This window comes from Uloborus diversus, chromosome 5, assembly GCF_026930045.1.
Source record: "Uloborus diversus isolate 005 chromosome 5, Udiv.v.3.1, whole genome shotgun sequence".
In the NCBI taxonomy this organism is placed as follows: Eukaryota; Metazoa; Arthropoda; class Arachnida; order Araneae; family Uloboridae; genus Uloborus; species Uloborus diversus.
In genome coordinates, this window is record NC_072735.1 from 142,986,256 (window position 1) to 143,274,613 (window position 288,358).

Sequence of the window (288,358 nt, forward strand, 5' to 3'; positions counted from 1 at the left end):
AACCACTACAGATTGCGGTCGTTGATGCCATTGAACAGTGTAAGAAGGGCTTGCAGACCAGGGTGTGTGCTAAATCTCATAAAAATTTGGCATCCCGTAAGAAATCCTTGTGCAAGAAATGGCATAAAATATCTGTGAGTTGCGACCCACAGCCACAAAGTTTGTGACTCGTTAAAAGCTCTGTACTAAAGTTAAAGGTAGCCACTTTGAAATTTGTAAATATGTTTGACGAAATAATGTATTCATATTATTTTGAAGTTTAGTCGCAATATTTTCAGTAGCATTAGCATTATAATGTATCATGTGTGTCCAAGTTATTTTTTCTGACCCCCTTGAATTGACTTTAATTACTATAGCGTTTACTATTTCGTATAGTTCATTTTTTCGACTTTGATAATACTCTTACTATAACTCTGTCCGCAACACTTTGTGCTTTCGATTTTAGCACATTTCATATTACACTGCTCTGTAACTTCAGTTCTGATTAAACTAAATTTTTAAACTTGACACGAATATGTTAACAAATAACGATATGAATAGAATTCCCTTTCCTGCTCAATGTTTGCGAAAGGTAATGTATTTTCAACCGTCGCTTGTTGTAAAACCTGTTTTGAATGTAGTGAGTCACAATGGGGCTTTTATATAGCGAACCTATTTAATAGGAACTATGAGGTGGAAACGAACTTTAAAATCGGGGAGTGCTATTCTTAAGATCAATACTTTTAAATGATATTTCAATGTCTGATCTTTTTACTTCCTTTTACAAAAAAGGAAGTATTGTATTCGCGAAAAAAAATCACTCAAAAATCAACCTTAATTTCTAATTTGCTCACCCCCGAATGAATGTTGAGTTTTTTTCGACCCGACCACACATTCAAATATAGGGGAGACCGGGGCAGATATTCTATAGGGGCATGTATTCCAACGCGCCACAGTTTAAGTGTTTCTCGCTAGGTAGCGACGCTTACCAGACAGTGTGAAACTGTAGCACTGCGCACGCCTTCCACGTGATCCTCAGTTCATCAGCTGGCTTTGTCTTGATGAGACGTCATTTTTTGCGGTTTTTCTTCTAGTGAGTAACTTTGCGAAAATTTACTTTTCATTAAAAAAACATGTATGATACTGTTTTTGTTTCATTGTCAGGACCTAACTTTAAACTATATTTCATTACGGTTCTGACGGCGTGATTGCTTTGGCAAATAGTTTTCATTTTCATAGTTAAATATTACAAAAAAAAAAAATCAAATATGGCGTTGGGGCACGCATTCCAATTCAATACGGCACATTTTCTAATTGGAAAATGTACCCTGGGCTCTCCATGAATGTTTTTTATGGTTTTTTTCTTTTTTTTACCGTTTAACTTTATATTTTTAGCCAATACAATTTATAATTACTGCATAAAACCACAATTATAAAAATTTAAAACTAAATTTTGGATAACTACTTAAATGATCTGATTTTTTTTCTTTTAATAGTATCAAATCATATCTGAAACTGAATTTCATTCTCCAGTGTGATATATCAGATAAACTGAAAATGGTGCGCAATTACCGTAAGAAGTCAAACCGAGGGAACTAACTACGCACAAGCACAAATAAATGCAGCGCTTGCAGCAATAAGAAATGGATGTAGTGTTAGGAAAGCTTCTATAGACTTAAATATAAATACGAGAACATTAAATAACTACCGCCACAAGTTCATTAATGTTTAATTGGCTCCAACTGAAGTACCTCAAGTCGAAGTGCCTTAGGACGAAGTTCCACAAGCCGAAATGCCTCAAACCGAATTACCACAACCCGAAGTGCCTCAAGCTGATGGCCCTCAAGTCGGAATGCTACAAGATGTACCGTCAGCACGAGTTCCTGCAGTTGAAATGGTCTCAACTGAAGGCTTGTCCCCATCTGTTCACAGACAGATCGGCTCCAGACGAAGTAAACATTGTTTGCCCAACTACTAACCCTTCTAACAATCGTCCAGCCAGTTCCTTTTCAATTATTCTCAATGAACAATGTCAACCACAATTAGGGCTACCTTTTACATCTAAGGACATCCAAGGTGAACCTAACCCTCAACCATCTCGCTCTCCGATAGCTGGTTCTTTGCCTCAAAAGTACCTTCCATCCCCCGAAGAAATCAGACCATTTGAAAAGACTGCCTCGAGGAAAGGCACAGGCAAGTGGAGGAAAAAACGAAAATCCGCCATTCTAATGGATACTCCTATCAAAAACGCTCTTCAAACTGAGTAAAGAAGCAAAAAAAAAAAGAAAAAGTCTAACACGGTCATTTTGAAAAATGAAAAAGGAAAGCAAACTGTGAAGCCTCAGCTATTTGCTGATGAAAAAAGGGAGAAGACGTTTAACCATCTTAAGAAAAATAAAACTAAATATGCCAATGTATCAAGTGAGGAAGAAGATGAAGATTGTGTTTGCCTATATTGTTTTGACACCTTTTCTAACTCAAAGCCAAAAAAAAAAAGTGGATCCAGTGTATTCGTTGCAAGAAATGGGCTCACGTAGCGTGCGTCAAAAAGAAGACTCTTTGTTTTTTATTTGCATGAACTATCACAGTGATATGGAAGATGACTCAGACTAACTTTGATTATAGTTATAATACATTTTAATGTAAAAAATATTAAGAATGTACCCATTGTACTTACCAATGAATTAGAATATAAATTTTACGTTACACTCTATGCTTATTTTACCTTTATTATAGACTATTTAAACTAATTGGAAAACTTGCCCTGACCCAATTTTATATGTTAGAAAATGTGCCCCGGCTACGGGGTTGGTTTTCCAACGTGACTTGGTAACAAATATATGTGTATTTCTTTGAAGTTTTTTTAAATTATTTATGTTTTAGTAATGTTAATACTTAGCCTAAAGTACAAGTAGTCAAGGCGTAATCAAAATTTAACAAAATGTTTAAATACAAAATTAAATTAAAAAAAATAAAACAAAATAGTTGTAAAATCTACCCCGGTCTCCACTATTTATGAACGTATAGACGGCCGAAATATCCATTTTGACGATTCCCAAGTAATAACAACGAGTTTTCTCGTGACGTCTGTACATACGTACGTATGTACGTATGTATGTCGCATAACTCAACAACGGTATGTCCTACAAAGTTGAAATTTGGTACGTAGACCTAGCGGGGTCTAGTTGTGCACCTCTCTTTTTTGGTTTCATTCAGGTGTTTTTGAAGGGGTCTTTTGCACTTTTTTGCGGGGAAAGCATTGTTAGTTTCGATGCAAACTCAAGTAGTGTTATAATTTTGCGGACACTTGGCAATATATCGCTAGTCTTTTGGTCGCCAAGTTTTGTCGCAAACTTCGCGACAAATTTGGTGATTTTTTTTTTAAAGATCTGGTTTCAATTTGGCCACTGTTGGTGATATTCAGAGAGTTAACTATTAAATCACGTTAAAATTGGCAATAATGGGGAAATAACATTAAATTGGTGTAAAAGGAAGTCATGTGATGTTAAAAATGTGTTAATAGCAGGGTATTTTTCTAGTTTGATCAATATGCAGAATTCAAAAAAAAGTATTTGAAAGTATTATTCTGTTTTCAGTAGAACACTATGTTCTCTACACATCACCATAAAACTTTGCCTTGAAACATGTTACCTTGTTAAAACCAAATAAATCTCCAAAGAGTGTCAATATGCAATTTTTAACATCGAAAAGATAAAATGACATTCGCTCGAATGGTAGTTAATACACGCATCCAAATATGTTATTTTTCATTATGTTCGAATTAGGAAAATATTTGCTTTGGTAGAAAAAACAGTGATGCAAATTCGAATAGCCAAATTGAAATGTCACATGGTTAAATTCACTTAGTAAACAACCTCAAAACAATACTGACCATTAAAATGTCTGTAATCCAACGTTATTAAGCACAAAACTTGCAAATGATTGCAGACACGTGTTTCGGTGTTACAAGGAACACCTTTTTCAATGCAAAGAAGTGTGAGTTTTTGGATGAAAAGTCATCCGAGAAAAGACGACTGACCAAATACTGACCATGTCATTTTAAACTGATTTAAACCATCTAAAGAAGATTTAAGAGCTCAATTGTTTTTAAGTAAGTTTTTACGCGTTTGTGCTCAATAAACGTTTATGTGCAAAACATTTTCAGACAATAAACGTTGTGAGAAAGAAAGATATAATGATCTCATGGGGTATTGCTTCATTTAAACGATTTGTTTCTCTTTGAGGAAAATAAAAGAAAGAAAAATCTTCATATGTGTATGTTCATTTTGTTTCTACATAGAGGTTAAACTATTTGAAAACTTGTTGGGACAACCTTGACTTTCATACAACGGTGGTGCCTCATCAATCATTGGTGAAAATCAAGAAAATCGCTTCAGATTACTTTGACAGATTCATAGTGGTTTCCATTCAATTTATTAAGGTCGATGCAATAAATTAAATGGAAATCAAATTCTTACATTTCATTTTTTGTGGAAAAATGCTATTAGTTATTAGTCCTTTGTGAATTGCTTCCTTGTTTATTATACTGTTTAATGTGTTTTACAATCTTTGGAAATTTTGTAGAAACAATGAAATTTCTTATCTACACGAGCATTTGATAACTTGCTCCAAAATCTAGTATTTGTTTGAAACTTGGGTAAAAATGAAGAATTTTTTAAAGTAAAGACATTTTTTTTCATTTATTTATATGGTTTAGTTTGTCAATTTGTTGTATGTGCTTGATTAAGTGCGGCAGATAAAGTCTTGATTCAATACTTTGAAGAACTTATTTGACAAAATTAGCGACAAACACGTGTTTTGGGGTTGGAATGAGACTTTTTTAATCAATGTAAAACTTCTGATAATATTTTAAGAAACCCAAATGAAATACAGCTGTTCGTAACGGATGCTAAGTAATCTGAATGAAGGTTTTCTTAATACGAAGCGTGTTTGCAATTCTGAGCCACATTGAAACTAAACTGATTGCCTCTTAAGTTGTTTTCGTCCAGAGTTAAACTTTTACTGTTTACTAGAAACATTCCTAGATGCAACTACTACTTGTCAATTTATAGCATACTGGGCTTTACATTTATCATTTATCAATTCATTTTCGTCGGCAATGTTTTATACATTTCTCTCATCTGTTTTATTTTATGTCAGCATTGTTCATTGATCTTTGGTATGACATCGCTAAAAAAATTAAAAGAGTTAGAACGCTTATAACATCGTGTTTTAATGTTATTATAGGCGTAAAATTTTGTTTTATATATTATTGAAATAGTTAGTGGGAGTCTTCTATTAAATTCAAAACCGAAGAGAATAATTGCTTTAATCAATCTTGTATGAAGTAACAAATATTGCAAATACACATTTAAAATATGATTCAAAATCCTAATGCGTAAAGCAAAATCTAAAACAACCTCTTATGGAAAAACTTGTTGCAATTTTACAAAAATTAAAAACGCAATAAATGTTATTTGATGAAATATTACAGAATGTTAATTTAAAAAAAATTTAAGTCATTGTAACATGTTTTCCTTCTAAGTAGAATGAGTTGTGAGTTAATGCTTTGCGGTATTACGTTAAAAAAGTTTAATGCAGAAAAAGCACGATAATTTTTCGTGAAAGATCTTTTTTTTTTTTTTTTTTTTTGAAAAAACAGTTTACTTAAACGAATTTTACTTAAATGAATATATCAATCTTTTTTTTTACCTAACACAAAGTGATAAAAAAAAGGCAACAAAAGTGTTGAAAAGTATTCTTACATTGTTTTACGAAAACTTACGTGCTACTAATTTGTATATTTTCTTCTGTGTAAGGTATGAATACCGATGGCACAGAAAAAGTAGCTTAGAAAATATTTTTGTGTTCTCTTAAAAAAAAAAAAAATAATAATGAGTTCAGTTAGTGATTACGTTTGTCTTAAAATCATTATGTTAAGTTAATGCATTTGACTAAGTTCTGGTTAGCATAAGAACTTAAGTATTGGTTTAGGAACCAGTCTAGTAGTTATGATAAAATTCATATTACAGTGAACAATATCGATTAATTGATACATTCTACAAATAGGTATTTTTTTCCTATTTATAGTATTATCGTATTTTATGGAGCGATGAATTGAATTAAAATCTGTAGCTTTTCTTTTAAATAAAAGGTGGCTCATGCTATCTATATCTTAAGCTATGTATATCTTGTTATTTTGCAATAACATTTTCGGATTTTTCTAGTACGACAGTTACAAAACATGCACTAGAAATATAAAAATAAAACATATCAAATGTACAGTATTGTTCTGTATAAGTTCGATTCACTATTTTTTTTATCTCCCTACTCTTATTTCAGTAGTGCTAATGCATCTTTTGTGACAAAACTGCAAAAAAGCTCGTAAAGTTTTTTAGTGTGCAAAACAATACTAGAAAAAACAACTATGAAAACCATTTAAAATGATCTAATAACTCAGTTCAAACTTCTACTGTCATTTAGAGTCGATTTCAACTATATACTGTCCTTCTTTGATGTCTTTTTAGATGAATGTTGACATTCGCCATTTAATGTCGACATTTACTAGGTATATTTAAATTAATTCAAATCCTTACATTTTATTTCACATGATCACAAGACTTCATGATTTATGATATTCAATCCAAAAATAAATTCAGGAAAAGAGATTTGAACAGCTTCCAATTTTCTTTCGAAGTAGTTTCCAAGCAGTAACTTCGAAACCATTGGACTAAACAGTTAGCTCCGTACAGTGTTGTCAACTTATTTTCGAAAAGAAGTTTCAAAATATTGCTTCATTTATTTACTAAACTCAATGTAATGGTTACTTTAAAAGTTGAGTTGTTGGTAATTTTAAAAACTCATCTTGTAGACTTACCAGTAAAGTTCAAATTTATAGGAGGTTTGCTCCTTTTTTTATATCATAATCTTACTAAACTTATTAAAATTGAGGTTGGGTGTTTGTTATACTTTTACTACACAACCGATCATCATTGCATTTTGTATAAACGTTGTCAGAGAGCAGAATAGGGCTTAGCTTACCTTTCCTTTATAAAAAAAGTATTCCAAGCCTTCTATTCTTATTTTAAAGAAACTTATACATTTGAGAGTATCTCATCATAGAAATGTATTTGTTAAATTTTCGCAGCATAGTAAAATCCTAAAAGAGCTACACAAGGTGAATTTTACTCAAAGCTCGTGGAATTAATAGAGCAGCTTTTGATTATTATTTGTTTTAAGTTGCTTTAATATTTTAAAACAATATTTATCTTCATTTTTAAAGACTTTTGATATGACATGTTTTTGGTAATAATTTCGAAACTAATGGGATATATTTTGCTGAAAACAAATCCATTAATGTTTTTCAGCATTGAATCTAAATGTTTAATACATACTATTTCAGATTTTTAGTTTCTAAAACCATTAATTCATAACCTGCGTACGATAAATTCAATATAGTTTGAAATCAAATTGCAATCGTTTTGGAAACTTAACTGGCAAGGAAAAATAATTGCATAGCTTGTCTTGAAACATATTATTAATTACTGACCAGAACTTCTGTAGTTGGCTAGAACGGAAGGAATTAGAAAATTAGAATAAAAAGATTATTACACATGCATATCAACACATTTTAGTTCTTGGCTCTTACGTATTATTTATTAGTTAACCAGGGGTGTCCACCCCCCTTAAGAGCAAAGTCACCCCCTAATAATTGTAACCCCCTTCCCCAAAAATGAGAAAAATACCCCTCAAAACAATTCTTCCTAAAAATTTCAATGGCGCAGTCTGCACCTTGACGCCCCCCCCCCTCCCCCACTATAGGTGAGAGCCCCTAAGTTAACCCTGAAGTTCCCAAAACTTGCGGAAATATTTCAATTACTCAGACTCTTGGACATTTTTCAAATTTTCGCCAAGTTTCTAAAAGTGCTTACGTTTGTCGGTTCGTTTATGTTCGCATTAAAACATTTTACCCAAAATTTACTTACAGCAAGAAACCCGCAACTGTTAAAATGCATTTCCAAACTTGCAAAACACACCTTGGAGAATGCTCGGTCAATGACACTTTTTTTCATCCTAGGGCACATACAGTGTTCGCGTGTTTGAGTAGAAATCTCATAGGAGTCAACGATGACAGATATAATTTTCTGGAAACTGAATGACGTGAAAAGCCATTAAAAGACGTGTCATATTTTTCACTGTCACATTACAGGTTTTTGTATTTCTCTCGGCACGATAATTCGTTGACGATTGTTCAGTATTATTGTTTTCTCCTTTCTAAAAAATATCAATCGTCAAAACAGTTATAAACAATTTTCCATCAGTATTGAAACTTGTCAGCGTGATTGATTGCCACGCGACAATGAAAACCTGTTTCATATTGGTGTTTGGGAAGTAACCATATTTTAATTCTTTATCGTAACTTCAAAGCAACAGTAAGATATTTAACCCCAGAAATAAAACTAAGATACCTTACTGCAGCTCTGAGGCGACGATATCATAAGTTCGAAACAGTAAATAGGGTAGATCGGGGCACGTTTACGCAGTCCCCTTTTTTCAAAACGAATTACAACTGGAGAGCCAACAGTCATAACAGATTGATGCTGCTTCCTTGCAAATACCCTCACTAGTTTTTGAGCATCAGTTGAGCTTCTGTATAGCATGCAGAAAGAATAATTCGCTTTCCACCAAGTCGAGCAGAATTTGAGTTGAACGTTTTGAAGCTTATTGTGAATAAATAATAGTTAAGAAAGAACAAATATGTATAAAAGTTAGCATAATTATATCCTTTTTCGAAAACTGCGCTTGTATGAACTGAAATGTTATTATTTTTTTATTTTTTTTTTGCACGATAAAATAAATCCAAACTTAGCGACGGGCAAGTTTACGCGTTGACGTCTGAGCACCTTTACGCACGTTCTTACTGTGTCTTACTTCTAAACGTGCCTTGACGCTTTTTTCGCTCCGAACTGTCTCAAAACATTTTAATATTTTCAGGATATTTAGTTTGAAAATCACTATTTAATTTTTAATTGAGTTACAAATTCGTATCTAATTGCTTACAATCATGTAGTTCTGTCTTCATGCCAGTTCGACTTTAACTTTATACACTATTCAGTCAGTAATAAATTTGCTTCATTTTAACGATGGTATGACATTATTTTCAAAACTTTAGGTGTCGAAATAAATATGCGTAAACGTGCCTCCTGTCCGGGTGCAAGTATACGCAACCGACTTGAACTCAAAAATATTTTTTTAACGGTTAAAAACACAAACTAAGCAACAACTGAATATACAAATTTCGACTCTATTAACTGCTTCATAAACATGAAATATAGAAAATTCATTGCAAAACATCAGCGTAAACGTGCTCTGATCTACCCTTTCGGTACATAAATTGATAATATAGTGTGGCACTGATAACCTATAAGAAAGTAATCCAACTCAACTCAGAGCCAATTACCCAACCCTATTACACCCAAAAATAGGTAAACATCGCCAAGGTCATAGATCAATGTATCAGAGCCAAACTATACTTGAAATGACTTACATTTCACTCATTATTTGCTTGTAAACAAAACTTACCGAATATTCGCAGTTCGAGAGCTTAGAAATGTCACTTCACTGTGATTTATATTTAAAAAAAAAATGGCCAAAGACGTTGAAATATTTCAGTTTTGCGCTCTCAAGGCATATTTCTTATTGGACATAGCTGCAGTTTCAACTTAGATAGTGGCAATATTTTCAAGTGCCATGAACAAGAAACTGCCGCACCTCATAATTTAGTTGAATTACAATAGAACTACAAAACGTAGAACAGCAAGAACAATGATAAGGAAATCAATAACAAACTCAATCATCATCAGTTCAAAGTCAAATTTGAAGCCCCACGTCGATGTCACTAACATGTTGTCAGGTTTAGACTTCGTACGTTGCTATCTTCGTTCTTATTGACTGAGATGCAAGCGTGAAAGGTATTTCGTGTTCAATAGCGAATTGAATTTTCAGTAGGTTCTACGGATAAATAGGAAATTGCGACCTTATATTTACCATGCTCTTTGCCTTTTGGTATTTTGACATGTTATGAATCCGGCAGTCGAGTATTTGATTTGAAACAGATTTTAGGCACTGCATGGATTTACTAGTCCTTATGCTCAATATTATCTATGCAAATTTGCCGATAAGTGTGGGGTGTTTGATTTATAGTGTTTTGACACAGTTTCACACACTACAGAATCTATATCATACCTATTTTCTTCATCACAAGTTTTTTTTAAATCATTTTAGTGCATAAAAAAGGCATCTTACTTAATTATATCTTGAATGACCCTGAATCATAAATTTTTTATTTAAACATCGAGTTCCATACTAAACACCTTTCAAAAAAACAGCTTATAAAATTTTCCAATGACAGTTGCATAAGTTAAAATTATTTTTGTTACTTACGAATAACGCCTTCTTTAAGCTAGCTTTGTAAATTGTTAAATGCATAATGGTTATTATATTTCTTTTTATATGCAACATTTTATTCATCTTTAGATTGACGTTTGTTTTACTCGGTTGAAATAAACACCTTGTTATAAAATAATGTATTTGATTAAACAAGAACGATTACAATGTTATTATTTCTAAAGTTATACATTATTTTAAAAAATAACTTTAAAAACAATTCTGTTTAGAAGGATATTTTGCAAATGTTAATTTATAAGAAGCAAGTAATTGAGAAACTATTTTATAACTAGGCCACTGAAACAAATTCCATGCAGTAAAATGGTATGAAGCTTCTGTTTTGAACAAGTTTTACGATTCAATACGAAAATTTTATTTCAAAATGCAAACAATTAGTTGGAAGATTTAGAATTGAAGACCATATTTGGTTAAATTATGACATTGGGTGTTTGACCAAAAAGTGTTTAGTATGATAAATTGTTAGTTGGCTGAGTTATCCACGCCATAGTCCAGGATTCTGGTCAGCGGTGGGTACTCGGTGGCTTGTCTTCTAGATAGAAAATCATCAGCGTCTATGCCGTATGATTATGCGGTACGTACAAGATCCCTTGGGTACTACTTTTAGCTTTGAAATGCGCTCGGCAAAATTCAATCCCTAGTGCAGTTTCGCCCCGATAAAAGCCCTGGTTCCTCCATCTAGTGAAGAACCTGGGCGTCAAATTCTCATACTAATGACATTCCACCGATTGGAGTGCCTAGTTTTCTAATAGTATATTTCAAATTTTTAAACAAAAAGTAGTTTATTTATATCACATCATGTATTTAAAAATTCATCCTATTTCCGGTAAATACTTCGAAAGCAGAACTTTAACGATTTAAGAAAGTTGCCAAAACTTCTACGTATTTGCGGCAAAAGAAGAGGTTATACTTCACTTTTTTTAATGGGAAATTAAGAGCCACCAATGATATTTTTTCCGCACTACTCATCATCTAAAATAGAAAAGTACGCTTTCGTTTTACTAATTTTGCTAAGCACATAAAAAAACAGCATTTGTTCGAAATTTCATTGCGATTGCGGCAGATCCATACTACCCATCATTGAAATTAGAAAATAAAAATTTTGCCTAACCCTACGGCAAAGTACATCTGTTTAGAATCAAACGGAACTCTTTGAATCACATCTATATGTTACTTAGCCTTCATACACCAGCTGTTTAGATTGACACATTACCACATATGAGCTAATAGGGTTTGTTTCCCTCCCTCCATGTTTTTTTACCCAAACGGATCCATTATATACATTTAAAAAAAAGAATGGACTGGTGTGCTGTGAGCGTTTCTTATTTCTCAAAGGGTTCTCCAAATTGGAAAAGTTTTGGGAACTCTTGGTATAAGCAGTAGCACACAATTTTTACTGCGTGATTGGTTTCTGTATTTACACTCATTGGCCAATGAATTAGAAACCTTTGAGAGAAACTTCTTGCCTTACTCGCACTGTGAAAGGGTCTAAAGAGAGTATCATGTTATGGTAAACGTTCTGCTGGCATAGAAGTGGTGCCCTGGTGTTCCTGTAGAGATAAAACAAACAGTCGTGCGATACCTAGATACACTGGCAGATCAAGTGCACCCTGTAATGTTGCATTTTTATTCTGGTGGCGACTGATACTTCACGGACGATAATGCAACTGTACTTCGTGCCAGAAAAGTTGAAAATTGGCTCACTGAGCATCAGTCTGACTTCCAACACCTTCTCTAGCCACTGCATAGCCCGGATCTTTGACCCCATAGAAAATGTGTGGGATATGGTGGAAAGGCGCATCTTGTAAATTGATGGAAGAGGAGCACTCTCTTCTTCCCTCTAATTTACAAGATCTAAACATATCTGGAGGTAAATGCACTTTAGAATCTTGTAGACTTGATGCCCAAACGAATCAGAGCAGTTATCCGTGCTAAAGAAGGTCTAATAAAATATTGATCTTGGGTTTCTAATTCAGTGGCCAATGAGCGTATAAAGACATATATTATATAAAGACATATATTGAGTTTTTTTTTTTTTTTTTCCTAAATATGCTTTTGTTGAATCAAAGAAAAAGTGTACTGACCGCAGATTGGTTTTTAGCAAAAATAAACGGACGGAACAATTAATTTAAATTCTAAAAAATATATATTCTTTTAATCTTTTATGCGTGAATATTCAAGGATAACCTTTTTGTCCTTCAGAAAAAAAATAATTTCCATATCAGTTTCTGACTGACTGGAAATTTGCATTTTTCATTAAAATTCTAATTGAATGCTATTTCAATTGCAAAGGAAATTGTAATGCTCCGACGTTTTGATTAAAATAGTTTTATTTCGATTTTCCTTTTGTATACAAAATTAATGATCTCGTTGAAAATAATTTTCATTTTATGATACAGAATGGGAGAATTTACATAAGTGTGTCGATTTGAATTAAAAAATAGTTTCTAAAAACATATTTACGGTTCTAAACTAACGTAGATTTTACGATATTTTATTCAAGTAGTTAGAAAATACGAACAAATTAAGATACTTTCTAAATTATTCCTTCACTTTTTATTGGATTTTTTTTTAATTTGGAAGTGCAACAAGAAAATTCTTTAATTTCAAGTTAAAACGTTTTGTTAAAGTTATTTCATTATTTCTTATTAATATTGATAATTTCAGCCTAATAACTTTATGATTTATTCATTATTTTCTAAGTAATAATAAAAGACCGTAATTTATCAATAAATAAACATGGCGTAAAATATGCTTGAAAATATAAAATAATTAATTAATTTGAATTCAGATTGAACTTGGTTAGAAAAGAATTTTATCGTTGAAAAAGTGACAAATTTAGCAAGTTACGACAAGCTCTCACTTTCTTTGTTTTAATATACATGGTGGTTCATAAAGAATGATGGTGTTTCAAACGTATATGTGTCTAAGAGTAAAAAGGGTACAAAAGGATTTTTTTTCTTTACCGTAAACGCGGGCTACTTTGGCCCTAGGGTCCTTCTTTGGCCCAAAGTGAGAAAAAGATGAAACGTTCTCTGTAAACCTTTATGAAGCAATTTTTTAACATATTTTGATAGCAACCTCAAAGACATAGCAATGTATGCCAATCAGTGTGATAGATCTCCACAAGGAGCAACACTACTGGTTTTGTGTTCATTGTGCTAACATGTGTCTTTATAACTTCTCCGAGTTTTACATGTAGAATCAATTCTATATCAGCTAAGAGTTCGTGAAGTAACTATTGATAAAGATTAGTCAATACTTTTTTGTAGTTGCGTAGTTGTACTTCTCATTTCTGTTAAGATTTTTATGAAAATATTTAACAATAACAATGTATCTCCTAATCTAAAAATTACGGCCTACTTTGGCCCAGCATAAAAACTTAAAAGAACTGTCAGAGAGAGAGATTTGTAAAAGAAAAAGTTACACTTTAAACAGGAAAAACACAAGAAAAAAACCGGGAATGCTCAGCAACGGATTAGGAAAGCGAATACAGATTCAAATCCTCAGGACTCAGTTACACGGTTTTTATAATAGAAGATGAAGAGGAAATAAAAGTTTCAGAAGGTTTAGAAAACTTTGACCCAGTTAAATCTACTACTTACAAATTTTGTTAAATTTGTAGGAAAATTTACGGAATTTTGTAAGTGTAGAACGGAATGGGCTCAGGTTTCCTCTAATGGCTGTTCATGTGAGAGAAGGAGCAAATGTTGAGTTAATGGAACCCACCAAAAAGTTTTCAAAGTGACCAAAATTTAGGATCCATTGTTTTACGAATGTTGTTATCTTTGTAAAATTATTCAATCTCCAAAACTGACGAAAAGATAACTGTTCTCCGTCAGTAATTCCTGAGACAATAACTAGATATGCACACACATTTTTAAAAATAATTAGTTTTTCTTAAAACAAATATGTGCGACTCAAACTTTTTGTAAAATGTATTTATCTTCCAAGAAAATATTTTTTTCTAATGAATATACGTCTTTCTATGGCTGTAGTTAGTTTTACAATGATTTTAAATAGGGAAAACCACTTTGGGCGAAAGTAACCCAAACATAAGGGTAACATTGGTCCAAATAAAAAAAAATTAAAAAGGGTAATAATACTTAAAAACAAAGTGATCAGTATTCAAAAATTAAATTATGAAAACTCTAGTTGTGTAAATTAATAGTTACAAAATTATTAAGAAAATATGAGAAAACTTCCAAAATGTGAGCTAAAGTAGCCCGCGTTTACGGTACATGTTTAAATCATTCAAAAGATATTCTATGTGCTTTTCTATACTCAAACTCTTACTATACACAGTTCGTCAAAATTAGCTGGTGGGAGGAAAAGAAACTCAGTATCTTTCACATACCCCCCCCCCATTATACTGGATCCAGATGTTAGTTCTGGGGACCCGGGGAGGAAGGGCAATCAGGATCGCCACAATGGGAGGTCATGGGAAATCACTGTGACCTTTCAAAAACGCCCTTATACGGGGAAATTTGTCTGGCGATTACGTAAAATTGTTATCATTCTTCCAACTTTGGAGTTTTATTCGGAAAGATTATCATTCGAAGAAGTTTGGAGCTCCATTCCACAAAATTGTGAGTTCTATTTGTCAAAATTTCATCATTCCGCAAAATTTGAAGTTCCATCAGGCAAATTTAGAATTTCTACTCTCCCAAAAATGTAATCCGCCTTCCTGTAAATTAATGTTCAGATTTTACTCCTAATCAATGTCTGAAGTAAGAAACAAACTTTTTTTAGTCAAAAGAAAAAAAGCAAATAAATTCAAAAAAAAAGGATTTTTTTTCATATTTAACATAAGGCTCAAAAGAATGCGCAAAAATGAATTTCACTCATCTATGGAAAAGAGACATATCCATCGCTGGGAATTATTTTTGAAAGTAAGGACGAAGGACTCCATAATATTCCACTCGAATGATCAGAACTTCCCGCGTCAATCTCTCCGCTGGGGCTCTTTCACATCGATTTCAGACGCAAGAAAGAAAAGTTTAGTCTCAATACCGGATGCTATTTCCAGCTGCAAACTCATTTCTCGGACCAATCTGAAGTACTGCTCTATCTCGAGGATCTTTCAATAATAGGTTCTGAGGACCTCATTGTAATGATCCGCCACGTCATTTAGAAATTCAAACAATGTTGCTCTGTTGAGTAAAATGAACAATATAAAGCAGTGCAGTTTTTTTTTTTTTTTTTTGATAAATAGAAAAAATATACCTCTACATTTAACTGTATTAAAAAGAAGTATTAATCATAGTGCAGTCAGCTTCAAGTTCGGACGGAGTGTAAAATGAATTCCAGATAAACGGTGCTCGAGGTCTTACTTTAAGTGTTTTGTTTAACGTTAAAAAATAAAAGTTGGAAAACTACTAGAGGAAAGTGTTTTACGACTTGCAAAATATTTAAGCTTGCAGTAAAATTTCTAAAGTTAATTTCACTGCTGAAAATACTGAAATAGGTTGACACTGACGTTTTTTCTTCCTTTTTTTTTTTTTTTTGTTTTTTACTTATATAATTGAGCAATCACGAATTGGGTATTACTATCACTTGACCGCAGTTTATGTTGGTTGGTTTTTTCGAACTGGGTCTCTGCAAACTTCACTGCTCGTGGGCCCCCGCGGTTGGAACCATTTCATAGCGGAGTCGTCCATGCCCTACACACACACGTCTACACACACACGTCTACACACACACGTCTTCATACACACGTCTTCACACACACGTCTCTACGCACACACCCGCTTGCACACAGGCACACACACGCCTGAGCACACACGCACGTCTACACACACATTCCCTTGCACACACGCACGCATGAACACACACATACGCTTGAATACACGCACGCCTGAACATGCACACACGCTTGAGAACACACACTCAGACACACACACATAGTTGTGATTGCGAAAAACATAATTCAAATTCAAGATGTCAAAACTCAAATTTTCTTTTTTTCCTTTTTTTTTCAGCAATCACATTGCTTATTGTTCTCATTTGACTGTTTTGAATTCCTATGTGATTTTATTTTCCCCCCACCTCCCTCATTTATTCATTTATTTAAACCCCACCAATCACCACCGTACCAACCCGTGAGGGTTCAACCGGATGTGGTGACTGGGGGGAACAGAACAGATCACTAGCGACACTCGCTGGAACAATTTTGATAATTACAAAAACCAATAACAATAATAAGATAACAAACAATGAAAAGAACTAAATAAAAAGAACTAATATACAAGTGAAGAAGCTAAATAAGACTGGGAGAGCTGGTAAATACAATGTAAAAGGCTATTTTGAAAGTTTTTAGGCTGATATTTAAAATCATCTGCTTGAGAAATGAGAAGCGACATTATTTTATGGAAATTTCTGCGTGTAACTGGATGAGATAGAATGTGTGAAATATTTTTGGAGAAAGAAAAGTTGGAATTGTAAGTGCAATGGAAAGAGCTGGTTAGAGGACAGTTGAATGTGTAATGTTCAGGAGTTCCAGGTTGACTGCATACACATAATGGTGAGCTAATTAACTTAAATCTGTGTAGATACGATGGAAATGGTCCATGTGCACTGAGAAATTGTACATCTACTGGATGTTTGCAGCGTTGTTTTTGTGTTACTTTTGGCAGGAAATCATGAACTCTCCGACCAGTTTCTGCAGTGTCCCAGATTTCCTGCGAATTTTGAAGAAGTTCTGACCAGAGGAGATATTTGAGGAAAGATTTTGGCAGAGGAATTTTACAGACGAATTTATGTGTAAGAGCCATTGTTGCGGTTTTAGCTAAAAAGTCGGCTCGTTCATTGCCGAAACAATCCCATATGAACTCTAATCCAGTGTAGTTTTATACTTGGGTTTTCTCTGCAGAGAGTTTGAATGTCTCTGATCAACTTTGGGGTATGCATCGGGTCCATTATCGCTTTGAGAGAAGACATACTATCTGAGAATATTGTAGTGATAGAGATAATATTTTTTGATGCGATATAGTGTAAAGCGTGAAAAATGGAGAAAAGTTCAGCTTGAAAAACTGAATTATTTACAGTTAGTTTGGTTGACCAATCGTAGACAACCTGATTATTGGAGATGTGGGTGAATGCTGATGCTGTTCCATCATATTTTCGAGCCGTCCGTGAAAATTCCTGTATGAAGTATTGAAATATCATGTTCTTTTAGACTAATATACGGAATTGCACACTGTAATTTTGGATGTTCTGTCCATTTTTCGCTGGCTTCTTCAAAGCTATTAGATGAGAAAGTATTATTTGGTGATACTTGAATTGTGGTTTTCCTGATAAATATATTTCCCAAAGCTAATTTTCGATGAACTGTAAGAGCAATTGGTGGAATACCCGCAAGAACATGCAAAGTGGTATGAGCTGATATGTTATATGCTCCTAAGACCCGCCTCCCTCAGCATCACCACCGTCGACCGGCCTCCCGATGCTGCTCCTCTATCGAAAACCGTCTCCTGGTTGCGTCCTTATCCTACACACCTACGCATACATACACACACAAATACACACACAAGCAGACATGCACACATACCCAGACACATACAAACACGCACGCACACACATACACACTCCTGCCAACACACAGACACAAACACACACCCCTACACACACATACACTCACACACACATACACACACATACACACGCATACACAACACTCATGCCTGCACACAGACATAAACATACACGCCTACACAAACACACACACAGACACACATGCGTGATTGCGAAAAACATAATTTGAATACAAGACGGTTTTTTTTTTTTTTTTTTTTTTTTTTTGCAGTTTACTCCGGCCGGCAAAACGAAAAGTGGAGCGACAAACATTTAGAAAACTAATTCATAACTAACTAGTTTCAATACCTTCGCCTTACATGGGCACATAATCAGAAACTGTTGGATGCGAAACAATCCACAAATTATTACGTAAATACGATTTTGAACAACATTTCCGTTTTTGAATAACATTTAAAACGTTTGTTGAAATTTTCGGCCTGTTAACTGCGTAACTTATACTTTTGCTACAATGACGACGTACAAATCTTGTCAAAATATACGAGCCATTCTGACAAGCTTTCATCGATCGCTGCGGTGACGCTGTGACATGTGTATTACAGACATAGCTGCACAGATGGCAAATTTCAACAACTGCTGTAAACCGTTCTTTAAAAAAAAATAATGTTTATGTAAAATCGTGTTTACTCATATATTATTACATGTAACCAGATTAGCATCCATCACATTCTAGCTTTGTGTTCAAAGTGCACGTCAGCAATACGTTTGTGACCACATTTTGTGATTAGATTCATAAGCGTTATCATCCCCTGTTGCCCTCTTCAAAATTTAGTAACACATTTTCCGGTTAATCTGTGTTAGAAAAAAATCTACAGTTATTGGAATGTATCTTGAGGACAAGGTTGGAGAAAGTGGGGTTAACAGAGTTAGTTTAGAATTTATGTTTTACAAAAAAAAATAGAAAGATATCTTGAAGCCTGTAGGTGCTTTTCGAAAAGAAAATTACTCTAGTTATGAAAACAAAATGTGTAATTCGTAACACCATGAAAAGCTGTTTTTTCCTTAATCTTATTCGACATAAATAATGAGCGGGTTTAATTTAATGCATATACTCCTGCGGGAGAAAGAGTTAAAATGTCTAATAACTGTAAACGTAATTTCTCCTCTTTGAAATTATTGCTAAAAAAGTTTCACATTGCTTAAGAATCTTTTTATCTAACCACTCAACTTGAAACTTTTCCGAAAATAAATTGTAAGAGATTCAGCTTTCGCTGAGCTTTTCTGTAATGGCATACATTTGCATTCTTAATGTGCACGGGGAAAGAAAAGATCGCCAACCATTTCATTCCTAAGTCGCAAAAAATTAATTTCAATTCCTCTTTGGGTTCTCGAAGTGAACAAAGCAAACAATTTCTGTCTTATTCCATACGCTGGAAGAATTAATGAGCTTGTTGACAATAAGCCCCGTTCCTTATTGCTTTTGGAATTTCTTTTGAGGAAAGAAAAATTTCGTAGTTTTATTTAAAGACAGAACTCAATAATGCTTTTGGTTGCAGTCTCCCTGCGGTGAAAAAAACGTTTCAGACGCTGTATTTATTTAGTGTACTTAAAAGTACTTGAATGCATCTTAATCATGTTTTGCTACAGATTTTAAAAGGTGGAATTTTAAAACGATTGCTAAGTTAAAGATTGCTAAGTTAAGGCAGACATATTGCAATGTAAACATTGGTTTTCAAATACATAGTTTGTCGTTAGAGTGACTGTAACACGACCTGCTTTCTTTCATGGAATTAAAAAGTAACTGCCCATTTTTACAGATGTTTTCCCATTTTTACTGACAAATTTGACAGAAAAAAATACTTGACTGCATCTTAATCATATTTTGCTACAGATTTTAAGAAGTGAAATTTTAAAAAGATTGCTAAAGTTTTGAAGCAATGAAGACAGACCTATTGCAATGTAAACATTGGTTTTCAAATACAAAGTTTGTCGCTAGAGTGACAGTAACACGACCTGCTTTCTTTCATGGAATTAAAAAGTAACTGCCCATTTTTACAGACATTAGTTTTATCATGTTAAAAAGACTAGAAATTCGCCCAACAAGATATGATGAGTGAAAATTGCTTCAACGTTTAAACGGAGCAATTGCATGTTTGGTAATAGTTTCATTGTATATGACATCAGGAGCGTTACTCGATCATTCGCTATTATATATATGAAAATTAGACAAAGCATAAACAATTTTTGATAACCTTCACTCCTGTTTCATTGCAGAACACGTAAACTTTTGAATGAAAGAATGTCTGACACACCAAATCGTTGGAATTTGTCAGAATCTTTATTCATCTAAAAATTATAGATTGATTTAAATAAATCTCAACGCTCTGTCGTGCGATTTGACAGAAAAATATTCTCTACGCTTACCAATCTTTCCTAAAAGTTATGGAATGTTTGAGTAAACTTCAACTATATACATTTTTCTAGAGACTTCAACGTTTAGATTTTCAAATGCGAATTTTGAACTATAAGGACATGACAAATATGAATACTGGAACTAGACATAGTTAAGATCTAGTAAATCCTTACACCTGTTTGGCGTTATAAGTAACTCATTTTCCGTTGCCGAAGACGTGAACTTTTGGAAGGAAGAAAGTCTTGCAAACTAAGTAGAATATTCGTATCGGAGTCCTTTTTCGTTTAAAAATAATTTAATCGTTTAAATAAATCTTAATTCGATTTTGATAGATACAACATTCTTTTTAGATAGCCAGACAATAATTTGTAATTATTATGCTTTACTAGCACTACAATCCATCGCTTAGCATTTTAGCCAACACGTTTCATAATTTGTATTCAAAATAATACTACTTAAAAATCACTTGTATCATTGACACTAGAGCCGTACGCTTTGGCAAAATTAGATAAACATACTCTTACTAATTCCTCGCTGAGTCAAAAAATAAATATAAGACATTTTAAATGTTCATGTCATACAAATGTGCAGTTTATTTGGAACTGTCTCTAAATGTATAACTTCGTTTGAACATATTTGTACCCCAGAGCAACGTAAGTCACATAATCGTGACTTCACAGGAGAGAAGAAAAATGGTGGTCTGATGCATGCAAAATATGGGATGCGTGCTCTTTTAACGCTGGTAAAAATTTGCAAAGCATTTTTTTTTTTTTTTTTTTTAGATTTTTGTTCACATGGCACGATATCGAATAGAATTCTACATGCATAGCACTAATAAACTGAAAATCTCAATTTTTGGACTTACTTCAGTCTGACACTGAGGTACAGATATTTGACCATCTCCCTCCCTTTGGTTACAAAGTGTCATACTTCTCCTTACACCCTCCTATTCCCTTGTCATATGTCACGCTAACTTCGTAGATTTTTTTTAATACAAAAACACGTTTTTATATCAACCAAAATTCGCACCTGTTATTACAACCCGTACCTCCCATTTTTTCTAAATGCGCAGTTTTACGAATGTTTATCCCCCCTCCCCCATCCCGTCAAAGCGGAATGCCATTTGTTACCCGCTACCTCCCCCTTTTCTTAAATGCACAGTTTCATGAATCTTTACCCCCCCCCCCTTCGTCAAAGCGGAATACCATTTATGGACGTTCACTTAAGAGATCAGAACAATAAAGATCTAAATTCCATGATAATGTTATTAAGATAAACATTTTTATTTTTCTTCAAAAATATTTTTTAACGTAGCCAAGTTAATTAATAACAAAACTTTTATTTGTAACAAATATTACATATAACTCGATTGCAAACAAAATTTTTTTTTCTAAAGAACATAATTATTTTCCGATACAAGAAGAAGGTTTTTGAATTTTTAAAATTATTTTCACACTAATGTTTTTGTTTTTATTTTTAAAGAGCATCACATGGATATAAATTTTCAAGTTATATTTTTAGTCCTATGAATATGCTTTAGAAATGTGGAGACATGTTGGATGTTCTCTGCCGGGCATTAGAAGATGCTTTTGGGTTAGAGTTTCACCCATGGAAGAACGGGTTCGAATTACGGATTATTTTTCAGATGCATGAAAACCAATCTTAACAGAAAACTGAAATTGATTCTTGTTTTTCGATTATGCAACTATGCTTAAAATATCTTGAGTTATGAGTAAAGATACTAGAACAATACATAAAAAGACGTACTGTGTTCAAAAATTTTGTAAACTTACATGAATAACGAATTTTAGACATCCGTAACTCTTTTTTTTTTAAGTGAGAAAGGTTTATTTCGGAAAATGGAATGTTTGTTTAAAACAGAAAAATGCTTTTTGTTTCATGTTTGCGGTACATGTTTAACTCTATGTTATGCAATTACAACTTAATTTTATTCCGACACAAGAAGTAAAATAATGTTTCTATTTCCTTGTATCTTCTTTTTAGAAGGCTTTTGTTTTCTTATCAAAAGTTAGGTTTGTCGCATAGCCAGTTGTTTAAATTTTAAAGTAGTGCGTAATTAAAAATTCTGAGCTATGTTTTTATTAGAAGTAAAACAAGGAGTAAAAATTTGCTTTCTAAAAAAAAAAAACATATTTCTGCGAAGTAAAGAGAGAACACACGTGAAATTTTTTTAATGTCTACCATAAACTGAGTATAGTAGTGGTATAATATTTCCATTAACTACTTTTCAGCCAACTTTTCTATGAAAGTTTTTGAGGGAAAAAAAACATGAAAAAAAGCTGTAAGGTGCAATAAATATGTTCCTAAAAATAAATGTATCTATATATTTTTTTTAAAATAATGAAATTAACCGGAGATCGAAAATGAAAATAAAAGGTGATAGAAGCAATTGCTGTTTAGTCTATCTTTACCGCCAAATGATATTTGATTAAATAGTCCGGTTCCAACAAACAACTTTTTGTTCGAAAGATCTCTGCTATAACACTTGACTCTTGAATAACATTTTTTTAAAATCTGATGTAATGCTTTCTTTAATTTTTAATAATAATAATAACAACTTTTTTTTATCTATAAACAGGTGGCAAAACCACGGAATACAGAAGAGACAGTGGCAGAAAAAGTGAGGGGGCCAAATCATAAGTACTCGTCCCCTCCCCCTCCCGGATTTTTTAAGAAATAATTTTTTTTTTTTAAATATTTTTTAACTATTTATACTTTTTTTAAATAATGATTTGTTACATAAATAAAATTAAATTCATTTTAAACATTGGACAAGATACAAATGCTTAAACTACTACGTAAATCACGAAATAATATCATGTTTATGTCTATGATTGCCAGCAGGGGGATGCACTTTCACCCCCTGACTTTCAAAAATAAAATTTAATTAATCAGATAGAGAAAAGTCGCAAAATACATCACAAAAATCATTAATCTCACGTTTATGTCCAGCATGTTTTTTTCCAACGCTGCAGTACGTCTCCCTTGCATCACCGGTAAGGTAACTTAATTTGTATCAATAAGTTTTAAAAAGCAATATTAATCTAATATTTTTAACAGAAATATTATTTTTAATCTCTTAATAACTAAATATTTTGATTGAGTAAAATTATATTATATTATAAGCAAGACCAAATTACAAAAGTGCAAAAATATCATGATCAGAGAAATGAGTAAAAATTATAAAGTAATTAACGTTAGCAAAAATGAAAATTTATCTGAGTATTCGCTTTAAAATAAATAAAATATAAATAGATAAACTAAATTTTAAAAAATAAATAAATGAATAAATTAAAAAACTAGTAAAAAAATTATTAGCGATTTACATGCGGGTGTACCCTTTTGCATATAAATCAAATCTGCCACCGCCCGTGGGCCAGATTCAAATTTTTTAAGCAGACAAAGACAAAAAATACCGAACTCTTATTAATTTCTTCAAATTATTAATAACTTGTCACATTTTCTTTAAAACTACATGAGCAGTAATTAAAAATGAGTAATTTTTGTGTAACAATGGGAGACATTTTTTGAATTAAAAAAAAATCTTGTAACGATATACGCACACACGTACATACAACACAATACACAACAGTGGCGCAACTAGAAAATAATTTTTTACGGGAGTTGGGAGGGCACAATAGGAACCAAAACTCATTAATTAGATTCATTTTATTTGCTCATTCAATCTCTCAACTTTGAAACTTGTAGTTTTAAAAACGCAATTTTAGACGGTTTTTGGTGATGTTATGGGAAAGAACAGTACAGGGGACTTCTCGGAAATTTGCAGGAATTGAAGCCTTAAAATGTGGTTAAAGCCCACATTTATTCACGTCAGGGTACGGGATGGAACTCCGGGACTCTCCCCCATCGTTTTTTGTTTTTCTTTTTTTAGAAAAATACACAGAAATCAATTACGCCTCCCCCTCCAAATTTTTAAAATTGCAGTTCTGAAAATGCAATTGTAGACAAAATTTGAAGATTTTTACGGGAAGGGGTTGTTTAGCTCTCCCCTGGAAGTTTTTCTGAAGAATATTTTCTGAAAATGAAATCTTAAAAACGCGATTATAGGACCATATTTGGTAGCATAAGGGAGCATAAGGGGGAGCAGTCCTGCGAAACTGAAGCTCTAAAAACGCAATCTTAGGCGATTTTCGACCGCAATTTTAAGCGATGTTGTACGGTATTCGGGAAAAATGATTACTAACTCTTCTCTAAATTGTCATTATAGTATGCTAATTATATGAAGACAAAAAGTCATGAAAGGAGCAAACGGTCTAATCTTGTGCGAATGAAGGCTTTTTCCTTTACCGTATGTTGTTTATATGGCCTGAATCGCGCAAGAGCATTCAAATATGTAAAATAAAAAACATACAAGCAGGGTAACGGTCTCGGCGAATCCTGCTGTAAATATTGAGGTTCAATGCGTTGGTGTTCAGAGAAAAACACACACGCACACAAAACACAGATAATTGTGTAATCTGCACCTCATTCATTTTACTTTTTTAACAGAAAATCCGCAGGAAAATCCTTTTTTAAAATTTCAAGAATCTACGCACAAAAAAAAAGGAAAATAAATAAATTTTAATTAGTGTCTGAAAAAAGTGAGGGGGCCCGGGCCCCCTCAGGCCCCTCCCACGAGCCGCCACTGAGAAGAGAATATGCAACCATAAGATATTGGGCAAACATAAAAAAAATCAAAACACAATGAGCGCAATGAAAAAAAAGTAAACATTTTTCATTAGTAGCCTAGGAATTGGGATGATCCCCTCGTCTGGATCCCTATTTTGAAGCTCAAAATTAAGCTGCTATAATTAAAATTAGTTATTTCACTCCACTTAGAATACTTTTTTCCATCATTTAAACAATTTAACGCATGCAAAACTGCGCATGTAAAATTAAATTATCTATGCGTCAATTAACGTTTCTAAGCATCAGAAATGGTCGATTTCAGAGGGCCAGCCCCTTTTGCGGAAATTCTAGCTGCGTCATTGCTTTTTAAATTTTATTTAAACTTGTTAACATTAAAAATATCTATGTCGTTGGAATATGTCCTGTAAAACTAATTGGGCACGCAACTGTCACAGTAGTATGCATATTGGTGATTCTATTAAAGAGAGAAAGTTTGTGTTCCAAACATGTATTATTATTCTATAAATTATTTTTTAAAAAGTTATCTTATGGATCCTTTTGTACTTCTTTAATAGCACAAAAATTTCAATACTTAACATTGCAAAAATTAAAACTTTTTTTTTTTTTTCAAATTAAAATTCTCAGGAAATATCAAGCTGTTATTCTCAAAAATCAAGACGAAACTTTTTGAATATTTCAGCTCGTTTTTTTTTTTTTTTTTTTTTTTTTTTTGCAACTCTGTTTTAGTTATGTCATATTTCAGTGCAGTACGGATTTTAAAAAAAGAAGAGAAAAAAATCTTCCTTAAGGCATTTACATGTACATTTATTAAAAGTTGCAGTCTACTAGTCATTTGTCTGAAGATATCCTAAACATCTCGGATCTAGTGAATTAAAGAAATGACTATCTTGTCAATTCTGAGATCTTGCTACTGGTCATAGCAATAGACGACAGACAATATATGAAGCGTTCAGAGCTAAAGTGGATCACGTCGTTTGTGGTCTTGATTCACTTTAGCTCCAAAAGCATCATATAAAACAGATGGTCTATAGAAGTGTACTAAAGGCAAAACATTAACCATCAAGATTAATATTTCTTCCGCCAATATACAGGGTGAGTTCGATCGAATCTGCCATACGAAAGAGGGTGATAGAAGAGCCCAAGCGGAGCATAGAACCAACCATTGTCGTGTCCAATCCTTAACTGTAACCGAGTTATGGCAAATATTTAAAAAAAAATGAGTAAAAAAACAAAATTCTGAGAAAACGACCGACTTCTGCGATTCCTGTAGGATCTAAAAACAAAATAAGTACATATTTGGAAAGAGCAGACTAAATCCTACAAAATGACACTTTTAACGTCAAAATAGTCGCATTTTACAATGAGCTACAAGTTTTGAAACATTGGACACACTCAGAATTGAAATGGTGAAAATGTTTTCAATCGATATTTTCAAAAACAACTGTATGAGCTACTATCGGGCTAATCTACTAAATACTGACCCATTTCACTAGCTTTCTGATGATACAACAACAAACCATTTTGCGCTTCAAGTTCAGCAAAAATTCAGGCTTTTGTTTGAAACAGTGTAAAAATCTGCATTCGTTGATACAGGAAAACCAGGGAAGAGTCGCAAAGAAGACGCAACACTTTTATGTTTTTTGCACTGATGAAAATGCTTTATGTAGCCTGGAAATAGGCATTTGCTGCATTTTCTAGGGTATTGATTTTTTAAGCATTTCTAACACTCCGCTATTGCAGGCAAACTACTGATATTATTCTGTTTGGGGTGTTTGGATGATTACCTCGTAGTCAGCAATGTTCTTAATACGGCTTTTAAAATGCTCATCAAATAATAAATTACCATAAAGAAAGAAAATGTTAATTTAGATGTGTTGAATACAAATTTATTTTCTAATGTTATTTCTTGTGAATTAAAAGATTACATTTTTTGGCAAAAACTTTTTCTCGAAATGAGTTCGTTTGATTAGATTTTTATTCAAGATCGTCTAAAACAAGTTTTGCAAATTTAATCAGCAGATGTTTCAATGATTTCGTCTTCAATACTGACCATTTTAGCACCCAAGCAGACACGCTTGGCTTAACTTGTTCTTGCTAATCCTTAGGTTATTGTGCGAATAATTTGATTTGCAATGGACAATTTTCTCAAATTTGTAAATATTTCAGAAGTAAGGAATTAAGAAGCATTTCTTCCACAGTTATGTTAGCTTAAATAAGTAATGCCCAACTTACGGCCCGTAGGCCACATCTGGCCCGTGAAGTGGAATTATGAAGCCACTTGTTTTGTTAAATCGAAAAGCAGAGTTTGTGCAATAGTAAAAATAACAACAATTGTTTTGTAATTTTTGTTTCGGTTCCATATTTTCCCATGCTTATTAGAAAATTCCTGAAATATATAATATTTCTGGCTCGCGAGAACCGTTTTAATAGGAAGTGCGGCCCTCGAGTGGGAAAAGGTTGGACACCACTGGCTTGAACTGTACCAATGAGTATTAAAAACTTGTGGTTAACTTTATCAAATAATCAAGAGACCGGTTTTGCATTTGAGTAATTTAATTACAAATTCTTTTTTGTAAATACTACAACAATTCTGTAAATATAACGATGAGTAATAAGCAGTGCTTTAGTTGGAAAAAAATTTGGGGAACTGACTTTTTGCTCGGGGACTCACGAAAAAAAAAAAAAAAATTGAAACCAATATACATTTTATTTGCATTATTGTTACAATTAAAAACGAAATATTTTGGGACACGGCATCCCTCTTGTGATCCCTCCCTATATTGTAGCAAAATATAATTGCATTGCCATTGAAAAACTGCAGAGTTCTCATTTATTGCGAAATGTGTAACACTTAACTTTGAAATAAAAAAATACTGTAATGTGCAAAAAAAGCTAAACAAATGCTGATGGATGTATCGCTAATTTCACGATTTTTTACGGCTTAAGTGTGAGTTAAAACAAGAAGGAATGTAAATAATTTTATCAAAAGATGAAAAAAATTGTTTTTCAGGAAGCAATTGAATGGTATTGGAGAGAATTTTAAAATATTTGTACTTTACCGACTCGTTTTAAAATTTTACAACTCTTTACCTTTTTTCCAAACATAAAGCTCATTCGCTATCTTTGGACACAGTTATTCTTTTAAATTATTTTTTCTATATTAAGTATGCTAATGTAGAACAGTTTTTTTCTATTAGATGTTGAGTATCAGATATATTTGTTTTTCAGCATATCCTAATAATTCAATACCCGACAAATTTCATATGACTGGTCACCGGAAAAAAACACAAACTATACCTTGAAACATAACTAAAACACATGCCTTGAAGACAGGCTATTTCAAGAGAGAAAAAAAAAATCCATTGCAAATAAAATCTTTAAATTAGAGTATTTTGATTTTTTCTTTTGTATTAAAAAATCCTAGTAAAAGGTTATTTTACAAGCATTAGTAAAAATTCGATTCTTCAATCATCAAAGTTGTCGTCTTCTTTTCGTCAGACAATATATTTCTAAGGTTCGTCGTTAGTGTTAACCAATGGAAAAAAAATTGAGTAAGTTAATATTTTGAATAGGATTTAGTCATTCAGTAACCAATTAAGTTTAGCAATTTATTGATTTACATTAACTCAGAAGTACAACTGTCTGTACACACAGCAGGCAGTACTAGCTTCATACACCGTTTTCCTTTTTATTTCAGATTTCAGAAGAAATTTATCTTACGAGTATTTATTAGTAAGATTTTTTTTTTTTTTTTTTGCTGTAAGTTTTATCTATTTACTTTTGTTGAGAAGGTGAAAACAAAACATGTAATTTGGATTGTTTTTTAGAAGCGATAAATTTTGAAAAAAAAAAAAAAAAAAAAGGTCTTAAACGGGGTCTAAACGTTTTTTCATGCCCCTAAGGCATTTAAGGCTTAAGGATAAAAGATTTAATCTCCCATTAAATGTTTAATTAATCCATTCAAATGCGAAGAAAAATTAGAGCGTTAGTGTCGTAAAATCCGATATAATTCTATGGTTCAACATACACTGCAATCGATTTATTTTCTAAGAGCATGTTGTAATGAATTAAATTAGATTATTTTATGAAAAATCTTCCTCTATTTCTTCTTACAATCATTGCAACTAAAATGTTCTCATTTTATTTGAATAGTTTCCAAGCTGTTCGTTATTAAATTACGAGTTACAAGAACTTCAATTCAATAAAATCGCTTATATTGAATAAACAAGTAAACTAGAAGCCTGAATGTAAGTTAGAAGCATCCTTGTCAGAGGAGGAAGGAAACAGTTTACTTCACATGGTTTTTCGCTTCATTGTGATACAATATTTAAATTTGATTTTTTTTTTCATTCAATTGAAAGAAACCATTCGTGTACTCATCTTATTTCTAGTAAGCTTACACTTAAAGATACGGCTATGTGTTTACTAGTTTTTGAATTTTGATTCTTAATGTTAAATACTCTTTATGTAAGATGTCTGATTTTCCAAACGCAGCACCCATCTTATTATGACTAAGCACGCAAAATCAAAAATATTTATCAATGTGTAAGTTAAGGGAACATTAAGAAAGTTAGAGAGTGCACAGTGCGCACTCCTCCTCTCCCAAAAACAATGCCCATTTACCATTCATGGTTAGCTCTGTTAAAAACTGCAATTTAAATTCCTGCCCCCCCCCCCCACACACAATGAGTTACAAGTATATATTCATGAGAGTTTAGATAAGAATTCAACTGACAAATGCATCATCAAAAAACTAAACTTTCTGGCTTATAGAAGGATCGATCTCATGACTTTCATGTTATTTGCAGACGCTCTGGAACTGATGTGATATACCCCACCCTTGGCGACTTTTTCCTATTGGCGCCAAGAAAGCGTCGCCAAGAAAACGATGTATGACGACATATGTTATACATCGTTCTTAGCGATGCTTTTTTTAGAGCCAACAGGAAAAATCAGATAAAAAAACATGATCAAAGCACTTCAGAACACAATACATATAAAAATAACATAAAACCACAACAAAAAACATCACGAATATACGCTTCAAAAATACCAGAAACTAAAAAGTTTTTGTACACAAAGAACAATGACTTGAAAGTATTTAAAATGCTTAAATTGACAAATTACTATGACAGCTCACCAATGAAATATGTACCAATAGAAATAAAAGCTATTTTCCTACTGGCATTTCATCGAACAAAAACTTTTCGCATATTCTGCTAAAAAGGAGCAAAGCGATTCAAATTGCGATGTTTAAAGCGGAAAACATCCGCAAAATCCATAACCCAAAAATACCATACATTTATTTGCTATCCAGACATGCTTTCAAAATACCTGTTATATTTTACATAATATAATACATTTATATTTTTATAAAATGCTGGATTCAACTTATTTTCAGAAATTCAGTACCTAAAGGAGGCACGTTAATAGACTGTCTAAATAATTCGTGACATCGATAAGAATTAACTTTTAGAACAAAATAACCATACTATTTTTGTAACATTAATTTACATACAGTAAAAATAAAGTTAAAAACTACAAGAACCCCTCAAAGATTTGTAAAAACAAAGAATTTCGGAAGTGAGAGTTTTTTTTTTTTTTTGAGCAATCACGATTGCTTATTGTTCTCACTTGACTGTTTTTGGCGTTCCTTTAAATTTTTCCCACCGCCATCCTCCGCACCATCACGGTCGACGGGCTCCTCACGATGCTGCACCTTTAGCGAAAGCCGTCTCCAGGTTGCATCCACGTCCTACACACACGCGCATACATACACAGCTACACACACGCGCATACATACACAACTACACACACGCATACACATACACACACGCATACATACATACACACACAAAAACATACACACACATACACACAACTACCCACACATTCATGCCTGCACACAGACACAAACACATATGCCTACATACACATACCCCCCCCCCCCCCAACAGACACAAACACACATGCCTACACACACATACACATAACCCTTACACACAAACACACATGCCTACACACATACACATAACCCTTACACACACATACCCCCCACACACAAACACACACACTCGTGATTGCGAAAAAAATAATTTGAATTCAAGATGTCAAAATTCATTTTTTTTTTTTTTTTTTGAATTCTAAAATAAAGAACTTACCTTTTTATTATATAAATCCTCACACTCAGTCTAAAACAATACATCATATGACAATGGCACGTACAGATACACAACACGTTGGAGTTAACTTTTAATTAACGTTCAAGTTTGAAGAAACTGGCATTTTCTAATGTTTTTACTTCAAAACACAACTACTGAATTTAAACTAACACAAAGTAACCTTTTCTGTAAGGTATATTGCACGAAACAACACGTATCTCTCCTGCGTTAAACCGAGTAAACAACCGAAGTAAACAAATTCAAACAGATCTAATTCCCTTCGGGTTACCAAACATAGGTAGTTTTGCCTGGGATGCCATGCTTAAAAAATTATCGCCTCATTGGCGAGAAAAATATTTCAATTTTGTGCAAAAAATCGGATGTCGCCAAATGGGGGGGGGGATATATCACATCTGTACCATTGTTTTTTTTTTGAGGGGGGGTCGTCCAAGTTAATAGTGCACACTTAAAGTTTTTTTCTCCAAACTATGTAATACCAATGATGTCACTCTTTATTGTATCATTTATGCACCGTTGTGTAAACTATTGCTATTACATAGCAATATTTAATACATAGTAATAGTTTACATTGTTGTGTAAACTATTACTGTGTATTAAACAGATTTTAAAAACGTGTTTATATTTTTTATTAACATTTTGATCCTATTACGGTTTTAATTTATAAGACAAATGAAAACTACTTTTAAGATATGATATACTATTCTTAAATAGGTGCACTAGATGAAATAACATGTTCAAGCTCTTAGTTTGATTAAATATATATGGTTAAAACTTCATATTTTAATAATTTTAATCATTTTGATTTCAATATTAAGAAATACACTTGGGCTGTACTTGTGTTGAAATTGGAAATATTTTTGTAAAAGAACTACATCTATTAATATACATTTACCAATGGTATTCTAATAGAATTTAAGAAATTCTGTGAAGAAAACTGTGAGATTTTCTAAACATTGTATATAAGAGTAAATACTAGTTTACGGGAAAACACTAAGCGTTAAAAATTTCGCTGCGTAATTTCAGTACATAATTTGTACTTTTACTAACCGATGTACGTTAAAGTTAAATGCAATATTACGGTAATATACTGAAACATTTCAAATATTCTTCAGTAATTTTAATCTTTACAATTTAAAAAATAAATAAAAATATTCGAACTTACGCTGTCTGAATTATTCCTGAAATAGTTATGATTGTTGCTTAAGACATCTCAAAAGAGTGCATTTTGTAAATACTATTTACACGCTAAAGATAAAAAAAATCCTTCCAACTGCAATAGTCTACATTTTTTTTTTCTTATTTACAAAATTCAGTCATTTGGTCACGAGTCAACGTCGTCTGTAATATTTAATCATACTTTGAATTTTAAAGTACAACGCATGTATTATAAGGCCTGTAAAAGCTTCTGACGTTTAAAATTAAGTGAATAAAGTACTAAAATGAATCATTCTACGAAAGTAAAGGTTGAGCTCAAAACAACGCTATTGCTTCAGATAACATTTAAAACACGTTTAGAAATGCAAACATGTAGCTAATCTAAACCACCGCTTTGAATAAATTAGATTTCCAAGCTAACGTTGTAAACTAACCGTCGTATATAATACACAGTATTGGTACTTACTTGCTTCAGGACTTCTTTACCTGTAGATTAATATATCCCTTTGTATATAACGTCAATTTGTTCTTTTAACATTTCAATTTAAATTACTCAATATAATGTTACCCAAACGCAAAAAGTTTCAATCATTTGAACTTCATTTTCAATAGAGTCTTTTAAAAGTTCAACATTACACAAAGAAGTAAACATCAAGAAGTTACATTGGCCTCCTGCATTTCGATGTTGGCTTCAAGATTTGGCGCAAAAGTTACTATACAGCGCCAAACGTTTGCATGTATGCTTAAAAAAAGGGGGGGGGGATTTTCTCTCTTTTCCTCCATTGGAAATTATTACTTCCTTTTAGAAAAAAGGAAGTATTGTATTCGCGAAAAAAATTTCAATCAAAAATCGACCTTAATTTCCATTTTGCTCATCCCTGAATTGAATGATAAGTTCCTTTTTCGACTCGACCACACGTGGATAAGTGCCTAAGAACGTATAGACACGCGAAATATCCATTTTGACGATTCCCGAGTTAGTTACAACGAGTTTTCTCGTGACGTCTGTATGTACGTATGTATGTATGTGCGTATGTATGTCGAATAACTCAAGAACGGTATGTCCTAGAAAGTTTAAATTTGGTACATGGACTCCTATTGGGGTCTAGTTGTGCACCTCTCCTTTTGAATGCATTGGGATGTTTCTAAGAGGGTCTTATGCCCCTTTTTGGGAAGAAATCATTGTTAATTTCGATTTTAACTCAATTGATGTTATAATTTGGCGGACACTTGGCGATATGTCGCCAGCCTTTTGGTCGTCAAGATTTGTCGCCAACTTGGCAACAAATTTGGCGGGTTTTTTTCTTTTTTTATTCTGGTTTCAATTTGACCACTGTTGGTGATATTTAGAGAATGAACTATTGAATCACATTAAAATTACCAATAATGGGAAGTCATGTGAGGCACGCATCAACTCGTTTCATTAGGGAAACGTTGTTGGCTAGTTTGTAGTTTCATTTGTAAAAATTAAATTTTGTCCTTTTTCTAGTAACGGCAAGTATTAAAATGTTAACTTCAAGCATTGTATTTTCACATTTAAAAATAATTTCTGTAAGTAACTTGTTTTCAAAAAGGAAATTTTAAAAACAAAGCATTATTACACAAGTATTCTTTTAGCAGAAGTACCTGAAATTAAATGCTGGATTAAATCTTGTGAAAAAACGACAAATGAGATGACATAAACATTAACGCAGAAAAGATACCAATGCTCTGAAATGTATAACAAAATTTGCAAATAGAGTTTAAATGAATCATATATTACGCAATTGGTAAGATTACATTTTGGAAGATGTTGCAAAAAATTTTATTTTATACCAAACGTGTGTACACAGTTGTTCGAAAATCATTTTTACTTTCTATATTTTTTTATTATAATAAAAAAAATTCTCAGGAAGATGTAATAAAGAAAAAATATTTTGAAAAAAAAATACTTGCAAGTCATCAAATTCGTTTCAAAACCTAAATAAATTACTTTGCTGAAATTTGCTTCAGGTCCATGAATTTTTTCCCCCTTATTTTAATTTTTTACTTAACCCATTCATGCCGGTTGGTACAAAAATATACCAACCGGGAAAAAAATTATAATTCGTCCTCACATGATGCTATCTCCCCAATAGCTGTACATTTTACATAGTAAATAATCACAAAAAGGGAAAAAAAATATGTTTACTGTATCTTTGTTAAAAACGGTCGTAACAGTAGGCTTAAAACTCGAATAAATCATAACTCCAAAAGCATTAGTCTTCCGTCAAAAAGTAAAATGCAAGTTTTGCATGTATTTTAGTAATTTCAAAAAGGTTTAAAAATTGTACCATAATTCTAACAGTGTATTTGATTCAGATATACTTTTAAAACGTTGTTTTTATTTTTGTTTCGTGTTATGAATTCTCTTTTACTTTCAATGGTAGAAAATTGTACCAACCGGCGAATATGTAGTCACTGTCTTGCTTCGGGCAAATGAAGTGTTTAATCTAAAATTTGTACAAATAAGTGATATTTTTAAAAGATTTTTAAAGTATTTTAGTAGTGTTGTTAATTTATTATGGACGTCATGGACGCAAAAAGCTGATAAGAGGAAATTCGATTAGATTTGAATATAAGCTGTGGGTGTTATTCTCGTAATACGGACTTTTATTTTTTTTCGGTACCATATTGCGTCACCTAGACGAATTGGTATAGCATAAAATATTAGTATTGGTATAGTATTTGTATAGTATATTGGTATAGTACGGAAAAATAATAAGAACCTAAGTACCAGAGGAAACGCATGCCATTATGGGCAATTTTTTACTTTTATTCCTGTGCTAAATGATATTCTTTCAACTTATACATTGAAAGAGTATACAAATGTATGTTCCATTGGTTTCAAGAAATGAAATGAAGAAATACACACACAATCAACCAAGAACAGCATGTGGTAATGCTGCAATAAAGATGATGCTGTAAAATGGAACGGCAGTACTGCAGTAGCAATTACAAGCAATAAAGTATTCAGGACATGATGTGAATCAAGCAGTAAATGAAATGCTTTTGAGAAAAATAATTTTATCATTCCAATATCGTAGTTATTGAAACACATAGCAAGTGCATCTGTCGGATAGACATTTTTGATCCGTAGAAGAATACAGTATTAGAAATTGTTGCAAAAAAAAAAAAATGTGGTGGTCACTTTTTTTTTGGGGGGGGGGGCAATTTCTGCAAAGTGCTGTAAAAGAATGGCGAATGTTCCAGACTTTTTGAAAAGAAGATTCGCTATTCATTCCGAGAAGATTGTGATGCATAAATATTCGGTTAAAAATATATTCAATTCGAAATTTTACTACATTTTTAGTATCGATTTTTTCAAGTTCATATTTCCTAAAATTTTATTTTACAAAATGAACACATTTCTTTTTTCTTTTGAAATAAATGAAATTGTAATTAGAAAACTCTTTTATGTAAGTGTAAGTAATATTCTACAATCATAAATAATTATAAGTGGTAATCAATGAAATTATTGCAATCAAACAATAAATGTAAAATCTGAAAACAAAATGTGCTCACACCATACAAACGCCGGTTGGTAGAAAAATCTACCATAAAAATAAAAATAGAAAATTTAACGGGAAAAATTAAATTTGTATATAATGCACTTACTAGACATAAAATAAATAAATACTAATAAAATTATCACAGTTTATTGTTTTTTTTCGAAACCGGCATACTCTACGGAGAAAAGGAAGTCTTGCTAGTTTGGTTTATTCTCAAACACTGCTATTCCAGCAAAATATTTGTAATGTTGTATTTACCGATTTGGTTTCAACAGTTAAAAAAGTGTATCTTTAAAGTTTTATTTTTTACTTCCTTTTACAAAAAAGGAAGTATTGTATTCGCGAAAAAATTTTCACTCAAATATTGGCCTTAATTTCCATTTTGATCACCCCCGAATGAAACTCCTCACCAACCATGCGAATGCATGAATGTTGAGTTTATTTTTCAACCCGACCACAAGTGGATATATGCCTAGGAATGTACAGACACCCGAAATATCCATTTTGACGATCCCCCGAGTTAATTACAACGAGTTTTCTCGTGACGTCTGTATGTACGTATGTATGTGTGAATGTATGTCGCATAACTCAAGAACGGAACGTCCTAGAAAGTTGAAATTTGGTACTTAGACTCCTATTGGGGTCTAGTTATGCACCTCTCTTTTTGGTTACATTCAGATGCTCCAAAGGGGTCTTTTGCCCCTTTTTGGGGGGAAATCTTTGTTAATTTTGATGTAAACACAAGTGGTGTTATAATTTGACGGACACTTGGCGATATATCGCTCGTCTTTAGGTCGCCAAGTTTGGCTTTTTAAAAAAATTTAAATCTGGTTTCAATTTGGCCTCTGTTGGTGATATTTAGAGAGTAAACTATTGAATCACATCAAAACTGCCAATAATGAGAAAATGACATTAAATTGGAGTAAAAGGAAGTCATGTGATGCACACATCAGCTCGTTTAACTTGTGGAACTTCAATGATGTACTACTATTAAGTTACAGTTTCACATGTTTTTCCAAATTATGTAATTTCTATGATGCATCACTATTGGTTATACCTTTTCCACGCCACCTCGCGTTAGGTATGTAAGCAAACTTTGTGCAAGTTTTGTGGAAAAAAAAGCAATAAACTTAAAACTTTAAATCAAAAATATTCGGTTCATTGAATGTTTTTGTTAAAGTGCTTGATTTGTGTTACAATTTGCGCTGGTGAGCTAAATCATATTGCTCCTTGTGAAACTGTGTGACACAGATCCCTACATTATTAAAAATTTACGAAGTTTTCGCAGCATTTCATCGATTTATTCACTGTTGAAGAACTGCTTCATTATTATTACTATGACATTAATTTAAATTTTCATTTCGAGGCAAAATTTAAAGGACGTGGAAGGGAACAAAAAAAAAAAAGTTTCACCAAAAAGGTAGACGTAACGTAACCAAAAAAAGTTAGTTTTTCTTCCGGGATATACTAGTCAGTTGTTAAAGTTGAGCCTCCGATTCCCTCGCTCTCTCTCTTTCTCTCTCTGTTAAAATTTCAACGCAAAATGGCCTTTAATATCCTAAAACCGTCTATAACTAACCTTTGTGGAAAAAAGCGACACTGGAAATGTTAAAAAAATCAGAACATCGTTAAAAAATGATTGGAGCATTTTGAAGTTGCGTTTTTGCTCCTTTTTTAGAAACAGACATAAAAATGCTTAATTTTAAGTACCCAGTTAAAGTATGAATGCTTATTGCTCTTGAAGTTGTTTGATGGAATTAACGAAATAAAAATTTAAATGTCGTTTTGCATAACTTCTAGAATGACTTTTTTGCTGACTAATGCAGGAGAAATAGGGTAATGACACACAGGAAAGAAAAATCTTGCTTCCAAAGATCTCTAAACAGAATAAAATTAAAAACTCTCATTTGGTTCCTCCGTATAGCTAGCATCTTTATAAATTTACTAGCGGTGCCCGCACGGCTTTGCCCGTAGTATAACATTAAAAGGTCTTTTGGTTCGCCTGTACGTTTACAAATAATGTATGATGAATTTCTCGCCAATTGGCTTGACCATGTTACGGTTCCACGTTATGATAACTTGGTAATTTACTCGTCCATCTTATGATAATTTTGCTAGGGAAAATGTTCTTAGAATTGAAATAGAAAAAGAACAAAATCGAATTTTCGAAAAATCGCTTCCAGGTGCATACCCTCATGTTACAAACGCGTCACAGAGATCCAGACATCCTGACAGACGAGAGATCCTGACTTTCAGCTTTATTATTAGTAAAGATAGTATGATGGATATAATCATTGCCGGAAAGAAGTTGTTATGTGACCTCACGTAATTAGTTTGCAGTTGTTTTATCATAAAATTCTACAACATTTAATTTCCAGGTAAGTGAACAGTTTTATTTTCAAATTTGTATTTATTCAACACGGATTTTAAATATATACGTTTAGCTGTACGTTCATCATTAGATTTATTTTTGAAGTAATTTTTTACGCCAATTATTGTGCATTCAAGTCTAACATAGTGATCAAGGGTAATGGCGCTTAAGTAAGCTAATGCGTATATGACACCAGCTCATTGATTGAGTCCAGCCCACATTGATGAATTCAGCTGCTTAATAATAAAAATGATGATCCACATGATTTACTTCCAACCAAGTAAGATATGTAAACAGGTTACGCTACTTCCTTCGTTCTCCAGATATGACGTCCGTCAAGCATATCTAGGATTGCGTTGGTCGTAGACTCGCCTATGTGTCTCGTTCGGCAATTGGCATGTAAGAATTTTGGCTTCAGATTGAAGCCATATGGGATTAATTCCCAATCGTGACATTCAGAACCTCTATGATTCGATACCAAACGTGAAGAGGTTCACATAGCTGCGTAGAGAAGCTACATTCGATATTAATTTACGCCAGTTATTTTCATTTCAGTGATCTGTAATTTTGATCCTTTATTTGTAGCACTAGGAGTAATATGTGCAACAAATTTTATCCCTTTCCAATGAGTCCATGTTGTTGCAATTTTCACAAACATGAGTGTATTTAGGGATGTAAGAGGTTCCTATCTGACGTTTGTCGTATCTAAATATTGTATCCACACTTTGAGTGTGGTTATACCGACCATATCGAGTATTACCGCACAATTAATGGCGTAGCTAAATAGACGAGTCAAAAAAATCCTGATACTTTTAGGCAAATTAGCTGATTGCTTAAAGGCTTCGTAATTATACTTCGAAAACGATATTGATTTTTTATGTACATTTGAATAGTTATTCATATTTTCATTAGAGTGTTAGTTCCATTTTCCATTTAATCCCCATTTAGTCCTCGACTTTTCTTTACAAGCGACAAGGTTGTTTTTTTCTTGTAAATCATGCAGCAACTAGCATTATTTCATTAATTCAAACGCATACTATTGTAATGAAATTTTGATTACGTGCTTTTTTACATTAAAACGCATCGTAAAACAAAATAACAAACCGAGTGATATAACTAAGGTATTGCCTTCGAGCTAAGAATACATTAAAGAAAAGCATAAATAGGTCACTGATTAGTGGCAAAAATGCAGTTTGTTTTTGAGTTCTAAGACTCACGTTGAAATAGACCATATAAGACAATTTATGTTTCATAACTCCTGTCATACAAATCAGCAATCAGCAACTTGAAACTTCCCTTTAATCTATTCGTCAGCTCAATTGCGCTATTTTCTCTGAGTACGAAAACTATCTCGATAGTTGCAAAGAGTAATTTCCAGTTTAATTAATCCGGAAAGTATGATTGTCATCCATTTCAACTATGCTCGTAGGCATTGTAATCCATCGTCAAGGAACATAAATATTTGAATTTGTTTATTTCATGCAATTACAATGAGCATCACAATGTTTAACATCAATTTTTCGTTAAAGGTTTGTTTCCTTGGGAGTTTCTTGATGAGCAATTGTCTCGTCTTCACCTAGCAACCAGTACGTAGTTTGTTTTCCTTTCCCCTGCAAGAATGAAAAAAAAAATTAGTTTGAATTTTGACATCTTGAACTCAAATTATGGTTTTCGCAATCACGAGTGTGTGTATGTAGGCGTGTGTGTTTGTGTGTGGGGGTATGTGTGTGTGGATTGACTTTAACGGTTAGGCTTTTTTCTCTAATTTGTTTCGAAAAATGCGCATAGGAATTTAAAAACTAATATTTTCTGGAGTTTCCAACATTGAAAAATGTTTTATCGAAAAATGACTTGAAAAACCTGCACGCGTCACTTTAAAAAATCAGATAAAAAGTAAATCAAGCAGAAATTTACAATTAGATTATTTAGCCCTTAATAATGATTTTAATATGTATTAAACATTAATAATGCTTCACGACTACTTCATTAATTTACTAGAAGAGATTATGAAAATTACTCTTAGCTTAGTTTTCGGAAAAGCACCAAAAACTGAGATGGAAAGGAAATATTAAACATTTCCAACCGTTAAATTTTTTTTATGTCTTTACATTGTCTTACATCCGAAATCTTTAATATTTCGCAAATATTTGTTTTTTTTTTTTTTTTGATCGGAAAACAAATTTTCTTGAATATATTTAGTACAAATTTAACCTATGATATCAAGAGACATCTTATAATGATATTTATTTATGTTTCTCAATCCCCATTATGCAGTCTTTATCATGTCAGTCGTTTAAAATGACATTATGAAAATTTATTTATTTTTTTTTTTTTTTTCATTTTCACAAAGTACTTAATACCATTAATGACTGCAGCGATTGTATTCAGCTTACAGTAACAAATGAGGCATTTGGAAAACATCAAATATGCATTCAAATATCTTTGTACATAGCTTAATTATAATGGAAGGATCATTGTATAGGTTTTACGAGATTGTTTTAAAGAAGTTGTAGTGACTCGACAACATTTTCAGCCACTGACCTTAAGAGTACTAGATGCATGCAATTTTAAAATTTTTTTCATTTTTGCTCCTTTGAAAATTCATTCATTCTAAATTATTACTTTTACTGCAGCGCTCTGCGTATTTTCATTAAATGAAAATAACTAGCCATTTATGTATAAGAACATTTACTTTCTTTTGACGAATATTTAGACATAACCATTAATTAATAAGTTAAATGTGTATAAAAGTAAAATAAGGAAACACAACATCAAGTAGCACAAATTGCAAATCACAGCAGACAAGTTTTTTGGTCATACGAGCAACATCTTTTTCAATGCAAAGAAATGAGCCTATGGATGAAACGAAATCCGACATGTTTTTTGATCCATAAGCTCATTTCTTTTACATTGAAAATGACGTTCCTCGTAACGCGAAAACACTTTCTGATTCAATCGGTAATTTGTGCTACTTGATGTTGTTATGTTTTTCATTTTAGAGTCAGCTGTTGTGACCTTTTCATATATTGTTTTTTCAGCTACTGCGTGTTTCATAAAGTACAGGAAGCACGTTCAAAAAAAAGTAGTACATATCCAAGGGAACTTATAGCTAATGTGCCACCGACAATTAAAAAAAGTTTGTTTTTGAAAATTTTATATTCTCAGAGTAAGTTTAGAGCGCTTGAAAGGATGCTTCACGCAAATGAAGTTTAACGTTTTCACATAAGGTTAACAATACACTGATCGTGTTTCGTTGAATAGGTTTTTGGGCTGAACTGTAAAGTAGCTTACCAAACCATCGAAGTTACGCAAAACGCAAGCAATTACAAAAAGTTTCCCTGACAGTCATCAATGAATGCAAAATCGAAATCTGGTGGCAAATGCGATAGTGAGCACCAAAGGTACTGTTTTGCTGTGAAAAAAAACATTCAAAATACAATTGATTTACAAGTATTTAATGAAATTTGGTTTAAATAAGTGCTCAAAATTGACCACAGCTGAATACGCAAGCTAAAATTTGGCGAGGGAATGATTGTAGGCTTTTCAGGAAAACAACATGCATATCGCGAATTTCCCGAGCTGTAGCCGAATATATGGCGACGGGATCTTCTTCAAATTCAACGTGTGGTGCACATGTAAGATACTTCAACTGTTCCTGCGAAAATAAATCAAGATATGCATATTCTTGAAGATACAATAGCCACACTACTGAAACACCAAACTCAGTCAATCAGAACTATTTGGTTCATTTTGTTAAACGAAACCACTATTCGTGCAATCGTTGAGCTTCTGAACCAGTAGTCGACAACCATTGAGTGTCTGGTCCCCTAGCAGCCAACTAGGAACATTTTAGGGATCCAGGAAACGATGATAAGTTTTTTTTAGTTTAATGTTTGTCAAATTAGTTTTTAAAAAGCAAATTTTAAAACTATATAAAAATTTCTGAAATGTAAAATATGCCAATCAACGGTAGACTAATGCTTTTAAATTTTGAAAAAACAAATCAAAACAAACGCCCTTTTTTAAAATCTCAAAAACAATTTAAGAATGAATTGGTAGGCATGCTTGAAACCTACATTATGCATTTCAAACCGAGTTTGGAACCAGATTTCAGAAGTTTAAAGCCAATGGTCCTATGTCTGACCCACAAAATTAGCTTCCAATGGAAAATCAGGATATGGAGTCAATGAACTACAAAAACTTAGCAACATGGGTGGAAAAATCCAAGGTTCTAAGAAGATGATTTGAAGATACTGATGAAAATCATGAAAGCATAACTTCTGCATTTCGAGCATCAATCCCCTCCGAGTTGTCTTCAATGAAAAAAAAAGGTCAGTTTCGCTTTACTATCGGGTTTTGGGTATTTTTGCAAGTGAAAATCATTCTCATTTTATTGAAAAAACAGATAATTTAAAAAAAATCAAGAGTACTTTTTTTTTTTTCTTGAAGCTATGCTTTTTACGTTGTGCAGTTGGAGTGAACTGGAAAAGTGATACAAAAAAGCTTTCTTCGACACTACTACAAGAGGTAGCGACAGTGCGGATGCCCTAATGAAGCCTTTGCTTTTCTGCGGCACACCTGACCCACAGCTGAAGTGAGTGTAGGGGTGCTATCGTGTACAAAACATGGTCACCCTCGCCATTGAATTACACCACTATGACGGTTTAGCGGTACATTTGTGTCATTTTTCAGTCACATGTGTTGGCACTGATTTCAGAGTTCTCAGGAGACAATTTTCCAGAACAATGCTCCGTGACCCACATCAAGGTTCTTAGAAAACTACCTTTTCCGCATTAGCAACTTCTCCTACCTGTGCAATGCCCTGGTCTTTCACAAATCGAGCATATATGGGACCACTTGAGACGGTGAATTGGATAGATTATGAGTTCGGTTGAATTTGTTACGCTTTTTCCGAAATTGTGGTACGAGATGACGTAGGACATCGTACGAAACCTCAATGCTCGACTGTATCGCCTTTTCTTTTGAGTTTTTTAAGAATCAATGAACATTTTGTTTTAATTTTGCAATCACTTTCTAATACCAATGTTGGCATAACGTGTGAAGAACTTCGTTTCTTTCTGACAACTCCTTCTAGGTGTGTCGTTTTTATTGTTATATAGTGCATATCAAATCTTACCGAAGCAGCAACTAAAAAGTTAATTAAAGGTTTATAACACATTAGTATATTAATATTGGCTAATCCCGTCTGTATAATGTTTTTTCAGCTTGTTTTAGAAAACACTTCCCAAATGTGAAATGATTTAACAGAAAAAAAAAAACAGTAAGAGAAAGAAAATGGGAGCAAGTGGTATGCTAATTAAACAGGTCTGGAATATGTTTCACACCGGTTTACAAGAAATAGTTCCAAGATAGAATACCAAAGGTTACAACAATTACGAAATGCTCTTAAAGAGTGCATAAAAATGTTCTTAGTGAAATAGGGTAAAATCACATCACAACTGCTTCAATTTGACTAACTTATTTCATTGGTTTATAATACAATCCAGACCTGTTTATTTAATGTACCACTTGTTTCACCTTTGGTGCAATGATTATTGTAGAAAAAAACATTTAAAATGCTTGCCTATTTTAAATGCATAATGGCTCCAATTCAACACAACCATCTCCCTTAACTGTCTAGTAATGTATCCTAATGTTATGCTCGATTGCAAATTTAGTAACTAAAAGCAAGTTTTTACAAGCATTTCAATTTTACTCACTTTCATTTCCACTTCTCCTCTTAGTTCCAATCGAAACGTCTTAAAAGTGTCCAATACCTCTTTGGTACTGCTGCTGACATGTATCTTCAGAGCTATAAAAGAAATAAAAACCTCATAATTATCTTTTTATGGGTCTTCTCTAGACAGGTTCCAGCGGCCGTCAAACACTCCACATTCATTAAGAGAAGTTACAACAAGAAAATAATTTATAGCTTCTTTGTGGAAGGGCAATGAATGACACACATTGGTACCAGTGAATTAAAAAGGTGATATAAGGTTGCCGAGTCGAAAAGAAACAAATATAAAAAGGAGCGAAATGCTGTTCAAATTTGATTTAGTGAATACATAAAACGTAGTATTAGACACGCGATATGTGTCTTACTGTTGTAATTTGATTTATACTAAATGGGGTAATATTTCAAAACTATAATAAAGAACATTGTACAAAGAGCATTTCATAAAACATGAGAGTTGTATTTTTATGGTTTCCAAGAGAAAGTAACTTAATAAACGGTAATACTTTTTTTCTAGTCATAAAACGATTGGGGAAATATTAAGCAAAGCAAATGACAGAATGATACCAAGTTGATAAATTATTCATCGACTTGTTTTTTCTCTATATTATTGAAGTCAATATCAGTAAATTGTTAGAAGTTAATTATTATACCAGAGAAGAGAGGTTTAGGGAGCAACCCGCTAGAGCAGGGGTTCTCTCAAACGGTGGTCGCGACCCACAGGGGCAGCAGGATCTGTCCATAGGGGTCGCAAGATGAGGAAGAAAAGTTTAATAAAAATTAAACAAGGTTTACAAAACAATATGTTTGAGTGAAATGATAGAACTTGAAGAAGCACAAGATCAATAACAGTCATAAAACTATTGCAAGATTATAAAATTAGTAAAGTCTTCTATGTCTCTTATTATAAAATAATTCAAGAGACAAAAATTCAAGTATATTTTCTAGTAACTTATGTTTCTAAGGATAAAACGTAACCCTTTGTATAGGTTTAGTTATTTTTTTAGGGTTTACAGAGAATCAAAACTTCGTGGGGTCGTCTCAGCCTAAAAAGGAGGACGCAATGTCTAAAAGTTTGAGAACCGCTGCGCTAGAGCCTTTTTTTCTTTCAGCTGTACTGGCAATCCAAGTGTGGTATTATGTGCAAAAATACAAATGATCTCCGTCAATCCCTCCGTCTCCTCCAGAAGGTGAATTAAAAATAGTGTAAAGTGGTAGTGGCCATGTTCAGCAACCGCTTCTTTTCTCAGTTAGAGATTAAAACCACTGTTGGAAACCTTCTTACCTAAATCAAAGGCTTTAATCGCTTATTGGCGGTTCGAGCGTCTGACAGGAGGGCTCGATTCAGCTTGTGAATACGTCCATTAATGTTTGAGAAAAGTAGCTAAATAACTGTCAACTGGACAAGAGAAGGCTTTAGTGCAGTAATGACCGTATTCAACAACCGTTTCGAATCTCAGTCAGACATTCGAACCATCTTAAAGCCTTCTTAACCTATTCGAAGGTTATAACGATATTCGGCAGTTTGGATGTCTGACAGTGGCTTGATTTAACTAGGGAATATGTTTATTAATGTTGAAGAGCAGTAGCCTAAATACTTGAAAAGAAAAGGCTGTAGTGTAGTAATGACCGTATTCAGCAGCCGCTTAGAATCTCAGTCAGACATTTGAACCACAGTTTGAAACCGTCTTCACCGATTCGAATGTTTTAACGGTAATCAGCAGTTCTGATGTCTGACAGGGGCTGGATAAGCTGCTGAATATGTTTATTAATGTTTAAGAAAAGGAGCCTAAATAACATTTGACTGGATAAGAAAAGGCTGTAGTGTGGTAAAGACCGAATTCAGCAATCGCTTCGAATCTCAGTCAGACATTCGAACCCGTTTGAAGTCTTCTTAACCTATTCGAAGGCTTTAACGATGATCGGCAGTTCGGGTGTCTGACAGGGATTCGATTAGGCTAGCGAATACGTTTTTTCAATATTTAGGAAAAGGAGCCTAAATCATATTCGACTTGAGTTTAAAAAAAGCTGTAGTGTGGACTGACAAAGGCTCAGTTTAGCTGGTTAATGCGTCCATGAATTTTGAGTAAAAAACCAAAATTAACAGTCGACACAATAAGGAGAGTTCATCTGCCCTCCGTCATAAAGTTTCAAGCATGATGTGACTTTTTTTTTACAAAAACTTATCTTTAAAATTGTCTCACAAATTTGTTTACTTAAGAATCGCTTAGGATTTAGGTTCTAAACATGATACAGTTTAGTAGAATTTACAGCGAAAATCAAGATAATAGCATGAAGATTTAAATTGAAGTTATTGCTGTTTAAAAAGAGTGCAAAATCGAAAAAAAGAAGATTCCGAAAAATATGCTTTTAAAGTTTTAAGAGAACACTTTTTACATTGGAGGAGAAGCTGAATTTATTTATCCATTTTTTTTTCAACTTTTTTATTGGTTTCAACTTTTTTACAATTTAAGTGTCCACTATTAACTAAAGATTATTGGGATCTAATTTTAGGGAAAAATGTAAACATAATGTCTTTTTTTGTCGATTTTTACGATTTGAAATCTCTACGTATACTTAATAACATAAAGAAAAATTAATGAATATTTTGAAAGTGTGGATATTTAGTTCCCCGCCCCCCGCCCTTAAATTAAGGATTATCATGAATGTATTTTAGATATTTACAATGTGGAAGAAAAAACAGGTTCATTAAAGTTTAGCAAAAGTTGTTGTGATATATTTTACAAAGACATTTTAATGCTAAAACCGTTTTCCTTTAAGGCTTTTATTATCTGCTCTTAAAACTTTTTCTTGAAATTCTTTAAATAATCAATAAATAAATTACATGTTTTATACGTAAAAAATTGTCCAATGTGTTTTGTTTTACTTTATAAATTAAGTATAGTGATAATGAGAGAGAAAAAAACGATCTACTTTAGTGTTAAATTAGAAAGAAACTAACTCGAACATTAAAGCGTTACTGACAAAACTCTAATACGGCTTCTTCTTCTTTTTTTTTTTTTTTTTTTGTTTCTTTTTTATCCCGCTCCTATAAATATTGATCTAGTGCTTTGATTTTGAAAAAAGCAATAAAAAAAGAAACAGTAAACAAACAAAATTTTTCAGTTTAATGTTTTTTAGTCTTTCTAAATTACTTGCAGTAAATATGTTGATCATTATGTTTATTCGCGTTCGCTTTAAACCATAAGCATTACATTAGAGTTTAGAACATCGTTTTCATGCTCCTAATGTGTTTTTTCGAACAAAAAAAGAACTATCAAGAACATTAGGACAAAAAATATAAAATTGTTAGGAAATGTAAGGAAAAGTACAGGGAATGAAAAAACTGATAACTGCTGCGTTCTTTAAATAATTCCTTTTATAAGCTATTGTATATATATTTTTTAAATAATTTCAAACATTCAAATGCGTCGGTTCTATTTTAGTACGAAATAAATGAGAGAGAAGAAAACTAACTTTACATATTAGTTGAGAGGCCAAAAAAAAGGCACTTATTATGCTTATTCTTTAGTACTTTACATCTATGTGGCATGTTCAAGAAACATTTATTACGTATCTATTTACAATGAGAAAATATTCATCATATGAAGCAGTGAGGGCTACTGGTATTATCTCTTACCCCAAGACAGAAGAGAGGTTCACCTACCACTTGTACTGGTTATCCCCAAATTTTTAATTTTTTCACTTACATACCTTTGCTTTTCACTGCCTCATACTATGTTTCCATTCTAACTATAGAGAATTAATAATTTTCCATAAAATATTACAGTTATAAGCTCCATACAGTAAACTCGTGATTATCCATTGAAGAGTTATTCGCGGGGTGGATTATCTACGTTTTTTCAGACTTTCAAAACGAAAAACAAAAGCTGGCGATAAATAAATGAAAGAAGATAACTGCACCCATTTTAACTTAGCAAGGGCAAATTCTATTTTTAGACACTCGTGTAACTTTCTTCTAACATCCCTTACAAGGTCAATGAATACGGACTAGTCGAAACCTGCTTTTTAGATTTGCACTACTATAGTTGAAACCTGATTTTTAGTTATACACTGCTTAAGTACGTAAACGAGTGACCAGAACAGCTTTGTTCAAAAAAAATCCCATCCTCTTTACGTTTTTGGTGTAACCTAGCTTGATCTGCTTCAGTTAATCTGTCAGCGAGATATGCTAGCGTATGTGTATAATCCGTTTTCAATAATGAGCCATCCTTTTTTAGCTTTTACACAATTTCGTGTCAAACACTGTTATTGATTTTAGGTATATGATCCTCATATATATAATAGCCAATTCAATGATCAAGTAACGCTGATGTAAACAACAATGAAACTCGCGCTATGGCATGCGTGACAGCATTATTTCATTTTTGAAGGACCAAAATTCCGTAAGTTATTAATAATTTGATTTTTTTCCTGGCAATTTTTGACATGCAAGGAAATGTTTTATTTTGACAACGCTGAACTGGGTCCGGTATTTCAGGGAAATGAAGAAACGAAAAAGTGATTAACAATGAACCCTATCTTCTGGAGTTTAGGATTCATCCACTGGAGTTATGGTTAACATTTCAACTACCAAAATACACTGCTCGACATTCAAAATGCAACACCAAGAAGGAGTGTTCAGAAATTTACGCAAATTTTAGAGTAGACGTACATCACTGAGTTATCTAAATGATGTGAAATGCGCAGCTCTCCGACGCACGTGAAGTAAGATACAAGGGAAGGAACTTGCAGAATTCGCAATATTCGTGTCGTTATTTCTGACTGGAGAATTATCGAAGAAATTTTGTTTTTGTCTTAGAGGATACGTGTAACACGAGAGAATGCCAAGCCGCCGTCAACGAAGGCACTTTCAGCAGATAGACGATTTTACGAGGGTTATGGTGATTGGACTGAGAAGGGGAGGTTGGTCCGTACGTCAAATCTCAGCTGATACGGATGCGAGCACGGTGCATCGACTGTGCCGAAGATGGTTGGAACAACGAAATGTGGAAAGATTGAGGGGTGCAGGGGCAGCCAGAGGGACGTCAGAACGCGTGGATCGATGCATCCACCGACAAGCTGTAGCAGACCCGCAAGTCACTTGTTTCTCAATTGTCAATTCTGCAGCAGGTGCAAGATACCCTACATGTTCCCGTGTCAACCAGAACCATGGTGGTCATTCCAAACTCGTCAGCTTGCGAGATCGAGATTTTCGCTCACGTGCTCACCTGTGACGTAGAAATGTCGCAAAGTAGTATTCTAATCTACTTGAACCTAGCCGCAAGCTAAGTTCGAGTAGATTAAACTGCTGCTTTGCAAAATTTCTTTGTCACAACCGATCACGTGAGCGAAAATCTCGATCTCGAAAGCTGACGAGCTTGGAATGACCGCCCATTTCCCGTAGTTTCGTCGCACGTGGTCTGTAATCACAGCTCACGCTAAGAAGACAGCCATTGACACCACAACATAGACAGCAACGTTTCGTATGGTGCAAGACTAGAGCGACGTGGATGAAAGAATGGCGAAATGTCGTGCTCTCAGATGAATCCCGCTTCTGTTTATCCGGTGATAGTTGCCGCATACATGTGTGGCGTCGACGTGGAGACAGATCTAATCCGGCAGTAACTGTGGAACGTCCCACCGCACGACAACTCGGCATAATGGTTTGGGGCGCAATTGCGTACAATTCCATATCACCTCTAGTTCGTATTCAGGCTACTATGACGGTCCAACGATACTTGGATAATATGCTGCGGCCGGTAGCAATCTCTTAACTTCAAATGCTACCTAATGCAGTTTTTCAGCAGGATAACGCCCGACCACACAGTGGTCACATCTGCCAACATGCTCTCCAAGGCACACAGATGATGATGTGATTGGACGCCGTTTGCAGACTCTGTCCCTGCCTCATTCAGAAGACGAACTGTGGCAAATGGTTGAAAGGGAATGAAGAGCCATCCCTCTGGACACCATCCGCACCCTTATTGACTCTATGCCTGGACGTGTTTCTTCGTGTATCGCTGTCCGCGGTGGTCCTACATGCTATTGAGCCGACGCCGTTCTCGCTCTGTATTTTGCCTATCATTTTGAAATCAAGATCATTTATTATTCCTTGCTGTCTCTGTGTTTTTCCAAATTTCATCACTTTCTGACCACTCCTTCTTGGTGTTGCATTTTCAACGTCGAGCAGTGTATCACCAAACAGGCAATTGCTTCGTTCAAATGTAGAAGCAATGTTCACCCGTCATACCTTGACGTGCGATTTTCTAGTAGTTTAAATATATGCGATTTTATTTTTTTTAAAGGTGTTGTATATTTTCCTTCCAGAATATCCGCGAAATTCATTTATTCATTACTTCCCGATTTTTTGTAGATAGGTAAGCTTTTCAACGATAAGACGTTTCATTTCTTTGTTGTTCAGGTGTTTTATGAGGGTTTTTTTTAAACAAGAATGTACATTTAATAAAACGATGAATTTGTTATTTTAAAATTAAAAAAAATTCGGAAATTTCTGGGGGGGGGTTTGTTTTTAACTTGATATTGTAAAAATATTTAATTGATTTCATAAAACTTACTACAAGTTATTTTCGCTTTTAGTTTTTTAACTGTAAAACATTCCTTTTTATACGTTCATTCTCATCCTTTAAGAATATTCTATTGCGTTTTTTACTGATACTTTTTGAAACTTGCAATCCTGACAAGTCTCTGTACAAAATTTCTATTAACCGAGATTTTCGACATCCGAGGCAGTAGCAGTCCCAATTAGCTCGGATAATTGAGATCCTTCTGCACATATCACAAATTTCTAGCAAAAATTGTTCTGAAATTGCTAATGAAAAAGAAATTAGGCACACAACAAATCTTATTAACTTCCTTGAAATGCTTTTAATAAACCCAATCAATAAATTTTAATTAATTGCTTTTTTGCTTATATTTTTACATTAAAATACTTGAAACTCAAATATATATATAGTGTTATAAGTGAGAATGCATATTTATTTTTCGTCACAGTTAAATGGTCCTATAATTCGTTCGAAGATCATGTTGAACAATCAAACTAATGGGGCCATTATAATAATGTTTCGTAATTTGAGAAGGAAATCCGCGCTCAAGTTGTTATGCATTCTAAATTATTAGGTAATTGTGTTATTCTTAGAATTTTCTGTTACTACTGTGATTATTTTCTGTAACAGCCGTTATTTTGCTGCAAGTATGTGCAAGAAAATAATTGCGAGTGTGATAATTATTTTTCGACACAAGTCATGATCGATGGAATTAAAATGAACTGATTGAACTAATTACCGTCGTTTTGCGATGTAGCAAATTTTTAACAAGTTCTTAATTTAAAAATATTTTCCATTATAGTGCAATGGCCCTCTGCAAGTTTCTGCCCCTGTCTGGTTTTCAAACAAAACACACTTTTTATACATAATTATGTTTAAAGGAATGCGTTTCAACCTGGTTATTTATCAAAATACAAGCGAAAGTAAGGAGATATTCGCTCCGCCATCTTGAATTTTAGGTGCACTTTTTCAGTTTTTTATTGCTCAAACATTATTTATTTGCACGTAAAATCATTCGTTGATAAACTTAAGAACATAAAACGATGCTTTAAAAAATGTTTTTGATTTTATTGTAGTTTTAAAAGATACCGAGACATTTATATTTTTGAAGTACGGTGCATTTTGAATCTAAGTCCGAACTAAAAGGGAAAATCGATTTGTAGCCCTTTGATAGAGTCCAAAAAAATAAAACAAGTAAGGAAAATCGTCAGCTAAATTCAAGAACTCTGAAACTAAAAATCTTCGCATCTCTTACAGCTCCATTAAAAATAAAAACGCATTTTCAAAGGTAATTTTTGCTTTTTAATCATCTGATAATTTTACTCGCAAGTAAATCGTTTTTCAGAAATGAAACGAAAATGGGAAAAAACGCACTTAAATTCAAAATAGTGGTGCGGGTTTCCCCTACTCCCGGCCATATTTTCATGAGTGACCCAGCAAAATCATAATTACTGAAAACTGTTTTGTATATTTAAAAAAAAAAAAAATGTAGGCAGACATTTGCAATGGGATGTCCGATTTTGTCATTTATTTTTTCGAATGATTTATTTTTACTAGTAAAAGAATATGAAATTTTTATTTAAAAGAAGGGATAATGATGATAAAAGTTCATGGCAGTTAAAAGTCGAATTTGCAGTTCAATCTCTGTCAGCACTCAGGTAGCTCTGATTTGCAGAGGAAAAGCAAAAATACTGTAGTGAAGTGAAATAGTTATCTAATAAGCGAAAAAAAACTCGTTTTGTGAAACCTGTTACCAATTTCTACCAATTCGAAAAGTCATTATTTGAGCCCGCGGAAAACATAGCTGTCACTAACTTCAATATACATCATTATGACAGCCGCAAATATCTGTGGTGTACTTATTCATTTCAGAATAAGAAATTAATTGCTGCAAAAATAAGTACCTTCGAAAAAAGGGGGGAAGGGGGGGATTTGCATAGCTGTCGCTACAAAAAGGTTTAAGTTACAATAACTTTTCCTGTTCTGCTTAAACGATTTAAGAAACCATTTTGAAACAATCTGTCTGTTCTAGGTTGCTGACCCACCTTAGTATTTCAATTTTAAAAAAAACTAAAAAAACGCATTTATGATGAAATTAGATTTGAAGATAATACCTACTTTTGCAGCTAAATTCTTTAGTTGTTTACCAAGAAGAATTTTAAGAATTGAAACCAAAAAAATATTCTTGCAAAATCGCAGTGAGATTAAGTTATAAAAATATAATCTTAAACATTTTATTTCTATATAATTTAAGTAAATAAGATTTTTCAAATAATTTTCTTTAAAAACTACGATGAAAAGGTTGTAAGTACAAATTTCTGCGTAATTTCAAAGAATTTTTTTTTAAAGGGGAAAAATCAATTTTCTATGAAAGTTGCAGTATGTGAAACGATAAAAATACAATGAAACAAGAAAAACTATTTTCTGTAAGAACTACAATAAATTAACATAAATAATCATAGCGTTTAAATGGCTAGAACGTTTTTGGTTTAGACAATATTTCACAAAACAATTGCTTAGCAACGCATCAGTATTAAATCATTACTTACGCAAGCCATTTGATTCCATTCTTGAAGCTGTATTTACAGTATCGCCAAACAGGCAATATCGTGGCATTTTCAAGCCAACAACACCGGCAGCACATGGGCCTAAAAATGTCAAAACATTTATATTAGAAACACAGTAAAGTAATCCGATCAGTAGCGTCATTAGAGGTATTATGGTGCGTGTTTCGCTTTATGAGACACCTAGAGTCGACTTAAAAAAAGATTATAAAAATGTAAGCACTTTAATTCCGAAATTTTTTTCCAGCATACCTTAAATTTAGGCCTTATTATCAGGGAATTAGGGGAGTAAGCTACTTATTCGCTTAAGCAAACTTTATGTTAAACTTACTCGCGGGGGAGGGCGGGGGTTATACCATAAATTGTCGCTCCAGGTGACACTCATACAAACTGAACGTGATTATAATCTGACTTTGATAGCTTTAACTCTGATAAGAGAAATAAGAATAAAATCAAGTTAAAGGTTTCCTTTTTTACAGCTTATAACGCGTAAAAGGAGAGTCGTCATATCAGCCCTTCTAATTTTTTAACTGGTTTGTCCCTTTTGACCGAAGAAACTCCGAATATCAATGCCAAAGGACTCACTATAAAAGAAAAAGAAAAAATCTGAAATGTCACACATTATTTCCGAGCAACCTTTCGCTATTTCTCGGGTTGTCACCAGTTTCCTGTGAAACACAAGTATTTCTAAAAATTTCCTGAATCGCTTCAATTTTCACGAATTCAAAGGTCTTAATGCTGTGACAAACAATTTTAACTGCCAGTATGAAGGTATACTCCACTTTATTAGGTGTATCCCCCAACTTCAGCCCTTCCAGTTTGAATGAGCCTTAAAGAGTATGAAATGTACTTGGATATTGTAGCTTTGAAAGATCATGGCGCAAAATTTCCTGTCAGAATAATGAACGATAGTTCCTAAAGAACCCCATAAAATTTTCGACATAAGTGCCGAAAATTCCGATTCAGATTAGAAATTTCGTAAGTAAAGTAAAAACTCCCTTTAAAATTACAATACGCAAATGAATAAGAAGAAATACAGCTGAAAAGATTATTCGTATAAATGCAAGAGTCCCAAAATAGCGTCAACAGAACCAATAAATCCTCATTATAATTAGTACAATAGTCCTCAAAAAATTCCCAGCACATTATATTACCGGCGACATTAGTCCACAAAAGTTCTTACGTGAATGAGGACAACAATCCTGAATAATGACGTCCCTCCCGCAAAATCCTCATTAACACAAAACCATTCTTAAATGACGTTAACGACAAATGAATAAGTCACGGTTAGATTCAACGTAACAATCAAAATATCCATTAACATAACTAAAATCATTGATTATCTGCTGCCGGCAGTACAAAAATGCTGATAAAATAGCGAAAAAAAATATTATAAGAGGAAAATTTTAAACTTCCCCCGTTACAGCAAAAGCCTCAAAGTTTAAACAAGAATTTTATTCGTTCAAACTCAAGCAACAAATGGCACACACAACAGATATTTATTCAGCTATATCTTCTGAATTAATTCTTCACGATAATTTTAGTCTACATCGTGAAACGATAAATATTCAATTTAAAATTGATTTTTATCTACTTAAAAATGCTTAAACTTTTTTCCCTGGATATTTTATGATGTAAGAGTTTCTAAATCTGTAGGAAGAAAATCCTCAAAAGGGATACTTTTCAGACTTTCCGTTGAAACTTGAATAGAGACGCTAAATTTTTGGGGAAAGCCATTTTACTGTTACATCAAGCATAATCGAGGTCAAAACTAAATCTCTTCGGTTTTTAGTGATATTAGGGAAGGGTGTTGGAAAACGTTTATGTAAATGGTGGTGGTATGTGGAGGGGGGTATTTACTCATATTTTCATTTTTGATTTGGCCGCTTTTGCAACTCATTTTGGAGTTGGCCTGTTTTGCTACTAATTTGAACTTAAAAATTGCTGTACCAAATTTAGATATTGGGATTTTGGGGTACGATAAACATACCTCTCAAGAATAAGACAATATAATTTGAAAAATCAAACAGACCAGAACAGCTAACCAGAATTATTTTTAAACATAATAAAATAATATAAAAAATAAAATAGTATCAACATTCAAGAACTAGAGTCTCATACTCTTGGCAGCATTATCGACTTCAACAGGCTCACACATTTCTTCCTGATGTTCTTCACAACTACTGTTTTCTTCCTCTTCGCCTATGATTCTATCACCTTGAGCAGATGATGCCATCAAGATGTTTTTGTAAAAAATCAAGCGCTCATCAGTCTCCGCCAGTTTGACCCAAAATGTTTGGACAGTAAGTTTTGGACAGCACACACTTTCTGAGGCTTCACCACTAAACCTGGAAATACACTCGTAACCTTACTGGTTGTAATGCTCCTCTTAGTCTTCACAACAGACTTTTTTGCTCCAACCTCAGATCTATAGAAAATCTCTCCTTGAACTATCACCTTATTATTCTGTTTGGTTATGAAAAATCTCTTCGTTAGTGCAAATTTGAAATGCCATTATGCTGGGGGTTTGAGGATGATACTGATGGTTCTCATCCAATCAAGATCAGTGTAGTAATCTCTTCCTGGCTTGTACACTGTTCCACTTTCCATGACAATGTCGTCAAATTCTGAAGGCTGAACGAGAGCTTCAATTTTTTTCAACTTCTAAATTTGGGCGAAAACACGATCTGGAGGAATGAATGAATGACCGGGAATAGGGAAAATGACTTCCACTTCTTTTTAGATGGGTTGGGGCGTAACGAGTCATCCAGTATTGAAGCATGAACATCATTGTTGTGTTTTAGTTTTGACCACCACAGACGTCAGCTACGCATCTGAGGACAGCGACTCCAGTGAAATCGGTATTCTGTAACCCACAAACTTTTCCATGATCGACAAAGCAACGCGCACCACTGACCAATATTAAACACGACTATGAAACACAGGGAAAGGTAAATAGAAAGAGAAGCTGAAAAGGTACATTGCAGATCTGGATCGGCAGGGCCATCTAGCAGATATGGTCATGGCTGTTTTTGAAACTCATAGACGAGAGGATTTGGCCGGGTTTGCAGCACATCATGATTTTCAAATGCATATTAATTGAGGATTTTGTCGGTTTTGCCGTGACTTTAGGTATCCAATAGTTGGAACATGTATCTTAGCACCCAAAACACTAGAAAACATGTTTCCCAAAATTGAGGAGTTGGCCGGTTTTGCAACTACACGACACAATTGTTCCTCAAACTTCGCTCTAAGTTCCCCTTGTGCAGCTTTTTAAGGGCTTTACAATGCTGCGAAAATAAAACTAATACAACTTTTTTAATGAGATACTCCCAAATTTATGATTTTCTTTAAAATTGGAACAAAGATATTGGAATATTTTTTTTTCTAAATAAAAGGTACCCTATGTTCTATTATGCTACCCTGGCAACGTGTATACAAAAATTCATTATGATCAGTTAAGTATTTTAGGCGTGAAAACGTTACAAACAAACAAATAAACAAACTCACTTCCGCACTTATAATGTTAGTGAGGACTTGGAGTCTAAGTAAGATATTCAGTGCAACAATTATTTGTCTGTTTCCGTGGAATTACTCAGCAGTTCAAACAATTTATATTTACGTGAGCTGAACCTTTTTTTTTCTTTGTTATTTGACACACACTTCACTTATCTAAAAGACACGCATACTGACCTGAGTGCATCCCTATCCTAAGTTTGAGCTGCTCTTTGGGCCGATGTTTTATTTGAAAGCACAAGACAGCGTCGAGAAGTCGAAGAGACATTCTGGCAATTTCTCTAGCGTTAAGATTGCCATTTCGGACAGGAAGACCAGAAACCACCATGTACGCATCGCCTATAGTTTCAACCTAAAGTAAAAAGCCAATATATCAAGCATGATTCGGTATATTTTCCGGCTTATAGTTTGTTACATCTCTATATGAAGTGTAATGGGAGGTGTATATGAGGGTTATGGTTTAGGTAACACGATTGAATTTACGTAATGCAAGAAATCAAATAATACAGTGGTGGACAAAATTATGGACTTTTTTTTTCTTTTGTTTTAATTATAACATGACTCAATTTAAATTAATTTCATTGAAGTTAAGATGAATAGTTGAAGAAATAGTTCTAAAATTAGTACATCTTATCAATTAAATTAAAATGCTCATGAAATTAGAAAATTTGCAAATTTAATATTTTATCATTCGTGAAACCTGGACAAAAGCATCAACTCAAAGATGAAAAATCCAGGATTACGAGAAAGTTTCGTTCGAAAATGTTAATTTAACGCCATAGAATGAATAAATGTTGACATCAGTGATTGCTAAAAGTTTTGTTTTTGGAAATTAATGATAAACATGTAAATGCACCGCTGGACAAAATTATAAACTCTTTTTTTTTGTTTTATTTTTTTCAATCATAATTTAACCAAGTTAAAAAAAATCGTTTCAGTAAAAATAAATAACTGACTAAATAGTCCTTAATTCAGTATAACTCATAAACTTTATAAAATAAATAATTTGATTTAAAAAATTCTCAACTTTAATATCTTAATAATAAATAAAAGCTGGACAAAAGTATTAGCTCAAAAATATGAAACTCTGAAGTTTGTAGAATTTTATTCAAGTACAAAAATAAACCAATGCTGAATTACAAAATTACGTTACTGCATAAACACAATTATAAGTTGACAAAATTGTATTTATTTTTTAATTTCAATTAAGTAACATTTGAAATTACTTTAGTAAAACAAAGGCATGGATTTAGGAAAATGTAATTTTGCTACTAATATGGATAAATTGAAAAAAAAAAATCTATATTTGAAATGTTTTAAAAATTAGCACTGCTTTAAGTCTAGTTATCGGTGTAAACTACTAACTTTTAAAAACGAGTTGTTGGGAAACCATTTTTCTGAATTACCTCGAATATGCGACTGGGCATAGATTTCACAAGAGTTTCCAACAGCTGCAGTGGCATATGGTTCCATACTAAAAGTATTGCTCTTTTTAACTCTTCTGTAGTTTGGTACTGGTGCCCATCATGATAAACTTTGCGAACCATGGTCCCCCAAAGGTTTTCAATCGGATCAAGATCCGGCCATTTGATAACTTTGATGCGCTTGAACCATTCTTTTGTACTTTTCGCTGTGTGCACACTCACGTTATCTTGCTAAAATAACCAGTTACATCAAGGAATCAGATGAGCAAAAGGTAAGGCATGATCTTCCAGCATTAATTGGTAATCTTCAGCGTTCCGCCTTCCATTAAGAAAGGCCAATCCTGCTTTAACATGCTGAGAGAAACCAGCCCAAACCATTTCAGAACCTCCACCGAAGTTTCGGGTAATTATGTGTTGTTCTTTTTTTTCTAATGTCATGCCAATAGTATCTTAAGCCATCTGGACCATCCAAGTTGAATTTTTTTTTTTCATCGGACCAAACAACTGAATTCCACTTTTTTTTCCAAGACATATGTCTCTGTGCAAACTGAAGTCTTTAAATACTATACCGAACCTCCAGTTTTGGCTGTGTTTTCATTTTTCTCCACTTCATATTCTGAGCTTGTTGTAGAACTCTTCTAACTGTCCTCGAGCTCACCTTGAGTTTCAAAGTCTTCAGAATTTTGCTGGAAGAAGCTCCAGTGTTTGATGCTGTGCGTAAAATATATCTTCGATCTCTCTCAGTTAGTTTCGAATGCCTCCCCGTCCTTTTTCTTTTTCCATAACTTGGGGGATCCTTCAGTACATTTTTTACTGCCCCTTGGGAGCATTTAACTAAATAGGCGATTTGGGGCTGGGTTTTACCAGCACAGTAGGCCACAATTTTTCCTACTTGTTGATTTAACTTTACTTTTTAAACTTTTACTTGAGACATATCAAAACTCAAAGCATGACGAACTTAACAATTCGAAGGAGTAAAAAACTTGCAGAAAAAAAGCGCAGATCATTCTGAACATGAAAACAGACGATAAAAAGTTTTACTTGAATAATAATGAGGAGAAAATATCGTTTGAAATGAAAATAACTTTATTATTATTATTTTTTTATTCAGTGGCATTTTTTCGTTTGACATAATTGTAAAGAATATAAGCAGTAGCTAATGACAAGAATGTTTTTATTTTATTCTTCAGAAAAGAAGTTAATGATGAGAAAATCCAAAACTTAGAATATAATACACAAGAGCCCTTAAAGTTTATTTATATATCAAAGTTGAGAATTTAAACAGCGTTATTTGTTTTATTTAAAAAAAATTAAACTGGGTTTAATTATGATTGAAAAAATTAAAAAGGTCTTGAGTTTATAATTTTGTTCAGCAGTGCATTTAAATGTTTCTCATTAATTTTCGAAAACAAAATAGTTAGCAATTACTGATGGCAACATTTATTCATTCTATTGCTTTAAATCAACGTTTCAAAGAAAATTTTATTGTAATTCTGGATTTTTTACTTTTGAGTTTTTGCTTTTTTCCAGGTTTCACGTAATGATAAAATTACGCAATGACATTAAATTTTCAAATTATTTAATTTCATAAAATTTTTAATTTAATTGATGAGCTGTATTACTTTTAGAACTATTATTATAACCATTCACTATTATTTCACTTGTACTAAAAGGGAAAAATCGTTTAATGTATTAACCTTAATCTTATTTTTATTGTGCATCCATTCACATTAAATGAACTTCTGAGCATTTGTTTTAAAGAGTATTAAATAGAGGAACTTCAACCTTGGTTTCTTATCTTAACATGATTATTATTAACATAGATGCTGCCCGCCTTGTATAGTGGTCAGAGGAGTGTGACTGCGATGAGGTGGTTCCGGGTTCGAATCCCGGCTCGGGCATAGATGTACTTTTTCTCTCCTGTCCTTATCCTTTCTTTTCGTGAATGTGTTGTTGGGCCGTGAATGGTTGCCTACCCTATAAATGGGCCTTATGGCATGTATGGAACTGGGCAAGTCGGACTTCACACCAAATTATGGCACAGTTGAAAAAGTGAAGCAGCGCACCCGAAATTGCCAGCCTCGCTGGCACAAGACAACATTAACATAGAAACTTAAAAACTACCCCTGATCACCCCAAAATGAAACTTCAAGTAAATTCCCAGGAACATAAAAATTTAGTTCAATGGCAACGAAGATTACTTCTTTAAAACGAGTGCTAATAGTGTAATTTTGAGCGAATTTTTTTACGTGATTTTTTTTTATGCGGTCCCTATCTGCTGCCGCACAAAAACAGATTTGAGTGCATAACATTTTCATCCTCCTCTATCTGGTTTTCCTGATTTTGAAGTATTTTTTTTTTATTACTATTGTTTTTTTTTTTAATACTAAAAATACAGAGGAATCCGTTTAATTGGACCACCGGTTATTTGGACCAGCCGCTTATTTGGACTAAAACTCAAAAAAAAAAAAAAAATCCCATTACACAAGCCTAATATTATTCGCTTATTGGGATCAAAATCCGTTTTATCGGACCAATGAACATGAAAACAAATTTGAAAAAAAATTAAAAACCTCCCACTTGGCACGAATTTCATGTGGATCAACGAATCTTAATAGTTAGTGCAATAAAAAATAATAATGGTTCCTTTAACTTTAAATTAAACCCAGCAATATTTACATGAAAAAAATGGTTAATGAAACACCCATTACATGGCGGCACTGTTCCAGCATGGATTAAATTTCAGTGAAATTTCAAATTTCTTCAATTTAGTTAGCACTCTCAATAATAGGTTTTTTTTAAATTTAGTTGTTAAAGTACATAATTTACATTTTCATTGGAATTTTGAATGGCTGATTAGTACTTCTTTGCACTTATTTTTACACTGTCACATTTTCAGTTACTTTTGGATATTGAATTAAGTCGATACTGACTGGAAGGAATAATTAAAATCGTATCGATCAGAACACGTTGTTGAAAGAATGCAAAAAGATTGTTCGCATTATTTGAATTTTTTTAATAGAAAAATTTCGTTCACAGCAATTTTTCTTCTTAGTATGCTCACTATATATGTATGGTTCACAATAAACATAATAGCATTTAAATGTTTTGTGTAACATGTTCTATCAAGCTACACAGCTCCTGTTCTCTTAATCGGACCAGCCGGTTATTAGAACCAAAATGGTCCCGTCCCAATGTGGTCCGATTAACCGGAATTGACTGTAATAATAATAAGTAAACTAGTGTTTGAAGTATTTAAAAATATTTTTGAACTATTCAAATAAATAAGCAAGAAACAAATAAATCCAAAACTTATGCTATTTACCTATTATATGTCTTTTCTTTCTCTAATCTAGTAGTCTGGAGAAAAATAAAATCACTATGTGAGAAAAAAAAGGGCTTTTTTCGAATCAATTTTACCTTCTAGCTTTTGTTCCTGTTTAAGTAGAAATATTTTTAAACAAAAAAGTAACAAATGAAAACATGGTGTCCTTGCAAAAAAGTTTCGTTCAATTCATACTGCGCTCCTAAAGTTGTGACGAGTGTCAGACAAACATGACATGCATTTATTCGTATTAAAAACCTACTTCCTTTTTTTTTATTCATTATTTAGAGTCAAATTATGTTTGACATTTTTTAAGTTTTAACAATATTGTTATGAGAAAAAATATTTCAACTTTATTTATTCATTGATATGTATTAATTTCATAATGGTGATAAAGACACAAAACATATTTACTTCCAAGATAAAATTCATGGATCCAATATTGAACTTAATCAACAATTCTTTGCAATGAAAGCCTTTAAAAGCTCTTGTTTCTCAATATTTAATTAAATTATAAAACTAATAACAACACCTAAAATCTGAAATAACAAACTAAAAATGATTTGTTATGGAAACATTAAACTGGTGTAATAATTTATGTGCAACTGTCTCAAGAACGTCGATGAAAAATTCTTACGGAATTTCATTACTCTACATTTTAAACTACGAAAAAGTCTTTTCATGGACAGCAGAAGCTAAAAATTTTGCGACAAGAATTCCAAATATAAAATATTTCGTTTCTTTCAAACCAAATTTATTCAGGGAAGTAATTTATCATCTTTGACTCCAAAAGGTTTGAGAAACGGAGCATTAAACGTTTCATAGTTCAAATATTATTTTCTGATAGATGATAAATTTTCTTTTGTTCCAATTTCATGCTCAGTGGATTTTTAAGAAATTGTTGTAAATTCCAGAGAAGAGGTTTAAAGTTTCTGATATTTTTCATCACAATGTATGGCTAAGGTAAGATTCTTTTATGTGCTTAGATGAAACAAACTACTATATTACAAAGGAAAAAATATTTTTTAAAGCTTTTACACATGACTAAATGTTCGTCTTAATCATTCTGAAATGTATTTTTTAAGTTGCATATTTTAAATTATTTAAAAGCTGTAATACATATCTTTGAAAGAAACTAACTTTAAAATTTTCAATAGCAAACAAAAGTAGTTATTTTTTTATCAGAATACTTTATAACAAAAATAAAAAATTAAGAAAACTATAGTAAATAGGTTAATGAATCGAAAACGGCGCTTTTCAATCACTTTTAACCCATTAGCTGGTAAAGTTTGAAATTATTTTCTTCAACTGCCTTAAACTGTTGTTAACTAACTAAAAATAAGAAGTGGGACGCACGTACGTCTAATCATAGCCTAACTTGTTACTCTCAAACTAGCTCTTTCATTAAAGCTCCACAACACAACTGAAAGTTCAATATTTACGAATCTGTAACTGAATGAAACCCCTCAGTTAATATGTGTGAGGACAAGAAATTTGGTTTTGTTGTTTAAGATTAATTCGTATTGAACAAACCAGAACGACTGACTTTTAACGATACATTTCAGCATTGCCAGCGAGATAGTAGTTGGAAAAAATTTTTGGAGGGGAACTTCGAATTTGGTGAGGTTTGGGAGTGGTGTACTTGACAAACGAAAAGGCAGTTTGAGACCAAGTTACATTACCAAATCAATTTTTTTACACTTCAAAAAAGGACATATTTCGTGAGAAGGCGTTTCTGCCAACTACAGCACTTCTCATAATTCATATTAACAAAACGTTAGCTGCAGAAAAGACCTTGTCCTTGAACATAAACTTGATTTTCTGTTTTGAAAAAGATAAATAGTAATACACAAACTAGTAATCTCTCTTACCTTATAAACATCGAAGTTTTCAATGATTGAATCAAAGCAAGTGTATAGATCATTTAAAAGATCAATAACCTGAAAAAAAAGGAAAATTACTTCTCATAAAAAAATATGCATCATGATGCATTTCAAATCACTCAAATCATGCATTAAAGAAAATAACAAGCAACGATAAAATTAAAAATTATGAAAAACGCTGACTGAGTCGCAACTGTAGAATCAAGAGGGAAAATTAAAAATCCTTTTAAAAGCCTTATTTTATTAAAAATCAATGTCAAGTATTTTATTTACTATTAAACATAAACTGGCAACAGATAAAAATTTTAAATCATTGCGTTTTATTTCCTTGTCGGCCAACAATGAATTCGGTTATCAATCGCGAGAATAAAAGCTTAGCAGTCATCAAACTCTGGTTTAAAAAAACGTTATAATGCGTATTCTATGGAACATGGAAGTTCCAAACATTTTCTATCAGACGCTGAAAAAAATTCTCGTTATTTCAGTAGTAAATTTTAAAATTTTTAACTAAGTTTTCACCGCGAAAAGCCTTTTAGAGATTTTTAATTAATATCTTCGTTAATTAATGTCATTCGAAGACGCAACCTAGCTAAAAACACTCTCGATCAACTCTCCTTTGGAACAGTTTTTTTCTTCTTTTTTACAAAATCGATTAATCCGTTTAGGTGCTAGAATGCCTCAGACAGACACACAGATACACACATATACAGATACACAGACACGTCAAACTTATAAACCCCTTCCTTTGTCTGTCGGGGGTTAAAAAGAGCGTAGTACAAAGGCGAGAAAAAAAGCTATCGCTAAAAGAAGAGTTTTGATTCGACATTCACTGAAATATTAAACTAAAACTTTCACTAGCACCCTCGGGTGACTAAATGATTAAACACATAGGTAAATAGATCATTTGCTACAAAATACACTTTTTTTACCAAGATAAATTGTGACATTTCATCAGGAACCGGAAGTAATCTCTAATACAGACATCAAGAAAGCTCCTCGCTTCATTTTTTCAACAACAAGTTGAAAAAATGAAGCGAACTCTCAACGTTTTATTTCACAAAACAAACATTTCTTCTCCACAAATATAGCTTACAATATTAATCGCATAGGTAATAGTAATTAACATTTATTCTATTAAATATTCAAAAATATTACTCCATAGGAACACACCGTAAAGACGTTGAAATGTGTCCTTAAAGTTCAGAGACTATTCTCAAACGTATTTCCTGACACGTGCAATACGCATTAATATAAAATTTGAGTAAATATGTATTTAACGAAAATGTTTGATTTATCTAATTAACGAATTTTTAATGGACTCTGCTTTAAAGCAATACATATAGATGCTTCAGATACGCAAATATAGTTTTTAAATGTGAACAACACCATCATAATTTTTTTTTTACTCCATTTCGTTGTGTTAAAACCGTTATCTTTACTAATATAGCAGTTTATTTTTCTTTGCGATTTTCACTTCTCATAAAATGAAGTTCAGTTTCTCTTTTAAGTTATTCAATAACAGAAATAGATAGCACGTTTAGAACTTTTAAATGGAACCTTTTTAGAAATAAAGGGCTCTTTTTTATTTCATTTAAAGTAGCTGAAGTTCAAGAAGCTAATTATACAAATATTCGAAAACGCTTTCATTTTGTTCAACGGAACGTGCTGTGATACGTTTTTTTTTTTTCTTTCTCCTAATTTCATAAAATAATGATAACATGAGCAGCACATATGTAACTCGAAAATAATTTTAAAAATCCAATAGTTGCAAAAATAAAAGAGTGCACATGTTGTATCAATTAAACATATTGTTAAAATTAATTACTAAACATTTTTGACCTTTTTTATTTTTTCTAGAAAATGAAATTAATTTAATTTATTTAAATTGCGTATGAAATTATTTGTTTTAGAAAAGATAACTGCATGAATGGTTGGATTTAAAGACTTATCTAGTATCATTTTGAAAGTCTTTAAATAAACATTTTTCGTTTCAAAATTGCGACTTATAGTAACTGAATCATTTAGTCTTTGCACCATGTGCCCAATAGTTCAAAGTAAAGTAGCTTTTCAAAAAATACTGTCACTTGCGAAGCTTGTGTACTTAAAGGTACTGGTCTTCATTGGTCAGTTCGCAAGTGTTGTGCAATGAAGCCATTTTAGCTTCCACGTACCGGTTTTATGTATAAAGATGTGAGCACAAACACAACTGACAACAATACAAGTACATGCATGGAGTCCTCCTATAACTTCTACAGCAATGTATACCTGCATGGGAGTACTTTGGGCTGATAATGAAGTAAACCCAACAATATCACTAAAATAGATGGTGACACTGTCAAAAGATTCAGCTGTCACAGATTGTCCGTGTATGAGTTGGCTTGCAACAGACCTGGAATAAATTAAAAGTGTCAATATTTTTAGTCATGATGAAATAATATATGTATATTCTTTACTTATAGCCCATTACTTTTCGGAGAAAAAAAAAACTAATTATAGATGTTAAGACGAATTCAACAAGGAATAGATGAGACCGACAAACTTATGTTTAAAACAATGGAAAGTTATTACATTCTAGTTACTATTCTGTAGCTACGGAGAGGTATCGCATTTATAAGGTTAATTAATATGTTCTCACCTAGATAACAATTTCCGGTTAGTTCTCTCGGCTGAAGACATCGCTAAATACTTCTCCAAGTTCAATAGATATACAGCAGCAAGTTTAGCTAATGGCTTAATGATTTTAAAAATTGATAACTCAAAAAAGAAAAAAATGAAGAAACTTCAAGATTAAATTACACTAAGTTTGTAGTTAAATTCTAATGGCTGAAGTGTTAGCAAGAGGATGTTGTTATCCCAATACCAAATTTATATAAAGGGTTACTTTGATCCTTAGTCATCAAGGTTGAATATATTAAGATACACTCCTATGGACAGTCATTTAACATGTACGAGCCGTCTACGATCTAGATAAAAAATTATTATCAATAACAATTCGTAAAATATTCACCAACTTTTCACCACGTCAACTGCTAGGATTTCTAATATTTTCTACATTAAAGTAAAAGGAATGGAAAAAAAACAGTTCGAACATTTTTTTTTAATTTAATTTATTTTTAGCTGAATTTCTTATTTAGCTGAAATTTCAATAAGAAAACCTGCGATACTCTCAATTCAAATTTCATACAACGAAAACTTTGATACTCAAAGTTATCAAGCACCAATAAGTTAAACCAAATTTCTACGAACACAATTCCATGACACATTCTACCATCTCGATGAAAAGTTGCAAATGGTCACAATTCGAAAACTATCCACCGAATTGACGTTAAATTGTTTGACATACCATATTTTATGGTATGCAAGACGCTGTGGACTATAAAACACTTTCATATTTAAGCTTCATTTTCTGAAAACATTTATCGTTAATTAAATGAATCAATTAACAAACGTTTGGATGCACAAAAATTGCAAATTATTACATATTATATTAATTTGCAATTTTTGTGCACAAAAACATTGGTTAGTTAAATCATTTAATTTTCAAACACAAAGGTTCATTCGTATTCGTTATTTATCAAGAAGTTCAAAAGCCAGATTGCCAAGCATAACTTTTATTAATTCATGAAATCTTTAAAGTTGCAGAAACTCGTCAGAACATTCTTCTTTTAACAGATAGCTGCAAGACAGGCAGGAATTTTACATTAAACTCTAGATAGTTTAATTTAATTTTCGTTAACAAAACACAACGTAATATTTGAAGCCAGTCGCGAAAAAAACACTTCGTCTTATAATCCGTAAAATACGATGTGTACACATTTTTTTTCCCTCACCTTGAATTACAGTCGAACCGGCTTAGTGAAATAGGCAATTTGCCAGGAAAAATTATTCTAATAAGCGGGATATTCCATTATCCGGGATAAAAATAACACACATCAACGGTGTAGTACATTGGAATTTTATCACATTAAGCGGGATATTCTATTATCCGATATTCCATTAAGCGGGCTCGACTGTACTTTGCTCTTAATTGAGTTAGACTACAAGTATTGGCCTATACATTTTGTGCAATGCAGTAAAACAGACCCCACATAGGATACGGTGCGTACAGTGTGACAAAAAGTATCGAGTACCTTTGCGTCGTTACCTTTTCCAAATACAATCAAACTTACTCTTAACCAAAGACGGATCCAGCTTCTGGTGCTGGAAAGGATATTTTGGAAAGGGACGTCATAAATATCCTGTTTTTGGGTATAAATAGGGGACCTGGGACGATTTTTCTCGAAACATAAGTTCCCCGAAACGCTCTTTTTGGCTATGGTCGTTTAAAGGAGGAGGGGGAGGGGTCCTATCCCTCAATCTAAATCCGCGCCTGCTTTTAACAACATTTGATTTAGCGAAAACCCAGATTTAACAAAACATAGAAATACTTTGTTGGTACAAAGTTTATGGGAGAAATAACTCGTTTTTAATGAGGATCCCCGGATAAAACGAGCAATACCTTCATAACTTAGAAACTTTTTATTAATTCCACCTGCTAGGTCAGTTAATTCTTTCTTGTCAAGTTTCCTTCAACAGTCACAAGTCGACAGAAACTCGGTGAATAGTCATAAATCATGAAAACAAGTTATGATGTTGTCATTTGAAAACTACAAACTGTTCTGAAGCCATCTGTTCCAAATGACGTTTATTTTTTTTTTCTTGCGACAGTTGTTATCGAGACAATAACAACACAAGAAAAATACTAAGACAGTTTGATGCAAATTACCCTATTTCTTTTCTACGGTACGGAAATAAAAAAAAACACATAAAGCAAATATCCACGAATATTTATGATTTTTTCGCGAATCCGTTTTTTACGAAAACTTGATTACAACGGGAAAGTGCCACAGCCTCCCCACGCTTGATGTAAGCGAGTTTTTTTTTTTTTTTTTTGATTGTTTAAGAGATTTTAAAACTCCTCATGCACCACAAAGTATAACATGAGGCTTACAGAAGTAAGTAAAATGATCACAAAAAGCTAAAAACAAAGAAACAGGAGGCCAACCACAGGACAAACTTATTATACTTTGACTAAAGGTACTTCTGGTTCAGTAGAAAAATCTCCCTTTTAGCTTCACCATAAGTTAGCTTCAGCCACAGTCTGTGATCACAGTTCACTAACATGAAACGAAACAAATAGCTATTGAAGCTACCATATCCAATTAAAACCTGAGTAACCAGGAAGTCAGTAGATGACAAATGTAAACCTGGTTTGAAGCTAGTACATACAAAAGCATATATATCTTCTCCGAAGTACGTTTTTTTAAATTATTTCATGATAGTTTACCTTTTTTTTTAATTATTATTCATTTTTTTTTTTTTTGATCATTTGTAAGCATTTCTTGCGAAAAAAAAGACATTTAAAAATTTTGGAGTCAAATTATTACGTATATCAACTTGACCCAAACAACGCTTTAAGTTGATTCAAAAGAGGTAAAAAGAAACAACTTAGAATCGAAGCAACTTTTCTTAGGTAAAGTCAAGGCTACTAGTCAAAAAACTCAGTATTAGCTAGCTGAATATGATATAATTATTTAAGCATCCTTTACGACACTTGAAAGCAAGCCATATAAAAATATTTTGGTACTAAAACAAAAATTAAAAAAAATAAATAATAACTTCCAAAGAAAAGGTTCTCCTTCTTACGTACCAAAATCAGCTACATCCTCATAAGACTCGGTTTTTGGCAGACACTCCCTCCAGAATTAAAGCCTTTGTATCAACAAGACCCAGTATCAGGGGCGTAGCTAAGGGGGGGTTTTGGGGACAAACCCCCCCCCCCGAAATGTTTGTCCCAAAAAAATGGAGAGAGAGAGAGAGAAAGAAAGAAAAGAGAAGAGAAAGAAAAGAGAAGAGGAAAGAAAAGAGAAGAGAAAAAAAGAGAAAAGAAAAAGAAAAGGAAAAAAAATCAATTTTTTTTTTTCTGAATTACAGTGGTCAAAAATTTACTTCGCTCTCCCCCCCCCCCCTCCAGTGCCATTGAAAATCAGCTAAATGAGTGACCCTCAAGCGTAAAGACGCCTCACTCCTCACTGTGCTGCAACATTTTTTTGATAATTGAGTGAAATTTCACACTTCGCTTTAGAAATGAGATTGATTTATTAAATCCACGTATATGCAGCCTTTTTTTGTCATAGATTCTGAAAATTGTTAAGTATGTTTAATTTTATGAGCGGCGCAGTGAGAATATTACATACAGTTGAATCTGTATGTTTCGAATTTCACAGGAAGGAAAAAAAATCGAGATAAAGAGGTTTTAAGATACGGGAACTTTAAGAAACTTTATAGAAATTTGGAATATGATGGTGAAAATTTGAAATCGATACTATAGACCACATGGGCTCTTGATCAAAATTCCTCTGTATTAGTTTTGTTAGGTCTTTGTTCTATTATTACATTATTATGTGCTTTATTGCCAGTTTAAAGAAACTTTGAGCATATCTTTTTGAAGAAAACGTCTTTTATTGCTTTTTGGTGCCTGATTTTTTCTTTTTCTTGTTTTTTGATTAATTATTTATCCTCTTGAGGTTAGCAATTGCTGCAAATCTAACCTGGCCAATATTCTAGGATTTTCCTTTTTTCTTTACTTGAAAAAATCTTAAACTTCCCTCCTATCATCTTGGTTTTCTTTAAGGAATCATAATTTTAAGAAAGATAGCGATCACAGAACAGTACTAAACCAGATAACAGAGCAAAATGGCTTTTAACTTGAATGACCTTTAACCATGAACTTGAAATACTCATCCATAAGGCAACTAATACTCAACCTGTGAATTTCACCCCTTTACTCTTCTTCCAAGAAAGTGCTCGAAACGACTGTCCTTTCCTTAATTTTCCTAAAAAACCTATTCGTGGAACGCATTTCTCCTTTTTTTGCCCCCTCAGCCCTTTCTGTTTCGAGTTGAAGAAAATGCTTTTGCTTGCTGCTTTGAAGATCATTGAGCTTCGAATCCGAAAATGATAGCATAGCCGGAATTCGAGACATAAGGTTTTTGTTGGCGTTGTGCTGTGATAGTCAAAACGGCCTTTGCTAACCAGAAAATCCACCGCAATCACATCGATTTGTCGAAAATGTCAGCCAGTATTTACTGCGTATTCTTTTAAAAACGTTTAGTCTGAACTATTTAGAATAGTATATTCTAAGTGAACGTTGTTGTATAATGAAGAGAGCAAAACCGATAACAAGCTTTTCAAACCTCCCCCCCCCCCCCAAAAAAATGTAAATGACGAAAATGGTTGCTCTAAAAAGAGAAAGTTAACGTCCTCTGAAGAAAACGAAGTACAGTCTGCTGAAGCAGCATTAATTCCATCGAACCCTTCTGAAGGAAATTTTATTTTAATTTAAAAGAAAAACTGCATAGCATTACAGGAATAAAATGTTTAAAAACGAAATGAATCTAGACTGTTCAGTACTATTTCTGTTAGCTTGGTTCGCATTAAAAAGTAGAAAACAAACAAGACTTCTGTTTATAACACTCGAAAATTGCTGTTGCTCTCTCAAATAGATATTTATATAAATTCTAAAGCAGGTAATAAAATTAAAAATAAAAACTTGAAAGGAGAACAGATGGTATGCAGCTTTGTGCAAATAACTTTCTACCGCCTATATTTCTTCCCTCTTTTTTAATTCAAATTTTATTAACTGCTTTAGAACTAGCATAAATGTAAATACATATAAAAAGCAACATATAAATATAACGATATGAAAAGTCATTTCATTTTTTGCAGGTTATAATCAAGAAGTCTTTTTTTATTTTATTTCATGCTTTTAGTGCGAACCAAGTTAGTAAAAATAGTCTGACCACCGATGAGATTGAAAGTCAAACATCCAGTTCACAGGCGGAAATGGATCCATCTATTAGCTTTCAGGGATGCCAGCTTTTGGTGTGTTAGCCTCTAAATTAAGCAGTCACACTGAAATGAACGGAACACGCTCATCAGATATTTGATTTTCCCCCCGATTTGGATAGACTGGTTTTGACTAAACCTGTTGCTAGAAAGTTTCACTTTAAATTAAATGGAGAAAAAGGAAAAAAAAAGTTAAATTTTCCAAAACATTACAAAAAGTAAATTAAAAAAAAAATCCTTTGATTTTGTTTTGTTTGACACAAGTATCGAAATTGGGGCACCCCATTCCAAAGTATGTAAAAGTTCACACACACACACACACACACACACACACATATATATATATATATATATATATATATATATATATATATATATATATATATATATATATATATAAAAGAAGTAACCCCCCCCCCCCGAAAGTCGGGTCTAGCTACGCCTCTGCCCAGTATCTTCTATAGCGGTAAACTATTTGAAAAACGAGCTGATGTGTACATCACATGACTTCCTTTTACTCACATTTAATGTCATTTCCCCTTATTGGCAATTTTAATGTGATTCAATAGTTTACTCTCTAAATATCACCAACAGTGGCCAATCTGGAACCAGATTTTTAAAAAAAATCGCCAAATTTGTCGCCAAGTTGGCAAAAAAACTTCGCGACCAAAAGATTGGCGATATGTCGCCAAGTGTCCGCCAAATTATAACGCCACTTGAGTTTTATCGAAACTAACAATGATTTCCCTCCGAAAAGGGGCAAAATACACCTTTAGAATCACCCGAATGCAACCAAAACGGAAGGTGCACAACTTGACTCCACTAGAAGTCTACGTACCGAATTTCAACTTTCTAGGACATACCGTTCTTGAGTTATGCGACATACATACGCACATACATACATACGTACATAGAAACATCACGAGAAAACTCGTTGTAATTAACTCGGGAATCGTCAAAATGAATATTTCAAGTGTCTATCCGTTCTTAGGCACTTATTCACGTGTGATCGAGTCGAAAAAAAACTCAGCATTCATTCGGGGGTGAGCAAAATGGAAATTAAGGTCGATTTTTGAGTGAAATTTTTTTCGCGAATACATTCCTTCCTTTTTTGTAAGAGGAAGTAATATATAAAATGAAAGGATTGTACGAATGAGTTTTATAGAGAAGTTGAAAGTACCCGTGATATTTAAATTAAACGTTGGTTTATTATGAAAAGCTAACAAATTTGCATTCCCGACGCAGAACTAACAGACATTTTCCAGTTATGTTTAAAAAAAATTTACGCAACTGAAATGCTGAAAAATAAAATTGAGTTTTAATATGCTTTGAAAACTGACTGCGCTGTTCTAAATAAAGATTGGGAAGAAATAAAATAATGACTAAGCATGAAATCGATCGGATAATCCCTAAAAAACTGAAAAAACACTTCTTCCAATCTTACCTCTGACTTGACTGGAGATCTGCAAAAAAGACTCTTTTTTTTTTTTTTTTTTAATAAAAACAGTAGCAAAGAAAGGAAGAAAGAAGTGGCAATAGGTTGGATTAAAGGACTGCAAAGATCATTGAAAGTTTTTTTTCTTTTTTTCTCTTTTGGTTAATCAACCTTTTTTTCACGTCGTTATTTTTAAAAGCATAACATTTTGTGTTGAAGCAGTACATTTTTCATACATGGTTTACGTTTTCTTAAGCGCGATATCTTTACTTAGCATTGTGTTCTTCATGAAAGCCAGGTGAAGAATTAAGTCTCGGCATTCTGTAAAAATCAAAATGTTGTGTTATAAGAGAGCAAAAGAGAGGGAGAAAAACATATATGGCTTTATCGGAAACAGTTCGTTCGCTATTGTTTGGTCAGAAAAATCTAACATTTCAATAAAAATCATATTTTGTGGTCAAGTGCTATGTATATTTATGCATCTATAGAAAGAAACTGCAAAAGTTAACGTTTCACGTCAGCGTCCACTTGCTCCCCCAGTATATTTGCTAAATACAGCAAATTTAGCCATGTTTTTTATTAGTGTGTTTTTAAAGTAACCTTTTAAATGCAAAAACCACGATTCGATTAAATTGTTTATTTCAGAAAATAATCAAAAGCAAAATTTTAAACTTTAGGAAAATAATTATGTCATCATATTAAATTTTACAAAACTGAATACAACACTTTTCATTAATAGTATACTGAAATGTATCCCCTAAATATGCTTCCCTTTCAGTTTAAAATACTAAAATTTTATCGAGATAGTTTGGTATAATAGTAGAAATGCTTTATCGAAATTTTAGAGCTTGATGTTCCTCTGATTTCTGAAAAAAACTGTTCAATCATTACTAAAGCAAATATTTTAACTCTAAATTTAGTACTAGTTGATATCAACTTAGAAAGTATAGTTTAAACTTATAAAGATGTTTGCTATAAATCCCTCTCGCATATTTATTTTAAAACATTCGTCGCTTCCTTTTGCTCATTTTTATACAAACGAAAAGCATTCAAAAAGTTGGAAGATGTTAAAAATAATTTATATAAATGTCATCAAAAGCATAAATTCAGAACGCATTTAAAAAATGTTGATCACATGAAAACATTTATTTTCTTCTGAATGATCGATTTTGCATGCAAAATCGGATACAAATCCTACAATTGTTAGGACAACGCGAGCTGTATGAAAAATTAATTTTCAGATACATGTATGTAGGGAATATCTCCATGAATATATATATAACATAACAAAGAGAAATTTTGGAAAATTGCCTCCTTTCGTATTAGAGACCGAGCAATGGATCTCTAATTCACTTTAGAAAAGAAGAGGCCAAAAACATATTTTTACAAATTCTGTAAATAGTAATTATTCTTATGATTAATTTGTTGTAATCTGGCTAAATTTGGCGTTTATTCCATTATCTTTCATCTAAAATTATTGTAGTAACTTAACCTGTAAATAGTTTCTTGTAATGAATATACAACCCCCCTTACATTTGAATGAAATATATGGTCCCTCCATTTCTGAAAGATAAGATTTGTGAATGGAACAAAAAGAAAACGCATTTCAAATTTTGTCGAAATTTCTGAAGCAGTAGAAAAGCCGTGTGGCATTTGAATGAGAGAGTTAATTTTGCTTTTTAGACTGGTTTGAACCGTTGCGTTGAGAGCATGTATTTGGCTCTGTGTGTATTAGCCTTTGCGCTGTGTTTTTATGTATTTTGAAGTAAATACGTGTGAGACCGTTGAGTTTACGGTGTTTAATTGATATTTGCTTGATTGCTGATGATTAATTTAGCAGTTGTAACTATATTTCCTGTACATAGTGTAAATAAATCTCCTGTGTTTTCTTAAGAACTGTGTCGTCATTAAAGAATTTCTTGAAGTGTCTAGACTCGTAACAATAGTTTTAATCCCTTTCAATGATAACTGGAGCGAAAAAGTAAAACTGTGACATGCAGCTTGCTCTTTATAACCCAATTTGGCAAAACATAATTGCTGGAAGAGGTTATAATCCATACTAAAACATAAAATACCTATTTTCCTGAATGACTGCGCATTTTCTCAGTTTTAAAGAATAGCTTACTGAGCTCGTTACATTCATCCCCATGGGGAACATATCCATTCCAAACTAAATAGCACTTCTCTCAATTGCTCTCTAAAGTGGGTTTATAATAGTGGAAGTGTATTTACGACTAACTATTTCACAATAAACATAGTGTAGTTGTTCGGTTCAATGGTGCAAGAACGAGAATAGGATACTTATGTTGCAAATATTGGTACATGCCTGGGAATGAACAAAAAACCTAAAACTAGAAAAATGCAAAAAAATGGAGAAACATGAGACTGTAATTGTGTGATATATCTATTGAACTGCCCACATCTTCTGCTTTAAACCTATTAAGCCAAAGAGGGATATAAAAGGGAAATGAAAGTGATGATCGGCGTAGATGAAGGAAAAGCAATGCTAGAGCAATGATAAGCAATGATAGTAAATGAATTCCATGATTGCTTCAGAGAAGCCTTGATGAAAAATTCTCGCTATAATTACAATTAATGTAGCTACTTTATGGGAATCACAATGGATTTTATATTTGATCATTCAATGCAGAAGTTGCGTGAAATGTATTGTTTATTTTTCAAGATTTCAAGCAAACTTATGAGACGTAAGTTAGACCACTCCCTACCAAATCATCAAAAAATCAATCAAAATTGGTTCACTAACTCAAATGTTATGAGCTGACAAACAAACAAAAAGAAACATACATATGGTATAAACCATACGTTGCATCCCTCATAAGCGCCTTATTTTAGAAGTCAGTTAAAAAAAGGGAAAATATTCAACAGATTTCTAAATAATACAGTAGCTAAATTGGTATAACCGTAGAACTCATACAAATCCTGAAATAACTAAAGGACATATTTCATAAACTTTGATAGTATTCTGTCAAATTTATTTTTTGAGCCCAATGACTCTTTTTCAACCTCGACTATTAAGGGCTCAAATTTTGTATCAAACTTTGTTTCGAGGCATATTGCACTGCATATTCAGTTTTTATTAACCCATGAAATCGAAAAAAAAAATTCACTGCTGTGTGAAAATGGCTAAAACTAAGAGCCCCGTTGAAACATTTTACAAAGGCCCTAAAAGAAAATTAGACACTGAAAAGTGTGATTATTATTGTTATCATTATTATTATCTTCAGAATTTAAACGAAATATTTAACTTCAGATTATAAAAAAAAAAAATTCCTCAGATCAAGTATCCGAAAAATAAATAAATGAATAAATAAATAGCTCAAACTATACAAAGGTTTCTCCAATACAAATTCTAAAAGCTACATCGCATTTTATAAATTTTAGCAATGCATTTTTTTTTCCTTCAAGAAAAACCGTTTCGCAAATTTAAAAAGCTGTCAAATAAACGATAAAAGTTTGCGTCCTTACTTTGGCAACAGCTGGTAAAGAAGGTTCTCTGCCTTTCTTTTCTCTTCCAGATAATCAGCTGTCCTTTCTTCCACGAGGGTCTCCAAGTTGTTCGCATACTGTTCCATGCGGGACAATAGGTTGTCCAAGATGTTTCCACTTTCATTCTCTCTAAAAGGATTGAAGAGAAAAGTAAGCAAATGGTAGAATTTTAAATGTAAAGGTATTGAAAAAAGATGCTATATCCAGATCTAAACTTAAGTTTAAATACTTTTTCTTTTATTTTCTTCTTCTGCTCCCCCCTTCCCTTTTCTCTCTCTCTCTCCCCCCATTTTTTCAAAATAGAAATTTATCCACCATTTGCCTTCCATTAATGGGTTGCCTTCATTTCTTGACTTTGGAGGGGCTTTTTTCTGAGTTTTGTGGTTTGTATCCTGGAAAATCTTTCTTTCAAGTTAGAATAATTCTTACTACAACCGAAATAATACGAATGAGGTGTGAAAAGCAAACACAATTCTACCTATAAATATATTCTATAGCATTCAAACATTCTACGATCACTTGTCACAAAAAAAAAAAAAAAAGATTTTGTGCCGTAAAGAGCAGTACTATGTCACATGAGTATTGGGGGCACATATAATCCTTCCTTTCTTCTTTTCCTTTCTCTCCATCTTTCTCTCTCTCTCTCTCTCTTTTAACTTGGAAATAAATTTGAAAAGACAATGTTTTTCTACGGCATTACCTTTAAATGTTGTTGTTAATCCATTAATTACCTAAACGGAAAACAGCTATGATGTAAATCACAAAAAGCTAGAAGTAAAAAAAAAAAAAAAACTCCGAAGAACGCAACTAATTGCATTTATTACGTTTAAACAACACAATTCTCTTTATACCTATGCCTGATTATCAACTTTGATAGGCAATTGAGGCAATGAGAAGCAAAGAGATGTAAGTGCCAAAATTTAAAATTTGGAGATAACCAGTAGAAATAATAGGTGAACCGCTCCTTTGTCTTGGGGCGAGAGATAGTACTAGTAGCCCTGGTAGGTGCTGCTATACGACATGGTTTAGAAAAAAATTTCAATGAATGTCTACCTAGAACCGCACTTTTAACGCGTTTTACTCAAAACTTCAAAATGTCCACTTACATCCCTTTGCTTCTCACTGCCTCAATTCCCAAGAGCTTTTTATATATTGCACATCAATCGAAACTTGTCGGTAATAACGAAAACGTAAAAAATGGCGAATACTTTCTATACTGAAAGAAGGTATTCATTTATGTGTTTGAAATATAAATCCTTCGCGTTACAAATTAACATACTTATCATAGTCAATTGTTCATTTAGTTCTTTAATGAACTAATTGTCTACTAGAACCATCACAAAGACAGATATAGAACAGCAGTAAATGTTGTTTCTTAGCAACCTCCTTTTCCCCTGAGATTAGACGAAATTTCATATTTGAATAGATAAGTTCTTAGCTTCTTTTTCTTTGAAGAAAAAGAGGCTTTTTTATTTTGTAAATAATAGTTTATGGTAGGGGTAAGGGACAGTTTTCTTTTGCTCATAGACACTGAAAGCTTTTTATGTCATCAGCATCATTTCAATGCATTGCGCCAATTATTCAATCCATTTTGTGTATTCAGGACAAAATGCAACTGCAGCCACATTGACATCTCATGAACGCTAGATGACTCCTATAAGACCATAGCTAAGACACTTTTCATATGGCAATGCATTGCATTTCTTTTGTTGTCAAAATGCAAGCCATAGGGCATTTCATCTCTTCTAAGCTTTTTGGCCTCTGAGTAGCACATGTTACCATCAATTTATTCAAAAAAAAAAAAAATTATATAACAACACCAACTATGCGTACATATGGTATTTTAGCTTAAAAACATGGTTCACAATTTGTTTTCCGTTAAAAAAGGTTTTAAAAAATGCCCTTTTGCCCGAATAGCATTTTTTTCCTATTATCGCCCCCCCCATCCAATACAACTTAAGAAATAGGTAATAATGGGATAAAAACTAGGAAATAAAAATAAATACGGATTAGGATTTGTTTTAAAGCAAAACATCGCAAATTGTCCATTTGAAAAAATAATAATAATAACAAATATAAGATTCATTTTTCAAGAAACTAAACAAGCGTCACAAATGCTTATTTATTTATTTATTTATTTATTTTTGCTCTTCGCTGACGAGAAAATTTTGTGTGTGCCACGAGGCGTATTTGGAACAACGAGCATATATTTTTCCATGTCTGTCTTCATAAAAAACCCTTTTGGCACATTGGATAACGTACATCAACGTTTTTTACTCCAAGTTTGGTTGGGGACAAAAAGATTAACTTTTTATTTACCAATATGGCTGCTTCTTGCTCAATGTAAAGTGAACCTTACATAGCAAAACGATCAGAATTTTCAGTTAACATCTTACTCAAAATAAATATGTCAAATACATCTAAATGAACACATTTTAATAAATCAAACACAGCATTTATAAATAGTGTAACAATAATTCAAATTTTCAAAAGTCAGAGTAAGTGCTCCCAAACGCCATTACAGCAGACTAAGTTCATGGAACTTCCATAGATAAATAGTGTTCTTGGCCAAAATCAGAAAGAAAAAAAAACCGCTGGCGACAACTAGTGTCAGACCAGAGAAACGTAGGGCGACGAAATTGTGTACAGGGACGAAATACACTGGAGTGGACTGTCTCTTTATTCTGAACACTCATGAAGCCGAACAAAAGTGTTCAGATTATTGGGTTGTTCATTATGGAGGAAAACTGTATAGTGCATGTATATGTATTTTATTGGTTAATGGACTGTGTTGAGTACTTTGCCTTGTGGGCTATACCAATTACTGAGGTAGAGGGGCTGAAGTTTGGATATGTGACTACTACAATGTCTAATTCATCTCAGTAGAACTTAAATTCCTGTATTTGTTTTCTTTTTCTTCTTTAATTAAAAAAGTTTTGCATAACATTCAACGATAAAATATTCAGTACATCTATCATACAATAACCGGAAAGAAAAACAACTACAGAACAATTGGTCTCTTATTTCTCAAGAAATCCGTAAACATGTGAAATTTTGAAAGTGTTCCTGTACTTTCGGTGATGTAGTGTATGACTATTTTAAACTGCATCTTTTTTTTTTACTCTCGTAGTGTTAATATAGTCTATAGCACTGGAAAGTATACAGTTCTTAAAAATTAATAATTTAGGAAGGAAATCTTAAGTTTCTGGACAAAAGGATTGTTACATTTCTGCAACAAAAAATAACACATTGCGTACTTAGTTCTGAAATTTAAAAAAAAAAAAATAAGCTTTGTATTTGAGTAAACTATCAACATAATATTCCTCATAATAATTGTTTTTAACGTTTTAAGGCAAGCTGTTGAAAAATTGAGACATTGTAAATACCTATAGCAGTTAAAACCTATCAAATAACAATATCTACACTTTTGAAGAAGAACCATCCGACGAATCTGTATTGTAAAATCTTTGCCAGTACAACACATCAACCTCAGACAGCTGGTGGTTTGCACATTACGATTCAAGCAATTTAATTAATCCTCTTACTTGTTGAGCTTTCTTATAATGGACTTAAGATGTTGAAAATCAGGTCTTTCTCCTGGATCTTCTGACCAACATCTTTTAATCACATGAATCATCTCTTCATCACAGCTGTCTAAGTTTAGCAGAGGTCGAAATGGTGGTTTCAATCCATATGTTACATTTTCAACGATTTCTGAAATAAGAATTAAAAATAAAAAATGTATATGTATATTTTCCTAATAAATATTGTATCTTGAAATATAAATTAATAGCGTAAAAGCTCTCGTTAACAGCAAAATATATTGTATGGACGTGCCTGGGGTTTCAAGAAATTAGAATGTTTGTAAAAAATCTTTGTTTAGGTATGAAGTATATGTAATTTAAGTGAAGCTTTTATTTTTCACTCTGGTTTCTTATTTTTCTCAGCTCACGATCCCTTTAAACAAAGGCCCCATATAAAACCAAAACATTGTTATTGTCATCTTCAAGGGCGCCTTAATGTATAGTCACTTATATCTCTCTAAAAAGGGCCTTAATCGTCAAATTTTGTCACAGCATTGCACAATTGCGTTTTTCTCAATGATGCCTAATGTTTTGCTCCATTAAATGTAAATACGTGCGCTATATCAATAAGAAAAACTAAGAGTTTCTTTCGGTAAATAGAGAATTTCCTCCAGAACACCCTTGCATATTCTGCATAAACATTTCTACACTAAAAAAAAAATAATAACAATAAAAATAAAAAAACAAAGCGTCACTGATCATTTCCGGAAAACGGTTTGGGATTTCACGAAGTTACACCAGTTTCCTGTGAAAAACAAGTATTTTTATGAAAAAGGAATCCTGACTTGCTACATTTTTCAGCAATACAGACTTTAAAATGTTGTGAAAAACATGTTTGCTTACACAGTGAATCTATACTCAGCTTCTTTATTAGGTGCTTCGCTTTCAGCTCATTACCGGTCCTTCCAAATGGACCGGGCCCCAAACAACGGCAAAATGTCGATCTCAGATTTTTTTAGAAATTGCAAGCAAATAAACTATTCTGTATTTGCTTGCAATTATGCCTTGGCTTCTGTCATTTTTGCTTTAAGAGTTTCCTGTGAAGCCTGGAAGGTGCCAAGCTATTTTTATAAAAATATTGAAGGTTTTACTGATAGTTCTTGATTTTTCCGAATGTTTCGGAATATTTCGAGCTAATTTGATGATTGTTATTTGCTTTTTCGTGGAAACTTTTCTGTTTTTGTGAGATATGTTAAAATCAGAAATGAGGAAAAGTCGCTGTTTAATATTTTCCAAGAACGTTTCGGCTTTTTTTTTCTTTTGCTTGCATAAATAAAATTTTCATTAAGTGGTAAACAAAAATGAGGTTAACTTTCTTTTTTTTTTTAAGTTGAGGTTAGTTTTCTTCCTCCAAACGGCGCAACAAGAGGATTGTTTTCCAACTAAAACTGCTTAATATGTCTTGGGAATAAATATTAAGCGACTTTGTCGATAACTGTTATCTGGATTATACATTTTTCCTAATACACGGTGGAAGAAACAACATGTTAATTTAACTTCCGAAGAAATAATATAAAGAATGTCAGCCAGACATTAAACACAGAGTCGTAAACCAAATTATTTTTATGCATCAACGTAAAATTAGTCTAAATCAGCGAAGAGAAAATTATTCCTGAAGTAAACATTGTATAATAACATTTTGAAAATACGACAGACGTTTTCCAAGTTTTGTCACGGGAGACATAAGCATGAAAATTTTGGCTACATTTCGAATTTCGTCAATCTTTTGACATTGCATAAAATATTTTAATTTATTTATTTATTTATTTATTTATTTATTCATTAAAAATGTATTGCACACTTCAGAAAAATTCTAATTACAGTAACAAATAACATAGAAATAGCACTTAAAACAAAATATACATTTCGATTATTCAAGCATCTAGACTTGAAATTATAAAATGACACGTTGAAAATTTCTAAATTGCGGCAATAAATGTTAAATATTTAACAAGTTTAAAAGACAAAAATAATCAACATAGTTAAAATTGGTAAAAATATTTTTAAAACATGAATAACTCATAAGAGTCCTAATTGGGATAGCAAATTGGATGGAATTAACAAAATCGAGCAGGACCTTATAGAAAAAAGAAGACACAAAAGTTCACGGCGTGATTTAAGACTGGGACTTTAAGTTACAAAATATATAATGTTTATAATTTCAAAAGCATAAGCAATCTTTAAAAAATAATTTTATCTTACCTTTCGGGGACATTTCGTTCCCCGTATAGAAGACACCTTCCCGAACAACAATTTCATGAGCTATAATGGCAAAGGAATAAACATCTCCTTTTTGAGTTCCATCTAATGGACAGTTATGCATTCGTAACAGTTCTGGGGCAGTCCATAGTTTTCCTATGTAGCAAAAATAAACGCAACTTTTATGATGTAAAGTAAGTAACCATAGAAGAAGTGTTTAATCAATGAAATAATGTAAGTATCTCTGGAAGTGCAATTGATCTAAAACCAATAAAAAGGTGATTATTGATGAATGTCAGGAAAATTGCTAATTTAAGTCCACGATAAACTTCTTAAATGCAGTGAACTTTCTCTATTCTGAACACTCATTGGGGCTGAACAAAAGTGTTCAGATGAAGGGGGTGTTCATTATACAGGATGTTCCGTTTTAACCTGCAAGGCCTCTATTTCCGCAACCGTTAGTCCTAGATGCATACTTCCAATTGCAAAAATGTTGAAATCAGATGCAGGGTTAAGATACTGAAAGTTTGAAGTAAAAATAAAAATGAGTCAAAAAATTAAAAAATTAACTTTTTATACGAGCCCCAGGTCCCCTAACTTATATTTAGAAAAATAATCTCCATTAAAAACTATTACTGTCACAAAAAACGTGACATTTGTGCGACCAAAACTCAAGGTGACATTCCAGTTTAACGTTTTGAGGGACCATACAGAAGATGAGATTGGACCTAATCACCCTTTCAGAAGAATGACATGTTGTCAAAGTAATAAAAAAAAAGTATTTATATTTTTCAACAATAAACGCAAATGTTATGCCGTGATACGCAAAAACGCACTAAAAAACCTCGAACAAATTGAAAAACCACACTCTATGCATACATATAATTTTATAAATACTTGCTAACTGCTATATTTTCCCCCAAAAGGTGCTATTGACGGCGAGTGAAAAGTGGTGTAAGTCACAAAACGCTGCGTTTCATATCTCGGTGAATATTGGTCGTACTAATTTCAAACTATTTGTGTTGGAATTATTTTTCAATGGAGAATATTTCCCTAAATATGAGTTAGGGGACTTAGGGCCCATAAAAAAAGTTTTTTTTTTTTTTTTTTTTTTTTTTTTTTTAATTTCCTGACTCATTTTTATTTTTGCTTCAAGCTTTCAATGTCTGAACTCCGCATCTGATTTTGAACATTTTTGCAATTGAAAGTATGCAACTAGGACCAACGGTTGCGAAAATAAAGGTCTTGCAGGTTAAAACGGAACATCCTGCATAGGGAGACTAAATACACGCATATGTATTCTATTGCGTTAATGGACTATGTTCAGCAATTTGCGAAGTGAGTTACATCAATTTTGAAGATAGAGGTGCTAAATTTTGGATTGGCATCAAGTGCAATGTCCAATTAAACTCAGTAGGACCTAAACTCTTGCATTTCTTAATCTTTCTTAATTTAAAACGTTTTACGCAACATTCAACTATAAAAAATTACAATACAATTATCATTACAATGCCTGTAAAAAAAAAGAGTAATTTTAACTTGCTTTCGCATTGTGTATTCTCGTGCAAGGTACGTGTTATCATCCACTTATTTAAGGGAAAAGGTTTTCAGGTGATTCTCAGCAGCATATTGTTTGTAGATAATCGTACTTTAAAGGTCTTGAATGCTATTTGAAACAATGGTTGGATTCTTGAACTACGCAGTCCAGTGACAGAAACTTCAGACTCATATTTCTTAGTTGAATGATGTTATGTATAGCAGCAATATCCACAAAAAAAAAAAAAAATATTTTTCTTCTTCTTCTCCTCCATCTTTGTAATGCTCTTCAATGATTGTGATAAAATTGTAAAGGTGTTGCAGGTTTACAAATTTAATTCATGGGAATTCCCATGTACTGATTGCGAACATGTCCAGTGTATAGAGAGGTAATAATTGAAAGGGGACAAAAAATAACGTTCGTGGTACGGGGGTGTAGAGAGTACAGAGAGGTCAGTCTATATTGAGTGTATGAAGTTTCACCAAGAGCATCAAAGTGTGTTCAGAATATCAGGGTGTTCACATTAGGAACTGTTCAGAAAGTCCACTTTATTAGAATTAAAAACCAAAAAAAAAAAAATTTTAATGGTAAACTTAGTCACACATTCGATACAAGAGAAAATTTTCAGATTTTACTTTAATCTATGACACTGGACCTCTTTTTATTGCTACAAAATCATGTCGTCAACGTGTCCCATGTTAATAGTGGAAACACACGTTCGTTACCGGTGTTTTTTCACAATTATTTCTTCCTGTAATGAGCTTGTTGAGTTGATTTTTCTAGTGAAAAGACGAGTTTAAATGCACCGTTTTTTCATATCAAACTATTTTACGTTTTAAATTTAGTTTAATTTCCTAAAAAATGTTTAAAAACATTATTTTCTCAACATCGGTCCAAAAATATAACTCCCTAATAAAAAAAATCTCTTACTAATTTGTAGTTAAAAAAAATTACCCTGTAAATTTTACTTCCTAAATATCGTTGAAAATTAAAATTTTCCGTGGTAAAAATGGCACTTTTTCTAATATTCACAATTACGCTAAACTTTTCACCTACTTTATGACACCACGACTGAGCAGATGATAAACTAGAAATCATCTATACTTTTAGAAACTAGTATTAAGTTATCTTTTGCTCCAAAAAGAACATTATAAGTGACATCAATTGAAAATTTATTGATCGGCTTCATAAAAATCTTTAGTGATGAAACAACAACAACAATAACAATAACAATAACAATAATAATAATAATAATAATAATAATAATAATAATAATAATAAACAATTTATGTGATAATAAACTAAAACTTAACTTGCGGATCACAATTTGGAGAAATTGTTGACGACTGTTTTTTTGGCAATCAAATATTAATCTTTACAACAATGTAAAATATCTCTAAACCAGCAAGGGCAAATTGTGTTTATTCAGAAGTTTCAATAAACAGTTTCAATATAATCAATTAATAGTAACATATAATACTGAAAATTTTAGTGAAAATGCATTAAAAGTTAGACTTATATTTGTCCTAAAATATATCAATACGCACAGTTTGCATTTTTGTTTTGATTGTGTTCACACATTTTCATTACTTTTATATTTTGGGAAATACGTAACAGAATTTTGAAAGTCTTCCAGACCCCCCCCCCCTTCCATCTCCGCACACATCCCCTTCTGTTTTCTAGCCGTACAGTTGACTACTACTACCTGCCATTAGGATACATTGAGTAAACGAAATATAAATGTAATAATTAGTGCAAAGTGAACTTTGTGTAGTTTATTTTCCATTTAACATTTCTTTAGCGAAGGATAATTAAATTTTCGAGAGCATTTCTAAATCATTTATGTGACATTATTCATTTTTAACTCATTTATTTTTTTTTCTTTTCTGATGTAGTTCTAATTAGGAATTTAGAACGATGTTTAAATTGCAGGATCAAACCAACCATTAAACGAATCTATAAAAATAACGGAGAATTAATTTTTAGTGAAAACAGTAATTTGAATTTTAGATTACTGCATCAAATAACATTATTATTTATCTTTCAATTCGTTTTGTATGAAGTAAGTTGTATTTTACATCAAAAGAAAACGGTGACACCGCAGTAAACAAATTACACTAAACAGAAAATTTTGGTAGCGTCATGTTAATATTTTTTTTTAAGATGGTCCTTATGAATTTTTAGTGAAAAGCTTGAAACTGTCTTTATTTTTTGCCATCACCCAAGGATGTGCCACAAAATATAAATTCAACATTTGTAATAAGAGAAAAAAAAAGTGTCTATAAAACAAACTTGAAACATTCTTTTCTTATCTTTTATTCATTGTTTTTACCTATACTATGCATTATTATCTGAAATCAAGGGGAAAGGGGGTCTGGTTCAAGAAATGGTAAAGGGGCTCATTGACTCCTTATATTTTAAGGATCGATCCAAAGAAGCTTGAACGTATGAAATAAAAAATAAATATTTTAGATACTTCATTGTCAAGGGGTATGAAGAGAGCTGTTTTTTTTTTTTTTTTTTTTAAGGTTATGGCAAATTCCAAACAATTGAATTAAATTTGATGGTTAAAAAATTTAATAAAAACGGATTCTTCAAACTCCTCACCAATTCAAACAACGATGAATAGCAGGAAATATCCAACGTTTTTTAGCACAAATACACAGATCACAGAATACACGTATTTCGGGGTTTCAAGGAGCCCCTTTTTGAACTAAAAGGTGTGAGCTTCTAGATGTATTTCTTCTCCTTCTCCTTTCTAATGGAGCTGTATTGACGACACAATCTTTTGCAGCCCTAGTGCGATCCCCCGTTAAAACATATTTTCTTCCACGTGGCACCACTGTTATCAGACCACGAGAATTTGGCGCATAACTTTTTTACTAGATGCACACACCTAGGTTCTTTTCGACCCGAAACTTCACAAGATATTTAATTTTGCTAAGAACACTCCAAACCTAACGAGTATTCGAGGGATCGTTTACGTGCCGCATAATGATACGACGAACGTTGTTGATTTTCAGCATCTTGAAAATCCACTTTTGAAAAATTCCTATGGTGATGGGAGGAAAGAAGTTTATTCCCATAAACAGCTTTAACAAACTTACAGAAATTACTTGCCAAAACTCATAATTACAACCATAGTAGGTTAGTGTTCTATTTTACTTTACTTATTATAATGTAGTTAACCTTTTGGGAATGCTTATGTAAGTTAAATAGTAACATCTGTTGTGATCACTTTTATGCAACCTCATTTGTAAAGGGTTGCATTCAAGTAAAACACCTAGATTTCAAAATACTTCTTTTATCTTTTAGTACAATAATCATCAGATTTATTTCAAAAGTTGTAAAGTACTGTGAAGCATTTTAGCTTTACACTTACTTCGCCAGTGAGCGTAAGAATCTTCATTCTCATTTTCATCGTATATTCTGAGACAATGAATGCCGAAATCGGCTATTTTGAGCACAAAACGGCTATCTACTACACAGTTGGTTGACTTGAGATTGCCATGCGATCGGATTTCACTGCTGTGGAGGTACGCCATGCCCTAAAATCATATCATACAGCACTTATAACGATAAAATTCTCTTGCAATTGCGGCAGTGAGAAGCAAGGAGATGTAAGTTCTAAAATTTAAAATTTTGATATAACTGGTACGAATGGTAGAAGAAAACCTCCTCTGACTGGGGCAAGAGATGGTACACCCTTATTTAGGGCAGCTATTCAGCCTTTTTTTTTTTAATTAAATGAATGCATAAGTAGAATTTGAACTTTGCTCGTGTTTTCTTCAAACTTAAAAAAAAAAAAAAAAAATCAGGATTACATCCCTTTGCTTCTCCCTGCTTTAAATGCCAATTTTTCAAAATGGCTTTTCCTAATATAATAACACAACTGTTGATAAGAAATTTATGAATTTATTTCATTATACTTCTTTTGAAATCTATTGATTCTTTTGTATCGAAAAAATACTTGACTTTTAATCTGCTATATAACAACACTGTTTGTTCTAATCATTTTGTTGGATACCTAGAGTACTTTCTAGTTATGATTTGCCTGGGAATCTTATTTTAATGTTGAGATTCAAAACTGAATTTATAATATTTTTTGCTGTCGCTCTCCTGGACAACATTTTTGTATTTAAAAATATTTTATTATTTCTCTTCTGTGGTAATTTAACCACGAGATAAGAAAAAAAAATAACATTTTTAACCGTAAAAAATCTTTGGGCTTTGGTAACAGGCTCTGTGTTTCTAAATTGTTACTCTAAAAGTACTTTCTGTGTCATAGCTGAAAAGTTATATGGTTAAAGTGCTTTTTCCCTGGAGAAAAACAAAGTTCCCTTTGTTTTTCTCTTGTTAATATCCTCTCAGTAAACGTTAAAAAAACAATAAAGCATTTTCATTTTTAAACAATTTGTGATAAGAAAATGTCTGGTTTTTGGAGAAACACTGAGAAATAACATTTTGTTCGGCTGTTTCTAAGCAGTTTACCAGACACACTTAAAATTAAAGTAATCAAAATGATTTTCTTACACTCTTTGTAATAATTTCGCTCTTCATTTTTTCGGAATTTAAGCAATTACCACTTGTGCCCCGTTCGTTGTGCGACGTGTTCTTGTATGTGATTTGTCAGTCTTTAAAGTTTTCTTTTTCTCAAGTTTATACTAACTCTGTACGAAGTATAAATAGTTGTTGACTTGTAAAGAAATGCGTACATAATTAATTTATCAATATATACAATACGTTAAGTTGTGATAACCTTCTGCTTATATTAAATTAGCTGCATTGCCCGGCTTTGCCCGGTCTACCTTGAAAATAAAAATTGTGTCAAGCGACGTATATTCAACAATCAGGCTTTAAAAAAAAGAAAAAAAATGCAAAGTTTCCCTTCCAAACAATGACGATTGAAAATGATTTTAAGAAAATAAAATGATAAAGATGGATTTACAACGCGTAAACCATGGAAACACGAAACAAAATAAGCTTAAGAGTAAGATGGAAAGAAACAATGGATTAATAAAGCGTAACTGAGGAAGCGTGAAAATAAAATGGTTAACAACTTGAATGCAGATGAAATTTTTCAAACCTGATTTAAAAAACTTGTTACCTTTTTTCCTTTGGAGATAGAAGCTTACTACCAAAGGTCGAGTTAGATCTGGAGTAAAAAAAGCCACTCTTTCTAATGGTGTCAAAAAGTAAATTGTGGGACAATTTCTTCACTTTTTATTGATAGATTTAAGGAATAATGTAGTGCCAAAATTTCAGCTAAGCCTAAAAAAATTCGAGATAAAAAAGCAAATAACTCCCGCTTTAAGAGGTTAGAGCATTGAAAGAAATTGCGTTTCAATGCGGGAAATTATGCTCTTTCCAACGATGTATAATATTAATATATGCGCAAGTAATTTTTCACCCCCATATTTAGGAATTTACGGGAAAATTGGGCTTAAATTGGAATAAAAAAAGAACTATTCATCGATTTTTTTTTCTAACTGGTCTGCAAATCTTTTCAGGACTTAAAAAAAACAAACTGAAAATTTCAGTGAAATCTGCCTGGTAGTTCTCGAGTTTTGCGAGTTCAAACACACAGACACTTTTTTGAGCCTTCATTTTATACTATGTAGAGACGAGTTAAGTTGTAATATACAGGATGATTATAATTATGGTTACGACTTCAAATCACTCTAAATTTAATACTCCTGATCAAAATACATTTATTTTTTTAAGAGTCATCGTGATACGTGAGTCATTGGAATTTTGCTTGCTGAGAGAAACATACCAGTCCCAAAATAGGCCTGTAAGTGATTCGATCAAGTTAATATCAGTGATGTCTGGATTCGGTGGTTAGGAAACCACCTTGTTAGAAAACAAAAGATATAATGAGTTTACCAAGAATTTATCATTGGAAACACAAGTTTGGAGAGAAAACAGCGGTAAGAGAAAAAGGTGAGCTTCACGAAACAATCAGCAAAAGGGGGGGGGGGGTGAAGCACATTAGCTGTTTAATATACATTCTACCTTCCCAAGTAACACACGTTATGTTTAAACGTTTAAAAAAGGCTGTGTCAACGTTTATGAAACTAAGTGTGCCACTTTTGTTGATGAGATTACGAAGAATTAATTACAGAAAGGACAAGTTTGCCGAGAAAATAGCGACCAGAGAAAAAGAGGAGTTTCATTAAACAATCAAAACAAAGGGGAATTAAAGCATAAGCTGTTTGATATGCTTTTCATCATAACGAGTTAAACTCGTTACGTTTTAACGTTTTCTAAACGTTTTATAAAAGTTTTAAAATGACTTTCACAGCGTTTACAACCATTTTAAAACACTTATAAAAGGGAAGTGTTTCATAAACGTGTTGAAACGATTCATAAATGTCTTGGGTTTTTGTGCTGCCACAGTGTTAAAAGTTCAGGAAAATTTTACGTTAAATATTACAGTAACATGTCGTATTTGCAATGCAGAAAAATGCTGCATTAAATTTTACCGGAAAAAGAATGAGATTGCTGCGCCAATTGCTACACTACGCGACTTATGGAACAAATCATATAATTATCAGTTATGCTCTCCCCTCGAGTTCCAATCCATATAGGGGTCAGACAACCAGACTGATTTTCAAATGATCACAAGTTCTAATCTAATTATTTGCATTTCGTTCTTTTTTACACAGCGCAACTAGCCACAGCGCTCTGGGCTTTTTTATACCGTAAACTCTTAATGTAAAATAGATTTTACGGTAACATTGATGCCAATACGTTTTACCGTAAAATTTTAGGAAACTTAAAAGTGTAATTAAAAGTGCTAAACGGTATATTGGAACGTATCTGCTAATTCTATGCCCGTCAAGCATATAGTGTGTCTCTGATGAGTTGACCTATGACCTTAACAATGCCTCCTTTGGGGGTAATAGGAAAGGGCACTTGGCACTAAGATGAGTTGGTTTATCCTCGTAGTATTTTTGCAAAAGTATTCCAACTCAAATCTGCTCCAATAACACGTCCCTTTTTCACTGAACTCCCCACAGAAAAGTAAAGCAAGCTCATAGTTAAACATAAAAGATCCACTCTTTGTGTCACCACGTCTTAGTAATATTTCACAATAGCTACATCTACAAAAGCGAAATGAGGTCTTATAGCACCGTCTGTAGGCACTTTTTTTATTTTTTTCTTTCGTCGAAAAATATTTCATTGCCTGGATTTTTTTCTGGGAAATTCCGAAATCATTTTGATTAGTATTTTAAATGTGAAAGTGCTTTGAAATCATAACTTTATTTTTAATACTCTTCTACAATATTGTATTTATAATCACCCTGAACATTTCTGTGCAATCCCATTATTTTTAACTTAGTACCGAAGGAAAGAGATTATTATTTTTTAAGCCTTGGCAAATTCAAGTTTTTATAAAAGAAAATACAAAACAATGTTGCTGAAATTGCATACACGTGTGTCGAAGCTATACAATACAAAAAAAGGAACTATATTAGAAAATTAGTTTATTTCTCTAATAACTGCAGTTGACACAAAAGAAATAATATCTTGAAGCTCCAAAATCCATTAATACAATTTGAATACTAAATTTATTCTGAAAAGTGCTAAATTTGCCAATGCATTCAGCCAGCCTAAGAGCCACTTCAACTTATTATTACAGTTTGCTATATTTTCATACATGGAGTTTATAATCTAAAAAATGCATGACGTTTTTAACGTTTTTTAGTATTCAATTCTACACAAGAAAAGCTAAATTACAACGAAAACCCTTAAAAAGTCTTACTGCTTGAAGCATGCTCCGAGAAAAAAAAATTTAATTAAAAATATTCTCTTCAACTGATTTTCGTTTTCCATGTATTAAATCTTGCTGAATAGTTCATTAATATTATATAATTTGAGGGATGAGAGTTTAGCGAAAATTTAATAATCTAGCTACTTCAGAATCCAATAATGCAGCAACCTTTGATATTTCAAATTGAAAATCACGTGGGAGATATGAGATCAAAAATTTTAAATATTTTAATAAAACGTCTCTATAGGAACAAAGTCAACATTAAAATAAAGGGCGAGTACTACTAAAAGTTAAAATTAAATAAGAAGAGGAATTTAGAAGAGAGGTAAATCCTATTAGCAAATTTCTAAATTTCGCTGATTTTTCTACTTTTTTACGTTACGTGTATACCCGTTACCAGAAACAGTGTGACGCTGCGACGTGGGAGAAACTTCTCATTGGTTTTTAGTTGGGTAAGAAATAAATATGAAATAAAAATTTAAAAGCATTGAATTTTTGACATTATGAATTCAAATCATGTTATTCTAAATCACGAGTATCTGTGTGTGTTTAGGCGTGTGTAGGCGTGTGTGCATATGTGTTTGTGTAGGATATGGACACAACCTTAGAGCAGGAATTTAAATGGAGGGGGCAAGTTTAATCATTGGCTTAGTAAAAGCTGACCCAAAGAACTCAAGTCACGTGACTAAACAACGACGAATGGTTGGCACGTTATGCGTGAAACAAGCGGAAGAAACCTGATTTCTTCTAATGCTTTGCTTTAAAATCTATCACATGGCCTGGGGTTTTGGTTTCATGAATGAAAGTCTTCACTCCCTCCATTTCATTTCTTCTCAATGGACAAAACCGCCTAGGAGGGTTTTGGTTTCATGAATGAAAGTCTTCACTCCCTCCATTTCATTTCTTCTCAATGGACAAAACCGCCTAGGAGGAGCGGATTCGTGTGAAAAGTACGCCTGGTGGAGAACCAACACATACAGGGGCCGGTCAAAGGTGGGGCTCGCAGATGGCCAGTTTCAAAAGTCAAAGGACGTCAATCAACAGTCAGATGAAAACAATAAGTAATTTGTGATTTCTCAAAAAAAAAAAAAAAAAAAAAATGCTTAAGGTTCAGTTAATGAAGATGTGTACCGTATTTTCTCACATGTAATCCGCAAGTTTCAAGTTCTAGCATTGGCATCTTATTTTTTAGCACTTGTCCGTGCTGATTTAGATTTTACGATTAATCTTATGTCGGTTAATTTTTAAGATTATTTTTCAAACTTTGATATACGCCGCAAATTGCTAAAAAAAATTCTGCGTCTGCGAGTGTATAATTGAAAACATAATTTGATCGAATATTTAAATGCATATGAATACATTGACAGCACAAAAACCGCAAAATGAATGAATTAACTCTTTATTATGGTTTACATTATACTACAGAAAATGAAAACTTATCAAACCATTCTAAAAGAAATTTACCCAGCATGTAAAACTATCCTCTACTGATTTGCAATTTAATTGATTTTTCTCCCTTTGATATGAAGAATGAATCGTTTGCTTTTGTGTAAATTTGAAGGTCATGAAAATGGCAACACGGAACTCAATAGTATACTTATTTTCTAACTTAATGAAATCCATTGACAACTGACTAATATTTCAGATAAAAGCAACATACATTTCTATTTGTAACATTTGTTAAACGCATTGCTTTGCGCCATCTGATTTCACGTGGGAAAATTTCAGTTCTTTAGTATTTCTTTGATTTAAATAATCGTAAACAGTGTTAAAAAAAAGGAATATTCAGACGTTTTGGTAAAAACTTGAGAATAATTTTAAAGTAGTTAAAATTTATTGGGCAAGTATATAAAGAAATAAAATTATTTAAACGTACCTTTGTATTGACTTATGTCCCTTTTCGGCTACTTAGCAGATTATCTACGTATTTCGCTAATTCTGTCCTATTCATAATCCAATCAGAATTTTACCGTAAGGCATGTATAGAAAGGTATGCAGGGTGTTCCGTTTTAACCTGCAAGACCTTTATTTTCGCAATTGTTAGTCCTAGTTGTATACTTCCAATTGCAAAAATGTTCAAAATCAGATGCAGAGTTAAGATATTGAACGTTTGAAGCAAAAATAAAAATGAGTCAAGAAAAAACGAAATTAAATTTTTTATACGGGCCCTAGTTCCCCCAACTAATATTTAGAGAAAAAAATATTCATTGAAAGCTATTACTAACACAAAAAACTTGACAATTGTGCGACTAAAACTCAATGAGATATTCCAGTTTAAAGTTTTAAGGGACCACACAGAAGATGAGATTAGAACTTATCGATATTTCAGAAAAATGACAGGTGGTCAAAGTAAGAAAAATAAAGTATTTATATTTTTCATTGCTATTCAAAAATAATTGCAAGTGTTATGCTGTGACACGCAAAAACACACTGCAAAGCTTCGAATAATTTCAAAAATCGCACTCTATGCACATGTAATTTTAAACTCTTGTCAGCCACTATATTTTCCCCCAAAAGATGTTATTGACGGCGAGTGAAAAGTGGTGTAAGTCACAAAACGCTGCATTTCATATCTCGGTGAATATTGGTCGTACTAATTTCAAACATTTTCTGTTGGAATTGTTTTTTAATGGGGATTATTTTCCTAAATATAAGTTAGGGGACCTGGGGCCCGTATAAAACTTAAATTTTATATTTTTTGACTTATTTTTATTTTTACTTCAAACTTTTAATATCTTAACCCTGCATCTGATTTTGAACATTTTTGCAATTGGAAGTATACATCTAGAACTAACGGTTGCGAAAATAAAGGTCTTGCAGGTTAAAACGGAACACCCTGTATATGTATAAAACGAGAAAGACTTTTACTTACTTTTACAACGTCATGCATAAGACTAAATCTGAACATCCAATCAAGCTTTATTTCGTCATTCTCCAAAATATCCTGAAAAAAGGACATTATTACATTCATGACAAAACTTAATTCCTTGTTCTTTCGAAAAAAAAGCGATGCACAATGCTTTAGTTCCCGAAAAGCCATTTTGTGCGTTCCTTTTTTTTTTTCTCCTTAATATGCGAGAAAGTAGAGATGATGAAATTCGCAGAACAGTTCAGCGTTTATGTATTTCTTTATCTGTACATGGTAAAGAAAGGGATTACTTAACATACAATATTTTTTTACATAGTCTAATGAAAATTCAAGATTTTCTCCTGAGAGAAAGTCTTGAGAAAATATTACATTTAAATATCTGCTATCATTTTAAAAGAAAAATGTTTCTCAATATAACATTTAATGCTTCAATTTAGTTGACAGCATTTACATGTACATACGCACATGCACATTAGGATACATACTCGAGTTAACTTGCTTTTGTTTGCTTTGATGAGTGTAGATAATGAGTAGCCTTGACTGTTATACCAGGGGTGCCTACCCCCTCTAAGAAAAAGAGAGCACCCCCCAAATATCGTAAATACAACCCCCCCTTAAAAAAAACAAGATCCCCCTCCAATCAAAAAGTGAAAAAAATACCCTTTAAAACAACCCTACCCAAAGGATGATTTTACTAAAGGTCGGTTATAGGAAAACATTGGTTGGGCTTAAATCTGTTTCATTGCTGAAACGTACGTTGATGTACCTCTTCACTCCTAAAGACTTTGGACAAGTTGTTCTGATAAACCAAATGTGAATCATCACAAAATACCAGAAGTTCATCAATGCAGTCCAACCACGATAACCTAGGAAAATTGGCAAACGGCCAGATAAAGCGATTCCATCTGTATTGGTCAAACATAGAAAAGAGAAGTAAGCGAGGAGATTTTATGCAAGTGTTTTCCTCATGTGACTCTATTTCAAATTATTGAATTATTTGAATTTCATACGAAATATTCATGTGAAATTAGTAAATGGATTTCATAATTATTGTATTTTAAAACAGAACGAAAAGACTGGAGTTTGATTGTATAAACGAACATCTATGACGAGAACCTGGTATCCCTGCAGACTAATAAATGAGTAAGTTTTTGACGATTAACCGGACGTTCGTCGTTCTGCCTCAGAGCTGGTCGAGCAGTATAGAGGAAGCTGCTGTACCCATGGACAAAATTTACTTTCCAATTTTTGCTGGTCTCTGGGAATGGCTAATCGACTGGAAACATTGTCTGGTAGAATCTACAACTTATCATCTAATTAGGTAATTTTTGTCGGGTGAAAATCTCAATGCTTTCAACTTCAAAAAAGGTTTCTTAAAAACCATCTTTTTGTACGTGGGTGCAACACCCCGTTCACCCCGCGGACAGGTGCCTTTGTACCCATGGATATATAAGAAAATAATAAATAAATAGGTTTTAAGAACTCAATTATACTCAATACTCAATACGTTTTCATAAGCCATTTTATATTGAAATACTTCAAACATCCATTAAAAATACCATCGAATAAAATATCCAACAGAAATTAAACTTTGAAAATTAATCAAAAGATTTTTCCCTCTTTTAATTTTCTTTAATTTTTAGCATCAGTAAACTGTTTAAAAAACTTACTTTTAAGAGAGTTAATGATGCAATGAATAATTAATGTGTTTTCAAATAAAAAAATAACTAGATTCATGATAGTATGGCCCTCTATGTACCTACATAATAACTTCAATTTATACGCAGATTGAAAATTTTAATTAAAATTAACCCATTATTTTAAAAAAAACTAAGTTTAGATAAAACCTACAAAAATCTAGAAAAGTTGACTTCAAATGAAAACAGGTGGGATTGACTCTCTGTAGATCCTACAACAGGTGGGGGTTACTTCAACACTATATCTTCAAGCCCTACTTCACATTCATCATCATTGTTGAAAGCAAATTTCGGACGTTGATGACAAGGAACCATTTTGAGGTACTTCACATTGTAAAGAAGACTAAAGATGACCGTCCCAGGATACACATGGTTATGTCTCCTTGGGTACAAAGGTGCGCCATTTTGGTTTTGCAAGACAGTCACATTGACAGGACCCCAGTTTTACAACATTAAAAATCAGAAACGAAACCTTCAAAATGTAGGGAATCATGATACCTCCAACAAAAATGAATAATACAATTAACGACGGACAAAAAAAAAAGAAATTGCTCATTTTTTTTTTTTAACTTAGATCCTACTAAAACCGAAGAAATGTGATAGAATCTTAAATGTTCGCTTGATGTGACACGTTGAACCTCTATTAGGATCTCTCTCGACGATACTTGGAATTTCTCGACCAGCGTCCGTAGGTACAACCGTCCGTGAGTACAGCAGCTTCCCCTACTTGCAACGAAACATTCTGATGAAAGTTGAAAACCTCAGTGTTAAAGTTGTTTCTCCGCCAGAGTAGTGCTATTACAGGGAAACAGAACATCTCGCGAGAATATCTGCTCGCAGGTATCTCTTCTAAAGCACAAAAATTTAAAGCACTCGAACGTGAATATAAAACTGTTTCAAAGCTGTAAATTGAACTCGCCCTGTGAAAAATTTTGCAGATAAAGATTGAGAAGTAGAAAATTAACTATAAAAAAATCGGAAAATTTCTAAACTTGAATAAAAATCATCTTTACTGAATGCAAACAATTGTACATGAAATTTGCTAAGACTTTTAAGAACCAACAGATATTTTCTTTTAAGAGTTAAAAATGAAAGAGTGAAAGAATGGTTCAGAAAGGGAAAGAGATGTTGTTTAACTAAAAAACGTTGGTTTTTCGTTCGGTTGCGATGAGCAGTTACGATAATAAAATTCATTCAAGCTGATCTTGGTAAAAAATATAAAAAGAAATCAAGTTCATCTAGAGCAGCGGTCGGCAACCCGTCGATTGCGATCGACCGGTCGATCTCGAGCCCATTTGCAGTCGATTGCGGCATCATTTTACTCTTTTTTTTTTTTTGTCAGAGTACCATTAATAAATATTGTTTTCGAGGGAAAAATTTCCTCATCTTCTAAATTTATTTAAAAAAATTTTGCCACAATTTTTAACATTTTCAATTTTTTCCTTGGAAAAATAGTCGGCAAAATTTGTAATGAATTTACAGAAAAACTTTAATATGAATGTTTTGTGATTTTTTGGGGGAGGTAGGAAAGCAATGTTTTGAATAGGATTTTGCAGTGTATTTTTATTTTAATTGTAAAACATTTAAACACGCCACTTCAAGATTTATCTCCAAATGTAAATCCATCCAAAGTTTAGTGGATTATTATTTCAAGACCATTAAAGAAAAGGCTGTCTAAGAAATAATAAAAATTTTGTACCTAGTATGCATCAATCAAAAAAAGTTTGTTGAAGCTATATTTAAAAAAAGAAAAATGTAATCAGATGAGTTTAAATTATTAGCACAAATTTTCTCTCTCCCTCCCCCAGAAATTGGGTATTAATTGTACTGTCAAATAGCACTTCAAAACCTGCTTCTATCACTGTAATTATGTTGAATTACAGGAAAAATTTATTTTTGCTGATTTCTGAAGATTTTTTGGAACCACTTTCAGTTTTGGGTCGGATGGAAAAGTTGGTAAAGTCACATGCATTCAATTTTTGTAGAAATGTACTTATTAATAATATGAAACGTCAGTCGTCTCAATAAAAATGTTCTCGGTGAGTTTAAAATACGTATTAACATTTTAAAAGACAATTTTATTTTGAAAATCTTAGATGTATCTTTTAAATTTTAAAAAATACAAAATATTAGTGTTCGAAACTGTTTGGACGTGAGTTAACAGTGCTCACTTAATATAGTTTTGGTAGTTTAAAATTATTATTTAATCAGCATCAAAGTCTGTTTTTATAAAAGTTAACCTACGACATGAAGTCAAACGCATAGTCAGAGCCATGTATGAAAAACAGAATCGTTGAAATGAACCCCCCCCCCCTCCCAAAGTCTATCTTAGTTCTCACCGAAATTAAAAAGTCGATCGTCAGCTAATTTAGGTTGCCAACCGCTGATCTAGAGATTACCATAACTTGATACATTTTTGTTCTTATTTGCGCATTACAAACTATAATTAATCTATGCAGTAGTTTCTAAATTATGTTTTTTTTTTTAATCGTGTCCATCATTTGTGTATACCCAGAAGCCGCATTCACAACACACTTTTCTACCTCGTAAATAACCGCTCCAGCTCCGAAAAAAACTGGTTGAAAAATTCCCCGTTTACATGTAAAAATAGGTTTTAAATTTTACCAGAGAAAGCTGTTTTTACCCAGAATCCTTAGCGGATATACCCAGCAAGTAGAAGAACTTGTTTCGCGTAATGCATTCTGGGTAAAAACTCCGCTTTTACTCCAGAAGGAAGCAGGAGGAGAAAAATTCCACACATACCGGGCAAATAACTGGAATGCGGTGAAAAGCACGTTTTTTCTGGGGTCGAAAGTGCCCAAGGAAACGCGCATTAAGTATCACGGACAAGACAGATATCACATTTATAAACGATTTAAAATGCCGTGAAAATATTTTAGTTCTTCTAAGACTGCTAAGACCCTAAAACTATGATAACTGATACCAAAACGCAAATATTGTCAAATTCAATAAACATGTGGAGTTTAAAGCAGGACTAATTGAATGCCCAATTTGAAAATCATTCCAGCCATGAAGTGGCAATATCAAACTATAATTACTGGTCCAATGAAAATGTGCTTGAGAATTTTGAGACACTTAGAAATTGATTTAATTATGTTCTAACTGCATCTAACATGCCGAATTAATTCACCCAAACTGCTTAATTGGGGTACTCTTGCATATCAGAGTGGGTACTAAAGTTCACTTTGCTATTCAATTGGAGTGGATAGTACTCATAGAGACTTCTTTGAAAACGCTGTGTGAATTCCGCTAGTTTATGAAGAAGTTGCCTGTTGAGATATTATTTGGCGAACTGAAGGACCCAAGTACTCCTTTATTAAACTGAACAAATCAAGATCACTTGTATCTATCTTTAAAGGAAAATCTGAAGACACATATTTATTTTTCCTTCTATTTTCGCTTGCTTTCATGATCATATACGCTCCGGCCACATCCACCTGCGAATTGGCAAGTGGTCAGATAATACGATTCTATCGGAATTAGGGGAAAGGAAAAAATATGATGTGCACATCTCGTTCACTTCAATGTGACTGTGATAAATTTAGAAGATAACACACCTCTCTAGTGAAAAACTGTCATCCCTGTAAACTGATAGATGTGTCCTTGAAGATGCAAAACAAAAAAACATAAAAATGAAAAAGGTGAACCAGGGACCAACACTTTCTCAAGGGGAGGATTGGTCCCTAAGTTCACAGGACCCTTTCTGTTTAGCAAGAGGGAAGGTCCCAATAACTTACTAGCATCCCCGAGAGCCTTGGAGGAAAATTAAACAAGAAAACACTGGAAAATAATTACTTTCGTTAATTATTTTCCAGGTATGTTTATATATATATATATATATATATATATATATATATATGAGAGTGCCAAAATTACAAAGTACAAATTTAGGAAGGATACAAAATGAAACACATGAACTAGGGACTGATACGTCATCAGGGGGATATTAGCCCCTTAATTCACAAGTCCCTTTCTATTTAGCAGGATGAAAGGTCCGAAAAACATGCTACCTTCCCCGAGAGCCTCATAGTATGAACAAAAATTGAACAAAATAACCTGAAATTGTGCGGTAACCAAAAGAAAAATGTAAGCAGCATTCGAATTGAACAGAATGACATACCTGCAAAAGTTCAGTTGTTATCAAGAAAAGAAAGCAAGCAACCGTATAAAGCAATTTGAACAACTATTCTGCCGTTTGCAGGTAAACGGCAGTCTCTGCAGAAATGAGTTTTCGAGATATTTGAAAGAAACGTGTTTTGGATTCCATACTAACAATGTAAAAATGTTGGAATTCGACGTCTTTTTCGCGCCTTTTTTTCAGTGGAAACCAAATAAGCGAGCTTGTACAGTAAAGATAACGTACAATAGATGACAAAAATGCCAAAAAATGAAAAATTTGCAGTTACTGCCCTTTACCTGCACACGACAGTATTAATTCCCCACTTCGATATTAATTTTGGTAATAAAACAATTAAAACGGATTTTTGTCCTTACTATAGCATCTGCATAAAATCTTTAGAAAATTTGACTTGAAACAATGTATCAATCTTTACAGATTTGTGAATAAACTCTTGGGCCACAATGAGTAACACACTATATATATTTATTTATTTATTTTTTCTAATGAAACTGCAGTTTTTCATGTTAATAATGACTGAAACTAAATATTGTAAACTCTCACTATCGAAATAAAATGCTAAACAGCTTGTCATATATGAAAAATATTACCTGCAAACTTCCTTTCTGACAGTACTCTGTTACTATGCAGCAGTGAGGTGGATCTATGCAGCATCCCACAAAACGTACAATATGTTCATGCTGTAGATCTTTCATCTGATGAAAAAAAGCAATTGTTTAAGTATTTATAAAACATTAGCTTAATTTTGAAGGAATACGTTTTAGAGATATATATTTAGAGTTACTTCTAGCATTTGAATACATAACGTTACCTACGAAAAATTAAAATTAAGTTACATATGCAAAAAAGTTACATAAACTAACTTACAACGTTAAAAATGTAAAGGATAATAATACAACGTTAAAATATACAATTTTCAAGAAATTGCAGATAGGTGTTTCGGATTCACAAGGAACCCCTTATCATTGCAAAAAAGTAAGTTTATGGATGAAAACACCCGAACAAATCATAAAGCTATTCGTCCATAAGGAGACGTTTTGCATTGAAAAAGAGGTTCCTTATAACCCTTAATCACCTGAGTGAAGATTGTTGTATTTTAAGTTTGCGTTAACTATTGTTTACTTTTCAGCAAAAAAAAACTTATTATTTCTTTAAATAAAAAGTGCACGAATTTAAAAAAACCAATGCACCCACGTGTTTTGGGGTAACACCTTTTTCATTGCAGTCGTGTCGAATACAACAAAAAAGGAAAGCTTTTTTCTGAACTTTTTCATTCGTAAGCTAATATTTTTCACAACCAAAAGACTATTATCCTCGAGTCGGAAAACCTATTTCTTGTAACCTCGAAACGTGTGTCTTTTTTTTTCTTTTGTGTGGGGGGATTGGGGGGGGGGGTTGTGAATCTATGGTTCCATTTTTCACTATCTTCTGTTTAACTATCTTTTACTGTTTTGCGCTGCTGAAATTACTAAGCTATAGTTTTAATTGACGCATAAAACTTACGAGAGCAAATCAAAAAGTCTTTGCGCCTATTTTGTTAAGCCAAAATATGTTTGGGAATACAAAACGAATATGTACATTCCCAGCAGTAACAGTTCCTTTAACAGTACCAGCCGTATCTGCTTTTTGCTCGGAAGAGCGGAGCTGCTATCAGTCATTTAAGATGACGGTCCGTCTTCAGACGTCCACAGCCTATGAGCAGCGAAGTGTTATTCATTTTCTATGGAGCAAAAGAGACAAACGCCCCTTGTGTCTCTTCAAGTGAATCTCCAAAAGAGACACTTTTCCCCGTGCGTGGGGTGCATTTCCCTGCGAATTGCTATTTGCGTTTGTCCCTTGTTCACAAACTATTTGTACGAATTAGTTGCAATTTAACATTCGCATCTAATACAAAATGAACAATACCGTTAGTTGAGCTATTTCTCATTTTCAAAGAAATAAGAAAAAAAAATCGTTAACACAATAATTCTAGCTCAAAAGATTAGTTAAACTCTTTGGTCACACAAAAGATAACCGAGAGGAATAAAAGCTCTCTGCTTTTGATGTCAAAGGAATGAACGGATAAGGAGATTCTCTTCCTCACAATAAAGAGATAAAAGAGTTGAAAATAGATACTAGATCACCCACACAATTTGTACAGAACAATACCTCAAGTTTTATTCCGAATATTTCGAACAGAAAATCTGAGAAGAAAATCGATAAGCAACGATTTCGTCACCAGATATGGTTGTGGTAAAGTAATGAATATTTATGAGTTTAGGATGTTTCCTAAGGTAATATTATGCGGTATTTATTTATTTTTTATTTATTTATTTAAACAGGAACTACTAATGATTTGACAGCCATCTGAAAAGGGATGCAGATCATCATGTCCAAGCTGTAATGATTTATTCATGCAGTTGTATTTATCTTTACCCAGAAAAGACATTTATCTTTTTAAAAAACAGTACAACTTTTTAATCAGCTTTTCAAAAACAGTAATCATAATCAAACCTTCATGCAGCTTCCTAATAAAAATTAAGAACAATTAATGACATTTCCCGAAATATTTATGTATTTCATTATTTTTAAACTCTTATTTTATTTATTTATTTATTTTTTCATTGCTCGAAAGTCTCAGCAGATTAAACTGAACCCAACAAACTTAATTTAGTTTTTCCGTGCTGTTCATTTTTGAGGTATTTAATATTACCTAAAGTACTGGAGAAACTTTGGGGCGGGAGCGTTCTCTGAATTTTCTTACTGAATACGAAAAAAGGGGAAACCGTTTTCATACAGATCAATAAATTTTGGGTAAAGTTTCGCTACGATATCGCCTTATCTCTCAGAGCATCGTCACGATTAGAGGCGAAATAGGGGCTTCTGGATAGGGACGAAACATACTACTCGTAGAGGAGACATCTAGTAGCGAAAGTTTTCAGCTTTTATTTGAGCAAGCATCATGTAACCGATTTGTGTTTGATTGTCACTAAAAATTGCACATGCTTCGGAATTGAATAGAATACTATTTATCGCTTTTTGACAAGAAATATATTGAATTAACTCGAGTTATAATAAACAAATTTTGTGAATGAGTTATCATGCGAAGCAATTTTTCAGCCTATTCTAAAATTAGAATTATGCCACAGTAACACTCCATTCTAGTAGAAAACTTTAAAACCGAATCGATTAAAAAGTTGAATAATGAAAATATACTCATAATCTAAAAATACTACATGCTCTCTTAATTTTAGAACATTGCATAAATCTCGCAGTGTTATGTAAATAATATGCTTCAAAATTACTAAATAGCGCAATCAATCAATCTCTAATTTTGTCTAACTAAGGACACGTTTATTTTTACAATTTTTTCGCAACAGAATCAAAAAGAAAACATGAAAACTTTAAAACCAAAGTAAAATATTTCTAACTGAATAACCTAATATACTAACAATAAAACTGTTTACAACTATTTTATTTACTGAAAAATAAAATGCTTTAATTATTCCACTTTCATTCAATAAATCAACTTCTAAAGCTTACAGTGAAATTTTTTTCAGCTATTTTTCTCTCATATCTTAAGCTAAAACGAAAATAAATTCAGAATTTCTGCAATTTTCTCAACTTTTTGAATAAAAAATGCTTTAGAGATGCATGATCTCATGAAAAAATAATAATTGCGATGTGAACGATCTTGAAAATACAACGTAAATGCTAATTTTGAACCAATGTAACAGCAATATCACTGGGTTGAGATTTTTACTATATAACTTTTACTAACCCTCTCATTTCCATTCGCTGATTCATGGGACTAGGGGGCATACCAAGGGGTTGGCAGGAGTGGAGCTCGCCAAGGGCGCTGCACGCAGGGGGGTGGCATTTTGATTGATTTTTTTTTTTTTTTAAAAGGATTTTTTTTTTTTTTTTTTGAAATTCAAAAAAATATATCATATAAGTAGAAAAATGCTTTTACGAATAAAAATAAAAATGTAAAAAAATTACAAGAAAAAGAGAGAAAAAAATTAAACAATCCTTAATTCTCATTTAAGAAAAGGGGGTGGGGGATTTACACGCGGCGTGAAATTCTATTCCTATTCATTAAGTTAACTCAAGACTCAACACAATTAGTATACCAGGGAGCGATGGTAGAGGGCATTTAGAGCCGGATGGTTCTTTTTTTTTCGGGGAGTGAGGCAACACTTTGGCGTGTGTAATTTGAAATGTATAGTTTTATATATATATATATATATATATATATATATATATATATATATATATATATATATATATATATATATATATATATATATATATATATTATTTATTCTCATTATAATAATTTACATATTGGGCGAAAAAATAAGACTTTTATTTTGCCTTTATGTAAATGGTCGTGTTTTATAAATCAATTTCAAATTAGCAATGCTTTTTGCATTGCTTTCCTAATTATAATATAATTTTTTTAGTGCTTTAGTTTTTATTTAATTTTTTTTAAGGTTTCTTTCTTTCTTTTAGTTAATATCTCCTAATGGTTTGAAACAAATTCTATTCAAAATTAAAGCTGTTTTGGAAAAATAAATAATAAATACATTGCTATAAGCGGAACTAAAAAATGTTTATTCTCATTTGGCTCAAGAACGTTAATTTTTATATTTATTAACGAATTGCAGACTTTATTGGCTTTTTTGAATTTATGTGGTGGGGGGAGAACTAAAATTTTTGGGAAGGGGAAAATTCTCAATTTGCCGAATGAAATCCTAAGTTTACCGAATGATAAAATTCGAGAATGCAGAAATACATAACATCTACTGTGAAGGAACATTAGGCATCATTGAAATCAATTTAGAAAAAGAAAATAAGAATATTAACGTTGCAATACTGTTTCCTAATTTGTCGAGTCAGTTAGTCAAATGTTCCCACACAGTTTTTTTTGTTTTTTTTTGGGAACCTCACAAATTTAATAGGTACGATGACCTTCCTTTTTTTTTTTTTTTTTTTTTTTTGTCCCCAAAAAAAAGTTTTTGGAAGGTCACAGTGACCTCCGGTGATTTCCCATCTGGCGACCCCGAGGGGGGGAGCAATTTCTGAAGTTTGCCAGTGGCGCCAGACTCCATAGGTACAGCATGGGACGGGTTTTTTTTTCTCCCATCAGTACTGCACCTTTATTCCAGGGCCATACCTACCACTACATGTTATTTAACCGGCTGGACAGGGCCATGAAAAGAGCTGTTTTTTTTCCTCCAGGTCAGCATCCGTGAAATTACTCATGCTGCACCGCTAAAGAGGTATTGGTATGGTATAGAAAATTTCGATGACTTTGACAACGTTCAATTTATCGAGCATCAGTCACCATCAGCGTACACGGAGGATCTTCGACTGGTAGGCACTGAGCAGGCACCTTCTACTGGCACGCGTTACCAATCAGGTGACCACAGCTTACTGTTTGTGTTATCGTAAACAATTTTGCCAACATAAACAAAAAACAAAAAAAAAAAAAAAACTAGCATGGAGTTAGGATACTCTGATCAAATTATAGTCAGCCTTTACAGAGAGCCTTTTTCCAAATGTGGGAGTATTTACTTTTTCATAATTCGCTATTTTACATACTACGAAAATGATGACCGAAAGTAATGGATCATCTAATAGGCGACCATCATTATACCTAGCTCAGAACGTAATTGACTGGATTAAAAGCAGCAAAAAAGAGTACCACTGGTTATCTCTACTTCTGTAATTTAAAAACGAGCCTGTGATAACAAAGTCTCATTTCTTAAGAAATGTTGCAGAGCCTAAAAAGAGGGGACTGTTTCATCAATCTTCTGTATAAACTATTCACAACTTAGCAAACCGACCGAATGGCTTATGGCCGCCCACAGAATGTAAAGAAAATATGACTTAGTATGTATTTGGTGGATCTGTAAGGTTTTATCCTGGGTCCTCTTTGGCGTTTACCAATAGGATCTCTATGGCTTAGTATAAATTTCATAGCGACAGTAGTTTGATGTTTCAGTAGCACAAAATGGGGAATTTAACTAATAAAGTTTGATTTCTTTCGAGAGAATTTCAAAAAGAAAGTCTACTTTTTATTCAGAGTTTTATTTTATATTGTTTCATTATTTTTTAAATTCATTTTTTTTTTCGTATTTTCATACGTTTTTATTTTATATTTCATTTAACATTATCTCATTTTATTTTACTGTACTGAATTTAATTTTATCTTATTTTATTTTATTTTATTTTAAATTATTTATTTATTCATCAAATTGTTTATTGAAAGAAAGATGTTTCAGAGTGAGTCAAGAATATGTGTGTTTATTTTTATCCACAATGTGTATTTATTTCTATCTGATATATTTGAATTTTATGCAATTCAAGAAACGATAATCTTCGTGAACATAAAAGAATCCGATGGAAATATTTTGTATCATAAATATAGAATGCTATAAAAGATGTAACAGGTGAAAAAGAAGTATGGAACTAAAAATACGAAGTTTTTACAAAAAGAGATCTAAACGATTTCTGCAACAACTGAAAGAAAAATTTACTGGAAAATTTTCTACTAATCGGACATATTTGTAAGTGGTATCTTTACTAATAATAAAGATGAAAGTCTCTCTGTCTGGATCTCTCCCACTCTGTCTGGATCTATGTGACGCTCATAGCGCCTAAACCGTTCGGCCGATTTTCATGAAATTTGGCACAAAATTCGTTTGTAGCTTGGAAGGGTGCACCTCGAAGCGATTTTTTGAAAATTCGATTTTGTTCTTTTTCTATTCCAATTTCAAGAACATTTTACCGAGCAAATTATCATAACGTGAACGAGTAAATTACCAAATTATCATAACCTGATACCGTAACATGGGCGACGCAATGAACATAGCAAATTCGTGAGAAGTTCACCACCCATTATTTGTGGGCGAACCAAATGACCTTTTAACTTTCTATTACGGGCAAAGCCGTGCGGGTACCACTAGTTTACAATAAATCTAAAGATACTAAGTGTTACTGTTTTACAAATTGTTTTTTACAGACCTGCAAAGTAACTTAAAAGTGATCTTTTATTTTTCTTAAATAACCATAAAACAGTTGAATGTCAATATTTTATAAAAATTCTTTTGTAGCCTTCATTTTTAGTTAAATTATAGTAGCTTTTACATGATATTAACAACTAGAAAACCGCCCGTAAAAGTATGACGAATGAAAATTGTTTCTACATTCGAACGAAGCAAATGCCTGTTTGGTGACATTTCGATTGTTGAAATTTTAACCTTAACTCCAATGGATTAACCCTAAACTCCAATAGATAGTTTCATATTTCAAGGTTGCCGTTCTTCGAAGTTTCAGTATTGAAACTTCGAATAGCGACAACCCTATGATTGGACCACTTTTGCTTTGGCAACCCTATACCATCGGTTTTGTAATATTTTTGCCTACATTTTTTTATGTAACTTTCGTAAAAATTCGATGATGGTAAATTACTCATTTTTCGGGCATCGTTTAGCCCCTGAAAACCCTGGTTTGGGACCGGAAAAGGTAGGTAACCTTACTTTAACGTTTTCTTTACAGCTATTGCTCTACATTTATGACAATAATTTTTGGAAACTTGATGAGGGTAAATTACCCGTTCCGGGCACTTTTTGCCCTCTGACAACCCTGCTTAGAAACCGGAAAAAGGTAGACAACATGACTTTAGCGTTTTATTTAAAGATTTTACTCTTCATTTATGACGAAAATTTCCGGAAACTCGATGAGGGGGTAAACTAGCACCCTCTTTGAAAACCTTTTATCCCCTGACAGCCTTGATTAGGGACCCGAAAAAAGGTAGGCATCCTTACTAAAGCGTTTTATTTCCATCTTTTACCCTTCGTTTATGATAACGATTTTCAGAAACTCGATTAGGGAAAAATTACTTATTTTTTGGCACTTTTCAAACCCTGGCAACCCGTTCACGTGAAAGAGGTAGAAATTCTTATTTTCATGTTTGTTTGTTTTTTTTTTTTTAACTTTTACTCTTTATTTATGGTAGCAATTATAGGCAACTGGCAGAGAGTAGGTCAAGCCTAGTGGGATCTCGCTCTGAAAGGATTTCAGCACGAATGTGAAGTGGTATAAATCTCAAAGTGAAGCACTTCATAACTCGGTGAATATTGGTCGTACTAACGTTAACTGTTTTGTGTTTGAACTGTAGTTTGATTCTTGTCATTTTCCTAAACATCACTTTAGGAACCTAAAGGCCGTACAAAGAGTTAGATTTTGTAGTTTTCCTTTTTTTTTCTCTTCGAACTTTTAACATCCTAACTCTGCAACGTATTTTAACCAGTCTTGCAATTTGAAGCATGTGTGTAGGGCTAACGCGAGCGAAAATAGGGGTCGTTTACATTTAACAGGGGCACGCTGAGTGTAACATAATTGATCATGAATTAGTTGTTAAGAGTTAGTGCTTTACACAAACAGACACTTTAACGAAATATTAAAGATACAACAACCACAGACATTCTGGGTAGGTTTAAACTACAATTTCTCTATTTTTAAACAGTTTGTTCACATTTTAGTTGTAGTTTTGTATGTTATGGCTTAAAACTGAAGAAAAATTCTGCCGTTGTCTAAAATTAAGGAATAATACATATGAAAATTGTTTAAGGTAAATATTCTCCCCCCCCCCTTTCAGTAGTCAGATAACAATGAACATTCTAAATATGATGATTTTAACTAGAAAATATAACACGTAAAATTAATTATTTGTAACAAAATATGGTAATTTTAAATCAGTGAAAAAAAATTTAATTAAGTCTCCCTTTTTATTTCACAACAACGCAAGATTTCTATCATTGTTTAAGTTGCATAAAATATTGCAATGTAGGATGAGATATTGGGACATCTTTAAACCAGCATTCTAGAATAGCCTTAAGAAAGTAAATCAAAATTATTGCATTGTAATGTGAGAGTAGTGTTATCAACTTATTTCATAAAATATGAACGATCAAAAAGTAGAAAACTGATATCTTGACCATACCAACAAATGTGCATCATTGGGCTTTTTTGAAAGGTAGTATTGATTGCAAAAATCGTAAGACTAACCAAAAATAATACACATAATTGCTTCTTATTTTCGCATCTAGTTTAACAATTTTTCATTTCCAGTATCTGGTTAAAAACTATCTTGACAATGTCGTGCCCTGCTTGAATCGCGCTTGTTGCTTGCTGGTATTACTATGTTCTTGAGTAAACGTTCATGAAAATTAAAAGTTAAAAAAAAAAGTATGGTTTTAAGAAATATACCTTTTAAGACACGTGTATGAGTAGGGAAACCTGCAGGATTTTTTTTTTTTTTCCGTTTCTTATGTTCTCTGTCTCTTTCTTTCTTTCTTTCTTTTTTTTTTTTTTCTTTTGGATAAGTTTTTGATGACATCGGTTTTTAAGTTCCACTTATTACGTTCTTTGTGAACACACATTTTTAGTTATATTAACAAAAACTAATTTCATTAAAATTTTATTTTGAAGATTATGCTTAAGCCCTATGCTTAAGCATATATTATATATGCCTTTAGGGCCCCCTGCAAGAAAATCTGTAGGGTTCCTCCCAAGAGGCCAGCAGTTGCAACTTTAATAAATCTTCGTGCTAGTTTTTTTTTTTTTCCAATTTACTAGGCATTAAGGACGTCCCCCCCCCCCCGCCTCCGCACTGTGGGGTCTACGGGTACGCAATATATAAGAATATTTTAATATATTACTACTACGTCCCACGCAGTTCAAAATATCTGCAACAAAAGTTTTACTATCTCTTAAATTCTCAGGTATAAACTATTTAGCATAACTTTAATTAGCTTTTACTTTGTCTTAAATGTTATACCATTATATTTAACGTTATATTATTCTACTAAAATCTTCAGAATATCCAACAAGCGACGATCTCGAGAATTGCATAACACCCTAGGGAATGGATGTGTGTAAACATCACTGTCGTTCGCGTTGCTTGTAATTATTAAAGCATGGAACAATTTCACTTAACATTGCAAACAAAATGCTACGGTAAAATATGTTAAATTTTTAAGAACTCTGCTGCGAACTAAAAAGCAAGTTTCAATGTGTATTCTAGTCATCCTTATCCTATTAGAATTTGTTAGCGTCAGTCTGACCTCATTTCGACGAGCAATGGTATCGACTCCGGGGATGCTGCGGTGCTCGAGCAACCCCTCCCCCCTTCCAAGAAAAATAATTTGGGACAGACCCCTATTTATACATTTAGGGCCCCCTGCAAGAAAATCTGTAGGGTTCCTCCCAAGAGGCCAGCAGTTGCAACTTGAATAAATCTTCGTGCTAGTTTTTTTTGTTTTTTTTTCAATTTACTAGGCATTAAGGACGTCCCCTCCCCCCCCCCCGCCTCCGCACTGTGGGGTCTACGGGTACGCAGATCCGGGCCTGATTTTAGGGTGCTGCGCGCATCCATCGCACGAATATAACAGAGAAGGGAACAAACGAGGAAATATTAATTTTTCTCTCTGATTTTTTGAATAACAAAAGAGGCATTTTTGTATCGAAGCAAGGGAAGGCATATTCATTTTTTGTAATAACCTTCCATTGTCTTTGTTAGCCTATATTCCTGAATACTGTAAAGTTCTTTAAATTCCTGATTTCTTATGATTTTGTACTGCTGTAATGACTCATGCTCCTGCAGCAGTAGCAATCGGCAAAATTGCGATTTAACGAAACTTCTTGCTTTTGCAGCACCTCAAGACACTTATCCATATATATATATATATACATTGTGCAGCCTTTTGAGCATAAAAATTGCTTTTCGACAGCATTTGAGCAACTATTCCACACTACGGCAAACTGAAAATAATTTGAAAAAAAGAAAATTAATTTAAATTTTGAAATTTTGAATTCAAATTATGTTTCCCTCAATCACGAGTTGCGACAGGACCCTACTCGTTGGAATTATTGTTTCTAGAAACGGCTCCTGTCCCCCAAGCCTGCCCCTCCTCTCGGGCAGTTACGTGTGTATAGTTGTGTATGTGTAGGCTTGTGCGTGTGCGTAGACCTGTATGTATGCACGTTGGCGTGTGTATATGTGTGTAAAAGCGCGTGTGTGTAGGACATGGACGCCACCAACCAGGAGAAGCGGATTGCTCAGGATCGGAGGACCCGCGCCTGCAGAGGACGGTGGGGTTGGAAAAGGAACCAAACGTCAAGTACAGTCAAGTAAAAACAATTTGTAATCGTGACTGCTTAAAAAATTTCGCCGCACGTATCCTAACACAGTGGAACAGAACCATGAGAAGGGTGTTTCTTAAATCTTGCACTGATGAAGAAAATTCATTTCTAAAACTCGATAAGATTTATTCCTAGTTCTTTTTTAATTTTGATTTTTATCCTTACCTCATCAATTACCTCCGCCCTCATTAGTACACTATTGGCTAATGGAATGTAGGTGGCGCAAACATCGAAAAACTGAAAGTTTAAGGAAAAAATTCCACAGACGCCACAAGGATGGATTGAAGGTCAACCCTATAGAATATTTGACATAATAATTAAATCCTTACTCCCCTCCCCCTTCCCGAAAGACTATTCTGGCTGCGCTGGTGCCTGGCGTTAAGTTGAAAGTCGTCTAAATCTTCTGAGATCTGCAAAATGTACATACGTAGAAATGTATTACCAATGCGAAAAAAAAAACCTTTTTGAGACAGATATCGAAATTAAAAATAATAATAATGAATATTTTTTTTTTTTTTTTTTTTTTACATAGTGCAAAACTTTATAAAAACCCTGCTATTTACTTTTCGAAGGAAATTTTTTATAGCATAATTAAAACTTCACTTCATTTAAAAATAATTCACATTTATATTCAAATAAAATGTTTCCCGACAGTTTACAGCGTCTTAAAACCTTCAAATGAATATAATTTTGCGTCTGTGCAAAATTAACATTAAAGATATCACCCTAAGGCCTACATATAATTTAATGAAGAAAGTATATTTCTTTTTAACATTCCTCACAAAAAAATCTTTTTCTAGCGCAATTCTTGAATAATTAAAGTTAAAAAAAAAAAGCTTTACCAAATGACTTTCGTTTACTTTTAAGATTAATTAAAACAATTTAAAACTCTGGACTCTACTTCAATTCAACGAACACCATTAAAATGCAGATCCCATTAATTATAAGACGCAGTAACTTTTCAGCGTAATTGAGCATATTCACATAAAGTTCTTTGTTAATTTCGAAAAGCATTTGCGAGCTTTGCATCATTAATAAAAGCATGCTTTCAACGCATCTTTAGGAAACTTTGTAATACACGTTTTTGCTGAGAAAGCCGATTATTAATTCTTTTAAAGGTGATTCTTTGATATTTAACTGCGTGTGCCGACAGCGTTAAAAATATTTTTACGAGCCAAGTGGGGCAGTATGAACCGTAGCCTAATGATGCATGGGCTACATCGTTTAACAATATCGTTACAATATAGCGCTCAGGCTTAAGGAGGTTACGTGCATGGGACAATAGCGTCGAAATTCGTGTAAATGATGCTTTCTGTGTTTTCGACTTTGAGCCACATTTTGTGTACTTTTAACCAGGACTACGCAGTAAATGTTGTCGTGAATTCCGAGTCGGAGTCGTTGTCGTGAATTCTGAGTCGGAGTCGGGTAGATTTTTGAGTAAAAGGGTCGGAGTTCGACTCAGATTCGGGAGTCAAAGTCTTTGAAATTCTCTGAGTCGGAGTACTCGTACTCCCCAAAAATAAGTCCAACTCCTACCCCAAACTGCACTAAACGCAAACATTTATAGTTCTTGCTTTTGATAAATAAATAATTACACGCTGCAAAAAAATCATTTTTAAATCAATCGTTAAGTTTGAATTTTGAATTGTTGTGGGGCGTGACCTTCTACAGTTGTGAATGAGGGGAAAGCCCCCCCCCCCCCTCCCACGGTTGAGCCGCATACGACGTTCTGTCACATTGATTGTACCTATAACTAGGCTTGCCAGATTTCTGAAATGTTCAACCGGGACATCGGGATCACCCTACCCTCCCCCCCCCCCCACGCCGCGACTCAAAAGGGTATCAGAGGTGATGGTGGACTGAAGTAAAATTTTCTGAAGACAGTGAAATTTTCAGAAACTATGAAAAAGCTCGACCCTTTCTTCTCTCCCCCCCCCCCGTAAAAATTTTTGAAATGAGCTGACAAAAACTATTGAAAATAAACATTTTAAAACTTTTTTCTTTTTAAATAATTTTTCAGCCTTAGAATGTGTTGTCAGCCCATAATGTTTGGGAACTTCTGATCACAAACACCCCTGAAGGGAACGCACCCCTGGCTGGTTCCTGGCGTGTTTTAGAGGGTAGTTCATTCTCAATGCTATGAATAAAGACTAATTATGAATCTAAACCACGGGAAATAATGAATGACACAAGAGGATAAATTTAAACATTTTATTTCTCACTTGTTAATATTTTTAGTTACTTTACTAAGAACAAATACCTCGAATGAGGAATAAAAACTTGAACAATATTTACATGTATTTGTCATTCACTAGGACTTTTGTTAGAAACTCTTTTTTAGCGTACTTTCCCAGTAAAAGTCAGAAAAAGAAGAAAAAAAGCACGAAAGAAGGCTTAATGCATCTTATAAATGTTGCAAAAAACAAAAAAAGTCAAAAATAAATAAAAAATTGAATAAATATCGAAAAATTAAAAATTGGAAAGTAGGGTATTGAGATGGGGAAAAATGTCTGTCGGTCTGTCGGTCTGTCTGTCTGTCCCCCCCCCCCCTAATAACTTTTGAATGAATAGTCCGATTCGAACAAACTTTTTTTTGTACGAAAGATTTCGGCGAGGACATCTCATTCCCATATTTCACTTATTGATTTGAACTATTTTTTTGTTCGATTTTGAACAGTTCAAAAAAACGTAACATTAGCGCCTACGGGGAAATTCAAGGCAATTTCGAACTGTGAGGCGAATTTGCTTCAAACAAACTTTGTAGGAAAAAGCGTTTGATGAAAAACTTGTATGTAAAATATCTTTTTGATTTGAACAATTTTGCGTTCAATTTTGAACAGTTCAAATCCCTTAACATTAGCGCCTTTGGGGAAACTGAAAGTCAATGTAGATTCCGTACTTGAAGGCGGATTTACTTCAAACAAATTTTGTTGGAAATAGCTCTTGACGCCAAACTCCAGAGTTCGACTCCGAGAATTTAGGGGCATTTGACCCCGACTCCGACTTCTGTGCCCGACAATTAATCGGACTCCGACCCCCCGACTTCGACTCTGACTTCGTAGCTTTGGCAAAAATGTATACACGGAGGACAAATGACAGACTCCGATTCTTAGATATTCGACTCCGACTCCTTTACGCCAAAATGAGATTGACTCCGACTCCGAAGCTATGGTTTTGACTGTGAAATAATTATTGTTGATCTGACTTGTTTTTATTTTTACGCTAAAGTTTTAATTTAGGTATTCAGTTTTCGGCGAATAAACTCGAAGTCATTTATGTTTCTACATAAAGATATGCGCAGACGTTTTTTTTTTTTTTTTTTGACAATGGGAATTATTTCTTTAAGTTGACATTTTATTGTTTTAATTTATTTTAGTAAGTGCATTAATTCATTTAAAAAATTGTTTTTGGCAACAGGGGAAAAAGAAACGATTTTTTTTTTGATATGATGAATTTATTTTAATGAGCTTATTACTTTTAATTATTATTTTTTCGTTTTGAAAGCTGTTAAAGATATTAGCTGTTTTTTTTTTACGCATCTAATTTTTTTAGATGAGTGAGGAATATATATATTTCATTCCTAGAAATCAGCTTAAAGTATTTTTAAAATATGTTTGAAAAAATTTGAGATTTTAGCTATTTTTGAGAATATTGATCAGGTACTAGAAAGTAATATGGGTATACTGGAAAGTAGGTTCGTCTAGTTCTAGACAGAACTTCTTGTTGGTTTTAATGCTTTTGTAAAAATCCTCACAGGCTGATTTGATATTAATTTTACAAGTCTATGTTTCAAATGACAAAGTAATTATCCAAAATAATTCTTCACAATTAATAATTTTTAGACTATTTTGGTCATCTAATCAAATTAATCTTTTTTCTGGGAATTGAAGTAAACCGGCCGGGACACCGGGATTTTGCCTAAAATCCAGGACTGTCGTGGTCAAACCGGGACGTCTGGCAAGTCTACCTATAACCATACTTCTCGTTGATCTTTGGCCTCGAAGAAAAGGTCATTTATTTGGAGCCTTATGCGACTTATTGTAAAGGCAGGAAGCGGATCTTTGGATTTAATTACGTAATGAATACAAATTGCAAATATATTAATTATTAAAGTAATTCACATGCTGGGACAATAATGATGATTAGCATGCAATAAAATGTTATGTGTTGAAATAATGAAAAAGTTAATGATTTTGTGTTTTATTTCAAAAAGCACTACTATTTTTCCTCTTTTTTGGAGAAAATCAAAGCTTGGTGAAGACCCTAAGGAGTTGTTCCATCCTGATAAAATTTTATATGCATGTTGCACTTACAAATATGCAACTTGTGGCAGGTATTTCAAAACGAGATTTCAATTTTCATGTTTATCGCTCCATCCTACTGTCCATGTGCGATGACACACTTTTCTTCAACTATTTGCACTCCCTCTTTCCTTTTGTCATAAAATACCAATACCCTAGCCCCCCCCCCCCCTTTTCTTTTTTGTCACATGAAACGCTATTTTTCATAAACATGTAGCTGTTAAAAAAAAAATCGCGAGGTTTGTTGCACCCTCCTTCCTACTTGTCACAAAATCACAATTTCGCAAACCACAGCTCGGGGCATTATTTGGGGACAGTTCTTACGCAAAATTATCTATATAATAAAAATTCAAAGCTATAAAAGCTTTTTCTCCCATAAGTTAGGAAATTTACTTGTAAATCTCACTTTAAAAATTGTAATAAAAAAAGCAAAATCGAATTTTTAGAATCAAATAAGCAAAAAAAAAACATGGAGCGTAAGAAAGCTTTTATGTTCACAACAATTATTTTTTGTCAACTTTTTTTTGAACGTCCGATTTTGGAAATACGGCGTGGTCTTTATGACGTCAAAAGTGATGTACTTTGTCGCACTACTGTATTGGCGCCCCCAAATGTTTACGTTTAGCTGTCAACCGCGTTCCCAGGACATGATAATTTGAACTGTGCGCTAATGGCATCAGTGAATAGCATTTTACCACTTGTGATGTCATGTGCCGAAGCTTAAAAAAGAAATTTCAATCTGCGCACCGATTAAAATAATTGCTAAATAAAATTAAACTTAGCCAAATATTTTTAAAAAATGAATAAATCCTTTGTTTTTAAGCATTATCTTTCAGAAAAAACTACTTTTTAAATTTCGGAAACAGACTTTCCCCCCCCCAATTAAATACATCAAACTCATTTCTTAAATTATTTATTATTCAGTACTATATCATAGAATAAATGCTTACTTTGTATTTTTGTATGAATTGGAAAATCATTACTATTTTTATTTAGTAAGAAACAATCATGACAAAAAAAGTTAAAAATAAAAGGAAACGAAAAAAAAAAAAGCACGACATTGTAATATACTTTATCAAAAATCTTATGAAATGTTTCCAGTTCTTGCACATCATTCCAGTAAATTGCTATTAAATTCGCTTTGAAATGAACCAAAAACCAGCATCTTTAAGTTAAATTTTCAAAATTTTCCGTGATCTCTGTTTGTATGGGGAAATAACCTTTAGACCTCATTCGTCGCACTCCCAGATTTCACAGCGTAAATCCGCTTCGGTTTTCCATCGGAAATTGCTCGAAATTGAAGTACTTTTGGCTATATCTTTAGTAGCATCAAGGGCGAAGGTCATACAAAAATATCACACACACAAAGGATTGCTCCCTCCACAAACTTGTTCTGGAGCCGCCACTGCTCAAAAATGCTCTTTTTGAAAAACGAAAACTTCGGAAATGAAAATAATGATTTAAATGTAAAGCTATAGTAAATTGATATAAAAATGCCACATTTTTTTTCTTTGAGTTCGCATCATGGTTGAAATTTTTCAATACGAATATTTTGTAATCTTTTAAAAGAAGTTCGATTTGTTGGGGTAAAAATAGGGGAGGGGGGAATATACAAAATAAATTTAACTAATAAAATGAAAGTGTAATCCCAGGCAAAAGTTAAGTGGCGCCATCTGGTAATGATAATGATAGACAAGATAATGCAAAGAGTTTTTAGTGCAAGTATTTCCATTGAACTCAATTTCAAATAAATGACAAATAAAAACTTTTTCAATATATTTGCAAATTTAACAGCACACAGCGAAAGAATGTATGTTTCAAACAAATATACAGTAATGAATTTGGAACATTGAAATTAATGAATATAATATGGGTTGCTATTTTCTGTAATTGCTAGATTTTTTAAACAATTTTTTCTATTTTCTTTTGAGGTTGGAAAATCAAATTAGCTAACTCTTTTTTGAAATGGAGAGTTACCAACACTATTTTATTTTAGACAGTAAAATGTGATAGAGATGTAGCCAAAGATAACAATTCTTCCCGAACATAATTCCTTCCATTAATTCCACCAAAAAAATTCCAAAATTGCTTTGATTTTGGAAAAAATCCCGACCGAGTTCCCGATCACCGTCATCCTAAAGTAATTAAAGAACGTCAAAAATTGCGTTTTTCGGAACTTCAATTTAAAAAAACTTCCTGTGGAGAAGATAGAAACCCGCTAAGAATCCTAACGTCCCCCTGACTTAGTGCCCCTAAAAATTCCAAAGGGAGCCCCATAAACACCTTTATCGAATATCGCATTTTTGGGAAGAACTTCAAACTTCAATTTCAAGGAATTACTTCCTAGATAGTAAGAGATAACAGTCAACAACCACACTTTAAAGACAATGTTTAAAAAGGCCAGGGGAAGATCACCGAAACTCCTGTTCTAATATTACCAGAAAGAGCATCTAATCTTGCTTTTTTTTGAAATAAATTCGAAAAAATTCAGGGAGAGAGGATTCAAAACCATCCCTTCCCATCATGATGTCATCAGAGAAGGCCTCTAGTCGAGTTTTAAAGATTTCAATTTCAAAAGATTTCAAGGGGAAAGCTAACTCTCATTTTCCAACCTTCATCAAAGCACCGTATTAAGTTGCTAATTTGGAAGTTATGTTTCAAAAAACCTTCAAGAGAGTTCTAATAACCCTTCTTTTTCATCAAAGAAGGCTGACGATTGCGTTTTTACTATGTTTTGGTAGGTGGGTGGTTTGGTTTGGTGTATGTCTGTTCGGTTGGCATCTTGTGATTGAGTTTTAAATAACATCCCGATGACTTAGAAACTTGAAATTACGAACATAGTTCAAAATAGGATGACAATGCATGCAAAAAACTTTTCAAAAATCCAAAATGTTCAAAGTTTAATTTTAAATCCGTAAATTTTCATAAAAATGCTCTTTTTAAACGAATTGTTTTGTGTTTAGTTTCATTAGAAAGTCCGTAAGAAACTACCCAGTGGTCAGTAAAACTACACTTTTTTTTTTTTTTTTTGCAGCGAACTACAACTACAACTACTTTTTTTTTAAATAAATGTAGTTAATTATACCTACAACTACTTTTTTCAAAATGTAACAATTACAAACTACTTTTAAAAAAAGTCTCTACTTCGCAACCTTAAAAAAATAAATAAATACACAAAACAGGCACACATAGACATACACACCGTTTGAGGATTGATCGAAAAAATTCAAAAAGGGGTTTAAATAATAAATTGGCTCACTTGAACGTGGAATATTACGCACTAAGAATTACTTTATTTCCTTTTTGGAACCAATTTGTCATTCCAAACATTTTTTACGACTTTTACAAATATTCCCCTGCAATAAAGAGCTTAAGTTTCCTAGAAGCGAACAATTAACTCAAGAAGTGCAACTCGGCTACTTGAAAATGTAAATAGATGCAGTTATAGTTTGATTTAAATTTTGCATAGACATAGGGGAATGTGGTGCAAAGTGAAAAAGCTGGGCAAAGTGAACTGGTGAAATTCTTACTCTGCTTTTAACGCCACCTATCTTCTAATATTTTAACTATGTAGTAGTACATGCATTCTATTTCAATCAGGAAAGAAATACCGCTAAAGATTAAAGCATATGATAATACAGGCAGTTTAAAAAATTTGATACTCACATTGTAATATTTTGTTGTAAGTCAAAAATATTTTTTGTTGTTATGAAAATTCTTGTTATTATCATTTTAAATATTAATTGAGACCTTCCAATATTCGGTGGCAGTATTTATTTAGTTAATATTAAATTCATTTGTATTTTAAACGCTTTGTCAATTAGTCAAATACATGTGTGGCAAAAGTGAAAAAGTTTATTTTGTTTACTCACTCAATCATTTACTAAATCAGGTATTCATTTATTAGTTAATTAGATTTATATTCCTTCACTCAGTAACTCACTTATATTTCTCCTTCCATTCATTTATTTTCTTATTCATTCATTCTTTCACTCACTCATTTAATTTTCTTCATATATTAGTTAATTTATTTATTTAGTTATTCGTTTATCGTTTCTGTATCTTCTCATTTATTTGTTCAAACTTTTATTTACTGAATCCTTTTATCAAAAATATTTCTTTCTCAAGTATTTTGATTGCTATTAAAAGCTCACAATCACAAATTTTAACTGCAATCTGTAAAAAAAAAATCCGAATCTGCATGGGGCTTTACATCTACACGAAGCCTAGAGAAATTCCTTTTTAATTTTTAATTCATTTTAAAACAACTGTATATTAAAACTTTTGTGTCTCATTAATTATTAGGAACGCTATTCTGAAACAATTTTCGCGAGAAAGACCTGAAAATTCACACATTATCGAAAATCCTGTAAAGTTGCATTTTTGCCTCATAATTAATTCCTTCATGCTGTTTTAGGATTTTTAAGAGTTGCAAATCATTTTTTGGGGCAAAGTGAGGAGCTGCTGCTTGAAACCAACTCTTTACATAGGATTTTACTACAAACGGGCACCCATATCGCGAATGCCAGCTTTATCTTGTTTGGAAAGTTCTAATTGGTCTTCTAAATAAATAAGTTTTAAGAGCTAAAATTGTCTTTGCCATCCATCGAGCACGAGTGTAACCCCTCTGGAGCTCGGAAGCGTATTTCCCTTTTGGGAGTTCCTCCAATAAATATGATGGTCAAATCGAAAAGTTCTTTGTAGTCGTCTCGAGCTTGGAACTAGTCAAGTTGACTCTAGGGAGCCATGGCAAGTCAAAGAAGTACGGGGAGATATCCCGTATCTCATGGCGAGCAAGACTCACACACTAAGGGGTAAACTCCCAGCAGGGCTGACGCCCAACACGGGGACCTTCCCCGGCGCAATAAGCACCAAGACCGTCCGTGGCTTAGACGACTATCGACCGTCGCACTCAGCCGGACGGTGGAACCTAAGGCTTCCAGCTAAGTGGTGGGGTGTGTGCGGAGAAAAGTCAAGTTGACTCTTGGCAAACTCGACGATATCTGGTGCACTTTCGATTACTTTCTCGTGGATAAAAACATCAGATATGGCAGTTTGAAAACTACGGTGATTGATGGAGCTTCAAAAATATTTAAATCGTTTCAATTTCAGTATTTTAGGCCATGTTGATGAAACAATAGATTTAACCACAACAGCCTCAAGCATTATTTCAAGGACATGATAGTGACAAGCCGTCCAGAGTAAATCTCTGTTCAGTTTTTTTCTCAATGAGGACACATGCTCCTTTCGTGGTCCTGTGTTTGTCGAAGTTGTACCAAAACACAGGCATTTGACTTGGTCACTGATTTCCCAGGAACCTAGGGTTTCACAAACAACTGAAGCTATTGCTTCTCCTGTTCCCTTTTGGAGTTTCGGTACCGAACAGGCCCGTGTCCAGGATTTCATAAAGGGAGGGGTTTTCGCAGGCCTGTCACTTCAAAATATTTTGTTTTGAAGGGGAGGGGCAAAGCGTTTGATCGATACATTTTATCTGAAAAAACAACAAAATATGTACAAAAATGCTTAAATTCATCATGTTTTCAGGGATGTGCCAGTTGCGACAAATTGCTCCAAAAGACTGCTAAATGAACTTTTCTGCTCCAAAATCGCACAAACTTGCGCCAAAAGTGCGATTTTGCATTTAATGTTGCAGTTGCTTCAGCATATTTGGCAGTTTTTTCAGATTATCATCAAGTTTAGGCATTTGGAACTCGTTTTTACGATTTTTTTTTATATAGCCCCAATTTTTTGCGTATTTCAAAATCCAATTGCATCCGCTTTTGAAAAATTCAATCGTTTTAATTTATTATGTGATCGTTTCCTTTGAGTTGAAAAATTTTGCATTGACCATTATTTTCAACCATTCTTATCTTTTGTTTTCAGAAGAAGAGGACTTGTAAGTTCGTCTTCTTGCCACGCCCACTCAAAAATGTCAAATCTAGTTGCATCCGAATTGGTTACCGTCATGGTAAGCCGATTGGAATACCGACATGGTAAGCAAATACCATGTGTAAAAATTAATATTGTTCACCAGTTTTTAATCTTGGGTTTCTTAAGATTTTAGGACAGAAAATTGATCCCTAATTTTGGTTGGAGACACATAAGATAGCAAAAATCGGGGAATTCTAATGCTCTGGTGATGAAAATGCAGACATTTAAAGTTTCTGAGACTCAAGCATTACTTTCCATATTCTGAGCCTGCCTCAAAATTTTTATTTTTATTTTTTCACATGTATTTTAAAATTCCTTTTCTTATGACATCATTTCTCAAAAGCATTTTTTTTTCATTGTAATTTCATTGTTAATTTTGTGATTAAATATCAAATAGTTAAAAATTAAAAGTTGTAATGGTTTCCTTTGCATGATATTCAGATTTGTTAATCAAGTAGCTCAGTATGTAACATATATGACTAGGTGTATAAGGTCAAATGTTAGTAAATAACTTACAGGTACCAAAAAAAAAAAAAGATTAATAAATAGCTCTTTAAAACTCACTTGTAATTTGTTGAGGTACAGTTTTTAAATTTAACTATTCTTTTTTGCTTTTTTTTAGCCTTTTTGAATATGTTTTTGAGTTTTATGTATGAGTCTTGTGTCTCTTACATATATGTATGAACTACAAAAAAGCAAACAAAATTTAAAAATAGATATCAAACACCAAAACTTAAATGTGAACAAAAGCAGTGATGAATTAAGCAAAGTGAATATGTGAACTAAATTTAAATCAGTGTAAGAAAAAAGTAGAGCAGGACATGGCTTGTTTTTTGTGAAAAATATATGACAAAAAAGAAAATAAATAAATATAAAACAAAATAAAAATAAACAAACAAATAAATGTAATTAAGAGAGCTTCAATAAGTAGTTGGAGTGTTGGAGTTACGGTTTTTTGCATCCTTAATCTCCTTTTTTATCATTTTATCATGTCACACATGTTTCTGTGCGTGAAATATACATAGTTGCTACAAATTGATGCAAAATTTAACTTTTTGCTGCTGCAAGCTGCTCCAAATTTGCAATTTTACTGCTCCAGGCTGCTCCAAATTCACCGTTTTACTTCTCCAAACTCACCATTTTCCTGCGCCCAAGATTGCTCTAAAAGCGAGTTTAGGACGGCACATCCCTGTGTTTGTAAAATCCAGGAAGAGGGGTAGCAATTGACCCCCCCCCCTCCCTGATCTCCCAAATGACGGGCCTGCTTTTTGGCTTCAATTATTTTCATTCTTAGTTGCATTGTCAGGAAAACACACTTCAGTGTGCAAATAATTCTTCACTGTTTAAGGTCACAATGAGGGACTTAGCAGTTTGGAGGGGAGGGGGGATGGTTCAAATTCACAGAAGATTAGGTTTTAAGTAATATACTACCTATTCTATTAATGTATTTTACACACAGCAGAACCTCGTTTAGCCAGCGCCTGTTTATCCGGATCAAATTTGTAGAAAACATATATTTACGTAAATAATCAATTAAAATTATGATTTCAAGAACAGAAGTTTAAATGCGCCAAATACTCGGTTTCATTTCAATTAAGAGCCATTGTCTGTAAGAATCAGGCAGTTTAAAGCATTTGTGATTGTTGACATTTTTAATTTTTTTTATTTTCACATATGCTGTTCCTTATCATAAATGTAATGTAAATCCGAAATTTGAGCTTTGTCTGACTCACCGTTTTTGAGAAAACATTTTTTTTTTGTTTAGGGGGCGTGGCACATTTTTGCCGGTTTTTCAAATTTGCAGATTTTAATGTGCTTGTTGCTTGAAGCGCCCTTATAATGACATGGATTTTTTAATTCCATATTACTATATGGTCTTGTTAGATACTGTTACAGCTGTCAAATCGGTGACACTACGAAAGCGACGTCCACAAAATCCGTTTAAAAATGACCGAAAATGTATTTTTTTCTATATTCAAGGCCAATTTTCTCAAAGCGCCTTCATGATGACACCAACATTTTTAGATCATTTTCTAGCCACACTTACACACATCAAAAATATGTATCAAAATCGGTGTCACTATAAGGGCGCCAGAAGATATAGGAACTTTTATTCAATAAATTTCAAAAAAAAAAACACAAATATTTAGAATCTAATTACAACTGTCGCCCTCATAGCAGATATCTGATACTACATTAGGTTGATAACCGACATGTTTGTCTAACATTTGCACAAAAAAAAATCGGTGTCACTCCTATTATTTTTGGAAATACAATCGTTCGAAGTTAGTGCATTATGGCGTTTTTTTATATTTATTTATTTAATATTTTCACACCCAGATTTTTTTTTTGAACATATTTATTTTTAATTTAATACAAAGAAGTGTACCTTATAACATAAACAGCTTTGGGCAGCAAGATAGTCTTTTTCTTGAATAGAAAATGCCCGTTTTGGTATAGGTACCAGGTGGATCTATTGTGCATAACATGTCTAGTCTATTATACCAATACTCGTCTTGTTTTTCCGGCCAAACAAATTTATTTATTCCAATTGTTCTTGACATGCATTTGACCTAAACTTGCAAATGGTCAAGTTCTACTATTTTTCTGGGATACCATGTTTTCCCATGCTTTAGTGCTACAAAATTAGCAGTTTTCAATAAGAGATGACCGTCTTTCTGAAATTGGTTTGATTTGATTCTTAATGTTTTCTTCGTTTTGGTCTACGTTATCCTCAAATTCAGTTTCAGATTCTGAATGTTCGCTTTCTTCAATATTCTCATTTGATGTATTGAGAATGAATTCGTTTTTTTGTTTCTTCCATCGAAAAAAAAGGGATAAGATTTGTTTCATAGTACAATAACTCTGAAGCAACGAACAGTTTTTTCCCCGTTATGAACTGCATTTTTCATCTAGTGTGCAACTTGACAGGGATGTTGTTTTTTCCCAGTATTTTCACCAAACGTAAATTGTTCTTATAAATAATCCTTCTGCTTTGAAGTGAACTTGAACTGAGCTCGTAAAGATAGGGCCCATCCAATTTCATTAAATTGAACTTTTGGCAATGCAGGGGTATTTATTAGTTGAAAATATGAAGCATTTATATAAGATGTTTGTAAGAGCTTCTCTCTATACATCTTTCGTATAAAATCCATTTGCAAGTTGAGGTCAAATGTATGTCAAGAACAATTGGAATAAATAGATTTGTTTGGCCGAAAAAACAAGATTAGTATTGGTATGATAATCTAGACATATTATGCACAATACATCCGCCTGTACCTATATCAAAACGGGCATTTTCTATTCAAGAAAACGACGCTCTTACTGCCCAAAGCTGTTAATGTTAAAAAATACACATTTTTGTATTAAATTAAAAATAAATATGTTCAAAAAAAACTATCTGGGGGTGAAAAGATTAAATAAATAAATATAAAAAAACGCCATAACGTACTAACTTCGAACGATTATATTTCCAAAAATAATAGGAGTGACACCGATTTTTTTTTTGTGCAAATGTTAGACAAACATGTTGGTTATCAACCAAATTTAATATCAGATCTCTGCTATGAGGGCGACAGTTGTAGTTAAATTTTAAATATTTGTGTTTTTGTGAAATTTATCGAATAAAAGTTCCAATATCTTCTGGCGCCCTTATAGTGACACCGATTTTGATACATATTTTTGATGTATGTAAGTGTGGCTAGAAAATGATCTAAAAATGTTGGTGTCATCATGAAGGCGCTTTGAGAAAATTGGCCTTGAATATAGAAAAAAATACATTTTCGGTCATTTTTAAACGGAGTTTGTGGGCGTCGCTTTCGTAGTGTCACCGATTTGACAGCTGTAACAGTATCTAACAAGACCATATAGTAATATGGAATTAAAAGATCCATGTCATTATAAGGGCGCTTCAAGCAACAAGCACATTAAAATCTGCAAATTTGAAAAACCAGCAAAAATGTGCCACGCCCCCTAAACAAAAAAAAAAAAATTTTTCTCAAAAACGGTGAGTCAGACAAAGCTCAAATTTCGGATTTACATTACATTTATGATAAGGAACAACATATGTGAAAATAAAAAAAAATTAAAAATCCCAACAATCACAACCTGCCTGATCCTTACAGACAATGGCTCTTAAGCATACTACTCCTGCAAAGGACGTACAATAAAGTATAGTACTAATTTAGCAAACAATATGATATACTTTGGATGTCAGCCCAATACTATTGCAGCTGAATTATAACTGATGAAGTAATTGAGAAAAAATGGTATATAGTTTTGTTAGAAAGCATTGTTTTTTGGTGCAATAAAAGATAAGTCTGCATATTTAAGAATATTATTCATTATTATCAGGATTTTCGTTTATTAGGATTGCCTTTGGTCCTAGTCCGGATAAATGAGGTTGTATTGTACATGTAAGGATCGTTATGAACCCCACCTCCCAGAAGGAAATTTCTGGTTGGGCAAGAAAACCTCAGTATTTATCCATTTTACTGCTTGTTTAGATTCAAACCTATTATCTGTTTACAGTGCAATATATTGCAACAAATACTGAGAAAATTTCACAAACTCTTTTATAACATATGTTTTCAGGTTTTAATATTGTAAGATAATGCTTAGCAAACTAAATAGGAAGAGTTTTGATGCAGATGTAAATTAACGCAATTACTATGCATCTACAGAGCGGCAACAGTTATCGCTTTTTGTGAAACGCCCCAGATCAAAACCCCTTATGAGAAGCAATATTAAACAAAGTATTGACAGCCCATTCAACTCAATCCTCCATCTCTGTTTTCCAAAATATGATTTTAGTTGATTAAGAGAAGACAGTGTCGTAAGTTACCAGGCAACTTCAAAGAGAATGCTTTTAAAAAAAGTTCTGTACACAAATTTAAACATTAAAGCTAATTTTAAGTCAAATATGCACAATTCTTCATTTATTTTTTTATTTTTTCTCCAATGGGAGGGGTTTAACCCCTAAAACCCTCCCCTTGGACACGGCTCTGGCTACCGAAAGTAATTGCTCAATAGCTTTTCCTGAAACAATGATTGGTATTCGATGAACAGTTTCACTGCCTACAATATCTTCTAAACGTTTCCTATCACAGTGAACAGTTAAATGAACATCAACTGATAATTTATTGGGAAGTGTTCTTTCTCCTTTTCATTCTGAAACGCCGAATAGGGGATTTGTTTAAGTTGTATTCCGATGGATCACAACCTACACGTTTAAGTGCTGTTATCAAGGCACCAACTGCTTTTCTATCACTCAACTTTGCTGCATCAAGAAAAGACTCACAGCAGTATCATTATTTAGAGCGTTCTTCCTACCGCATTTTCTTTTGCAAGGGGGTAAATTGCACGATAAACTTTGATCTGCATTTTAAGAATAGCTGTAACTTTCAAACAAATCACATTTATCTTCATTTTTCTCTAAATTAGTTAATGCTTGTTCAAACAGCAGTCTTGTATTTTATTCCTTACATTGCTTTATTGTTTCGAAACTAATTCTTTTTTTTAATGAGCATTGCTTTTTTTCTTCAACAATGTTGCATCTACTTTATCCATTTTACTAAAACAGCGGCGCCATTATTAGTATTACTCTCCAGTGAAAGAAAAGAAACTTCACCAGACTTGCTCTCTGAACCTATGGTTGTAAATTCTCATATCAAAAATTAAACTTGAATGTCTACCTTCTACCTTGTACGAGTGGAACAGGTCCGGATCTGCGTACCCGCAGGCCTCGCAGTGCGGGGAGGGAGGGCTCGTCCTCATGGAGCTCAACACCTCAAAAATTTTTTTTTAAAAAGCCTAGCACCAAGACTTATTGAAGTTGCAAATATATACTGCTGGCCACTGGGGAGAGGCCCTACAGAGTTTGTTGCAGGGGGGGCCCAAAGTTTATAGATCCGGGTCTGGAGGGGTAGGTAGACTTCTTGTGTAAGCAGCAGGTGGTATTGATTTTTATTTTGCATTTTTTAACTTATATGAAAGTTTATTTGAATTTTGGAAAAAATGCTGAGTTTTCACAACTTTGAAGCTCTGTAGCGACCCCTAAAATACATCTTTTTTCATCTGAAATTTTGGTGGAAGTCTTAATTTAGGCCGTGAACAAAAATGGAAGGGTGGCTCGTTCAAATTTCACATGTTAATTTTTAAGGAGCACCCAGTATAAATTAATTTTGTGACATTCTGAAATGAAACCTTATCTTACAAAATTAACAACAATTGCTTTATACATCTGAACATTTTTTTTTTTAAATTCATTTTTCTTTGGCGTATTTTTTACTTCGAGATGATTTTAGTTATTTTTCCTTCAAAGAATATTACTGATTTAATGAAATATATCGAATGTACGTGAATGTGTCATGCGGAGAGATCACCTGCAACTTTTTTAAATGAACGAAGTCGTTCAAATAAACGAGTGGAATGAACGGATCAAAAGAATAAACCGTCCTCTGATGAACGGATCACTAAAAAGAACGACATTGCCCATTTCTAATTCAAACCTAGTGCGGAAAAAAAAAAAATCGTATTTCTCCATATACTCCCTTAAGGAATAGTTCAAATATTTTTGCTCTAATATTTGCTCCAGATATATGAGAGTTAAATGGCTGTTATCAACTAATATAAAAAAAATGGAAGTGATGTCTTGCAACAGGTAAGTTTCTAGTGCAAGTTTTTTTTTCTTTCATGTATTCAAGATAGGGTTGTTTTTTTTTTTAACTGCCAGATATGTATTTTTACAGGAACAGAGATAAATTCAAGAACAGAGATAAATTACAGACACACTTTCTACCAGTTCCAAATCTCGCTAATTTCTTGAATTAATTTCCAAATAATCTGCGTAAAATCCGTGTTTGATATCCATCTCTGCTGCTGCCATCTATTGGCAAAAGCTGTATACAAAAATTATTGATATTAAGTAGAATAATGCTTCTTTATTATTTCAAGTTCAAGTAAAAATATTTAATACTATTGGACGATATCTAAAAACTACAATGTTGCGACCATCACGAAAATTTCTTCAATATCTATATTATGAGTTCTTGGGTTTAACGTACAATCGCTCATGTAATCTCTAATACTAAATCATGTTATTCGCAAAAGCTGGAGCATTTCGATAATTAGAGAAATTGGTGACTTAACTCATTGACGTTAATTATTTCGCACCAGTACTTACGTGAGAAATATTTTCCTTTGCATTCGTGAATAAAGCATTGGTAGAATAGGGTCACTGTAAAACAACATTGTTACCAAAATTAAATTATCAACGCAAAAATTTGACGACCGAACCAAATTTCCGGATTATCAAAAAAAAAAAAAAAAAAACAGCAAAGAAAGATTCAAAAAGCAAAAATTGCAAACAGTTTAAAAAGCCTTCTTTATTTTAATTACAAACATTTTATTTGTTAACAAATAGAAGATGGCAAGAGATAAAAATTTTAAATCATCGCGATTCTTCCGGCACTTTCCAACAATTAAATGATGTGAAAGGGTTTCCAAAACAGACGGCAATTTAATGTGATTTATCTTTCACATCGTTATGTTAATTGAGCTGTTTTTATTGCAGCGAATGATGGCAAAAATCAGCTGCCTTTGGTTCTATTAACGCCGAAATTGAAACAGTGCCTGTTTCCGTACTGGTTCACATTTATTCCAAATTTCATTTAAAAGTAGCATTACTTTTTGAGATGTATCACTTGCAATGTACAAGAAAGAACGTTTTGATTCCCCCCCCCCCTTTTGGGCTATTAACAACAGAGTCAAATCAGATCTTCCTGGCGGTCAATTTTTGTTTCATTCCCATTATTTCATTACTTCTCGAAATATAGCAGTCACGAGTAACGAGAAAAAACGTTTGATTTGTTCAACCCCCCCCCCCCTATGAGCTATTGACACCAAAACTAAATCAGAACTTTTTCCTTCTTGGGAAAACGCGGACCAAATTTAGTTTGATTCCGACAGTTCCTTCCTGAGATATAGTAGGTACGCATCAGGGTCTTTAGAAGAGGAGACTAGGGTTGGACCATCTCCCGAAACAGGTTGTGGGGGAATGAAATTGGTGACGTAGCTCTGGAAGCACTCGCGGAGCACTTTAAGACGATTTCAATAGCAAATGGCATTGCTTCGCTCCTATTTTTGGACATAAAAGCATAATTTGGAAAAAAATAAAAAAAAATAAGTCTTCGTATCTTAATTTACCTTTTTTGATACTAGTGTCTCACCCATATTTTACGAGAATTATTTTGAATTCGAATAAAATGGAAAAACAAAACTTGATCATAAGTGATTTCAAACGATAATTATTATGAAACTAAACCAAGTTTGACTACAACTTAAAATAATTTTATTAGAAGAAAATGGTAATCTATTTGTCATTAAATTCGTAAACTACTACAAAAAATCTTTTCCTGATTTGAAAGAGAAATTACTGTTATTCATTTACTTTAAAGTTTATTTTCAAAAAATTGTAGAAGAGAGAAAGAATCATGATTAATATTAATAATATAATAAATTAATATTAATTCTAAGAAGTAAAAAACGAATTTTTCAATGAATAATGATTGAATTTAATAATATATAGCAACTATATTAGTTCAAAATAGTTATATATTTACATTTATAAAATATATACAACAACATAGAGGGAAAAATACAAATACTCAGAAACTGATTACCACATGGTAATACTTCATTTATACGTCTTTTATGAAAAAAATTAAATATCTCATGAAGCATTTTTAAAGCAATTACTGTTATTACAAGCAGATATTTCCCAAGTACTGTTACTCGTGTATAATGGAAAGATTTTGTAACTACTATGTTGATTCAAAATGCAAATAGCTGTGTACATAAATGACTACAATAAATACATATATTAAAATATTATTTTTGCAGAATATTAAAATAACTATAGAGGAATAAGTACGAAATATCAGAAGCTGGTTGATACATAACGTTTCTTTAATAACCCCCCAAAAAAATTATCCGATGAAATATTTTTAAGACCAAACCTTTACTTTAAACTGATATTTCCAAGAACTATTGGCTGTGACTTTTCAAATGGATACCACTGATGAACATTCAAAGTATGATCAACTATGTAATTACTGATGTTTATGATTCAAATAAATGAAATAAGCTGCAATAAATACATATACTGAAATAATTGCATTTGTAGAATATATGCGCAACTCTAGATGGAAAAATATGCGTTATACGAAACTGAACATCAAAGATATGCACCGTAAAAATTAAGTAAAATAAAATAAATAAACCGAAGGTACACAGGTTCAAGGGATGAAAGAAAAACTGAGCTTAGGTTTGAGGAAGCAAGAAAAAAAAAAGAAAAAGAAGAGGCTCAGGATTGAAGGGGTGCAAAAAAAAAAAAAAAAAAAAAAAAAGAATGAATGAATGAAAAAAAACGAAGTCACACACAAATTTGAGGGTGCAAAAAAGAAAATAATAATAACGAAGGTGCATTGAGGGCGCATCGGCCGGCGGGCCCGTCCACCCCTATCACTGTCTGACCCCTTTTTTTCCAATTATACCAAAACCTATGTTGCAGCTGCTCTTAATTTTAGTCATTAGTTATTTTATTTTTGCTTCTGTGTTTTAAATTCATTATAAACTACACCCCCCCCCCTCACCGAACGAAAAAGGGAAAACAATATAGGAAGGAATACTAAGAATTAAAGAATTTATTTCAAAGCACTGGGATAGTTTTTGAAAAATAATTTAAATGAAGTATGAAAAATTGCCCTTCCATTGCCCTCCCACCTTCTAATGTTGGATTCTTGAGGAAAAGGTTGCTAAACCCAATCAGCGAGAGCCGACAGATGAAGTAAACAAAGGGGGCCTGTTTCTTGGAAATGTCATGCCCAGGGCACGGGCAAAGGGAGCCCGTGCGATAAACAGTGCGAGCAGAAAAATTAAAATTGAAGATGCAAACCAGTATTGAGCTATGGAAATACGCAAGTCAGTGCTTCCAGGATGACGTCAGAGACGGCCGTTTCACCCCTCCTTTAGCCACGAAGCGGGGAAACTGAAAGATCAAAGACACGGTCCCACCCTCCTTTTCCTTCACCCTGGGTACGCATTACGGAGAAAATGTTCGACTACTCTACCCCCTTGAAGGAATTGACACCAAAAGCTAATGCGCACCGCATGGAGCCCAAGGCACATACACTCAAGAGCCAAAACATTATGACCACCTGTCTATAACGAGTTGGCCCACCTTTGGCGCGCAACACAGCTTCAACCCGCCTTGGCATGGATGCCACAAGTCCTTGGTAGATGGCCGGAGACAGATTGTACCAGATGTTTAAGCAATTGTTACGCTAATCCGAGATATTGCGAATTGGTGGTCTTTGAACTCTGAGCTGCCATCTCATGACATTCCAAATGTGTTCTATCGGATTGAGATCCGGTGAGTGAGGCGGCCAGGACATTAACTGGAATTCAGCATCATGTTCTTTGAACCACTCCAACACAATTTTAGTCTTGTGATACGGGGCGTTGTCCTGTTGGAACATTCCATTTCCAGCTGGAAAAACAGAGGCCATGTAAGGGTGCTACTGGTTCGCAATGATGTTCAGATACCCTGTGGCATTCAGGGTCTGCTGTACCACAACCATGGGTCCCAGAGACACCCAAGAGAACGTCCCCCAAAGCATAAAACCGCCACCACCGGCCTGTGTATGACCTATTGTACATTGAGGGAGCAACTGTTCGCCCGGAAGACGGCGTATCCTGACACGGCCATCGGCGTGATGCATGACAAAACGTGATTCATCTGACCAGGCAACTCTCTCCCACTGATCCATGGACCAGTCGCGATGTTCCCGGAGCCAGCGTAGGTGCAGTTGGCAGTGACGCTTGGTCAGCAAAGGCACACGAGTGGGACGTTTGCTGCATAGCCCCATATCGAACAGTGTCCGCTGAACAGTGTGCTTCGATACGATTCTACTTGGCCCTGCATTGTATTGGGCTGTCAGCTGAGCCACTGTCTGACTTCGGTTTTGCTTGACCATGCGAGATAGTCTCCGACGACCATTTTCTTCGATAGCACGTGGACGTCCAATACCATGCGTCTACTTCTGGTTTCACTGTCATTTATCCACTTTGCAAAGGTACTAACAACTGTAGGTCGCGAACAACCCACGAGTCGTGCAGTTTCTGAAATACTTGTTCCGAGCCTTCGAACCATTACAATCTGCCTTCTATCAAAGTCGCTTAGATCTACAGCCTTTCCCATCACACACAGAAGTAAGTGGAAGAATGATTCTTCAGACTCTACAGCAGCAGTTAAATACCACTTCCACCTGATCACGTGCCTTCCACGTCATCCAGGCGAGTTCATTGCAAAATGCAGGGGTGGTCATAATGTTTTGGCTTTTGAGTGTATGTGAACCAAAATTTTGTTCGATTTCACGCAGTAGTTTTTGCTTTAGAGCGGCACCAAAACCGATAGCACGCATATACAGATAGACACGGACGTTTTTCAAACTAAAGGTAAAATGGAGTCAGCACACCTCAAAACTTGCTAATCCGGCGCAATTTGACATTTTTTACGAATCCAATATACTTTCTTCTATTTATCAGATAGAGACGAAATCAATAACATTATTTTTATACAAGTAGGACACAAACTCCAAATTTGTATGTCAGGGGTAAACTCGGAAACTACCGGACTGATTTCGTCGAAATTTTCGCAGTTTGTTAGAATTACTGCTAGGAAGGTTTGTTGACCGTTCCTAAACTTAAAAAAAAAAATCGATTAATAAATTTTCTTTTTTTTTACAACTCGATATTTAATTTTTTGACCCAAAAATGGATCTTTCTACTCGAATTAGTAATCGTATCATCTCGAACTTGGCTTCATCAGAAAGAATGGAAAAATTACATGTTTAGAGCAATTTCTACATACGATAAAAAAGACCGGAGACGATAAGTTAACGAGGAAAAAAGGTATTAGCATTTTAATTAAGGGAAAATCTATTTTTAATCCTACACCAGCTTCCTTACCCAACGTTGCACGGGTTACCTCAAAAATGAAAAAGATGTCAAGTTGATATTTTTGTAATACTCTGGCATCAGTTTGTAATGCGTTAATGATGAAAAAAAGCAGTGCCATGCAGGATTAGCAAAACAACAGTATATTCTTGGCAAAAATCTCATTGACGTTGATAATAGTTGTCAATGATACAAATAATAGGTATTTTTGATTAGCACAACAGGTGAATTTTATGCATTATCAATTATACCTACGTTAAACTGATTTACATCTGATAGACTATATCCAAAATATTCATCTATTAGGGTCAGTCAATAAATAACGAAGCAAAGGCTATGAAACAGATTTTTTTTTTTTTTTTGACATTCTTCAAAAATGATGACTGAAATTGTTTAAACACTTCTCCCCGTGCCCATAAAATTCTTTTGGCTGCTGCTGGAACCAATTACGCACGCACTACTTTACTTCATCGTCCGAAGGAAGTGGTTATCCTCGAAATGCTTTCTTGAGTTCTCCACAGATCTCGGATCGTATGGGGATAGATCTAGGATCATGACTTTAAGAGGGGTGGTTCAAGAACTCCCACTTAAGTTTCCACAACACTTCGTTTCTTGCATTGTTGCGTGTGGTTCCGGTAATTTTTCTTTCACGTACGTGCTGTCATTCTGTTCCACGATAACGCTAGACCACACGCAGTCAATGCAAAAAAGGAACTTTCGCAGAAGTTTAAGTGGGAAGTCTTGAACTACGCCCCTTATAGTTCAGATCTATTTCCATATATGATCCCTCATCTTTGGGAAACTCAAGAAGCCGCCATTTTAGTATACAAATTTGAACTTTTTAAAAGTGTCAGCAATACTTTTGGTTTTACAGTGTAGATCGTCAAGTACGGGGAACAAAAGGGGGAAAAAAGGAATGCAGTGGACGCCGGGTAATTGAATCAGTGGTTATTTGAATCAACCACTTTAAGGAATCAAATCGTCAAAAACAGAACAAAATTCAGCTTTATTGATTTAGCCGCTTTGCGGGATCAAAACTGTTTAGAACAAATGTGATTCATATAAGAGGCGGCCGCTGTACCATACTATTCAAAAGGAAGTCAAACAATAAATAAACAACGCATAAATAATGTAAAGAAATTTCTCATACTGTCGAACCTGCTTACTGGAATTCGGATAAAAAATTATCCCGATTAATGTAATAAATTGTCAATGCACCAAAAAACCGTTGTAATTTGTCATTTTGATCCCAGATAATGAAATATCCCGTTTAATGATTACAATTAAAAAAAAAAACAACGGAAAATTGGTTTAATTGAGCGAGCTCAAATTCAAGACAGAATCAAGTTGGTAGAAGACAACCGCTTTTGTTTTGCCTTCTATGCTTCAGCATAAGAGCCTCCGTGGCGCAATCGGCTAGCGCGTTCGGCTGTTAACCGAAAGGTTGGTGGTTCGAGCCCACCCGGGGGCGAATTCTTTTTTCGTTTACGGGTTCATTATTGCTACTGATAAAACCACATAAGTGGCAGTAATTTTAGATTTTTTGGAACACTAGATAAATTTTAGGTGAATGCACAAATATCGGTAATATTTTATATCACCCACCTTTTCCCCATAATTAGTTGCGTCGCTCGGCTTTGCACGGTCTACCTCGAAAGTAAAAGTTATCTCGAGTGACGCGTGACAATCGGGCTTGGGAAAAAAAAAATCGGTAATATTTCTCGACATAGCGTGGGAAAAAAACCGAAAGAGGAAAAATTTTAATTCTCTCGATATCAGAAAAAAACCCTCAAAGCAAAAGCAAGAACTTTAATTGATCACAGTCGAGAAAAAAATGGCAACAGATCCTTTTTTCTCAATGATTTTAGTCACGCTAGTTAAAACCGAGCTCGCGGCAGACGATAAATTTCCCATTTAAAATTGATTTTCCCTTTTTAAAAATGCTCATAACTTTTCTGTAGGTAATTTTAGGGACTTAGTGATTTCAATTCCAAAACAAAAAACAACTCCTAAGGGGTAATTTTCGCGGGCTTTCAAATTAGACTAAAATTGAACCGATCGGATAATTATTTCGGGCAGAGAGAGCCATTTAGTGCAAATTTTGGGTTCCAAAATTAAAACTCTAACGGTTAGGTACTTTTTTGGCTTTTGTTAACCCTAACGTTCCTTCTCGGGTGCCCAAGCACCTACCTGCCAAATTTATCGAGATCCGACGGTAACTGTGGATTTGTATATGTAATCTGTGATAATTTGATTACAAAACTAAAATTCAGGATGTCAGCCTATGATGGCACATTAAAGAAATTTTCTTGTTTGTTTGATTGCGACCAGCAAAATATTCGAGAAAGTGCAAAAGATCTTTAAAAACCTTACTCCTGTGATTTGGAGGAATCTTTTCCTGATGAATTCAGTCATGTGTTCAATAATCGGAAAAGAAAGTTAAATGACTGAAAACTTAAAAAAAAAAACCCATGAACTTGTTAAAGGGACACTTTTGCCAATCTAGATACAGCCCTGAAATTGTTTTTGACCTTGCCAATCTCAAATTGTAGTGGAGAATGATCATTTTCGCTATTGAAGAGAACTAAGTGTCCTTTGCGTACTCTCATTTCTGATAGTAAATTATCTTCATTAGCTCTGTTATCAATAGAAGGAAGTTTGACCGCAAAACTTGGCTATAAGGACAATAAATGAATTTACTACAAGAAAACAAAGGAACGCAAAAAGCACATCATGATTTACCTTAACCATTTTTATCATATTTTCTGCATCTGCGACTGTAAAGAAATTTCTTACATGATAATCAGGAATTTATTTTAGTTTTATATTAAATGATTACTTTGCAAAACATCTTAATTCTTAACGTTTTTCGTATGAAATCGATATTTTAAAGTTTTTTTTCCTATCAAAATAATATCCAAAAATTACATTTATTTTTTTTTTTGTGTGGGGGGGGGGCACCATATTTGTCAGTACCCTGGGGCACCCAAGTCTGTAAATCGGTCCCTGTGCACTAGACGCAAACGTTGAAAGCCGTGTGCTTCTTATTGTTTTCTTTATAAAAAATAAAGTTGTTTCCGATAAAAAATTTTTTGGCTAAAAGTTTAAAATTGGTTTTTAAAATATTTAAATGAACAACATGATTTATTATTTCATCAAAAAATTCCTAACTACCAAGTTTTGGTGCTGATATGCACCCTCGCACAAGAACCGCTTCACCGTCCTGATAAACTGATCTAACTAAGTTCAAACAAGTTCCTCATTTTTTCTTATATTGACAATTATACAGCAATTTAATCAAAAATGTTAAATTTAATTTCATCTGTAAGTAAGACGTCATTCCAAAACGCTTTGGAGCTTATTTATCCTTTTTTTTTTTTTTTTTTTTTGCGACAAAAAGCGTAAGCTTTCGTTTTTCGCACAAACAAGAAATTTTCTGAGGAAAAAGTTCCCATTTAATCCAGTTAATCAGAGAACTTGGCGCACAATTTCAGGAGAAAATTAAATATAAGTTTTTTCATTAAATTCTGCAGAAACTGTTACAGCACTCAAATGTGTATTTTTCATGAATGTTTTAACTGTACATATCCGATCACGCTTTGTCAACTTTGCCGGTTGTCCTTTTCTTGCCTTGTTTTCGATCCGATTCTTTTCTTTAAAGCATTTTATCAAGCACTTTACTATAGAATGGAATAAATTAACTAATTTACAGACATTTCAAACCAACTTACCTCCACTGTGAGGGAAAAATTCAAATTTCGAATGGTGTTTTTGGTTTTTTACCAATACCAGCCATTTTAAAGTAATACGCACAATATTAAGGATTAAATAAACAAAAAATTAAAGCCAAATGACTCTTAAGGGTCAACACAATGCAAAAATATTAATAAAAAAAAAACGACATATGACAATTTTAATCATGAATTTATTCGAAAATATTTGAGGGTACGATTTTGCGGCGTATTATTTCTCTGGCTCTTCGTTTTTTGACCCATTTAAAAAAGAAGATCCGTCAATATTTTGAAAACACTACAGGGTTTTATTTAGAATGGCATAGAAATGATGTGAAAAATTATTGGACTTCATATACGAATTCAGTTTCGTGTTATTTTGGTTTTACTAAAAAATTTTAAAGTGTACGAACATTTTTCAGAGCCACTGTATATTCATACATTATACATATATTGTTTTATTTATATAGATTACTAATGCAGCGGCCTAGACGATGAAAGCATGGAACTATTACTCATCAGAAATACCATTCAACTGTAAAATTTTTAAAACGCAAAGTCGTCTCATTTTTTTTCTCGTGAGCTTTTTCTCAGACTTTAGCAGATTTTTTTCAAATAGTAGTTTACAACGCACGACTACAGAATTTGAATTTTGATTATTTTATTATTGATGTGGAAGTGACTGAGGATTTCAATAGATATAAAAATAGAAATATCTGACTTGTTTTACTCAGGAAAACGATGATATCAAATAGTGCCCACCTTATTTCACACCTTTTAGTGTTCTTTTCCGGATTAAATACTCGGATTGCAGTTTTTAAAACTTTTTATTTTAATTTTAATATTTTCCGCTCGCAGTGGTGTAGCAACAACAAATCTGAGTGTGGATTTTGCATTTAAAATTTGATTGAAGTTTTGAACTGAATTTGGCTTAAATAACACTCTAACGCAGAAAGGAATTTCTGAAGATCGTTTCTTATGTTATGTCTTATCTCTAAACCAGAAAATATATATTATATGCGTGTATGTTCGTTATACAAATCCACAGTTTACGTCGGATCTTGAACAAATTTGACATCGAGGTTCTTGGGCACCCGAAAAGGAACGTAGTGGGGTTTCGAACGCTAAAAAAGTACCGAACCGTTCAAATTTTTATTTTAAGACCCGAAAATGGCGTTTTCTTATAATATGAGGGCAAAAAAATGCTCGCAAAAATTAGATCTACCGCGTTTTTTTTTTTTTTTTTGAATAGAGAATACTTTAGAGTAAAAGACTTTCATCTTGAAAATATACTGCTTTTCATTAACGTAAGGGATATCTGGACAAAAGAAAGAAAACAGAATGATTTCAAAAAAGAGAAATTATAATTACGTAGGATTTTTATCATTAAAACAAACCTTGTAATCTAACTACAATCAGTGTCCTGCTTTTATGAGTATCCTTGATGGTTACGGTCGTACTCTCTTACTGAAGAAAAAGAAGATACTGTTTAGTCAATTTTTTCCCTATCTTGTCGACTAGAACCGCAAAGCTGTTGTGGCAAGCATTTCTTACTGGCAGATTCACAAGCAATTAAATCTAGAGCCGCTATGTAGATAGGCCGACGCATCAGCTTAAGTTTAGCCATTTTGGATCGGATTTTTCATTGTTGCGTTGCTAGGGTTACCACAGCAAAGTTTTGGATTTCGCCAAATTTGCCAACAATTCACGTGCCGCTAATAATTGTTTACAGTGAACAATTACCAAACACGATAACCCGCCAGAAAAGACAACCACTCAAACACGCGCTCCGATCCAAAACTGCTAATCTTAAGCTGATGCGTCGACTCGTATATATAGGGGCCTTAGTTAAGACCAGCTCTGTAGCAAGATCATGCTCCTATGCAACCCTTTTTGCACTAACATGACAGAAATCTCAAAAGGCTGGAGAACTGATTTCAAAATTTTTGCTGGTCTTAGACCAACTCCCTCTGAGACATCCTTCTCCCCTGCCAACCACTTGTCCACTTGATGGTATCGGCGAATGAAGTTGCTCTTTTGGTTAGATATCAACAACCACGGTTGATATTTGCATTATGTGCTGCTTTGACGAACAGGTGAAACAGAAGACGGTCGCTAGGTATCGATGGATCCCTCCTTTAGAGTTGTCAGGGTATAAAAAGTTTTCAATGAGAAAGATAATTTACCCCTCATCGATTTAGTCAAAGTTTCAATTTTGAAACTTATCATAGCGGCAACCTTATGGTTGGACCATTTTTGCTTAGGAAACTTTATACCATCGGTTTTGTAATATTATTACCTACATGTTTTTATAACACTTATGTGGAAACTCGATGAAGGTAAATTACTCATTTTTGGGAACCTTTTAGCCCCTGACAACACTGACTAAGGACCGGAAAAAGGTAGACAACCTTACTTTAACGTTTTTTTTTCAGCTTTTACTCTTCATTTATGACAACAATCTTTGGAAACTCGATGAGGGTAAATTACCTCCCTCATTGAAAACCTTTATTCCCTGACAACTCTGATTAACGACCCGAAAAAGGTAGATAACCTTACTTAAGCGTTTCATTTCCATTTTTACGCTTCATTTGTGATAACGATTTTCGGAAACTCGATGAGGTTAAATTTTACTTATCTTTAGGGCATATTTGAACCCCTGGCAACTCTCTAATTAGTTCACGTGAAAGAGGTAGAAATTCTTACTTTCACGTTTTATTCACAACTTTTACTCTTCATCAATTCTATTATAACAATTTTAGGAAACTCGATAAGGGTAGGTCAAGCCTAGTGGCCCCAATGGTTCCATAGTATCAAGGTCGCAGCTTGAGTAATAATGAAAATAAAGATGGGTGAGAGCAAGAACATGGCCAATATTTTTACTCTCACGTAAAATGTGGCTAGTGTTTCAAAAAAATCTAAAATTGCTGCCACCTATGTGGCTTTTTTCAACAACAATAATGATCCTGTCATCAAAAAAGAACATCCGCCCCCGGGTGGGCTCGAACCACCAACCTTTCGGTTAACAGCCGAACGCGCTAGCCGATTGCGCCACGGAGGCTCTTCTGCACAATCATAGATGGCAGAACAAATGCGGTTAACATCTGCCAACTTGGTTCCGTCTTGAATTAGAGCTAGCCATTTGCGCCACGGAGGCTCTTGTGCGACCTTGCAGAAGCTAAAACGCAAACAGTTGTCAGATGCCAATCTGGTTCTATTTTGAAATATAGTATGAGAAATTTTTTCCCGTTATTTATGCTTTCATAATCTATTGGTTAATTTTCTTTAGAAATGTAGGATATTCCCTCTTATTTTCCCTTCAGTTTTCCCGTTTATGCTACACGATAATACACAAAATTACACTTTGTGTAACCAAAAGTATTGTGACACTTTCAATTTCAAAAGTTCACATTTTCACGAATTTCTCGAAAAATGCGAGGGAAAATATTCTGTTAGTTACACCACTCGTAACAGTTCGACATATTGCTCCAGCTATCATTTTTCAATAAAAATGAAATCAACCATTCATTTAGGGGGGCAGCAAACAAATTTAAGACACATATACACACACATTTTTTTTTTTTTTTTTATGATCCTTTACCGTATAAATACGTGTGAATAACCTATACATTTCAGAAATAAATTTGCAAACTATGTACAATATTATTCATAGATATCATAGATAATACACGAAATTACACTCTAAGTAACCAAAAGTATTGTGAAATTTTCAATTTCAAAAGTTCACATTTTCACGAATTTCTCGAGAAATACGAGGCCAAATATTCCGTTACTTACAGCTGGATATATTGCTCCAGCTATCATTTTCCAATAAAAATGAAATCAACCATTCATAGGATCAGCAAACAAATTTAAGACACATATACACACAAAAAAATTGTTTCAATCTACTTTACCGTACAAATACGTGCGAATAACCTGTACATTTCAGAAATAAATTTGCAAACTATGTACAGTATTATTCATGGATTTTTTTGCGAAAGTATCACTTTTATTTTTACGAAAAAGCCTTTATTTGAAAAATAATAAATTTCGTTCCCAGACTTTTGCTTTATAACAAGCAGAATTTACCGTCTCGGATTTCCAAACTTCCCGAAAACGTGACAGCATAAAAGAGAAGTACAATACTAAATTTTGAAATGAAAATATTGAAAATTTTATAAAATAGGAACGTTTAAAGAAATTACTTTTCACTGCGCATGCGCTAAATATAGTTTATAGCCTTTTAATAAAATGTCACACCCTAGCAGATGTGGGAGCTGACAAAAAATTCCAGTTGAATATTTTAATGTAAATCATATAATGGGGGGGGGGGCACTATTTTTTCAACTATAATTTTTTAATTTTATTTTAATTTTATTTTAATGACGTTTGAATTTAATTTTTTAAAAACTTATTTATTTATTTGTTTTTTCAGCAAATACTGAGCTGCAAAGAGATTACTAAGCAATGTTGATAACTCAAAAAAGAACAAACTACAAAATACTATTTTTTTGTCTTTTAATTTTTTACAGGCAGGATAGGAAAGTGCTCCCTTGTAGCCACTATGGGCAGAACTACGAGACATATTTTTCATGATGCACATTTCGTATTTTAATGGAATTTTGAAGCATGCAATTTTTTAATTAATTGTTTCTTTTAAAAGCCAGGGGGTGAAAGTCCCTTTCCGGCGATCGCGAACATAAACACGTGATTTATATTTTTCACGATCACGGTGTATAATGTAGTTTTTTTTTTAAAAAGTATTTTCTAGATTGTTCTCTTTATTTTTGAAATTTTATTTTAATATCAGAAAATGAGAGTGCACAATCCCACTTACAGATGTAAACGTAAGATAAATATTTTTTCGTGATAAATGTTGTAGTTCTTTAAGTATTTTGTTGCTTGTCCCTAAAACAAAATGAATGAAATAATTATTTTAAAAAATATTAAAAGTTTCCAATCGTAAAAAAATATCCCCCCCCCCTAAGCATTTTTTTTTTTTTTTTCAATTTCACTTATGTTAGGTTGGTTAAAATGGAACACCTAACGGTAAGGCAAAAAGAAGTTTGCTGCTGCCATCTGTTGTGCCTAGCGCGAAAACGAAGCAAATTGAGCTTAACAAATAATTCACGTTATTTTTTCAGGATACATTTGAAATACCTTATGTGTTGGACAAACAATGAAAAACAATTTTGAAAATTGCTATGGTAAAATCAAGATGTTCCTCGAATCAGAAATAAATCACCTAAATAATCATGGGAAAGTCATAAGGAGTATTCAATTTTACCAATCTTGTCGTGACGCCATCTACTGGTTGTAAATGGAGCTATTTGTTAAAATTCTTCATCTAGTATGAGATTTATTGCTTAATATGTGAAAAAGAAAGCACAATTCTATATATAAAAAAAAAAAAAAACGCAAAATTCCCATCTTTTGAGAACGTTTGGAAGCCCCTTGTTTGGTAACAACATTTGGTTTTGTTTTCAAGCATTAGTTTCACTTAAGGTATAAATAGGCATGAAAATGTCCACAAGAAAATTACTTTTCCATCCAATAACATTATATTTAAGGCAGGGATGCGTAACAAGGGGGCGGGTCATGGTGCAGTATTTTAAATTTTTAGAGTGTGTGTTTGAAAGTATTTTTCTCTTCATGGGGGACTCTCGCTCTTGAAGGGGCTTTGTAGTATTTGGGGAGAGGGGGGCACATTGCCTTTGAACGGGGGGGGGGGGGGGGAGTACGGGCGCTCCTAGTCAAGGGAGCTGGTTATGGATCATGGACAATGGCCTAACAATTTATTTTCCTCTTAATACTAAAAATATACATATATTTTTCTTTGTTTAATAAGTTAGCCCTGTTATTAAACAGTAGTTTCGTTTTGCCCCATGATATGGCCCAAATACATTCCGTTGTGATTTTATTGTATTCTAATTTTTATTAACGGGTTAGTATTTTTGTGTGTTTATGTATGCGTGTAGTGTTCTTCTTTGACTTTTTATCTTTTAATTTTTTTTTTAAAAACTTTTTAGGCTCCTTTACCTCTTGATCTTTTTACTGTTTGTATTGAGTTGTATTTTAACGTTCCCTGGAATTAGTTACACCGTTAAGTGCTATTTTTATACTCTCTTTGTATAAATAAAACAAACATTAGAGAAATAATAAGGAAAATTATTATAATTTTGCTGAAGTATAAGTAATCAATCTGCTTTAAAACGATAAAAGTTATCCGGTAGAATATTTCAGCTTCGAAAATGTTCACTCGGTGAACGCTACATATTATGATTGCACACAAATAATTAACGTGAAATTGTAATTCTAAAAGAGTAAAAATAAAAAATTCTTGCATGCTTACAATATTATTTTTGTTTTACGAGCAAAGTTAGATCTCAAAACTGAATTCCGAAATCTTATTGCAATTTTAATGCAAGTTCCTTTATGTAAGACTAATATCAAGAATCAATAAAAAAATATAAATTAAAAATTGAAACAAACAAACAACAACCTTAAAGCACAAGTTTTTGGAAAGAAATCACGATATTATTTCGTATTACAAACATTACAAAAAAAAAATCTCGTGGCAAAGTCTGCAATATCGTTGGAAATTTTTATTTTTAAGACGTCATTTGCTTCTACACAGGCCAGGATCTATAAATTTTGGCCCCCTCTGCAACAAAATCTGTAGGGTCCCTCCCCAGAAGCCAGCAATGTATATTTTCAATGATAATAAGTCCTAGTGCTAGGTTTCTCCAATTCGTAGGGAAGTTGAGCCCATTAAGGAGTTGGGGTCCCCTGCACTGCTGGGTCTGCGGGTACGCAGATCTAAGGCTACTATATATAGGGGCTCTACACAGATCCGGGCCTGCTTTTACGTAATGGTGTGCTTGCTTCTATCTTACTAATGGTGATATTTTTTCAATTACTATCACACGCATAAGAATGAACTTTTTCGTAAATTCTGTCATAAAACTACTGGAGTTCAAAGCTTACCTTTTTCAACTCGAGCAATAGGCACCTTGTAATATCCACTCGAGATTTATTGATAGTCTTGATAGCTACAACCATTCCCTACGAATAAACTCAAATTAAAATACATAAAATAGTAGATTTGGAGCATATCATGAAATTTATGGTCATGTTACTAAATAAAGTAAAGTAAGCTTATACGTTCTTTTCAATTAAGCATTACGAAATAAAAAAAAAATAATTAAGAAGAGCTGATCCAAAACAGGGCGTTCATTTAGTTTGTCATGAAGAAAATCAAATAGTGAGCCAGTTTTATTCTTCAAGGTATTATTGTTATGATTTCAACTACTCTGAAAAACGAGCTCGAGCAGTATAAATTCTTATCCAATTTTTGCAGAACAGCACCTCTTCCGTTTTGACGAGCTCCAATAAGGTTGAAGTCCAATTTAGCTCAGATGATGCACGATAGATGAAAGCCTCATTTAAATACATTTATTTTCTTACTGATCAGGAGCCTAATAGGCCCCGGTCCATATCCATGGATGTGAATTGAGTTGGAATGGGTACTCGCCATAATGTTAGGCCGCCCATAAAGAGATGGGTTCTTGGCAGAGACTTCGCCACTGACATTTTTAGGAAAGGTCTTTTTTTTTTTTTTAAATCAGAGGTAGTACCAAAGAGTAAGATGAATCGCGGGTCAAAATGCATATAAAATTTAATGAAACTGATTTTTTTCGCAAATGCATAATTTGATTAAACACGCGGAAAATAAACAAAAATTATGAGCCAAGAAGTATAGCTATCCTCAAAACACGCTTAGTTTACCAATACGATGTTCTCATCTTGAAAATAATTTTTGACAGTTTCTCTCCAAATTTGTAACAATATATCTTAATACCGAATGAAGATGATCGTTTATTTCAGAAGTTTCCCGACTTTAGTGTTCGATTTATGACATTGAACTTTGCAGCGGGTCACACTGATCGAGTTCACCAGCCCAATATGCACCGCGAGCAGTTGGTTGGGCACGACTGTTATACAGTCGAACCCACCAAATGGAATAACAAATTTGCCCCCCCCCCCAAAAAAAAAGGCGGGATTTTCCATTATCCGGGATCAAAATAACAAACTACACTGCTTTGGTACACTGAAAATTTATTACATTAAGCGGGATATTCTTTTAACCGATATTCCAATAAGAGACTCGATTGTACGACAAGCATGCTGGCGAAGATCTGAATCTAGAAAAGATACTCCCTGGGGCTGGGTTCGAATTTGAACCTATGAACATATACTTGAGATGCCCCCGTCATACCATTATGCCAACACTTTGACAATTCTGTACCTCAGGGCCAGACTAAGTCCAAAAATGGCGATTTTCCGTTTATTTGTGCATTGTATGTAGAATTCTATTCCGCATCGAGCCATGTGAACGTAACCATAAAAAATAAATAAATAAATAAATTTAAGAAAAAATTAATAAATTACTAGTGTTAAAACAGCGCGAGTCCAATCCTTTTACTTCGGTCATAGGAATAAGGACCCCTTCAAGAGTAATGTAGGGAACAAAGTGACCGTTTTTCCTCTCTCTTGTTAAGTAGCTATTATGTGACTTGCGTTGGTCTGACTCTGAGATACCTAATTAATAAACCGCTTTTGCTAGTATGATCACTATGCTTTTTCTGTTCCGTTTTTTTTAGACTGTATTTTCGGTTTGGTGCTTAAAACGATTTAACTATGTGAGTGATTCTATTCGTTGAATAGTTCTTCCCCCTTTCATCTAATTCAGTTTACCAACAGATACAGGGGCGAACTTGGTCCCCTATGAAGACGCCAACCATGACTCCCTATAGGCGCAAAAAAAAAAAAAAAAAAAAAAAAAAAAAGCGAAAGCGCACAGGTTTCAAAGCGGGGGGGGGGGGGGGACCGAAGTTGCACACGTTTGTGGACGCAAATAAAGTAAAATAAATTTTTTTTTAAAGGAAGAAAAAGCAAAAAAAGAATGGGAAGGAGCTCATGTTGGAGATAGCAATAAATAAAAAAAAGCAATAAAGAAAAATATAAAAGAAAAAAGGCGTACAGGTTTGAGGACGAAAAAAAAAAGGAAGGAAGAGAGGGCGTTTTTTCAAGAGCGCATAGGCAGGAGATTGCACTGACCCACAAGCCAGGCCATCCATGGGTGAGTAACTGCTACACAAAAAATAGTAAAAATAAAACATCGAAAGAACTTACTTTGTAATAACCATTTCTAACAAAGACTTGCCGGTTTATGTCAGCTATTGACAGTGCATCCGAGGGACAAGAGCTCTGAAATGTAAATTGATGAAAAAAAAAAATTAATTTTCAATCAAAACACTTTGTTATGTTTATGTACTTATTTTTGTTACATAAACAATCTCATCAAGGCCACCGGTGGCATTTTTTCTTTGTTGAATTAAAATGTAAATGTGGCAAAAACAATAAGTAATTTACTAATGTCTCCAGAAACAATTTTTCGAACGTAGACGAAAGAGTAAATTATAATTTTATTTTTCTACTTCATTTTGAGTATAAGGAAGTTTTACTAAACTGAAAGTGACAAAAAATAAAGCTAAGAATGACTGAAAATGCCATTTTTTGATATATGCAGTTAAAATTCCCTTTCGAAATTTCTAATTCGTTTATGTAAGACACTTCACTTCTGCAAATCAAAGCCAAAATTTTATCTTGTAACCATAAAATATATTAGATATGTTTTAAAGTAAAAATCAATTTTCTGTACTTTGTTACGGAGAAATGAAATAAAGGAGAAATATTTGGCATTTTATTGTAACATCAAATTTTCCGCCTGACTGAAATAGCCTTTTGCTTGAACGAAAAGTCAAGTCTTCTGGAGAATTTTACAATAAAAGAACCAACAAAGTGTCCTTCCAGCTAACAGAAAAAATATATATCCTTCATTTTGTGCCAATCTCCAGCTGGTTTTCAAAGCTGTATTCTTCTAAAGTTATTGAAGTAGTAGTTATTGTGCGGCAACTGATCTAGAAGAAATGCATCAACATGGTTTCTTTTATTACTCCTCTTATCAGGATTTTTTTTTTTTTTTTGAAAATAGACTGTGGCATTGATGGGCAATCATTCAAATGGTACTTTGTTATGAAATTTATTTCTTACGACTTTTCACCCCCACTTTATTACTTCTACTTTTTAAAAACGCTCTCAAAATGCATGGGAAAAAAAAGAGTTTCGCGGTTGTAATAACTGAAATGAAACAGTACTTCGCGGATTTCGTTTTTTTTTTTCAGCAATGTTTTACTAACATAAAACCCATTGTTTGCTAAAACCCAAGTTTTACGCTTATTAGATATTACTTTTAACCATCCATCGGTTGTGTAGTTTCAGAATTACATAAAAGGACATTTCGTAAATAAGTCAAGGAGGTCTAGGTAGTTTATTCTCCTAACGGCCTGAAATCGTCATCGTAATCGTTTTCATCGGAAGGCAACTAACATGAAAGAATGCATGTGCTCTTTTATTGCTCCTTTCATCCCACGATCACAGATTCATTTCCTTTAGAAGTAGACTGTGATCTCGATGAGTAAACATACCAATGGCAAAAGGGAAAGCATTGTGAATTGGGGAAGGTAAATCGCGTTGCAAACTACTGAACGCGTTTTCTGGAGCAATTATTCCCTTCATCTATGCAAAGTAAGGTTACGCGTTATTAGAAGCAACGGATTTTTATGCTGAAAAGTAAACTATACTATTTCGGGATATTCAGGAAAGCACAAATTTTCTGGCATTTGTCTAGTGGGGATGTGATGGTCAGAAACGAACGGGACTAAGAGACCGATTTCAAATTTAAAAAGAACGCTTGTTGTTTTTAACGATGATACTTATTTTGCAGTCCCCTCTCTTTTATTTAAATATTTTTATATTTATTTAATTTTTTTAAATGACTTTGGATGTAACTGTCATTTTATATAGCATTCAATATATGATGCGGTGAGAAGCAATTGGATGTAAGTGGACATTTTCTAGTTTTGAGTAAAACGCGTTTAAAGATAACATCTGAGGCAGGCTATCATTGAAAAGTTTTTCTAAATCATGCTGTATAACAGAACCCTACCAGGGCTACTAGTACCATATCCAGCCCCAAGACAGAGGATAGGTTAAACTATAATTTGTATAGGTTATTTCTAAACTTTCAATTTTGCCACTTACATCCCTTTGCTTCTCACTGCCTCATGTGTGTGTGTATATATATATATATATATATATATATATATATATATATATATATATACTGTTACCACACTTTGAGAAAAGATATTTCTATTTCGGAATAATGATTTTTTTTCCCATAAGATCATATCTGTTTTTTTTTTAAATATATATTATATTTATTTCACACTAAAAATGTTTTATGGGGCAACATTCGGTGATTTTTTTAAAGAATTTTTCTGACGCCCCATTTCACTTTTTTTTTTAGTAAATAAAATTTAACTAGCCAATTTTGAACCATGTTGGAATCAAACCTCCGACTTCTGGAATGGATAACAGATGCCATGTCTTATCTCACAGCCACTCGGTTACCAAGAAATATCTTTAAAAATGTTTTATATTTCATTTATAGACCTAAACCTAAGAAAAATATGTTTTAATTAAGTTCTTATCGGCATATTTTTTAAATCCTGGGTAATAATTTTAAATGATTTCCGTTAAAAGAATAGGGTAAGGTCACCCGTAACAGACAAGGGTCCAGTAACAGACATTCATAAGTTAGGCTTTAAATAATTTTAGGCAGGCGAAACTGATGTTGCTGTGCAGCATCAGTTTCACATCATCAGGTTCAGATGAATAACGGTGCAATCATCTAGTGTTTTAGGGTGAATTTTATGAGCCAGTTGGTACTTACAAGGCAGTGGTGGAAGGTTATGAAACAATCACCACGAGGTCAGCTGGTGTTTTATGTTTATTTCAATTTCAAGAGTTTTTGTTCTAAAAATAAAGAACTTTTGCACTTTGAAGAGAAAAGCGGAATTTTATCTATTACTTATCCTTTCTCCATCCTGTCTGTTGCTGGGTATCATCCGATTTTTCGGTGTCTGTTACTGGGAGTCGGACCTTTTTTCCGAAATTGAGTAAATAGAAATGGAATTAACTAACTCTGAGGTTCCAGAAACAGCCAAGCTCTAGATGATATGCAGTTGCACGAGAGAAAAATAGTTTTAAAAGTCTAAATACATTAAAAGGCTCAGAAAATTGAGTTAACCTGATATCGATGTCTTAAGCATGTTTTGGAGTGATGCCGTTACCCTATTACTGATTCAATGAAATATTTTTAGTGTGCGTGATTAAATCTCGTAAGCAGGTCACTTGCAACTTTTTTAAATGAACGAAATTGTTCAAATGAACGAGTTCAATGAACGGGTTGAAAAAATAAACAATCCTCTGATGGGCGCGGATCATTAAAAAGAACGACATTGCATATCTCTACTGCCTACTCAAAGGCAAGACAGAAAAAGAAAAAAACCGGAAACCTTCTTACAAAAAATTAAACCGGTCTTATTCTGGCAATTTGTAATAAGTTTATGTCTCTGATGTTTTCTTTTTCTTAATGCTATATTTGGATCATTTCGTTCAGATTCTAAATCTCGTATCGCTCACAATTCCCCCCATTTTTTTTAGCCGAAAAGATGAAGGGAAAAATAAAAAAGTTTCGCACAAACTTAAAAAAACCTTCATTAGTTAAGTTTCTGCAACTTTTAATGCCGACCTTGTAAATAAGTCATATTTTGTGAGAAAAAATCGCAAAAGAAATTCGTATGCATAATACCAATAACTGCTCCGGGCGTACATACTGTCGTGGGAAGGTAAGAGGCAGTATCTGCAGAAAGGAAGAAATGCACTTTCGATTCAGTACTAACCATAAAGAAATGCTGGAATTTGCTTTTTTCTTTCTTGCTTCATTTGCAGCGGAAACCAAATAAGCAATCTTGTAAAATAAAGCTGAAGAATAGATGACAAAAAAGAAAAGAAAAGAAAAAGAAAAAAAGAAGAAGAAGAAAAAAGAAAGAAAAAATGAAATCGAGAAATATTTAAAGCCAATATTTGGAAAAGTTGCCTAAAGAAAAACGAGAAATTTGCAGATACTGCCTTTTACCTTCCGACTGCAGCAAACGTGAGGTAATATGAATGAATTCTCAGTGATAAAAACCACTTTAAATATGAAAACATCCTTGAAATTTGATGTATTATTCTATACAACTTTATGGAAAGGGCGAATAATATGACTTTTAATGTCAAATAATTAAGCTAAATAAAAAAAAAGTATACAATTTTATGGAAAGGACGAATAGTATGACTTTTAACGTCAAATAATTAAGCTAAATAATAATAATAATATTAATAAAAGGAACACATACAGTTTCATGGCAAAGACGAATAATAGGAATTTCAATGCCAAATAATCAAGCAAAATCAAATTAGCTATATATCGCTGGGTAATGCTAAACTTATCGAAAAAGAAAAGCAAAAACAAATGCTCATTTCAAATTACAATGACTAATTCAATAAAGTAAAACAAGCTGGGATCGAGTTCGTAATCAAATAAGGAATAAGTTGGAAAACTAGTCTAATCAAGATTAATGGCTTCCGGTTAAGAAGTTGAGAGCGTTTAATTAACTTTATGGGGGCTCGAAAAGGCATCGCGGCACAGTTTAAGCTGCATTTTTTTTTTGCTCAAACTACCGTTGACTTTATGGAATCTGTTTTAGCTAAGCGGATTAGAAACTATTGGAAACTCAAGCTATGTGTTCTGAAAATGATTTGAAATACTTTACAAGAAGATATGCATTGTATTCAAGGACGGATCCAGAAATTTCTCAAGGAGGAGGCGACAGTTTTTTTTTTTTAACATTACCTCTTACTATTTACCTGATTTACACCTGCCTGCATCATTTCATTTGGGCTGCCACATTATTTTTATTAAAAAAAAAAAAAAAAAAAAAAAAACTAAAATAAAAAATATTTAGCCAAGGCGGTCCCCGAACCTATTCCTTTCTTTTTCTTTTCCATTGAAAGAGTTTTATAAAATTGTCTTTTAGAAATTCAATTTCGTGACAACTCCGGGGGAATGTTTCACAATCCTCTCTACCTAACGTCATCGAAGGTCTTCTAAAAAGTGCGCTTTTTGAAACTTCAGTCTCGAAAAATTACTGGATGAAAGTCACTTAACCCATTCTTTCGTCTAACACTACCTGAGATGTATACAATAGTGTCTTTAAAACTTAATTTTTTTAGAAATGCTCCGGGGAAGGACTTCAAACGTCTTTTGAGACGTTTGAAGGCCTTCCCCGGAGCATTTCAAGACAATCTAATAGATCCATCTAACATTCAAGACAATCTAACATCTCGAAAGATTGTCTAAAATTGCCTTTTTGAAACTGCAATTCCGAAAAGTCTCCGAGAGGGAGACTCGAACACTTAAAGATGCCCTATATTTTTGTTTTAGGATTTCAATTCGGAAAAATTGCCGGTGCAGGATTCCTCAAGGGAGGAGCGATCGTCCCCATCGCCCCTCCCTTGTATCCGTTCTTGATTGTGTTATGCACTAAATATATTTTATGACTTTGACAATATTTTACTGGTGTTAATTAACATTCTAAAGCTATGAATAAACTCTGAAAATTAGATTTAAAGACGAGGATGCAATATGAGAAACACACATGTAGCAAGAAAATTTTTAAAGATCCTTTAAAACCGGGCTGAATAAATATGGTGTTTTTCTCCCTGCAGAGATGAAGCGCTCTGAAAAGTTGTGCTATAGTTAGCAGGGTGGTTCAAAAAAATCGATTTTTTTAAAATTTCGGAATCGTGTTGCCTCTCAAAAGTTATAGTTTCATATCCTCAATTGGAAAAAAGATATATATAAAAAAAAAAAAACTGAGTTGATATTTTCAGTTCGCGCAAAAGGCAGAAAGTTTGAAAAAAATGTTAAAAACTGAATTTTTCAAAAATTAAACAGAAAAGAAATTCTAATTTCTGTAGTGCAACAACTAGAAATTATCCGTATATAGCGTAGTTTTAACCTAAAAAACTGTTTTATAGCTTTTACATGCGATCTTTAGTTCGCGCATAGCGTTGAATTGGGCTAAAATCGCCTAAAATTTGAAAATTACGTATGCAAGACTAAAGGTCTTATGTAAAAGCTATAAAATACTTTTTTTTTACTTTCAAACTGCGCTATATACTGATACTTTACGGTTGTTGCACCACAAAAATTAGAGAAAACATGATTTTTAAATTTTTGAAAAATTCAATTTTTAACGTATTTATTAAAATTTTCTGCCTCATGCGCGAATTGAAGATGTTAACTCAGATTTTGTTTTCTCCCAAAATGAGAATATCAAACTACATTTTTTGAGAGGTAACGCGATCTGAACTAAAAAACATCGGATTTTTTCGAACCTCCCTAATTGTTAGGTGTCAAAACACATCAGTACTCTCTAGTCTATTACCGCTATGCTAGTCCTGTTCAAACTTTGACGTGAACCAGATCGTCTTTTCATTCCTTGCTTTGTACTAACTATATCTTCCCATCTGATTTTCCATGTCATGGACGCCAATTCTGCTTCCAGCTGAAAATGTCTAAGAAAGAAATCACAAGCAAATGAATACATTAAAATACAGGGTGATTGTAATTAAAGTTACGATTTAAAAAAAACGCTATAATTTGAAACCAAAGTTCAGAATAATTTAACGTTTAACCAGAACAGTCGTGAATCCGTGAGCCTTGGTTCGTGAACGAGAAGAATAGTTCTAAATCTGCCAATAGATGGCACTGTCAGAGTAATGTAAGAGGAAAAGCCTTCTAAAAGGATTCGTTCAACACGGAAATGTTGTTAGTCGAATAGAAGACTCTTAGAGTTTCATGAAAAATATATAATAGACGAAACTACGTGTTACAGAAAAAACAATGATAATGGCAAGAAACAATGAGGAGCTTATGAAGCAATTTACAGATTATTAATGCACAAGTTGTTCAATGTGTCCCTTAAACATGAGATTAATGTTTTTCATGACGTATTTTGTAGTTTTTGAATAGTATTTTGTAGTTGTTGACTACTTGTTTAATTAATTATATTTGTTTTGTTTTTTAAACCAAAGGGTGTGAAAATGCACCCCCTTGCTCCCCCCTACCATAAGGCGTGGACAGAAACAAGAGATTAATAATTTTTGTGATTTCTTTTGCAGGTTTTGAAAATATTTTGCAGTTAGTCCGTTCTTATTAATTAAATTCTCATTAATTAACTAATTAAATTGCAACCGCTTGCACTCCCTGCAGGCATTTATAGACATAAACATGATTTAATTATTTTTCGTGGTGCACTTTAAAGTTTAATTATTTTGCAGTCTGTCATTCAAAAAAAAAAAAAAAAAAGAAAAAAAAATTATTTAATGTAAATAATACTTGTTTTTTTTTAATATTTAAGAAATATCAAATTCATGATCTTTTTAAATTGAAAAAAAAAAAAAAAAAAACTCGGAGAAGGATGCAAGTTTACCCGTGGCTTTTGAATGATAGGGTCTGGTGGGGGAAAGTGGTCAATGGGGTAAAGTGGTCATAATTCAAATAAATGGCTATACCTTAGAAATAAATGTTCGAATGAATGTGAAAATTTTATTTTAGACTAGTGCAGTTAGAAACTACATTTTTAATACAAAATTTTACAACTGGCAAAATTTTATTTGGTAAAAAAAAAAATATTTTGAGTGATTATGAATTTTTTAAAAATATAAACACCTTTTTTAACTTTCTTGGGAAATTTTGTTTGTTAGAATTATGAACAGATTGACTGCGCAGGAAGCTTCCTATATGTCTCAAGAACTCATACTCATTAGCAGTTAGCTGAATCTATTTTGAATAATTTTTTAGAACAATTTTAGTAAGATGGGGTAAAGTGGTCATAATATTAGGCATAACGAATATTGTTCTTTTAAAATCACTTAATCTTTAAGTATAAGGCAGGTATAAATTAAATATTAATTTCACTTAATATGTATTGTTTTTACAGTTAACAAGGTTAAATATATGAGTATATGCGCATGCATACGCATATACTCGTGTAGGCACGTATATATTTGTATTCACATAAATGCACCAATAAACACGTATTTGGGTATCTCGTAGTATTTTTTATCTATACAGATATATATTCGACTATACACGTATATACCCGCTTATACTCGTACATATACGAACAATTATGTACTCAGGTAGACACGACGTATATACACGTACGTACTCGAGCTGACACTTACATACTAGCATATGATATACATGTATGCAGGGTGAGTTTAAACTCTTGGGCAAATTTTTAAAATGTGTTAGAGACAGTGGCGTAGCTAGACCCGACTTTCGGGGGGGGGGTTACTTCTTTTATATATATATATATATATATATATATATATATATATATATATATATATATATTATATATATATATATATAATATATATATATATATAATATATATATATATATATATATATATATATATATATATATATATATATATATATATAATATATATATATATATATATATGTATATATATATATATATAATATATATATATATATATATATATATATATATATATATAATATATATATATATATATATATATATATATATATATATATATATATATATATATATATACTTATACTATATTTCCTTTTCTTCTTTTTTTTTTCTTTCACTTCTCTCTTCTTTTTTCTCTTTTTTTTTTTTTGAGACTAACTTTTCGGGGGGGGGGGGGTTTTGTCCCCAAAACCCCCCCCTTAGCTACGCCCCTGGTTAGAGAGGAGGATAAGAAGCAAAAATCATAAGAAACATATGGCCAGAAACTCAACGCCGACGCGCTACATGCACGCAAAGCCAGAAACTAATGAATGCAAAACAGGTCACAAATTTATTACAAAAAAGACAATTTTACACAACGACTTAAGAAAGTTTTAAAGTGATTGATTAAACTTGCGGCCGGCATCTGTAATACATGCGTCGCAATCACTCTGTTGCAATTACGAGACTCTTGAAAAACTTTCATGAGTCGCTGCGCCTTTGTTGCGATGCGTGTATTAGAACTACTACTGGCCTTGCTTTTTGACAACTATCTAAATATTTCTTAAGAACTAAAATGTCGGGTAAAATCATCCTTGTGTAACAAATTTGTGACCTGTTTTCATTCCATCGATTTCTGGCTTTGTGTGCATGTAGCGCGTCAACGACCATAAGTTCCTTGTGATTCTTTGCTTTTTATCCTCCCCTTTCACACCACTTAGATTTTGCCCAAGATCTTGGATTCGCTATGTAGGCATACATGTATATTAGCGGATATACTCGTAGATATACGTGGATACATGTACTGGTGTTAACACGTAAATGTACGCATATACGTCTAACAAGTATAGAATCGTGTTTACGCGTAAGCATACGTATATACCCTTGCTTCCACATATATATACGTGAGTAGACACGTACCAAACACGCACTGGATATATCCACGAATTAACTCGTGTATACCCGTATATGTGTGTAAGTACACTACTGGTCGTTAAAATTGCTACACCAAGAAGGAATAGTCTGAATGAAACAAAATTTTGCACACGTGATGGCAACATTAACACTAGAAAACGATTACAAAATGAAAGCAAAATGATGATTTGTTACTGGAAAAATCTCACATGAATGGAGGTTTAAGGACCCTGTTGCGCCATCTCTAGTTGGAATTTAAAAACTGGAATTTAAGAACGGTCGAGCATTGAGGTACAGCAGTTTCGTACGATGTCTTACGTCTTCTCGTACCACAGTTGCTGTAAACGCGCCACTAATTTGATCAAACTTACAGGCTGTCCAATTTACCGTCTCAAGTGATCCCAGATATGCTCAATTTGTGACAAGTCACTAATCGCAGACCAAAGCATCACGCAGACCAGAGAAAGTGATAATGCGGGAGAAGAAATCCCTTTACACCCTTGCTGTGTTTGACCGAGCATTGTCATGTTAAAAAATGGTTCCTGGGAGCCCCGTCGTGAGTGCTAACACGTATGAGTTTGATCGAATGAGTGGCATGTTTACAGCAACTGTGGTAGGAGATGACACAGGATATCGTAGGAGTCTGTTATGTCTCAATGCCCGATTGTTTCGCTTCAAGTACATCGTACATTCACGCTAGAGGTAGCTTAACAGGGTACATAAACCTCCATTTATTCGAGATTTTTCTAACCATAAATGATCAATTTGCTTTAATTTTGTAATCACTTTTTAATGTCAATTTTACTATCACGTGTGTAAAATTTAGCTTCATTCTGGCAATTTCTTCTTGGTGTAGCAATTTTAATGGCCAGTAGTGTATCTATGTACACTTATATATGCGTATATACGTCGACTATACACGTATATACTCAGAAACTCAGGTATGCACGTATATACTCGAGATACATGTGCAAACACGCAAATGATGTTCGTTTTGCGCGTATATACTCGCATATACGCGTAACTCGTATATACTCGTATATACTCGTGTAGACACGTATCCACTCCTGTAAGCAATCACGTATACATGCTTATATGCTCGTGTATACACGAATATACTTGAGTAGGCACATGCATGCATGTATCTGATGTATACATGTATTTATTCATATATGAACATGTTTACTCTTGCTTACACGACACGTATATACTCGTGCATACCCGTATATACTCGTACATATACTTGTTACTATAAAAATAACCGAAATATACAAATAATAGGGTTATTTGTAACAGTTTTGCAGCTGTTTTTAACTATGACCACTTTACCCCATGCTATGACCACTTTCCCCCACCCCATGGGGTAAAGTGGTCATAAATACAAAGGGAAATGAAAATGTTATAAAACTACTTAAATCAATATTTTTTTTCCTGAAATTCAATGTACGTGTTCTTTAATAATGCAATGTAAAATAATAACAAAAAAAGTTGAAGTATTTAAAGAATTTATTGTACTTATTATCCACCTAAGTTGAAAAAATACGATTTTATGACCACTTTTACCCCACCAGACCCAACTATGCGTAGCAGAGAACATACTGCCTGGTTACGTTAGTGATGGAATTGACAAGCAGCCAATTGAGATGATCGACCTGAATGAAGGAGAAAAGGAAAAGTGCACGTTTCGTTCATTTCAATGTAAATCTGCTTAATTTAGAAGCTCCCACGCATCTGCAAAAGCTAACATCCTGCAAGCAAATAGATGAGTTCATTTCCATCAGCAAACCTGAAGTTCGACTTTCCATCTTGTCGGTGGTCACACAGTGCGTTGGGTTTTGTAGCTCTTAGGAGAACGCGCGTAGCTTCAGTGTAAATATTAAATAAGAAAATTTTAGCTTTGTTTTGGTTAAAAAACACGAGTATTTTAAGTTTGCAAATCTGAATGGTTTTTTGGGGATTCTTGAAAAAATGTCCCGTGCATAACGCTAAGTTTTTTATTTATTCTGGAAGCTATTAATTAAGTATGGGATTAACTGTTATGCGTTGGTAGTATATTAAAGCTTGTATTATTTCTCAACAGAATTATTTTTTAAGGCTTTGGTTAGCTAGAAAAAAAAAAAAAAAAAACTTGGCGTTGCGCACGGGACATTTTCTTCGAGAATCGCCCTTTTGTTTTTTAAACTCCTACGCAACCGTGAGCAGTTTCAGTTTTTTAAATGATGTCCTGAACGCTTTTCGCTTCTCGAATGAGACCTTTTATAATTTAAGTTTCAGGATAGATAATGTAAAAAACTTAAATTTACCATACAGAAAATTTAATTTTTTCTTGTTCTAAAGTATAATATGAAAACAGTATGCTTCTACACTGTTAAAACCAGGAGTGCCACAGGGGTAAAGAATTTCCCCCTAGGGTGAAAAAACGGTGCCTCAGGGTGCAACGGAGGCTAGGAAGTGTCGTTAAGGTGCTTTTGGTTCCTCAGTGGGTGAACGACGTTAACAAAAGTGCTAAAAGACCATTCGATAGGAGAGCGACTCCTTGCGCATGCGCTCTGACTTATCGGCCTACGACAACTTCAGTTTGAATGGTGAACGAAGGAAGTTGCAACAAAATTTACTTTCACATTGAACGAAGTACAAAACTGAAAATTTCGTGGATTAATCTTCGAAATCTCGGGTAAGTAAAGGCATTTAGCTCTTAGAGCTATCGAACATATTTAAAGTGATTAATGTATGTTGACAACTGCTTATTGTTCCGTTTACCTTATTAAATATTTAATATCTTGCTATTTATATCCTGCAAAACTGTTACCTAAAACTATCTATCAGTACTATCTTGAACAACAACAACATTAAAAATAAAAAGTTTAATTCAGCTGATAATTGAATAGCTAATTCCGGAATAAAAATGCATCGACGTGAGCAGCCTATATACCAATGTCTATTTCTTCTCAATGAAATAACTACTTAGTGGAAACGAACAGAGCAGCAAAGACGGGGGAAAAAAACGCGTTAAAAGAAATCTCTCTCACGCAGTGTTTGACTCATGAGTTTCACATCGTGTTTTGGTTAACGTATCTTTCTTAGGCGTTATTGCATGAAGCGAATGTAGTTATCTACTCGTTTTTATTTTTAATCTGACGGAAAACTTGACATTGGAAAGAAGGGCTTTTAAATTAGAATTTATCTTGTACGCATAAGGATACTCAAACATCGAATCTTATAATAAGTATGATATGTTACACTCGATTAAAATTTTAAACGTTTATGAAACGCTGTTATTTTCCCATGATTCTAATCTAACGTTACCTAATATTTCTGGTTGTTCCGGCAAATGATTGATAAATACCTTCCCTGTTCATTTTCGGTACGGATCATGCAGTAAAAGCTATCAACAACATATTATTTACTGAGCAATCCAAGTGTGAATATAAGACAGTTAGTGCACGAACAGATAAATTAAAGTCATGAACACTTCTAAACTATGTTCGAAAGTTTAAATGTGATCAAATGCCTTCGTATATATAAATCAAAATAAATAAAACACAATTGTATTCAAAAACGCACATAACACGGGGGGGGGGGGGATCCCTATAGGAAGCAGTAAAGTTGCCATTTTTCTCACCTAGGGTACCATCTTTCACCTACGGTGCACGTTGGGGGAAGGGAGTCCGTTTTTCACCCTTGCTAAGGGTGCAATTTCGGCTCTCTATCGGGTGCCAACAGAGAATGTAAGAAACTTTAATGTATCATACAAAAATTTTTTTATTGTACTATCATAAGACAAAATATGAATACTTTTAGTTTCTGCAGTTGGTTTTAGTTACAAAGAGAGATATTAATTACAGTTTTTGAGCCAAAATACAATATTTCTTTCTTTCTCACAGGAACTTGAGGTCCCTCTTCACTATTTAACCATAAAATCATATGAGGAGTGTCTCTCCCAACAAACATTGAAATTTCCACTTGATTAAAAATTCCAGCTTTGAATTCAGATTTCTATTTTCTCTAGCGAGCTTGATTAATTTATCAAATGAAAATGTGAACGGATATAGCTTATTAAAGAATAATTTATAATCTCATACTTGTACTATGGATGAAGCTTAAACCGTAAAAAGGTCCAGAACAACGTTTTCATCGAATATTTCACAACTCAGAAAACTACTTTAAAATATGAAATACATAAATGCATTGTAATCCCTTAACGTAAATTTTAGTATCAATATTTAACTGTGCATATTCCACTTTTAAATCAGTAGTAGCGGATTGGGATAAAGTCTCACCACACACTGATGAGAGAATTAATATAAAGTTTAAAACTGTAATCGGTTTTCACATTTAAACTTCGTATACAAATTTGATATTTTTCCAAAACGTCGTATTATTCCACAACGCAGTAAGCCATTTTACGACATTCGCTTCAGTGAAAGAAGCCAAGAGAATAAAATGAATTGGTATTCATTTCAAAAATAAGGTCCCTTTGGCCTTAAGCGCATGCATTTCCTTTCAATTCCATTGTTGATGGAAATTCATTTTGTTCTGTCAATTCATGCTTTGGAAAAATGGCGAACATTTTGCTTTAATTAATTCTGCTCTGAAGAGAGAGAATGTAAGAGAATTAAATAAAACGATATTTATACTGTAAGACAATAAAATAACACAGATGCTACAAGATTAAATGCAAACTTCATTTGGGAAAACATTCTTTGAGATTAAAGATTAATACAATGTTATTTTTTCCTATTATTTTTCATCATCGTCGATGAAACCTGCCTAGCAGATACCTGTTTTTTTTTTTGTTTTTTTTTTCAACGAAATATTTGTAGCATATACATCTGTATTTTGCCATAAACTGCGAATAGGAGCAAAGTAATGTAAACAGCGGGAGATAAAAATGCTTTTTTGCAATGAATTTTAAAATTATTTATTCACTATTGGTTAGTTTCATTAAGCAAGCTTTTACTTGGTTGATAAGATTAGAAAGGCCTAAATGTCATTAAATGTATACTTCTCTATCCCTAAGGATCTATGGTGCACACAGGAATTTTTTACTCCTTCTACTACTATTATCATTAGTAGTAGTAGTACTAGAAACTACTACCAATACTATATTACTACTACTAGTACTACTAATAAATAGTAATAGTAGTAGAAATTACAACAACAACATCACAAAAGCAAATATTAAAAATCAGAATGAATGAAATAAGTTGAAACATAAAATGTCATATTTAAGTAAAATTCAATACAAAACAATAAGTAATATGTTACCACGTATAACATACAACTCAGCACAAATCAACAAGAGAGTCTAAAAACAAAAAGACTTAATTGTGACTTACCTGTATATGAAAAAGGACATGATGATGAAAACAATAACAACTCCAGTTAGAACAGAAGAGACAATGACATATTGTGGGAAGAGCTCTAGAAATATGTAAATATTAATAACACGTAAATAAAGTACAACCAGCTGCAAACAGTAACAACAGGAATGCAGAATTAGAACTTTTCAGCATGTAGCTCTAATGTGGAAAAGAAGTGAAAACAAGCGACTAAATACTTCAAGATAAATAAATAACTTTGTTCCAAACTGTTGCGGCTTTGACACTTCATTATCCGAGGAATTCACACACTGTATGCATTCTTAATGATATTTATTATACATTTATTCCGAAAATAGTTGTTTTTGGTTGTCAGTTATTATGTTTACGATTGTGGTGAATTTTTGTGAATTTATTGTGCTACCACATTTAAAGGTCAGAAGGAGCATCTTGAATTTTGATCATAAAGTTATTTGAGAGATATCTTTTCTCTCTCTATCTCTTTTTTGACGCCACATTTGCTTGGAGTAGGAAAATATGTTAGTTTTTTCTCAACTTACAAGATAAGGTAACCACAAGTCATTTTAGGTAATGTAAATTATAAAATCTAAATACGGTACCATATCGTTTTCCGAACTAACCAGGACCAAAGGTAATCTAAATAAACGAAAATACGGATAACCCGGTAGTATATGGATACTAAGCAAAACAAATCGTTAAATAAATAGACCTATCACACATCGCGGGAAAAAACATATTTTGTAACAAACGAACTGATGTGTGCCTCACATGACTTCCTTTAACTCAAATTTAATATAATTTTCCCATTATTTGCAATTTTAATGTGATTCAATAGTTTACTCTCTAAATATCACCAACAGTGGCCAAATTGAAACCAGATTTAAATAAATAAATCGCCAAATTTGTCGCCAAGTTGGTGACAAAACTTAGTGACCAAAAGACTGGCGATATATCGCCAAGTGTCCGCCAAATTGTAACGCCACTTGAGTTTACATCGAGATTAACAATGATTTTCCCCCGAAAAGGGGGAAGAGACCCCCTTAGAAACACCCAAATGCTACCAAAAGGGGAGGTGCACAACTAGACCCCACTCGGTGTCTACGTACCAAATTTCCACTTTCTAGGACATACCGTTCTTGAGTCATGCGACATACATACGCACATACATATGTACATACAGACGTCACAAGAAAACTCATTGTAACTAACTCGGGAATCGTCAAACTGGATATTTCGCGTGTCTATACATTTTTAGGCACTTATCCACGTGTGGTCGAGTCGAAAAAAAAAAAAAACTCAACAGTCATTTGGGGATGAGCAAACAGGGAATTAAGGTCGATTTTCGAGTGAAAAGTTTTTCGCGAATGCAATACTTGCTTTTTTTGAAAAAGGAAGTAAAAAAATAATTCATACAATACACCGCCAGCTCAGTCATTCCATCCGACGACTGCAGTTTCGTGCTTATTAGCACTCATCAGCCCGGCATAGGAAGTGGCTGAGCTAGAGGTGGAAAACCTCTTAGGGAAGCCAAGGAAGTCATTATAATTGTTTACAATGCATTAAAAATACCAAAATTAAAAATACCAAAAAAAAAAAAATCAAAGCATTTCTTAACAAAGAATTGGTCACTGTGTTCTGGTTTAAACATGTGTGGAGGTTAAATAAAAGCAACGCGATAGATAGAAAAATTTAAAAGTGAATGAAAAGCATACTTATAGTTTCTTTCCTGCTATCAAATCATCAAATTGTCTGTGTGACCATGACTTTTTTAAAGCTTATAAATTTCATCCGGATAATCCGCAGATCCGGATAAATGAGGAACGGTCGAATGAGGTTTACTTACACAACAATTACTGCATCTATTTTTCTTTAAAGTTTCACTTTTTTGCCATGCTTGTGGAATGTAGCTGAGCCCAAGGTGAGATTTTTTTTTTTTTTTTTTTTCAAGTTTTACACCTCTATGTACTTGATTCATGTTCCACTTTTCCAGAATTTTTAAAAAATATTTTCGAGTCGCAAATGACCATAAAATAGTTTATGTAGATAAAATGTGTTATAAAAGAAGCACCTGGTAACAATTACTCAATTTTGGTTTTAAAAAAAAGTGCAGACACGACTTTTCTGCGCTAAGATCCCGGTTTCTTAGTTGTTACATTTTTTTTTTTCACTTTTGTATAACAGTTGCGAATAACTTTTAAAAACGTTCCTGCATGCTTCCTTTACAAATTATCAAGCACGGATGTCCTTTCATTTATACAGGGTGTCCCAAAAGGTCGTTTGCAAACTTAACATACTGGTCTGCCATATGATAATGAACAAGATTTACATAGCAACATGTGTTCGCAAACGCAATGCTGGCGCACTACATGCACACAAAATCAGACACTAACGTATGCACAACATGTCGCATATCTATTACACAAAGACGGTTTTACACAACATTTTAGTTTTTAAGGAAAGCTTAAAGCAGTTGTTAAAATTTGCGTCCCGCCAGCTCCGATAATCACTCTGCAACGACAACGCAGCGATTGGTGAATTCTTATCAGAATGGATCGTTTTTACGACGGTCGCTACTTTGTCGTTGCGACGCGTGTAGGACAGTTAAAGGCAGAAAATTTCAACAACAGCTAAAAGTCTTCCTTTAAAACTAAAATGTTGTGTAAAATCGTCTTTATTTAATAAATATGTGACATGTTGTGCATCTGTTAATGTCTGAATTTGTGTGCATGTAGTGTGCCAGCATTGTGTTTGCGAACGTATGTTACTATGTAAATCTTGTTCATCATCATATGACAGACCAGCATGTTAAGTTTGTAAACAACCTTTTAAGACACCCTGTAAGCTCATTCCTTTTGCACTGAAAAAGTCGTTCCTAGTAACGCCGAATCACGTGTCTGCACTTTGTGCTTTTTGACATTGCTCTTTCTTTTTTTACAGATAACTGATTCATCATTCAAGTTAACATAAATATAGAGAATACAGTGCTGGCCAAATTATTAGACAAAAGAGTTTTTTTTTTGTTTGTTTGTTTTTGTACACCATTTGTACTAAAATGCTAATTATTTTACTGTTAAAGTACAGTGCATACTGTACACTGATTGTTACGTTATTTTAGCATAATTTAATGTTTGCAAGTGGCAGCACTGTCTGCTTTGTTTACGTTCTTTGTTTATCTACCTACCAGGAACATAACCTCGATCAGCTTAAACAGTTCACTAGTTCTTTGTATTAGTGTATTATATTTAAAGTTAATTTAGGTAATTAGTGAGTATATGTACGTGAGTATATATAATAGTGATTATAAATAATTGCTTGCCTCCTTTTTTAAAAAGTTAAGAAATGGTGTAAACCTTGTGAAAAGTATGCCAAAAAGACTTAAAATGTTCATCAAGAACCAGGGAATGCATGCTAAATATTAGATAATTATTCACTGTTCGTTAATGTGTCTGTAGTTATGTAACCAATAAAGAGTTTGCTTTTAAAACAGGCTCAGTCTATTAATTTAGCCAGCACTGTAATTAATATAATAAATACAAAGAAGCATGATTATATTAACATATATCATCATTAGATGAGCAAAGGTTTGGCATACAAAGGAAGGCTCGGAAAACAACTATTTAATATTTAATTTTACCTAAAACTGTAAATTACTTTTGCTGTAAGACTTAATCGTGTTCAATATACCAGACAACCCGGATATCACATCCAGAGACTGCAGTTTCGTTCTTATTAGAACTCTTCAGTCGCGAATAGTGAATAACCGAGCAGGAACCGAGTTGTCAGCTCATTGGAGCTGAGAGAACTAACAAACTGTTCGATAAAGTGAATTTATCACTTTATCTACCAGTAACGTGAAGTTTAAGTGAATTTATCAAGTGAATATAATTCCTGACTGAGGAATTCTAATAAGAAAAAAAGCCGCAATTTCGGGATGTGATAACTGAGCTGTCTGATATATTGCAAGTGGTTATGCCTTAGCCCTGGCTTAGGGGTGGTAATTTACTGCTAAATACTTCAAATCATGCTTCATAAATACATTCGTTCTTGGAATAATGTATCACGAGCAATTTTATTTATACATTTCCCCTTGAAAAACCGATTGTGATTGTAAGTTTGATGTAATGATAAAACCCCGGATTTATACCGTAACTTTTTGAAGCAACAATTTCATTGATCAGAAACTCAGAAACTAGGCTTCAGATTCAATTAGAAATATTAGTGGATTATGAACTTAACTTTTTTACTGACTATAAACCCAATATAATAATAATAGAAATGCTCATTTTAATGAAAGCACATTTTTCATATTTGAGGCAGAAAATAGAAGCCTTAACCAAGTCGTATCGTGTACGTAGTTTGAAAAGTGTGATTACAAAATAAATTATTCTTGTTGATGATTTTTCTAGTTATAAAATCCAAGATGAGACGGTGATAATGTCTTGAAAATACGTGATGTAATCGGAAATTATTTATCGACCTCAGACAGTAGGAGCGTTAAAAGATGCATAGATTAAGTTCTAATTGCGATGCATGAAAACGTAATTTCTTGCTTTTAAAGCTTGTACTAAGCTTATTAGTTAAATTAGTTAGAAACTAAAATCACTAAAGTTTGAGCTCACTGCGTAAATATTGTAGAATCATTTCCATGAAGTATAAGTATCAAAAATAGTTTGTAGTAAAGGACGATCTTTTACATTAACACACTAATTTAGAGGATGTTATATACCGCCGTGGGAAGGTAAAGCGAAGTAAATGAAAAATGTTCTTTTTTTTTGCATTTTTGTCATCTTTAATACTTTAGTTTTTTTGTACCAGCTTTCTTATTTGATTTCCGCTAAAAATGAAGCACGAAAAAAAAAACGTTAAATTAAAACATTTCCCTATAGTTAATATGGAATCCAAAACACGTTTCTTCATACATCTCAAAACCTCACTTCTGCAGTTACTGCGCTTTACAATTACACGACAGTATTCATGACATGAAAAACTTAATTATTTTTAAAGAAATAATTATGTTTTTCATAGAGTTGGGATAATAAGAGATTGAAGAAATTAGCTCAACTTTACTCTGTGATTTGATTTAAAAAAATAGTTGCTTATGGTACTGATGTAACGGAAAATATCCCTTCGACAATTTTTAATCCAACCATTTTACTCATTTGATCACAATAGACACTATTTCTACTTGTAGAAATTTAAGAAAAATGTAGTTACCGTCCAAGCATTTGGAGCCGTCAAATCCGCATTCTGGAATATCCGGCGGTGGGGAATCCCTGTTTCCCGCCCAACGGATATATTTTCCAGGAACATCGACAAACTGCTGGCTGACACCATAATAGTTTGCAACAACCTACAAAATATTGTATAAGGAAAATAATTCAAACTTTAGGAAGATAATAAAATTATAAAAGAATATGTCCGGGGTCAAAAAAGTACATAGCACCATCAAGTTACATTAGAAATATTTCTCTGAAACATAAAATAAAATCTAATTTTATTAATTTTAAATTATATTGGTGTCACGAAAACTTGAACCTCACACAAATAAATATATAAAAATAAATGATAGTGCACTCTTGACAAAACGATCGCAAACCTCCTAATGAAGGTTTGAGTTTCATTGGGCTTATTGCTGAATTTTTCCGTTTGTGTTTTTTTTTTTCATTGTATTATTATATTTCTTACACTTTTTTTTGTCATTGAGTTCATAAGAATTTACTTTCCTTTCACACGTGAAACATTATTCTACAATGATTTCATTTTCTCGTTATTTTTATACAATTCTTTCGCTTCCCCAATTCCCTTAAGTTTACAAGAGCTACTGCTTCCATAAAAATGCGTTATTTTGTTTGAATAGCAGGTGCAAAATTTGATGATAGCTGAAACTTCATTTCAGTAAAATTGACAAAGCACACTATTATTTACTTTCTTGAAAATAAATTATTAATAAATTATATTTACTTTCTTAAAAATAAAAGAATAAAAAAAATGGGAAAAATACAAGAGAAAACGTTATTAATTTTATTTACAAAGAACAAAACGCAAACTATCAAAAAGGAAGTCAATGAATTTATGCAGCAATGAAGCTTGACTGAACAGAAACAAAAAATAAATAAATGAATAAAAAAAAATGAAGTAAAATAAAATCAATATAATTGTTGTATTGTTTTTTTTTAATTTTTTTATTTATTGTTTTAAAATTTTTGCATAGTGATTATTTTCTATGTGTCTTCAACAGTGACTTTAAGCAGAACTGACACTGTATTTTCTTAAATTGCGTTAGGGGCCTTTCATTAATTACGTAAGGGTCCTGAAAGGGATGAGGGGTAGGCAAAATCTCAACATATCCTTACTTGGGGGGGGGGGGGGGTCCAAACCCATTCTTACGTAATATTTTTCGAGTCGACATTTTACATTAGAAATCGCGCGGTCAAGTGGTTTGACCGGGATTATATTTCATTTGCGTCTGGAAGATAAAAAACTTTTTAGGATGAGCTGTTTTTTATTTGTTTTACAAAGAATGAATGGTGTTAAATAAAATGAAAAAATCGCACTATGTATGACATGTTTTATTTTTCATTAGTATCGCATCATATACAGAAAAAAATGTCGAAAAAACATTATGTATAGATTCCAACTTTTTAGTCGATATTTCTTGATACAATAAAAGTTTAATTTTATAATAGTGAATTTAATAATGATTTCTAAGTGATACAGGATTCGTGGATTCGTTATTTTATCATTTTGGAAAACGAAATGGAATCTCACGTAAGAATAGCACGGGAAGAAAGGGGGGGGGGGGGTTAAAACACCTTATGTACCCTTACATGGGGGAGGTAGGGTCAAAAATTGCCAAAATCATCACGTAATTAATGAATGGCCCCCTTATATTAAAATCGTGTAATATTGAGATCAGCTTTTATATCGTGTAATATCAAAACCTTGTAGTTAAAATACCGTGTTATTCGAGGTGCGCCTGAACATATTCTATAGCATGACATGCATGTACAAGGATACTGTGAGAAAGATCTCGCTTATTGTTTGCCTTCTTATTGGATCTTTATTGGTTTATAACTTTCTTATTGGTGTTCGGTTAAGCTTCTGTTTTACTTTTTTAGTTGCTTATTTATTTACCTCTTTGCTTTCTTGGATGTATATTTTCATCAGTAAGCTAATTTTTTGCATTAAAAAACGGGTTTCTTGTAACCGCGAAATACGTGTATGCAGTAATCTGCGATTATGTGAAACTTAACGCTGTTTTTCTTATTTTACTCTTCAAGAACAAAGAACAACAAATTCAATTGTTAGTTTATAACTTATATATTTTATATTTGTCACCACTTAATGCTTCAAGCCTATTAGTTTGAAATGAAAACTGTATCACGCAAAGCATATGAAAATATATTCCTTACGTAAAATAAATATAGCTAAGAGTAAGCACTTAAACACTTTCTTCTCGATGATATGTACTTAGTAAAGAAAACAACAGCTGACTATAAAATTCTGATAGTGATGGTATCGACAATACAACTTCGTTCATATTTCACAAAAAAATCGATTTAATAGTATATTGTAAGAGTTGAATTCCCAAGAATTTGCTCCAAAAAAAAAAAAAAAATCGAAACACAAAACTCAAGAAAAGTTTTACACTCGGAAAGAATAAAACACTACGTAACACGATTAATAAGAAAGCTAATCGAAATCATAGTACATTTAATATGTTGCCATTACTATTCTTATAAATAATGCAGCTTAAATTGAGAATAAATACACGAAAGGAAAAGTTTTAGCTTTACTTAAAGATACATTTCACGGATTTTACGGTGTTTGTATTCGGAAAATTAATATAGTGCAATCATGAGCAAATGACCCTTGTCAATCATCTGAGAAAACAAGTTCATTCCTTAAAATAGGTAGAGAAGAAGAAAGGACGCGTGTCATATTTTGGGGTTTAACAACATTTTGGAAATATGAAAAAATGTACTCCTAGTACATTTTCGTTATCGTACACTCTATAACAAAAAAAAAAAAAAAACGATGCATCAAGATCGGACGTCTTCTTGGTGTGTCATTTTCTTTTTTTTTGTTATAGAGTGTCTGATTATTTACACATTTACACTTGAAAGGTTTAAGTATCAGCAATAACTGCATTGAGTTGGCGAAAAAGTAAAAATGACAAGCTTTGCATTCTTTATTGCAATTCTACTCTCGCCATTTTTCGATTGAAATTAATTATAGGAGGCTTTGTTTTCTCTGACCAATTGCTGCTCAAAGAGGTTAAATCAAGACTCACCCACTTGCGTAAGATGTTACCTGTCCAATGAGACATCTGCCTTGACCGCACATAATTGAAATGCTTCACCTCTGTGGCAAATTTCTTAAATCTCAAGGTGACGTATTCAAGCTCTAAAGCCAATAGCGCACTTGCCAATTCCGTTCTTCAACTTTCTTCTCCATATCATCCCTTCACGAAAATGACACTTTTGAAACGAGGCGGAGCGAAGAGTCAACTCTTCGCGGTCAGGATTTAATAAGCCGTAAAATGGAACAGCGCTGTTTTTTTCTTTTCTCTTCTTTTTTTTTTTTTTTTTGTTCTCGCTGTGTCAAACACACAGGTTGTTTGTTCAAAAACAGTAAAAAATAAAGTAACAAAAACCTGAAAGAAACTATTACGTAAAAAAAATTAATCAAAGCTCTTACACATGATATAAATCCCTGCTAACCAGTTCTCTATTCATTACCTCTTTGAGTAAATATTAAAAAAAATGCACACAAAAAGTTTCATCTTTTATCATGTGTTTGACCTATCTTAAAAAATCACTAACTCATAAGAAATAAAACTCTCTTTTTACGTTATATTTTTGAATAAAATCTGTCTAAAAACTAACAGCATGTGTCAAAAACATCTTGAAAATTCTCTACGTAAGACAATCTGAAGACGATACGAGTTTGCTTTTATGAAATCATATTAGTTATCTAGATAAAAGGAAATAGTAAAGGAAATAGAATGAGCATTGTTTCTCTCTCTGCTTTGGGCACAAATACCCCATCACGTTTATTGTGGTTTGTTAGACCAAATTGACGCAGCACTTGCTTCTGTAAACAAGGCAAATGTTTCTTGGAAGGAAAGAGACATTCTTGTACTAGTCGGTTTGATTTTTATTTTATTACTTCGTAAGATTGCTAGTAGTTACTAGAAATAAGCATTGCTGACCTTCTTACGACTGTTTTCAATTTGTTATTTTGCTTAATAATACTATACTGCTAGTATAACCGTGTAATATTTTACAATTTTTTGTAAATGTGTTTTAAGTTCTCGATTAAAATATTTTAATACATACATATGAAAAAAAATGTTAAAAAGAGCTAAATGACCCCCTTGAATTCAAATATGACCACGGTTTTCTCCAGTGACCGTTTTAAAGATAGCACCTATAATGTTTTTCAGCTTTCGAATGTTAAGTAGCCTTTTTTTTTTTTTTTTAGGAGAAGAAATCATTATATTAACCGTTAACATTATTGTGTTGGGTTAGAGAGGTGAAAAGTTCAAAAGCATTAACAATTGTAACTAGGACAGAGAATCATGATCCCTCCCATAAATATTTTAAAAATCATTAAAAGCGATATTTTTTGCAGGATTTGTTTTCTAAAATTGTTTTACTGCTATTTCGGTTTAAAAACCAGAGCATCAAAATACGTTAAATAATGTGTACGGTGCATTCTAAGAAGCATAAATGCGTATTAATGCTTTACTGTTAGCATATTCATTTCATTCTTTATCCTAATTATATCTGTGAATGTAATTTATAAATTGTACTACGGTAAAGTTCTTTATGAAGATGCGAGATGTGATTTGAATGCAACATGCGTCCCAGATTCCCCCACTTTTTCAACATGAACAATTTTCAGACGCGCTGCTCATAGGAGTGGGACCCGTGCTCTGAATTTGCACCGAAATATAAGTGCAAAAAAATCATGAAAAACGGTTTTATTTTTTCTTTTTGTTCCTTAATACTTTTGAGGAGAAAACTCCCATGAATGTCCCTTCTTGCTGCAAATGTACATGCTTTGAAATGTTCACCTCTTTAGGCCTTAGAAGAATGTCAATGGTTATTATAATGCCCCCTCCCTACTTTGCTATAAAACTTTTGAAAGCTGAAAAAACATGCAGTGACATTATTACAAAAAAAGGGTGGATAATGGGGGAAAAGGGTGGTAATATTTGGATTCAGGTTATCATTTTACATAAAAATCTGTAAGAATAGTTTCAGGAGCATTTTAAAAGGCCTTTTTGACGATCACTGTTTTTTTTTTTACAGCGTACCTATTTGTTTCATTCTTGAAAGCTCTTAAAATGCAAGTAACCCCTTTCTGCAAAGAGATCTTCAGCAATACTCAATCAGTAAAGTCTTCAGCAAGTCACGAGAAACGTTAATGACGTTGGATTTAAACCTTTCATTTTATGCCGCTAAAGATTTACAACAGCAACTGCACGCTGGACAAAATACTTGTATTATTATTCATGACATAGGTGCAGAAGGCCGAACTTGCAAAGTACGCACATTTTAAATGTGACAAATGTGGGTTATATTTTGCCTTGCTAACGGCAAGAACTGTATTTTCAGTCTTAGAGGTAGAATAAATTTTATGAGTGACTCAAGTTAATGGATAGGTTGTAAATTTTCAACATACTATTGTTTATGCAACGATTATAAGCACGGATGTAGCTACAACCGCCACTTCTGAAATGTGTTTCAAAAGATTTTGATTAAAATATTTTGTTCAAAACTGACTACATTTTCTAGCAATTTCAATTCTTTATTGGTTTTTCCTACACATACATAGATTTAGATTATGTTGTTCCTAAATAAAAAAAAATGAAAAGTGTAATTTCAAAGTTTTAACAATGTGATAGAAATAAGTTTTAAAATAGAGAGAGGGAGAACACTGTAGAGTGAAGGTTCATTTACAGGTTGAAGTATTCAAAGCAACTTGGAAAAACAAATTTAAAAGTCAATTCTCTTATGGCTATCGCTAAAGAAAGTGAAAGTTATTCAGAGGTCAAAAGAAGGCTAAAAATTGCTTCAAGAAAACGTGACTACAGCAGTCCGCTGAAACTGTAATTTTACTACACAAAGTAAATGGTCGTAATAGAGAACAATACATCTATATACACGTACAGTAATAAAAACTATCAAGTTAACGTTCTTCTTTTGCAGTATTTCTTACTCAAAATTCTACTGCACAAAAGTTTTGCATTCATGAAGTGTAGGGTTATTCCAAATTGTGAGGCAGAACCTTTAAGCCACTCAGATAAGTTTAGAGGTTAATTAAGTTACTACTCGACAGTTAATTGTTCTGAAAGTTGGATTTTTCTAAACTTCGCTTCTGATGGTCGATCTGAGGACCTCCTGCGAATAAGGCAATTCCATACATTTCAGTCCTTGATGTAATCGCATAAAAAGAAGTCAAATAGATTTAGATCCAAATTACTTATGGTTCTGACAGTTCCTTGCCCTGTGAATATATCTGCATCTATTGATATCAAACGCTCACCAAACATCCTTTCAAGCCACGTGAAGTGGTCAACAGTTCTCTGGTACGAGTCCCACAGCATGAACCAGTACCGTGGCGTAAGATGTTGAGATGGCCTGCTTCAGGACCAAAGTGACGCTCGAGCAACTCTCGCACTTCACTCCTGTGACGAGATTGTCAGTGAATATCGGACTACTATCCTCTTCTTTCAACGATATGGCACCAGAACAAGAACTTTTGTAGATAGAATGGTGAGATGACTTTGAGATGAAGATTTTCCGTATCCCAATTGCACCAGTTTTACTTGCGCAAGAATTTTTATAGCCGCTTTATTTCACTACATTTGAGCACGATAGAGATTTTGGGCATCTTGTATATGAGATGTCATTCATATCTTTTTCAATAAAATATGCTCAATGTTCTTGCATTTTGTCTTCTTTCCGCAACGATCACTTATTTTTTATTAAGTTGTTTGGACCACATTATGCGTGATGCATTGAAAGCATTTAGAGCTTTAAAAGGACCTCATTTAATTAATTTCAAAATTCTGTATCTCAGAGTCAGAGTCTCGTTAGTCTAAAAATTGAGAATTTCTGTTTATTAGTGCGCTGTATGTAGAAGCCTTAAAAATCCTTTTCAATTTTTTACCATTGTTAAAAGAGCGCGCGTCCCATCCTTTGCATGCGCCAGAAAAAATTTTTCCTCTCTACTGTATAGTTATCATAATGTGACTTACGTCGTTCTGGCTCTGAGTTAAAGAATTTGGCACGACAATGAGAGACAAATAAAATGAAACAAATTTCACACATTGTTTCTAAACAATTGAGAAAAAAATAAGCAGCTATCGAAGAGTATTCTTTCCTAAAGACACCCGAAGCCATCATAAATCTCTCAGAGTAACTTCTTTTGACACCTAATCTTATCTCGTAGAAGAACAAAAGACACCTAGTACACGAGATACTTCCTTTACTTGAAGCCTTAAAGACTCAAGATCATTACGGTTGGCTGAAAGACTGGAAGAGATTTGTCCCTTTCGTTCAAGTGAGAGATTTTCATTACGTAAAGATATAAAAGAACAAATTTCCCTGGTAGACAGCTGCTTATAACGTAATGAGCATAAAGAGATCTTTCACCACATGCTTGTAATTGCATACATTATGCGCAGTCCTACTTTCGTATTAGTTTTTCGCATGTGCGTGAAAGTGTGTTTGCAAGTAAGACAATTCTTTCCAAATAAATGGAGCTGCATCCAATGTCCATGTGTGTGCCTGGAAATTTGCTGAATACAAATAATTCAGTAAGGATCAGGTCAGTAAGGATATTTCGCCAAAGGATACAAAATCGACGTTCCTATTTCCTTTTAGAAAATGAAATCTTTATTGAACAAACTTTATAGCACAAACTAAATGCTTCATTAATCGTTCCTTTAAAAGAATTCAGTATGAATACGGTTCTTTTTGAACATTTTTTAATTGAATTTAAATATTTTTCCAGCAAGATTTGTTTCTGAAACCAAAGGTTTGTGTTAGATAATAGTTTGAAAATATGAAACTTTTAAGTTGCAGATTTTCAAACTATTTTCCAATAAGAAACAACAGATGTTTTATCCGTAAAAATCAAAGAAATATGAAAAAAAAAAATGTTTTTTAAACCTTGACTGATAAATAAATTTTAGTATTTACTCGGGATCCTTCCATTTGTAACTAAAAATATCATCGTTTGAATTCCCATCTACTTTCATTCGTAATCTTTTTTTAAAAAAAATAGAGAAAAATCTTCACATTGACTACTTATACGGAAATATAAGCTTTAATTTACTAGAATTCCTGTCAATTACACATAAAATTTTATCGCAAAGATTTGCAGTTTGGCTACTTGTTATTACCATGTACACTTTATCTGAATTCGTTTTTGTTAAGGGAGTGAGTCAACACTAAGCGTAAGTTGCCTGGCTGCTTTTCAACGGAAATTGATTCAACTGTATTTGCCTACACAAGAAAACGACAGAAATTGTGTAGTTAAGTTTGAGCAAAACAAAATCTTTTAAGTGAATGTTGAAATTTTAAATAACTTACTTCATATTCCCCTGTATTTGAATCCATGTCCAGTAAAGAATAATCCACATATCGATCTCCTTGTTCATTGATGCTGACATTTCCTGTTATACCTAGAAGTAAAACTTTTCTCCAGCATTATTTTAATAAAACAATTTCAGTATTTCTGCACTCAAAAGTCTTTGATTTTTTTCTAACAAGGAAAAAATACTAGTAGTGGTTTTCGTACTAATAGTTGACACTGAACAAATAGTTGATACTTGAAAGAATAAATTAATAAGCGATACACAGGTGCCAAAACTTCAGCTAAGAGTTAAAAAGCATCGTTAAAAAGCATGGCAAATTGAAACACCATTTTTTAGTTTTGTGACTTTTGTACTATTTTCATAATTTCTATTGTTTATATACTTCTTCCCTTTAAGTTGGAACTACTAGTGCTGTGTCAACTACGAGTGCGGGTGTCAACTACTGGTGGTTTTAAGCATAAAACGTGCAATGACTTTCTGACTAGCAATGCGCATTAGCTAAGATAAAATTCGGCAACATCCAAATTCAGCAATAAAAATAACTTTTATATTAATACCCAAACACACATTTAATGCAAGAATGTTTTTGATGAATTCAATAAATGTTCATTTTAAAGAAAGTTAGGTAATATTGTAGAATAGCATTTTTTAGTCATTGAAGACTTCTAATGTGGCCAAAAACAGAAAATATCGTTTACGTCGCATTCCTTATGCTTTTAATTGACATCCTAATTTAACTTTTATTGTCTTTAAGTTGCTAGATATATCCTTATTTTGTACCTATTTTTTTATTTTAAATGCGTTTAAAATGTAGTTTAATTTAGTTTTGACGGATTACTTTACGTTTTAAACAGACCTGTTAAAGGTATTTCTTGGCTTGTTCTATATATTTGGCGGTTATTTTGCCCTTTACGGTTTTTGTAAAATTATTTATCAGAATACTTTACACTTTTGTGGCATTTTCAAACTCGTTTTACTTGAAAATCCATTAATATTAGAACATAATGTATGATTACCAAAATGAGCAGTTTTCACGTAACTTTGATCAATTCTAGAGTTGTCATACAATTGAGAATGCCAGCTGCAATAGTCTGCTCACGGAAAAAGATAGACCGAAAGTAAACAAGCAGGTTAAAAAAAGGTGTATCACTGTTCCATTTTCTGGGATTTTCTTTGGAATAACAAAAAAGTAAATCAATACTATCCCTACTCGCCATCTACTTGGAACCAATTTCTCTTGTCCTAGCCAAACACGTGATTAACGTAAATCCTTTCCCGTGAAGTCCAATAGCGATGTACTACTATTCGAAACTCTAGAACAGTAGTGTCCAACTCTTTTTCGCCCCAAAAACTGCACCTTATGTTAAAATCATTCTCACTGGGTCAGAACATGTATAAAATTTCAAAATACTTCATTATTATAACTAATATGGGCAGTTATAGAACATTAAGAATCAAGTTATGAATTATTTCATGCTTAGTTTATTAATTGCGTGTCTTTCAGAAACCAATGCCTGGGCATTTGGCTCCAAATTTATGATATTGTCGCTAATCGTGCTTTTCGATTCGTAACATTGAACAAAGCAACGAACCTTACAGATCAGCTTCACGAACCCAAAAGTAAAAATAATAAGAACACCTTCAACAAAATTGCTGCATTCTCTTCATCTTTCAAAAGCGTTTTTACACTGGTTTTGCATTTTTTATTTTAAAAGCTGTGCTGTGGGTTACAGTTTTAGTACGCAAAATGTATGAGAAGGTATGTTGTTATTTATGCCACTCGAGAACACGAGCTCAAGTAGCAATGCAACTTGATTTTAAGGCATAGGGGTACGGCTTCCGGTTTTAGTCGAGCGCCTATTTCTAGGTGAAAGTCCGATTTTGCTCAGACAACACGACAGATGGCAGCACCATCTATGAACAGTTCAATGATTTAGAACCAGACAAGAAATCGAATAACTTCTGGCCTAGCACCCTCAGAGGTATGGTTTCACTTGGGAGGCTTTGTGACCACGAGCATATTTAACGTCCCCCAGTCACCTTTAATGAAGACGGTGGATATTCGACTGGCTAGGATCGAACCAGGGACCTTCGGGTAACAAGTCCGTTGTCTTACGGATCAGGCCACCACGGCCTCACGAGACGGTATTCCTTCATTAGCTTATTTAGCATCTTTAAAAAAAAATCACAAGAATTGCCAGAATGGGTAAACTTGGAGAATATTAAATTATTTCTTCTCCTCACTGACCTCAAACTTGTAAATTCCCCAAAGCGAAAAGTTCAATTTAAGAGCGAAGTCCTTTGACAATACTAATAATCTTCTAAACATTTGAGGTTCGTTAATCGATGTCAAGTTTATCGTCGACCGACTTCATTATGCGAAATGAATCTCAACAACTTGAATTTAATTTAGCAGAAGCCTCTTTGCATAGGAATATTCCCTCTCACTTAATGCTTTTCCCAATAAATCAACGCGGCATGAAGCAGAGGTTACTCAAAGGAAGAATAATTCATCAAAATCTATTAAATTACTTTGTCGTTATGAACTACAATTGAGTTTAACAATGGATGACTCATTAACACAATCAACACTGATTTTTGGAACTATTTATTCTCTGTTATCTGGCCGTAAAAGAGGAAATTAAAGAGCTATTTATAATAAATTGAAGATCAATAAATGTTCGACCTTCGCAAAATTCCCTTCACATTTTATGATCATACTTTGATTACTTCTCTAAGTACTTCGATAAATTATGGTGAGTTTTTGTTTTTCTTATCGTTTTGTTTTTCTTATCGTTTTTTTGGAGTTTAAGATAGGAAGAAATGCCGCCATATTTGATCTATATTTAAATCTAGGCGATAAGGAAAGAAGTTTATCTTACTTATCAGCCAAAACTTGTCATTTTTATCGTCAGTATAAATAAATTATTATTTGCATTTATGGATTCTATGAAGGCTGTAAAATACACTGGAAATCAGACTGTTGAAAAAGTTAAATTTTTCTCTCTGCATTTGTAATCCCTTTACAAAGTTTTGCTCAAAAAAAAAAAAAAATAATAAAATAAAATAAAAAATAATAAAATAAAATAAAGTTATGCATCGACGAACTCAACAGAATCATCTGAATGTGCGCAGGAAGGGTTCGAAATAAATTTTCATTCTTCAAATTTTTATTTTTTTTCTTATCTCTTTATTTTCATCTTAATAGTAATTACTTGTTTACGCAAATAAACTATTTTACAAATGCGATAAAGGAAATGAGATTAAATACTAATATTTTGCTTAAATATTTATGTGTTGCGTAAATGGTAAATAGCTCTTTCTTCCAATGTATCTAACAGTTTTATTATGGACGCAGTTGATCATAAATACTGCAGTTTTAATGAAATATTTTTTAGTTGTGTTTCAAAATAAATTAGTATGATAAAATATTACACAATCAATAAAATAAAAAAAATAATAACAATAAGGAACAAGATTTAAGTAGAATCCATATCATATCAACCAGGGAGAAACCTTGATGGTCTCAGATTGTTTTGAATGTAACATATGTTAAAATTCGTAAATAGTAAGAAATTTTTGGGTTTTTTTTTTTGGTTTTTCTCAAAAAAATTCCTATGCCGAGATATAGGCCGCCACGATGGCGACCCCTGTCATCATTTTCAAACTTGTGATTTTCAACAAAATTTTTGAAGTGCATTATCTCAGGAACGGTACAACATATATTGTTGCGGTTCAATTTTATTTAAAAGTTAATTTTTCTTATTTAAAAAAAAATGCAATATTTCGAAATAAGTGCTTCAATTTTCATTCTAATCTTTTGAAAAAAAAAATTAAAATCATTTTTTAAATTTTTCTCAAAAATGCCAATTTTAAAAAATGTTCATTTTTTTACTTTTATTTGTACCACTGAGCATTGTATTCCCACGAAAAGAGAGTTTCCACTTTTTCGTTTAAAAGGTTTAGAGGCATTTGAAAAAATGAGTTTTTTTTTTTTTTTTTTTTGGAAACTTTTTACGTAAAGGTAGACTTGAAAATTGGTTAGAAAATATTTTTATTTCAGTTATATAACGAAACTTTCACTTTGAATCGCTATTTTATTCAGGATATTGAATTTAGTGAGCACAAGATGTCACGACGCTAACCTATTCTTTTGGCACTTCGCTTAAAGGGAATGCAGTGAATTGGCTGGAGACTGCGTTCTTGCTTTCAAAAAAAAAAAAAAAAAAAAATCCTGGATGAAGTGGAGACTCAAAATGAAAATTTTGCTATGTAACTAAATTAAAAGGGTTTTCTGATCACCTGCTGCTAAACAAAATTTTGTATTTTCAGGTCCTCCTTTACGTAAACAGTTCCATATAAAACCCTCATTTTTTCAAATGCCTCTAAAACCTGTCAAACGAAAAAGTAGAAGCTCCCCTTTTCAGGGAATGTAGTGCTCAATGGTACTGATAAACAGTAAAAAAAAAAAAAAAAAAAGGAAAAATTTTGAAATTGGCATTTTTTAGAAACATAAAAAAAAGATTAATTTTTGTTTTGTCAAAAGACTGTGGAAAGAAAACTAAAACACATGTATCAAAATGTTGTATATTTTTTTAAACAAAAAAATATCCTTTTAAATTAAGCAAACCGCAACGAAATATGTTGTATACTGTTCTTGAGATAAAGAACGTTAAAGAATTTGTCGAAAATCGCAAGTGAGAAATGATGACTGGGCCACCACCTTTGGCGACCTGTGTCATGGGCTAGGAGTTTTTTTTTTGGGCAAAACCAAAAAACATGAATTTCGTACTTTTTTTTAATGAATTTTAACGTATGTAAAATAAAAAAATAAAAAAAAATCTAAGATCATCGAGGTTACTCATTGGTTGAATTGACACGGATTCTAACTTTAGTATTTAGAGTTTATTGAAAAGTTTTCGTCGCAATTTTTTAACACATAACAAAGTTCTTAACTTCAGCGGCATTGCCCTTTGAGTGTCAAGTCTACCCAATAATGTGCCCATATATATGAAGTAGTCAAAATAATACGTATTCGATTAAATTAATTAAAATAGATCAAACTATTACCTGTTTTCTATTTGTTAAATACTACAATTTTCAAATTCTATTAATATACTTATTTTTAGTGAGTATCAATTTATAGAAGTGGTTAATGGTTTATTTAAAATTTTAAATGTCAGTAATCTTAAATTTTTGAATAATCTACCTCAGTCAGTTATTTCAGTTTTTAAATTCTCATATGAGGCAATGAGATGAAAAGGCATATAAGTGGCAAAATTAAAGATTTGGAGATAACCAGTAAAAATAGTAGGGGAACCTCTCCTCTGTCTTGGGGCAGGAGATGGTACTAGTAGCCCGGGTAGGTGCTGCTGTACAGAATGATTTTAAAAAAATCAATGAAAGCCTACCTATTACGTTGTCTTTAAACGCGTTTTACTCAAAACTTGAAAATTTCCACTTACGTCTCTTTGCTTCTCACTGTCTCAAATGATCTTAGTATCCCACTTTTTGTTCGATATTAAAATTTTAAATAGTTTAATCATGTTTACTGCTACAGTTTAGCAGGCACCAGCAAGAACTCCAAAGCACACCGGGGAAAACACAAACAAATATGACTAGACATGCATATTAATTAATGAGAAGGCCCTGCGAAATTGAGAATAACGAATATCTTCAGGGTAAATTTAGAATTTATGAGCATTAATTGCTTAAATTCAGGGGAATAAGAATGCTAAAGCATTTTAAACGTTCCAAGCTTTAGGAATTACTTCAGGCTTGAAATAGTTATGGAACACAGAAAATAATGCACCAGGGATGGAAATAAACACTCGTTTATTCCTCTGGACTTGAAGTTTAGTAAAATCATCTTGAATACAGGCCCGCTATTATTCAACTCCTTGATGGTATTTTTATCATAAGTGGGCAGCCGTAGAGAAATTTTAGACCTTCTATTGTTTATTGAAAATACTTTTTAAAACTTTCATTTTAAGAAGTGCTATTATTTATGCTAGAATTTATCACGGGCATACTACTATTAAAAGAGCACTGGCATGAATGAAATAAGTGTTATTATCAGTCAAAATCAAATGCGAAAATATATTTGTAGCTTATTGTCAAGCACGTGTAGTGTATTTGATTTTAATATGCTACATCTATTAAACAGGCTAGATTTTTTTTTTTTGCATTTTATTTCGGCTTCTGAACATTGCCCTCCCATTCAACCCTACTCTCCATTGCAATATTTTTTTTTTCGTTGAATAAAATGACAGAAATATTTTCTTTGTATTCTATTTAAATCAAGTGGACACTAACTTTTTGTATTTCCAGCAATTCCATTGAAGAGTATTGTCATTGGAGAACGTCCCAGATATTATTATCATCAAGAATTCAACAACTAACCAGTTTTCTTAGCTGGTACCAATAATATAGCTATTCTCCGGTTTTTTAGGACATAGTCGATCCAGGTTATTTTCGGTTAACTTTCCTCCGAAAAATCTCGGACCTATTCTGAACACGAATGCTTCCGAAGGACTAGCCTGCGCCATATGGGCTTTGATCTAAATCCATATTGAAAAGGGCAACAATCTCAGATTTGATATTATTGCACTGTTAAAAATTCAGGAACATTTTTAGGTAACTATTGTGGTAAAACGGAGTGTTTGCAGAACAGAAAAAAATTTACACCACATGACATATGGTGCGAGGCCCTTCATTCCCGTTCACATTTAGTGCCCACATGGTATGGTGGATAACGAAGCGGTCTGGAATCACTACGGTGCAGGTTCGGACCCAACTGTATGCGTTCTTTTTACTCATTACAGCTAGCCACAGCTTTCTCGTTCTTTCTACCGTAAAAGTTACACAATCGGATTTTACAGTAAACGTTTCTGGCAACATGGGTGCCAGTAACTTTTACCATAAAATTTCAGGAAATTTTTTAACAGTGGCTCTTACTTGCGCCATCTTCGGTCTAGAAAAAAATTATCGATTAGCATTTCCTTTTTAGCCGTGAGATAAATTTGGCAATGAAGTTCTATAGGGAGCTCGATTCTAATCCTGGATAACCACTCTCAGAATTTCTTTGTTACTTTCAGAAGGACACATAATTTTTCAGAACAACAATCTGAGAAGTTTAGTTTTGATTCATTTTTGGCATAAAATAGATCTAAAATAAATGCAGTTTTATGCAATCAATATTTACGATATTTCAGTTTCATTAAAAAATATAGTTCTGGTAACATCACAAATTTTATTATAGGGGAAAAAACTGGTTCTGGTCAAAAAATGGTGAACACTTTTTCTTAATCATAGGGGACAATACATAGTTTTAAAATATAGTCTATGCTCAATTTAGATCAAAAAATTTGTTTTACATTAAAATACACTTTAATGTTAATATTTAAAAATTATATTGAACGAATAAATCATTATTTCAGAAACGAGAAATGAAAATCAAGAGAAATACTTGCCTTCAAAAGTTCTATTCCACATTTTCTGTGTAATAATGGACCCATTTTTTATTGAATAGCCTTCATTCAGTGTTTCATTCACAGCAAGCGAATATAAAATAACGGCATCATGAAATGCTGTGACGTAAGTATTCACCTATGAAACATATAACAGAGACTTTATTTCATAAAATATTATATTCAGTGTAAATTATTGTAGTCCTTATTAAATCCCGAATTAAAATTTTGAAAAAATCAACATTTTGTGTGTTTTCTTATTATAAACAAAGTTTCGAACGAATGAGAACTCTTGACATAAATACAATAAAGCAATAAATAAAAAAAGCAGAAATAATGCTGCTTAAAGTGAGACATTATTAAATCAACTTGTGGGATCTTTGCTTTTTCCAGGACATTTTTTCATTTAAGAAAAATAAAAGATATAATGCTTTAACTATTTAATCTGACTGTTTAAGTAAAAACGAAACAAGATGTGAAATAATTTTTATAAAAATTAGTAAATGCATTTTTTTAAACATGTAAAGTAGAAAACTTACACACAAAATTAAATTTGTGATACCCTACTAAGATCATTATAAGAGGTAAGTTGATAATGATAAACAATTTCTTTTGTGTGTTAACAGTTCTACATTTTTAATGAGATAAGAAACTTCGTATAAGAAAATAATATTTTTTTTCATGCTAACACTCTTTGCTGTCGAAAGGATGCTTTTCTAAAAACTTATTAAAAAAACAATGTTACTATGTCAACAGTTTTACATTTGTTGTTCTACAGGAAGTGCTTCATTATTAATTTAATAAGATAATATTGTTTAGTTTCTAATTAACCCTGAAACAACTAGAGTCAATATTTAAAACAAAAAAATTGCATGTAAATTTTTAAAACAAATATGTGTTGCATGCACTCATTAGCTTATGAATGCGCTGCATTTATATAATTGTCAACATACCAGACTTTTTATGAAAAGAAAATATAAAATTATTTAAGCTTATTATTATTTTATTTTATGCATCATCCAGTCTTTGGTCATTTTACTCTTTGGCACAATTTTTTCCTTTATTTATTTATTTATTTATTTTTTGCTTCAGTAGGGATAACTAGCACATTCATTGAGTTAAAAAAATATTAGTGTAATGCTAATATGTTTTTATGTGAAAAAAAAAAGCCAAATGTGACAAACCCAAATTGGGTTGTTTTCCATTAAAACAAAAATTCTAGAAGAGCATGGCTAAAAACAAGGGGAGAGTTACATTTATTTTATTTTGACATATTTTCTCTCTTAAAAATTTTTAAAAGGCGTTCAGCCGCTTTTTATTTTCGCTGCTGACGTACAAGTGAATAAGTTGCTGGGGTTTCCAGGACAAAAGTTCAGGACACTGCCAATCTTCGTCAAACGAATATTTTATTTTACTAACAATTTTCATTCCGCTAATAATAATTGTTCACTCTGAAATATCACCAAAAGGCGATATCTTGCCAGAAAAGGCAACCACGTGCTCCAGTTCCATGATGGATGCTCTCACTTGTGACGTCACACGATGAGACATTTTGGTTTAGAAATTCGACATAAAAAAAAATTTAAAATAAAAGTATTTTTCGACTTTTGCTTATTCTATCAATTTCAGTGACTAAAAGTAGTACTTTGGACCGGATAACCCCCCCCCCCCCCATCCGCACTTTAGATTCAACAGAAAGAAATAATAGTTCAAAAACTAAAAAAACACGCTTCAGTAGCAAAATGAACTAAAAAGTTAAAAGTAATCTTTGGATGACAAGTATATAAAGTAATTGACCAAACACTTAATTTTACTGTAGTAAAATTAAGTGTTAAAATTGTTTCAAATTTCTTCCATTTGTTGTCCGTGCAAAAATGTAAATAAGCACCCCCCACGCTTTTTTTTACTACAGTAAAATTAAGTGTTTGGTCAATTACTTTATGTACTTGTCATCCAAAGATTACTTTTAACTTTTTAGTTCATTTTGCCTACTAAAGCGTGTTTTTTTTAGTTTTTTGAAACTATTATTTTACTTTTTACTTTTTAGTTCATTTTGCTACAAAAGCGTGTTTTTTAAATTTTTTTAAACTATTTTTTTTTTATTATAATGGAATTTATCTTAGTATTCGATTGCATTATTTGCATCAGACATTTTGAAAGCTTTCTGGTAAATTCATGTGCAAACATTGTTACACTTTGCAGCTCTGATTTGTACGTTGTAAGTAATTCTAAAAAGCCATTGGCTATTTGTCCAAAGGAAAGTTGGACATACAAACATATCAACAAACATACAAGTTAAGCTAATAAAAGCGTGTTAATTAGAATAAACTAATAACTCATCGTTAATAAATTAATTTGACTATAGACTACTGTATTGTCATCGGGTCTGAGGTTGCATTCCAAATTATAAAAGAATCCGATCACAAAAAGGGAACGAAAATTGAGTTGCAAGATTATACATTTAATTTCGGCGTAGACGGGATGTGAACGCACGCCCAATGATTCCCGGAGGTGGACGTCAGTGAAGATCCGCGTCTTAGACTGCTCGGCCATGAACGCTCATAAAGTGGTGGAATGTACTTACAGTAATTAATCACTAGCTCTCAGTCCAAAGGAGAGTTACTCACAAACATACAAGTGAAGCTAATAAAAGCGTGTTAAAAAAAGAACCGTGTTCGGGGAAACTTTTTGAAATATACGAGCCCACAATAACACTCTGAAAAATAGACCTTGCACATGACGGGAAAGTGAGAATAGAATTGGCCACTTGAGATTTCAAAACTCCACATAAAGAAAATATTCATACCTCTTCCTTTCCGTAGGGTTTTCCGAAATACTCCAGCGCGAGATTTTTCACTCCTCGGGAAAATTCTGCATATTCTCTCGTTTCCGGAATCCTGACAGTGACAGTCAGCAGGGCTTCATAAGCTTTCCTGGCCCTTTCATTCGTGTCACGATTATCGCCTTCCCTAAACCAGGGCCTACGGCTTTCATTTTTGCTGGAAGGGAGAAAAATAGAGATGTATGAATACATTGCAAGGTAAAAGATTTTCTACTTGATTTATGTGTAGACTAGTATTTACAGTGTCGCAAAATTATTGGCATATTGTGTATTTAAAAATGTATCTTCAAATGGGAAAGCAATGTCTCTCTTTGATGGTTCAACTTATTTCAACTATATATATATATATATATTTCAATCCCTACTATTAGCTCATACTCTCCCTATATGTATTTATATATCTTGTTCAGATTTGTAATCGTTAATAAAATACATTTTTTTCATCCACTCAAGTTCAAACACACTTTTTAAAACTTGTAGCGAATTATATTTTAGGTTAATACATTTTTTTAAATATTAGTTTATTAAAGAAATTTAATTACGATTGTGATTAAGATTATTGTGATGTCATATGTATAAGCATACTTATATTAGTAGTAATTATTTCATTAAAGTTAACTAAAATTCAGTTCTTTTTTGTTGACCTAAATAAGAATTGACTTCACATTTAAAAAAAAAAAAAAAATATATATATATATATATATATATATATTACTTTTTATGATAAAATATCTAGTTTTTAAGGAAACAGAGAGTCTTATAGTACGTTATAATTTGTAATAGAACGAGAATATTACCACATTCAACAACAGAAATTTTTCTTTTAAAACCCATTTTAAGCTACATTTTCTCTCAAGTTACACTCACTTACAAAAAGAAGCTTATATATCATCCAATAAAAATGAGATCAAATTTAAACACATGTTTAAATTAACAAGACTTTTTAAAAATAAGTTTTGATCTTAAACTATGTTGATACTAAAAAAACAAGTGAAAAGAAAAAAAAGTGCTACCTACCTCTTTTGTTGTTGCGAAATACGTTTTAATTTTATAAAAATGGAAGAAAAGAGAAAGAGTTTTTGATTATCTCAATATTATTGTGTTGAAGAGGCCCAAATCTTGTCAATGATTCAGCTAAGCCACAAAACTCTGGATAAAAAAATAATTTTAAAAAAACTTGAGGATGAACTTATGTTTTATTATTCCCTTTATGTTTCAAGGTTCTGCTTGATTCATTTTGCAAATTAACCTTAAAATCATCAAAGTAGAATCCTTGCAAAATAACAGAAAGCTGTTTCCGCTTATAAATCGAATTTTTGCCTTTCCTTCTCATCTGTTTTTTTTTTTTTTTTTTTTAGTCGCCACAATACAGCTAAAGTACTACAAAAGTGTGATATCTATTTAGAACTGCAGCTACGTTATTTTTGAAAACTTAAATCTAGATCAGAGCCATAGACCACCTGTTGGAACCCGCTGTTGCAGATTATTATCAATCTAAGGATGCATTTTATAACTTGACTTTAGTAGTTAATTCACGAAACGATCACACCCATATTTTCAATCTGTTGAAGCTCTCACATTAACCCTTGATGACAGTCTTTCCCACCGAATAGCAATACGCTAAGACGTTATAACCCCGGTAATACGGAATAAAAAATAATGTGAGGTGATTAAAAGTAGACAGAATAATCCATTAAATGATTTTTTTAAGCCATAAGATAGCGAGGAGAATACCTTACCACCTAGTAGATAATCTTTCAAATAATAACAAAGATAAAAATAACTCCTCTGAAGGCTAAGATTAAAGACTTATGCATGGGATAAAATTCTGAAGTCTATTATTCATGTTTAATTCCTCTCTCTTTATATTCTTACATTTGTTTTCATCGTTTTTTTATGTATAATACTAATAATCTGAATTTTACCTTTATGTTTCGGTTGCATAATTATACATATGAGTTTTTTCTGGAGTGTTACTCCTCCACACTTCTTATTAGAAAAATAAGTTGCATTATTACAATATTTTTATAGATAATATTTTTTCCCAACATTAAAAGTGATGAATGATGTTTGGTGTCTATTTTGTATTTTCCACAAACTAATCCCGCCATATTTTCATGACAAAACAAACTTTTTGTAATCAAAATTAATGATTCATGCATTTTCATTCTTTTCTTTTCAGATAATCTTTACTTTGAAAATCATGAGTAGAAGGTTTTTACTTCAGTTAGAGCTAATACTAAATTGTTTTAAGGCTTGAATTTCTTTTAAAAATAGGTTTTTAACAACAATACTAAAATAACGCTTTTTGTTTCCCTAAACACATCATTTTCACATAAATATCAAGATTTGTAAACACTTACATCTTAGTTTAAACGACAGAACTATTACATTGAAAAAAAAGGGTACATTTTTTGTAAATTTGATTTCATGTAATGAATATTTTTAAAAATATTATTGCATGGATACATACACATTTAAGCATTTTTTTACTTAATTTTCTATTTTAATCCTTATTTCATCAAGTTTTTTTCCTCCATTGGCACAATATTAGCAAGAAGCTTGTAAGTAGCGCTAACATCATAAACTGAAAATGGCGCCTATAAAAGAAAAGGAAACCCTATCGTAGTTCCAGTCGTACATCCGGGGAGGGAGGGAAGGGGGATGGACGGCATACGTCCAAAAAGGGGGATTTTGATGGTACACCCCCAGTGTGTGTTAAAACCTCAGGTTCACGTGGTTTCAACACACACTGTCAATACTAATGTGCTAGTTAATATCTATACAAGGACTGTTATAACCAAACCTTCACATCTCAGAATGTAATATCTAGCTACGTTAGTATCTTGCGCGAAGTTGAAAACAGTTAGAATGTTCTCAGAGCTACGAAAAGTGCACATCTTGAAGTGCATAACCTTTGAAAAAAAAAACTTTCTGAAATGAGAATCATAATGAAAAAATGTTCGACTTTGAAGTAGTTATTATTATTATTATTATTATTTTTTTAATGCACTCTCTTTATCACTGCAAGACTTTAAGAACACCCAGTATATTAGTATTTGTAAATCATTTGTAAATCATATGACTGTACTTCTGGATGTCTTAACTACAATAACAAGCTGTTTAAAAAAGTTCCGAGCGGACGTGGAAAATATTTCATTGCTTAAAGTAAAAAATACTTCATTTTCTTTTCTCCATCTTTGATGTTATGAAACTCAATGATGTACAATATTCCGGTATAAAAGCAGAAATTTATCCATCTGAAAACGCCGAAAATCGATACATTTTTCTGTTTGGATTAAGTCAGGTTTACGGAAAACACAATACAAGCTACTGGAAGACTTCTTTTTTTTTAAGTTTTTCGAAGCAAGTACGTACCAGTAAAATATTTTAGAAGTAATCAAATTTCACGTATTAAGATTACTTTTGGTGAATATTCTGTTTCTTTTTATCCTATTCCCTGAAACTATCATTTTTTCTCTCTCTCTGAGCAGTTCTTTCGCAAGAAAAACTTCAAAAAAATATTCCTCTTATTTATTTTATTTAAAAAAAATCATTACTTGTGTGCAATTCACTACTGGTAGGAAAGATAACAAAGAATAAAAAAACCGGAGAGAATAAATTGCAATAATAACAATTATGTTAATAATTTAACTAAAATTTCCTTTTGTGATAACAACTTTACAATTTCTTTTAATTAACGATCAAAAACAATATTCGAACAAATTATGTTTCGTTGCTTTTCAAAATAGAGCAGTAATAAACTCCGTACTCTATTCCGTATCAGGCAGATTTTCAATTATTACGGCAGAATTTATGTTCGAACTTGATTATAGAACATTTGGTATATATCAAATATATGGTACCCTGAGTTTCAGAAAAAAATAAGAAAAACTTTCTAAAACAACTAATTCTACTAAGCACTAGTTAGTAAAAGAGTTGATGTGTTCCTCACAACTTAGGGGCAGAAGTTGATGGTAGTTAAATTTAATTTTCTTTAATAATTAAAAATGTCAAGTCATAACAAAAGTTATTTCACGATGTATCAGTTTTATTGTCGAACATGACTATGTATTAATTGTTATTGAAAGTGTCAAAGACTCAATAAAAATCTTAGTTTCCAAATAAATATTTTTAAGTTTTTTGGAGAAAGATCTACCTAAATAAATAAAAAAAAATTCTTACTATTTACCAAAACATTATCCCTATTTATTCTGTCAAAAGTGTAATAAGAGATGTAAAGTAAACGTTATTATTAAAACAAATTCAGAATATCCATATATATACAGGTAGTTATCAAAATAATGGAAACACCTGTGAATAAAAGTATTCTTTTTTTGAATCTGCTTCGTAAGTAATAAAGAATAAAACTAGATATCTGATTTTTTTTATGAATAGCAATGTATATATTCTGGTAGTACAGGATGGCTCAATTGAAGATCTGGAAGTCTTGGATTTTTTTCAAGAGCGTGAAATGTCGGACCTCTCAAATTTTAAAAGAGGATAAATTGTTGGAGAACGTCTAGCTAGAGCAGGGGCAACTGAAACATTTCAACTTTCTAACGTTTCTAGAAGTACAGTGTCTTAAGCCATGACAGCATAGACACAGTGCAGTAAGACAAGCTCGGTAAAGCAAAATAGAGTGGGCGGAAAGAGGAGCTCAGTAAAAGAAACCGACGGGTATTGAAGCGAATTGTAATGTGTCAAAATCGAACAATAGCAACAAAAGTGGCCGTGGTAGCCCGATCGGTAGAGTGTCGGATTCGGGGCCGGAGGGTCCTGAGTTCGAACCTCGATGGTCGAAGATCCACCGTCGTCATTAAAGGGGACTGGGTGACGTTAAATATGCTCGTGGTCTCAATGTCCTCCAAGTGAAACGATACCTCTGGGGGTGCTAGCACCAGGAAGCAATTAGCTCCTGGTCTAGTTCTAAATTCTCTTTAACTGTTCGATCCGGTGATGGTGCTGCCATCTATCGGTATAAAAATAATGGAGGCAAGGCACTTAGTATGCAGTCCTCGACATAAATACAGTTGTAATCAGTTGTGACTCGGAATCGAAGCATCAAAAATGACCACAGAATTCAATCACCATCTGGATTCACTAGTGTGAGTGATTACAGTCAGAAGGCACCTTTATTAACAGAATATTTATGGCAGAGTAGCGATTTCCAACTCACTTGTGACAGAGTGTTTCCATTATTTTGATAATTACCTGTATAGATACACATAGAAACTGAAATTATAAATTTTCTTCAGTTTTGTCACAGAACTTTAAGCAAAGAGACCACTATCATATTTTTTAAGATTTGAAAGTCATATTGTACATGTTTTTGTGAAACAATGAAATTAGAAACTGTCGACTTTCACTGGTAGTTCATCAAAACAATTCGTTTAATCGCCGATGATTTTTGCATGTGAATGTTGATATTCACATAAAAAATGATATAGACATTTATCATGTTTCAGTCTGTCTCGGACAAGCAGTGTTCAAGTTATTTTGCACATTTGCAGGAATATCAAACTAAGAAGAAGCAGTTATTTCTTTTTTTATTCAGCTTAGCTCACAGAAATATGTTTATTGCACAAAAAAAAAAAAAAAAAATCTGCGAAAGAAAGCATTTACATATACTAAATTAGCTTAATAGCAACTGTTTTTTTTTCTTTACAAAAAATGTGTTTACTTGCATTTTTACATCTTAATTTCAGTTATCAAATTATACGCATAATAAATGAGGCGTATTAAATCAACATATTTTTGGTGATAAAAAAGAAATATAATAAGGAGCATATGATGGAAAGTTTGCTTGAAGATGAAAACAGTGTTTCATTTTTTATCTTTTCGGGAAAACTCTTAATCAGCGCTGACGGTTTTGGTAGAAAAGAGGGAATTTACATTAAGTTAAGCGATGCAATCTAATATGATATGCATAATATTCAATTTTGAACACTTTTTTTTTTTTGATATTTTAATGCATAAATGGAAATTGATTTTTTTCCTAGCATTTTTCTGAAGCAATAATTACAAATACTACTCGATTTCTTCATTGTTTTTTTTTTATTTATCCTTTTTCTCATATATTTTTATCGTAAAACTGATCTATTATTTTTTCTCAAATACACGCTCAAAGAAATTTTGGACATGCATTTGAGGTATATTCATTCATTTCAAAACGTACGTTTTAAGATGTTATGTATTTTAAAGTTTTTAAATACTATTGAAAAATTGCATTTGGTTATTTGGTTAGTTATCGAAAGAAATTTGTTAAAGGAAAGGGTGAAAAGAAACAATTCAAAATTTTAAAACAATAATTGAACTGCTTCAAAAGACTTAAACTGGTATATCACTTTTTTTTCCTTTTCAAAACATACATTAAATTTTCATTATCAGTTGGGTTGAAATACTGTTTATTCGAACAGTTAACGAAACTGCACCCATCACAATATCTGATTTCATTTCAGATTACTAATAAGTTTTCACTGACTAAACTTAGACACATAACCAGAAACTTTTGCCAAGAAATTTTGCTTCGCAAGGATTATTTATCGACGTAATAATTATTTGCAAGACACTTTTATTATTCCAAACGAGATTACCGTAAAATTATGCCGAATCCTTTCTTAAATCCGTTGAACCATAGAAAATTGGAGTTTCTGAATTTTGAATTATGTTTCTGGTTCTGGTGTGAAATGGTTGACACGAGTTTACGTTCAATATCTTTTATCGTATGAATATAAGATAGAACAGAATATTATAAAGCATAAAGTTGACAAATTCACAAGTTTTATTCATATTCACAACAGATTTCTTTAAAACAGCTATTTGGACATACGTAGAGAAACGTATTTATACCAATAAAATAATTTATATCTGAACATCTTTTTAATCTTACACTTTTCTGCCGTTTCGTGGTTTTAAAGAATATTCGCTTTTAATGTTCTATATGTTGTCAAATATCTACTACAGGAAAGTTAAGAACGTATAAGATCTCATAAACGCGAATGAAGATTTTGTCTTGATAGTGATTTGGGAGCCAGGAAATTAAAAGAAAAGTTTGGAGTTATTCTGAGGACAATAAATGATAGCAATGAATTTTAACTGTGTAGTTGGGATACTTTTTTTCAGTTATTCTTGTTCATTTTGATGGTAAATGATCTATATTCAAGGACACTAGAAACTCGAAGCATTTGCTTAGCTCTTCCTGTTTGTTTCAAGTAAAATGAAAATAAATACATTTTTCAAGACAAAATCTCTAAAGTTTTTATTTTTGCACTTACACCCCTTTGTTTCTTGATTCTTCATCCGAGCTAACAAATAGTTTTAAAGGACAACTCCATATAATAGTATAATTTATCGTCCAGTTAATTCGGTGTCATCCACTATTTATTTGTCCTAGTATTAGACTCCCCTAAAAGCTGGGGGGGGGGGAGGTTGCCTCGGCCTCGCTGCGGACGGTGGGTTGGTGTACACCACCGTCCCCTCGGAGTACACCGTAAGTTTTTTTTAATTGATGCTTCAACAAACTAACATCGTACGAAGTTGAGACCAGGCTTTTTATGATATTCATGAAATTTCTAACTTTTGATACCTGGTTCCACTCTAAACTCGCTTCCGTTCTAGATGAGTTCAAGTGACACGCATAGTTGGCTCCGGTAGCATTTAAACACAAAAGATAACACTAAACGTTGTTTCGAGAGAGAACGTTTCCGGGCTTATTGGCCGTGGTCTAAAGAAAGGTTGGAAGGAAGGACTTGATTTTTTTCTTCTTTATCCTTTAGACCATGGCCAATAAGCCCGGAACCGTTTTCTTCTTATTGACGCCGGCAGTGAAAGCCTTAAGCAGTTTTTAAAAGTTATTTCCTTTTACGAAAACTACAACATTATTTCGTGAATGTAATATTATTTCTGGTAATAAAAAACAATTATACGTACTTTTTAAATACGTATAAAAAATAATCACAAACACATGCAATCTTTACTTACGGAGTTCATTAAGTTGAAACTATAGTATTTACCGGAACACATGATTTACTATGTTGTGTTAGCAAATTACTGTAATGCTGCACCTAATCAAGTACACATCCAGTCGAATCCATACATGTTCAGGAGAGATTTGCAATTCGCTGGAATATGCAAATCTCAGAAGCTTATAGGACAAGTATTATATTATATTCATTGTCTCTACAGACGTGTAACAGATCGAGAAATTATTGCCTTTAATGATTCCTAATTGATTTGTTTGTGTAAATGAAATATTATGCTTAAAACAAAAACTGATATCAAACCATGAATTGTTACACTAATCTAAAGTGTGATATTTTATTTAACTCTTAAATGCTCTTAGTAGGGGCAAAGTGAAATAGCGGGGCAAGAAGAAATAGTTAAATATTTAGTCTGCTTTTAGCAACACGTATGAGGTATTATTTTAACTATATAGAACCGTATGTAGTCTATTCCAGTCAAAAAAAAAAAAAAAAATACGATCAAAGATTAAAGTATTTGGTAATACAGGCATTTTTTTAAAAAAATGATACTCATATCATAATATTTTGTTGTAAGTCAAAAATTGTTTTGCTTCTTTAAAATGATAAAGTTCTTTATTAATATTTTAAATATCAATTGAGACCTCCTAATATTCAATGCAGTAATTACTTAATTAATATTAAGTTTATTTGGGTTTTTAAAAAACTGTACAATTAGTCAAGTGCATTAGTCAAGGGCAAAGCAGATGGGGCAAAGTGATGTTTTTTTTTCATATATTCACTCAATCATTGAATATAAATCACTTACGTTTTCATTTATTGATTAATTCATTTACATTCCATTATTTAGAAATTCACTTATTTATTCATTCATTCATGTTTTTATTCATTCATTCTTTCACTCACTCATTTATTTAACTTCATATATTAATTGATTGTATTCCGTGTCAGGATACGCCGTCTTCCGGGCGAACAGTTGCTCCCTCAAAGTACAGTAGGTCATACACAGGCCGGTGGTGGCTGTATTATGCTTTGGGGAACGTTCTCTTGGGCTTCTCTGGGTCCCATGGTTGTGGTACAGCAGACCCTGAATGCCACAGGGTACCAGAACACCATTGCGGGCCTGTTGCACCCTTACATGGCCTTTGTTTTTCCAGCTGGAAATGGAATGTTCCAAAAGGACAACGACCCGTGTCACAAGGCTAAAATTGTGTTGGAGTGGTTCGAGGAACATGATGCTGAACTCCAGTTAATGTCCTGGACGCATAACTCACCGGATCTCAATCAGATAGAACACATTTGGGATGTCATGGGATGGCAGCTCAGAGACCACTAATTCGCAATATCTCGGATTTGCGTAACAATTGCTTAAACATCTGGTACAATCTGTGTTCGGTCATCTACCAAGGACTTGTGGCATCCATGCCGAGGCGGGTTGAAGCTGTGTTGCACGCCAAAGGTATAGTATGCCAACTCGTTATTGACAGGTGGTCATAATGTTTTGACTCTTGAGTGTAAGTAGCAGCCAAATAAAACACACTTATGCTGATAAAATCAATGGGAAAATGTCTGTCTTTGCCCATAGGCAGTAACAGAATCCTACTTTTTTTTTTCGCACCAAGTGAGCAGCATAATTACTTAAACTGGGTTATTTAACATTATTTGTCTGCAGTAGTTTAGCACTATAGATTGTAATGGATATAAGTCGCACACACAAATAGTGCACAAAATGGCGCTATTCTACTTTGAGCAACTACAAAGACATTGAACTTCTTAGTTTTTTAAAAACCAAGACGCTTATTAAATGCTTTCATACTTTCTCTTGATATTTCGCTGCTTATTCGCATTAATACAAGAGTAAGTTACAATTTATTCCAAGTCGACTTTTAAGGCAACAACAGATAATTCAAATTCAATGGTAAAAACTTTGAAAAATTAAGAAATACTGGTGAATGCTAAATTTTCTGTTCATTAATTAATATTAGTTTACAGAGCTAATATGACAAAATTTAGTAATATATAGTATCTCAAAGATATAGTTAAAGAAATAAAACTTTTTGCGAGACAAAAGATTTGCCCCTGAAACGTTATTGAAAAATTAATCGGTACTACCCTCCTCCTTGTTGTCGGTGGTTTAATTCATTTTATAACAATCTTTCGGATTCAGGACAAAGTAAAAATAGTTTATTTTTTCAGTTTTAAAGAAAAAGAAACTTTCAATAGATATTTCAAGAAATTCAACGACAATTTCCGGACAATTCTGACATGTTCATTGAAAAAGAATCTAGTAACATTTCCTTCAAAACTAAACAAGAAAAGCAACGTCTAGATATTCATTTGTTCTTTATTGGAAGCGATGGGGAAAATCAAATAAACTGTAATAACTTTTAGATACACAACCGAATCAAATATTTGCAGAACAAAGTATAAAAAGAAATGAAAATACGTGTAAACACGTTGTAAATATGTATACTTTTAATTTTCGCACACTTCTGCCAATAATTTCAATTTTCTTAATTTGAGCTTGACACCAACAAACCATTTCTCGCCACTAAAGTGATGAACAGCATTCCAGCAGTACTGTGTGAGAGATTACTAATCCTCATCCTCATATAAATAATAGCCGATGATCGAGTAAACCGCATGCTTCAACGATAAAACTCGCGCCAAGGCATAATTACTTGATAATATGTTATGGTAATGTTTAAGACGCAGCGAAAGGTTTTATTGTGTCATTTCAGGGAAATGAAGAAACGAAAAAATGGCCAACACATTGAACGCTACCTACTGGAGTTAGGGTTACCATTTCAACTATCAAAATATCACCAAACAGGCAATGACTTCGTTTAAATGTAGAAGCAATTTTCACCCGTCATGCCTTGACGGGTGACTTTCTAGTATATATATATATATAATAACGAATGATCGAGTAACATTCCTGACGTCACCAAAAATGAAACTCGCACCACGACATGATAATATTTTTTTGTTAATTTTTGACATGCATGGAAATGCTTTACTTTGACAAGGCTAAACTCGATCCGGTCACTTAACTGTTTTACTGGTAAGACTGTGACATTTCAGGGGATTGAAGAAACGAAAAGGGGTCAACAATTAACGCTACCTACTGGAGTTTAGGGTTAATCCACTAGAGTTAGGGTTACAATTTCCACCAAAGGGCGGATACAAGAGAGAGGTGATGGGGCGATTGCCCCCTAACTTGAGCTGAGATGCAGGAACTCTCCCTAGCCATATTTTCGATACTTAAGTTTAAAAAAACATAATTTTAGACGATCTTCAATAAAGTTACGGAGAAAAGGATGCTCTCCATTTCTGATTTTTTTTAGAATATTGTACGTTTGAAAACGCATCTGTAGCATATCTCTTAGCACTTTAGTGACTTATTGGAACTGGTATTGGAACTTTTTCGAAATTCCAAGAACTCAATTGTAGACAATCTTAGATGAGGATTGGGGGGTTGTCCCCAGGAATTTTTTTTAAATTGAAGTACCAAGAAAAAAAAGGATTTATGAGACACTTTAAATGACGTTAAGGTAAAAGATGGGTCAGTACACTCCTCTAAAATTTTTCATAAAGTTCCAAAAAGAAAAAAAAGTATTTTCAGACAACCTTCCATGTTAAGATAAATAAATACCTTTGTGCTGAATAGTAAAGTCAGATCAAACAACGTAAGTAGAAGCACAAATTTGTAAATTACAGCAGACACGTGTTTCGACGTTACTTTTGTCGGATGTCTTTTCATCCATAAGCTCATTATTTTTTGCATTGAAAAAGGCGTTCCCTGTAACGCCGAAACACGTGTCTGCTGTAATTTACAAATTTGTGCTTCTACTTACGTTGTTTGATCTGACTTAACCTTCCATGTTGTTAGGGAGCAGAGGTTTGGGAATTATTAAAAGGGTAAATATCTGAAATCAATCGTCCCCTCCTTGAACCTTCTCTATATCCGTCCTTGATTTCCACTATCAAAATATCACCAAACAGGTATTTGCTTCGTTGAAATGTAGAAGCAATTTTCAACTGTCATACCTTGATGGACGATTTTCTAAGTTTAACAATATGTACACACAAATGTCGGAAGAAGAATAAATACCTTAGCGATTAGTTCTTTCAGAAAGAAAAAAAAATCATGTTACACTGAATGTAAATATACAGAAAATACAAAGAAGTTAAAAACTGTATATTTGTGTTTTTAATAAACGTACAATCCATAACATCACATAGACATTTGCTAATAACGAGAATATCTGAACACTTGAATTCAGATAATAATTTTAAATTATTTTCTCCAATTTTTGATGAAAGACGCAACTGTTTTTATTCCATCATACTAAGAAATGGGAAAGTTTTTTACCGCAGGCAAAATGAACGGAATACATTATTGAAGAAAATGTACACAATTTATTAATCAAGGAAATGAAATGTTCCAAAATTGGAGAGTTTTAGAAAATATTTTTTATTTCTGTGTTCTACTTTCCATAATCAAGTTTAAGCGACGCTTTACAGCATACATTATGTATTGGAATCGAATATAATTTTTACATTCATATTTTCGGTGAAAATAATTTCCTCAGCGTAAAATTTTAATCGTTTAATCACGCTTATAATATTATTTCTTCAATGGTAAGAATTTGATATTTCAAACATGTGCGTAGTTTGGTTGTTAATTCATAAAATAAAGAATATTTTTGACAGATACGGGGAGATTTCTTATTTGCACTATTTTTTCTTAGTTAAGAAAATTTGCATTTCTGATCTCTACGAGGTGTAAATTATGAAACACCAAGAAACTTGATCTTTAAGTAGATATGATATATCATCGTAAATATTTCGGAAATATGGCTAAGTAACCGATATGAGTTATAATCGATAAGCTAATCTTAAGTTTAATTTTGCTAATTAATTTGGAGCATGAGTTATTGCCCTTTTTCAGAACCTTATTTTTAGTTGAATACAGTTTTTCCAGATTTTCCAGTAATAATTGTTGCTGCGAAAAGATTTATTAACCCATGATAAAAGCTTATTTTAGCTTGAACGTGAAATTTAGCTTATTAATTAATATGAAACTCAATTTCTAAATAGGTGTCAAGTGTATTTTGCCAACCGGTATGAAAGTCGATACATTTAAGTTCGAAAAAAAAAAAAAACACGTACTGAAAATATATATTATTGTCCCATGAAATACAGTTTATTATGTAGTAATATTATTTTCTAGACTAAAAAGAAACAAAGTGCTTCGACCATTATAAATGGTTCAACAACGAAGACACCTTTCGGCTAGATAGTATAAAGGGAGACTTGATGACTGTGATTATTATAATTTTATAAGCAGTATGATTTTTTTTTAAAATTTGTACTAGATAAGTTTTTCTCTGGTAATGAAAACTCTAAATTTTTAAATGTGTGAAGCTTTAAAGTATAACTTATAAAAAAAAGTATTTATAACCAGAAAACCTCAAATTTTCCACAGAATATATAAGAGACGGTAACGATTTCAAGCATTAAAAAAAATCTATGTCTGTTTCACCAAAACTGTAACGTACATTTTATGCTTTATGATTGCTTAGAGATATTTTGTATCTATAATAGTATTCTTAAAACTTTAAAATGGAAACTTGAAGCTGCAAAAGCAAATACTTTAAATATTTATACCACATTTCTTTTTTTTTCATATTTAAAGCTTAATACACTACTAAAAAAGTTCATATCAAGGAGAAATTTCTTTACGGCTGATAGAGGTCGGATATGAAAAGTAAGGCAAGAACTTAACTTTTCAATGCGCAAAATTTAGAAAATCGTGTAACGCGTTTGATAAAGTCGAAACTATCGAGGAATATTTTAGAAAAGAGGCCTTAAAATATTTAACCTCATCTTTGCTGAACGGGCCGTTTTAAATACCATTTCATTATCTTTCAGGAAATAAGGAAAAACCTAGTTCTTACGCCATTATACGGGTCAAACACGTATTTTGATTTGAATGTGCACTATAAAATTTTTTAACAGAACTAAAGCCTCTAAGCCAAGAAAACTTAAAAATCAATTGTAGTGTAAGAATGGGAGTGATGTGTCTGTGGCGAGTGTTGATCCACAGACCTTTGTGATAGTAACTTACTGTTTGACCACGGATTGTATGTAATTCGGCAATCTGCCAAGTAAAGACGATTCCATCTGAATGAATCTAGCAGGGGAGAAGGGAAAATAACGATGGGATTTTGATGCAAGCTCTTTATAATGTCACTAGTGCCTTATTCTTTTATTGCATTCTCAAAAATAAAATAAAGGGAAACAAAAATAGTTACCATGGAAACAACAAAAAGAAAATACAATATTTTAATTTTGTTCAGGAACGTAAAAGCAAAATGGTAAGTTCAAAACTTTGTTGTGAATAAATAAATGAATTAATTTTGCCGTGAGAAAATAGATCGAATATACTTTAGATTTAAAAAATGTTGCTGTGAGCAAATTTTCATTTTTACAAAACTAAGGCTAAATAATAGAGAGGCAAAAGTGCACATCTGAAAGAAACCAATTAACATCCCCATAAGCTAATAGATACGTCTATTTCCACCTATAAACCGGATATTAGCCTTCCCATGTAATCGATTTTCAAACAGTAGTACTTTACTTCTGAGCCAAAAGGACCTTAAGGCTGTTGGCAAAAGTTGGGTTATGTGCTCTTTGAGCGTCCCTCACACTTACATTTAATGAGCATAACAACTGATCCAAAATTTTACCATGGAGAAGTAAAGCAATACGTACTTTAAATCATTTTTAATTTGGAACTTGAAAGTATGTTTACTTTAAAGTAATGAACGCGTACCATTTTTAATGAAATTGTATTTAAAATAATAAAACATTTTTTTAAGGAAAACAACTCATACACTTTGTTTCAACTGAAAAAAGATCTCTCACAGTTTTCTAGTCATAATTCACTTGCATCGCAAAGTTTTTGTGCTTCTCTTTCTTATGTCACGCCCGCAACATGCAAAAATTATTATTTTTTGAATACAAAAACGTTTTTCAGAACGTTAATACGTTATGTTAAGATACACAGTGGGTTACTTATATTCAATTATATAAAAATCTAAGACCAAATCTTAAAATTACTGAATTAAATTGCACATTTATTTGCACAAATGTCATAGCCGTAACAATAAATTGAACAAATTAACATATATAATCCAGGAATATCATTTATTGCTCTGGCTTAGGCGTTTTATTTACATGTACAAGCATGACACAGGAAAAACATGATACCATACTGTTTAATCCTTATATATTATTTCTGTAGCCTGTTTTTCGTTTCTACGCCAGATTTTCCTCAATTCTTGATCGATTTCTTTGATTTACGCCTTATTTTAAAGCTTATGGTGCTGACTACTGACGAAAAATAGACCCACGGTCTAAAAATTGGTTTTTTCCGCCGAAAAACCTGTTTTAAAGAACCAGAATGAGGTTTTCGGTTAAACTTATAACTTTAATTTGCGCTATGACCGACAGAGCTGAATAGCTTGATCGGCAGAGCGTTCTCTTCGTAACTCTCGAATGCGTGTTTGGGCCCGCGTCCGGACAATCTTCAGCAAAACATTAGAAAAATATCGCGTATTACATGAACCCTTAATTAAATGAATAACAACTATGAAGAAATAGAATAAGTAAGAAGGAAACGCTCCTTGCTGATATGAAAACTTGAAGTGACTTTGTGCTAAATTACTTCGGAATTGTAGGTTTTTCTTTTTAAGCTTTGGCTCTGGTAAGAAAATTAAAGCATAATGTAAGCGAAAATATAAGTAACAGGTTTAAGATTTCAGACTACAATAGAATTGTTTTTTGTTCAGAAAAAAATAATAAATTGTATATTGAAATATGTATTCTTCTAATGAGTTTTTGACTCTTTGTACAAATAAAAAAATTACTACCTCAATTTGAAGGGTAAAATATATATTTTTTCTTCTTTTTGCAAAAAAGCAAATAGCTTATCACATTTTTACTACATTCGAAAAGCTACGCTTAAAAAAGAGCATAGTTTAATTTATTTTGTATTTTAACCGTGCTGCTAAATGATGAACACGTGCTGCCATCTAAGTCATAACGGTTCAAGCAGCCTGCGGTAACAAATAGTAAAAATTTTCAAAAATAAAACCATTTTTCTTCAATATCTTATCTTATATATTGTTCCCCTCTCATTTTAAAACTTATCAGGCTGGCTAATGACGAAAAATAGACTTACGGTCGAAAAATCAAGTTTTCGAAAACACCCCTTGCTGTTTCAAAACCTTGATGCCTGCAGTTCTTATGAATTTTTTTTTTTTTCAGTAAAGTTCTAATGCAGTTTTCCAATTTTTTACGTCGCTTTCGGCAAAAAAAAAAAAAAAAAAGCCTGTGTGTGTGTGTGTGTGTTCGTATTTTAATAAAGCTTAAAAGCACCGGACTTAGTTGTTCGGTTAAACTGATAAGTTTTTTTCGGTAGAGCGTTCGGCTATAAACTATTTGAACTTCGGGCAAGCTTAGGCTGTCCGACATAATATCAAATTTATATTAGTATTACGCATTACATGTACACATAACATACACACGTAATAAAATAAATGCAGTGGGAATGCTACTTGGTGTTTTGACTCCTTTATGCAGGCTGCAGTTATCATTCGGATAAGTTGACTGTTAATCGAAAGGTGTTTTTCCCTTTTTTTAAGCTTTGACTACATCCAGACCACTCAGCATAATGTAAGCATAAAAAAGTATTAGAATTACCTAAAGGAAATCCTTTTTGCGCAGAAAAACATTTTCATTGTATGCTGAAATGTAGATGTTTCTAATAGCAATGTTCGACCTTTTGTACAAATGAAAAAATACTACGCCAAATTAAAACTACGAGTTTCACCCAGTAAACCTTTAATTTTTTATTCGCGCGAATACGATATAAAGCATTAAAATTATTATCAACTTCATTAGCAAGAAATCATTTTCTACTCCTCTGCTTTCTGCTGAAAAAAAACAAAAAAAAAACATTATGTCTACGTTCGAAAAATTACACTTAAAAAACGGGCTCAATTCAACTGGTTTTGGTTCTGAATTTTAAGTGTTCGATTAAAAGAGAAACATGTGCGCGAATTTAAGCCGTAACGGTTAAAGCAACCTTCTATGTGAAATAGTTCAATTTTCAAAGATAAAAACACTTATTTTCAATCTAATTTATTACTTCTCTAGAATGTTTGTTTTAATCGCTACGTGAGATCTTCGTCATTCTTTATTCAAATTCTATGCTTTACGAATAATTTTAAATCGTATCATGCTGGTTAATGACAAAACATGGAAGCATGATCTTATTATTATTATTTTTTTTTTTTGGCAAAAAGCTTTTTTGCTGTTTTTTACTACGCATTCCTGCAATGAATAGCTTTCAAAAAGGAAGGAGCACATACTAGGTTTGTTGGGGTGTCGGGTTGTTAATTAGACTGGCGCCAATTCGAATCCGTGCCAATAAATATCTCTTTAATGTTTCTTTTTTTCCCGTCAGATGCTCACATGGGCAGGACTGTATTTGCCACAACCTGTTTTTTCACATGCACAATTATTGCTTTTTCACGAGTCACTACTCAGCCACACTTTTAATGATATTTATGTTTGCATTGAAAATATGTACGACCAGAAGGTGAGCGATGATCAAATTATCACAACGTTGTATTTAACGAGGTTTTGTTACTGATGTCTTTAAATTACATGCGTTCTCTTCTGCGCTTACTTTTTTTCGGTTCTTCTTCATAATGTTCTTTCTTTGAAAATTTTAAAGAGCGAAATGTCTTATGAAACGATTCGAAGCACAGTGCGGAGTTCCGCACGGGTTGACTAGTTGATTGTTATAGCAGAGAACTATTATCATTTGATGTGATACAATGCAAGTTATTGCAATGATGATAATCGGTTTCATTCCAGAAGAACAGAATGTATGTCTTGTTCATCGGTTTAGGACATTTATTTCAGAAAGTATTTATTTTTATGAGTTTTTTTTTTTTTTTGGCACAAACAACTTATTTTTTCGGTTGACATCCGGTAAATAGTGCTCAGAGTTAATGTAAAATATTATTTTGTCAATATAACATTTTTCTGAAGTTATAATTAATAGAGTAAAACGTCAAAAACACTAAAATAAGCAGTAGATTGTAACTGTTCATTTGCGGATTTAACATGTAGAAAGAAAGATACTCATGACATCTATGGAAGATTCGGCAACGGACTGGTGCCTCACCCAAGTTTTCTTTAATCGTTGAAACATTTGGAGAGACTTTTCAAAAGTTCCAGGTATCTGATACGGGACAGACCGTCTATAAACGTTTCCAGTGATGCAAATATTTTAACGAGATCAACAGGTCCGACGAGAGGTCATGTCAGCCTAGGCGGAAACTAGGGCCCGACGACACCGACGCCAAAAAAAAAAAAAATAAATAAATAAATAAAAAATAAAATAAAATAAAATAAAAAATAATTAAATAATTTGAATTTTGACATTTGGAATTCAAATCATGTTTTTCGCAATCACGAGTGTGTGTGTGTACGTACGCGTGTGTGTTTGTGTTCAGACATGAGTGTGTATTAGTGTGTGTGTATGTGTGTGTGCGTAGGAGTGTGTGTATGTGTGTGTGCGTAGGAGTGTGTGTATGTGTGTGTATGTGTGTAGGTGTGTGCGTGCGTGTATGTAGGATATGGACGTGACCTGGAGACTTTTTGCTAGAGGAGCAGCATCGTGAGGCCGGTCGACGGTGGTGGAGCAGAGGAAGACGGGGGAAAATAAAATCATAGGAATTCAAAACAGTCAAGTGAGAACAATAAGAAATGTGATTGCTCAAAAAAATTAAAGAAAAAGAAAAAAGATTAAAAGAAAAAAGAAATAAAAAAAGAAAAAAGAAAGCAGCATAGAAAGAAAGAAAACGGGGAGGGGGGGGGGGGCAAAACAAAAAACCACTGAATAAGTGAAAACGCAAAGAATAAAATTTTCTTTTAGCCTGAGTGTTCGCAAATAAACAAATTTTCTGTTCTCACTAACGATAAGGAAGGTGAATAAAATATGACAACGTATATAAAGTACAAATTCAGAATGAAAAAAGGTTAAAAAACCAGCAAACAGCTGTTTCGGCACTCTAAAATACAAGTGCCATCGTCAGTGCAATTAAAAACGAAGACAGGTTCAACCCGACAAAAACACAGTCGAGGCGAACAATATTGGTCTTGCGGTCATAATTTTATTTTTTCTTCCGCCAAAGTTATTCACGAGTGTTCGTCCATTCATGATTTAGATTTTTGGGAGTCATATCACATATGGAAAAATGCTAATTTAATCGTCAATGATTTGTCTAGCGCTCCCCCTTTTCCTAATGTTTGGAAGTCTGTTATTTGATTTATTTTTTGTCCGTGACGTTTTCTCCTGAGTGCAACTGTCCTCTGTAGTTCTGACGTAACCTTGACGTCATCGTTTCCGGTACTGCTCTCATATCTTTTACAACTCGTCTCTCATTCCATTGTTCGCCTCGACTGTGTTTTTGTCGGGTTGAACCTGTCTTCGTTTTTAATTGCACTGATGATGGCACTTGTATTTTAGAGTGCCAAAACAGCTGTTTGCTGGTTTTTTAACCTTTTTTCATTCTGAATTTGTACTTTATATACGTTGTCATATTTTATTCACTATGCAGTACAAAGTTTTCGACTATTTTTTATGATAAGGAAGGTGAAAGCGTGCGATGAAATAAACGTCAATCGTTCCGTGCATGCAACCTTTGGTATACATATGTGTAATAAATTCGCTTCCCACCACCTCGCTAAAAAAGATTATAAGAAAACACGAGAGCGTGTTGTGAATTGAGAATTGCGAATGTCATTACTGACGTCAGGGGCATGTTTGCGCTATTGGCCGCCTGTCTCAATGTATTTTTGACCGTAGCCCAGTCTATCACTAAAATGAACTGCAATACTTTTAAAAATGAACTTTTCATAACTTTGATCGTTAATAGAACAAAGCAAGACCGAAGATTCTTCAAAGAATTGTCTTCAGGCGTTAGACATAACATTGTAAAAATACATTTTATTTTAAAGCTTAGTTTTTCATGTGACACGATAAACGAAGATTTATTATTCCTAAAATAATACCTGTTGTTCAAACTCTTATTCTAAGATTGATTATCAAATAGTGCTACTAAAGTGCATTGCAACGGACAACTAGTCACGGAGTTTAAGCACTGGAGAACAAAACTTTCAATTAACTTGAACTTCGATAAGTTATAAATCATTGCACAAATCAAAAAGCAAAAAGGGTGCTTTGAAATAAATTCAATATTGTGCATGTGCCTAGTTTCAATGTATGAAAATTTGGTCTTGATGTGTGAATTTCTGTGTCGTATTTTTTTTCTTTTTGAAGTAATTAGCAAGCAGTATTCCTGAATTAAAATTATGATTGTTTGTAAAATTTACTCTTTTGGTACATACAGTTGCGGCACTTAAAATAACGTTAATGGTTTTCTAGTATGCAGTTTTGATTTGTTTTCCTTTTTTTTTCTTCTTCTTTATTTTTCTCTTTTGTCTTCTTTTTTCTTTCCTCTTTTTTCTCCTTTTTTTGGGGGGGGGGGGGCGGGGATACGCCCGCAGTGACGAAACTGACTAGGGGCCCGCTTTGGTTCTCTGCGGCCCTGCGTATCGATTACCTATTTTATTGCTTTTCCTCCTCCCTCTTTCTTTAGTTTTATTAATTTGAAGTTTCAAATAATTTGTAATCTATCTTTCTATCCTGTTAAAGTTTGAAGCAAACATTCCAAAAACAACCTGAGTCATTTTCATTTCAGAAAACAATTTACTTACACCAAAGCTATATCAAATTTTTTTCTCTCAAACTGTTACTTCAGTTAATGATGAATGACTTTTTTAAAACTTCAAAAGATTTTAATTTAAGTAAAACTTATTTGAGAAGAAATTGTTTATTTCATAAGTAAAACATTGCCTTACTTTTAAAATGTCGCCAAACTACAACATACATTAATATTAGAGTTTAAGAGTGTATCCTCACCATAATCATCTATATTCAATGTGAAACGGCTTGCGTTCTCCTCCATTTGGTTAAAAAAATCTTGGTTTTACTAATTCAGTCAGTATAATTTTACTAATGAGTCAATATAAGTTCATGAAGAAATTTGTTTAATTCTTTAAGACCTTTTCTGATCTTCTGAGAGCACAATCACCGCAACGTTTCGGAATTTTTAGGTGAAAAAATATTATCTTCAGCGTGATGAACTTTCAAGTGCAAAATTATCTCGAAGGAGCTAGTGCTAAAAATTTATAACCGGCTCAAATAATGCATTAAAATAATGTAAAAGGAACATTAAGCTTTCCTCGTGTTTTTTTTTTCTTTTTAAATAAATATTTTAGGAACGTAGACTGAAAAAAAATCTTTATATAATAATAGGCAAGCCGCTTTCTTTCGGTACCATTTTCGCTCGGTTTTTGAACCGATTTTCTTCATTCTTTTTTTTGTTCAGTAGCTATTGCCAAATTTTAGTGTTATCAATACAAATTTTTGAAATCAGACGCTAATTATTGGAGACATTAGTTAAAACGCATTTTCGTCCTGAATGGCTCTTTCAACGAGAATGGATGGTCCATTTTTTTTTTCAAATTTGATATGGTTGGAAAGGATTTAAAAAAAAATATTCCAAAGAAGAAATTGTCAAGACGCCCGAAGTCCAATAACCTAAATCTACTTGAAAAGAAGGTAAAAGCGTTTTTTAGTTAGCGAAACTCAAAAATTATAATTTTGGCTGTTTTTCATTGTTGAAAACCATTGTTGGAAGCACGAAACACTAAGTTTTTAATTTATTTTTTAAACCACTCTTTTTACACGAGAATGCATTTTAGGGGTTCGACCTTGGAACGGTTACGGTTCAAAAGCGCAAACCCGTTTGCCTAGAAAAAGTGCAAATTGCAATTATAAGTTAGCATTCATTTTTATTTCCTTTTTAACGTGACATAGTTAGCGAGAAGAAATTGCTGGATAATATTTTGAGTTACCATCTCTCGCTTGAACATAAAGAAATGAACTTCTTGCATTCGTTTTTATTATGAGGCTTCGTAGGTAAATATGGGCATTATAATCTTTCCCTTTTGATTGCGTTTTTGCGACTTTAATATTATTTGCTGTCGCGAGTAGAGGTTGTTCACATACTCAGTAATATTGAATAAGTTGGCATGATTAAGTAATCGTTTTAAAAAGAATATTGTTTATACAGAATTTTTACGTATCTACTGAATTTTGCGGTATCATTTCATTCAAGAAGCTTTTGATTTTTCTGGGATATTGACGATCTTTATCCATTGGCGTCAACTTTTTGGCACCAATGCCAGCGCGAGAATTGTTTTTGCTTTGCACATGGAAGCAAAAAGTAAAGAAATATATATAAGGTTATCATAGGGCAACATGGTATCCTTTTCCCTTCAAGAATTTTACGGCCATACCAATTTCCCAATAATCGAAATATCCCCTTTCTTTATTCATTTAAAAAGCTTTGGTCCTATATATAGGTGTTTTTTTTTTGCCGCCAAAGCCGTAATAAGTTATGCTGTGCCACATACAGAAAGCAAAATTGGAATAAATTATTGCTGTTGGGTATAGTAAGTACATGTAAAAAATATATGTTCCCAGATGTACAGTAAACGAATGTATATGAGTAAAAATTAAAATGTTAGAAACAGAAAAATTCATGTAAGTTTTCTCAAATATTCAGTAATGAAGATGGTCGAACTTTGGCCGCTGGGCAAACCCTAATAAAAATAACTACTCATCTTTGATGATAGAATAAATAAATATTAGTTCACAGTAACATTTTAATTTCTTTAAAAAAAACTCTAAGTTAACACAGTTTCAAGAATAAAATGAAATCTATACTGTATTTTCTTATTTTTTTGATTGTAAGTAGCATTATTCGTATTATCAATAGTAAGAAATGCAAGGCGAAGAAAGAGAGACATCGAGTTGAAAAAAAAAAAAAACCTTAAACGAATCAAAGTTTTAAGTTGAGATTTCTAGGAACCAAAGTATAAAATTTCAAAATCAAGAACTTTATTTAAAACTGAAAAATATAATAATATTCACATTTTAAATTACGAAATGCTACCGTGAAACGCAATGTTCCGCAAAATGCTTCAGGTTGCAATCATTTCCATGACAGTAATTAAGCTGGAAATCTCATCTTAGACTTGAATATCAATTCCATGTGCTTCTCATTAAAATTTCAACAGTGGTTTTGACAAACCAAACGGAAGGATGCGCATTGAATATCGCATGTTATGATCACATTAATTTGTCGAATGTCTAAACGTTTACATTCGGCAAGCTGACATTTTCCCACAGATGTCAAATTTGAATTAAACTCAAAATAGGAGTATCGGTGCTTTGTATATGGTGGTTTCATTGCTTGTCGCAAATAGATTGATGTCTTTTTAACCAAAAACTAAATCGAAAATAAAGAACTCTGTAATGTTTGTTAATTTTATAACACTACTAACTGACCAAGCAAACGTTGTTCTGCCATATAAATATATTCTAGTAAATATTTTGGTTGTTAATTAAAAAATAACGAATGTGTTGTAAGTTTGTGGGGATAATATCATTAACAGAAAAAAAAATAGAGCGTTGTAGACGATGATCACAGATAAAAATAATAAAAAAAAACACCAACCATTCATTTTATCAAAACAGTAATGTACACATACATACACAAACACACACACACAAATAGACAAAATTTTTGTATCGTTCAAAATTTGGCACGCACTACTTTGTAATACAAAACAAATGCAGAAAAAAATTTCAAAATGACGCGGCGCTCCGGCAAAATGTCGGAAAACTCTCAATGATTTTAAAAATTTTGTTACCATCCTATGTTAACGTTTGTAATTAATTTAAGCAAGGCTTTTACAATAATTTTCAACAATGGATTTTACAATGAATTTCAACAATGGTTTTTACAATGAATTTCAATAATGGTATTTACAATGAATTTCAATAATGGTATATACAATGAATTTGGTTTTTACAATGAATTTCAACAATGGTTTTTACAATGGTTTTCAAAGAAAAGTTCTGGATAAGAACACCCTGATTACCTAGCGGTATGAAATATTCTTTACGACCTATTCTCATACCTAAAAATTTCACATAAAAAATTTCATAAAAATCGGGCGAGCCATATTGAAGGAGTTTAAACACTAACACAGTAGCAGGAGATTTTTATATATTAGATAAGACAATTTTATGATAAATGCAGAACAGTTAATGAAAAATTCTAGAAAAATTTCTTTAGGTCTCTTTAAGATTTGCACTCTCTAGGAGTGGAAAAACTTCGTACAGTATCTCTGTATAACAATATCGATTATGAACCCATGTATCGGTTTTATCTATTTAGGAAAGCTTTCGTACCCATAACTTTGACGCATCTAGTTTTACATGGCGCAGTAGTTTATATGATTTTTAGTGATTCCAAGTCATCCATAGAAAAAATTATTATTAACTATACATTAAAAATGATCTGTAAATAAGTATAATGAAAAAACAATGTTAATATTGCCCATATTGTCAAAAAAGTACTGTAGACAGCTATTTTAAGTCTACAATAGATTGAGCACCTTTATTAATGCAAAAAACCAGCTTAACAAATAAGAAAGTTTATCATACGCAAAGCTCATTAACGGCATCCGCCCTGAGTACATAAAATAAGCATTCAATACACAAATAGAAATTTTCGCTCACAACACTCTTTACTTCCAAAGTGCTTGTTGTGTGATAATCACGTTTTTTGCACTGGTTAAAAATCAACTAAATGAAGGATTTTCTTCACAATGGGGTAGTTTCCTTCAGTCAGAAGTACTACTTTTACTCACTGAAATTTATAGAATAAGCAAAAAAAGAAAGAAACTTTTATTTTCACAACAGTTTTTTTTTTCAATCATTTGTTTTTAATATCCGATTTTGGAACTAAGGAGGGGTTTTTATGAAGTCACAAGTGATGTACTTTGGTGCTCTACTCCATTGCCAGGCTAAATGTTAACGCTTTGCTGTCAACCACGTTGCCTGGACATGTTAGTTTGCGCTGTGCGCTAAAAGCATTACGGAATGGTATTTCATCACTTGTGATGTCATGTGCAACAGCGTAAAAATGAATTTCAATCCGCTAGTTAAGTAGTAAGTAATCGCTAAAAATATTAAATTTGTTAAAGATATTTAAAAATGGTTCATTCTGTTAAGCATGTTCTTTCAGAAAAAAATATTTAATTTCGGAAACAACCCAATTATTTCTATATTCAAGTTATTTCAACATTACACTTAAAAAATTTGATAGTTTCGGATAAAGCTTCCCGTAAAAAGAAACCTTATGTACAGGAATTCTAGGTAAATTGGACAGGCCACTAGACACACGAATAGGATAGGCAGTAGTATTTGGTAGAATCATGTAGGGGACTTCGTTCTTCCTTCTTTCTAAAATCAATGATTCTATTATAAGCGAATATTGTATATTGTGTTGGTACTTCTATATTTCTTTAGCTGAACACACTACCTTACACGCTCAATAACTCCGTATCATTTATATAACGTAAATAAAAAAATATTCACAGCAATATCACTACATAAAAATATTTGTCATGATGTAAGATTTTAAAGTTTTGTTGGCATAACTAGTTTTTGCTTGAAATTGGACCATATTCCAATTTCATTTATTAGACAGAATCTGCAACGGTTGTACACAATTCTAGATAACTGGTTTCTTAGGGAGCTTCACAAGGGGAAAACTACATTACTTATTATTGGAGCTAATGAATGCTATGAAGTAGTAATTTTGACCTTTAATCACAAAGAACTCAAGAAACGGGATTTCGAACGAAAGTCATTCGAGTCCAGTTATAGTCTAGTTATAGTCTAGTCTAGTATTTGGGGGAAACAAATCAATGATTAAGGTTTAGCTTTCTCCTCTTTTCTCAATTTAGCACAGCAGAATAAAACCAGAACTCATTCAATGACTTGCATAAGTGCTGGGAGTTTCACCAGTTTTTGTAGGAAGGCCTGGAAAAGTATCCCTGCTACTACAATTTAAAGCAAGAGTATCACAACATGAAGTCCACTAAATGCTAAAAAAATATTGAGATCTCAAATGTTTCTGTAAGGCAGTCAATAGAAATAAAATTACAACGAAGAAGAGTCAGAATCCACAGAAACATTATTTAAGGTCAGAAATACTCAACATGAATTATCAACCAACCAAATGCTTTGTAAGAGTACTGAGAATCCATTATGCCCCTTTAGGAAGGCTCATAAAAGAGCAATTCCAATGAACGAGGCTTAGCTTCTCCGATTATCTTGCTTAGAGATAAAAAAAAAAAGGCAGAATATCATAAACCACTAAATACTCTGTAAAGGTACTGTGATTCTCCCATGCTTCGTTAATAAGCTTTCTGAAGAAGAAAAGGAGAACAACATTTGTTGAAGTACTCATCTCCTCACCTCAATGAAACTGCTGTTTTTCAATAAAAATACAGTACGACTTCAGTTAACCGAAATAGTTGGGACGGATTCTTTTCTGAAAATCGAAAACTTTAGATATAATAACGGATTTTAAACAATAACCTTTGGGAGCCTACAAAAACTTTAAGTATTGATTTTAACTTACAAAACAGATAAAGGCAAGAAGAATCTCCCATATTTCCATAAGACGGCTCACTGAAAAATATAAAAGGAGAACAACACTTGTTGAAGCATTCCCATACTTCCCTCATAAAAACTAGCTGCTTTAAAAAAAATAGTGTAGAACCCCAATTAACAGAAGTGTTCTGGAGTGGACCCCATCGGTTAATTGAAAATTTCATATAGATGAGAGGTTTTAAACAAGAGCCTTTAGATGCCCACAGAAGCTTTAAGTCTGGGTTTTAACAAATTCTTAAGAACAAAACAACTACTAAATGGGGTATTTTAATTACATCATTTAAATTATAAGCAATCAGTTTGCTCAACAAAATGTTACCTGAATCGGAAAATGCAATGTAAATTTAATATGACATATTATAAGCACCTTATTCACGTTAGCTTTTCCATTGACCTTGAAAAGATGTATAGCTTTAATCCATATGACATTTGGTACCATACATATAGCTTTAAAAAAGTTACTAAATGAAACAGTAACAAGTTTTATTTTCCGATTAAGCTAAAACTATTTACAATGTTCCAAACATTTGCTGGTGGATATGGGAGGGAAACAGAAAAGAACAGATAGAACCGTGTATGCAGAAGGACATGTTGCCCCAGCGCCTTTAAAGTAATGTAGTTAATTTAATTAAAAAACAATAATAATAACTTTTAAATAATAAAAATAATGAAACCGACTGCAGTTAAACAATATTTCGGTTAAATGAGTATCGTATAAACGATGGTCTACTGCAATGTTTTATGCAAATGTTGATAAAGCAAAGAAGCACACAAAATAATGTAGTATTTTTCAAAAATTTTCAGTCTCCATGAAGCTAAGGACATAATCCAATGCATTAGAATTTTCCTAACGATCGCTTCTCTGGGACGTAGCTGTTAGAAAAAAGAAAGTAAAACCGGTACTGCTAATAAGTTGCGAGTTTCATGAATAATAAACCCGTTTTGTGATGCTACAATTTAGAAGTAATAGTGTTTCAAACTACTGTTGTATAGTTATAATGGACAACTTTGTCGTGTTAATAGAAAACGAATTTTGTTTACTAGGCTATTGAGAAACAAAGTTTAACAGGACATTTCTATTCATAATAAAGTGTCTTTCCTTTGCGACCATTTCTACAGCTTTATTTGTTCATAACAACTGCCAAAGACCTGAAAATTTTAAGTGATCCAATATGGGAATTTCATAAGGTGTAAATCCTTTTACTTTGTTTCCGCCTCATAAAAATACTTTTTACTTTTAAGAAATAGAATAAATAAATAAATAAATAAAGTGCTATAATGTAGGCTTAATTACTTTATAGTTAAAAGTTTATTCAACTTAACAACTTTGTGCGAAAAAAATAACAAACTCTTGCTATGCTCATGTGATTTTGATTAGCTAGTTGTGCCTAACCCTTTGTTACCCGTGAGGCCGCTCCTCATAGTAAGATGGGGTCTCATATTAAGCTGCTTAGACAGAACAAATTCAAAATTAAAATATATTTAAATATGTTTAAATCACATCGGAAATGTGGAAAAGGAAAGAAAACTACAAAGTAAAGTTCGTTGATATCATTACTACATTCTTGTAATACTAGAAAATCGCCCGTCAAGGTATGACGGGTGAAAATTACTCCTACATTTGAACGAAGTAATTGCCTGTTTGGTGATATTTTGACAACTGAAATTTTAACCCTATCTCCAGAGTGGATGAACCAGTAGATAACGTTAATTGTTAACCATCTTTTCGTTTCTTCATTCTCCTAAAATGACAGTCTTACCAGTAAAACAGTTAACTTACCGGATACAGTTTAACTCTGCCAAAAAGAAAAAAAAATCCCAGCCTGTAAAACATTACCCAAAAAAATATTATCAAATTATCCCGCTATAGCGCGAGTTTCATTTTTGGTGACGTCCGGAGCGTTACTCGATCAGTGAATTGGCTATTATATATACGAGGATGGTCAATTAGTTTCCATCAGTTTTAAGAAACCAATATCTGATTATCTGGCTCCAAATTTGCAAGAATCATTCCTAACACCGAAGGAAGTTGATCGATTGTTTCGAAATTATTCCACAATGTACTTTTGGATTCGTAACATTGCACATAACAACAGGACGCAAGGATAAGATTTGTGGGCCACATATGGCCAGCGGGGCGTAGGTTGGGCAGCACTGTGATAAGCAAAAGGACAACGATATTGACATAGATTAAATTACTTACGCGTAACTGAATTTAACTGTACGTGTCATATTCCAGCTTAACTCTTCTCTTCGTCATCGCAAACACAGAGAAAATAATTGTAAAACTTAAACACATATTACGTGTGGGATAACATAGCCAAAAATATAAAGTTAAAAACTTCAAGTTTTACACTAACGATGGCTACAAGTTCGACAGTACTATCGACAAAATGGGATAGTTGAAAAAAAAAGATTTATTAATCGTAATCGATATTTTGAAACAGACGTACACTTTCTTTTTCAACGGAATTTTTAAATATATTTGTACCAGGAATTGATTTGTAATTTTTTTAGTTCCGGAACGTAAATTTTACTTAATAAAATCCTGAAACGCCACCAATTTTATGCAAAAGCTGTTCCCCCCCCCCCCCCCCCCCCAGAGAAGCAATACCAGAACAGAGTTCTGGTACATTCTGTCACAAACTCACCCCTGATTTTAGCAAAAGAAACAAATCTATATACAGTCGAGTCTCAACTTATGTGACGGATGCGTTCCAAGTGGTGTGTATTAGAATTTTTTGTAAACATACCTAGTTATTTTAAAAAATTTTCAAACACCTCTCAAACTGATTTAAACCATTTCTCAACTACAGTTTTACGCCCATCGTTTTACGCGGGTTTATTTTACGCGGTTTCGATTATACGCGGTTTAAGATTTGACACTTTTATTTTATTTTACGCGGATGAGTTTTGGTTTTACGCGGATGCGGCAATGTAACGAGACAAAATTCAAACTCCTAAAGATTGCAGATTACGCGTAATCAACTGCATTTTGGCGGGCTAATAATCGAGCTTAGGCCACTGGAGACATTTTATGCGATTGGTTCCAGAGCTCTTTTCAGAAGTAAAGTTATTAAACTCACACAGTTCAGAACTCACTGGAAGAAGAACTTTTAGAAGTGACAAAGGAGAATGAAACCAACAAGGATACCGACTTCGGTGACACACAACCAAAAACGTCCACATTGAAATTTTTGAGTCACTCCTAGACAATAAAAGTGGTCTTTCTGATTTGTTACTGAAGAAAGATTCTATCATGGAAATGACACAAGTGATCATGGATGAGTTAATGCTCTGCAAAGAATTACGGAGAAAATTTCTTAATGACTGCCGAAAGACTACACTGCAAATAAACCTGCACAATTTGGAACACTTTGTTTCAGAAAAAGTGATCCTAATAGGGGAATGTGCGCTATGAAGTGTTCTGAATAAGCTCCGTCAGAAAGAAATTGTTCCGAATTTGTTCTGGATACTGAACCTCGAGTGCCAACACACGAGTCTAGGTAGCAGACGGTTCGTCAACACATTTGAAAACATGATTGGTCACATTTGGGCACACTTGTAAAATCATTGCTTTCTTTGCTGCAATGAGAATGGCTAGATGAAGATTGGTTGTTTGTACTATATACTGTATGTATACACTATTAAATTAATGACGTTATTTTTACTGTAAATTTTGTTACATTTTTTCAATAGTCTCACTCATAAACTTAATTGAAAGAACTTTTTGCTACGAAATTGTGACGTATTTCATCACGTGTGCCAAATTCTGTGACGCTACGCAGAAAGTATTAGTAAACATTGATGTCGATTTCAGAATTTTCATCTGTAACTGTTTTGATCTGATTTCGAATATTTAATGCAAGTTACTTATTTCCATATTATTCCTTACATGATGCTTAAACATTTGAAAATTGACTTAGCACTCGCAGATCGTTGAGCTTTATATTTTGTGTACATTATGCGTTAGCATAATGTAGTACATAAGGCGCTTGTACATCTCTGAGCATTCACATTTTGTTTTAAATAAACTTTTATTTATCATACTTTTTAAGTTGTAGAAGAATTTAAATAACTAAATTTTAAAATTATACAATTGTAATCCAGATGTTTGACCATCGATTATGCTTGGAACAAGGATCACTAACCTTTATTGTTATTTGTTACACTTTATAAATGTATGAAATTTGAGTCTCACCATTTAAATTTAACACAAATGCATAGTAAAGCAAAAAAATGATGTTTAAAATTTCTATTCTGAGCTCGAAATAGATGCAAAAAGTTATATCAGCTATCTTGATCTGATTTCTGAAACTACTAAAGCTTATATAGCTTGTACAAATGTGTGTGTGTCTCGGTACATATATCGAGCCTGGAATTGTTCAAAATTAGGACTGGGAAACAAAAGGTTTAAAACCACGGTTTAGAAGATAATTCTGAGAAATTTACCACTTTTTTTTTTTTTTTGCCTTATTTAAATCAATTTTTCAGTTTGCTGTTCGACACGTTAATAATAAAAAAAAAAAATTATATTTTGAAAAATGACCATGTCCTATTTAAGAAAAATGTACAACTTGATGAAATAAAATTAAATAACATGATGAAAATTTTGAAGAAAAACGTTTAAGTATTGGATAAGTAAATAGTTCATTCTGTTTCAGATATGAAAGAAATATTTCAATATTATACATATATTTCATGCAAAATATTTAACACTATAAAAGAGAGGCTCAGGGGGCCACATACTGGAATACTCGGAATTTTCAGGGCTTTTAATTAAAAAAAATCTAATTTTAGCTTTAATAACGCAATTTTAGGCCATATTTTTAATGTTCGGAAAAAAGGTGTAGGGATACCTTCCCGAGATATTTGTTGAAGCTGATGTTTTTCAAATAACGTTTAAGGTGTCTTTGGGTGACGTAAAGGTGAGAAAACGAGGGAGAGGGGTCTAGAAAAATGAATTAAACTGGAGTTTTAAAATTGCAATTTTAGATTGGTCTTTAGTAAACTATAAGGGTAAGATTTCCATGAGAGATCCCCTCCGAAAACGATTCAGAGGTGAAGAATTAACATTTTTAGGGGACTTAAGGGGATATCCAACCTTAATGTTTCAAAATTTTAATTTTGAAAGTATAGTTTTAAGCTGAACTTAAAGACGTTAGAGGAAGGAGACTCGGAGAATCTCGCCGTAAATTAAAAAATATATATATCTTAAAAACATTTCAGCTATATTTGATGATAAAAGGGTAAGGAGGAGGGGGGGGGTCTAATTCTACAAAAATATTATCCAAGAGAGTTTAGTGTTAAAGGTGACATGTATTATTTGTGTTTAACTGATGAAGTTTATAATTTTTAAAAAATAGCTTTTATAAATTAAATTTTTATGGAATTTTACAGTAGAATCGACTTGCATGTAAAAACGAGGAGTCTGCAATACAACTGTCCAGCAATGTGATGAAAATTTTAAAATCTGTACATGTGTCAAATAAATTAATTAAAAAAATATTGAGTTAAATGACCAATGAGTAGTAAAACTGCAAACGATTTCTGCAGATGCTGTTCAAGATTTCCTTTTATTGAAAGGAAATGAACATACTTCTGTTCAAGCTTCAGTTATGTAAGACTTTTTCCTGACGTCGTTTGTATTTAAATTTCCAGACATTTGAAACTGGAATTCATGTTTTTCGTATTTTAAAAAGCTTTGAAACAATGAACCTACCACACTAAATTTAATTAAACGTTCGACTGAAACAAAATAAGTCAAAATTGACCAACACTCAATTAATTAAACTTTTGCCCAAAGACGATAAGGATTCCGCAATACTACTTTCAGCAATGTGATGTAAATTTTATGTCAATTAGGTTAACTTTAAAAATATTTTGTTTCACGGCTAGATGTGTTTAGTAAACTGCAAAATAGGAGTTCAGAGATTCTATCAGTTTAAAATGTAAATGAAATACGTGTTTTAATTTTTAGCTGCGTTAGGGAACTTATTTCTTCCTTGAGACAATTTAACTTTTTAAACAGCACTCTGTATTTCAAAGTATAATTTAGCGAGTTTGACCAGGAATTTCTGTGAACTAATGTTTTTATTTAAAGACTATTGCACTATTGCAAAAAATCAAGTGCAACTGAAACTTTTTTAGTTGAAGTGACCCATTCAACTCAAACATAATTCGATCCAATCGAATAAGATTGTATCTACCAATAACACAGCCAAAAATTTGCATTGCCTCATCCAGTTGAAATTTCTCACTACGCTACTGGTAGGTAGCATTCCATCGAATTGAACACAATCGAGTTGAATGTGCCATTAATAGAAAGCAAGTTGCGTTTAATAACTTTTCATCAACCTAATAATTGGATTTTCAAAAAATTTTATTCCAGAAGTAATTTTTCCAAAAAGTCATACTGAAATAACAATTTAGAAGTAGTAACTAGTGAAATATTTGTAGCTCAGTTTTTCACCAAGTGCGCGTCCATGTATAACATCACTTCAGAGGCACATTCAACCTAACATAATTGATGATTCGATTCGAACGAATTTTATCAACCAAAAGTGAAGCCAGAAATTTCCTTTACTCTACCCAGAAGAAAATGTCTCGCTACGTGACTGGTACATAGAATTCGATCAAATCGAACATAATCGAGAAAAATATGCTTCTTAGTCGTCATTGAAAACTACACCGATTTGGTTCAAAAAAGAAAAAGTGTAAACGCTTCTTTTGGAACCTCTGTGCACACCAAAAACGGAGATGCACAACCAGACTCCACTGTATACATACAAAATTTTAACTTATTACGGCATACAGTATTTCAGTTGTGTGAGATACGTTAAAACCAGGGGTGAATTCGTGCTTGGTCTTACTTGGTGCAACGCCGTTACTTTTCAAGAAAAATAATTCCGCTTCCACACAAAACTGGCCAAAAATCGTTATTCAATCATTTATCATTAGGGTTTCTGGTACTGGAACATTTACAAATTCACCTCTGATACATACGTACTTACTGATGTCACGAGAAAACTCGCGATAATGAATTCAGTAATTATCAAAAACGGGCATTTTGATTGCCCGCACATTCATATGCACTTGCAGACGGGTCGAAAACACTAAACATACATCTGGGAATGAGTTAAATGGAATTTTTTGGCGTAATTCAAATGATTTTTTTTTTAAATTTAATGCATTTACTCCTGTGCTTTGCATAAGGAAGAAAAACTAAACACTAACTAATTGGTAATTCCATCTTTGCAGTGTTGTTTCACAGAAATGATTAGTTATTAGAGAATTTCATTGCATTACTGAGTAGCTAAGTAGTAGGAACGTAAACAAATTAGATTTATAGACAGTAATAAAAAAGTTTTTGTTCTTGAGGAATTATTTTTTTTTTAAATCAATTTATATAACCATTTGTTTTTTGACACATTTTTGTTTACTTTTTACATTATTGATTGGTTTTGAAAACTTACTTATGGAAATTTATATTTCAAATTTAGTTGTCATTTCTGTAGTAAATATGATTTATACTACAATTTCCTGCTGCATTTTTTGCTCGTTTGCCATTTCGCTGTAAACTATTCAATTGGTTTTGAGATACCATTACATTTTAAATTTTTATACTAATAATGCAGATTAATAATCATATTCACTCAAAGCCTAAACCCATCTTCAAGCCAGCAGTCTCAACAAAAATGAATTTAGTGAGTATTTTTTCTTTTTATAAGCTTCTTTTATACTTGGGTAGCACACATTCCGTGTGGATATTAGTGATCGGTAATTGTTCCGAAACATATCCTAAAAACTGTACTAAAACGTGTGCCACAAAATATTTAGCGCAAGTGTTCAAAAACCATTCTTTTACACTATCCATGAAATGTCCAAAAAGTGAGCTAAAAAGGATATACATGTTCCGAACAGTGTTTCAAGAAGTGTTTTGAAAACTGACCGGAAAAAGTGTTCTAAAAAAGGGGACAAGTGTACGTGTTCGAAAAGTATTATGACATGTGTTCACAAAATGGTTCTAAAAACTATTTCAAAAACAGTGTTCTTAAAAAGGGGACAAGTGTACGTGTGCAAATTTTGTTCAAAAAGTGTTTGATTATTTGCAGTGTATCATAGCCAGCTCCTCTCTATAAACAGAACACGAAATTAATTTTTTTTCTTCATATATGTCGTGCATAAAAGTCGATATAAGTACACATTAAACCTATTATACAATTAACATTCACTAGAATGAAGTTAGTTTGTTATCTACGGAACCAAACCCCTATTTTAACACTATTATTAGTTCTCATTTTACACGGTTCCGATTTACGCGTCATTTCCGTGGAACGTAACCCCCGCGTAAAACGAGGGTCTACTGTATATATTTCAATTTATAACATAAAGAAGTAAATTTTTACTGTATTTTAAAAAAATCTGTATTGTTCAACACAATATTGTAACGATGCACAAAATCAATGATTAATGGGAGAAAAAGAAATAAAATAAAACAGTATACGGTACGTACAAGTATGTATTAATAATAAAATGCAGCACTGTAATAGTACCGTACAGTAGGTACAAGTAATTAAAAGTAATTAAATTTTTAACTTAAAATATGAAGAAGATGAAGATTCATGCTGCGTGATCAGTTTGTTATCAGTCTTTCTCTGACACTGCATGCACGTCAGGATATTCGTCAGAAGAAGAGGAAGAAGAATAAGTGATGCATATTAATCTGCTGTTATCTGTCGAAGTTACTCTGCTGAAAAATTTCGCATTGTGGGCGGGAAATTCGCGTCAGCGGTAAAATTCGTTACTCGTAAAAAAAAATATATATATATATATATATATATATATATATATATATATATATATATATATAAAACCCTCGCGTTATAGCCATTTCACGTAAGTCGAATCGTGTTGTAGTGCGATTCGACTGTACTGTTGCTAGATTGAATAATTTAATAATTTGCTCGTTAATTTTTTTATTGATTACATCAATGAAATGATCAAACTGAATCGTCGGTTATAAGAGTTTCCGATTAGGTTTACTAAAAAATTTTAGTATAATAATGGGCGTAATCTTCAAATAAAAAGAGCCAAAAAAACCAACAAAATCAGTGAAAAATAATGAACAAATAAACTAAGAGATTGAGTTTTAAAAATAAACACACTTTTGAGGATCATATCTTAAAATCCATAGCTTATTACTTAAATTATTGCTTAATTCATTAATTAATTATTTTTATTTTTGTACTATCTTCATTCCGAGGTTGAACAACGTTTATCAATACGCTACTGAAAATCGTAGAATGCATGTTATTTTTAAAAATAAAAATACAAAATTTGATTGTAAGAAGGCGAATTTAATATTGAGTTTCCCAAAATTTATCTTTAGTTGCTTTAACTTAGATGGGAAGTCAACGACTAAGGAAAAATACACATCATATTTTATTCTGTACTAGTGTGGTACCCGCACGGCTTTGCTCGTAGTAGAAAATTAAAATGTCATTTGGTTCGCCTGCATGTTTACAATTAATGGATGATGAATTTCTCGCCAATTTGCTATGTTAAATGGCTCGCCCATGTTACGGTTCCACGTTATGATAATTTCGTAATTTACTCTTGCACGTTATGATTATCCGCTGGGTAAAATGTTCTTAAAATTGGAATATAAAAAGAACAAAATCGAATTTTCGAAAAATTGCTTCGAGGTGCACACCCTATGCTACAAACTAACTTTGTGCCAAATTTTATGGAAATCGGCCAAATGGTCTAGGCGCTATGCGCGTCACAGAGATCCAGACAGAGATCCAGATATCCAGACAGACTTGCAGCTTTATTATTAGTAAAGATAAAGTTGAATTTCTCAATTTCCAAAAGCCTCCTTTTTCTCTTATGCTTAAGCTAAGTTGCTTGTAGTTCTAATTCTACTAGAAGCAACTGTTTTTGTGAACTAATTCCGAGCTCTGTAATCAAATTGCGGCTCAAACTGGAATTATTAATGGAAACTTCAACGCGACAATCAATTGAGCGTATTGCTCATTAAAACCACAGCTGTGGTTTCGGCACATTTTGAATTGAAGCATACTACCGTAAATCGATATCCGTGTCAGGTAATCTCACTTGCTTCCTCGGAAGTTACCGGAGAGTAATGGGAAGGATATATTGCATTTGCATGCTGGATATGAAATGGAGCAGGATACCTTTAAATCTGTATTTGCAAAGGCGTGAATTTTGTTCTCAAAATTAAAATTATGCAATTTACTGTTTTCAAATTTAAAAATTTTGGACATTTTCGTCGCTTTTTTTGCATTTATGTATACAGGATGAAGTAAATAATATAGAATCAGGGACACACTGAACAGAAAGTTTTGAGAGGTTGAGAGCGTACAAGCCATATCTACAACTATTGAGAAGAAAAAGTAAGAACAATTATAAACAATGTAATAATACAAACATGTCTCGAAACTTTCCAAATCGTCAGACAAAAGTTGTCGAATAACGAATTTTCTGTAACTGACTTCCCGAGATTTATAATTGAGGCGTCCCCATGGATAATGTACTTCCAGTATTCCCTCGTTTCCTTCCAAAAAGAAAACAGTTCCTAATGTTGAGATTTTTAAATAAAATAAATATTTGCAGCATTGCCAATATTTTAAAATAGTTTGAAAGTTATATTTTCTTTCTTAAGAAGATAAAAGAACTCACTCTATATTATTTTTTAAAAATTTTAAAGCCATAATTATATTTTTCTTAAAATTAAATGTGTCTTCTTTTTGAAGTTTTTGGGTGTCAACTTTAGAGGGCACTTTACCTTGTATTTGCAATAAGTGTATTAGCAGAAGATAATTTTTGATTCATGTTACTTCAGATGCAGAATATAATCTGATTTAGAAAAAAAAAAAAAAGCTCTTTCGAATGATTCGTTAAGAGGTGTGAGAAATCTTTCATGCATTTAGTAGGCAATTTATATGAAATTTTTGATTAAAAAATGAAATATTAAAAAAAAAGAAACTTTTGAATTTTAAAAATTAATTTGAATTCGGAAATTTAGAATTCAAACTATGTTTTTCGCAATCACGAGTTGCGACAGGACCCTACTCATTAGTTACTACCCCACTCGCTTGTTTCTAGAAACAGTTCCTGTCCCTCCTCTTAGGCAGTTACATGTGTATAGTTGTGTATGTCTAGGCTTATGTGTGTGCATAAAGCTGTGTGTATGCACATTGGTGTGTGTCTATGTGTGTAAAGGCTCGTATGTGTGTATGTGTGTAAAGACTCGTGTGTGTGAGTGTGTATGAGCGTGCGTGTGTCCAGGACATGGACACCACCGACCAGGAGCAGCGACTACCGGGAGGAGCCGTGCCTGGGGGGCAGAGGACGGTGGGGTTGAAAAAGGAACCGGACATCAAGGACAGTCAAATGAAAACAATTAGCAATCGTGATTGCTCAAAAAAAAAAAAAAATAATAATAATAGCGCCATGAGATGCAAACCCCTGGGTTTGAAATCATTTTTCACAAAACTTCAGTAGGTGCTTTGAGGCGTCCTGGACGCAGGCCTGCCAAAGACATTCGTTCACAAATTCTTTAACGTTATTATTATTTTTTTCAATATGCAACGTGTCTCCGTTTAGCCTGCAAAACCTCTGTTTTCGCAAACGTTTGTCTCGGCTGCATACTTTCATTTACAAAAGTGGTCAAAATGAGATGCAGAGGTATGATAAAGAAAGTTTGAAACAATAAAAAAATTGGGAAAAAATACGAAATTAACTTTTAATACGAGCAGCAGATCCATAATGTTACTTACCTATACAAAAATCAAGCAGAAAAGCAATAATAAAAAAATGGAAACATTTACGACCAAAATTCAAGGAGTTATTCAAGTTGAAAAATTCTAACGGACGGTGCTGAAAATGAGATTGGATTTTTTTTCTCTACCAGAAGAACATGAATTTTTGTAATTATTGAAGCAAAAAAAAAAAAAAAACTGTATACATTTGTTAATTTCATTGCAATACTTAAAATCACTCCACGAAAGCTTTTACAAATTGAGGGGAAAAAAACATATTCAGTCGCTATATGGCCCCTGAAAACGAGGAGTGGTAAAAGTCACGATACGCAACGTTTCATATCTCGGTGAATATTAGTGGAACTAAGGTCAACTTTTTAAAAATTATTATCATTATTGTTTTTTTATGCTTTTTTAATTTTCCTAAATGCAACTTTAGGAATCCGGGGGCCATACAAAAAGCCAAATTTCATATTTTTCACTATTTTTTTAATACTTAAACCTTTCAACATCTTAACTCAGCATCTCATTTTGACCATTTTTTATTTAAAGTATGCATCTATAGGACGAAAGGTTGCAAAAATATAGGTCTCGCGGATTAAAACGTTTGTCATTAATTTCTGTTTTTTTTTTTTTTTTAAATAATTTACCTGAACAGTATATTTCAAAACAAACAGGTATTTCTGTTATTTAATCTAAATCATCTTTAGGGGAAAGTTTTTATCTGTATGCGAGAAAACCAAATTTAATCTTAGTAATGGAAAAAGGAATCTACAGGAGGGCTATGAAATGTTTTCTTAATTAAAAAAGCTTATTGTGCAAAAGCAAAAATAATTAAACTTGAGCTTGTTCAGATCCACTGTGATTAGATAAAACGTGCTAGACATTCCTAAAGTTTTTAATTAGAGCCACTTCCTTGAGTAATTTCGTAGTAAACATCCTACATAGCTCGAATTATGTCCAAGCGAGCCCCGATATTACTTCACACTCGTGTGCCACGTTTTAGTTGACCCACTGCCGGGAAGTTCTGTTGATTACATTCACATTCACTGTTAATGTGGTTACGTAAAAGGAATTCAGTCTTTTATTAAATAAAATGTATATTGTGCCAGACACATATTTTTGCTTAAATACAACTGTCCAGTCAAGCTACGATTGTCAAAGTTTGGCCATGGAGAGATGGCGGATGACCTTGAAGCGGAATCATTTGTAACGTTTGTAATAGAGAGGAACAGCGAGAACGCGCCTCTTACTACTCGGCGCTTTCTGCCTGATTCTACCTATTGCAAATAATATAAATGATGTTTCCTCTTCTCAGCCATCCACCATCTCTCCATGGTGAAGCTTTACTCTAGCCATACTGAAAAAAATACAGACTTATAAACGGTGACTGACGCCTAATTTCAGAAAAATGTTGAATAACTTTTAAAATTGTAAAAATTTATTCAAATAATGAAAAATTTGCTTACCTAGTGTAGAGTTCAACGTTGAAAAAAACGTATTCTCCACTATCCACCATTCCTAGGTCATCCGCTGTTAGTATAATATCCCTTATAGATTCTGAGGAGGCACACATAACGATGACTGAAAGATTAAAAAATGTCATGTAGACAAAGAGGCTACATCATTATATTGCAATATATAAGGGGCATTCAAATGAAACTCGGTTCCTAGTGAAAAGTAACAGTAACGATTTTATTATCTCAAAAATAATTGCCGAAACTGTTGGCACATTTATCCCTTTGCGACATTAGTCAATCGTTTTCATCTTTGAAGAAGCTATTAGGCTGCTATCGGATCCACGCCTGGACCCAGTCATACACTTCGTCATGAGTTGTGAATCGATGTCCACGAATAACTTGTTTCAGAGGTCCAAATACATCTGACCTTTGAAACATCTGATCCATGAAGGTCACACGGTGAAAGGTCTGAACTGCACTGTGGATGTTCCAGCGTTTCCCACCAAAACTGCAGCAATGTCGTCTTCACCGCATTGGCCGTTATGTGGGCAACTTTGGACAACATGCTTGTCCGTTTCGACTTAATGGCCCGTCCAAGGTTCTGTAAAGAGGCTTGATAGCACTGGGCATTAAAGGTGACTCCCCGTTCCAGGAACTCGACAAGCAGTGAGCCCTTGGGGTCCAAAACAAGGACATATTCGGTAGTGGACGATAACTTGTGTGACCAACTTCTCTTCGGTTTGAAACCACTCTGTCGCTGTGGCAACGTTAAACGTTGCACATGCGTCAGTCTCTCTATCAATAGATAATGCTTCCATACAAGCAGTTACGCGACACCTTCTAATGTGAAGTTAGACGCACTGACCGGGTTTCATTTGAAGGAATCTTATAACATGCAACTATAAAACAAACTTCATTTAAGTTTTTTTTTTTTTTGTATCAATCATATAATTATCCATTAAAACACTATTTTTTAAATTTAAATATCTGATTTTGCTCAACATTAATTATGAACATAATCAACTCATTTACGTATCTACGCTAATCATAGAAATCTACAATTTACCATGGATCTTCATTAATTTTTACGCTTAGGTACTGTGGCACTCAGACTGAGCCATAGTGAGAGTTTTAAAACGTTCCAAACAGTTTAAGTTTCATTTTATAACCACAAGGTTATTCGCTAGGTAATACGCTACTCATGTGTAGGTAATACGTAAACCACTTGCGCAAAGAACAAACGAAACAAAACCGTGAATAATTTTTACTGTCATGCTGAAAAAGTCCCCTTAACATCACGGGATGAATGTTTTTTTCCCGCCATTTTGATTGGTAACGCAAATACGTTGGTAGCGTATTTTATTTCACTTGCTAAAAAAGGCTCATAGCCAGCATAGACCGAAAGTGACCTAGCGAACAGTGCACTAGACACGGAACTAAAGGAACTCTAGGTTCAGAGTCCACCGCCATCATATACCCATCGAGTACAACCGGACTAAGTGATCGTTAAATCTTTTGGATTCAATAGTCACGCTGTCGGTTGTTCTAGGTACCATGGGTGCAGAGTTGCTTAAGGCTTTCCACGTTCTCTCCAGAATTATGCCTACATTGTGCAAATGATGCAGCCGAAATTGTACTTCTCCCTGTTTGTGGCATTTATCTCTCGAAAATCCCTGCATTCTGCCGTCCTTGAGTTGATTTCTTTTGCATAGAAACAGGCGTTCCTTATAACGCAGAAACACAGGTCTGCAGCAATCTGCAATTTGTGCTACTTATCGGTGTTATTTCTTATTTTACCTTTTACGCAAAACAGGTATTTATTTAACTCTCCATTCGCTGTTATTTCCCCCGCTTTTTTCTTAAGACTTCTTTGTTTGTAGAACTCAACAGTATTTCCTACAGTTGTGAGCTTCCGATTTCATAACGGCAGCATGAAATAATTCATTTTCTACTCTTGTGTTTGGTAAAGCACTCTATACTATACAACTTATTCTTCACTTTAAATAAAATGTCAGACATTTAAGGATATTTTATCAAAAGTAAACTTTAGCAATCTTCAATTTGTAAGCAGTGAAATAAAAAGCAGTCAACTAAAGTCAAACCCTTTACATTTTGCTTCAAGAATTTTAACAGATTTTCAAATTCTACCTATGACAAACCGGTCCAATGAGTAAGCTTCCATAAGTATTATAAGCAAACATGTGTTTCCGACTGCATGTCACAAAGGTATCATGTTTAATTTTGACTTTAAATTAACAGCATTCCAACCACATGATACTGCTTATAATCTTCTATACATTCAACATAACATTATCTGGAAGACTGGACTGTACGTTGCTCATCTGTGGTCACACATTTGAAATATCTCCTCTGACAAATAGTTAATTAATTTTAGGTCTAAATATTTAAGCTATAATGATGATACTTTTGATCAAAAATGTATTCCCATCCTCTTGAAAGTAGTAGGATTGTGATATAATATGAATGTACACTTTTAAACAAGTTTAGTATTGTATACTGTACATCGGATAAAAACTTATTAACATATCAACAATGATCTTCGAGCTGACAAGAGATTTTCTAACTAGTTTGATGTAATTTGTTTAAGATAGTTTTTATAATAGAAACATTTTACCCAAAGCGATAATGTATAACAAATTAAACTATTTCCATTTGTAAAAAAGAAATACTTATTTTTGTCTCTTTTTAAGCCTTTAAGCCTTCTTCACACGAAGCAACTTAGTTGAATCAACTTTCGGACATCTTTCACACGACAGTCAACTCGCAGGTAAATAATTGCAATTAAATAATTTACAAAAAAAAAAAAAAAAACAGATGGGGAGAAATTAAATGTTTCTTAATTTGCGACATTTTCTATGCTGCGGCTAATGTTAAATTGAGTGGTCATCGAGCACCCTCTTGAAATTTGAGTACAAAGTTAAAACTTTTACAGCGTAATATTATTAGTAAGTCTAAAAAAAATAGGGGGTGTCCTGAACTCTAGCTGGAAAAAAAAAAACTTTTTTGAACCACCCTATGGCACACCAGGCACATATGCCGCTATCATTCTTGTCTCGATGAGTTTAATCAATTAGAAAGACGATGCCAAGTGTTTGCTTCAAATACGAGTTTACAAGTTCAGTCAACTTGGTTCAGTTTTAATAGTGTTGTGTAGCAGCTGCCTGATTAAATTCAGTTTAGTCCAGTGGTGTGAAACATGACATTTTTTTAGGTACAGTCGGACCTCCATATATCGAAGTAGCAAATTGCTGGAAAAAAAAAATGATATATAGAAATTCTGATACATAGAAACGATCTTATTATATCCTAAAAATCTCCTAAAACATTAAAATTAATGCTAATTTTCTTATATAAAATCCAATTTCTAATCGTTTTAACTTTAATCTAGAGAAAAGTAAAAATCAATCTACTTAAGTTGAATGATTTTTATTGAAGCTGGAAAGACTTCTTTAGAATGATAGGAAAGAAATGATAATCAACAGACAAAAAAGATAACTTGAAACTGATTTTAAAATGTTACTGTCTACAACTAAGATTTGAAATAAACTTGAGGGAATTTAAGTACTACAGAAAGAAACAACGACAAATCTGCACACCCCTCAAGCCGAGATTCCTTGCGAGTTTCGTACCTTTGAGCAACCTTTAGTGAACATCAATTTCTCCCCTAACCTTCATCTTTTATGAGACAAACAGTCTAAAGTGGGAAAATAAAATTACGAATGTCTCGAAAAAAAATTCGATACATAGAGATTATTTTGATACATAGAAACAATTTTTCTATGTAATAAACATAGAAATTTGTTGGGATTTCGATATATAGAAAATTTCGATATGTGGAAGTTTGATATATGGAGGTTCGACTATATTCTTTTACTTCGATGAGAAAGGTTGATTCAACCAACCGAATAGTGTGCAGGCGGTACTACCGTAATTGCTTAGACGAAGGACATTAATCTCAACCTTATATTCCTTATGCCCTTACAAACACATTTAGTAACTTAAAGTAGCAAAATTTTTATTAATTTCTGTCATATTTATTTATATAAATACAACTGAAATTGCAGGTGACACTGGGAATAGTCTATCTCATTTCTTGTTACAGGTTTTAACCTTAACGATGAAATAGGTTTTTTCCCTGAAATACACACAAGTTTTTTTTTTTTTTTTTTTTGCATTACTTGTTTTATGTATTTGAATGAACCTTATCTAAAGCGCTGAAACCTAGAAATGAAAGATGTACTTTTCCGAGAATTCGATTTATGTAAAGAAATGTGTATCCCAAATACTACAGAAGTGCATGGGTTCGTCTGACAAAAAGCGTTTCAGACACCAAAAAGAAATGATTTTTGTAGTTCGTTTTGTTCGTCCTTTTTATTTCGGAATTCAGTATTCTAATGCGATGGCAACGTCCCACTTTCTATTCCAAAAGATTCTGTTCGCGTGAGATAGAATTTAACTCAGGAAAAATTTGCTTCTTTAGATTTGCTTTTGTAAAGTGACTTTTATAAGCTACTCCCAGGCAATATTATTTTAGGTACTTCTGTTCAATGGGGGGGGGGGGGGGTGCAACTTTTCTCCAAAAACATAAAAGTAAACACTTTTTGTATATTATTAATACACATATTGTAATATCACCCACTGTAAAATGAACTCATTCTAGATTTAAAGAAAATTTGTAGTTTGGAATGATTGAAAAATGGTGACTGGAAATGATAAAATGAAGTATGAATGATTCAATTCATCATTCCATACTGGAATGCGAATTAAGTGAAATGGAAAATTAATGATGAGAAGGGAAATGAGAAATAAGGAAATAAATGAGGATTATTTACATTTTAGCATGAAATTGAAAACAAATATAATTCACGTCCTAATAGTCTTGGTTCTTTGGAACAAATTTTATCTGATGCAGAAAAATCAGGGCTTCCTATAGATCTTTTATTATAAGTTTTGAGAGCAATTTTTCGCCCTCATATTAGACGATTTATGCAAAAAGGTTGATTAAAATTGTAATAAAAGTAATTAAAAGTTAATTAATTTTATAATAGAATATTACATTGTCATCGGATTTAATTCCAAATTTCAAAGTAATAGATGGGGAGTGGGGTAAAACTGAGTCTACAGATTTGAACAAGATGTATACGGAGATAATGATTTTATAGTAGGAATTGAAAAATGAGACAATTGGTTCTCCATAATTTAATATACGCACCCTTGTATTTGTACACATTGACTGTCACTGTTTTAATAATAAAAAAAATATTTCACTAAGCAATACATGATTAATTGTTTGCACCCTGTAGCATAATGAAAAGATATTGCAATTGGGGTAAAATCATCTAAACAAACTAGACCTACAGAGAGAACGACAGCGAGTTTGCGTAGGTGCAGAGCTGCGGAGTCGGAAGGAAAATGGCCGACTCCGACCCCGACTCCGACTCCTGGATTTTGAAACGCCCGACTCCGACTGCAACTCCGACTCCGGATTTTTTTTAAATTTTTTTAATTGTATTTTTTAAACTCCCTCTCTCCATTCAAGGGAAGGGGGAAAACCTCTTAACAGAGATTGAAATATTAATTCATTTTTATGAAAATTTAGCATTTTGTTTTTTATTGTAAACCCAAGACGTCATACAACGTTAGAAATTGAATTTAAAAATCAAACTTTCCAATAGTTACGAGTTAAAAAGTGAGATGACTTAAAAATCCCTTTTAAAAATTTTGAAAATGATTATCTGTAATTTGCCCCCCTTTAATGTTTAACAAATATATATTGATCAAATCGTGAGCTTTCAATTTTTGAAAGCTGTAACTTGAGAGAAAAAAAACTTTTTTTTCTAAATCCAAGTTCTTGAGAGGGAGTGGTTTGCCCCTGGTGACATCCATCTAGTAGATGACACCCAAAGTTAATTTCAGAGTTTATAAAAAATATAAATACTTTAATTCTGAAAATTTTCACGAATATATTTTAAATTATATTTCATCAATAAAATTTCAACGAAAATAGGGCACATATGCGTCAGGAGCTAATTTTACACAAAACGCGGCGGTATACAAATTTGTACGAATAGCTTTTACTATACCTATATTTCTTCTTCGCTAAATTTTTAATTTAAATTTTATTGGCTGCTTTAGAATTAACCTAAATATGAAGATTTTAAGATTAACTGCAATTCTTGAGTGTTGTAATTAAGAAATTTTTTACACTTATTTTGTTACATACTTTTTAGTGAGAACCAAGCTTACAGAAATAGCTTAATAAAGAAAAAAACATTAGATTATTTCATCGAATCTTTTGGATTCGTGCTTTCGAGCCAGAACTTCTTTGAATTTGCCGATCACACTTAAACGTTTCAACCTTAGCTACAGGCGTCGACTTACTAATTTGTTACGTTTCTTTTACTATTTTAAACTGAGATAGAACAAAACACTATATTTCTATTTTTATTTGAAAGTGATTACTTGAAAATGTTATTCAACAAAACCGTTTGCTGACAGTTGCTATTAGTTAAGTTAAAAAGCAAGCAAACTAGGGGACGGCTACAGAAAGTTCGGTAAGCATTCAAGCTAGCTGATTGCCATAATGGCAGTTATTTTCTCATTAGTATCTTTTTATACATGTAATCGAACCAATTGGTAATCAATTTTTAAAAAATGCAAGGAGAGTCAGTGAAAAGGAAAGAAAAAAAGAAGCCCGGAGTCGGAGTCGGAGTCGGCATGTTTTCCAACGACTCTGACTCCGACTCCTTTATTCCAAAATCAGTCCGACTCCGACTCTCCGACTCCGACTCCACAGCCCTGGGTGCAAACACAGCATAAAGTTCGTCAAAGGATTTCAGTTATATGAGAACAAAATCTTAGTTTCTTGTAATTTAATTTACAGAGCTTTTACTTACTCATTATCTGTTGCTTAATCTTCCTTTTAAAATAAATTTCACCCAGAGGTGTGGCTGATTGTTTGCTCTCTGACCTTAAACGGAAGTGGAAAGCTGATGGTATACAATCAAAGCTACAGACACAATCAACAATGAATGGTATCCACGGCTTTGTGTCTTGAGAAACCAGTGTTACTTTGGAATAAAAGATTATAATGTATCGCATTTATTCGACTTAAGGTTTCGATGTCACAAATTAATTTCACTCTATCTTGCTATCTTTATCTTTACTAATGATAAAGCTGAAAGTCTGTATGTCTGAATCTCTGGAAATCTGGATCTCTGGATGTCTGTTGCGCGCATAGTGACTACACCATTCGGCGGATTTTTATGAAATTGGGCACAAAATTAGTTCGTCGCATAGAGGTGAGCACCTCGAAGCGATTTCTTGAAAATTCGATTTTGGTTTTTTTCTATTCCAATTTTAAACCTATTTTATCGAGCAAATTATCGTAACATGGACGAGTAAATTACCATAACATGGACGGGCAAATTAACATAACGTGGGCGAGCAAATTACCATAATATGGGCGAGGAAATTAACGTAGCAAATTGGCGGGAAATTCGTCATCCATTATTTGTAAATATGCAGGCGAACCGAATGACTTTTTAATTTTCAACTACGGGCAAAGCCGTGCGGGTACCTTTAGTTAGAAATAAAAGGAGAAAAATGAATTATATATTTTTCATTTTCATTAGATAAATTACCATATTTTAGTAAATGCTGAAATTTTCTTGATATTTCCCCACTCTGCTGCACAAGATGCGCATTTACAAGCATAGAAATATGATTGTTCATTAAACTATTGCAGAAATACTTTAATTTGAAGAATTTTTTCCGCTTAAATTCTTAAGAAAAAATGACTGTGCGGTAGATAGTGTATAAACTCAATTAACATTTGGGCAACTTTATTTTAGCTAATTAATCATTTTTTGGTGTAAAGCTTTAACAGAGACCCCGAATGTGCAAAGAATCTTTCTTCATTACATAATATTTCCTGAAACATTATTTTAAAAATATTTTTTGGCTCGGCAACGGACGCATCTCATGATACGCATCAATATTAACAAATGAAAGTATTTAAATATTGTTGATGGAAATCTTCAAATTTTAATTGCGGTACATAGATGAACTGCAAATAAATTGGGGGAGAAGTTCATCATCACTTTGGGATTAGGCGATCAGGTATTCGGGCCTCTTCTGGGCTTCAGATTGCTCCGCTGTTGTGCACTTAAAAAACATAAACTATAGGTTAAATTACTAATTGGTGGTTGAAGACAAGGATACATCTTTTGCATATAATTCAAAACACTTGCATCGGTAATACGCAAATTACATTTTGGTATCGTTTGAATGTAAGGCATAGATCATTTGGCAAACAATTTAAAAAACATCCTTTGCTTTTAATCAAAGGATTTTTTTTTTTTTCATTTTAAAGGATTAGGGCTAACTTGCCCCCTGTGCCGCTCCTCTCCTATTTTATGCCCATGTGTAGAAGGTTCAAAATTCGTAAGTAGAGTTGAGTTAGTTTTCAGTCCAGTTGTGCACCTCTTACGTGCTTTTGCTTTCCGATACCACAAAAAGGATCTGTACATGTTTCTGTTGCAAATAAATATTAATTTCAATACAGACTGAATTTCTTACGTGGCATCCACTTGCCAACATATTACCGAGATATTTCTCACCAGTAAGCTTTAAATTTGGCCATATGTATGATATGCCAAATCTGCTCTTTTGGGCGACGTTTATAAATAAGCACGCATAATCAACTTTAAAATTGCTCATATTTACGATCTGTGTCCCTGTGAAGCTGTTTTTTGCATCAGTGAGTTATAAACTAAAACTATATTTTTTAATGGTTTTCTCCATATTCATAGAAGCTAATTTATTGTATATTCGCTTGTTTTGCACTTTCCATTTAGTTCATGTTTTCAATATCTACCAAACATTTACAACAAGCAAGCTCCGGTTGTGGTAAAGTTACTTGTAGCCTCAAACTTTTATAGTTTCAAGAAAAAGTATGAAGATTATGCATTTAATCAGTATTATTTATGATGTCCCTTAACATATACTTAAAATTAAAAAAAAAACACTCCAAATTCCCTTTCTTACCAAACTAAACTTAAGAAACCCTGCTATCACTTTAACTCTTTGCGCAAAAGATCCATGAAAGAACTAGTCCTTCCCCAGTTCGTTTTGCTCCTACAAAAGTCAGCCTTGTTCACTCGTGTACTCAATTTCTTTCTTCACCTAGAAATAGAGTTAGAAGAGATTTTATTGATCTTTGCGAGAAAACTTTGCAGCTTGTACTTGATGCAAGCGCAGCAAAACAACATCAAAGGATCTGACATGAAACACAGTTTACAGTTTGATAACATGGGAAGAATTTGAGTGTTTGTTCCTTATTTTTGAACTTTCTAGAAGGGATGCCTCATTTATTCATGCTTTGGATGCATAAGATGGAAACCATCATCAGTGAAACTTATATGCGTACGTATATTTTTATATATAAATGTATACAAAAATAAGGGTATGAGATACAAGAAAGTTGTAGCTTGAAACGATGTTTTAAAAGTGTCTCCGTTTATAACATGCAGCTTTGCTCAGCTAAGCTGCAATTCAAAAGGATTTTTATTTCTTTTAAACTTTGCACGATCTTAGAGATAATTACAAGATAAATAAATGAAAATACACCCACAGAAAAAGTTCATATAGCATAATATAGATTTCCGCGAAATACTTTAGTCATTTTAAACATTGATTAAAAATAAATAAATAAATAAAAAATTTTAAAAAAATCTTACAGGTGACATAAAATGGCAATTTGCTCTTAAAGAATTACGAATTGTAAGACATTTTTTATTATAATTTTCATTTATTTAATAGTTCATTAGTTAATTATTTTACAGTTGAGTAACTGGGTAAGAAAAGCTTGATTTTATGAGTGTTTGTTAGCGAATAAAATCATATTTCTTTTTACCTTTGAGTCTTTCATTTTACCGCATAGACTATGGCGTAAAATAAAGCACCCCATTAATTTCATAAGGAGATAGACTAGTGTCATTTAGATACGTCAAAAAAAAAAAAAAAAATCTGTAACATAGAGACAAATACCTGATTTTAGCGAAAAATGATGCTCTGAATTTAAATAAGTAAGCTGTTTTCTCCATCACCCTCAGAGTTTTTGTAACACTTGACAGAAGTTTGAAAAAAGTGCGTTTTTTTTTTCGTAGCTTCACTTTAATAATTCGTAAAAATTCTGGCTTAAATATTCAAATTCAGCACCAATGTTACAAAGCCGCAACAAAGTTTTTAAAAAGGTCTAATTTAATATGTAAGGCCAGTAGAATAACAGGTCTAATCTTTTTTCTCTCTTTTTTTTTCAATTCTTCTTTTCATTGATATCCCATTTGCACAGGGAAAAACATCACTGTATTAATAAAATTTGTCTAATTTAATTTTAGGAAAGTAATAATTGTCCCATGATATGCGTTGTACTAAATTTTATCTAAAAAAAAAACTTACAAATCTCCATATGTGTCCCTCATTTTGACTGACTATGCTAGCGATACCGAAGGTAACGTGTTCGAACCATGCAATAGCATAGTTTTCAAACTAGTTTCGAAAGAATTAATACCAAGTCTCATCTGTTTGATATTAAAATACAAACATATCCATTGCAGAGTCAATAATATTACAGTATACTAAAGCATTTTCTTTAGAGAAAAATCTATGAATTCTTTATGTTTGCATTTAAATATACAGTTACAGAAAATGATTCAATTCAGGTAGCGTATATCACGAAAATAATAGGTTCCATTAAGACTGACCACCATGTTACCACTGCAGTAACAGCAAACCTGACTACATATCTCCACATTTCTTGTCTTTATGACAAGATTTTAATTGTTAATTATGAGTTTTTATCATTACGTAATATAGGTAAACACGGGAAAAATAAATCCCTTAAAACCTATGATTACACAAAAAACTGTGGGTGATGAAAAAATTCTGATTGAATATTTGAAATCAGTGTCAAAAATTACCTTAGAAAAATCATAAATGTTTCATTTAACAAAAATGTTTGTTTACCAGTCTATTAGTTTTTATCATTAGCTGGCATGGGAAAACATGGGAAAAATAACTAACTTAAAACCTATGATTACACAAAAATTGTGGCTGATGGAAAAATTCTAAGTGAACATTTGAAATCCGCGTCATAAATTATCCTAGAAACACTATAAATGTTTCATGTAACAATACCTTTGTTTACAATGCAATTACAGCATACACAACAATTTTGAAATCTATGAAGCTCTACACTAACAATTCTCAATATGTGGCCCGTAAGTCGCATATAAACCATCGTCCAAATGAAAATTCATATCATTTTGAAAGAAATCATGCAAAAAATTAATTACGCGATAAATTCATGTAAAAATTACCCACTAAGGTGTAATTTACACCAAAATGAAATCTTGCAAAAAATGTAAAAGAAGTTAAAAAAAAAAAAAAAAAGCCGAACTTTTTTCAACTACTCCTGACTACAGGACTTCTGGGGAAAATGGAAACACTTAAATTGCACATCAAAAATATCTCGGAAAGAGATATTACTGACAAAGTGCTTTTAGAAACTTTCCATATGACAAGTAAAACGAGTTAAAACCAGTTAATTTGCATTTAGACCTGCTGAAGAAGAAATTGTAAGATCACTCATCAAAGTTTGGGTCCTCCACGATCAACATTATTGTACGGGCTACCAACCATTGCTACCTTTTAGGTAATTGACACCATAAAATTCCTAGGTTTCTTCATTTGTGGCAATCTTTATTCAATTTCATGTCCCTTTTTTTAAATATTTAATATGATGATTTATTTCCCTTACACTCTGGATATATATCGCTACTCTAGTCCAACACAAAAACAGCTAAAAAAGAGCGATTTCAAAACTTCTATACAGATATCTAAAATAATTCCTGTTTACCTAGTTTATACTTTTAAAGTATCACATCCAATTTATTCTTTACCAAATTTAGTTTTTCTGGACCCATTTACTGAACTACAGAGCGTGAAATGAATAATTTGATAAGTTTTTCTCAAAACAGAAATTTTAAACATGTTTCAATCTTGAACTATGTTAGCTGATACATCAACTAAAATTTTGCTAAAATGGATACGAATTTAATAGTTGGGGATCGGGAGTCGAGTTTTATAAACGTTCCAAAGTCAAGAATGAAAGTATGATTGGAAATATGAATGAAAATATATAAACCAAGTTTATATAGTTAAACTGCACCGAACAGAAAGGATTGCAAACATTGATGAAAGTTAAGATCTCGGACAAATATTTTGGGAATGGGGATGAAGAAATGATTTTTTAATCTTCTTGTATTAATGTATTGCTCTTTTTAAGTCTTTGTATGAAATTGAGGAAGTATCGAGTCTATAAAAATATTTTCACTCGCATTTCAGTTAAATTTTCATTTTAATTACTTTTGACAAAACGTTGATCAGTTTGGCGCATAAGTACGTACATATGTCTTGCAAAAGTGAGGTCAACCCAAATATTCATTGTGACCAGAGACAGATCTAACAAGTTTTCACAAGGTGGGTGTATTTGCATATGTATGTATGATCATCCCTCACATAGCTCAAAAATATTAACCGTGCAACGCTTAAATTTCTTACGTAGAGTCTGATTGTACAGTGTGCCTCTCTTTTGATGTGCCTTTGGATGAATCAAAAAGGCTCTTTTCTTGTATTGTGTGTCAAAAAATGCTAATTTCAATAACCAATGAATTAACTTCATACATTAGCAACCATAACTTTACGGTACACGCTAAGTTTCAAAAAGCACGACAAATTCAAAGCCTTATATTCAGATGTCAAATTCCATGAGTTTTGTAGATATGACGATATTTCATCACATAATCTTATTACTGATGTTGAATAAAGCCGATATTCTCTTATGAATATCTGGAAAACTGCCATGCTTGGGGATGGGCAATGCATCGATGCATTGCAAAAAAAAAAAAAAAAAAAAAAACGGTGTACATCCCAAATCATTAAACTGGTTTAGAATTTTTTTCTAAACTGATGCCGCACCGTCTACAAATCACAGCACCGATGTACATGCACCTGTCCACGATCGTTGCTTTTTTCATCTCTAAATGCTTTACACCAATGATTAATTAGCAGTGTTTCAAGCCAATCTGGCTCAACAACGAAGTTATGAAGAGTTAATTATAGAAAACTTTTCAAACAAATGTTGGTGGAAGTATAAGAAAACACAGATCTTCACTTCTCCCAAAGCAAGGGGAAGATGCAATTTTCTTTTTAGTTCTAAAAAACAAAATATATTGATAAAAAAAGTTTATTAGATAAACAATCACATGAAAAAATACATTTTTAAGCGTTGGTGGTACAAAGAACCCCTTTTTGAATGCAAGAAGATGTGAGCTGATGAATAAGAATGCTTGACTTGGCTTCTGTTAGCTGACATCCTTTTGCATTGAAAAAATAGGCTCATAGGAATCACATGTGCGCATTACTTATTCCCATCTTGCATTTTTAACGCTGGTGCAATTATTTATTTATTTAATTTGTACTTATTTATTTTTTGAAAATTTCTTGCCCCGCCCCCCACCCCCTTGGTGCTAGAATTCTTTTATATTTTTATGTCATATATATATTTTGTAAACTTTAAACAAGAAGTTTAAGTAAAGCTTTAAAAAAAAATGTGGTGTACCGCAGCATTGCGATGTTAGGTAGGTGGTTTTTGTTTCTTTTACACTATCCATCTAACTTTCGTTAAAAAAATTTTAGTTTACAAATGCCAGAAAAACCATCAAATATCTATACAGCTAAAAAAAGGAAATTTAATTTGTCTTGCCATAGTTTATAGGTTCAGGGCATTGAACAGCAACGAACTGTTCATTACTAAAATATGCATTAAGGAAATATAACTTGTAACTCCAGTACGTGATCAAACGCACCCATTTTATTTTATGTATTAAAAATATAGTTTAATATACATATAAGAAATGCTACGATGAACAAATCCCCTTTTCTTTCTTTAAAATGCAAAAATGGCGCCTTCGTGGCCCTATGGTAGAAGCTTCGCTTCACATGCCGGAGATCGTGGGTTTGATTCCCGCCGGTAGCTAGTTTCCTCTCTACGCGCTATAAATCTTTCTTGTGTTGTCTTATCTGTAAATAACGAAGTCCAACCTTTCGAGGAAATGGCACCTATCTTTCCGTAGTAGTTTATTACGGACACACCAACAACAAATGCAATAAAATTTCCAAGCTGACGCAACTTGACGCATCCCTGTGGTGCTCAAGTGGGAGTTTAGCTCCGGTAATTTAATGTAAATTGTTACGCATAAGGCAAAATACAGATTATTTACTGTAGAAAACTAGTTCAAAAGACTAAAAGGCTGTCATAATTTTCTTTTCTTTTTTATAAATCATGAAGTCCTGATAAAACTAAAACACATACAGTCACACACACATGCACACACTCTTACACACACACACACACACACACACACACACACACGGAGGAAGACATACGCTCACACACATTCGCTCTCTTTCTCTCTCTCACACACACACACACACATACACACACAAAATACATTATTAGAACAGTACAACACTTTTTGGCTCCTTCATTACTGCGACAACTGTTGATGGAATAAATATTACAACAGTTTCTATTTTCAGGAAAATCTTTCATGTTGGTTTTTCGTTGGAGTCATTAAAAAAGATGCTCCGAACATAGCATCGTGCCTGTATACTTAGTATTACTTTAATTTATTTTGTCTTCGTCGTATCTATGATTGGAGTACATACACCATTTATGTTTTGATCAAGAAAAACACACCTGGATTTTTTTTTTTTTTTCGCGCAGGAAACTAATGTCGATTTTGCTTTATTCGAAGGTTCTATGCACCGGAATGTTAACTTAAAATAAAACCTACACTTCTACAAAAGGATTGCATTCATTTATTTTCGCTATGCACCAACCAGGGAGGAAAGGAAAATACTCACTTAACAAATTTAGTTTTCTTTGGAAGAACAGATGAGAAAACTAACAAATTCCAATAAAGTAAATATACATTTAACCAAGAGGAGAAAAGTTTTGTTTGACTAACCAAGATAAAGTTTTCCTTACTCCAACTTCTTAACTTAATTTAGGGTAAGATGTTACTATTCTCGGATACAGCATTTTCAGTTTGAGTCTTCAAGATGCAAATTAGTGACCGAAGTTATCGCGTTTTGAAAGTAGACCGGAAAGTTTGCATGTATTTTTTCAGAGTAGCTAAAATGAATAAAATTTCATTTTTGGAAATGAAATAGTTGAGAGAATTTTCAGGAGCAAAGTTTCATTTTATGTATTTAAAAAAAGGGAACATATTGCTTCATGTTGCGTAATTTATCATATATTCCATTTCAGAACGGTGATAATGAATAGCCCTGCAAGAAACAATAATTAAAGTAGAAGACTAAGAACGATTTTTCAAAAGATGAAACTGAGAAGAATCTTTAAAAGAAAAGGTATAATTATTGGAGATTGCATTTTTGTACAAATAGTTGTTATGATAACTAATCAGAAACAGTTTAACATGTAATAGATCATAATTAACAGCTATTGTATTTTCAGGCACGCAGTGCTTCGAAACATAATCTACAAAATAAGCAACATTTTATTTTTGCGATTTTTAGATAATACAAATTTAGCTTGCGTTCTTTTTATAAGAATTTTTTTTTTTAAAGAATAAACTACGCGGAGGGATATTTCAGACTGCTTGTATCTTAACTAATGTTTTGGTTTTATTTATCATTAGGCTTGCCATTTTTCCGACCAGATTGCAGGTGTAACCACAGAAAATTTTTTTTCATCACCATTTGGCTTAAAACGTTAAAAAGAACATCGTTTTATCTTTTTTTTTTGGGAGTGCAAGAAACTTTCCTGTATCATGCAGTTCGTTTTAACTTATTTATTTGTTCTTTTTAAGGTCAATAGAGTTCTGGGTATGGATACTCCAATTATTGTTCCAAGACAGCAGTATTATTTAGTTTATGTGTCATCAAATCAACTCTATGTGTTGATTAAGGGGATATCTTTTGCTTGACAACGGAAAGATGGCGGATGAACTGAAAGTGGAAACGGATCACTTCATTTTGTAGTAGGTAGGATCTTCACGATCGCGCAGCACTAAAAACTTGACTGATTACCTATTCTCGCTCACACTACATATTGGTCAAGATATAGCGTAACTTGTTATCACTCAATGGCACTAATGAACTGCAAGCAGTGCTATTTTAATTGTTTCTCGTTCCAAGCTCACAACTCTCGATCACCACATTAATATAGTCCAGCAGGTGTTCAATAATATATTCAGAAAAGCAATATATTCCATACACAATTTTTTTTCGGTCCTGCCGATCTAGTCGGAATGCGAGCGACAATAATTGCCGCAAAACTAACTCAACAATCAGTATGCAAATACAAACAGATTAATCATTTCAAGATCTTAAACCATTTCAACCTAGCATATCAAGTATACCTAATATCACAAAAGGGTAACTACAAGGCTGACATCATTGACTCTAGAAAGAAAAAAAAAGGCGCCATTCTGAATGCAAATTTTCTGAAGTTTCTAATTTTGAGACCTCTCTGTTTTGAGACTTTTACGATAAGCGATATCTTCTTAAACCCCTCATTAAAAAGGCATATATTTTCAAAGAAAAATTTCATAGCCAGTGAAAAAAGAAATAGCACGATTTACTTTTGTGTTAAATTCATATCTTGGACAGTTTTCTTACGGAACAGAAAAAGGTTTGCTTTCTTCGCATTAGTACAAGAAAAAAAAAAAAGACCATTTAGCAAGAAAACCGTAAATGAGGAAAATATTGGCAAAAAGAAAAAAATTCAACCCTTTTGCTTACTTGGCTAGAGTCGAGTGCTATCACAAAAGAGGCAATGAGAACCAAAGGGATTGTCAGCGTCAAAATTTAAATTTTGGTTATAACCAATAATACTAATCATAGAAAAAAACACTCTCCTCATTTGGGGCAAGAGAGGTGTTAGTAGATCTGGTGAGTACTGCTATACAACATGATTTTTAGAAGTGGGCAATGCCGTTCTTTTCAATGTTCCGTTCAGCAGAGGATCGTTCATTCTTTTGATCCGTTCATTTAACTCGTTCATTTGAACGACTTTGTTTATTTAAATAAGTTGCAGGTAATCTCTCTGCACAACATACTCTCGGACATTCGATATGTTTCATTAAATCAGTAATATTCTTCGAAGGAAAAATAACTAAAATTATCTAAAAGTAAGAAAATAAGTCTATTAAAAAATTAATTATTTTTTTTTCAGGTTTAAATGCATAAAGCAATCATAGTTCATTTTGTAAAATATTTCTCGGTTGCCGAACGGTAAGATATGTTTTCGATTCTATAAATCGCAGGCTCCATTTCAGCATTTCAAAAAATTAAGTTATTGAATTTTCCCAGCAACAACACAGTATGTATACTTATAGTATTACCAATAGATCATATACAACAAAAAAGGTAACAAAAAATACATCGGTAGCTCAACCGGGGTAGCGGATAACTTAGTTTAAAAAGAGACCCACCTAAATATTAGGGAGCTTCAAAATTATTTCACAGTACCGATGAGAAATGATGTGACATTGAGATGTGACAGAAAACGAAAGGATGGCCAGAAAAGTGATAAAAGGTATTTTTAGAAATAATTCTGTCGACAGAAAGCGTAAGAAGGACTTTAGCGGTTGCGTGGGACAGGAAGTGGGCATTTTGTCAGTAGCTTAAACATTTTCTTCGTAGTCGAAACAAGTTACACAAAACATTACTAATGGATACACTGGAAAAGTGCAAATGAATTGAAACGGTTAAAGAAAAATGATGAATAAAAAGCTGAAAGTAAAAAGGTTTGAAATGAATGCATCGTACTGCCCTGAGAAAAAGGAAATTTGAGATGAAATGAGAGTTACAAATTTGTAGATACATGTCACTTTTTAAAAAAATGTGTTTTTATCACAAGTGAATCAACACAATGTTCCAAACTGCTCACCGTTCAAAAGAACGGTCGTTCATTTTTTAAGTAAAGGAACGGATCTGTTCATTTCAAGGATTCGTTCTTTTTGACCCGTTCGTTCATGAACGACACATCATCTTTATTGATTTTTTTAAAAAAAATCAATGAAGGCCTACCTAGGGTTTGAACTTTAAGGCTACAGTGGACACATTTTTTCTTTTCAATAACTGATCACGATGCATGTAACTTTGTGTGATTGTATATTTATTACATATAAAACAATAAAAAAATTGGTGCAAAAAATTAACACTTTTTCAGTGATTTAAAATTAAAACAAAATTTAAACGAAAAATTCACAAACTTCAAATTTCTCCATGTGCCTCAATTTTTCTTCAAACTTCGAATTTCCACTTGTTTTTCAACCATGAGGCATAATTACATTAATGTTCGCATTACATGTAATGTTTTATGCGACAGTTCATAAAAAAATGGTTGAACAGGAGAATTTAAGTGAAATTTTCAGCAAATACGGTGATTGCAACAACAAAAGAGTTGAATTTCTAACTTTACAAAACCGTCATTAGAGAAATTCATGCGTGCAACTATAACTTGATATTATTTGAATGTGTTTCCAAAGTTGTTCATTATAATCCGACAAATATTGTGGTGCATGAAACATTTTAAGTTTATGTTTTTGTGTAAATAATGACAAGCAGTGTATACGTGCTGCAAAATGTAAACTAAGGGCATGTTTACGGATGTGCAAAAGAAAACTAACCCATAATTCGTTAAATATATATATATAATAATGCATGGAATAAAAAAATCTTGTTGCCCTGAATACAGTTGCTGATATAGTATGAAAAATGCTAAAAACATTTTTCGATTTTTTTGCTCAATTTTCAGCATTTTTGTCCACTGTAGCCTTAAACGTGCTTATAAGAAACTTAAAAAAATTCACTTACATCTCTTTGTTTCATACTTCCTCAAATGTCGAAATAGCTAGGAGTCTCCATGACAAACGAGCGCTGAAGTTAATCCAAAAACGCACTTGATGTTTTTTTACCTATTTTAGTTCATATTAATACATAAATATTACTTTCCGTACTATTTTTTAAAGAATTTGTAGACTTTTGTCAAAATGTATTCCTGACCTGATTACAGTGAGATTCCCTGGAGTCAAAGACAAGGTCTGATGAACTTTAGGGGAGACATCAAAGTTCATCAGTTCAGAATGGACATAACAAATGTATTGTCCGTTCTATAACGAATTGACTTGGAGGAGCTGCACATGTAATTAATCTCCGACCCCCCATTGATTAAATACATTATTAATTCAGTATTTTGGTCTTTAAAAAAAACATTTCTAGTTTACCAAATAATGATTTTTTACTGAAATATATTCCTATGGACAATGTTTTCCCTAACTTTTGTACAGTAAGGTGGCTAGAAGATGGCTCTGATTTGGCACCAAAAGCTTGATCTAATTTGGGTGAAAAACTCTGTGGTCTTGGAAAAATTAAAACGGTACCATAGTTATGCTTTCGGTTTTTTGATAACCACCTTATGAACACTCATTAAATAAAAGCAGATATTTAAGGAACAGCAAGAACAAGCTTATACGCTGATTTATGTTGCTATTGTTTCATAAAAAAAACTTTTCAATTAACATACAGTGACTTCAAAAGTGTTCGTCCACCTACGACTTTCAATGAAATAGGACCCTATCCACTGGTTAGAATTAATATTTCGGAATAGGTATTTAGTTATAAGATCTATGATCAATTTTCAACAAAACTACATGATTTTTTTTTAATGTTAAAACAATTTTTTTAAAATCAAAAACCAAAAAAGTGCCGGAAATTTTATCTCACAAAAGTCTTCGTATACTTTGAAAAATGTATTTGTTATTGAATAATCTAACTTTTTGTAAAAATTATTATTTAGTAGAATATCATGCAGTATCAACAACACCTTTAAAACGTCTGGGAATAGATTTCATTCTTTTTTCTTTCTTTTTTTTGCTCAATTTCTGAGTAAGTGTTTAACCACACTTCGAATCTTTCTGTTTCTAGCTCTATTTTCGTTTCAAAGCCGTATTTTCGTAATCTAGTGTCCAGGTATCTCTGAATATGTTACATTAAGTTCAAATCTGGAGATTGAAGGGGTATTTTCTAAACTTTAGGGCAATTTTTGAGTCACTAAACGCAAACGTTAAACACCGTGTGCTTCTTATTAAAAACAACTTAACAAAGTTGTTTCCGATAATCAAATATTTGGCTGAGAGTTCAAAATTGGTTTTTAAAATATTTAAATGACAGCATGATTCATTATTTTATCAAAAAAATCCAAACTATTAAGTCCTGATGCTGATATGCACCCTCACACAAGAACGATTTCACCGTCCTGATTAACTGGTCCAACTAAGTTCTTAAGATTAAGTTCCTAATTTTTTCTTGTATTTACAATTATGCGACAATTTAACCAAAAATGTTGAATTTATTTTGGTGTGTAAACAAGAGGCAATTCCAAAACGTTTTGAGCTTATTTATCATTGATTTTGCGACGAGATGCGGCAGCTTTCTGTTTTTGGCACGACCAAGAAAATTTCTGCGGGAAGAGGTCCCATTTAATTCAGCTAATTAGAGAACTTGGCGAACAATTTTAGGTGAAGATTAAATGTAAAAAATTTCATTTAACTCTGCAGAAACTTTTACAGCACTCAAATGTGTATTTTTCACAAATTTTTTAACTGCAAATCTTCGATTTTCAGTTAAAATATGCTTTATGATTTCTTTTTTGATTTCTTTTTTGTTACCTAAGTTATACTTTTCAATAAATCGGTAACGAATAGGAAAAAATTTCAATAGTAAGCACATAAAATTACCTATTTTACAGCATGAAATAATTTAATTTAGAGAAACAATGTTGCTTGACATGAAAAAAATGCACCTTATATAAAATAAATATATTAGATGCACGAACTTAAATATATAATACACGTTTGACTAAATAAACCAAATAAATCCCTATTGGAAAATACGGAACCTATTAATTACGGCTTCGTGCGCTTTTCGTCTTATTTAATAAGAAATTTCGAGATTCTCAGAGTGATAATTTGTGCCTCGATTCGGGCTACAGTGAGTAAACGAGCAATTAAGAACATTTACGATGTTTAAATCAAGAACATGATGATTAAAGGCTTAAATAAATGCGAAATTCTTCCCTAAATTAATTTAAGCAACAGGATACGTGCTCAAGTAATTGAGTTACGGTTTAAGATATTCATCGTCTGCAAGCTGTGAATTGTTTTCAGGAGGAATTTATTTTGTAAATTCAATTCTAATTATTTTCTAGCAAGACAGCGCAAATAGATTCCTAGTCAAATGGATCAATCATATTAATTAAAAAGGGGAATGGTGTTGATGTATAGGTGAATTTTTGATGATTTATCACGAAATTCGATTCTAGTTTATACGTTAAAACTTATTTAATAGTTTATGTATTATCGTTGGGTTTTTTTCATAAAAATGTAACACGTGGATGAATTTTGTATTTATAATTAGTACCGGTGTTAAATTTTTTGTCCGTATAAGTTGTGATCCAAAATGTTTTCTTTAAAAAATATCATAAAATGACTTAAAAAGTGTAAATACAAAGCTTTGTAGTTCGATTAGTTGATTAAAAGTAAACTTAATGAACATTTTCGGATTTCTAAGTTTGTTTTAAATAAGATGATTTTGTTTGATATTTATATTTTCTAAAAAATCGAAATTCAAAAACAGAAAAATGATTTATTTTGAAAGAAGAAGAATGGGAGCTTAATTTTTGCTCAAACTCGCGGAACAGAATTGCCATTTCAAAAGGGACCTAAGGATCGTCCCACTTTTTTTCAACGCATTTGACCCCCTCCTCTCCTTTGCACAATGTCTCACACTCGTTGCACTCTACCCTATCCTTGTCAAACGTGGCGCTATGCTGCATAACCTTCTTGTTGCATTTTTTTTCAATCAAATTCAGTGTCTCGCAAGTCACACTACCCCCTTCCCCTTTCCCTGTCATATGTCACGCTATGTTGTATAAACTTGTTACAAGAAACTTAAAAAAAAAATGATCAACTTGAATGTTTCATTCTCACACTTCACGTTGCCCCCTCTTCTTCTTAAACGTCACGTTTATTTAAATCAAAGAGAATGTCTTACAATCATTCTTCACGTAACCCCTCCCCTATCCTTGTCACATGTCACGCTATCTTGTAGAAACTTATTTGTTATTAAAAAAAAAGTTTCCATTTTAATCAAATTGAATTTCTCACTCTCACAGTTTACCTTGCCCCCTTCACTCTTCTTGTCGCATGCCACGCTATGTTGCATAAACTTATTGTAACAAACTAAAAAACACCTTTTTATTTTAATCAAATTAAATTTCTCACTCCTACAGTTTGAGTTTCAGTCTCCTTTATCCTTCTCGCATGTCACGCTATGTTGTATAATTATAGTGTTGCAAAATAAAAAATAATTTCTGTTTCAATAAAAATGAGTTATGTCACAACTCTTGTTAGCATCTTTTTTTTTTTTTGTCACAAATTGTCATCATTTCACTTATCCCCCTCTCCCCTTAAAGATTAAAATCATTTGAGAACGATCCTTCAGTGGTAAATGTAGGATACAAAACAATGACTCTCTTTTTTACTCTGGCTATTAATTCTCTTGAAATCAGGAATAGAAGGCCGATCTTTTAAAAAAATATACACAAAAAACCGACACAAAATTTTTTTTCTCTTTTATGCATTGTCAAAAGCAGTCTGAAATTAAACATAATTTTAAATTTATGATTGAAATATTGTAGTAAATCATAAAATTATTTACGCATATGCGCTAGCATGTAATAAAATCCGAAAACTAAAATTCGTATACATCATCTTATCTCTAGTTCAGATTATTAAATTGTCCTAAAAACCTCGAAGTTGGCAAAATCTCAAAGGCACATTGTCTCCTTTTATTCCAGCAAACAATTTCATTCATTCTGCCATAAAGTGAGCACCAGAGCATAAACATTTGCATACGACTGGAACATATCCAAATCAGAATGAAAATACGATGCAAGAATGCTCTGTGCCTTTTTTTTTCCTTATAATTTTATTGAATGTAGATAGCCTTCTGTTTTCACTTCAAGATATCATATATTTTTATTTCCGTTCTCAATTTCAGAAATGGTTTCGAGTAAAATAAGTTTTAAGCGCGTTCCTTCCTGATACGGTTCTGTTGGAGTTTTAAAACAAAAAAGGTTTTCAAAACAAATTGTGATTTATATTTTAATTAGACGGAGTTCCAGAAAATGACAAGAAGAAGAAACTGTAAAACATTCCGAACAATGCTATGGATAAAGGAAGGACTATAGATACAAGTCAAATCTGCCTTGAAACATCCCTTAAAGTTTTATGTGCATTTTGTTGACTTTTACTCTTCAACTCATTTTGATGAATCATATTATAAAATATATACGGTATATAAATTCATTTTCCCTTGTTTCACGCTTGCCCTTTTTACTTCTTTTTACAAAAAAGGAAGTATTGTATTCGCGAAAAAATTTCCACTCAAAAAAAAAAAAAAAAAAAATTCGGCCTTAATTTCCATTTTGCTCACCGCCGAATTAATGTTGAATTTTTTTTTCAACCCGACCACACGCGGATAAGTGCCTAAGAACGTATAAACACCCGAAATATCCATTTTGATTTTCCCCGAGTTAACTACAATGACTTTTCTCGTGACGTCCGTATGTACGTATGCGCGTATGTGCGGATGTGTGTATGTATGTCACATAAATCAAGAACGGTATGTCCTAGAAAGTTGAAATTTGGTACGTAGACTCCTAGTGGGGTCTAGTTGTGCACCTCTTCTTTCGGTTGCATTCGGGTGTTTTTAAAGGGGTCTTTTGCTCCTTTTTGGGAGGAAATAATAGTTGATTTCGATGTATACTCAAGTGGTGTTATAATTTGGCGGACACTTGCGATATATCGCCAGTATTTTGATCCAAGACCAAGTTGGCGACAAAACTTGGCGACAAATTTGGCGATTTTCTTTTAAATCTGGTTTTAATTTTGCCACTTGTGGTGATATTTAGAGAGTAAACTATTGAATCTCTTTTTCTAGGATCGTAAAATATTTTCAATGTTGATTTTTAATTTTGAATATATATATATATATATATATATTGATGCCAAACTCCAGACTTCGACTCCGAGAATTTAGGGGCACTTGACTCCGACTCCTGTGCCCGACAATTAATCGGACTCCGACTCCCCGACTTCGACTCTGACTTCGGAGCTTTGGCAAAAATTTATACACGGATTACAAATGACTGACTCCGATTCTTAAATATTCGACTCCGACTCCTTTATCTAAAAATGAGATTGACTTCGACTCCGACTCCGACTCCGCAGCTATGGTTTTAACTGTGAAATAATTATTGTTGATATGACTTGTGTTTATTTTTACGCTAAAGTTTCAATTTAGGTACTCAGTTTTTGGCGAATGAACTCGAAGTCATTTATGTTTCTACATAAAGATATGCACAGACGATTTTTTTTTTTTTTTTGACAATGAAAATTAGTACTTTAAGTTGTCATTTTATTGTTTTTTTTGGTAAGTGCATTAATTCATTTTAAAAAATGTTTTTGGCAACAGGGGAAAAAGAAACTATTTTTTTTATATAATGTATTTATTTTAATGAGCTTATTAATTTTAATTATTATTTTTTCGTTTTGAAAGCTGTTAAAGATTTTTTTTAATGGAAAAAAGTGTATTAGCTGCTTTGTTTTAAAGTTGCTGCTATTTTATTTTTTTTAATTTATTTTTTTATTTATTTATTTATTTATTTTTTTTTTTTTTTTTGCATTTAATTTTTTTAGATGAGTGAGGAATATTTTATTCCTAGAAATCAGTTTAAAGTATTTCTAAAATATGTTTGAAAAAATTTGCGATTTTAGCTATTTTTGAGAATATTGATCAGGTACTAGAAAATAGTGTGGGTATACGGGAAAGTAGGCTCGTCTAGTTCTAGACAGAACTTCTTGTTTTTTTTCTCCAAAGAGTTATTTTACCAAGGGAAAAAATGGTTTTTTTCAGTCCAACGAAATTTTGCTCATTGTACTACTTTCTAGCTTGTGTTGCCTATATTTGCGTTTATGATGCCTTCATTCATTTTTAGTTAGGTTCCAAATTGTTAATTCCTGGTTCACCACCCTATAAACATAATTGTCTTTCCAAATAACTTTATTTTCATTTCTCAATGTTTAAATTTTCAAGACTTAGACTCGAGAATAACAAAAATTTTACCCGAAAAATACTTAACGCAGACGTAAAAATCACAAAACTATTATAAAAACTGGTAGTGCAAAGTGCATAATCATTCTATTAAGCTAAATGTTCTTCGAAATACTATGTCTTAAAATGTTCTTTTCGTGCATGCATCTGACCTTTCCGTCTTAACTCGCAATAGCAAGGCCATCCTTTGTGTTTTCTGTAGTCTTCAAAATACATACCTACGCTTTTTAACGTTCAAAAATTCATATGCATTACCTCGTTTCTCTAGGAAATATTTCTTGTTAGATCTTTTTTTCTTCTTCGGGAGCGAAAAACTGCTCTCTCGAGCAATGTTTCGTCTCTTAAAATTGCTTATGCTGAAACATCAAAATACGTTTATAATATCGTTTCCATATATATTAGTCCCACGTGATGCATTAAAGATGCCTAAAATAATACTGTTACATTTGATAACAAATATATGTAAGTTGCCAAAATAAAAGAAACTCCATTATATATTTCTGCCAGTATAAAGTGCTTGAAGAATTATTAAAATAAAAAAATGTTCATTGAGTTAAATAATGCCAATGTTTTTTTTTTCTCTTCTAGAACTGATTCAACAATAATATTAATCAATATCAGTCTTAATCACACGATTTTGTAAAAGAAGAAACAATTCAAGATTTTGAACTTTTTCTGCATAAAACAAAAATTTCCACCTATTAATCATATTTCTTTTTATCGATTTTCCAATTAACTGTGCTCGATCATGTATCAATTGTTTATAGGTAATTTATGAAGGATCAAAAAATATTTTGCTTTGGGACAAAAATAAGAATATTAAGTGCTCCTGAGTCATTTTTCAGGAGTGAAAATGTGATTCCACCTTGCAGTTGATGACGAGATATCTCGTCAATTTAACATGTAGTTCTGGGACTGTCCAACTGCAAGGGGGTTAAGATTATGCTAAAATGCCACAACAATATGAATTATTAATTATATTATAACTTTTACATACAATAAAGAAACAACAAAACTTTAGAATAAAAAAACCTTTGACATATTTAGATAATAAAATATGACAAATGCATTATTTTAATTTCCCCCCATTTTCTACGTTTTGCATTGTTCACTGTGTTACAGCCGTTTCGAAAATAAAATAAACAATTACTTTGAGTCTGGTAATATTCATCAGAAGACAAAGTAGTGTAATATCCGTGCTTACGTTAGTTACTTTAATATCTACGATTCACAAAAAAGGTGAGTAAAAATATTTTTTTATCTTATAATTTTAACTGTTTAATGTCCACTCTATTGCATTTGTTCCATTGAGTTTATTCTAATGATTTTTTGTTTCATGAAATTGCTCACAGAATAACAATTGTTATTTCATTTCGAGCTTTTTTATGTAATTGTAAATTGTCTCTATGATTAGAAATATTTTTTGAATGATTATTTGTCTAACCTTTTACACGGGGTGGTCAAACATTTTAAAACCCTTCATAAATTGCTTGTGTATGACCTACGAAGATACCTGAGCTAAATTGACTTCGAACAACATTTAAATATTAAAAGTGAATTCAGTAACTCAGTCATAGTTAAAAATTAAGTTCGTACTTTTGTACTCAGAAAAAAAAGAACAAGAAAAAAGATTTCAAAATGTCCAAAAAAAAAAAAAAAACTTATTACAGGTTTTGCTAGTTAGTGTTTTTGACGTTGTATAGTGAACTTTTACTTTTAAACACAAAAACACTTATTTGTTTCTAAACAATGCAATTTTTATATTGTATTTTTTAAAAAACTCAATTTTTTATGCTCTAAATATAAACCAAAAAATCAACTTAGGCTTCTTGAAAAAAGACAGGCTTCATTTCCGTACTGTCTCCAGATGTAACGAGAAAATAGTGTCTCGTTGTGTGGAGAAACAGCATATTGGAGAATCAAACTTATCACAGAGGAAGCATGTAACGCTGAATAAACATTTGTGTAAATTACAACTTTGCCAATGTAGGAAGTTCAACACAGACATTCAAAAACAAATTACCGAAAACTAAAAATATCTAAGATTTCAATCGTTAAACTGTGTAAAATTTGCATTAATTTGGGTACCTAAAGATGCGGAAGTATCTATGCGGACAAGTTAGTTAGGTATTTTCATTAAAAATGTAAATGTTCTTGAAAGTAGTGCTTGAACATATTTTTTAAGATTAGAGCATGTTATGACTTTTTAAATAAAATTTGGATGGGAGAAGCTACAATTTAGACAATCCATAAAACGCGCATTGAATTCATCCTAATTAATCTTCAGACACATAATTAGGTATTTCCCTGTTGATTATCGCTTTCGAGGAAAAAAAATAAAGTTGAAATGAAATTAAAAACTAATAGTCAACCAAAAGAAAAAACTTAACCTTTTCATTTGTAATTTTCCAGGAAAGTTCTTTATGTTATTTTACTCGTCTTTACGATCCCAAGCATTGCCTCTTATCTAGTTTACTTTTCAATACTGGCATGATAATCGCTGATCACAAGGTTTCACAATGATCACATTCTTTTGTTTTTTTCATTTTATTTGCTAGGAACAGGGGTGCTCTGGTACGAGTCAAAGAGAAAAATAAGCTTTTATAATGGGGATGTTTCTTTCAGTGAAAAGTAGTACTTCTAGTCACTGAAATTGATAGAATAAGCAAAAAAAAAAAAAAAAAAACATGGACCCAGAAAACTCTTTCATTTTCCCAACAGTTTTTTTTTTAATTATTTTTTTAAAACGTCCGATTTTGCAAACAAGGCGTGATCTTGATGACGTCACAAATGATGCTCTTCGGCGCATTTTGTACTGCGTTTCCACGTTATGATAATCAAGAAGCGAATTGAAATTGGGCTCTACGCTTGCTATCAAGCATATCGTTGCCAATACACGTGAGTAAAGATGCAAATTAAATATTTTGCTCTGAGTGGCAACATAGAATGGCATTTCATCATTTGTAATGTCATGGAAAAGAAATGTAAACAATGAAAGCTCAACGATTTAAGTGATTTTTTAAAAGTATTAAACTCAAACACATTATTTAAAAAATGATTAGATCCTTTTTTAAGCATGTTCTTTCAGAAAAAAAACTTTTAAAATTTTGGAAACGAGCCCATTCTAATGCAAACCGATAAGTGAGCTAAATGAGTTGGTGAAGTAATACGCCTCTTACACACTCCCCAACATGGGACACAGAAAGCTATAAAAAAACAAAGAATATTTTTGTATGTGTGTTTATATGCCCCCTATACAAATCCAGTTTTCGTCAAAAGAACCGAAAAAGGTCCTTGGATCAAAACTCATCACGGCCACAACGCATACCCCGCGTTCACATTCGTGCGCCACAATAATGATAAATATTTCGAGCAATCTAATTTTTAAAATGAATTTTCAATTTTAACTTTATTTACATTTACAATAAGTGTAACCAATAAAGACGGCAAGTACACTCTCGTTGAGAAGGATAAACAAGGCAGTTCATATCATGTGCTACAAATACGTGAATAGCAAACTTTTTACGAATATTTCTTAAAATTGGAAATATGAACAGAGCAATTATTATCTCTATTATTAGCTCTATTTATATTGGGAATTTTTGTGATCGGCGAATAAAACACTAACGTTCTCAGTTACAAAGATATACAGATCAAATTATTACATCAAAACCTTTATTATAAGCTATATTTATATTATTATCATTAAAGACGACAGGGCAGCCCTCTCAGTAAGAAAGATAGACAGAGGAATTCATATTATGAACTACAAATACGAAAACAGCAAAACTTTTAATGAATTCTTTGTAAAGTCTTAAAAGAATGATGAAATAAAACAAAATATTGCGGTGAATTACAATTTATGCATACATATTTCGTTATTTAATTTCTACAACTTAGATAGTAATTTAACCGGAGCTAAAAGCTTATGTCAAAAGACTGTTTTAGAAGGTAGAAATCTGAAAAATGGTTTTACCGTGACATTCTATAACAGCGGTTCCCAACCTTTTACCCCCTTGTGAACCCCTTCCAAAATCCGAAAGAAGTTGGCGAAACCCTTATGTAGTAAATAACAAGCAAAAAAAAAAAGAAGTCCTGCACGCGCGCACACACAATAACATTTGTGATATTGTTTTCTGTTTGATGTTGCTCTAAAGTTTGAAGCAAGTAGGAAAACATAATAGCAAAATATTGATGCACAAATATTGCTACAAACCAAAATGAATACTACAAAATGAAAGCAAAACAAATTCATCAAATACAAACCCAGTCATTAATCTTTCGTTATTGAACTTCGGTCAACTTTGCAAAAAATCGTGAAACAGGATTATTTGTATACAGGGCCGGCTCTCGTGGTTCGCACTAGGCGAAATTGAAAGAAATTGAAAAGTGCCCCCCCCCCCACATTTAAAAAAATAATAACATATTAATAAACTAATAATAAAGTGTATAAAATTAATGTCAGTTTCTCATTAGATTCCAAACAGGATTTTGCACATCCAAGCACTAGTACACACTTTTAATTGTTTTCTTTAACATTAAAGTAGTATATCTTATTGCACTAAAGCAGATATTAATATTTTCAAAGACTGCAGCCTCTAAAATTAAAATGAATTTCTTATTAATTTCCGAACTATGTTTTGCATATCCAAGCACTGGTACACACTCTAAACTATCATCATTATTATTAGTATTATTATTTTAGCATTGAAGCAGTGAATCTTATAGCACTGAGATAGATATTCATTCTTAAAAAAAATATATCAATTTCGAAATTTGCCTCCCCTGAAATTTTTCGGCGACCGCCTAGGTAACCTACCCAAGGAGCCAGGACTGTTTGTATAATAAAGAGGCTCAAAGTTTGGCTCAAATGTCCGACTCCAAAAGGTTTAAAATGTCTTTTTCTGACACAGCAGTACATTTAGCTGTGACAAGAAATTGAAGAATGATCTAAAAGAAAAAAATTCACGGAACTGTCTCAAATAAATTAAATGATATTTTTTCTTCCAGCTAAATTAGAAAGGGTTTTATTTTTTTTATATTCTGAAAAATACTTCGAGACTAGGTGTTTGGTAAGGATATGCGTACATTAAAAATTTTAATGTTAAAAATTGTCTTGTTCTAAAAAAATAATAATAAATGAAAAATAATCGAAACACCAATAATTAGCACTAATTATTACACACAAGGTAGTTTAACACCAAAAAATTGTTTCAAGCTAACTTACAATAAAGAAAATTTTCTGCACCAATTTCAATTTCTTTTTTTTACATATAGCCCAAATTAAGCTGCATGGTATAATTCCGTTGATATTTTTACTGTGGCCACCACACTGCTAAGCTTCAATATACGTTTTCTAATTTTTTTTTAAACAAATTTAATTTTCCGCATTTCCTATGATATTGTTTGGATTGTTAGCAATTCCTTCTTTAAATTAACAATAGAGCACGAAGTAAATTCTAGTCTACGTAATGCGAAAATTATAGCAACTAAGAGCAGCGTGATCGCACTGCAACACATTTTCAACAATCCACAATAGAAGAGCGATATCTCTCCGTTTCACTGAAATGGTAAAGAAATTACCCATTGGAAAGTAACTAAAGATATTTCAGATGCTTACATTTGCTCCACGTAATTTTTTCATCCAGTTTTTTCGAATTTTCCAATGAAAAGCTACTGAGAAAACTAAAGCATTCATATTCTTCCATCTGGGGACGTTGTATTTATAAAGTGGAAGTTTTTCAGCATGGCTTCAACTCTGTCGTTCTCAACGAAAGCGGTAAATCACGCGAATTGCAATGACCAACTTAATCTTTAAATGCAAAAAATGTCACCAAATATGCTAACATTTTCATACTCAGAGTATCGAATGTGCAAGAGAGAAGTAAATAAATAATAGACAAAACTCAATTGAAATTGTTTGAACTTCGTTTCAAACAAGCATATTCAAATTTCACCATTACAATATTATTTTCGTGAACCCTCTTCATTCCTCTTGCAAATCCCCTGGTGTTAAAGAACCATTGGTTAAAAACTGATGTCCTATAGGAATATCGTTCAAACGTCTGCAACATTTTCAACTTAACACTAATTTTAAACAAATATTTTCCAATTCATGACGTCATCTGCTTTAGAATGCGGGTTTGTACTGCCGCTATTCAATGAATGTTTACTTTCTACACAAAAAAATAATTTTAATCCATCATTGCATCAATTTTAACTAATGCAGGGGTGCCGCCTCGAGGTTTTGGGAGGGTCATGGTGCAGACTGTGCCATGAAAGTTTTTGCGACGGTTGATTTGAGAGTATTTTTCGCTTTTTTTAGGGGGGGGGGGGGGGCTCTTGCTCTGGGTCTTCGTGGTCTTTTTCTTGAGCGGGGGAGAGTGGGTGTAGGGGACTCTTGCTCTTTGGGGGGAAAGGCAAACGTGACTAATGTCAGTAGTAATATTAATGTAAAACCGTTCTTCAAAGGTAACTTTTACTTAGTTCTAATTATACTAGTTTAGTGTACAAGCTTCTAAGCCAATAGTTTGGGGTAAAATCATATCCCCTTCTTTTACTTATTATTCAACTTACCGGACGTTGTTGTTTTTAAGTGCTCTTAGCTGTCACATGTTTCGAGCACATGTAAATGACTCTAGCGAGCTCTCCGAAGCTCTTGTGAGCTCTCCGAAAATCAACTAATGAATATTTTATCGCAAACGCGAGGAATTAGTCAAGTAGAAATTTAACCTTTTACGCTTAAAAAATCACTTTCCTTCGTTAACTCACTTAGGCGATGGAGCAACGATCATCGTTAGTCGAGTGTTCACGCAGGCACACGTGACAGATTTTTGCAAGTTTAAGAGTCTGTTATGGTAATTACTGCATTACTGATTTCTGTAAATGATTTGAATTTCAAATCAGAACAAGAATTAAAAGCTTTTAGAACCAGAAAAGTTGCATCAACCTTTTAACCTCAGTTAACGTCTTTTTTTATTTCTTAAAATCACATTTATTAAATTTTGTGTTAAGTAGTTAGTTGCATTAAAAATAAATCAAATTAGCATTTTGAAATTCTTAGGAAAAAAAAGGTGTTAAAAAACAAAAATAACTGTAATGAACGTCTTTAAGGGTTGAAAAGAGAAATCTCGTAGCTTTTTATTAAGAAATTTTTACTTAAAATGTGCTGTACATACTACGTGAGAAAAACTGATTTTTTTTTGAGAAAAAAATATTAATTTTAACAACCTACGGACTAATTCCCTTTCCCAAAATTTGCTACCGCAGTTTACAGGTCCCATTATTTAAGAAATGTAACGAATTGAAGGGCTCGGGGCAGAACTGTAACAAGCCTCAAAGAGGGAATTTTCGATCAAAATTTTTGTTTTCATAACTAAAATTGTAATAAACATGGCATTGGATTATGAGATATGGAAAAATATACTTGATTTTAGTATTGCAGCATTTATAATGTATAATACATCTAAAAATATTTAGATTTTTTCAAAAGTTTGAAATTGGCCAATACTGAAAAATGCATATTATGTGGCATATCACATTCTTGCTCCGAACCTTTCAATTCTACCAGCCCTTTTATTCCGCTTTTATGCAAAGCAGGGATGAAAATTGCATTTTTTTTCTTCTTTTGTATCTTAATCATTTGTAAGTAAAGCAAAGAAAGAAAAAGAAATGCTAGAATAATAATAATAATAAAAAAAAAAACTTATTAATATTTTCTCAAGTGAACAGTACATTTAATTACATCGAAAGCAAAATTAAATTAAATCCAACGTCATCTCTTGTTAGAAAATGCCTTCTGTTCATTTAATGCAAAAGTTAAGCAAATTAGTTTTTGCTCTGTGAAATTTCGAAAAGATTTAAATAACGACGGTTTTCTACATTTGGTTTAATTTTTCTTTCACATTATTAAATTACCAACTGATTAGAGGATTTAGGCGCTGTTCTTAAAATGTAATATAATATAAACTGCACTTTGAAAACCGTTTTGAGACATTAAGCTGTTTTGTGCGTGAAAGGTTATAGGAAGAAAATTGTTTAACTTTATTTATTGTTTAATTTAATGAATTAGGATTTTAAAACAAAACCTGATGTGATGAATTAAGTAACGCTGAATACAATAACTCGCTAAATTTAAATGCAATTATACTATGCTAATTAACTCCTTTTAACATCTTGAACTATGATTATTTGTTCTGATTTAATTACTTTTCTTTGATTTGTACAATGACAAAACAATAATGCAAGTGTCTAAAGTAAAAATACGACTTGTATTTTAAAGATGATTTGTTTAAAGAAAACATTTTTCGCATTGTATGAAATTACTTTTGAAGCGTTTTATTTTAAGTAATTCGTTAATATTAGGTAAAATCTCATTTTTATTTATTTAAGTACTATTCATTCTTGGTAAGTTTAATTTCGTAATAATTTTTCAATTAATGGTAATATTTTTTGACAATTTAATAACGAAAATTTCTATTTTCTCCTTCAAATAAGTAATTAAGAAAAATTTATACTTTCCCTCAAAGACAGTTATAATGGTAATCCATCCACTATAATATTAAAATCTGTTCGCGTCTGTCTGTCTGTCTGTCTGAAGATCTATCTTCTCGAGAACCGCTGCGAATGGAGAGTCGAACGAGATACCGATCAATTCAAAATTTTCCAAAGAAAACAATAGGACTAATCTCGTAATTGTACGACTTTAATTAGCGGAGATATTAATTAAAACGTTAATTAACATTACGTTATTCAGGAATACTTATTTCTTTCCTGTTGCCATTTTGAATCTGGGTGAGCAAATAAAATACTAATAATTGTTTTAAAAGAGATTTTTTTGGCTGCTGTCCAAATCTTAAAACAACGTCTCCATTTAGAATTTCATTTTAAATTAGTTTAAAATTGGTTGCTCCTATTCGGACGTAGCCTTTATTTTATCGTCTGTCCTTTTTTTATTTTTTACATTCTATGTTCTTAACTCTTTTCAGCATATGAAAGTTGTTTCTTTAGCTATGTTTATTGATTGTAGTGTAAGTTTATCATTCACAGGCCTCACATTTTGGTACACTTAGGATGTGCGACTAATTATGTTTATTTTGTTGGACTTTTTCCCGTCACACGGATGAATTTTCGAATTGTAACAAATCTCTTTTTCTTTCCAGTTTCTATTTTTAAAATAAAGTTTATATCGTTAAAAGATCATGTTAAATTAAGATTGTTTGTTTTTCTATGTGAAACAGAGTTGAACAAAAAGGATTGTTTTTAAGGATTTTAACACTAGAAAGACGGAAGCGGTCATTTTGACCGCAAACGATTTTCAAATGCTCATATTCGCTGCGTTTAATTTTCAAACTCCTTTTCCTTCATTGACTTTTCCTAACTATTTATTAAGATCTTACAACAGTATTTTTTTTCTTTAGGAGTATTATTATAGTCGCTATAAATGTTTATACCTATAAAGACGGACTACGGTCATTTTGACCGCTAAGTGAACCTTTCTTTATGCATCCGTTTTTTTCTCTTATCAGTTATGTGTACTATGGACTATTGTTAGTTGTCAGGGTGAGTAATCTTCTTTTGAGCTTGAGTAGTACCTGCTGCTCAGGTTTAATTCTTTGAACTGTTAGGAAAATGCGAAACACCTGTTGGTTGCATGGTTTCAGTTTTCTGCTATCTGCACAATTGGCAAAGTTGAGAAAGGTAAATTTGAAAAGCATGTGACTGGACACGTGAAATTATTTTTGGTCTAAAAAGAGTAAATATAAACAGGTAAATTCCAAAAATGTTTGCTGGAATTCTTTTGTGTACCAAAACATGTGCTTTGCTTGAAGCATTGACGTTTATTTTCTTCGATGATAATGAAGTGCTCAGTCACATAATTATCTTCATGATGCCGAGAAGAACCGTTGACAAGCAAAACTTATAGCAGCATTAATACCTGAAACTGTTGCAGATTTATCTAAAACAGATTATGGTTCAAATGAAGTCTGACTTATCTGAAGAGATATATTTCTAGCGGTGAGAATAGTTTGCTTTCATGAGATTATTGCGAATATTTTTCGAAGCCTAGATTTTCAGAAAAGGATTGTTCTTCTGAGTTAGAATCAGAAGAAACCTCGCTAATAAAAACTGATGCTCAAAATATAAAACTCAGTGAAAGAAAAAGGGAAAAGGATCCGAAGCCGAAAAAAAAGGGGAAATTTAAAAAACAGAACTCCTATTTCTCCAAGACACCTCACTAATCAATTTTGCTGCACATAAATACATATCTATCTCAGGAAAAAGATTAACATAGTGTGAAATTGACTATGCGGAAATAAATCTACGAGCATTTGTTCTGATTGCCAAAAAAAAAAAAGAAAAAACTGTTAATGACTAATATACATGTGACGTGATAACATAAGTATTTCGAAATAATGTAAAAGATAGTAATGTACGGTATCTTGCGATATTTAAATATTTTTTTTAACCAAACACATGTATGGTTGATTATAGTACTTGTTAGTTATTACATGCTAAGAAGTTAGTTATTACATGCTCCTCATTTTTGTACAAATTTGCTCTTTCTCAATGCCAATTGTGTAAAGCATGTGTGCATCACTTGATCAATAATAAAATTTAAAAAAAGGCTATCTGAGACTTATTTGCAGACTATATTACGATTAAATTGTTAAGTTAAACTCTGAAATGTTGAAACAAATCTTTTCTCTGGTTAAAAATCCGAAAGGAGGAATTTCCTATCTTTTTAGTATGGCGGTCAAAGTGACCGCTACCAGTCTTTCTAGGTATACGCAAAACGCCGTCTTTCTAGTGTTAACTAAAGCTAAATTGGAATCTGATGACTTGGTATTAAATTAATGCTTATAAGTAGTTATTTAGTCTTGGTGCTTTAGTTTCACGTAATCAACCAAAAAGTATCTGTCATTCTATGTAAAAAGCCGATTGTAATTATGCATAAATAGTTCAGATATAGTCTATCAGATGTAATTCATTTTAACGTGAGCACAGATTATAGTTGATAATGCATATATTTTCATCTTTTGTGCTAATTGAAAATACTCATAACTTGTATCATTGATAACTATGATTAACGTTAAAGAGATTATTGCCAAAAATATGCTCTACTGGTGTTTTGCAAACCTTGCATTACGCTTATTTATTTACTCCTTAGCGCTTTAGAAACTGATGTCAGAGTAATACAAACACATCATTTGGACATCTTTCATTTTTTAAGTAGCCCGTGCAACGCCGGGCACGCAGCTAGTAGTAGTAAGAAAAACTGCATAAAATAACGGCAATAAATTGATGGTATAATCTTTATGTGTTATTGAATTACAAAAATTAAATATTCATTAAATAAAACGGAAAAATATTTCATCTATCCAAAGTTGTTAACCACGTCAAGTTTACAACCAAATGTATTTTACAAAAATATTCATGCAATCATATTGACGTAATGATATCTCCGTTACACTTTTGACCGTATAGGATAGGGTTGCACCTTGGGACACTTTTCATACTTTAATTTTTAAGGTTTATTATTTAAGTCAACTTTAAAATCTAAAAGTCACATTAAAATACCCAACATATTTCACTGAAATCTAGTTTTTTTTAAATTCACAACAGTTTGAAAATAAATATTGCCAGCCATTTAAAGTAAGGGTTCCGAACAGTAACAAGGTACAACATAACTTTGTATTTTGGAGACACTTCTCATGATTCAGGAAACAGTCATATGCTTAAACCAATTGTGCACCAAAAAACGAAAAATAATTTTTTTTCCATAGTAATGATTAAGTCATAAGTAATGAATTAATGAAGTATTATCTTACATTAAAATTGTTTAAAATACTACATCAAATTGGAACATTTTTCAATATTCCTGAACATATATTAATTATTAAGAACCATAGATATGTCGCACCTTGGGACGCGTCCTGAGGGACAATATGTTTGGCTCTACCAAAGTACAATCACCATGTGGTTTGAGAAAAACCAAAATGGTGGTCAATCTAGATGTACTATCATTATTTTCTCATAACCAAAATATTTAGTACTTCTCTTTTATAATAGAAAAAAGTTCAGTTGAATACTTTTTCAAGTACAAAGACAGAAAATTAAATAAAAATGGAGAAACTATTTACTTCATGAAAAAGTCATGAAATTTGTTTTCTCTTACAAAATAATCAATTTTACTATTTGTTGCTGATTGTTACTAAGGCACCATTTAGTGGTGAAGGTTACTATTAGATATTGCAAAAAAAAAAAAAAAACCATGGCTACTAACGACAGATTCTTAGAAATTAGAAGTGTCCCAAGGTAAAACACTCTCCACTAACTATAACTTTATTTCTGAGAAACAAGGAATTTTTCAAGGTTCCTACTAATTCATTATTTTGTTTCAAACAACTGAAACTATATTTTCTCAACATGGGCAAAAAAAAGTTTTTTTTTTCGAAATGATTACGGATAATGTATCAAGACTGAAAGGCAAAATCATAATAACGTGACTATTTGTAATTTATAATTAACAAAGAAATTACTTTATACAGCTTCTAGTAGTTGCTAAATATCGAATATTTTTATAGAATAGTAAAAAAATAATTCTAAAAACTAAATAAGAATCGCTCTCTCGGTTGCGGAATAAAAAAAAATCAAAAACTAACACCATCGAACAACAAAAGAGGTATTAACGTAACCAAAGGCTAAAAATGCAAAACATAGGGAACAAAATCCTCACTTTGGGTGGTCAGGAGGGGGATATTTCTCCCCCCCCCCAAACATTCAAAAGTTAATGTACAGTCCGAGTCCCGATTCTTCGAATTTCCTTTTTAACTAAGCTACCAAACATTTCTATTCTAGACGATTAAGGACTTTTTTATGTTCTTTTACTGACTAATTCTCGTTAAGTATATATTTTGATTTTAAGAAATTTTTTTGGTTAATCATATAAATTGTATGCAGTGCACTCGTATAAACTTTATATTTGTTAATTATAATACTTTTATTCCGACTCTTTTTTTTTCTTCCTATTCTTATATTCTTCATCCTTTACCAAACTTTTAGGTAATACGAGTTAGTAATGGCCCACATTAACTCGGATAATCGGGACTCTACTTGATTTTTATATGTACGGGAGTTGTTTCTGTTGTTGTCTATTTAACATGCAGGACGCTTTGTACCCCTTTTCCTTGAAAAAATTCAAATGATGGGCCTAATAGAGAACCTAAATTACTTTTATTTCAGCAGAATGCTTTTACTCAAGAAAATGTTTTCACGTTTTCTCACCTCTGTTTCTTGCAGTTATGGTCAGAAGATAAAGCTACACTCACTTACACAACTTCAGCTCTACGGCAATTTTGCGCAAAAAAAAAGCTTAAAATTCACCTATTATTCATGTCTTCCCGTTTATGGACTTGCGTATAAAAAAGAGTGCATAAAACTAAAGCTGAAGAAACTGAAAAAAAAAAGAGCTGATGTGTGCAACACATGACTTCCTTTCACTCCAATTTAATGTCATTTTCCCATTATTGGCCATTTTAATGTGATTCAATTGTTTACTCTCTAAATATTACCAACAAAGGCCAAATTGAAACCAGATTTTAAAAAAAATCGCAATTCTTTCGCCAAATTGGCGACCAAACTAGGCGACCAAAAGATTGGCGATATATCGCCAAGTGTCCGCCAAATTGTAACACCACTTGAGTTTACATCGAAATTAACAATGATTTCCCGCCAAAAAAAGGGGCAAAAGATCTTTTTAGAAAAACCCGAATGCAACCAAAAGGGGAGGTGCCCAACTAGACCCCACTAGGAGTCTACGTACCAAATTTCAACTTTCTAGGACATACCATTCTTGAGTTATTCGACATACATACGCACATCCGCACATACAGACGTCATGAGAAAACTCGTCGTAACTAAGTCAAGAATCGTCAAAATGGATATTTCGCGTGTCTATACGTTTTTAGGCACTTATCGATGGGGGGGGGGGGGGATCGAGTCGAAAAAAAAAACTCAACATTCATTCGGGGGGTGAGCAAAATGGAAATTAAGGTCGATTTGGAGTGAAAAATTTTTTGCGAATACAATACTTCCTTTTTTGTAAAAGGAAGTTTTAAAAAAATCTTAATGATAATATCATTTCAAATATTTATTTGGTAACGATCAATCTAGTAGGTGCTTCATAAAAAAGACAATACGTTGATTTAATGTCACTTCACAAAAAAATGACTAAGCAAATTTTAAGAACACAACATAGACAATGGTGTAGTCTGTTGAGGCAACACAAATTTCTTAAAATTAGAAGTCACTTAAATGGCCAGAAGGACCATAGTTGTGTAAGTAATACAGAATAAATCTATTAAAAGTACCTAAAACCACTTGCATTCTTTTTTGAACGGTTTAAAAAGTTCAAAAAAAAAAGAAAGAAAGAAAGAATAATAACAACATGACAACAAATTATTCACTTACAGGTGGGCATTTAAAAGTTGGAAATTAAAAATATACATAAATATTCATTCTGTTTTAGCAATAAAGTCGCAATCTCCGATTTCGATTTCTATTAAATGAAATCAATTATTATTGTTATTTATTGGTGGTATGACTAAAATAACTAAACTTACAATGTTTTATCTAAGAATTCATTCATAAATCAACATGTTATTTATGAGACAAAACAGAATTTTTATTAAAAATTACTGTGAGCTAGAAACTGCCCAATGTCTGTCCAGCTAGGCTGGCAATTTGGGGTGCGCTGCTTCACTTTTCCAACCTTACCATACTTTGGTGTGAAGTCCGAGTTCCACAGTTCACACAGGCCATAAAGACCCATTTATAGGCAGGCAATCATTCACAGTATAACATCACATTCACACAAAGAAAGGACCAGGACAGCAGAGAGAAAGTACATCCATGCCGAGCCGGGATTCGAACCCGAGACCTCCCCATCGCAGTCAGACTCCTCTGACCACTAGACAAAGGGTGGGTGGCTCCAGCATCCTATGAACTTCTTTATCTTTACTAATAATAAAGCTGAAAGTCTCTCTGTCCGGATCTCTCTCTGTCTGTCAGGATTTCTGTCTGTCCGGATCTCTGTGTGTCAGGATCTCTGTGACGTGCATAGAACCTAGACCGTTCGGCCCGATTTTCATGAAATTTGGCACAAAGTTAGTTTGTAGCAAGGGAATGTGCACCTCGAAGCGATTTTTCGAAAATTCGATGCGGTTCTTTTTCTATTTCAATTTTAAGAACAAAATTATCATAAGATGGACGAGTAAATTACGAAATTATCATGACGTGGAACCGTAACATGGGTACTGGCCGATTGGTGAGAAAATTCACCATACATTATTTGTAAATATACAGGCGAACCAAAAGACCTTTTAATTTTTCTATTACGGACAAAGCCGTGCGGATACCACTAGTACTTTATAAGTCATCATCATTTAAACGCTGAATTATTAGACGTATTTTCACACAATCAGCTAAATTTATTTTTAGTCGCAGAACAGGAGTCCGTAATTGCTCAACATTCCGCATACTTTTCCGAGGAAATTTCAATACACTAAAATTCATCAACCGATGTATAAAAGTCACATATCTTACATTATCATCGCATATTACTATTGAAAAACCTAAATAAAAATAAATTAACAGGAAACTATAATCCCTGTTAAATTTTCGCATGAGAAATGCACTTAATTTTAAAGAAGCATCATCTAATGAATATTCACACACGATTCTCGAGAGAACTCGTGAATTTGATGTGGTTTTGTTCCATTTAGTTAAAATTAGAACGTGAATTAATGAATGTTAATGTACCTCCGAATAAAGTATGGTATTTTAGTGACTTAGAAAGTAAAAAGTAGAGTTTGCTTTTAGTGTTCAAATGCAATATTAGAAGCAAATTTCTGAAGATGAATAGCTGAGGGTGAAATGGTAACATAAAACATAAGTTAGCGTCGGCTCTAATGGTTTTTTTCTGTTCATTATCTTCTTTCACTATTTGCTTTAATACTCCTTGAGAAGTTCTTTAAACCTTGATTTACATCAGGCCATTTTTTATGATAATTTTGGAAACTAAATTAGAGAAAAGCTTCCGTCGAGTTTAAGGTACACTAAACTTTCAAATGAATATTGTTACATTCAATAAAAATGTTTATTTTTAATAATTAAACTAGCTGCCTTGCACGGCTTTGCCTGGTCTACCTTGAAAATAAAAATTATGTCAAGTAACGTATATTCATCAATCAGGCTAAAATGAAAGAAAAAAAAACCATCATGCAAAATTTCCCTTCCATGGAATGGCAGAAAATAATCTTAGAAAATCAAAATAAGAAAGATGGATTTAAAAAGCGTAACTGTGGAAACGCGAAAATAAAATGGTTGACAACTTGAATGCAGATGAGATTTTTCGAACTTGATTAAAAAAAAGCCATGTAACTTTTTTTCCTTTGGAGATAGAAGCTTAATTTTTCGACCAAAAGACGAGATCGATCTGGAGTAAAAAAAATGTCGTTCAATCCAATGGTGTCAAACAGAAAATTGTGGGACAATTTCTTCACTTTTTGTTGATGTTTTTATCGAAGAAAGTACTCTCTAAACTTCAGCTAAGACTTAAAAAAATTGAGCGAAAAAAGCAAATTGCTCCCTCCGTAATAAAGTTAGAGCGTTGAAACAAATTTTTCGTAGAACGGGGAAAATTCTACCCTTTCCAAAGATAAATATATAATATTAATATGTGCAAGTAATTTTTCACCCCCGTATTCGGGAATTTAGTTGAAAATTGGGCCTAAATTGAAATAAAAGAAGAGCATTGAATTTTTTTTCGAACTGATCTGCAAACATTTTTTTGATTTAAAGAAAACAAGCTGAAAATTTCAACGAAATTAACCGAGTAGTTCTTGAGTTTTGCGCGTTCAAACACACAGACGCTTTTTGGAGACTTCATTTTATACTATGTAGAAAAATGGCTGGTTAGTATTTTATTTTATTTATTTATTTATTTATTTTATTTTATTTTTTTTAAGTCTCCAGCTTTAAAATTATGGTTAACAATGGCAAAACGATAGAATTAAATAATTTTGAACACATTGTTTAAATATCTCATTTTTTTAATGCAAAACATAAAATGCTGTCTTTTATCAAGCTATTTAAAATACCTATTTCTACCCCTAGGTAAATGTACGTGTTTTACCTCCTGTTATGCCAAAAATAATTTAGAATTTAAAACAACCGGGATTGAAATACAAAATCATAGATTCCAACTATTAGGGAGGGGGGGGGATGCCATTTTTTGCATCTTAAAGCATTTCGTTGCCATTGCGATGCTGATTCGGACATATCGTTTTCCCTACTTTCTTCCCTTTTTTTCTCCTTTCCTCTGATGTAGCACTGCAAGGTTTCTCCAAAATATGGATTCCAAATTTGTCTCCAAATGAAGTCTCCAAAATATGGTTTTATTTTAGCTTAAAGCATGACTATTAAGTAGTATATATGCTTAATTTAAATATCAATTTATGCTTTATATGTGAAAGGCATATTAATGAGTTATGAATAAATTTAATCATTAATTCAACATTATTTTGATCGTGGTATGTTTGGGTTTATGAAATTCCCCTAGTTTATCAAAGTGTGAAACTTACGCTCAGAAATTCGTTATTAGATAACAAATTTTAAAAAAAATCCTGACGACAAGACGATAAGCATAAGGATTATTTATATCTATTGTTTGAACCCTCAACTTAATAGTATTATTCCCAAATGCCAAATTTAATAACCATTTAGTAGAAACTAATATGAAATGATTGACGTGTTTAGAGGTACGGTCGGTCCACAGCCTTTGTATACGTCGCCATTATTGATGTGAGTAAATATTTCAAAGGTCTTTCGTTGTTTTACGACATAAATTATCGACTGCGTCTGGAGACATAAAGAAAAATTAGATTTTGCGCTATTCTGGTGCTTAGCGAAAATATTTATTTATTAGGAATCAAGATTGTTCAGCTAAAGCAATAGCCTGCATGGATGTCTTAAAAATCGGAAGCTTGTATACGGCAGAAAGGAAAACAAATCTTTTGCTGGTAGCTGTTAAGGTTAATAATTCTTAGATAATGAGGTGTTTCTGCAAAGAATATAGCAACCCAGACTAGCTGCTTTGTCTGGGTTGCTATGTTAATATTGTATCGGTTCAAGAAGCTGGGCGGGGGAGGGAAGTATTTCTGTGTCTTGTATTGGATATTTTGTTATGTGTTCCTCACTAAGGTTCATCGTCTCTGAGCCTCATGTATTGGAAAAAAAAACATTGTATATCTTACCAGAACTAAGCCAACTCGTTAAATGCATCAATACATCAGTGTAGAAATGACATTATCGCAGTAGCAAGAATTTAAGCTCAATGACCAAGCAATTAAGACTAAACATCAAGCCTGGGAACTAATTACCAATAAAATCAAACAGATCCTAACAAGACGAATGAGAAAACGCTACCGAGGAATGAAAATTTAAAAGGATGGCACAAGAACATACAATATGTTGTAACGAAAATGCCTGATACATTTGAAAATCCGGTAAAAACTAAACGGGCATTGATAGAAATATACCGTTTGTTGAATTATGCTTGGGACAACAGTAAATTTTCAGACAAACTTTCAAAATAAGTTATAATGTTCCTCAACAGATGCCGCTGCAATTATTTTAAAAGATAGTCTGTAAGATTGCCAAAATGATCGGTAAATTAAAAAAATCAATGCTACCCGTTTAGTTTTTATTGATTTTTCAAATAAACCGGTCATTTTGGCGATCTTATAGACTGCGTTTTCTTTTATACTGTTTAAAATACTTGCAGTGCCACCTGTTGAGGAACATTGTAACTAATTTCGAAAGTTTGTCGATCTGAAAATTTACTGTTGTCCCAAGCATAATTCAACAAACGGTATATTACTATCACTACCCGTTTAGTTTTTATTGAATTTTCAAATTTATCAGTCATTTTTGTAACACCCTGTATAAGAACTGTAGGAACTGCTCCGAGCAAGCATTAAACCCGGCTCACAGCAAATTACTGAAAATACACATTTAAACCTCTATGTGGATAACTACATTAAATTTCCAAGGCTGTCTGAATTACCTGTGGTGCAATTTATTCCTTCCCTGTACAACAACAACATCAACGTATGCTGTATACTTGTCAAGATCATTGTTCTGCAAAGAACATTTAAATGCACCCAAGTACAAAAACTACTAATAAATTAAAAATTAAAGAAAACGATTCAAACGAATAAGAACACCCTCGACCAAGTCACCTGTCATAAAAAACACTAATAAATACATAAAAAACTGAATCGAAATCGGTTCCTTCCTTCAGAAGCTACAATGCCATAGACGGATACACATATACCCAAGTTAAACTTATAGCCACCTTTTATTGCATTGTGGGCTGCAATCTTGCATTAGATCGTGTGAAGTTGAGACTCTACGATATGAATGAATCTGTTTATAGAGCAATTTTATTCCTCAGGATTTAGTTTTGAAAATGGTTCTACCGCCACAGAACTAGTCACCCTCGTCATTGAGTTAGAGAAAACACCACTATTTCTGTAGTTTGAGAAATCTTCCTTAAATATATTTTTTATTTCCTAATGTACGAGGATCGATCCAAAAGCAAGGCTCCCATTAATTTTATAATTATACGGGGCTGCCTATTCGGATTAAAATTTACATCTTTCGAAAGAAAAAAACGTTTCTCTATTTTTATACATAATCGCCATCTTTTTCTGTGCATTATTGTCGACGGTGCCTTAACTTCTTTATCGAGTGCCACAGAATTCCACCATCAGAATCCATTCATCAAGAAACGAGTGGTTTGTTGATTTTCCCACCATCAGAGTGGGAAAATCAACAAACCACTATTTTCTTGATTGCAGTTCGGAGCTCGAGTTCAGTGATAACCACTTGTTCCCAAAGTTTAAGGAACACTTTGATGGCCAACGTTTCCGGTGGGACGACGAATCAAAAAGAGGTGAAACGCTTCCTCAACGGGTTGGCAGTGGAATTCTGTGACACTTGATGCAGAGCGGTTGCCAAAAGATAGCTATTCTCTTTAACCAGTTCAATTGGCCGATTTTAAATTTGTGAGTGTGTGTGGCTATTCTTTTTTAGACTGACGAACATGTTCATTTCTTACTCACTATTTAATATTTTTGCTTGTAACTGGAAAAAAATTGATATGCAAAGGTAAATAGGAGATAATCCCTTTTTCTCAAATTACTTTTAAATTTTCCATTTTTTTAGTTCATTATCATTTCTTTTTATAAGAAAAATTATTTCAAATGTTTTTTTCTTTTCAGTTTTCCATAATTTTTAATTCCTTCATAAAAAGAAAATGTGTTTCTATGAATATTAAAAATAACTGCAGCCTATTAGTAGCGTTTAAAAACTGAACACGCTCATAGTAGTTACGACACTTTCGTGCGGTTATCAAGATGTATTAATTAACTGCATAGCCTGTAACTTTAAGAGCCATTTACCTGAAAAAAAATTGGCAACACTACCCTAAGCAGATGCAATTAAGCTCTTTCGCTAAATGATGGGTAAATGCACCAAAATAGTTGCTTGAAAAGTAGTCAAATACAAAAATTTGACTTTTGTCACAGTAAAACTTTTATAGAAATGTAATCAGTGCCATTTCTAAAAGTTGAAATATTTAACTAAAAACCTTTACATGACCTTGCCATGCCAATAGGAGCGATTGCGAAATAAATGTTTCAACCTTACTTGTGGTGAATTTCTACGTACAATGTCCGTAAGCTAAACATCGCACTTCGCTTCGTTTAGTACACGCTGTCGAGCCCAAACAAAGAAAACATGCATAAAAACCAACCTTTTTAAGATTGATACATACCTCTTTTCCTATTTTGATCCTTAACTTAGCAATTTTCCCCCAATTAGTACGATATTCATTTAAGGTATGTTTATGGCGCTAACAACGAATATTGAAAATGCAGTCTATGAGAGAGTGAGGGGGTTTATGAGGGTGAACGCTCAAACCTTTGGTTTAAACACAAATTGCCAAACTTAGTACGACGATTTATATCCAAATAAGGGTAGAAGAGACCAAACGCTCACCCCTTAGAAGGTAAATTGTGGTTGACCTAGTGACTAGTGCGGAGTGAAAAAACGTTGAAATATACTCGGAAATTACGCATAAATCGAAAGTTTTTTTTTTTTTTTCTTTCTTTCTTTTTTATTTATTTTTTTTTTTTATTGAACGGTCTTTTTTTTTTTATCAAGACTAGACTTCAGAAACACCATTTACCATAAAGTAACGTAAAGTAACAACGTCTAAAAAGCACAAATTCGCAGACTTCAGATGCACATTTTAGACGTCGTTACTTTACTGTTCAGCACAAAGGTATTTATTTATCTTATACAATTTACTATATTTTCTACGGAGATAACGTATTCAACAAAGAAAATAGACAATTGGTTAAGTTAAGAATGAATATCTTTGTGCTTGAAAATAAAATGTATGAATTACAAATGTTTTAATGCAAAAAAAAATGCAAATTGCTACAGAGACATGCTTTGGGGTTACAAGGAACCCCCTTTTCAATGCAAAGAAATGTGAGATTTTGGATGAAAAGTTATCCGAGGAAAGCTGCCATTCTGCTTTTCTCGGATTACTTTTCATCCAAAAGCTCGCACTTCTTTGCATTGAAAAAGGGATTCCTTGTAACCCCGAAACGCGTCTCTGTGGTACTTAATAGTTTTTGTGCATTAAAACGTTAGTAATTCATTCATTTGATTGCATAAGTATATAAAAGCTTATTTCAATTGAACTTAAAAAAAAAAAAAACAGAAAAATTTAAATGCGTGATTTAAACTACATACAGCCAGATACCGGTACAATAAACCCCAATGCAATAAAATATTCGTAACAACGAAGAAAATTTGTGGTCCCTTGAAATTCGTTAGTATGGGATTTCACTGTATTACAACTTAATATTGGAATTTGATCAACAAGCAGAAATAGCTAGTTGGAGCAGGCTCTGCGCACAAATTTGTTTTAATACACCCATAGTAACATAAATATTTAACCTCTAATAACTATAGAAAGCGAAAGTACGTATTTCGCTTTTAGCAACTCAATGAATAATAATGATACATCTTTCCTTTTAAGCAAATAATTAATCTCTATGGAAAACACTCAACTATTTACCTGTCACGTACATCTTTCAGATCTTTTATGGAACTTTTCCGTCCAATAAATAACCTCTTGAAGCAGATATTAAATGAGAAAAATTATTCGATTAATCTTCAAGGCGGCCATCTTTGTTGCTTTATATTAATGAGAACCAGAGAATCTGACTAAACTTTCGGACGATAATCCCGAAATAAAGTAGTTTTGCCTCAAGAAAGAAATGAAATAAAAATAATAATGATAATAATAATAATATCAGTTCTAATACTAATTAACCAATAGCACAAATTTGATTTATAGTTTTCCTTGTTTGCGATGTGTGATTCAAGAAGCGCAATACAATAATAGCAAATTTCCCGATTGCATTACCGCAAAGGTTGGCGCATTCCGACTACTTTCAACAGTGTAACTACATACAAGTCAACTTGCTAAAAACCGATATTTTTTGTGATTGATGTATCTTGTTTTCATTCTTGGGTTTTGAAAATTTAAACCATAGAAATGAAATTTGTGAAACAATGAAATATATTCTAAGAGAAAGTTAACAGAAAAGTTTGAATTAAAAAAATTACCTACGAATTGAGCCAAGGTAGAAAACAAACTACTGTACCCAGAAAAAATAACTTTTTGAGTCCAAGAGAATTAAATATAAAACTATGAACATAACAAAATCACAAAAAAATACTTTGCAAAACTACAAAATATGGCCTAAGAAGTATATATCTGTGCTAACTCTCCTTTTATTTATACAGCATGTACATCGAAAAACCTGCCCGGATTAAGCGTTAAGTACAGTTTAATAGGGTCCGGAACAATGAAAACTTACTGTATTGCTTTGGAAAGAGCTAAATGCTATCAGTTTTTTTAAAACAATGTCTTTGTTAATGGTGAAAAATTAAATGCAGCAGCGATTAACAGTGATTTTACCTTGATAATGCAGCACACAGAACAATCGAGTACAACACGAATAATGAACAGGATCGAATATTTATCCTTAAACAGTAGAGGTACGATCCAAAAAAGAGTCAAACACGCACACTTTCAAAACTCTTCTCTGCAATGCTTAGCGAACAATATAAACTTTATAACGAAAAAAAAAATGAAGCACTAAAAAACATATTTCAGAATGAAAAAGTATGTAACAGTGTCAAACGTCATCTCATTCCATTAACTGCAAAGACACCATTCATTCGATCGAACTCGTACTCAATCCAATTTTCCGTCCACAGAGATCCCAGATGTACTTGATCTGAGACAAATCAGGGGATCCAGCAAATCAGAGAAGGTGTTAATGTAGACGAGAAAGTCCCATGACGCCGTAGCTGTTTGAGACCGAACGTTGCCCGTTAAAAAAAAATCCCGAGGACCCCGCCATTTGTGGCAATACATATACCTGAAGCATGTCACAAACATACCGTTAGGCTGTCATGGTGTAGCGGGTCATCATTAAGGCTGACCATGTTTCATATACAATAGCATCCCATAACATCAGCCCAGAAATGGGGGCGGTGTGCAGTGAAAAAGCAAACGCAATACTTAGACGTTCTCAACGGGTCTCCACAAGTGTACACATGTTCTCATCAATGCCCAAATTGAATCTTAGCTCATCGCTTAAAGACGATCTTAATACATGAATCGATTATTTCAGAAAGGGCATAAGTCCAACTAATGCAACTTTTCATGAATCAATAAAAAGTGATTATTTCATTGAGAAATGAACTAAATTCTACGAAAATTTTCATGACTAATCTAGCCACAAGTTGAATCATTACCTCACCTTAAATTACATTTCATTTCGTCACTGAACTTAAATGTTTCTTTTTTTCTTTATAATTTGGACTTATGCCCTTTCTGCATTAAATATCCTGAAAGACTAGTTTACAGTGATGAAAATGTAAATCAAGTGAAGCAGATTTGTTTCAAACTGATTTATGATAATGAAAAATAATATTACAAGGTGACAAAAATAATTAGTAAAGTCGGTATTCATAAAATCATTATCTTAAGGTAATACATTGTATATATTCCTCTTTCTCTCGTCTGGTTTTAGTGAAATAGTAAAGTTTGGCGTAAAACAGTAAATAAAAAAATTAAAAAAACTAACAAACTGAGATAAAAAGCAAAAGCTTTACACGTGTATAAAACTACATTCATATTCATCAAATACATCCTCCATGGAATTTTGTTTTCTATCTGTCTCTTGCCTAGTTTTGTGTACCAAGTTCTACAGTGGTGGACAAAATTATAGACTCATTTTTTTTTCTTTTGTTTCAATTATAACATGACTCAGTTTAAATTATTTTCATTGAAGTTAAGATGAATAGTTGAAGAAATAGTTCTAAAATCAGTACATCTTATCACCTAAATTAAAAAATTCATGAAATTAGAAAATTTGCAAATTTAATATTTTATCATTACGTGAAACCTGGACAAAAGTATAAACTCAAAAGTAAAAAATCCAGGATTACAAGAAAGTTTTGTTCGAAAATGTTAATTTAACGCCATAGAATGAATAAATGTTGCCATCAGTGATTGCTAAAAGTTTTATTTTTGGAAATTAATGAGAAACATATAAATGCACCGCTGGACAAAATTATAAACTCATTTTTTTTAAATTCTCTGTAATGGTTTGGGCTGGTTTCTCTCAACATGGTAAAGCAGGATTGGCTTTTCTCAATGGAAGACAGAACGCTGAAGATTACCAATTAATACTGTACGATCATCTCTTACCTTTTGCGCATCTGATTCCTAGAAGTAACTGGTTATTTCAGCAAGATACCGCGAGTGTACACACAACGAAAAGTACAAAAGAATGGTTCAAGCTCTGGGATATCAAAGTTATCAAATGGCCAGCTCGTAGTCCGGATCTCAATCCGATTGAAAATCTTTGTTAGAGCATGTTTCGCAAAGTTTATCATGATGGGCACCAGTACCAAACCGCAGAGGAATTAAAAGGGCAATACTTTCAGTATAGAACCACATGCCACTGCAGCTGTTGGAAACTCTTGTGAAATCTATTCCCAGCCGCATATTCGAGGTAATTCAGAAAAATGGTGGCCCAACTCGTTTATAAAAGTTTGTAGTTTACACTGATGGCTAGATTTAAAGCAGTGTTAATTTATAAAACTTTTCAAAAATTGATTTTTTTTTTTTTTCAATTTATCCATGTTAATAGCAAAATTACATTTTCCTAAATCTTTGCTTTTGTTTTACTAAAGTAATTGCAAATGTAAATTAATTAAACTCAAAACAAAAATAATTAAAATTTTATCAGCTTATAATTGTGTCTATGCAGTATCGTAAGTTTGTAATTTTGTAATTCATATTGGTTAATTTTTGGATATTAACTGATTAAGTATTTGAATACAACTCTACCAAACTTCAGAGTTTCTTAGTTTTGGGTTGATACTTTTGTCCAGGTTTCATGTGTTATTAAGACAAAAAAGTTGAGAATTTTTTTAATGAAATTATTTATTCTATAAAGTTTATGAGTTATACTGAATTTAGGACTATTTTAGTGATTATTACCTTTACTGGAACATTTTTTTTTTACTGAGTTAAATTATGATTGATAAAATGAAAAAAAAAAATGAGTTTATAATTTTGTCCAGCGATTCATTTATATGTTTCTCATTAATTTCCAAAAACAAAACTTTTAGCAATCACTGATGGCAACATTTATTCATTCTATGGCGTTAAATTAACATTTTCGAACGAAACTTTCTCGTAATCCTGGATTTTTTACTTTTGAGTTTATACTTTTGTCCAGGTTTCACGTAATGATAAAATATTAAATTTGCAAATTTTCTAATTTCATGAATTTTTTAATTTAGGTGATAAGATGTACTAATTTTAGAACTATTTCTTCAACTATTCATCTTAACTTCAATGAAAATAATTTAAACTGAGTCATGTTATAATTGAAACAAAAGAAAAAAAAATTGAGTCTATAATTTTGTCCACCACTGTATGTACTAGTATGATTATGTTTGAAATTGCACTGAATAATCACCTTGATATTTGTTATTTCTTTCAACAATATGGAAATTTTCCCTTTAAACTCAATATTGACAAAGGTAGCTCAGCCGAAAAGCGTTACTTTGCAATATTCTCTTGAAAACCGTCTATAAAATAGCTAGCTTGAAACCGTTCCTTTGACATTCTATTGAATATTTAAGCATCATGAATGCTGATGAATGAAAACATTTGTCGCCCAGTAGAATCTTTTTCCAAAATCTCAATTTGGGAGAAAAGTCCTCTTAAAAAATGAAGGGCACCTGTTTAAGCAGTTACAGATTTCATTGTTTTCAACAGATTTGAAGGTGATTCTTGATGTAATTTTAGGATTTCATTTTTAAGAGGATTATTGGATTTCACATGGTTATAATCTGTCATATATGTTGAACATTCGCTTTACTGTCCCAAGATCCCGGTCGCAAAGTACAAACAAATGTCTTCACAAAGGAAAATCATCAGCACTCTTGTTAAATTTCTTCAGTGTTATTTCTAGAAAAAGTCTCCTGCAGCGTTGTGCTTATTTTGACCAGCGTCCATCTCACTAAAGGCATACAGTTTATTTCGCAGTTCCTAGAGTGATGTTAACAAGACCCCTGAGAAATTAGCGAATTTCATTCGGATTCCGTGATTTCGAATCCCCGCCCCCTAACCCCCGAACTGACGAACCTACCATTATCGAAATTATGTTAGATCAAAGGAGTTATTTGTTTTTACTTCATTACGCCAAAAAATCTATTTCTATGATCTTGCCATTGCTTCTTACTATTTCTTCCTTCGCGTTTAGTGCAGAAAGGGTACAAGTCCGGGACTTACACCCTTTCTGCACTAAACAGAAAACGTGACCCCTAAATAAAATTCTTTGTTGTACAAGAATTGACTTCCCTGCTACACTAGTCGGTGTCTCTACATACAATCATGGGAAAACCACAGCTAACTCAATTTTGAAAAAAATGTGACTTATTCCTTTTCTGCAACAACCGATTCACATTTAGTTGCAGTCAAATTCGGCCGAACATGGCACTGCTTCAATTGGAGGAGAGAGAGTGAAATACATAATCCTGCCTTTATTTTCAATGACACACCGCACCTGCAGCTGGGACGATGCTTTCGGGTGCCATTTCATTTGAAACACGGTTACTCCTAATAATAATACACAACACCATGGCAGCTCGACACGTTTGTACCATGCTTCAGCCACATGTGCTGGCTTTCAGGACAGGGCTTCCAGGAGCCATTTTTGAGAGAACACTGCTCGCAGCAAAGGCGTCAATGGAATTTCGTCTACACATTATCGCCTACTGGATTCGCTGATTTGTCACAGGTCGTGCATATCAGACATTGCTTTGGACGGTAAGTTTGGCAGTCTACCAGTTTGATCGAATAAATGTGGCTTTACAGTAAATGTGGAGTATGATGACGAAGGACATCGCACGCGACTGGCATGTCTAAATACTCGACTGTATTGCCTCGAGTATTCGTGCAAAAGGTGGCTCAAAAGCGTACTAAAACGTCTATCCTAACGTCTAAATATTTTTCCTGTAAACATTTTCCTTTTGCTTTCAGTTTGTAATCACCTTCTTACTAAAATACAGTCCTGATGTGCATAAAATTTCGTTTAATTCTGAAAATTCCCTCTAGGTGCGTCGATTTTTTGTTTTTTGTTATAGAGTGTATATATGCCGAAAGAGTGACTTAGTGACTTTGAAGTACGTGTAATATGACTGCAATTTTGTCGAGTCACAATGACTGCTACATTAATGTATCAATTGCTTTGTAATACACTTTCCTAAATATTGCATTTTTCACCTTTTTTTAACTTTTCGGAATATTTAAGAGTAAATTATTTACTTTTCCTAAAAAAAATGTGGTTAAAATTAATACTACAGTTACATAAAACATACATACGAAAAACATTATTTGCACACATTTCCACGTCTTTGAAATTAATGCAGATTTTTGTCTGCCCTTGCACATGTGTGTGTGTCAATATCGCTTGCGATATATTGGTTTCGTTATGTTCGAGAAGAAACGTAAGGCTTTATCCCTGAAACTGGAAATTGAAAGGACTAAGCCAAGTCTTTCCTCCCAAAGCACATTTCATTGAATGTGAGCAGCGGAACTTCTTTCGAAGTTCCCATCGAAATCAATAGTTATTTGAGATGAGTATTAGTTGTGGCTTCCCTTTTCCCTTAGGGTTTCAACTTAAGCACTCAAAAGTAACATGGACTTATTGACAATAGCTTTACCGGAATGATTTATTTACTTATTGATTAACGATGCTTAATTTATTGACACAAATTAAAGCAAGTACTATTTGGAAGGACGAATGATGCTGCTGGATATATTAATTTTGAATGCTATGCTAAACAACAGTAGATGTTTGTAAATTATAGTTATTTTCCTTATATTATTTACGTTTTCAAATGCACTAGCAATAAATTGAAAATAATATTGTTTGGCAAAAAAAAAAACTATTGCTTTGCGGAAGCTAAAGTAATTTATTGTTAGCATTTTTTTTCTTTCGAATGCAGGGAAAATATTTTTGCAGGTTTCAGTGTCTCTCTTAAAATAGATATTCTTTTAATTGCCTATATGGTAAGACATAATTAAGCGTTATTAGATTATTTGTTTCAAAAACTAAACAGTAAGTTTAAAGAGTAATAACGGTTTATTCTCTTAATTAACTTGGAAAAAATGATAACATTACACATAGAATTTCACCTTCTTTAAGTGTCACTATTTTAAACGAAGCATTAATTTTCAATTAGTCCAGGTTTTTCTTTATTAAACGGTATTTGCTGGTTTAAGTTTGCTATTACTAATATATAAGTGCAATTTTAATGGTAAAATTTAAATACCGTACACAGGCATTAAAAATAGTTTTTTAAACACTTTAATTGCCATTGCATAAAACCTACTTTGCAATGCATTGCTTTCATGAATGTATTGCTAAAAAACTTCATGTGTGTCTCAAAAATTTCGAAAAACAATTTTCTGGTTGTGATTTTTCCAAACTTCTACATTACCCTACTCGCATATTTCCCTTTTTTGCACACATCAGAGGATTTAAATTTCTTTCTGCGTTAATCAATCATACCTTAATGTTAATTTCCCTGTTAAGTAACCACGTTATACTATTACAAAAATTGTCGCAATCTGTGTTTTGTGATTAACAACCACTGCTTTTTTCGACTAGAGTCTTTTTTTTTTTTCGTTTTTACTTTTTGTAAGTTGTTTAGTTCTCTTATTTTCTTAAACATATGTTTAATTATCTTCCCACTGACCATAACTCATTAACCTGTACAAACGATTAATGCAATTTGTAACCTTAAAAGTGATCATAATGTAAGAACAAAAAAATATGAGAATGAAAATGGGGATTACTTTACTTCACTTCTGATAAACTCAGTAAATTTTTCCCAATAATTGTTGAAATAGAATATTTTCAAAATAAACAAATAAATAAGTAAAACATCGAGAAATAATAGAAGTACGCACAAATTATTTTATTTCTACTGTAATTATACACATGAAAAAATTTAACCTTTTTAAGTTATTACTTTAAATACGAAGTAGGAAAAATATTAAAATTTCATCCTTCGGTATACAAAATTGTATTGCAGTCAAACCGTTTTCATGATTTGAGCATTTAGCTTTGCGAAGCTTTCATTTGCGAAATTTAAAACTTTGGCGTTTAATTGTGATTTATTCGAGTTTAACTCTTTAAGACCGGGAAGGGGGGAATTTTTTACTACAGTTAGGTCCTGACTTTTTCGATCAAGCTATTTTGGAAATGGAATCGTCCACTCTGAGACCCCCTTCGGCAGCATCTCGTCAGTTCTTGTGTGCACTAATTACAGGAGGCGTGGTAAGCTGTCACCTTAATCGCTGTCGCGCTTCAGGCGTGCTGCCTTTTTCGCTATTTCCCTAGGCTAGTGTTTATCGCGTATGTTGGTTCAGCTGTCTGCGATCTATAGACACATGGGATGTTTTAAAATTAGGAATAAAACATCTGAATTGCAAAAAAAATATTCAAAAATCAAAAGCAACTTCGGAATGAAGAATTTCAAAGGGAAAAAATAGAACAAGTCGCGTGAATGAAAAATAATGAATATAAAAGTTTCTTCATTTCCCCCTTCCTCCCGAAATGCGAGCATCTTCACAAGTTATTAGCTATCAATCCTTGCAGTTGTATTGCCATTGGGAATTGTACATCACTGTCACTTGTCCCATCAGTTGAAAATACTTCGGTCGGAAGAAAGGATCTTTGAGGTGGTCTCACAGCGTGACTTTCCATCAGTTCCTAACCATATTGCTAATAAGTTCGGTTTTTTTTTTTTTGGATATCATGTTCAGCCTACAGCGCAAAATGCCTAACCTTTCCAGCAGCTTTAGTTTTTGGAAACATTTCTCCCGATTTCGATAGATTAAAAAAGTTTGAGCACAGCCAATAACTTTTATTCTTCTGCAGAATAATAAATTATAAAACATATAGTTCTTTTTAATACATGTTTTCCTTTTTTATAAAGTTATTGAAAAAGGCTATAATAAAATTATAAAACATTCTTTTTTCAGAAATATAAATATTTTTTAGATTTTTAAGAGACATATTTTAGAATTACAGAAAATCAGAAAAAATATATGTAACAGGGGCATGGCCAGAGAAGGTTTGCCGGGTTGATTCCCAAATCCCTTAATTTTCGCATATTGATTGTAAATCTTAATATATCTTATACACATATATTAGCCGCCTTCAACGCGTAGATGATATTAATCATAAATAAGAACATTACAGTTCAAGCACAAGCTTAAGATTTATTATGCAATAATTTAAATTTTCCGATTTAAATCAATTCCATTTGCACAAACTGATGAGAATAATTACTGAAAGAATGTTTTTGAAACTATTTTCAAACATTTGGAAGAAATTGCACCCCTATCTCTTTTCCATTTCTGAGTATACTACGGACAAGTAATAAAAGCTATCCCAGTCAGGAGAAAAAAAAAAAAGGAAAGTTAAAAGAAAATAATAGAAAGATAATTTTTCAAGAGTAATAATGAAAAAAAAAAAAATCTTTTCCTCAAAAAACGGGGGTTAAGAGAATGCTTAGTGGGGAAGTCACGAAATCTTATTTATTTCCCCCCTTTTTTTCTTTTTTAAAATAAAACTAGTCTATGTAATTGGATTTTGACATTACTTATTAAATGACAGATAAAAATGGAGTTTGGCGTCAAAATTTGGGATGAATAGCCACCGTAGACTAACTCTTCCAGAGCCGGATTTAGTGGAGGGCAGGCGGGGCTACTGCCCCGGGGCCTCCACAATAAAATTTTTACATAATATCCTAGCTTTCACGTGTCGAAAATATCGGATATGTACATATATATCAAAATATTCGGATATACAGTAGAAGACCATTATAACGCACACCTTGGGACCAGAGCTTTTGCGTTATACATGTTTTTGCGTTATATAGGTCATTTCACAAATTTTGAAACTAAAGTTCAGAATACAGTGGTGGACAAAATTATAGACTCAAATTTTTTTCATTTTGTTTCAATTACAACATGACTCAGTTTAAATTATTTTCATTGAAGTAAAGATGAATTGTTGAAGAAATAGTTCTAAAATTAGTACATCTTATCAATTAAATTAAAAAATTCATAAAGTTAGAAAATTTGCAAATTTAATATTTTATCATTACTTGAAACCTGGACAAAAATATAAACTCAAAATTAAAAAATCCAGGATTACGAGAAAGTTTCGTTCAAAAATGTTAATTTAACGCCATAGAATGAATAAATGTTGCCATCAGTGATTTCTGAAAGTTTTGTTTTTGGAAATTTATGAGAAACATATAAATGCACCGCTGGACAAAATTATAAACTCTTTTTTTTTTCGTTTTTTCAATCATAATTTAATTCAGTTAAAAATTTTCGTTCCAGTAAAGATAAATAACCCTCTCAGCATGGTAAAGCAGAATTGGCATTTCTTAATGGAAGATAGAACGCTGAAGATTACCAATTAATACTGGAAGATCATCTCTTACCTTTTGCTCATATGATTCCTGGAGGAAACTGGTTATTTCAGCCAGATAACGCGAGTGTACAAGCAGCGAAAAGTACAAAAGAATGGTTCAAGCGCTGGGGTATCAAAGTTATCAAATGGCCAGCTCGTAGTCCAGATCTTTATCCGATTGAAAATGTTTGGGGGTCCAGGGTTCGCAAAGTTTATCATGATCGGCACCAGTACCAAACCACAGAGGAATTAAAAAGGGAAATACTTTCAGCATGGAACCATATGCCACTGCAGCTGTTAGAAACTCTTGTGAAATTTACATGCCCAGCCGCATATTCGAGGTAATTCAGAAAACTGGGGGCCCAACTCGTTTTTAAAAGTTTGTAGTTCACACCAATGGCTAGATTTAATGCAGTGTTAATTTTTAAAACATTTCAAATATTGATTTTTTTTTCAATTTATCCATGTTAATAGCGAAATTTCATTTTCCTAAATCTATGCTTTGTTTTACTAAAGTAATTGCAAATATAACTTAATTAAACTCAAAAAAAAAAAATAAAAATAAAATTTTGTCAGCTTATAATTGTGTTTATGGAGTATTGTAAGTTTGTAATTTTGTAATTCAGCATCGGTTCATTTTTGGTTGTTAAATGATTAAGTATTTGATTAAAATTCTACCAAACTTCAGAGTTTCTTATTTTTGAGTGGATACTTTTGTCCAGGTTTCATGTATTATAAAGATATTAAAGTTAAGATTTTTTAAATTAAATTATTTATTTTATAAAGTTTATGAGTTATACTGAATTTAGGACTATTTAGTCAGTTATTTATTTTTACTGGAACAAAAAGTTTTTTAACTGAGTTAAATTATGATTGAAAAAATGAAAAAAAAAAAAAAATGAGTTTATAATTTTGTCCAGCGGTGCATTTATATGTTTCTCATAAATTTCCAAAAACAAAACTTTTAGCAATCACTGATGGCAACATTTATTCATTCTATGGCGTTAAATTAACATTTTCGAACGAAACTTTCTCGTAATCCTGGATTTTTTACCTCTGAGTTTATACTTTTGTCCAGGTTTCACGTAATGATAAAATATTAAATTTGCAAATTTTCTAACTTTATGAATTTTTTAATTTAATTGATAAGATGTACTAATTTTAGAACTATTTCTTCAACTATTCATCTTTACTTCAATGAAAATAATTTAAACTGAGTTATGTTGTAATTGAAACAAAAGAAAAAAAAAATGAGTCTATAATTTTGTCCACCACTGTATGTCTCTATATTAGCACTTCAGAATGAGTTTTATCTGCAATGAGTATTAAAGCACCAACATTACAATTAATTATTCACAAATAAATATGTTTCACAATCAAACGAAAGTGCATTATCCTGCACTTCTGCTAGCTTCTTGGTTTGCATAACAGCTGCATTTAAAAGAGCCATCTGGTATTTTCTGTTTACTGTAAGGGGGGGGTACTAATTTCCATTTAAAAGCTTTGGATTAAGATGGAAAGATGAAAAACTGTTTCAAAATAACAATTTTTATGTTTGCATAACAAAACAGAGGTATTTTTTTAACTTCAAAACCTATTGTTTACTTCTGGAAAGTTGTACGGTTTATAGAGAATTGCGTTATATAGGTCGCGGTTATAATGGTCTTCTACTGTATATCAAAGTATCGGATATTTTCGAAAATATGATGATCTTTTCGAACCCTGATTAGGGGCCTCCACTCCTTCGTTTGTCCCGGGGCCTCCACACTTCCAAATCCGGCCATGAACTCTTCCAATTATAATCTTCATTCCAATGAAATAACATAAGAAAAATTCTTTTTTTTTTTTTGGAGTTTTTTGGTTTTATTCCCGCAAAATAAATTAATACGTAAAATCAATCCGAGTAGAAATAATTTTTCAGTCGATTGTTAATTTTTAACTCTGAAAAGTGAGAGGGCAAGGCCCCTTTACTTTTGAAAGTAAGGTAAAATTACCCCCCGCCCCTCCAACCCACAAACACACAAGTTGCCATGGTTATCGTATATAACTAGCTAATCGAATATGATAAAGATGAGAGCATACAACTTTTTAACATAGAAATGCAAGATAGATAAATCTGTACTGAACGAAAGTTTTCTTGTTTTGATGCAACTCTGAAATCGCTTAATTATTATTGACAACAATTTCATATTGTGGGAAGGAGGTGACATTTGTTTTCTCTTAAAAAATCAATTAATTCTAAATTAGTGCTAAAAGTGTAAATGCAACAGATGTAGAAGCACAGATTTAGATTTTCTTTATATTTATCAGTAAGTAAACTGCTGTATGACATGATTTTAAAAAAATATTCCCTAAAATTTATTCTGATGATGTTTTCCTGAATAATGCCATTTATACAGAAGTAAATATGTACTTTAATTTGTTTGAAGAATTTAACAATTAATTTAAATTTTCAAGGAAACAAAGTTGTGGAATGTGCTATTGAAAGCAAGAGATAATGTCTTTTTAAATTGATTAAATGAATTTAGGACAGAATTAAATCCGATTTTTTGGTGTTTGTTACACTACAATCGTTAAAGGAATATTACAATGTGACTTAGCGCCATTAGAAATTTCTGTTTATCCCACTTCAGAGACAACTGTTTTTGAAGATTTAAGCAGATTGTCATTTTTCACCTTTTTTTTTTTTTTTTTTTTTGTAAATCATGGTTCTGAATTTACATGTTGACAAACTGACTGAATTTCCCAAATTAATGAATAACATGTTGTTCAGAAGAAAACTAGAAAGTGCTATTTTGTGATTAAATTTTTATAAGTGCAAATATATATTATATTGCTAGCAAGTATCACTTTACTCAAAATTTTGAACTCTAAAGGTAAAGTGGATAATACCGTAGTTTGTAAATTGTATAATATCGTAACAAAATTCTTTTCTTTTGACCATTCTGAGAGAATTAGTATCTAAGGCATCTTCTTTAGTCACCCATGTGACCTGAATACTGGAGTTGGTTGACCCATGCATACATTTTTACATGTTATGTGTGTTTTAAGTCTTTATGGAATTATGACCTCCTATCTCACTTTTTGTGGGGCGCTACTGTTTGGGTAACAGTTGTGTGGTGGGGTGCAGTATATTTTCACGAGCAAGTTAAAGCTCTGGGCAGATTTGTTTTGTTTAGATGCCTTCCAAGCTCTGATTTGCTGAGTAATACTTTTAAGTTTCTAAAACTGGAAAGAAATAATTACATTTGGGTTGAAAATAAAAATAATGAAAATAGAAAAGGTTAATAGATCACGAAATATTGCAAGTAGTAATTGCACACCCGTGTTTCGAGGTTCCTTGTAAACCTGAAGCATGTATATGCAGTTATTTGCAAAGTTTGTGCTTTAATGTTGTACGAATTATCATAAAAATTATACAAAACATTAATTTATAAATCCTAGACTAAAATTTATTTTTAAAAAAGTGGTACAAAAAAGTGAGGATTAGAAGTGGAGGAAATTGAAACGAAATCGTACAACGCATTCATTTTTTCTCATTTTTTGAGGAAGCCAAGCGACATCAAGTCATTAGCAGCTCCCCATTCATGCAGTTGTCGCTATCACTTGCTAAATAGCTATCGGCTAGAAGAAAGGGTCTTCTTCGGGGAGGTCTCGCAGTAGGGTGTCTTCTTCTACCCACCACCCCTGAATTCGCAGAACTCGGCCGGGTACGGGCGGACTCGGATCTAAGTTACAAAGCCGTATACGGCCGGCCTCGGTCTTAAGGAGTTAAGAAACCATCGTGTATTACAGTACGAGGTATCAACTTTTTAAAAATATTTTTTTGTCTTTAAAAAATAACGTCCTCTTAAATAATAAATTTGTATATGTTGTAAGAACGATCGCTCATTCACGTCTGCAACATTCGAAGCGTACTGTGTACAAATAAAACTGCGTGCGCCAATAAAACACGTGACTCCACCAATCATCAAGACTAAGGCCCCTATACATACGAGCCGAAGCATCAGCTTAAGATTAGCCATTTTGGATCGGAGCGCGTGTTTGAGTGGTTGTCTTTTCTGACGAGTTATCGCGTTTGGTGATTGTTCTCTGAGCAATTATTAGCGGCATACGTGAATTGTTTATTAAATAAAATATTATTTTCGGCAAATTTGGTGAAAACCGAAACTTTGCTGCGGTAACCCTAGGAATGCAACAATGAAAAATCCGATCCAAAATGGCTAAACTTAAACTGATGCGTCGGCCTATCTATATCGCGGCTCTAACTAAGACAATTGAATGAGAAACGTCAAGCTACGTGAAAAGATAAGCGAATAAGCAATATTTTCTGTTCAATAAAAGCTTTATGTTTTGTTCTAAAACTAATATTTTAAAACTATGTGTAGTTTTTTAAAGAAAAGAGTTTGCGTGAAAAGTAATCTTGAAAAACAAAACATTTCATTCAAAAAACGCCACTTGTTAGTTTATATATGGAAAATATCTTAATTACTCAAAAAAAAAAAAAAAATCCATTAGCATATGATTTTTTTGTCCTTTTTTATATGACATCCAATCCAATCCCTTCAACTACAGAAAGCGCTAAGAAAGAAAGAGACATTGAAAATCTGTCCTGGTAACACCAAACAGAGAGGTTATCCTTCACATGTGACAGCTAATTAAGGATCCAGGAGAAATCTCTCTCAAACGATTGATACGAGATGTCTTCCCATTTCGGGAAGGAAGCCAGAAAAAGTGTTCCGAGAGATAAGCCATGCTGTGGGAGGAACTTGATCGAAAATTTAATAATGCAAAGAAACTTTTGAAGCCTGCATGTTGTTGTAGCATGTATAACACATTCGGTGGTAAATGTACTTGTAATTAAATTAGCAGCAAATTTATAACAAGAAAGAATAAACTTTGAATATGTTGTTGATTGATTAGTCGATTTTTTGTCTGGACATAAAGGAAAAGGAAAGATATAACATTTTCTGTATACGTCTTTAATTATGTAAGTGAAAGTGGTTCAGTAAATTAGCAAATACTAGGCAATGTTTTTGATGTGCAAAAAAGAGGCTCATATATAATTAGATAGAGTGTAGATTATAATTTCAGAGGCTCATAAAATAATTTTGAAATTAAAATAGCAACGTTTTCATCAAAGGATAGAAAAAAAAACTTTGAACTTGTTCCTAAATAATAAAACGGCTTGCAGTCAAACATGTAACTAAATGAGATACATGTTTGTATATGAAGGGCAACGGGGAAGAACAATCGAAGTCCATTTTCTAAAAAAACTCTGGTTAATCTATGGGAATACGTAGATTACTACAGACAGTATTCAAGAGAAATATTATTCAGGCAAGAATCACCATAGTGAGTGAATTTTAACAGGGAAGAATGAGGCTAACTTGGAAACGATTCGAGATTTTAAGCTCACAAACGTAATGAGGAAAATTTGAGCATGGTGGACTATGATCATTCTTCCCCGTGGCCCTTCATATATCATTATTACTTTAAGCAATGTTTGACTAAATTAGTAAAATCTTCCTAAAAAATTCCCATGATCAAAAAATCATTTTATGGCCATGAATTATAGTTACAGCTTCTGCTAAATGACCTCGTAATTAGAATATCAGCATATTCATTAAGGGACAGAAAAAACTTAGACCACGTTGTTCATTGATCAGTCGATTCGCAGTCTGAATATGTGTATGGAGATATTTTCGTCTCCATGCGTCTTTAATTATATAAGCTACAGTGTTTGACTAAATTTGCATAAGCTACAGTGTTTGACTAATTTAGCATATGCTACAGTGTTTGACTAAATTAGCATAAGCTACAGTGTTTGACTAAATTAGCAATATTAGCATACTGCTAAATGATCTAATAATTAAAATTACAGCATATTCAGTACAGT

General features: G+C 32.7%; 1 protein-coding gene and 2 non-coding genes across 3 annotated transcripts; 1 reads left to right on the forward strand and 2 right to left on the reverse strand.

Moving 5' to 3' along the window:
- Positions 1-39,763: 39,763 nt before the first annotated feature.
- Positions 39,764-224,985, reverse strand: LOC129222846 (atrial natriuretic peptide receptor 1-like). Its single transcript, XM_054857398.1, has 21 exons — positions 224,879-224,985; positions 184,858-185,050; positions 182,055-182,190; positions 174,578-174,669; positions 166,182-166,317; positions 160,965-161,049; positions 152,603-152,732; positions 146,334-146,408; positions 144,126-144,203; positions 100,552-100,656; positions 94,109-94,180; positions 86,842-87,007; positions 81,926-82,078; positions 79,685-79,853; positions 76,119-76,268; positions 65,576-65,699; positions 63,299-63,367; positions 56,856-57,030; positions 53,148-53,246; positions 44,019-44,110; positions 39,764-39,908 (listed from the first exon to the last, which is right to left on the reverse strand). The coding sequence occupies exons 1-21, from the start codon at positions 224,983-224,985 to the stop codon at positions 39,822-39,824; spliced, it is 2,493 nt and encodes an 830-aa protein (XP_054713373.1). The 3' UTR covers positions 39,764-39,821.
- On the forward strand, positions 134,802-134,875 carry Trnan-guu (transfer RNA asparagine (anticodon GUU)). Its single transcript has one exon. It is a non-coding gene; the product is annotated as a tRNA-Asn (tRNA).
- On the reverse strand, positions 140,123-140,196 carry Trnan-guu (transfer RNA asparagine (anticodon GUU)). Its single transcript has one exon. It is a non-coding gene; the product is annotated as a tRNA-Asn (tRNA).
- Positions 224,986-288,358: the final 63,373 nt, after the last annotated feature.

Excerpts from the sequence above, each read along its gene's own strand:
- LOC129222846 (XM_054857398.1), bottom strand. The coding sequence starts at position 224,985 with ATGTGTGCCTCCTCAGAATCTATAAGGGATATTATACTAACAGCGGAT. Across the intron at positions 161,050-166,181 it reads CGGCTCCAAATGCTTGGACG|AGCTCTTCCCACAATATGTC; the intron begins GTAACTACATTT and ends ACATATTTCTAG. Across the intron at positions 57,031-63,298 it reads AAAACTTCGATGTTTATAAG|GTTGAAACTATAGGCGATGC; the intron begins GTAAGAGAGATT and ends TTTTTACTTTAG.